Genomic DNA, 288358 nt, shown 5'->3' with positions numbered 1-288358 from the left:
AATCAGGAGCTCTCCAAACTATTACAAGACACCTGGGCAGACTTTCAAACTACGAATGCTGTCCATGTCTCTAATCCAAATTTGTTTTGGGATGCAGGGAAGGCTGTGTTACGCGGCAAAATCATCGCTTTTACGTCCGCTTATAAAAAAAGAATTTCACGTAATTTCACTGAAGCTAGTAACCTTCTTAGACTGACTCAAAGAAAAATGGCGGACTCTAATACGCAGGACAACAGGAAAGCTTGGGCGGACGCTAAAAACCAATTTGATACATGGGCGACAGCTCAGGAAGCATTACATCACTCACACCTTGACTTACAATATCACAGGTTTGGTAATAAACCGGGCAAACTGCTGGCGCGCCTGTGTAGGAAGCCTTTCACCCCTACGCAATTCACCTCTCTTAAAGACTCCCAGGGGGCACTTAAACAATCTCCGGAAGAGATTATATCTATTTTGGAAAGCTTTTATGCAGACTTGTACGGGCCGGATCCTATTGACCAGGCACGAGCACAGTCCTTTCTGGAAAGTGTAAATTTGCCCCAAATAGATCCAATAGCACTGCAATCTCTAAATGCCCCTATTTCACAGGCGGATATTTGTCTAGCTATTAGATCTCTAGCTAATGGTAAAGCTCCAGGTCCAGATGGGTACACCTCTGAATTTTTTAAACTGATGGACAAAACTCTGTCTCCTACTCTCCAGCTAGTTTATCAGTCCATCCAGGAGAGCGGGGTATATCTCCCATCGGCTTCGCAAGCCCACATTAAACTAATAGCAAAAAAAGGTAAAGACCCTTCTGATCCTGGATCGTATCGTCCCATTTCCCTCCTTAACCTAGATGCAAAGATCCTTTCTAAAATCATAGCTAACCGTTTGGCCATTGTTTTACCCTCTCTCATTCACCCTTCTCAAGCAGGTTTTATAAAGGGACGATCGGCCACGTCTAATATCCGCAAAGTGCTTACAGTTCTGCATCAGGCTAAAAATAACCCCCTTCAGGATTTAGCGATTATTTCTCTCGATGCTGAAAAAGCCTTTGATAACGTTAGTTTTCAATGGCTCCAACTAGTACTCTCTAAATTCGGCTTTTCCGGTTCGTTTATACAGTTAATTCAGGCTATGTATTCTGCCCCAACAGCTCAGATAGTAGCGGCGGGAAAAATATCTAACTCTTTTCTACTACATAAAGGAACAAGGCAAGGCTGTCCACTATCTCCCTTGCTTTTCAATTTAGCATTGGAACCCCTAGCCCGCTTCCTGCTTTTTCAGTCACAACTTCATGGCGTTCAAGTTGCTCAACAAGATCTTCGCCTAGCTTTATTTGTGGACGACATATTAATATTCACTTACAACCCGTCACTAGATCTGCCATATATTCAGAAAGTTTTTGCAGACTTTCGGTGTTGCTCGGGTCTTCGTATTAATTTTGCAAAAAGTGAGGTCCTTCCCCTCTACCACGCTCGACCTCCTGATTGGGCCTGCGACTCCCTCTTTAAAATCAATACACGTTACATTACCTATCTGGGTATCAAAATTGGGAAATTAGCTTCGTCCCTTTATTCTCTCAACTTTTCGCCAGTTATTCAAAAAATTTTTGCGGAATTGGAAATGTGGAAAGACCTGCCGTTATCCCTCATGGGTAGAGCCCATCTCTTCAAGATGACAAGCTTTCCGAAGCTTTTATACCCTCTCCAAACTATCCCTCTTCTGCTCAAACGCACAGATATAGTCAAGTTAAACAAGGGGATTTCCAGCTTCCTATGGAGGGGGCGTCGCCCGCGTATAGCTATACACAAGCTGTTTCTCCCTAGATGTGAGGGCGGCCTGGGCCTCCCCAACATTAGGCTCTATAATTTATCTTGTATTTTACGGGTGTGTATAGATTGGCTATCCCAAGCGTCCATGTTCTCCAATTACCAACTTGAATCAGCCATGGTGAGTCCGTTCGACCTGTCGGCCCTATTACATTCTAACTCCAACTCAATACCGGTTCATCTTAAACATAATCCACTCATACGGGATACACTCTTCACTTGGAGGGAGATCAGACGTAGACTAGGAGTTTCTCCCTGGATATCTCGCTTTCTTCCCATACATCACAATCCTTCCTTCTCTGTCTCTCAACAACATGCAGCCTACGATCTGTGGTATACCCAGGGTCTTAGACTTGTGAACCAATTGCATGACGGTGCATCAGGTTCTCCCCTTCCGTTTCAACAAATTCTTGGCTCGTTTGAATTACCTTCCCATCATTTTTTCTATATTTTACAAGTCAGGAATTTTGTGAAATCCATAGCTCAGAATAAGTCCACCCGTTTTTGCACGACTATGATAGAAGTTCTTGTGAGGAACCAGAAGTATAACATATCTAACATATATAGTCAATTGCCCTTGCAATATGCTACACCGTTGGACTCCTCTACCTCCATCAAAACATGGATACGGGACTTCGACAATGTTTTCACTGCGGAACAAATACTCGCAGGCTTTAACACTACCTGTGCGTTCAACACGAACGAATTTTGGCGGGAGCAGCAATTTAAAATTATGCATCATGCCTATATGCCTTGTTTGTACTCAAGATCGGACCCAACGATCTCTGCGTGTCCGCTTTGTGGCTCATATAAGCCATCCCTCCACCACAGGTTTTGGAGTTGTCCCTCGATCTCTACTTTCTGGTCCCAACTCTTGAACTTTATGCTCTTCGTTACTGCTCTCCCGCTACCTAGAGACCCACTGCTCCTTCTTTTTGGAAACCTGGATGTTCCCGTGACTGCTGCTTCACATCAGCACATTGCTCTGCTCAGAACTGCCAAACCGTGGCTCTCCACCTGCCTGATGGCAGCGAGAAGGTCAATTTTAGAAAAATAGGTCTCCAACTGCCCGCCAACCATTTCGGATGTCAAATTGGACTTACACTCTCTACTTCGTTTGGAGCGGCTCAGCGTTCATAACTCCCCATCTACTCCAGGAGAGGAAAAGTTCAACCGCAAGTGGGGACAATATGTTTCAAGAATACTCCCTTCCTCGGAGTCTCAGCACCCCTCACACGGATTTCTAGCCTGGTCCTAATTTAGCCTCTGGGATATTCCTGATGCATTATGTATTGCTCGTATTAGGGGTAATCTGACTGTTTAAATTACACTTTCTGGGCCTTCTTGGACCTTTACTTCACCTCACTATTTTGACAATCTACCCTCCTTCCACTTTGGATTCAGTTTTCAGTTTTCTTATTTTCTCTCTCTCTCACAACCTCACCTCATTGTTGACTCATAGTGAAATGTCCCCATACTAGCCCATCTACACCCCCACACACTGCCGAGCTGTTTCTTGTTACTGACATGTTCTTCCGATCATCTGGCCTCTGAACTTAGGCAATACATTCCTAAGTCTTATACTTCTCCCTCCTTTCTCTTTCTCTTTTTTTTTTTTCTTTTTTTTTCTTTCTGTCTTTCCTGATGGTCTATTCCTTTCTAGACTTGTTTTCTCAATTTTCTTTCTCCTTCTTTCCCTACGGTCTAATCTCTATTCTATGTTTTCTTATTTTGCTCCCACTTCCTATCCATATGCACGTTGACCCTCCTCCTGGTCATTTGACTATTGGCTAACATGGAATATATCTGCTTATCTCTCTAGACTTATACCTACGCATGTTTTGACTCATATCTTCTCAAAAACCTGGATACATTACTCCTAAGCCCTTACACTTCGACACTTCATGCGATGTCTCCCTTTTCTATAAATAAATCTTTTATTCCTACACATCTCTGTTTTTCTCTTTGTCTCTCTTAGGGCTTTTGCATATTCTTTATGAGAACAATTGGTATTTCTGGATTTTGTTACCTGCTTTGACATGTTGCTACGCTATGTATACTGTATAACTTTTATCGTTGGTTCATGTGTGTATAAGATAAAACCTAATAAAGTCTCTTAAAAAAAAAAAAGGATTCCCATCATGCACAGCAGAATCCAAGATGGACGCCAGCACATGGAGTAACATAACCTCAGGGAAAAGGTAGGACCTTGACAAAAGCCTGCTTGAGAAATGAGGATGTCATTCAGCTGCAGCACTGACTAGTTTTTTCTGACAGCAACAGGGTCTTGCTCTCAGAATATACATAAGTCAGTGTGGGCAGTGCTGCTGGATGAGATTTTTCATCTGCAGTTAAAAAAAGAGCATATATGCTGAAGCAAGGGGGCCTGAAAGTGACCAGTAGGTGGATGGCCCCTATGCTTCGGCATATATATTTTATAATTTTTTTGGCACATTAAATGTCGGTGGATGCAGGGCAGTATATTCTAATGGTGGGCAAAAGACACACTTTTTCTGGCAGAGATTTCTTCTCTTTTTTTCATTCAGCCCACATAAAAAAAGAAAAACATAGCATATACACCCAACAAGGACCAACGACGTACTGGTACATCACTGGACTGGCACCATTAGAAGTGGGTGGATGCAGGGCGGTATATTCTAATGGTGAGCATACCACACACCTTTTCTGGCAGAGATTTCTTCTCTTTTTTTCATTCAGCTCACATAAAAAAAAGAACATAGCATATACATCCAACAAGGACCAGCGACGTACTGGTACATCGCTGGACTTTGAGTGGCTATACCAGGATGATGCAGGTATCCAGCTGCCGGCATCATCCTGGTATTGTTTTTTTCAGCCAGCGATTGACTTTTATGTAAAGCAATCCTAGTGGCTAATTAGCTGCAGGATTGCTTTTACAAGCAGCGGGAGAAGATGCCCCCCTACGAGCATTTCATCACTTCAGTTTCGCAGGATATAAACAGTGCCATTTGTAAATTGGGAAAGCATCTGATCCAAGGGCGGACTGACCATTGGGGAACTCGGGCACTGCCCGAGGGCCCTGGGTCAGTAGGGGGCCCCATGAGATGTCCCTGGTACCTTTCATAGGCTTTTTTGGGTGTGGTTTGAGTGTGGGCAAGGACACAGGGGCCCCATGATCCCCTACTGCCCGGGGGCCCCTGATCTGATCACACCGATCTTGGTGAGATTAGATAATGTAAGGGCAGAGGAGATATTTAGAGTCTGATAGAACCCAGATTTTAAAAAAAAGAATATATTGCAATGCCCATTGAAGTTATAGGGGATATTTGCATTCCCTGTGATAGCATTATAAGTGATAAAAATAAATGAGAGGGACAGTGTAAAAATAATTTAAAAAATCAAAATAACTTAAAAAAAAAAAGCACCCTCGCCCCCCCCTCCCACACCTGTATGCGCGAGCGTTGACCCTGTCTTATTAGGAAGATTTCCCTTCACTTTCTTTCCTGTTTACTCAAAAGGAAATGAGAGGATATCTTTCCAAAGTGAGCAATCTTATATCTTAGAAAATAGCATACTCCCTTAGCTCAAGAATAGATTATTGATTATGTTCTTTGTAATCTGTCAGGCCTGTCATCTCCATGGCCGGGTTGGGTTTTACACTGAAAAAGGAGACTTTTCTAGCTTGTGGCACAACCTAGGTACAGTTGCAAGAAAAAGTATGTGAACCCCTTGGGATTACGTCGAGTTTTGCATGAATTGGGCATAAAATGTGCTCTGAACGTCATCTAAGTCACAACAATAGAAGAACTCAGTCTGCTGAACATAATACTACACAAACATTAGATGTTGCCATGGTTTAATTGCACATAACATGTAAACATTCACAGTGCAGGGAGGAAAAAGTATGTGGACCTTTGGACTTAATAACTGGTTGACCCCCCTTTGGCAGCAATAACCTCAACCAAACGTTTCATGTAGTTGCAGAACAGACATGCACAACGATCTGGAGTAATTTTGGACCACTCCTCTTCACAAAACTGTTTCAGTGTAGCAATATTCTTGGGATGTCTGGTGTGAATCGCTCTCTTAAGGTCATGCCACGGCATTTCAATCGGGTTGAGGTCAGGACTCTGACTGGGCCACTCCAGAAGGCGTATTCTGTGCTGTTGCAGCCATTGTTTTGTTGAATTACTTGTATGCTTTGGGTCATTGTCCTGTTGCATCACCCATCCTCTGCAGAGCTTCAGTTGGCGGACAGATGGTCGTACGTTTTCCTGCAAAATGTCTTGATAAACTCTGGATTAATTTTCCCATCAATGGCAACAATCTGTCCAGGCCCTGAGGCAGCAAAGCAGCCCCAAACCATGATGCTCCCTCTGCCATGTTTTACAGTGGGGTTGAGGTTTTGATGTTGGTGTGCTGTGCCTTTGTTTCTCCACACATAGTGTTGTGTGTTCTTCCCAAACAACTCAATCTTGGTTTCATCTGTCCACAGTATATTTTGCCAGTAGTGCTGTGGAACATCCAGGTGCTCCTTTGCAAACTTCAAACGTGCTGCAATATTCTTTTTGGACAGCAATGGCTTCCTCCGTGGTGTCCTCCCATGCACTCCATTCTTGTTTAATATTTTCCTTATTGTAGATGTGTCAGCAAAAATGTTAGCATGTGCCAGAGATTTCTGTAGGTCTTTAGCTGACACTCTGGGATTCTTCTTTACCTCATGCAGCATTCTGCGCTGTGCTCTTGCAGTCATTTTTACAGGACGACAATGCCTAGGGAGAGTAGCAACAGTGCTAAGCTTTCTCCATTTGTAGACAGTCTGTCTTACCATGGACACATGAACATCAAGGCTTTTAAAGATACTTTTGTAACCCTTTCCAGCTTCATGCAAGTCAACAATTCTTGATCGTAGGTCTTCTGAGAGCTCTTTTCTGCAAGGCATGGTTCACATCAGAGAGTGCTTCTTGAAACCAGTAAACCCAAAACAGGTGTGTGTTTTTTAAGGGCAGGACAGCTGTCAGCAACACATCCAATATCATGACACTGATTGGAGTCAAGGTTGGCTCACTCCTGGCTTCAATTAGCTCTGGGAGAAGTCATTAAGCTAGGGCCTCACATACTTTTTCCTTCCTGCACTGTGAATGTTTACATGTTATGTGCAATTAAACCATGGCAACATCTAATGTTTGTGTAGTATTATGTTCAGCAGACTGTGTTCTTCTATTGTTGTGACTTAGATGACATTCAGAGCACATTTTATGCCCAATTCATGCAAAACTCCACGTAATCCAAAGGGGTTCACATACTTTTTCTTGCAACTGTATGTGATATGATATGTGCTTCACATCCCAGCATGCATATCACCACCAATGAGATCCACACTTCAGTTCACATAACCTACTCCCCATTATCCATGTTACCGGGGAGTTCCACAGTCCAGTGCACACATTTAGATACACTAGCAAATCAGCTAAACTTTTATACGCAGTTACAGCAATAGTTTTTTTTCCTTTTGGAATAAAGGTTTTACATGTATATATAAAAGTTGATCATTGTAAGCACCCCTGCCAGTATTAAATGGTTTATCTCATCCCTGTAAACTAATAAATCTGTAGAGAGCTAATTCTTTTGAAAAACAACAGACTTGAGACATATTTGAGACTTGAAAACATAAGAAAAATAGCCTGAGAGAGAAAACTAATGCACTGATCACATATAAGAATTGGTAAGCTGCAATATAATACATTTTTGCTTTTGGGTTTAATACTGCTTTAATCTTTATGCTATAAACTGTACAAATGATAAAAGGTTTATGTAGGCCAGTAACCTATAGCAACCAACTGCAGCTTTTATGGGACCGTTAACACGTTAAGTCAGGTTGCTGTGGGTTATTGTGTTTTGTACATTATCATTGCTTCTCTCTATAACGTCATTGGAAAGCAAAGTCATGCACCATTGTGAATTGCATTTTATGCAATATAAAATATTTTAGCAGCAAAATGGTACAATAAAAAATTACATAGCAAGGACACCACAGAAGGATTCTGAACACACATTTGCCTTTGCTTCAAATAGTAGCATTAGGAACACGATTTATTGGATTCTTCGACACAATGTACATGTGGTCAGCGCTTCCAAATGGTGTAGATATTTCAAGGACAGGGACAGCAGATAATGACACTATCAGAGCATACAAGTTCTGTGATGCAAATCAGAGCACTCATTAAATCTGGAAGATTTTTCATACTGCATTTCATTAGTCAATGTTTATCATTTAAAGCACAAGATAGCTAAGACATAAATGCCAATATTGCCTTTGCCCATATTATTTAAGCGACATGTACTGTATAGATCTAATTATTCTACAATAGCACATGATGAAAGACCTGGAAATTCTGGAAGTGTCTCATAGAGACATGAATAAAATCCATTTGAAGAAGAAAGTTTTGAACATGTAAAGAACTGTGCACAAAGGGTAGGTTCTAGCTGTGGATGACGTACAGAATATATTAGGATTTTATCCAAAAGTATCATAGAGACTAATTATAATCATATGTTGTAAAATATTACCATTAATGGAATTCCTATGTACCACAATATTCTAATAATCATTAAATGGTAATTTAAATATTAAAAACATCTGCTAACTATGCCTTTTTTTTGTTAGACTAGCCCATAGATATGTGCACCTCCATTTACAGAATATTTTCCATCTTGATCTACATATTGGGGTGTCAATGTCAGAAAAGGTCTAAAACCAAGTATTGACTTTTCATTTTTCACCCAAAACTGTCAGGTTCAACCAATGTTCATGAGAGTTTAAGAGGGAGGGGGGACATCCCTGAGGCTGCCAAGAGGAAAAAAAACTGGAGAGAAGATGGAGGTATAGAGGAAAGAGTAAGGATGATGGGATGGGAGAAAGTCTCAGAGGGTGGAGGAAATGAGGTGCTGGGATTAGTCACCACCTTTTTATTCAGAATAGATTGGTTTGAAGCATTTCATAGGAAGCCTTTTGAGTCAAAACATTTAGTGATGACAAATATAATATCATGATAACTTATCTTATTGCCTCCATTCCTGTTAATAACACAAACGGCAGCATAAGGTTGTAGTGCTAACCCCCAAAGGGGCCGCTGAGATTGTGCCGAGGTCTCCCACAAACGTATAGAGACTGCCAGTCATGCAAGTATAATCCCAAGCACACCAACCATTCAGGCTCAGTCTAGGAGATGTCTTTTTAGTATTTATTTCTTTAACTTTAATAGCAGAGGGGTAACAGGATACACCAAAGCAGAATTAGCTATCACTGCAGTCACATATGAAGGTCCCACATCAGGTCTTACACACAGGAGCTTTCATTTACCCAGCATCCACAGGGAGATCCCCAGTGAGGGAGATGAAAAGATCCTTCTCCAGACCAGGACCTTAGAACAGTGTCCTCGAGCAAATAGTCAGTTAGAAATCTTCTCTAGGCCCTTGGTCCAGCTCCTCCTGAGGCCCAGACTGTAATCTTTGTTTCAGTAACTCTCTCCCAGGGGCAACAGCCCCTCAGGAGAGCTAGATCCCTCTCTTGGAGGAAACAACAATCTGCTCAGGCATCCTGCCATTTAACACCCCCCTGCCACCTTCTAGACACCTCCTTCCAGGGATTGGATAGGGCATGATTAATACTTAATTGATCATCTGAATCTCCCTGCCCTATGCTTTGGAAAATGCTTTAAGAGGCAGGAGGGAGTAATCAAACTTCCAGCTCAGGAAACCCTGAACAGATCAACACAAGCAATCATTGCTCCACTCACTACAACATTGCCAAAAACAGCCTTACTGGAGGGGGTGCCACATGGTCCTTAATGTGTATTATTGGTTTGTATTTTATCAAGGGAATGTGTTAGGGCTAAATCTGAAAGCTACCATTGCACTTTTGTTTGAAACAATGCAAGCTATACACTTGTCATCATGGTCTTTTTGTCATTAATTAGTGTGGAGGTATGTGGTTAGGGAGCTCCAGCTAGTTACATGTTTTTTATAAGTCCACCATAAAAGTGAAGAAAGTCTAAATATGTCAACCCTAGAGTTTGAACTTTAAGAAATAAAATGACAAGCCTGATTTCAGATCCTTTAAAGATTTAAAAATGGTAAAAACATTACACAAGTTCTCAGATTTTGAGTTTGCCTGAAAGAAACATACATGTGATTTTTTTTCCATTTCCACTTATTGCATCTTATTTGTCAGATCACAATTCATATGAATATTTCTAAATCACCTTTATCCTTGCCAAGGGAGTCTTGGTAAAAAAATCAGTTACAATGTAATGTATACTTAGTTCTAAGTGGAAATGTATGAATACAGTCATGGCCGAAATTGTTGGCACCCTTGATATTTCTCCAGGAAATCATGTATTTCTCACGAAACGTATTGCATTAACACATGTTTTGCTATACACATGTTTATTCCCTTTGTGTGTATTGGGACAAAACAAAAAAAGGGAGGAAAGAAAGCAAATTCGACATAATGTCACACAAACCTCCAAAAATGGGCTGGACAAAAGTATTGGCACCCTTTCACAACTGCGGATAAATAAGAATGTTACAAGCATGTGATGCTCCTGTAAACTCACCTGGGGCAAGTAACAGGTGTGGGCAATATAGAAATCACACCTGAAAGCAGATAAAAAGGAGAGACGTTCACTTAACCTTTGCATTTTGTGTCTGTCTGTGCCACACTAAGCATGGACAACAGAAAGAGGAGACGAGAACTGTCTGAGGACCTGAGAACCAAAATTGTGGCAAAATATCAACAATCTCAAGGTTACAAGTCCATCTCCAGAGAACTAGATTTGCCTTTGTCCACAGTGCGCAACATTATCAAGAAGTTTGCAACCCATGGCACTGTAGCTAATCTCCCTGGTCGTGGACGGATGAGGAAAATTGATGAAAGATTGCAACGCAGAATAGTCCGGATGGTGGATAAGCAGCCCCAAACATGTTCCAAAGACATTCAAGCTGTCCTGCAGGCTCAGGGAGCATCAGTGTCAGCGCGAACTATCCGTCGACATTTAAATGAAATGAAACGCTATGGCAGGAGACCCAGGAGGACCCCACTGCTGACACAGAGACATAAAAAAGCAAGACTACAGTTTGCCAAAATGTACTTGAGTAAGCCAAAAGCCTTCTGGGAAAACGTCTTGTGGACAGATGAGACCAAGATAGAGCTTTTCGGTAAAGCACATCATTCTACTGTTTACCGAAAACGGAATGAGGCCTACAAAGAACAAAACACAGTACCTACGGTAAAATATGGTGGAGGTTCAATGATGTTTTGGGGTTGTTTTGCTGCCTCTGGCACTGGGTGCCTTGACTGTGTGCAAGGCATCATGAAATCTGAGGATTACCAAAGGATTTTGGGTCGCACTGTAGGGCCCAGTGTCAGAAAGCTGGGTTTGCGTCCAAGATCCTGGGTCTTCCAGCAGGACAATGACCCCAAACATACGTCAAAAAGCACTCAGAAATGGATGGCAAAGAAGCGCTGGAGAGTTCTGAAGTGGCCAGCAATGAGCCCAGATCTAAATCCCATTGAACACCTGTGGAGAGATCTTAAAATTGCTGTTGGGAAAAGGTGTCCTTCCAATAAGAGAGACCTGGAGCTGTTTGCAAAGGAAGAGTGGTCCAAAATTCCGGGTGAGAGGTGTCAGAAGCTTATTGATGGTTATAGGAAGCGACTGATTTCAGTTATGTTTTCCAAAGGGTGTGCAACCAAATATTAAGTTAAGGGTGCCAATACTTTTGTCCAGCCCATTTTTGGGGTTTTGTGTGACATTATGTCATATTTGCTTTTCTGCCTCTGTTTTATATTTGTTCCAATACATACAAAGGGAATAAACATGTGTATAGCAAAACATGTGTTAATGCAATACCTTTTTTGTGTGAAATACTTGATTTTCAGGAAAAATATCAAGGGTGCCAACAATTTCGGCCATGACTGTAGACAACTGATGATATACTTGCACTGAGCAATAAAGTTCTGTGAATGTGTAGCACAACTAAATAAGAAGCACTGCAAGCATATGCAACAAGCATATATTTCCATGTGTATTCTCTGACTATAGAGAGTAAATTTAAAACATTACAGACATGTTTAAAACATTTACTCCCAACGGTACATCTAATAATAACTAATAACTACACCTTTTACCTCATTTTGAGAATAGTCTCTCCCATCAGTCTAATTACACGTGCAGATAACCTCTATATAGTATACAGGGCAAACTCAGTGTGTGCGCTTGGTACATATATTGGTGCATAGTGCATGTCTATCCTCTTAGCAGGCAGCAGGAAATGAAAGTTTTATTAGGATGTTATTAGCATGGGAGCAAGCAGGTCAAAGGCAGCGGTACCATGGATAGTCTGCACCTGAGTTCTGTATAATATATAGCTGTTGTAAGCTGGAGGAGATCATACTGAAAAGTTATGCGAAGAGTGAAGTTATTCATTAAGCTGAACATTTTCTCAATCAAATCTGAGAAGAATAAAACATTATTAAAAAAGGCTATAAAAAGCTATCCTCAACTGCACACAGGATGTATTTAAATAAAGCAATTTTAGATTTCGTAAGCAGTAACCATTACAAAGGGATCTAAAAATTCTCTGAAGCATGTTATCTTTTCTTGGATGGTAAAATGGTATGTGATGTCACAGACGTAAGCTGTACTGTGAGTATTTGTTACTGCTAATGCTGCTCCATAATGTCACATTTTCCTTGACTCCAATGAGCCAGGATTTTTTCTGTGCAGTAGCACAGCTGTACATAATAGGTGTGCACAATGATTGGGAATAGAATCAAACATGAGACCTCAAAGCATTATTAAAACCAAAAGCAAACATTTACTATATTACAGCTTATCATTTCTTAGATGGCTTTCTTTCTTCTGTTTTCTTTTGAGATTCAGCCAGCAAGTCTGTTTTTCAAATGCACAAGCAGTCCAGCAGAATGTATCAGAATGTATCAGTTTACATGAATGAGACAAACCATTTAATACTGGCAAGGGTGATTAAAATAATCAGCTTTTATTTATTCATGCAAAACCTTCATCCCAAAAGGAAAAAACAGTTTGCTGTAAAATGTGATCTGGAGTATGACTTCAATTTGTTACCCTAGGTTCACACCTGTGCGGGTGGTGCCGCTGCGGATCCGCACGAAAATCTGTGCAACCGCACCACCTGCACAGAGAAATGCGGACCCTGGGCGGGTGTCATTAGTTCTAATGGCACGCCACCCGCACTGGAAAACGCAACCGAACTGGGAACTGAGGTTCCTGTGTGGGCTGCATTTTACAAAGAAGTGCAGGGACTTCTTCCCTGTGTGTCACGGACATGGGAGTCCATTCAAATGAATGGGTTCTCGTGCCCGTGCAAAATGCGGCCCACACGGCCGCATATATGTGAACCGGTGGTCAGTGTATATAAATCTGCAAATACATCCACCACTACCCTTCACCCCAGACTGACAATGCTGCTGCCTTCTGTGCCTCCTGTGCTCATTCATTCTGGTGGCTCACAAATACAAGAGGCGTGTTACTGGCCAAATCTGAAGACAGAGGGAAAAAACAAAGAAACCTGATACAGCCACCACATCTAATAATTGGTAAGCTGCAATATATTAAATTTTTTGTTTTGAATTTAATACCACTTTAAAGTGGTTGTAAATCTCAGACATATATTAACAAATATATAACAAACATATTATAACAAATAGATGTCAAATATGAATAAACCATTTCCCTCTATAGTGTGTACTTGTCTCAGTTAAGAACAGTAAGTGTAATTTCTGTCTGCTGCTTTGTTCCTCTGCTATCAGCATAAGTAACTTCTGACAAGTTTTCTGGACACCAAGAGATCAAAAGGTGATGGGGAGTTCTAGCACACAGCCTATGATTGACAGCCTCAGCTCATCTGTGTGGAGGGATGTGTATCCCTTCCTTCCAATCAAGTCTCAGCTATCCTCACTGAGCTCTGCGGAGTTTAATTTTCCGCCCTCGTCTGCTGTTTTCTAAAAGCTTGAACAAGCTTTAAAAATTCTGGACTTTAACAGCAAAGAAGAGAAGACTACAGATACACAGGTACACCTTATTTAGGAGGAAATAGTTAATGTATGTGTTACACCTGAGGCCAGTCATTTCATTGGCTATGTGTAAGGGTTAACTACATTTTTTTGCTATTCCTAGAGCACTATTAGGTGAATTAATAAAGATTGTTTTAGACCCTCTTTAGAATTCTGACATGCTTCCTCACGGCAAATGTTGGTACAGGTGACAAATTTTGAATTTGGGGCATGCACCATGTGTGGAGATCAGAGTATCCATACAGACTCATCCATCTCCAGTGCAGCTAAGCTCCCTCCTGCCATTGCAGCTGTCTCAAAGGTAGCACATCTTATGAGGATTTTCAAAGCTGTGAGGGTGGAACCTGATGGGGATTCACAGACACAAGTTCCCCTTCCGCCTGTAGATAAGTTGCTTTTAGCTATAGAATCCACACAATCACATGGAGAAAGCAGGCCAAAAAAGGAGCTAGTATTTCAGTTTTTACCATCAAGCTCCACACACTGTCATCATCACTGGTTGCTTGGATGCTGTCGGCTGTGAAGTGTCCTTACCAACCAGTGACAGATGGGGCGCGTAGTGGTGGCAAATATGCTGCTTTACTACACAGTGTACACAGACAAATTAGAACTGGTTTTAATTAACTCCAGTTTCATTATCTACACACTGGAAGTATTTGTTTTCTAATTTAATGCAGTTATAGCACCACTTTGCAAAAGTGGAGTCCAGCAGAACTACCCGAATCTGCTGCATGTGTCGGTAAACCTACCAAAACAAGCAGCAGGAAAACTTGTACAGGTCATTTTGTAGAAACATTTCACCAGAAAAGTGTCCCTAGGACTTTACTGAATTACCCATATGTGCTATCTGAATAAAGAGCACAGTAGAAGCTGTTTAGCTCTATGCCTCTAACTGAAACTTAGGAAAGAGCTTAATAAAAATAGAAAGAAGTAGGTGGGCTGAATCACTGTACTTATTTACTTGTGTTTGTGTATACAGTATGTCAGCTTAAGCTACAGAGGTCTGTAAACAAGGTACTTTTAATCAAGCTGATATGAAGACACAGGTAAGCTCCCTCTCCTGGCTGGATGTAAGAATATAACAATTTAACATATTTATGTGCATTATTTTATATTTATCTAAATATAGAAAAAGAAAAAACATTGACTTGTCCTGCCCATAATAAAAAAAAAATATGAAAAGTCACAATCAGTTTCCATTAAGGGTAAACCCATTAGATTGTACTTTAAAATAAATAAATGAATATAATATATTTTATCTTACTGTTTATATATATATATTACTGTCCTTTTTTCAGAGTTTCAGTGTATATGATGATAAAATGGGCACTCTTTATTGTTCCAGCCATTTACTAATGACTTATACTGTGGAAGGGTATTTGTTTGCCGTTAATTGCAGCAGCCTTTGCCATCTGACATTAGTCTAAAGTGTGAACAGTCAAAGCTAATTGCTATTTGGTTGCTATGGACTATAGAACTTTTGCACTATTTATCAATAACAGCTGATAAATTTTACTTGTTAGAAAAGTTGTTAAAAAAATGAATTTACATATACAAGTTATAATGAAAGTGATTTTTGATGCAAATAAATCAATAAAAAACGTAAAAGAGGGCTCATAATACTGCTGTGTTATGTCTATGACTTAATCACTGCTGACGTTCAATTTCTACTGGCTCCTTATTTCTTCAATAAAGCTATAAAGTTACGTCATCTGATTTATAGAGTATGACAGAAAGTTTTGATTCACTGCACTTTTCATATATATGCAAATATACTACATGCAAGATGACCTCATGCCTTTTAGAAAACCATGGAATAGAATGGAATCACTATAAGTAAATTAGTATTGAAGTATAGTGATTTAACATAGAAATGCGATTCATACTATTTATAATGCCTTGAAATCCGAGTAAAGAGATGGAACTTGAGTTTTACATCAAAGAGCAGTTCTAGAGAGAAAGTAGAGTCAGCCAGGAATTAACTTATGCTCTCTAGAAAACACTTAATCTGAGCCAGAAAGCTAAATGAATATATTTTAATGTGAAGTGTATAAAATCCAGTCTAACCAGATAAAACAGACTTTTTGGACTTCTAGTGGTAGGGATGCTTGGTACATAATTTATTCATTTGTAACATACAGTATTTCCAAAGATCCAATATGCTAGATAGCAGCAAGGTCAGAGAGGGAGTACATACTACCAGGGGCGTATTTTCCACAAGGCAAACAAGGCATTTGCCTAGGGCAGCACTGCCCCCTGGAAGAAGGGACATATGCGGCATGGGGACCAGGTGGAATCCGAGAGAGGCTGCAGACTGCTTGATGGTGTATGCAGAGCCCAACTGTCATTCCCAGAGATGTCCAGAGCTGTAAAAGTGAGCATCTTTCTGTTGCCATGGGGGGGGGGGGGGGGCGGTTGTTAGTGGAAGGTTCTCTCGGGGGGGGGGGGCAGGGGTGTTGTTGATCTCTGTCAGACTCCGAGGGGGGGCATCAGATTTTTGGGTTGCCTAGGGCAGCACAAAACCTAAATACACCGCTGCATACTACCCTACATTGTTTAAGACCATTTATAGAATTGTGTTTGGAGGTCATAGGATGAATGCTAGGACAATACATTGCAGCAATTAGCGCATGCCAAGTGAATAATTTTGAATTAAAAAAAAATGTTTTAATGGAGTATAGCTGTCAGGAAAGGCTTGTCCATAGTTCAAGTGAGGGCTCGCGGTGCATAAGTATGTGCATGTGCAGAACAATAATGGGCCTCACAGATGTGCATGGATTTGAGCAAAGGCTCGCAAAATTACGCATGCGCACTTGTGCATCCAGGTGCATGCCTGTCTCTAATGCTGGCGCCAAAAGGGCTATTTAAAATGCCCGCAGTCTTGTCTCATTGCTGTTTGGTCAGAAACTTATGAGTGTGTTCCTGATTCTTGTGCCTAACCTCTGCTACCTGCCCCAAACCTGGCTTGTCTTGGACTACTCTTCTGGCTCCTGATCTTATCCGATTGTACCTCCGCTGCTGACTTGGCCTGTGACCTGATTTCTCTGCTGTCTATGTTTGATCTGCCTGACTATTACCAACCCTGCTCGTCTGAGCAAGATTTGTGCCAAGCTGTCCACCTTCAACCTGTCCTGCTTCTTCACCTGCCTGTGGACTTCCACTCACGCACATACTACTGGACTGATCATAGGCACTCATACCTCGTCGTGCTCCTGTGGCTACTGTCCCACCACCAGTGGACCTCGAACCAGAGCTGTATGGGAGGTCTGCCTCTTTATGTCAGGCTCACTATCTAAGGTATGTGACAATACCTTTTACATTGTTCTGGTGCATATTAGCCTTTATTTTACAAGATCCAGTTTTAAGATGCTACATACCTTACAATATTGCAATCTACAAATATATATTTACCAGCAACCAGGTTGTGCATACCTAATTGGATATAAGTTGAATGTATTTTTAAGGAGGCTTATGCATGGTGCAATCAATAATGCCTGGCTAACTTTAGACAAACTTCCTTGATCATTTTTAATTCTGTAATAGAACAATAGGATTTAACCCCCCCGGCAGTATTCCCGAGTGTAGATCCGGGTAAAGTTTCAGTACCAAAAGCGGTAACCCCGGACTACACTCGGGATTACCCTGCAGCATTGCTCCGCAATTCCTGTTTCACTTACCTTGTCCTGCGCTCTTGCGATGTCCCCCCTGCAGCGTCCCCTGCCATGTCCTCCACCCGATGATGGCATCCGTCTTCCAGGTTCCGTTCCCTGCGAACATCGGTACATACGAGGGAGGGAACCGGTGGGAAATTCAAAAATGTAAAAATGTGACATTCATTAAATACACTAAAATCTGATAGTATTATAAATGTACTGTATCAAAGCATTTCACATACATTTTGTCCCTAGTGCTTTGTCCTGTGCCCTGCCTGCATTTTTACTGTTCTTTCTGCCTGGAAACTGAGAAAAGTCCATGGCGTCCAAAATGCGTCCCTTTAAGTCAAAAGCGGTTTTAGACCAGCTAGAGAACAGCAATAGTAAATCAGAACCACTTGCAGAATTGAGTGATGCTCTGTGGGGAAATTTGTCACCAGACACTGAAAACGATTTTGCGACTGAACTCAGCGATGTGCGAACTTGGCGCTATATTTCAAATCTCAGTGTTTTTGGTTTGATTACATTACTGAATTACATTTATTATTTTTTTTATGATTATTTATTATAATTTATGCTTTCGTGTTTCAAGTTGTATTATACCTGTGATGTTTACTAGACTCTTGTTCGGACAGATTTCAGTGAGTTATTCCTAAGAATTACAGGCCTACAATAAAAAAACCAACATATTTCCATGCAAAACAATGTACCGCTTTGAGCACAGAAATACTGACATAATCAGACCGCTAGGGAGGTTAACTTGATTTAGTTTATTTGTACTAACAGGAAGAAACATGTATCAAATAAAGAATGCTTGAGAAATGCATGGCTTTGTATTAAAGATTCCTATCTGTGTCTATTCTCCAGCACAATAAATTAAGGGGTTGATTTACTAAAGGCAAATAGACAGTTGTTTCAGAGCTTATTAAATGAGCAGAAAGTCTGCCAGCTTCCATCATCCAATCATGTGCAAGAAAAAATTATGTTTTTTTTTTTATTTTCCTTGCACATGATTGGGTATTCTTTGCAAAGTGAAACTTTACCTAATTTATTAAACTCTGGAGAAACTGCAGTTGCAGGGTGCAACAGCACTTTTGCAAAATGTGCAGTCTATTTGCCTTTAGGTAGTCAACCCCAAAGCCTTACTAATAGGGGCTAATAATATTTCAGCCTCATAGCTCCAGGTCCAAATACATGTCAAATGCCATTTGGTTTCTGGTTTCAACACAAATCTATATAATACTGTGATAGTTTAGTAAGTTCAATCAGTTGAATTGGTGGCATTTTCTCTGGACACATTTACCCTTCTTGGGTAGACTTCCAGCCCTACTTCAGTGACCCCCATAGTCAGAAACAGAGCATTAAATTCCTCAGACTTTACTACATACTAAGGGGTCCATTTATATTTTTTCACGCAAAATTCACTTAACTTTCACTTAGAAGTCAAACGAATCCAATTGGAAATGTGTCAAAACACTTACAAACAGACTTTCAAGATATTCTAGGTGCATACTGCACACTTAGAGATATTTTGCCTGCTTTAACCAGTTGCTGACCGCAGATAGCCGAATGACGGCTACACTGTCCAGTTCTGGGAGGGCATCATATGACATCCTCCAGAATGCGCTCTCCTGCGCGCCCCCGGCAATTTCCGTGATCGTTGTGTCCTACGAACAAGCTGATCACGTGATGTGGTAAAAGGCCAATCACAGCGGCTTTTTACCATGTGATCAGCCATGTCCAATGACACACTGATCACAGGGAAATGCAATTGTCGGTTCCCGGCTGCACTTTCCTCTCACTGTCAAAGCGTGAGGAAAGTACTGCCGAGAACTGGCAGTTGCCAGAGCAGGGATTGGTACCGATCATCAGGGCACTGATGACACTGTTCAACAAATTTTTATTTTTTGCCAGTTTTGGAAACAAAAGGATCCATTTCTTAATGAATTTCACATTCTGAGTTCAAATATAACAATGAAATTTGTCAATTGGCTCTAGTTTTTCTGTAAACGGAAAGTTTTCTACTATAGGCGTAATGACTACATAATGCACAATAATTATATAGGTAGATGTCTTTCCACAAATATAAAGCAAGTGATATTGACTACATAACAAAGCCTAAATGGCATAATATATTGCATAGGATTACCAAGAAAAATTATAGCCATAAGCTAAGTTGAATCATTTTAATACTTAGGATTCTCACTAGTTTTGTCTTCAGTTTGTGTCGGTTTTGCTTCTCTTGGCTTTTCTCTTGTATTCGAGGAAAGGGCTATCTCTTACAACTTTCCAGCAATAGTCAGCAAGCATTGATGGGCTCCATTTACCTTGATATCTTCTTTCCATAGCTGCAATGTCTTGATGGAAGCGCTCTCCGTGTTCATCACTCACTGCTCCACAGTTTGGTGGGAAAAAATCCAGATGCGAATGTAGAAAATGAATTTTTAGAGACATGTTGCAACCCAGATTTCTGTAAGTCTGGATGAGTTTTTCTACCACTTTCTTGTAGTCTGGTGTTTTATTGTTTCCAAGAAAATTTGATGTCACTGATACAAATGCTGTCCAGGCAGCCTTTTCCTTTCCACGCAACAGAGAAAGAAACTCATCATCATGAATAGGTTTACGAATCTGTGGCCCAACAAAGACTCCTTCATTTATTTTTGCAGCACTAAGTGCTGGAAATTTGCTAATCAGGTACTTGAAACCTGCTTTATTCTTGTCCATTGCCTTAACAAAGTTTTTCATTAATCCCAACTTGATGTGTAATGGAGGTAATAAGATCTTATTGCTGTCTACAAGTGCTGGATAGTTAACATTTTTTTCTCCAGGCTGCAATGACTGGCGTAATGGCCAGTCTCTTTTGGCATAGTGCATTTCTCTCGCACGACTGTCCCACTCACAGAGGAAGCAGCAGTACTTAGTATATCCACCTTGAAGTCCAAGTAGGATAGCAATCACAATCACAATCCACTTGTGTAATGAGGTGTGGTTCAGTGGGTGTGGATGGAAGAAAGTCTGGGTCATGTGAGGTTGACGGTTGATGACTACACGCTTCAGGTTCTTCCTCACTTGACTCAACCACGAAGGATTCTGGTGCTTTAGGAATTGGTAGCCCCTCTCCATGAGGAACTGGACGTATTGCCGATGGAATATTTGGATAGTGCACAGATAACTTTTTCTTCTTATTTAGCCCTTTTGTTGGAGGCACCATACAAAAGTAACAATTACTAACATGATCTGTTGGCTCTCTCCAAATCATTGGCACAGCGAAAGGCATAGATGCCTTTTTTCCATTCAACCATTGCTCCAGTGCCGTCCCACAAGAATTGCAGCATATATGTGGTGCCCAGCTCTTGTCTCCTAACTTGCAGCCAAAATACAAGTTGTAGGCTTTCTTAATCATTCCTGTTATCCTCCTTTTTTGTGAGATAAAAGTTATTTCACCGCAGATATAGCAGAAATTATCTGCTTTATTCACACAAGTTCGAGGCATTACTGAGTAGCCTATATAAGCATAAAACGAAATGTAAAGACGTTGTCGAACTACAATCAGCTACAGATACTGCTGCTTTTATGCAGTGAAGTGATGCAATTAAAGGCTAATATTGCATCATCTCAGTATACATATAATTTTCTATTGGTCACCAGTATCAATTGCGCAATATGCAGCTGAAGTTGCATCATAATTTTGAATGGCTTACGTCATTAGATGGGTGAATATATCATGGAAACTAGAGCCAATCAACATTTTTTAGGGTCATTTTCGTTTTCAGCACCCCAAAATTATGTAAGATTAGCTAATTTTATGCCCAAAACTTTTTACCTGTTGAACAGTGTGATCAGTGCCCTGATGATTGGTGCCCAGCAGTGCCACCCACCAGCTCCGCTCACCTGTGCCCAGCAGTGCCACCCACCAGCTCCGCCCACCTGTGCCCAGCAGTGCCACCCACCTGTGCCCAGCATTGCCACCCACCAGTGCTTATCAGTGCCACCCACCTGTGCCACCCACCAGTGCTCAGCAGTGCCACACACCTGTGCCACACACCTGCACCCAGCAGTGCCACCCACCTGTGCCCAGCAGTGCTACCCACCTGTGCCCATCAGTGCAGCCCAGCAGTGCCGCCAGTCAGTGCCACCAGTCAGTGCCCAACAGTTGCGCCAGTCAATACCCAGCAGTGCCGCCAGTCAGTGCGCAGCAGTGCCGCCAATCAGTGCCCAGCAGTGACACCAGTCAGTGCCGCCTATCAGTGCTGACTATCAGTACCCATCATCAGTGCCGCCTATCAATGCCGCCTATTCATGCAACCTCATTATTGCTGCCTATCAGTGCCCATCACTGCTGCCTCATCAATGCACATCAGTGAAGGAGAAAAATTACCTGTTTGCAAAATTTTATAATAGAAACAAAGAAACTTTTTTTTTTAAAATTTTTCAAATTTTTTTTGTTTATAGTGCAAAAAGTAAAACACCCAGCAACGATTAAAGACCACCAAAAGAAAGCTCTATTTATGATAAGAAAATGATAAAAATGTCATATGGGTATAATCTTGCATGACCGCGCAATTGTTATTCAAAATGCAACAGCACTGAAAGCTGAAAATTGGCCTGGTAAGAAAGGGGGTATAAGTGCCCGGTAGGCAAGTGGTTAATAGCTGCCAAGACATCATCACACCTCTCACTTTATGGCACACTGAGCTAGGTGAAGCAAAGTTCCTGCCTGGCTAATCTCAAACCCTGGAGTGGAAAAACATATATTTGCCTCCCATTCCATGATCCTGTGTCCAGAATAAAACACGCACCCACACATACTGTGGATTTGAAAGCCCACATGAATTGTTAACATTTGGGGCTCATTCACACTTGACTGTTTTACCAACGCTTGCCAAACGCCCCTATAGCGTTTGACAAGCGTTGGTCCGGCGTTTGCGGAGCATTTTTTAACGCTCCGCAAATGCCGCATGCGCAGTTTAGCGGTGGTTGCTAGGCGTTTGCCGAGCATTAAAAACGCCCCAAAAACGCCTATAATGAAGTTTGAATGGTGTTACCACTCCGCAAATGCCCCGCAACCGCGTTGCAATGCACCGCAAACGCCCGGAGTGGTACCATAGACTAGAATAGGAGACTTCAACGCCTCCTGACTCGACCAGAGGCGTCCGTTTTGCCGCGATGCGATGCTAACGCTCCCGTTAGAACAGCACCATGTACTGCAATGTGCAGAATTGTCCAAGGCATTTGGGAAGCGGTAAAAACGCTTCCCAAATGCCTCTCTGCTGCCTGCACACAATGCTAGTGTGAACATAGCCTAAAAGCTACAAATGCCTGTCAGACATAATAGTTTAAACATACACTATATTGCCAAAAGTATTGGGACACCCCTCCAAATCATTAAATTCAGGTGTTCCAATCACCTCCTTGGCCACAGGTGTATAAAATCAAACACCTAGGCATGCAAACTGCTTCTACAAACCTTTGTGAAAGAATGGGCCGCTCTAAGGTGCTCAGTGAATTCAAGCGTGGTACCGTGATAGGTTGCCACCTGTGCAATAAGTCAATCTGTGAAATTTCTTTGCTACTAAATGTTCCACGGTCAACTGTTAGTGGTATTATAACAAAGTGGAAATAACTGGGAACAACAGCAACTCAGCCATGAAGTGATAGACCACGTAAAATGACAGAGCGGGGTCAGCACATGCTGAAGCGCACAGTGCGCAGAAGTCACCAACTGTCTGCAGAGTTATTAGCTAAAGACCTCCAAACTTCGTATGGCCTTCAGATTAGCACAACAGTGTGTGGAGAGCTTCATGGAATGGGTTTCACTGGTCAGGTGGCTGCATCCAAGCCTTATATCACCAAGTGCAATTAAAAACGTTGGATGCAGTGGTGCAAAGCACGCCGCCACTGGGCTCTAGAGCAGTGGAGTCCTGTTCTCTGCAGCGATGAATCACGCTTCTCTGGCAATCTGATGGACGTGTCTGGGTTTGGCGGTTGCCAGGAGAATGGTATTTGCCTGACTACATTGTGCCAAGTGTAAAGTTTGGTGGAGGGGGATAATGGTGTTGGGTTGTTTTTCAAGGGTTGGGCTTGGCCTTTTAGTTCCAGTGAACGGAACTCTTAAGGCATCAGCATACTAAGAAATTTTGGACAATTTCATACTCCCAACATTGTGGGAACAGTTTTGTGATGGCCCCATCCTTTTCCAACATGTGCAGCAGTACACAAAGCAAGGTCCCCAAAGACATGGACAGAGTCCTGACCTCAACCCTATAGAACACCTTTGGGATGAATTAGAGCGGAGACTGTGAGCCAGGCCTTCTCGTCCAACATCAGTGTCTGACCTCACAAATACACTTCTGGAAGAATAGTCAAACATTCCCATAGACACACTTCTAAACCTTGTGGACAGCCTTCCCAGAAGAATTGAAGCTGTTGTAGCTGCAAACGGTGGGCCAACTCATTATTGAACCCTACAGACTAAGACTGGGATGCCATTAAAGTTCATGTGCTTGTAAAGGCAGGTGTCCCAATACTTTTGGCAATATAGTGTATTATTCATGTTGTGTATTACTACCATCAAAGACTAAGTGCAAAATAATTGCAAATATAGTTTGTGCAGTAAGAGAATGTATGATAATTACATGTAAAGTAGGGATGGTAAATCAACTTGTGGGGTTGGGGGTTCATCAAATCCTGCTTGAAATACATGAAACCCAAATTTAATTGTGAACCAAGCTCAACATACTACAATTAAAATATATGAAAACATTTATTCATATACATTATAAAATAACCATACGTTAGTTCACAAATATTTCCATACAACCAAACACAATAACTTTGTTAAGTTAAGAAAGTTTTTTAATGTTATGTCAGCAGGTTGGTAGATCACTATAAGTCATGTTATCCTTTGCGTAGTTTTGTAGCTCAACACATTTCTTGCACTTGGTCCACTTCTTCAGTAGCCAAAGGATCTCTGCACTATCAATCTTCTAAATAGAAATAATCACAATTACAAAAATTTTTAGACATCAAAACATCCCAGTCTTTGTACTGCACATATCCTGGCCCTGAAACATGGAGGACCCCCGGCGTGAATCAAAGGAAACAGGAGACCACAGCCCAAACAACCATGCAGGACCTATACAGACAGAACAAACCCACTCCCAGGACACACCCTCCCAGACATTTCTACGGAATATCAGTGGACCAACAAAGCTAAAAGCTCTGCTCTACATGGGGTAATATATGACATAATTATAATCTCTAAAAATTGCTATACCATGTTGGATTTTATTTACCATAATACATCTTCACCATACAAATCCACTCTTCACAGGGCCATACAGACCAAGGTATCTGATTCAACCACCAACATGCCACTCGTACTGATAGAAAAAGTTATATATAATAATAGATCTGCCACAACTTACATATAGGGTCCCCGTTGAAATATGTAGACCTCAATATCAAAACTTGAGAATATATATATATATATATATATATATAAAACAATTTTACCTCAACACAAAAAATAAAAATGGCGTTATACATTGTGGTCCCCTCTTTGTTCAAGCTCTTTGTGCTGCAACCCCTCTCCTATAAAATATAGTGGAAAGTTCTAGGCCAGGGTTTCCCCAGCGTGAAACATTGCCCCATCAAAAATGTTATTTTTTTAATTTTTTTACTTAATTTTCTATTTTTATTCACATGTATTTATTTTTGTTCTGCATTTGTTTATGGTGATGCAGTGGTTGTGCTGCACACAGCAGAGGCCAGGCACATTCCTCAATTTTGACACATGAAGCATTTTCTCCCAGGCATTCAAAAGGCAGTTTTAAATATTTAAACATCTATTTAACTCATCATAGTCAGGGCTGAGGCATAGTTTTGAGGGAATACCTATGGCCATGGATTACCTGCCCTTACACAATGCAAACAGAATGCAAGCAGCAGTTAATAGGAGTGAGGGGAATGGATTGTACAGCCAGACCAGAGGACAGGGCAGGCACCAACAAAATATTAATGGTCATAGATTGTCTGCCCTTCCTCAAATCTCCCATTAACAGTAACACATACTGTATGAGCAAAGCAGTCTGGAAGCTGACATTGCTGTCATAGAGTGGAGGTTGTCTTATGTTTGTGGCAGAGGAAGTCTTAGCACTTGTAGTCTGCTGTTTTTGATAAGTTGTCCAGCATAGCTGGAGTGTCATATTGTTTATGTGTAGAATATGGAAACAGAGCATGTGAGAACCTTAAGGAAAAAAAAAATAGGAACTATATAGATAAAATAAAAAGCCCCAAGGGAGAATTGGTCCACTCAAATAAGGAGATCGCAAAGGTGTTTGTGGATTATTACAGGAAGTTGTATAATATCAACCCATACGATGTAGTAAATAATATGGAAAAGGAAAATAGGGAAAAAAGGAAGATATATTTAAAAAAGGCGGGCCTACCGAAACTAAAAGAAGACCAACTAAATTCCCTTGAAGCAGAAATCACACAAGAAGAGATAAAAGTAGCAGTAAAAAGTACGGAGACGGGGAAAAGCCCAGGACCGGATGGCTACACAGCAGGGTCCTACAAAAAATTTAGTGAAATATTGATTCCCAAATTGGAAAAATATATGAATGCCCTGGGAGGAAAGATGGACATGAGGGGAGAATCTTTACAGGCTCATATGGTACTGTTACATAAAGAAGGGAAAGATGCCTCGCAGTGTTCGAGTTACAGGCCAATTTCATTGTTGAATTTAGACACTAAGTTATATGCAAAGGTCTTGGCGAATAGGTTGAAGGAGCTTATGCCTGAATGGATACATGGAGATCAGGTGGGCTTTGTCCCAGGAAGGGAGGGCAGGGACAATGGGTTGAGATCCCTGATGCTGATACAGAGAAGTAAAAAAGGGGAGATACCGGCGGTGGCCCTTTCAATTGACGCCGAAAAGGCCTTTGATAGAGTAGACTGGGGCTTCATGCCTTAGAAGCCCTGGGAATTGGAGCTAGAATGAGGGAATGGATTGGAAAGCTGTACAGTAAGCCCTCCGCAGTGGTAATAGTAAATGGGGAAAAAACAGAGCCCATTGGGATGTCAAATGGAACAAGGCAGGGCTGCCCTCTGTCTCCCTTATTATATGTTATGTCACTGGAGCCACTTTTGTCAACAATAAGAAAGAATGGAGATATAAGGGGAATTCAGATAGGAGACATAGAACATAAAGTGGCGGCTTTTGCTGATGATCTGCTGTTTTATGTGGGGAATCCCAGGATAACACTCCCAAATCTAATGAAACTGCTGAAGGAATAAGGGGAACTATCAAATTTAAAAATCAACCCAACAAAAACTGAGATCTTAAACATAAATATCCCAAAAAGCGAAAAAGAAAAAATACAAAAAGAATTTCCCTTCATTTGGAAAGAAAGAGATATAAAATATTTGGGAGTAAGGCTTAGTGCGGCGTATAAGAACTTGTATAAACTAAACTATATTTCATTAATAAATGAAGTGAAGGGGGAATTAAAAACTTTAGAAAGAGGATTTCCATCATGGTTAGGACGTATAAACCTGGTAAAAATGATAATTGTACCAAAAATTTTATATAGATTTCAAATGATCCCAATTAAACTCCCGGATGCTTTTTTTAAAGTAATAAAAAGAATGATAACAAGATATATCTGGAGGAAGAAAAAACCGAGGGTGTCCCATGAAATATTAAGTAGAGATAAAGAGAAGGGTGGTCTGGGAGTTCCAGATATAAAGAGATATTACAAAGCAGTAATATTAGGTAGAATTTTTGACTGGATGTTCAATTTAGAGGGGAAAAGTTGGCTAAAAATCGAAAATACACTTAGTGGAACTAATTTGAATAGAATAATATGGTTACCGGCACAATATAGAGGATTGAAGGAGGGCTTAAGTTTGTACACTGTAAACGTGTTAAGGGAATGGGATAAAATACACAAATATATGAAATGGGAATTTAACTCTATACTAATGCCACTAATGCAGGCCATGGATGTATCGTAATTCGGCCGATTTTCGGTAGGATTAACGAACTATCGGTCGGTCTAAAAAACTTACCTGACCACCAATTATTACGAAAATCGGCCGATTAATGAGTAACCTATAACGGGAAATGATGTCATTTTTATTTTTAATTTGTACCGGAAACGAAACTTCGTACGCTGCAAACTTCTCTTTCCAGGTCACTGCACATGCGCATAAAATTTTCGGAAAACGATCGTCCGTTTTTGACCATCAATGAGGATAAAGTCGGGCGTTTTCCGAAAATTTTCCAACATCACCGATAATCTGAAAGGCCAAAATACACGAAAAACGGCCGACGAAATCGTCCACTAACGATAAGATAATCGGTAGATTTTTCTTCCGGACGAAAAATCGGCCGATTTTCGACCCATCTATGGCCTGCATAAGAAACACAGAATTTTTTCCCCCAGGTAGAGAAGAGATAACAGGCAGATGGTTTATAGAGGAAGATGTCCAACTTAGAGATATAATGGGGGAAGGGAAATTGAAGACCTTTAAAGAGTTGGAAAAGGAAAAGGGAAATATTTTCACTAGATTAGACGAGTGGCACTATTATCAATTAAAAGGTTTTTGGGGAAATCTGCCAAAACCACTGAGAATGAAAAAGGATTGGAATTTGTTTGAAAGGTTGCTGGATGCAAGGGGTGATAGGAAACACGGAATAGCTAAAATATATAGAATCCTCACAGATTTAGATACAAACACTAAACCAAGGCACATAGTGAAATGGGAAAGAGATATGGGGGTGGTATTAGATGAAGAAAAACAGAAAAAAATAAACAGATTAGTTCATGGAAATGTAAGTTTGAGGGATGTAGAAACAAATTATAAATGTTTGACAAGATGGCGCATGGTCCCGAGTGTAGAATGTAAGATAAGTGGGGAGAGATCACAGTGGTGCTGGCAAGAATGTGGGGAAGTGGGGACAGTGTACCATATTTGGTGGGAATGTCCAAAAATTCAAATATTCTGGAAAACAATAGTACATTTAATAGAGACCATCATTGAAATGAACATCGGGTTAGATCCAGGGATGTGCCTGTTACACAGTTCAGAGCTATCAGTTAGCAAATATAAGAAATTAGGTTTAGGGTACTATTTGAACGCGGCAAAAAGCCTGATCCCCAAGTATTGGAAGAAAAAAGAAATACCGAAAGAGGAGGAGTGGATAGAAAGAGTAAATTAGACTAGCAAGATGGAGAAGTCATATTATATACAGGAAGATAAGTTGGAGGTATATTTCACGAAATGGGAAAAATGGGAAAACTTTGTAACAAATGTGAGAAAGTGAAAGTAGAAAGTCATAGAATAGATAGATGGGTAGGATACGCTTGCTTTGGATAAAAGATAATGAAAATGCAGAGTGGGGGGGGGGTCTGGGGGGGGAGGGGTTAATGTTTTAAGAGGGGGAAAAATAAAGTAATAAGAAATAAATGTATATTTATGATGATTGAGATGAAAATGTTTTTATTGTTATTACTGTGAAAAACTAATAAATATTTAAATTAAAAAAAAAAAAAAAGAAACAGAGCTTGTGGTGCAGTGGCAGGAGGGACTAAAGTGCCTGTGCATTAAACCTGGAAAAGAACTGCTGCATTAAGTCTATCATTTGATGTGATCGTTCAAGTAAACATTCGTTGAAACTCCTCACATATTTATCATTTTTGGATTGAGCAACCTTATAGTAAATAAATTTCAATCCACTATACAATTTTTTACAGATTTGATTATTTATTTGTGATCGGTAGGGATTTTATTTGCTAAGCCCCTTATCCAAGAATGCAGCCTGACTGGCCAGGAAAAAGTTTGAAGGGGGGGGGGGGCAGTGAATTTTCTCCCTCCTCTTAAACCATAACGGGCAACATGTCCAAAAATATGTGAAGGCTACCTTGTCAGGGGTCATCCCAGCAAAGCATCTTTTCCTCATATTATATCGATGGGGACAATGGTCTCTTCCTCAGATTCCTAGTCTGGAGGATGTTGCATGGAGGAAATGTATTAGAATCTGGAAGCCCCTAGATACCATTAGATAGCCCCCCCATCGAATGTAAATGAGTAAGCTGTAAATAGTAATTTAGGTAGTAAATAAACACACACCACATTTGACAAACTCATTTATTAAAAGAAAGGTCCACAGAAAAAGTCCCATGATGTAAAGCCATCATTAATTACATTGTCCAATGATGTAGATCCATGTAAATTATGTGCTTCTCATGGTCTTTTTCTGTAAATGACATTTCTCAGCTTGGAAGCTGAAGAAAAGGGGTAGGGGATCTCAGGTGATATCATTGGTTGCTAGGGCTCACGTGGCTGACCCACACAGTGTCCCTTGATGCTAGGACACAAGCACCTACCAGTGTCCCATCAACCGGGAGGGTGGACAGATGCATTGTCCTGAGCAGGAAGCTGCCACATTTACTACTGCCACTAAATGTTTGACTATCTACATCAACCGGAAACCCTCTGTCAGCAAACTCAAATACTATCTCTATTAATTACATATTTACACATTGTAAAAATATTTTTATTTCCTTGTTTATGGTTAATCCTTGTTAGGCAGTCTCTGCCCTGGTAACACAAACACAGGGAGGGATGGCAAAACAAACTGGGAACTACCCAGGGGCGGACTGACAACTCATGGGGCCCCCGGGCAATAGGGGATCATGGGGCCCCTGTGTCCTTGCCCAAAAATCCTATAAAAAAGGTACCAGGAGCATCTCATGGGGCCCCCTACTGACCCAGGGCTCTCGGGCACTGCCCGAGGTTCCAAATGGTCAGTCCGCCCCTGGTACTACATTTTTGAAAAAATGAAGACCTAAGCCTTAACGTTATCTATTTCCCTATGCAAAACCAGAAAGGTAAGACACTTGCCATGCAGAGTGATAATATCTTATGGATTGAGACTAAGGAGAGGAATGTCCCTAGTGGTTCAAAAGCAAACCTGAACATTATCCCATTGACACAAATAATGATGCAGCATATATTTTGTAATATATTGAATATGGCCAAAATTGTAGCATTTCAAATATATATCAATATATTTGTGAAGAATATTTTTAAAATATATTTCAAATTTATTTTTCTTCCATGTGGGTATGCAAAACCAGAAATGCTTCCCTGCAAGATAAGACACTTTCCATGCAGAGTAATAACATCTTATAGATTGAGAATAAAGACAGAAATGTCCTTAAGGGGTTCAGAAGGTGGTTTCTAAAGTACATAAAATATTAGATTCAGATCACACAGATTTGGTAGTAGGGCAATGAAAAGGGGGAGCTACATGGAAGACTCCCTGTAAAAAGGTTTTAAAAGACAATAGCAAAGCAGAAAACTAAAATTTGATAGTACAGAGAAGCAAATGCTTTCATACCAGTTGAAGAAAATAACCCCTTCCTCTATTTTATGATCTGATAATGTCCCACGTAACATTTATCCACCTGATATAATTGTTTTTTTAATGTTTTCTTTTAAAATATTTTTTCTTACTTTTTTTTATTTTACATTTTTCCTCATAAGGCCATCCCTGTCCTGGTCAAGCAAACACAGGCAGGGATGGCAAAGTTGTAACAAAAATGCTTACAAATGATTTCACCCATAGACTCCTGGGTGTCAAAGATGTATCACTGGCCTACTAGCTGAAGGTGGCTTAACATGCGCTTGACGTTTGAGCCTGCCCTATTGCACATGTCAGGTTAGAGAGAACCTTCAGTGCAACATGTTCGTAGTCCTGGCCGAGGAGGCAGGTGTGCTAGAGTAGGAAAACTGACCAAAAAAGAGATCCAGGGATCAGTCCTGCTCCTGCTTTAGCAGTTTTTTTGTGTTTAGTCATGATATGGTAAAATTAGTCCTGAAATGATGGAATAGCAGTCCAGTGGTGTGTAGCTCAGGAACTTTGGTCACATGGTCATTACCAAAACTTGTTAATTACCAGAATATGTAACCCCCTCTCCTTTGCATTCCTTATCCCAGTTAAAGAACATTGCCTATATGGTCAAATGACCTATGTCTAACCACTTGACCTTTCGAAGATTTACCCCCCTTTATTACCAGGCCATTTTTTGCTTTTTGGCACCATGTTACTTTAACTGACAATTGTGTGGTCATGCAATTCTGTACTCAAATGAAATATATAATTTTTTTTCACACAAATAGAACTTTCTTTTGGTGGTATTTGATCACCACTGGGTTTTTAATTTTTTTTTTTCAAAGAAAAAAGACAGAAAATTAAATAAAAAAACATTTTTACTTTCTGCTATAAAACATATCCAATAAAACAGAATCAGAATTTTAATCAAATTTCTTCACAAATTTAGGCCAATATATATTCTGCTACATATTTTTGGTTAAAGAAATTCCCAATAAGCGTATATTGATTGGTTTGCATGAAAGGTATAGCATCTACAAACTATGGTATATATACTGGAATTTTTATTTATTTTGTTATACTAGTAATGGGGGTGATCAGCGACCTACAGCAGGACTGCAATAGTATGGCTAGCAATCTGACACTAACTGACACTTTTGATACTTTGTGGGAATCAGTGACACTAATACAGTGATCATTGCTAAAAAATATACAGTCACTGTACAGTACTAATGACACTGGCTGGGAAGGGGTTAAACATCTAGAGTGATCAAAGGGTTAAAAGAGAAGTAGGAAATTTTTTTCCCCCAGTTATACTTACCTAGGTGAATGCAACATCAGTCCAATGCTGCATCTGTACCTCGCTGGCTCTAAGTGTGACAACATGACCGCTGCTCACTGAGTTCTCGCAGCTGCTCTGAGCAGAGACCAGTGACTGTCAGTGGCAGGGCTGTGGAGGGGGAGGGAGTGGCTGGCTCAGGCTCTCAGCAGCTTGCTGAGAGGCTGAGCCAGGTGCCACTCCAGAATCAGGGGTAGATCCCGACTTTGATCTTTTTCAGCCTGGACCGGCTGAGTGCCACCCATCAGTGCCCCCCAGCAGTGCCACCCAGAGCTTTGGCTGTACTTCTCCTTTAAATGTATGCCTAACCAATATTTATGTGTGTACTGTGAGATGGCACATTTCCTCTGACAGGACAGATCTCTGTATTGTCTACATTGACAGAACTCTGCCCTGTCTTCCTCCTTGCTGATCAGCAGGTTCTGGTGGTCAATCATTGGCCAAAACTCACTGATTGGCTTGTGACTAATCACAGCCCAGCTGGCGCTCTGGCTAACATGCGTGCGTGCCCTCTACCTGGAAGTGCTGGATCACATACTAGATACGTAACCCGGCACAGGAGAGCCATTCTGCCATCATATTCCTTTGTGAGGCGGTCGGCAAGTGGTTAAAGGCAGTTTATTATGGCTGCTATGACTAATTCCCACCTTGAATACTCAAGATTCACCATGAACTCATTGTAATACTGAACCCAAACCTCATCTCTAATATACAGTACATTTTGTAAATATATATAACAACAAAAGAATGCAATACTGTACGTATCAGTGAGCTAAGAGGAAGCTGCACCCTGAGAGGCAAAAACAATTTGCATAGAAACAAGTCAGTGCTTAGCTATGGTCTCCTTATTCATACCTAAGAAAAACTGGAATATCAAGAACATTCAATATTTATTGCTCAGTACAAGTTTAACCCCTAGGCAGATGTTGTATTTCACTTCTGCACCTGCTCTATTTAGCACTGGGTTTGACATATATAAATCCTCATGCTTTAGTAATAATTATGTAGTGCTACCCCCTGGAGGAGTCCCGTGTATTCTTGCCTAGGCTTCCCGTTCTCTTCGCCCTGCAGCCAGGCACAAAGTATTTTTCACAGCCAGGTACACTCACACTTGCTCATTGTCTTCAAAGACCAGTCTAAGGAATGTTTGTTTTTGGAGTTTTATTGTAGAGCTGAGGATAGGGTTAGGGGATTTAGTAGAATACACCAAAATAGAACTATTCACACTGAGGACATGTAGCCGATCTCTTAGTTGGGCACTGTTAAACGTCCTGGCTGAAAGCAGATAGCAGACTTCTCTTGGATTGTAGAAACAAGTGATCTAGGAGTGAGCAAAGTCTCTTTAGCTGTAGTAATTGTAACAAGGCTGAGCTCCTCAGGTACAAGCCAGTTACGACAGACTGCGACAGCCCAAATGTAATGTAGCTGAGCAAAGTCCTATGCAGTAACAACAGCTTGACAAGCTCTTCAAAACACTAGTCAATTTCCCTTTTTTTCTCAGACTCATGCTGACAATCAAGCACCAGAGGGGTAGCAAGCACACAGAGTCTCCAAGATCTCTCAACGTCTGTACCCACAAGGCCCGAGGACAGAATGGTGGCCTCCTCCCAATCTTCCAAGCCAAACCCTCCAGTGATACTAGACAGGTCTTTGGCAGATAGATCCCCTCAGTCAGCCTACTGTAGAACCAGGGTCACTCTCTCTGACTTCAGGCCCTCAGGTCGGCCACCCAAGGCCCGCATGGCAGCAAGTGCCAGACGAGGCAAGCCTTCCTCCAGTCTGGCTTGGTTCAATCCTCTCCTGGGAAAGACACTAAATCCATGTGCTCACAGAAAATAAATACCACTCCCAGCATGCAATGAGGTAATAAGGTAAAAGGCCAATCACAGTGGTCTTTTACCACGTGATCAACTGTGTGCAATCATCATGAAGTAAATACAGTTGCTGGTTATCAGCAGCACTTTCCTCACGCTGTCACAGCATGAGAAAAGCACTACCGATAACCAGCAGCTATCACAGCGCAGATCAGCACTGATCATCAGGGCCCAGCAGTGCTACCCACCAGTGCCTAGCAGTGCCTCCCACCAGGGCCTAGCAGTGCCACCCATCAGTGCTGCCCAGCAGTGCCTCCCATTAGTGCCCATCAGTGCCACCAGTCAGTGCCATCAGTCATGCTGCCAGTCAGCACTGTTAGTGCCATCAGTCAGCGCCACCCGTCAGTGTCACCCATCAGTGCTGCCTATCAGTGACCTTCACTGCTGCATATCAGTGCAGTATCATAAGTGCATCCTCATCAATGCCCACCAGTGCTACCTCATCAGTGCCACCTCACCAGTGCAGCCTATCAGTTCCCATCAGTGCTGCCTATCCTTGCCACCTCATCAGTGCCCATCAGTGCTGCCTATCAGTGACCATCATTGCTGCCTATCAGTGCAGCCTCATCAACGCACATCAGTGAAGAAGAAAAATTACCTGTTTGCAAAATTTTATAATAGAAATAAAGAAAAACTTTTTTTTTCAAATGCTTTGCTCTTTTTCTGTTTATAGTGCAAAAAAGAAAAAACCCAGTTGCGATTATATACCACCAATAGAAAGTTTTGTGTGTGTGAAAAAAAATACTAACAGTTTCTTATGGGTACAATGTTGCATGACCGCGCAATTGTCATTCAAAGTGCTGAAAATTGGCTTGGGCACAAAGGGGATATAAGTGCCCTGTAGACAAGTGGTTAAAGTACTGTGTATGTGAACTCTCACCTTGTAAAACAAGGTGTCAAAACATTTGTGTATAAATGTAAAAAACGTTATAAATATAGTTTCCTTTTTTATAAGTTACATACTCTCTGTTCCCAGCTGCATAAGGAGCTCAGAAAGCTGGGAGAGGAGAAACATCAGCTTCTCAGTGAATGGCTATAACATGTTGGGTTTACATACTGTATTCTTTAAGCTTCTTAATAATGTTGTTCGTTATTTAGTAGGCTTTGATTTCATGAGTACTACTTGATGCTGCACTATTCTCCTAATCAGCAAATCAAGTTGCCTCTAGAGGTGCATCTTCCATGCCTCTGTACCTTTGTATTGTGCTCTTTTGCCACTGAATCAATAGAGAGTTTGATATATACAGTATATATACACTATTTTTTAAGGACTTTGTCAAATGTGCTGTATGTTGTTCATACTTCATTTTTTTGTGAATAAGTAACCAGTATGTGCCCATTACTCATATTTGTAGGGACGGCTATATATCTCAGGGCCCACTTATTTTAAAGGGGGTTTCCATATTCTGATAATTCCCCCCCTACAGATTCCCACATCCACTTGGGGATGGAAGAAGGAAGCCAGCTGGGAAATGCAATTCAGTAGTAAATGGTATGTTTTTCTCTTTCTAAGGCTAAAGCACACACAAACCAAATATCAGGCGGTATTGGCAGGTTCAACAGAAACTGGCCAACATTATGCCCATGTGTAAGGCAGCTGGTCCAACAGAAGCCTGACATTCATCTGGCTTCTGTAGTAGGGGCATGAAAGGAAAAAGATCTGCCGATTGACTTCCGATCAGCGCTCTCAGCCAATGGTTAATAGCATTGACCAGTGTGATCTGGCAGGGGGCAGTCCCTCTTTCAGAACACAATAGCACAGTGGGGGAGATCGCTGTACTAACACCGAAAAAAACCTTACAGTGTTTACAAGGTGTAAGTTTACATTATCATCAAAGCCACAGGAATGCTTGTTAATGCTCTACCTTAATCATGTGCATTGCAGTAGACAGTGAAGAAACAAAAACCAGGGCACACTCTCTTTGTTCATTACCATGGTGAATCATGAGTTTATTAAAATGCTAAAAGTGCAAACTCATAAACCAAGGAGATATAAAAACAGAGACAAAGAGCCAGTGGGATCGGTCCCAAATTCCAGGCCACCCTGGATGTGGTTACTGATGCATTTCGGGAGATGTACTCCCTTTTTCAGAGCTTAATAAACTCATGTTTCACCATGGTAATGCACAAAGAGAGTGCGCCCTGTTTTTTGTTTCTTCACCAGCACCAAGGTTTCCCGATCTTCCAAGGGCTGCACCTCAGAGAATGAAAGTTGCAGTACCCCTGGTCAGCATGAAGATTTGAGCGCTGGTTTCCTTTTTTTCATTGCAGTAGACAGTGTTGTTCACATTGTTACATTTGTGTTGGTTCATGTTACATTGCATCAAATTTTATCTGCCTTGCAGCATTTGGCAAGCTTTAGTGCTCCCCAAATGTCTTCTTTATGTCAATGTAAAAGAGCTGCAAACATGCCATAAAGACAACACAAAATCTACTGCATTTACAGTGCATTTGAGATGCATTTAGCCTAGCTTCACATCTGTGCATGTGCGGCTGATGCGCTTATTGATGCATTTTTAGGTTAACAAATACTGAAAAATACTGTACATTTATATATTTATATTATATTAATTATACTAAAAGGCCTTTTTCAGGAAAGAAGTCATAGATTAACCACTTTAGCTCCGTCCCATAGCAGAAATACTGCTACAGGGCTGCAGCTGTGTGCAAAATCATGTATATTTATGTGATTTTGCATTTCTGGGTGGGGGGTGCGAGTCACACGTGAGCCTTACCTGCACCATTTGCGGCCTTGGTTGTCAGTCACCGGGTCCCAGCCAGTAATTACTCACTGGCGTCCGGTGATTGCTGAGGATCTCTGATAAGGGGGAGAACTGTTAGTAAACAAAACAGCTCCTCTCTGTTAGCTCCTGCACACTGCCATGCAAAGCAGTGTGCTTACAGTGAAGCACAAACACAGAACATGATGTAAAATGGCATACGGCACACAGTTAACCCTTTGATCGCCCCACATGTTAACCCCTTCATGCCCAGTGCCATTAGTACAGTGTCAGTGCTTTTTATTAGCACTGATCACTGTATTGGTGTCAACGGGGATGACACTATAAGTTGCTAATCGCCGCCATTACTAGTAAAAATATATATATATTTTTTTTTTGTTTAAAAAGCCCAGTATATATACTGCCATTTGTAAACCTTATAACTTTCACGTAAACCAATTAATTTACATTTTTTTTTAGCAAAGTCATGTAGCAGATTACATTTTGGTCTAAATTTATGACAAAATTATATTTTTAAAATTTTTTCCTGGACATGTTTAATAGTAAAAAGTCAAAAATATTGTTTTTTTTTCTTAAAATTGTCGGTCTTTTTTTATAGCGCAAAAAAATAAAAACGGCACAGGCGATCAAATACCATTGAAAGAAAACTCTATCATTTGGGTGCAGCGTTGCATGACCGTGCAATTGTCAGTTAAAGTATAGCAGCATCAAAAAATGGCCTGGTCAGGAAGGGGGGTAAATCCTCAGGAGTGCAAGTGGTTAATGACTTGTTCTGCAGCAATGTAGGTAAACTAAGGCTGGCCATACATTATACAATTATCTTCCAATTTTCTGCCCAATTTCCTTTGGATTTACCTTCAACTGTGTAGTGCAAGGGCCTGCCTAATTGGATACAACTGAAAGTGTTGTTTAGGTTTGTCCTCCTATTATATGGTTTTTGGTAAATCTAAACCAAAAATCTCCAGATAATTGTATAATGTATGGCCAGCCTAAGCCTTGAAAGTTTATGCTAACAATTCCTACAGGTGTCCCAACTTGCTGATTACTTACAGGCTTTCTATCTGTATAAAAGCAGTGTTGACACAGACTGTTGATCAAATAATAACCGCGCTCCAATATTAACTAAAAAGTGCTTAGTGCTTGTAATATATATGCAAAATAATCTCCAATGCTGAGTAATTATTATTATAAACTATAAACCACTGTGCAATTATATAAATGTGCCACTATTTCATAAATAAACCAAGTGCTAATTCATATGAAAATATAATAAATATAAATAAATTAATATATAAAAAAATATGAAGAATCTATATTAAATTATATTCAAAGTTCCAAAAAGTACTAGAATGTTCCATCAATCAAATCAGATGATACTCTGCTTCCCCTGAGTGGTATACTTCAATCTTGCAGCTTTGTAATTAGCCTGTGTGCCTGTGAGGGATATCCCCTCCTTTGATCCACTCCTTGTTTCAACCACTGAATGCTCCTCCCAAAGATCATGCAAGAAAAAGAGAAGATATGGTGCCTTATCCAAGAGATATATTAAGCCTTTAATCTGCTTCCATAATGCACTCACATGTTATCAGAAAACATATCGCTTTTCAGTATAAAAGAACCGCTGCCTGCAGTGAAGATGAGACTAGAGGGTGTGTGCCCCACGCTGTCAGTACTCGCCTTATCAGATGTGCGGTGACGTCACTGCCCCTCCCCAACGTGTTGTGCCACAGGGACTGCGTAGCTTCGTCTGGGAGATGATGTGTACATCCAGGGAGGGTGGGCAGGTAAACCGGCGATCCAGTGTGTGTATTTATTTGCATATTCTGGTGGCTCACAAGCACATATGTTTTATTACTTGAAACAGACTGTATTACTACATCCTCTTAAGCAATATTTGGGCAGTATTGTACTGCAGAAAGTAGTATATTGCCCTCAAAATGGCATGAAAAAGGCAATTAGCCAAGGAAGACAGACAGGTCATTATAACCCTTAAAAGTGCAGATCTTTCCTGTAGAGAAATTGCAAAGAAAGCCAATGTGTCAGTGAGTACAGCTTCCTATGTCATCAAAAGGCACTTGGACAGGAGGAGGTTTGGCAGACCCAAAGCCACAACAGAATCAGAAGACAAGTTTCTGAGAGTCAACAGCTTGTGCAACAAAAGACTCACAGGACAACAGCTTCAAGCACAGCTTGACTCTGTTCAAAGTAAGCAAGTATCTGTTTCAACTGTGAAGAGAAGACTTTGAGCTGTAGGTTTAACAGGTCAAGTGACTGTAAGAAAGCCACTGCTAAGATCGCAAAATAGGAAAAAGAGGCTTGCCTGGGCCATGAAGCACTTCCAGTGGACTACTGAAGACTGGAAGAAGGTCTTATGGAATCGTTCCTTGGTGTGTGACGCCAACTGTCAAACAATGTGTTGGTCTGGGTCTTTTTTGTTGGATCCAGCCAGAGTCAGCAACTTGCGCAGATTGAGTGGCACCTTGAACCAAAACTACTACCATAGAATTTTGCAGCACCAGGTAATACCCTCTGGAACAAGTCTAGTTGGTCAGGGGTTCATCAAAATAATGACCCAAAACATACCTCCAGGTTTTGTCAGAACTACCTTAGAAGAAAAGAACAAGACTGTAGGCTTCAAATCATGGAAGGACCAGCACAGTTTCCAAACATAAACCCCATCTAGCTGGTTTGAGATGAACTGGACAGAAAGCAACCTACAAGTGCAACACATTTGTAGGAACTTCTGCAACAGTGTTGGGAAGAACTTTACGAACAATGTATGATTCCTGTTGTAGAAAGAATGCCACAAGTGTGTTCATCTATTATATCTGCAAAAGGTAGCTACTTTGATGAGTTAAAAATTTAGATTAAGTTTTGTTAAACGATTCCATGATTTCTTTTTATATCCAATTGTTTATTTGTTCTATCCTTTATTTTAGGAGTACATTGAGACATTAAACTGCATACATTTATATAAAAACTTCAAATAGAGCCACCTTCCTCTGAGTCTGGTTCAGTCCTATCCTGGGAGGTGCCCCTGCTACTCTCTGTGCTGCAAATGCAAAAAAAGCATATTATTATTATTATTATTACTATTATGAAAATCACCATTTCACAAGAATACAAAAATCCTAGCTTGTCCATCTTGCCCTTAATGCTTTAACTTAAATTTACAATTTACCTAGGCTACCGTCAGGGTGGACTGTCAACTCATGGGGTCACTGGGCAATAGGAGATTATGGGGCCCCCTGTGTCCCGCCCACACTCCGCCTACATATTACATTGCCCAGATTACATAGGTTCATGACAGCCATCATCCACATATTGCAGCTCAGCTGCACAGAAGGGCCTGTCATCTAACTGTAGCTGTCAGGCCCTTATATTCAAGAATGGGCCAATCCCCAATTCTTGTTTGTAACTTAGGCTCACAGAGATTCCCGTTGGCATTGCTGGGAAGCAACCAAACACTTCACAAGTTCAAAAGTGGCAGCCATCTGAGAACCTGTCAGGTGCCTGACAGATTCCCAACATTGCCTCTTGGAACCTCTGTGAGCCTGATCATTCGTATATTGCAGCTCAGCTGCATAGAAGGGATGTTTAAATATCTACTGCAGCATAACCTGCATGGAAGTTCCTGGTTTCTTTCCATACAAGCAGCTGGCCACTTCCAGGTAGAAGGGTACCATGTGGAAACCATTGTTATGATACAACCATGGGCATTTTATGAAAGCAGTGGGCCTAGGTGCAACATCATAATATTAGCACCAATGCCAGAGAAAGAAGGGTGGCACGCACCATCGTGGTTTTTGGGGGCTGTAGGTAGCACCTGTTGGCAACACATCACTGTAAAGATACCTGATGAATGGGAGCTTAATTGATTTGTGTAGCCATATGGATCCCTCTCAGCTCCTTCCTGACAGGGTTGCCAACCCCTTACAACTTATTTTTACAATGAGGAAACATTGAAAATATACTGACAAAACACATATTTACTGAGAACCTGAAGTATGACAATCCTATTAGAAGATAAGAAGGGAAGAGGGGGTGGAAGAATAGAGAAAAAAGGGAAGAGGGAGGAAAGGGAGGTGGGGAATAAAAGATAGGAATAAGAGGTAGAGAGAGGTGGGGGAGATGGTGAAGTAGGAGAGAAATGGAGGAAGGAGAGAGAGGGAAGGGTAAAAGAGGTAGGGGGAGAGAAAGGGAGGTGTGAAGGGGGGGAGAGAGAGAAATGTGGTGAGAGAGACAGGGGAGTGAGATAGAGAGGGTGACATGCAGGGTGAGAGAGAGAAGAGGGGTGAGGGGGGAGAGAGATAGTTGGGAGAGAGAAAGAGAGAGAGTAAGTGAGCGAAAGTGGTGAGAGAGACAGAGGGACAGAGCGGGGAGACATACAAGGGGTCAGAAGGGGGAGAGAGAAGAGGGGAGAGAAAGAGAGGATGAGGGGGAGAGAGGTGGGAGAGAAAGGAGAGAGGTTGAGAGATGGGGGGGTGGGGGAAATTGAGGGGGGAGAGAAAGGGGTGAGAAAGAAGGGGATGCCAGGGGGTGAGAAGTAGAGAAGGGGGATGAGGGAGAGAGGGATGAGAGAGAAAAAGGGGATGCAGTGTGAGAGAGAAAGGGGGAAAGAGAGAAAGGTGGTGAGAGAGAGGGGAGGAGGGAGAGAGAGGGGAGGAGGGAGAGAGAGGGGGGTGAGAAGAGAGAGGAGGTAAGAGAGACAGGGGGGAGGTAAGAGATGGAGAGGGGGTAAGAGAGTGAAAAGGGTGAGAGAGGTGGGTAAGAGAGAGAGAGGAGGCAAGAGAGAGAGAAGAGGCAAGAGAGAGAGAGAGAGGGATAGAGAGAGATAGAAAGGAGGGTGGGAGAGAGGGGGTGAAAGAGGGGGATGAGAGAGAGGGGGGAGATAGAGGGGGGTCAGAGGGAGATTGGGGGTGGGAGAAGGGGGCGAGAGAGAGAATGAAGGGGATGAGAGATAGAGAGGGTGAGAGAGAGAGGGGAGTGAGAGAGAGAGAGTCTTGTTGACTTGTCATTAAGAGTTTATATACCGAGAACAGCTGCAGCATAAATGTGAATGGGAAAAGAACAGAGCAATTTCAACAGGCCCTTGGAGTCAGAGCTGCAGCTTAAGTCCAACCCTCTTCAATATCTACTTCAATGAACTGGATGCAGCTTTAGAACCCTCCACCTGGGCTAACTTTACATGACACAGATGTGAAGTTCCTGCTGATGACCTCCTACTACTGTCTCCACCACACAAAGGCCTACAAAAGAGCCTAGAAGTGTTGAAGAAATACATTGCATCATGGGCACTACCTATTAACCCAAATAAAGGAAAATCATGGTGTTCCAAAGGAAGAACTTAAAACAAACTGCACTCTTGATAAAAAAAAGTTCCATATACATTCCTGAACCAGGAATGAATCGGGAAGTTTCAAAGTAGCCATAGAGGCCCTAAAAGACAAGGCATGCAGAGCCTTCTATGCCATCAGAAGACAATTGTACCACTCAAAACCACTGGTAAGAGGCTGGCTTAAAATCTTTGATAGCTTCATTACCCCAATCCTTCTTTTTGGCAGTGAAGTTTGGGATCCTGTCACCTACACAGACCGTTTCAAAGGGAACTTCAGCCCGACAGAAATATTTCATGTGGCATTCTGCAAGTACCACCTCAAAGTCCACCGGAGCACCTCCAACCTTGCTTGCTTGCCTGAGCTGGGCAGATTTCCCTTACTGCTCATAGTACAGAAGGCTATATCATACTGGGACCACCTACAAAACAGCAGTCCTAACTCATAGCACGATAAAGCCTTACTGAGCAATAAAGACCAGCCCAAGTCATGTGGCCTGAAGCAACTTATCAGTGCCTTGCCTGTCCCACATTCTCATCAATTTGGCCTGACAAAATCTTAAATAACAAACATAACGGATGAGTCCTGGAGGATGGAAACCACTTCCCGCTACTTTCTCACGTACTCATTAGTGAGGGACACTCACTTTCAGATACTCTTCACACTCATCTCGGACTGCAGTTCCATAAAAAGAAAAAAAGAAATGATGCTATTTCAAATCCTACTGGGAGAAGAGGAGCCCTCAGTGAAAATAGCTGCACAACATGTGACAGCATGTCACAAACTGGAAGGGACATGAAAAACTGATGACATACAAATCCTTTACATGGACTCACCCCCTATGCCATTTATATTACTCTTTACCCCCCAAAGCTGCCCTATAGTTACCCCCCCCCATACAAACCCAACTGCTTTGAAAAATATAAAATATATTTGGTCCTGACAATAAAGCTTATGTGAAGAGTGAGGGGGAGGGGGGCTTCCCTCAGCTCCTTACCCCTTAGCTGCTTCCTGCAGATCCTGTATGGGTGCACAGCTGGTGAGAGAGAGAGAGGGGGATGAGTGAAAGAAAGAGTGGATGAGAAAAAGAGGGGGTGTGAGATAGAGAGGAGGGTGAGGGAGAGAGAGGGTGGGTGAGAGAGAGAGGGGGGTAAGGGAGTGAGAGGGTGGGTGGAAGAGAGAGGGTGTGAAAGGAAGAGGGGGTGAGAGAGAGGGTGAGACTTTTCCCCATCCTTCTCACCCTTCTCACCTTCCCTTGGCTCTACTATCCTCTCCGGGGGCACAAACAACACAGCTGGAGGCCTCAGTGGAGGGAATGGAAGGGGGGACATGAGCATGTGCAGTGTGTGTACCCGGACTAAGCCGTGTACTGTATCACAAGGATGGGGGATTACTTACACAGTCACATCACTAGCTCCTCCTCTCCAGTCTATTCCCTTATCTTGGGCTCTCCTAATCTGCCTTAATTATCTATTATCTCTGATAATGCTAATGCACACAGGCGCCCAGGCACACCCAGTACACCCCATGTGCACACCTATGAAAGGTACCAGGAGCCTCTCATGGGTCCCCCTACTGACCCTGGGTCCTCGAGCAGTGCCTGGGTGTCATAATTGTCAGTCAGCCCCTGACCATTCACAGCCCCTGACCATACTCATGGTAGCAGTAGTGGTAACGATATCTAGGATCAATTTACATCCTTCTTCATGTCGCATACAGGTTAGCTGCCATGGCAGCTTGATGCTGTTGCATAATGTTTGAAAGTAATAAAGATTTTCTGTTTACCCTCATACGCTGTATTTATGCTATAAAATACAATATTCCTATAACTGTAAGTCACACCTGCAGGAAATAGCAAAAAGCAGGGTGCTGAGGTTAATACCAAGCGGAAAACACCTTTATTAATAGCAGCACACTTACATGTCAGAAATCATCAATCCACCAGTGGATAATGACACAGCAGGTTGAAACACCAGATCTGGTCAGCTGAAGGTACACAGAGGCAGTAAATGGCCACCAAACATGCAGCAACAGGGGCTCCAATGGGCCAGCAGATGGTTTGGATAAAAAGAGCTGGTGGTATCTCCAGCCACACTCTGAGGATGTCAGAATCCTTAGGTGATGTCAGGAGGGGCAAGCATAACGCCTTGCAAGAGTGTCAGCCCTCTTTTTCAAATGCATAAGGTAATCCAGAATGTGAAACATGCATTGAGGTTAAATATCTAATAATGCCAGCAAGAAAAAAAGAGGATATAACAACTACAGGAATAAAAAAGGGGGGGGGGGGTAATAGGGACCATTGGCAGCAGGAAAATAGAATAAAAACTTAAATTTTTTTTAAAAGCAACCTTTTTATGAAAAGTAATACAAAAAATATCAAGAATTAAAGAATGGTCCACACCTCCAACTCTTCATTCAGACCCCCTGGTGGCAAAGTATTAAGATAGTATATCCAAAAAGTCACAGGGGGGATCTACTCAACCCAAACATGAAGACCTTCTGTGGAGCCATTGTGAATGGACTTAAAGTGTTGGGAAACACTATGATCCATGTTGCCCTCTTCAATCAACCTGCTGTGCTCGCCAAATCGTGTCTGTACTGTCCAAACTGTCTGGCCCACATAGAGGGGGTTGCAGGGACAGGAGAGGCAATAAATTACATGGTCTATGGAGCAAGAGAAAAAAGAGCTAATGGGGTATGTACTTAGTGTCCTTAAATTTTTTTTCCAATGATCCACAGACTTGCACAGTTTACATTTTAGTTTCTTGCACTGGTACATGCCCACAATATTATAGAAAGTTGCTAAATAATGAGATGTTGGTTTCTTGGTAAATGGTACTCTGCTGGGGACAATTTTGTTTTTAATATTGGGACCCTCCTGTAAACAAATTTGGATCTGCTGGGGAGAATGGGCCCCAATTTGGGGTCTTTTAGCAAAATCCCCCAACAATCCTCTCCATCTGTTTAAACCTGCTATTGAACTGAATGATGAATGTAATGTCTGACCCTGTGGTCATTTCAGTTTTAGAAGCCTTGGTACAAATGGTAGAACATTCCTGATAGGATTTCTTTACAAGAGCAGGGTCAAATCCCTTGTGCAAGAATCTTTTCTTGAGGATTAGACTTTGGGAAGAGTAGTCTTGATCCAAGGTGCAGCTGCTGGAGCCAGCTGAACTGTCCCCTGGGAATGTTGTTTACCAACCTCAGGTGATGACAGCTTGGAGCGTAAATAGGAATTACCCGAGGTGGGCTTGAAGTGAGTTTTGGAGATGATTTGTCCATAGACTTGGCCTACCACCAGGTGAGAAGGGCCATACACATGGGTGAAGGAAAGGCCCAAGGTATTGTCATTGTAATGCTGCACCGAAAGTTCAGTCATGGAGGGGGGCCGTAGTAGATGATGATGATATCATTGATGTAGCATCCATAAAGGATGACATCTATCCTCCAGAGCCTCCAGATTGTTCCTCCAGATGAGGGACTCTTCCCACCAACCAAGAGTGAGATTGGCATAGCTGAGTGCAAAAGAAGTGCCCATTATCGTGCCCCATTTCTAGAGGAAGAAATCACCCTGAAAGGAGAAACACAGTAGTTATGCGAGTAGAAATACTGTAATCTCGCGAGATTATAGTAAAATCAGCCGTTTTCCAGAGTTTGTACACCGTTCTCCAGCGTTTGGAGACCGTTCTCCCTTCGTTCGGAGAACTGCTTCATAAACTGCATTCACAGGAGAACTGTGTTCTCCGAGAATGCCGGAGAACTGAACAGCGATCTATTACCGCTGGTTCATAAAAGGACACCAGAGATAGGTGGGTTCCCAGTGGTAATTTTTGACAATGTCTAGTAGCTTTAGGGAGTCTCTGACATACAAAGGTAAAGACTACTATGGGTTGTAGAAAAAAAAATCGAGAGAGAGAGCTAGTGATGCTCTTCATGCTGGCTACAATTGGTCTCCCTGGTGGGTGTACGGGATCCTTATGCACCTTAGGGAGGTGATAAAAATATGGGTGCCTAAAATATTCCCAATACATGAATAAATGAATACATGAATAAATATTCACAGTTATTGTTGATGATCTTTCCAGTCAGGACTGAATCCAAAAGGGATTTAAGATCTGACTGAAAACCAGGCAGAGGGTCCCGGGGAAGTCTGAGGTGGGTGGAGTCATCAGATTGAATTAGGTAGATAGGTGGCAGCAAAATTAAGACCCTTTTGCAAGAGTGACATTTCATGAGGAGTAAGGATATGGGAAGATAGATTAAAAATCTTTACTGTGTCGATGTTGAGGGATAACCTCTTTTGCTCTTCCCACCTTGTCTCCCTCTCCTCTTTCTTTTCTTTTTGTGTTCACTACTGGGCAAGGTGGGGTCTGTACTGAAAAAGAAACATTAGGAGCAGCTAAAGCATAGGGGCAAGTTTCTCATGATTACTGAGCAGGGAAGATGAGTGGGGTGGATTAGCTGGGTCATTGGGAAGCTCTTCTGCATTGGGGTGGTAGTCAGTTCCTCCTATATAGGGGCTGATGGAAATATTGTCTGATGATTGTGAGTTTTGGAACTACTGGAGGAATTAACAAGAACTAAGGTATTGGGAGGTGTTAAATAAAGCAAGGGACCAGTTATTGAATGGGGTAAAAGATTTATGTTGTTCAAGTAACAAGTACTAATCAGCAATAATGAACAGCAACCAAAATAAGCAATATGTTAACGTATACCCCATTAGCTCTTTTTTCTCTTGCTCCTTGGACCATGTAGTTTATTGCCTCTCCTGTCCCTGCAGCCTCCTCTATGTGGGCTGGACAGTTTAGACGGTCCAAACATGATTTGGCGAGCACAGCAGCATGATTGAAGAGGGCAACACGGAACATAGAGTCCCCCGACACATTAAGTCCACATTAAGACAATGGCTGCATGGAAGGTCTTCATGTTTGGCTTCTTGAGTAGATCCCCCCTGTGATTCTGCGGCAGAGAGGTTTCATACTCTCTGCTGCAAGGAAACGTTTTGGATATACCATCTTAATACTTTGTCACCAGCGGGTCTGAATGAGGAGTTGGAGGTGTTGACCATTCTGTAATTCTCTGTATTTATGTATTACTTTTCATAAAAAGGTGCTTTTAAATATTTTTTACATTTTTTATGTTATTTTCCTTCTGCCAATGGTCCCTAATACCCCCTCTCTTTTTATTCCTATTGCGGTCATATTGTATTACTGCATTTTTGTTCTTGCTAACTTTATTAGTTATTTAGCCTCAATGCATGTTTCACATGCATTTTGGTGGAATTATTTTTTTCTTCTGTTTTTCCCCGTTGTTCCTTTTCTCCTCCTCTCCTTCTTTTTTCAGATTATGCAGTATGACTATTTTTAAGTATCCTGTATAGTCTCCATACTTAACAGGTTCCTCGGTACGCTTTCATCTCCATATATTGACAGATAGTTACTTAATATATCACAGTTTTATTAATATTTTTTTAAATATATGTCATTTTATCTGTTCTATTTTTTCATTTGTCGATACAGCACTTTCTAGTTTTGTGGTGTACAAATGTTATCACTTCATGCATACCTCTCTGTGTACACTTTGTGGATTGCCTACCATAATGTGCCTGTGTATTGTTTTATTGTGACATTGCCAAGAATGCAGCAGCTCGGTCTCCGTGACTTCCCCCCTCCCTCCACCTTCCTTGCCTGCCCCACAGATTATTTAAGCTAATAGCTACAGGCGTTCCCTATGAAAAAGAGGGTTGAGACCCTTGAAACACATCATTCCTGCCCCTCCTGACATCACCTAAGGATTCTGACATCCTCACAGTGTGGCTGTAGATACCACCAGCTCTTTTTATCCACACTATCTGCTGGCTCATTGGAGCCCCTGCTGCTGCATGTTTGGTGGCCATTTATTACCTCTGTGTATCTTCAGCTAATCGAATCTAGTGTCATCATCCACTGGTGGATTGGTGATTTCTGACATGTAGGTGTGCTGTTATTAATAAAGGTGTTTTTCGCTTGGTATTAACCTCAGCACCCTGCTTTTTGCTAATTTCTGCTTTATGAGGTGATCCTGCTCAGATCTCAAGGGAGGTGCAGAAATTAACCATGTTCCTTCCTTCCATCCATCCATCCGTTCATCCATCCACCGTTCATTCATCCATCATCCATCCCTTCATCCACTCCTCTACCATTCATCCACTATTGCAGCAATTGCTGCTATAAGACAGACTCTTGTCTGTGTTTATCCATGGACTAATTGTTGTTTGTTGGTAAAGAGGAGTGCTCTAATTTTTACACGCTTCTTTTGTTTTGCAAGTCACACTTGCACCTCACAACTGTTCTTATCAGTGTAAACCACATGTGCACTGTGCCACAAAGCTATCTACCTCTGTTTAAAAAAATTGTGAGGAAAAAAATTTAATTGAAAATACAAGTATTAAAAAAAAAGTGCTGCTACACTTTTAAGAATAAACCATACCAAACCAGTGTCTGAAACTATAACCAAAATACACAGACATTAGGTAATGCTTCACATCCAGGGCGACCCGTGGCTTGGAATGATGATGAATAGTGATCATAATTCAATTTTATAAAGGGTATACTTAATAATAACCCTACTTCAGTTCTGTAAAAGGTATGTTTTATTACGTGAAAATTGGGTGCAAAGTAACCAGAATAGTTCTCGATGCAGCGGTGTGGGTCAGGCATGACTGGAAGAATGTCCGCTCACCTGTGTCCCCAGGACGTGAGCAGTGTGGACTCAGATGGCTAACTCGGCAGGGGACCATGGCGCATCAGAAGGGATGTCATACCACCAGAGGGGAAGCGGAAGTCAGGCACTGGACGTGGACCGCAAGCTGGAGCTGGTATCTAGAACAACACATTTTGCTTGCATGTGCTTTGTCAAGTTGCAGATCAAGAGTAGTTATGTTCCACTAGTATATTTTGTGCACAGTTATTTATAGGCTTGAAGCGATCAGGTCCAAGAAGAAAGCCTCCATACAAACGTGATACTACCACCATTACATCTTTCACATCTAAAATCTGCATAAGATGTAGAAGACGTTTACCAGCAGCTGTTTCTCCATCATTCTCACAGTTTTGATTAAAGTTGTTTGTCTTTTTGGAGTATATTCTGAATGAATATAAGTTGTGAGTCACACTTGCAATTTTTTTGTTTTTCATAAAGTTTGTTCAATATTTGTTTCACCCGAGCAGGGCTTGTCATTGGAACTAAATGTGCCTGGAACGTACTTCTTCTGTCACTTATTGGTTCACCATGGCTATCGCTGGAACCTCTCTTTCAGCGTCTTCAAAAGCATCTAAATGTCCAATGACAGCTGAGTTAGCAAACAAGTCATTTAATAGTTCAGAACTTGAGGCAATCTCATCATCATCATCAGCCTCGGTTTCGTCTGTTGCAACTTTCAATGTTGGACCTGGATCAGAAGTCTTATATTTCTCCATCAAGAATTCTCTGATCTTCTCCATCCACTGATAAAGAATGCTGTCACCAAGATTTTGCTGGAAAATGTCTTCAAGATAATTTGACAATGTCATTCAATCTTCACCCCTGAGCCATGGAGCATTTAGCTGATAAAGAGGTGGTACGGTAGCTGGGTATTCTGGCAGTACAATTACCTGCAAGCAAAACGTCCATTCTTGTTTATCAAGTGAGTTGGAAATTTTTATGCAAAATATTCTTGCAGTTTCTTTGATTACACATGAATCATCTCCATAGATGGAAGATAACGCTTCAATCTCATCAATATATAAAAAGATTGCAATGGCGTGTATATATAAACAATCTGGCCAGTAAGGAAGATGGCCTCCAGCAGACTTCTGGTTATGTGATGACATCACAGCAGGGTGAACCTATGCATTTCGTCACACCTGTCAACTGATTCTAAGTCTGTCTGGGTTCAGCCTCTTCCAGGCACAGTCCTGCATCCTAGGTTGCTAAATGCACCAACAAGGTGGGGAGCTCCTTCTGGTAATCTTTTGGGGCTAAGGAGTTCTCTAACAAGAGATGTCTGCATATCATGTGCTGCACCTGAGCTGGACTTACCTGGTTACCAGCTCCAGCTTGTGGCCCACATCCAGTGCCTGACTTCCGCTTCCACTCCAGTGGTGTGACGTCCCTTCTGGTGTGCCGTGGTCCCCGGCTGGGTTAGCCATCTGAGTTTACACCACTCCCAGCCTGGGGACACAGGTGAGCGGACATTCTTCCAGTTGTGCCTGGCCTACACCGCTGCATCCGGAACTATTCTGGCTACATTGTACCCAATTTTCATGTAATATAGCATACCTTTTATGGAATTGAAGCAGGGATATTATTAAGTATACCCTTTACGGAATTGAATTATCATCACTATTCATCATCATTCCAAGCCATGGTCACCCTAGCACTGGTTTTCTGGCATTCTATTATCACTTTATACAGTGTGACTCTAGCAGCAGAGTGCAAGTGGCCCCCTCAATCCTGATGTTCAGCACTTGGATCTTGTATGTTAGTGCTTCACATCCCCATTGCTGTTGTGATTCAAATTTGATAAATATGTAATAAATTCTAAATACCAACAATTAACTTCAATGACGCTGTCAAGAAACTAGTGCAGATAATGCTAATTCTTCTACAGTTAATGCTAATTCTTTTTCAGGTCATGCTCATTCCCGTGCAGCTAATGCTTGTGCATGTGTACCAGCACATGGACTATCCCAGGCTAATATATCCAGCATGAAATAAACCAAAAGCTCCTGCACATGAGTGTAAAGGGCTGAAGACAGGGAGGTATGGTGGAACCCAAATAAATGCAAAATTTCAAGCGGATAAGCCAAGCCTTGATGCTCCCATGTACAACAGGGGAAATTCAGGAGTAACTGCAGGAAAAAATGTAACAAGAGCGCACTGGCTTAGCACATTATTACAGATAACAATTTATTGAATGAAAGTTAAAATATACTCACAAACAAGAAGTGACAAATAGCATGACAAATTGCAATCACTGGAAATATGCGCCATATGGCACCAACGGTCCCGACATAAAAGAAGTGTCATCCAAGGGCCAAAGAAATACTGACGAGTTTCAATGGAAACCCTCTTCCTCAGAGCCGAGGCTGCGACTTCTGATTGGTCCAGCAGTCTTCTGGGACCTGTGAAGAAAGGAGAGAGATGAACTTTTGGCTCAGTTTGCCGCAGCAAACTGAGCTGGAAGTGGGAGCGGGTACCTTTCAAAACCAAAGGTTTTCAAAACCTTTCAAAACCATTCAAAGGTGCCAAATATGGAAGTGGAGGGGGGGAGGAGACAAACAAGTGCAGCTTCCACTTTTGAGTAGAACTCTGCTTTAACAACCAGCTATTCATGAATCAATTTGGATAATTCGTTATTTGATGCTTCAAACATCAAAATTAAACAAATTAATTTGGTTGCTTTGTTATAATTTATTTCGGATTAGTTTTAATTAATTTCTATTCAGGAACACCCAAATTCCCGAATAATGAAAAATGTCCAAATTTCGATTCGTAACAAAATGAATTCTACATGTCAAATTGTTTAAGTCCCTTTAATCAGAATGAAGTTCCCTGCTGAAAACTTTATGTCTGAGCTCGGGTTGTTGCATGAAGGCCATCATTGGAAGTTGTTGGAATATTTTTTTCAGACTTTCATCCTCTGATGGTCTGCAGGTCTTTGATTATTTTTTTATCCCTTCTAGTGCTGCTGGGCAGGTAGTTGATAGTATGAGGTACATAGTTATTTGGGGTTTTTGTTTATTTATATTGCAGGTGATGTTCTCTTTTGGTTTCCAAGTTTTTGAGTTTATGTTAGTACTAATGGTTTTGTTCTTGTAACTTTTCATATGGAAGTATTCTGCTAGTATTCTGAGATGTTTATTTTTGTCTTCTAGGTTGGAACACATGCGGTAGAATTAAGTAGCCTGGCTGCCTATGATGGTTTGTTTGGTGTAAGGGGTGTGAATACTAGAACTGTGGAGATAGCTGTGTAGGACAGTGGGTTTTCTGTATATTGTGATGTGCAGTTTGTCATTCCTGATGGATACTGTGGTGTTTAGGAAGTTCACATGTGTGCTTAAATAGTCAAGTTTTAGTTTGAAGGATGAGTGAAAATGAATAAGCAATAAGTAAAATTTTGTTTTGATTTTTTTACCTTCTGTCCATTTGACAAAAATATCATCAATATAGCTATAGTAAGTAGATGGCTTTTGTTTTTGAATAGTTGTGTGTTAGAATGAATTCAACAAGCTATGCAATATCTGTGACATAGTAATATGTGACATGTAGCAATTCCATCTTTGTGAGGGATGTTGCTGTACAGAAATTCTACATTCATAGTCACTAGAATTGTTTTAGTAGTAGTTGCTGTCCATTGTGGAGCTTGTTCAGGAAATCAGTTGTATCTTACAGGAAACTAGCAGTATTCCTGAATAATGGTTTTAGCATATGATTTACAAGGCCTAAGATTTGTTCAATTGGTTTATTCATACCTGCCTTGATGGCTTTGCCAAGATTTCCAGGCTTCTGGATTTTGGGCTGAATATAGAAGTTCCTTGTTTCTGCATTATATAAAATAGCACTGTTAAATCCTGAATGTAGGTGGGTTGGTAGTATTCTTTTTAATTAGACCTTTTAGTTGAGAGAAAAATCATGGGTCGAACCATAATCCTTTTTTTTATAATAAATATCATCTTTCATCTCTCTAGCCCTCTTGCCCTTGTTTGTATCAATCACAACAACTGCACTTCCTTTACTCACTGGTTTAATGGTGATGGCCTTATTTGTTGAGTAACTCCTGTATAGCCTGTCCCTCCAATGGTGAAAGGTTGTATAAAATTTTCTTTTGCTTGTTGGATATCAGGGATGTAACAGTATTAAGCTGTTAATAGCTCTTCTTTTTTCTTCTTGTCACATTCTATTGTTGAGGGGTTGCTTTTAGTTTCTATTAAAATTCCTTGAGTCTCAGTTTACTAAAGAATTCCTCCCTATCTGACATTAATTGTATAGGATCCAATTTGATGGGTGCTCAGGAAGAGTTTGGGGTCTTTGGAGGAAACTATCATTTCTGGTTCTAAAAGTTTTGAATCTGATAAATTGATGATTACATGTTCCTCTGTTATAGCTACATTTGAAAATCTCCCTTAGATGTCAGGTCACTGATAGCAGGAAGTACTGTATATGTTGTGTTAGTTTTATGCTCTTTGAGTTGTATCCCAAGAGTAATTTCTTGGTATAGTTTCTACAATGTTGCCTGCCTCTTACTGATGCTAAGTTTTTGCAGTCACCTTTGTACAGCTTCCATTTCTTTTTTTGCTTGGTTTGTGTTGTTAAGATCCAGTGCTATTAGGAATTCAAAACTAACTGCTTTTGTTTCCTAATTGTAATTCCTAATTGTAATCCTTTTTATCATACTGCGTGCATGAGTGTCTCTCACTAGTATGTTTGCAATGCCCTGCTGCATATGTTGTGTTAAAGTTATATTAAAGGTTTTTTCTAATAAAAGAAGAAACATGTCATACTTACCTGCTCTGTGCAATGGTTTTGCACAGAGCATCCCTGATCCTCTTCTTCTGTGGCCCCCCCGCCTGTGCTCCTGGCTCCTCCTCTTCGGCAAGTGCCACTATAGGAAGTTGCTTGGTTGTTTTTATTGACACAGAATGGGTGGCTTGGCTCCACCCCCCCCAACTCTTTTGTTACAACATTTCATTTCTGCTATCAATCTGCCCAGTGAAGAGAGACAGAACCAGGAGAGCCTTGGCATTCGTGCACTTTGCTGGATCGGGAATGGGATCAGGGGGGGCAGGGTGGGATTCTATTACACAGAAGGCTTTTTTTTCCTTAATGCATAAAATGCATTAAAATTAAACAAAAAACCCCATTACGGTTTAGTACCACTTTCGGAGTAGTTACACAAGTATTTTTTATCCGGAGGCCATATGGTACAAGATTCGTCTGTAGCATCCTGAGAGAAAAAGAATGTCACTATTCACTTGCATTTCATTTTGTGTGATCATTTTGGTTAACTGGTTCTTCATGCAGCTATATGCAGTACCTTTCATAATGACTGTGGTGATTGCAGCCATAATAGTTCACTTGCAACAAAAACAACTGAGTACTGTCTGTAATACTTTTTTTTGTACTACCTTTTACATTTCCAGGACAAGCTTTTGACATGGTCATTATGTAGAATTTTATGAGACACATATAATACTTCTTTAGGCGCTTTTGCAAATAATTAAAGAGCCAGCGAAGTAAAAAATAAAGTGTGATTTTATTTTATCACACAATGGCCTAAAATAACAATGTAAAGTGTATCAGGAACAGTTCTGTGTAGGTAAAACAGAAATATCAAAAACTGAAGTTATAAAGATGTGTCACCATGATTTTCATGGCTGATTGTCCTTCATGTGCTCTTGTCTTGTTCAATGCAGCTGAGTCTGACCAAGTGACGAGTTCTTGCCCTAAAGAATGCACCTGTTCCAGCTTCTCAGAATGTGAACGATACTGTATTTGCCTGTGAGTGTCTGTGTGAATGGACAGACGTGTGTCTGTGTGTGTGTGTGTGAGAGAGCGCTCCAGCATCTCCTAGGATGCCTTTTTATGATACTTGTAACCGTCATAATTCGTTATCTTAGAACCTTTTATGACAAACAATACTGCATAGCAGAGTAATTTCATTGAAGGGAGGGGACACTAAATATATGGTCTTTTGATTGACAGACCCATATGTAATGACCCTAAGCTGGTGATATTGCATCAGCCTGCTCATGTGATAAGTTTCTCTATTTAAATGTTAATATAAACTAAGAATGTATCTTTACAACATAATATCTCAATAAGTTGTATAACCAAAAATCTACGTATGTAACAATATTACCAACTTATAAAACAAAATAAATACACACAGATACTATTAGAATATATTATTGCATACTTATTCTATTTTGGTACACTCCTGACATTCTAGAGTCCTTCAAGGTTCAAGGCCATTCACACGTTTTAATATTAATTATGATTAATCATGAAAACCATTATATATTTTGCAAGCTTGCCATTGATATAATATAAGTGCCGAATTATGAATTTGATAGTAATGTTTATCACATTACCTTCCATTATTATTATTATTATTATTATACAGTATTTATAAAGCGCCAATAGTTCGCTCAGCGCTGTACATTACAAAAGGGAGACAGAACATGTGACAGAACAATACCAATACAATGCAAAACATGAGGGGATCAAGGGCCCTGCTCTTTCGAGCTTACAATCTAGGAGGGAGGGGGTGGTGGCACAGGAGGAGATAGCTGTGGGGGATGGAGTGGTAGGAAGAGTGGAGGAGGTCGGCAAGTTAGCAGGGGGTGGGGTAGGCTTCCCTGAAGAGATGGGTTTTCAGGGTGCGCCTAAAGGAGAGGAGAGTAGGTGATAATCTGATGGGTTGGGGCAGGGAGTTCCAGAGGATGGGTGACACCCTGGAGAAGTCCTGGAGGCGGGCATGGGAGGAGGAGACCAGGGAACTAGAGAGAAGGAGGTCTTGTGAGGAGCGGAGTGTGCGTGCTGGGCGGTACTTGGATATTAGGTCAGTGATGTAGTTCGGGGCAGTATGGTGGACAGCTTTGTACGTCAGCGTTAGGATTTTGAATTTGATCCGTTGCGCAATCGGAAGCCAGTGGAGGGATTGGCAGAGGGGGGTGGCGGAGACAGTGCGGTTGGAAAGGTGAATGAGTCTGGCAGCCGTGTTCAGGATGGACTGAAGAGGGGATAGCCAGCGGCGAGGCAGGCCAGTGAGGAGGGAGTTGCAGTAGTCGAGTCGTGATATGATGAGGGAGTGGATGAGCTGTTTAGTGGTTTCTGGGGTTAGGAACGTGCGGATTTTGGCGATGTTGCGGAGGTGGAGTCTGCACGAGTTTGTTAAAGATTGGACTTGGGGCTGGAAGGATAGGTTGGAGTCCAGAATGACACCCAGTACTCTGGCCTGCAGGGCGGGTTTGATGGTAGCGTTGTTGGATGTGATGGAGAAATCAATGGGGGGTGGTGTCCGGGCTGGGGGGAAGACAAGAAACTCGGTTTTGGAGAGGTTCAATTTAAGGAAGTGGAGCGACATCCAGTCTGATATGTCGCTCAGTAGGTGTGTGATTCGGGCTGAGACCAAGGGGGTGAGGTGGGGGGTTGAGAGATAGATTTGTGTGTCGTCGGCATAGAGGTGGTAGTTGAAGCCGTGAGAGTGTATGAGTTGGCCAAGGGAGGAGGTATAGATGGAGAAGAGAAGGGGCCCGAGGACAGAGCCTTGAGGGACCCCAACAGAGAGGGGGAGTGAGGGGGAGGTGGTAGCATTATAGGTAACGCTGAAGGAGCGTTGTGACAGGTAGGATGAGAGCCAGGAGAGAACAGAATCTCTGAGGCCGAGGGAGTGTAGTTTTTTGAGGAGAAGGGGGTGGTCGACTGTGTCGAAGGCCGCAGAGAGGTCAAGGAGTAGGAGCACTGAATAGTGGCCATTAGCTTTGGCGGTTAGCAGGTCGTTGGAGAGTTTGAGTAAGGCAGTTTCGGTGGAGTGTAGGGGACGGAAGCCGGACTGTAGGGGATCGAGGAGGTTGTTGTCGTTGAGGTGAGAGCATAGGCGGGTGTAGACTAGGCGCTCGAGGAGTTTAGATGTAAATGGGAGCAGGGAGATGGGTCTGAGGTTGTTCGGGTCGTTGGGGTCCAGGGAGGGCTTTTTAAGTATGGGGGTGATGTGTGCATGTTTCAGAGGGGAGGGGAAAGTGCCTGAGGAGAGGGAGAGATTGAAGATGTGGGTGAGGGAGCGTAGGATGGAGGAGGAGGAAGGTCGTAGGAGTTGTGAGGGGATAGGGTCGAGGGGGCAGGTGGTGAGGCGGGCATCAGAGAGGATCTTGGAGACTTCCTCGATGGTAGTAAGGTCAAAGGTGTGGAGTGTTGGGGGAGCTTCAGTATGAGGAATGTAGGGTGGGGTGGAAGAGGAGGTCAGAGCAGTGGTGGGGCTGTGGGAGAGGGGTGATGAGGGGGTAGCTGAGTGAGGGTGAAGGGGGTTGGAGAGAGTTTGAGCAGTGATGAAGTCCCTGCGGGTTATGTCGAGGGGGAGGGGGGATAAGGGGGTAGCTGTGTGAGAGGGGACGGGTTGAGAGGGCGTGTGAGTTGCGGCAATGTCCTTGCGAATTGTGTCAATTTTGTTTTTGAAGTGATTGGCAATCTCAAGGGCAGTGAGTGAGGTGCTCTCATGATTGAGATGATTACAGCCATATTAGTTTGCTAACAAAAAAAACAACTGAGTACCGTCTGTGATACTTTTGTTTTGCATCTTTACATTTCCAGGACAAATGTTTGGCATGCTCCCTTCCTCTTACTCCAAGAAGTACTGATACACAAACCTTTAACAAAATGCTAAATAGGACAATCTCTGTGATTATAAAAATACCCACATACACATCAATCACAACCAAACATTCATTTGATTTTAAACTGCAGTTCCCCTCTAATTTGACTAGTTGATGTAAATGTCTTTGTTTTGCATTCAGTGATGGCTAGTGTAAATAGCTTGTCTCCAAATGCTCTAATTAATTAAATTCAACCAGGCAATAGGTTGGTAAGGAGCTTTTTCTTAAAGGCTTCAAAATTCCTGTGAACCTACAACATATGTGGCCATGGCTTCAAATCCACACAAATAGACAGAACTAATTATTGTTTAATGGTTTTCATAAAGAGCTTATTTTAGAAGAGCTTTTTTACCTTCTTTAGATGGGATGAGTTACCCAGGCACTAGATAAAACCACATATGCTTTGACCAAGAAAACAGAAATAAACATCTCATAATACAGGCAGAATCTTTCCACAAGAAGGGTTAGAAGAAGAAAAGCACCCGTACAAACTTAAACACTTTCTTGAACATCAATAGGGAAACCCTCCTAAAATACAAGCAGAAAAAAATAGCATTTACCACTAGTAACCACATGCAATCTAGCACTAAAAGGGATAAGAAAGATAATCAAACAGCTGTAACTCAACAATTTCCAATGCTGGCCTTCAGGCAATCACACAAAAAAAGGACCATAAGTATTTTAGGATCATACAGCTGTACCTCCAGTATTGTGGTGTACCTCATTGAATGTAACAAATGCAACCATGAATGTTATATTAGCAAAGCAGGACAGAAATAAAAAAAAGATTGAATTTACGCAGGCACATCATAAAAGAACATAAGATGATTACTGCACACCTATGGACATAATTTCTCACAACTAGACCACTATAAGGAAAACAAGTATGTTTTGGCTCTTAAAGAGATTTTAAAAATTAATTTGAGATAATTAATTAAATATGGACCTCACTATAAAAACCATTGCAAATAAAAATGGAGAGTGCAAAATTTGGTGCAGTTGTACATGGTAGCCAATCAGCTTCTAACGTCAGGTTGTTCAAATAAGCTTTGATAATAAAGCTTGGAAGGTGATTTGTTTTTAGGCAGAGCAGCACCAGATTTTGCACTCTCCAGTTTTGGTAAATAACCCCCAATGTTTTTGGTTTTTAAAAATTACCTTTCGTTTTAATCTGCAGAGCTGCTTTTTACTGTAAAATGAAATCCAATATGGCAAACTCGGAAATGTCATTTCCTGCTTGTATGATTGGTTTACTGATTTTCCCAAGATACAAGTCAGATTTTGGGCATCCCCTGCAAAAAAAAAATCTTTGGTGAGATACTGCCAAAGGGAAATCAAATTTAAATTGACAAATACCCTGCCACCTTCTTTATTAGAACTCTGCAAGTGCAATATCTGATTGCTGCCTTGTCATACTGAGGCATTCTGAGGTATTCAACTCACTAGTTTTTTCTTTTAAGGCATTTTTATATTGATTTGCACCGTTTTATGGATTGTCCTCTCTCCTGCTTATATTTGGAGGCATTTGTCATAATTCTCTGAATGGGTTGTAAAATTTTAATTGGATTTGGACAAACTTTACTTGGAAAATTTTTTTGCTCATAGGTATAGCAGGTTTTTGGGACTGTTTTTGTAAAATATGTGATCATTTTGAGGGTTTCTTTGGCCCCTGCCCATATGAAATTTGGGTTACCTAGAGAAAAGGGTACTACAGTGGGGATCGAAAGTTTGGGCACCCCAGCTAAAAATTTGTATTAATGTGCATAAAGAAGTCAAGGAAAGATGGAAAAATCTCCAAAAGGCATCAAATTACAGATTAGACATTCTTATAATATGTCAACAAAAGTTAGATTTTATTTCCATCATTTACACTTTCAAAATAACAGAAAACAAAAAAATGGCGTCTGCAAACGTTTGGGCACCCTGCAGAGTTAATATCTTGTACTGCCCCCTTTGGCAAGTATCACAGCTTGTAAACGCTTTTTGTAGCCAGCCAAGAGTATTTCAGTTCTTGTTTGAGGTATGTTTGCCCATTCTTCCTTACAAAAGTCTTCCAGTTCTTTGAGATTTCTGGGCTGTCTGTCACGCACTGCTCTTTTAAGGTCTGTCTATCCATAGATTTTCAATTATGTTGAGGTCAGGAAATTGTGAAGGCCATGGCAAAACCTTCAGTTTATGCCTCTTGATGTAATCCCCCATGGATTTCGAGGTGTGTTTAGGATCATTATCCATTTGTAGAAGCCATCCTCTCTTTAACTTCAGCTTTTTCACAGATGACATCAAGTTACCATCCAAAATTTGCTGAAATTTTATTGAATCCATTTTTCCTTCTACTCGTGAGATGTTCCCTGTGCCACTGGCTGCAACACAACCCCAAAGCATGATTGATCCAACCCCATGCTTAACAGTTGGACAGAGGTTCTTTTCATTCAATTCTGTGCCCCTTCTTCTCCAAACGTACCTTTGCTCATTCCGGCCAAAAAGTTCAATTTTAACCTCATCGGTCCACAGAACTCGTTTCCAAAATGCATCAGGCTTGTCTATATGTTCATTTGCAAAGTTCAAACGATGATTTTTGTGGTGAGGACGTAGAAGAGGTTTTCTTCTGATGACTCTTCCATGAAGACCATATTTGTACAAGTATCTCTTTATAGTGGAATAGTGTACCACAACTCCAGTGTCTGCCAGATCTTTCTGGAGGGATCGTGCAGTCAAACATGGGTTTTGAATTGTTTTTCTCACAATCCTGCGAGCTGTTCTGTCTGATATTTTTCTTGGTCTTCCAGATCTTGCTTTAACTTCCACTGTTCCTGATGACTGCCATTTCTTAATTACATTCCGAACAGAGGATATTGACATCTGAAAACATTTTGCTATCTTCTTATAGCCTTCTCCAGCTTTGTGAGCGTCAACTATTTCCAGTTTCAGTTTTTTAGACAACTGCTTAGAAGAACCCATGGTGCTGATTGTTGGGGCAAGGTCAGATGAGTCTGGGCATTTAAAACCTTTGAGATTGACATAACCTGGTCTTCCCAGACAATGATTGAGAACAATCCATGACACTGGCAGATCTCAGCTTCGCAAAGGGGGCAGTGCATGCTATAAATTCTGCAGAGTGCCCAAACTTTTGCAGGCGCCATTTTTTTGTTTTCTGTTATTTTTAAAAGTGTAAATGATGGAAATAAAATCTAACTTTTGTTGACATATTATAAGAATGTCTAATCTGTAATTTGATGCCTTTTGGAGATTTTTCCATCTTTCCTTGGCTTCTTTATGCACATTAATACAAATTTTTAGCTGGGGTGCCCAAACTTACGATCCCCACTGTACATTAAGGCATATAGTAGCAAGATTGGATGATAAAAAGAAAGTTACTCTCAAAGAAATGCAACAATTATTATGCATGCTGTAGTGTACAACCAAAAATATTTGTATGGGCTATATTTTCTCTCACAAGCTATAGTTATGCATTTTGGGTCTCAAATCATCTAGTACTTATGTCTATATAAATACAGGTATAAAAATGGATCTTCAACTTTAGTCTTATTCCTTGTCTTCTTTTAATGGTATATTACTTTTTCAGAGTGAATGTACAAAGGGCATTCAAGTCAAACTGGGACTTTTAATTTTAAAGGTATAAGAAGGGATGCTAGGGTGGCGGAACGACACACAGTAGTATGTGGCAAGTGTGTCCTATTACCGATAGGTGGTACACATGTCGTAGACCAGTCCAGAGACCATTAACAGTGTGTGGTAAGAAGTTTCTTGTGAACAAAGGCTTAAAATCCGTGGATATCTACAGAAGACTTCAAGCACAGTACAGTGATGAGACACTCAGCTGCAGTAAAACATTTGAATTGTGTAAATGTTTCAAAGACGGCCATATGTCCATCAGTGATGATCACAGCCGTAGTGGTTCCCAACCCACAGCAGTCATTTATTTCAGGTAGTGATCCTGGATAATTGACGCATAATCTGTCGAAATTGCTCAAGAGACAAATCTCTTGAAGCAGGCTGTCCTAGGATGGTTCAGGTATACTGAAAAATTTTTTTTCTGCCAGAGCTTTCCAGGCATTAGATAAACACTGAGATAAGTGTATAAATGTAGCAGGGGAGTATGTAAAAAAATAAATGTAGTTTCCACTCCTTTGAAATTTGTTCTTTTATTATATAAGATGATTATATGATTTGAGCGCCCCTCGTATAATGGAAAAAGGTTTTATTTTACACACCAATGCCACAGGTTCCTTTGGTTTTGCCACCTATTGGCAGAAATTGGGGAAATAATGGGGACTCCTCTTTCAAACTAATAGTTTTCTTTTTTTAACTTAAATTGCGTATCACTAAAATCTCCCCCAGTTATCGATTTTCTTAGCTATTTATTCTTAATGTGTAAAACAAATTGAGATTGGAGATGATTATCACATATTTAGATGGACCGATTTCCAATTGCTGGCTCCAGCTTAAGAATAAATGATTATGCCCTCCTCATCCTTAGAAACTTAAGTGTCAAACATTGAATTGCCCCTTCTACATGGTCTTGTTGTTCTGCCACACAAATGATGTGTTCTATTGTATTGTGTTCAGTTATTGAAATGAGTGGCATTTACTGACATGTACTGACATTGTGGCTCCACAGTGACTTTTTTATTTTCCCATTCATATATTCTCTTGCCCCACTAATGTTTTAGTGCTAGTTAGTTAAATCCTAGCTAGACACTCCCTGCTCATTCCATGGTCTCTCAGTCAGTTTCAGCTCATTGTAGAGACAGGGCTTATGAAAGCCAATGGGGGTTGATCCATTAAAATTGAATAGTACAAAATCTGGTGCAGCTCTGCATAGAGGCCAATCAGCTACCAGTTTTTATTGTGAAAGATTAATTGAACAAGCTGAATTTGAATCTTATTGACTACCACGCACAGCTGCACCAGATTCTGAGTGCACCAGTTTTAGTAAATCTTCCCCATTGTCTTCCTACACCTCAAATTGAAATTGTGTTGTACTCAATATCTGTCTTATCAAAGAGTTAATTTGCCTGTGGTTGATGCAAAGTCAGTAAGTCCACACAGACTGGGACTAAAAAGGTATATAATTGCATATATCATCATTTGAAACAGAATTGCATAGCATACTTGGTGTGCTTTTACTTCTACATTTTCTCTGGGCAACTTATTTTTTCTTTGTTTTAACACTTCCTAATCATCTCATGCAACAGGCACTTTCCTTTTCCAATATTAATAAATGTTTGTCTGGTAGTGTATAATGCTTACAATTAACAACTTCCCCTTCCTAATTATGTTTGTCTTAACAAATGTATTTCTTATCCAATGTTTAGGGAAGAAACAAATACAATTCTACATTCTTCTACTAAAATCACTAAAAAGGAATTAGCCTCCATTAACAAGTACAGAAAAAAAGCTTCCCCCAAAGGTGTTGTAGTACAAATGTATTTCTTATATAATAATACATAAAATATATATAATGAACATCATGACAAAGTGCGCTTAGACGTACATTAGTACATACAATACATAAATCACAGTGCATAGGCAAATGTCATGGTAATCATGAGATTCCCTTACTAACTGAAATGTCTGCAGTGTGGAGCTTAGCAGGTGGCAAGCAAGAAATGGAATTTTTTTAGCTGAATCTTGTGCTGATTTTTAATTTTTTTTTAGGTAAACATAGACTTTAAATAATTTCTTGTGCTGCATAATCAAACTGATCAGCAATTCAAGACAAAAAAGCGACAAAACGCTTTGAAAATTGGCTGACTTAAAGTGTATCAGAATTTTCACTATAATCTTATTTCCCTTGAAGACATCAAGTGACGAAACGCGTTGGGCCTGGCCTAGTGGAGGTGACGTTGGAACGTTCCTTCCAGCTGTCAGCTGTGTTGATCGCAGTGCAGAAGGTTCGTCGCTTGGTTTTTCCCTTGTGGATGTGGCAGTTTAGAGGCTGTCATTGCTGGTGTCGGCTAAACACCTTCTTTGTGAGTGCAATACTTTATTAATAAAATTTTACTGGTTTTAAACGTACTACACCATCATATCTCTTCTTATTCCTTAAGCTTTGCCCATGTTATTGGAAGATCATTTGCTGCTTAGCTGTTCCATATGTGCTGCCTAGCTGTTCCATATGTGCTGATTGGATCACTATTGGTTGTTGTTCCTCTACTGGGATATCCTGCAGATCATTGCTCCCAGAGAAAAATGCTATCATGCTGGTTTATAATATAATCAGCATATAGCTCTAGTGAGTGTATTCATTTCATCTGGTGTCGGATCTGCACATGGGTGTTAGTTTTCAAGATTGACATTAAGTTGATATTGGACTATCACTGTTATGGTGGCTGGTCTTATGTTTATATTTATGAATTCATTTATTTTTATTATTTATCCTTGCATGTTTTGTGAATAATTAGCGCACTTTTTATTTTGTACACCATTTTACCTTTTTTGGTTAGAGGTGCTGCTTATTATTTGATTTATTTAGCATTTTCTGTGGTGCTTCTTATATCTGCTACATTAATCATATTTCTTTGCCTGAAATGTATTCATCTAAGAAACAGTGGAACCAGATCAAACACACTTTTACATTATTTGTTAATGCTGTTTGAGCCAGTAATATTACACAACTTCCAGGAGGAAGATGGCCTTTCCTTAGGAACCAATAGAGACTGCAACACACATATGTGGGAGAAACAGACCCCATCTGGGAGACGTTTGAAAAGAGGCTGTGCTGGCCCAGCTGGTCACACAGGAAAGATCTTGATAGAGCAATAATAGGTAAGTTTAAAACTTATTGGGGATGCCGGGGAGGTAAAAGGTGGCCATCTAAGTGGTTGGATGACTTTATTAAATGTGCAGTTATCATATACACATGAAGAAGTTAAGTTAGCAGTAAAGGTATCACTTAAATGTTAAACATTCTATTTTTAATATGTTGAGATTCAAATATCACATTCAACTGTACAACTTCAGCTATGCATGATCCAGAGGAACCCAGAATGCACAATATTTGGTGTGGGAAGGCTGATCAAGACTTGATTGTGTGACCAAATGAAATAGGTCTAGACTACCTGCCCTGGAGATCCCCAGAATGATCAATGCTAACATGAGGCCATGATTGTCTAAGAAAATTAAACAAATATCTTCTACTTCTTTTTCCACATGTATGACCATGTGACCAAACAAAAATAGGTCTAGACTACCTGCCCTGGAGACCCCCAGTGTGATCAATGCTAACATGAGGCCATGATTGTGTAAGAAAATGAAACAAATATCTTCTACCTTTTTTTGCACATGCATGTCCTACAATGTTAGAACTAAACCATATGAACTATTTTAAATTACACATAACAATTACTAATTTGTCCAGTAAAATAAGCCATTTTTCTGCATGAAAAGCATTTCTGTTTATAATAGCATATCAGTTGTATTTTCATACAAAGTATTGGTATGCACACACACGTGAAATACAATTTTAAAACAAAATTTATACCCTCAAATGTGTGCAAAAAACATATATGTGCTTTAGAAAACTACTACAAATACTGTCACAATCTATATTATTATCTAGAATTAAGATTCCCTTGTCTTTTATTTGTACCCCCTTAAAAAAGCCTTACATTTGTTTATTTAGATAAAAAGAATATGTCAGGAGATGTATAGAAAAGGAAGAAATAATAACAAATGGATAAATTATATGCAAATAATGAGCTTAATACTTTTATACTAATATTTTAATAGTTTTTGTTTTTACAGTCTAGGAACAAGCTGAGTTGTTTTCTCTGAAATATTTGGCATGAAAGGTGCAACAAAATCTTTTTTCTTAATCCAAATTGTTGATTTGGCTTGACAAAAAGAGTTTTTTATGTTTCAGTTTATTTGAGGTTTTAATCATAACAACTGGAAAAGTGTGCAAAGCTTTGAAAAATGAATAACATACTGTGAAAAAATGGAACTTTAGTTTTCAAAATGATCTAATCATAATATACAAATTAACAGCACCCACCCATCAATTAAGGGACTTTGAGTGTACCAGTGAGAAAGATTGTAAACTAAACCAAGGTTACAGCATAACATTCTTGAAATCAGACACTTTTATTATTCCTTGATAAAATTATAACAAAGCTTATATAACATTCATCCCTCTATTCATCTATACATATCTTATATATATTTATATAAAAAAAAACTTAATTTTCAACATCAAATTATACCCTATACAAGTCCAGATCCAAACTAGTTTTCTCTTCATACCCTATTCTTGAGGCATTTCACAGTATACTGCTGTTTTTCTAGATTTGTTAGTTGCACTTACTCAAATTCAGTCGATCTACAGTATCTGTAATTGACACATATGATAAGATACATGGTATCCAACTATTCATCCCAAATACATATAGTATATAACTTGTTACAAATATTTACAGACTTGATAGATTATAAGCAGATAGGTAATACTTGTCAACATTGTCTCAAACCATCATATACAGCTCACAGAATAACTTAAGAAAAGATTAAAGACTGGACACCATTCACACAGATACAGACAAACTCACATCACCTGCTTAAACGGGTTCCCACAGGGGACCCTATATAAAAATGACAAAAACAAAAAAGACAAAAGTTGATGGTAAAATTAACGGACGGGGGTTGCTTTTGTCGATACAACCAAGTACGTATATATGATACTGGTCCATAGATGAAATAAAAGTAACTAATATGCATACCCCACAAAATATTCCCCACCCCACAGACCCAGGGAAATTGTACTGTAGGTCCCTGAAGCTTGATGGAAAGGATGCCCTCAAGCCTAAGAGTAAAGAGCCAGTCAGTGATCACCACTGGTCTATTTGAAAAGGAAAAATGGTTTTAAATTGCTGGCAAGTTACATTTCCCTTTTGACTTCTATTAAAAATATTTGGAGGACCTTTGGGGGGGTATGTATGCCATTTTGTTAATAGAACCCAGAAGGGAAATGCAATTTTCTGTATCATGATTTTCTTTGTAAATGTCAGTTTTGCTGTAGTACATCCCACAGCAAGAATGAAAAAAAATCGCCCCCAAAATACATACCAGATCCTTTGAATCTAGTATGGTAAAGTGGTACCTCTGCAAAAAAATTAAAAAAAGAGTGAGGTCCCCCAGGAAATCCATTCTATAAGCTTCTGGTCTTGTATGGCATTTAAGGGGATCCTCACATACAAAAAAGTGAATTTGGTGTCCATAAAAATGCATGCTAGACCATTAATGCTAGAATGCAGCCTGGCTGGCCAGGGAAAGGGGAGAAGGGGAGGCTAGTGTCCAGGACCTCAAACCATACTTGACCACATGTTCTCAACATGGGGGGAAGGCTTTGTTGATGATGACAAGGGTCTCTTCCCCAATATCCTGGCTGGTGGTTGTGAAGGTCTGTGGTTGGTGGACTTATTACAATCTGGAAGCCCTTTACAAAATATAGGGGCTCCAGATTCTGCCCCCCCTACATGAGTCACAACCAAAAAAATTTAAACAACCAACTCGCTGAAACCAATTCCGACACTCTTGCTCACTGAATGACGACTCCCTGAGCTGTCATCCGGTATATAAGTTATAGTGGTGACCAAATGTGGCCATGGACATATTTCCTACATTGCCCAAATAAGGCATGTGAGCATATTTGGGCAGGGATGTCAACTCCCCCCCCCCTGTTTATGTGGCTGGGATTCCCAGCCATGTAAGCAATGTAATGGTGATGGCTGTGGATTCTAAGAATGCAGCAGATGTCAAAACTCAATGTTTTCTTGGGAACCACTGACATCTGGAAACTGTAAGGTATAGAATCAAAGTAATTTAGTCTGTGAAGTAATGCACATATTATCCAGAATAGTAATCAGCAGTATTGTATCTTTAATCTCCAATTGCAAGCATTCCACCTGAGGACAGAGGTGGTCCTCCACAACTTTGCATGTGCAAAGGGGATCTATTAAATTACGTGATTTTTAGAGATTCTGCTGTTTTCTTGGATATTGTATAATGCCCTATCCACCAAAGTGAAACATTTATTTCGTAAATGAAAAAAACAAGTCAAGAGAGATCTTTTTATACCTGGCCTTATTTTTTATTATTCACATATTGATGTATATTTGGCATAGGTAATAATAACAATATGGACAAAGGTAATAATGACAATATTACCCCCTTTATTAGATTGCTTTACTACAATATCCCCCCTTTTCCTCAAATTTGTAAGCACTTATGTCTATTCAGGAGTAGGTGGAATATATTCTATGTCTCCAACCACTAATTTGGCAAACAGATTATTATTATTATTATACAGGATTTATATAGCACCAACAGTTTATGCAGCGATTTACAATATAAGGGCAGACAGTACAATTACAATACAAATGAATACAGGAGGATTCAGAGGGCCCTGCTCTTTAGAGCTTACAATCTAAGAGGGAGGGTTGATAGATGCAAGATTTAATAACTATGGGGGATTGGCTGATTGACAAAATACATGTCAACTACCACATTAGTCTGAGAGTGAAATTTTGTTGATGTTTACCATTAGATTGAATAAAAGAGCCAAACTAAGGGAAAGGGGAAAAAGAAGCAGTGTTGCCAACCGCCAGAATTTTTACTGGCAGCCAGTAAAAATCGGGCACTTTTGTCCGACCAGTAAATCCCAGTAACAGCAAAAGGTTGCCAGTTAAAAATATGGCTGATACGCTCGGCTTGGAACTCCACCTGTGCAATTCCGCTCCAGAGCTGATCAAGACCATTCAAATGCCTGCTACAGTGTGTACAGGTGGTACCGGCAAAGGGCAGGTCTGGTGGAGGAGGTGCCTGAGTATGTTGTGTGATATCATGGTGCAAGGGAGTCGATAGGAGCGGTCAGAGCCTCGTGTGCAGGTCCATGGGACAGGAGCAAGGCAAGTGGGGAGTGGGACTGTCAGTGCTGTTTGGATTGAAGTGGACTGAATGGACCACCTGGCATGGAGAGAGACTGTCAATGTGACTGAGGAGGGGATGTGTCATGCCAGTGAGGTGTCATCATCTGCTCTACTGCACACTGCTGTCAGTGTCACTTTGAAAGTTAATTTCATATGTGTACCTGCCCATTCTAATTTCTTGCCCTCCTGAGTCCTGTCCCTGAGCTACTTACTGTATCAAAAATAAAATAAGAAATATGTTTACTGCCTTAATTTCTACCTTAAATAACATTGTACTTGTTTGTAGCCTAAGGCTCCATGCACACTGGGCGTTTTAATAACGCTGGTAACGTTAGCTATGTAAAGTGATGTTACAAATGTGAGTTTTTCAGGGTTTTTTTTTTTAGTTTTTGCATTAGCGTTTAGCGGCGTTTATCCATGTTTTTTCGTGGTTCTTTTGACCAAAAAAATATTTCTTTTTGCTCAAAAAAAGGTCCAAAAATTCCAGTTTGCCACGTTTTACCACATTTTACCTCATTTTGCTTCGTTTTACAGCTAAAAAACTGTAGAAACCCACTAGTTCTGGGTTTTTTTCCAGCCAAAAAATGCCACTGCAAAAAAACGCTGATTACAGTTATGTAATGCATGGACACATAGGATAACATGCTGAGGAGTTTACAGGCTGTAGAAAAAAACGCCAAAAGCCAAAAACAGCAGCTGTAAAAATGTCCAGTGTGCATGAGGAATAAATACTGACTCCTCTCCTTTAGGCGCACCCTGAAAACCCATCTCTTCAGGGAAGCCTACCTCACCCCCTGCTAACTTGCCGACCTCCTCCACTCTTCCTACCACTCCATCCCCCACAGCTATCTCCTCCTGTGCCACCATCCCCTCCTTCCTAGATTGTAAGCTCGAAAGAGCAGGGCCCTCGATCCCCTCATGTTTTGCATTGTATTGGTATTGTTCTGTCACATGTTCTGTCCCCCTTTGTAATGTACAGCGCTGAGCGAAATATTGGCGCTTTATAAATACTGTATAATAATAATAATAATATAATAATTTGCATTTAAAACCGTAATTTTTTTACTTTTGGAAATACCAATAAAAACCTGGCTGTGCCAGTAAAATTTGGGTTTGTGTCAGTGAATTTCAATATGGTGGGTTGGCAACACTGGAAGGAAGAAACATCCATATCCCTTCCTACTGTAATCCAATAAATTGCTTGAGGGTCCTATAGTCCAGTGGGGTGAATGCCAATCAGTCGGACAAGTCCACAAGTAGAAAAGATACCAGCTGATGTGAGTTTGTCTTCATCTGTGTGAATCGTGTCTGGTCTTCCATCTTTTCTTTGTTTATTTTGGGCCTGTTTGTGGTTTTGTACAGTGTTGAATACACATATTATCTACCTGCTTGTAATCTATCAGGTCTGTAAATATTTGTGACAAGTTATATTTAAGCATTTTAAATAACTAGTTGGTTCGCATGTATCTTATCATATGTATCTGTTACAGATATATTAACTTAATCTGTATATGTGCACTGTTAACAACCCAATCCAGAAGAAGCAGTAGTATACCATGAAAATCCAGAATAATACTCCAGAATAGGGTGCTGAAGAGAATACTAGCCTGGATTTGGACTTGTAGATAATATAATTTAATGTGGTATGTCAACATTTTTCAAATGTGCACTAGATAAACATTATAATCTGTTATAATCTGTTATCATTTATCAAAGAATAATAAACATGGCTCATTTTAACTATATGTATGTTATACTGTAACTTTGGTTTTCACTCTTCCACATTTATATGCTCAATGTCCCTTGATTGAGAATGGGCACTGTTTATATAGAGGTTTCTGGAATGGTATTGAGAATGTAATGAGGTGCTGATCTAGATTCCACATTTTTCCTTCTAAATACTGTACAAATGCTGGAACACATATGAAAATACCTATGAAACCTGTACCATATACTAAAATACTGTCCAATTAACATGGATCTACAATATTTCCAGTATACAATATTTTGAATTGGGCTATATAACAATTATTTAAAGTATAACTAATCTGAAAAACATTTATATGTTAAAGCGTACTATTCCTTAGATGTGGTAGCTGCTTTAGTTTTAATTTTTCAAGCTAAGAATATTTTTAGCAAGTGCAGAAAATAAATGGTAATCTTTCTAGAAATGAAGTGTCCTTATGATTTCCTGTGAGCTCAACTGAAAGCATATACAAATATAATATTTCTTCTATAAACTACCAATCTTTCGTTCCCACATGTACTAAATATGATCAAAGGCAAACATATTTGAAATCCAGACTGGGTGTCAACCATGGACAGAAAGTGTGTTATTTGGAAGATTACAAAGTGAATAAAAAAAGAAAGCTAATACAGCCACCTTGTCTAATGACTCGCAAACTCTACTATAGTTTGGGGTTTAGATTAGCTTTAGATACATTTACTGTTAACATTAACATGTACACAACATAAAAACTTACATAGTTATTAAAGTTTTTTTTATAATCACTAAAGTCACTATTGCCCTAATTCTAAGAAACCCAAATGATGTGAAGATACACTATATTGCCAAAAGTATTGGGATGCCTGCCTTTACATGTACGTGAATTTTAAAGACATCCCAGTCTTAGTCCGTAGGGTTCAATATTGAGTTGGCCCACGCTTTCCAGCTATAACAGCTTCAACTCTTCTAAGAAGGCTGTCCACAAGGTTCAGGAGTGTGTCAATGGGAATGTTTGACTATTGTGAGGTCAGGCATTAATGTCGGATGACAAGGCTTGGCTCGCAGTCTCCGCTCTAATTCAAGACTCTGTGCAGGCCAGTCAAGTTTCTTCACCCCAAACGTGCTCATCCATGTCTTCATGGACCTTGCTTTGTGCACTTGTGCACAATCATGTTGGAACAGAAAGGGGCCATCCCCAAACTGTTCCCACAAAGTTGGGAACATAAAATTGTCCAAAATGTCTTGGTATGCTGACGCCTTAAGAGTTCCCTGAAACTAAGGGGCAAAGCCAAACCCCCGAAAAACAACCCCACACCATAATCCCCCTCCAGAAAACTTTACACTTTGCACAATGCAGTCAGGCATTCAATGAAGCTCTCTATGCACTGTTGTTGTGCTAATCTGAAGGCCACATGAAGTTTGGAGGTCTTTAGCTATTGACTCTGCAGACAGTTGGTGACTTCTGTGCACTGTGTGCTTCAAAATGCACTGACTCTGCTTTGCCATTTTACGTGGCCTACCACTTTGTGGCTGAGTTGCTGTTGTCCCCAGTTGCTTCCACTTTGTTATAATACCACTAACAGTTGACTGTGCAATATTTAATAGCAAGAAAATTTCACGCATGGACTTATTGCATAGGTGGCAACATATCACGGTACCATGCTTGAATTCACTGAGCTCCTGAGAGTGACCTATTCTTTCACAAATGTTTTTAGAAGCAGTCTGCATGCCTAGGTGCTTGATTTTAAACACCTGTAGCCAAAGAGGTAATTACAACACCTGAATCCAATGATTTGGAGGGGGGGGGCAATACTTTTCGCAATATAGTGTATAAAGCGTAGAGGATCAACTTCTAGTAGAGAGCTTGCAGAAAGGTAATCTACACACACCAAAGTGAGTTTAAATGCTTTCTACCCATGTTTATTCATCAGTATTGTAGAAGACACAGTCAAAACAAACCAAGACATTCCCTATCACAGGTAAGTAATCGCAGTTCAATAAACAACAAAAAGCATTTCAGCCTCCTGGCTAGTAGTGAGACCACACTGAGTCTCCTCAGACCTGCAGACATGTTCCAACACAGCTCCCTTGCATACTCACTGTTCATCCTAGGGGAAAAAATAACAACCCTTCTGGGGAAAGGTGTTGCCAGTGCTTAACTCTCTGTATACTTCTAGAGACCTATCATTACCTCAAGATTATCTTATGAAACATCACAACCCAGGAGCCAAGTACACTCCATCCATGACTCTTCCTTGGACTGACAAGGGCTGTTTGTAAACAATTACCAGTAACCCCAAATAAATATGTAAGAGGGAATTACTAATAGGTTATCCACATTCTAACTAAGCAGAACATATAAGAGTCAGATAAAATTTACCAGTTGCTAAAACCTCATGCATTCTCAATGCTTGCATTTCAAGTGCATTGAGTAAGCCAAAACATTGCATCACTTTAACCCAAAGCATTCTGTTTTTATAAAAGGCCAATATGCTAGAACAAATCCACATACCTTTAGCTTTGCTACATACAAATAACTTGATCATAAATTGGAAAGCCCATTCACCTACAGGGCAATTAATCAGAAAAATATTGGATGAAACATTAGCAAAAAATTATTCCAAAGATCTGAAAAACTGCTACTACACAGTAGAAGAACACACTTGGGGAGATTTACCAAAACAGGTGCAATCAGAATCTGGTGCAGCTGTTCATAGTAGCCAATCAGCTTCTAACTTCATATTGTTCAATTAAGCTTTGACAAAAGCTGACTGGTTTCTATGCAGAGGTGCACCAGATTTTGCACCATGTAGTTTTAGTAAATAACCTCAGCTGCAACATAAGAAAGGGAAAAGAACACAGATTTAATTTTTGAACATAATTGTGACCCAATTACGTTAAACATTTTACCCATCCAGACAGTATTAAGCGGTGGGGTGGAGATACAGTATTTAAAAAAAACAATGTAGAAAAGAGGGAGAGTGGATCTGCAGGCTGGTGATCATAGGTGCAGCCTATTGCATTAGGGTGTGCACCGCAAAGCTCAAACACGTGTGTGTGTATTTGTTTCGGTGTGTATACAGTACTGTACAAAAGTCTTAGACATGTTTAAAAAAAATGAACTCTTCGCTGCAACTAGCACTAGGTTGCAGCTCCTGGAACTACCCAAAAAGTGAGTATCAGGTACAGGAAGGCTACAGTGTGGAGACAGGACACCAGAATTCAGTTTGGATCAAACAGCAGTCTTGAGCAAGTTCAGATTGGGGTCTTAGCAGGCAGCAGGTATAGAACAGTCAGAGAGTCCAGATTGGGAACAAAGAAGGAAGAACAGAAAAAAATAGTTAGGCAATCTGGGTTAGCACCAAAAGGTAACAGATTTCAATACTATAGCTCTTGCTCATAGATAGCTGGCTTGAAGATATAGCCTGTTTAAAGGTTGGAGCTTAACGTGTATGCAAACCCTCACCTTGTAAAACAAGCCATTCAGTTTAAAATAGAAATGAAAGACAAAACATTTGTGTATAGATATAAACATATAAATAAAACATACATATAAACTATCATGAATACCTTTTTTCCCCTTGTTTTATAAGCAATCACATACCCTCTAAGCTCCTTATGCAGCTGAGAACAGAGAGTTGGTCGAGGAGACACAGCAGCACACTGATATTCCAAGTAAACGGCTGTGCAGGGGAGGGCATGTCCAGACAGGTCTGATCATTGGAGGAGAGCCGGCTGAGTTCCCAGCACAGCTAGAGAACTGACTACACTTTGCTCTCATGCCTAGTGTAGTCAGTTTTAAATAAGAAAGCAGAGGGACTGGCAGGACCACCACAAATGTAGGGAGTTATGGTGAGGCACTATTGGTCCAAGCTGGTTATACTTTGGTTTGCACATTTATCACTTTTTGAAGGTTAGTTTCTATGGTGTTCCTCGGTGCTGTGGGGGCCGGGTAGATGGAGGGTTGTTGAGCTCTGTCCTTTCTAAGGGTGTGTTCAGCCATTGGAAATTTACCTAGATTATAAAAGGGCTGCATTTTATTCAACAGCAGTATAGATCTACACCAACTATTATTCCTAGCATGATATTTCCAACTATAAACAAGTGGGCTTGACCATCGACTGTAATCTTCCACAGCAAGATTCACTGCATTTGACCAGTTGCGGATCACTATATGTGCTCCAGTGCCCACCCAAGGGGACTACCCATGTTGTGAATGCATGCTCAACTAAGTAACCTCTGCTGTAGCCTCATGTGTCCTGAGGAAGCATAAGAGATACGTGTTGACACATGAGGACTCACCACCACGATGATTGATGTAGATACCATCTAATCAATGTTTTGACACATGTATGCTATTTTTGTGGTAGATTGAGTCAGCAGTAAGAAGCATTAGTAGTGACATTGAGCAATTTTATCATAAACATTTATTTTATGTTGTTCTGATGTTATTAATAACATTTGTACATTTATACAAAAAATGTATTTGTTCCCCTTCAATGCCAGTAAAGTCCTATATTTTGAGTGTTTTTTTTATATACACCACAAATTTCACACAAAGGAAGCAATACAGAGAGAGCACATGGTACAGCAGGCACATGTCAGGAATAGGAAGTGCTGGGTTTACATACTCTTTAAATACCCTCTAGACCATGACAGAACTGGAATTAACAGTAAATCCTGGGCTGTAGCAGAGCAGAGAGAGAACAAGCCTAAGGCTGGATATGAGCAATGCCTGAACAGAGCTTGACAGAGTAAAACTGGGTATACACATATTGAAATTCAGCTGATTTGACAGAAACCTGCCAAATTTCAGTCTGTGTGCACCCTTCTCTTTTCAACAGCAGCAGATCGATCATCTTCTGTTGAACAGTCCTGTTGGAAAACCAGCATTTGATCAGCCACGGCAGCCAATGACTGCAGTGCTGATCAGTGTATTCTGACAGGGGTAGGGGACGTTTCTGCATTGTTAAAGTATAATAGTGCAGCAGTAGAGATCCCTGCATCTACCTCACTTGTGTGGATGCGGGAAGCAGAGTTTATTTTGCGGAACCTGTTGGTTAATAAAAAAAAAAAGTGTATATCCAGCTTAGAGAACAAGTGAAATAAGACTGGAAAAGAGCAATGCCCGAACAGTGGAACAAGCCTGTAGATGAGTAGTCTTGTGCCTGAACAGAGCTGGACAGAGCTGTAACAGACTAGATGCAGGAAACACTCGGGAGCAGGAAGATTTCAGCCACGGTATGTCAGCATTCCAGCAGGTCACAGCTCTGAAACAAAGGTAAGTGTGCAGTTGGGGCAGACGAGAATCAGAGTAAAACTTTAAGTCAGGGAGTTAGACAGGAAACACCGGTCTGCATTCTGTAAAACTGTACTATACTGTATATCCTTTATACCATTATTATACTGTAATCAATGGGGAAATGTCTGCGTTTTATGGAGCGTATATTGGCTAGGACTCCCCCCCCCCCCCTGCCGCCACCGCCGGGCCAGTTGCTCAGCTCTTCTGTGGCACAAGAGAGGAGGAGTCTGAGTCAGCAGTGCAGCAGCGCCAGGCAGGGCCCAAAGCAGCTGCCTCTTGAAGTGGAGTTCCAGCTTTAAAAAAAAAAAAGTCACCAGCTACAAAAACTGTAGCTTCTGACTTTTAAAATACAGCCACTTACCTGTTCCCCACCACCGCTAATTTTACTGGCAGTCTTCTCTCTCTGGCGCCGGCATCTTCAGTGTAGGCACCCGGCTGTGACAGCTTGAAGCTTCACAGCTGGGTGCCCACTGCGCATGCGTGAGAAGCACTGCACTTTGTGAATGGCCCCGTAGTCTTCTGGGACCTGTCAAGTGTCCCAGAAGACTACAGGGAGGGAGGGAGGACAACTTCTGCTTCCGATTGCCTAGGCGATCGCAGTGGAAGCTGGAGCGGGTACCTGTCAAATTCAGATACCCGCTCCCCAAAGGTCTGCAGTTTCTGGTCATCTCCTGTACTATGTCTGCAGTCTCCGGTCATCACCTGTAGTATGTCCGCAGTCTCTGGCCATCTCCTGTACTATGTCTGCAGTCTCTGGTCATCACCTGTAGTATGTCCGCAGTCTCTGGTCATCTCCTGTACTATGTCTGCAGTCTCTGGTCATCTCCTGTACTATGTCTGCAGTCTCTGGTCATCTCCTGTACTATGTCCGCAGTCTCTGGTCATCTCTTGTACTATGTCTGCAGTCTCTGGTCATCACCTGTAGTATGTCCGCAGTCTCTGGTCATCTGTAGTATGTCCGCAGTCTCTGGTCATCTCCTGTACTATGTCCGCAGTCTCTGGTCATCTCCTGTACTATGTCTGCAGTCTCTGGTCATCACCTGTAGTATGTCCGCAGTCTCTGGTCATCTGTAGTATGTCCGCAGTCTCTGGTCATCTCCTGTACTATGTCCGCAGTCTCTGGTCATCACCTGTAGTATGTCCGCAGTCTCTGGTCATCTGTATTATGTCCGCAGTCTCTGGTCATCTCCTGTACTATGTCCTCAGTCTCTGGTCATCTCCTGTACTATGTGCGCAGTCTCTGGTCATCTCCTGTACTATGTCTGCAGTCTCTGGTCATCACCTGTAGTATGTCCGCAGTCTCTGGTCATCTGTAGTATGTCCGCAGTCTCTGGTCATCTCCTGTACTATGTCCGCAGTCTCTGGTCATCTCCTGTACTGTGTCTGCAGTCTCTGGTCATCTCCTGTAGTATGTCCGCAGTCTCTGGTCATCTCCTGTAGTATGTCCGCAGTCTCTGGTCATCTCCTGTACTATGTCCGCAGTCTCTGGTTATCTCCTGTAGTACATCCGCAGTCTCTGGTCATTTCCTGTACTATGTCTGCAGTCCATTGGTTCAGAATATTTTTTTCTTGTTTTCCTCCTGTAAAACCTACGTGTGTCTTATGGTCAGGTGCATCTTACGAAGCGAAAAATACGATAATTGCTTAATTTCTTCCTGTAAACTTAACTAAGACTGCATTGGAAAATAATCTTTGTAATAAATAATAATTATTATTATTATTACTATTATTATTCAGGACTTATATAGCACCAGCAGTTTGTGCAGCACTTTACAATATAAAGGGAGACAGTACAATTCCAATACCGTTCGATACAGAAGGAATAGAAGGGTCCAGCTCATGGAGCTTACAATCTAAAGCAGTATTCTTCAATCAGCAACCTGTGGGCCAGATGAAGCTCCTTGCTTGCTTTTAACTGACCCCTGGGGCACTATTCTCCAAACTGACACCACTAATGAGGCACCAATCTTTCCATTGACACCAACAGTAGGGTATAATTCCTCCCACTGATGCAACGATGGGGCACTATTTCTCCCACTGACACCAGTGATAGGGCACGTATCTTCCCACTGACACCAGTGATGGGGCACGTATCTTCCCACTGACACCAGTGATGGGGCACGTATCTTCCCACTGACACCAGTGATGGGGCACGTATCTTCCCACTGACACCAATGCAACAATGGTGAACTATTCATTCCACTGACGCTAATGATGGTACACTATTCCTTCTCTTTCTGACCACAGGTGCTACGTTATTTTTTACTCCCATTGACCATCAAGAATAAGGTACTGTTTTCTCCCACAAATGTTGGAACATTTTCTACTTACACTAGCCACAGTCCATTCCCCCTAAATTCAGAAGGATAGTAAACTGACCCTTTGTGTAGAAATTTTGGGGACCCCTGATCTAAAGGAAGGGGAAGGTGGTACAAAAGTTGATAGCTGCAGGGGAACATTTTCGGCAAAACTTACTAAGATGGCAGCCGATCCAGAACTCAGAAATGGTGGCCATTTCTGAGTTCTGGATCAGCGGCCATCTTAGTAAGTTTGGCTACAAATGTTTGTTTTTTTCTACATGGAAGATTGTCATAGTTGTTTTAATATAGATCTTTTAAACATTAAAATACTACACTATGGGGTTGATTTACTAAAGGCGAATAAACTATGCACTCCAGTGCTTAGTAAATGAGCAGAAGCTCTGCTGACTTTCATCATCCAATCATGTGCAAGGAAAAATGCTGTTTTTTTTCTTTTTATGTGATAGGGCATTCTTTGCAAAGTGAATCTTTACCTCATTCACTAAGCTCTGCAACTGCACTTTGCAAAGTGCACAGTCTATTTGCCTTTAGCAAATCAACTCCTACTTATTATCCCTTGGGCTCCATGTGTTGAGTGTTTTCCCTTAGGATTCTGTTCCGGCTGTTCTTCCAGTGGTACTGAGGAGTGATGCATGGAAGTCCCTTATGATTGGGATATAGGCTATTGATCATCAGCCATCTGGTGAGTGTATGGTGGTGGAGGACCTTGTACTATGGATGAGCACATTGGATCGAGCACTTGGAAGGATTATTGGAGATCCTTATAGTACTTTTCTTCTTTTTGCTGAGATTGCCTTATAATGGAATTTTGTTATGTATAATCACTGGCACTTTATGAGCACTATTAATTAATGTATTGACATTTATTTATTCTTATATCCACTTTGGTTTTATTGACACTTTGTATAATGTAAAGAAACCCCCAATGGCTAAACAGCCTGTCCTGGGAGATGTACACCAGCTCATGCCATACCTCCTGCATACATATAACAGGAGGGAGCTGCATCCAAAAGCAATAACTTGCAAAAAAACCCACAAGAAAGAAAGGATACAGCACCTCAATAGCTAATGAACAGGATATATTTATTGGACGTAAAAAATAACAATGCACATCCCATACATTTCCTCCCCCCACCGCCCGCCCAAAAACCGTCCCCCACCCCTAAAGAAAAGCCCTGCAGAAGGCACAGCTCCACCCCAGAAAAAAACCCCTCTTCCACCCCCCAGGACACCCCCAACCCTGACAGCAGGCCCCCCCTCCTCTCCTCTCCTCTCCTCTCCTCTCCCAAAAAAAAATCTCAGAAAGAGATGCGGGTGACAAGGACCAGTCCTCCACACCTCTCCCTGTCCTCCCTCAGTGTGCAGATGGAGCCTCCCTATAGACCCTGCTAAATGAAGCTATAAACAATATAGTACATAAGCAAGTGTCAAATCCTGCTATAGATATGCTGTAAACCAGATCTCAAAAGGCCAGCAGTGATATCAGTTCCACAAAGTATCCCAATGGAGAAAAACAGCAAGGCAACTGTGTGCCACATAAAGGTTCTCATGTAACTTAGTCTGTGGTGTGCTCTGTTTTTGGGTGGGAATGCATTGTCATTTTTTACGTCCAATAAATATATCCTGTTCATTAGCTATTGAGGTGCTGTATCCTTTCTTTCTTGTGGGTTTTTTTGCATTTTGTATACAGTAATGTGCAGATACTTTTAGGGTAATTGTCACATACATATATTTTGTTACATATTTGTTTATTTGCGGAACTACTTTGATTTATTTTATATATTAGGTTTGTCACTCCTTATTTAGTGCTAGCTGCTCCGATCCCCAAGCACTTAATCATTTCTTTTGATTTTTAGTGGCTTTGAGGAAGAGGTACAACCTCGAAGCGCGTTAGCAACCAGCTATCTAGAGCTCTACAGTCCTCCACCAGACCACCGTCAGAGGTTTTGGACCACATTGCATCCCTTGTGACATGCTTTCTATTTGATTTTATTTTTTATTTTACTTTTTATAAATTAATCTAATTTTTAAAGGTAATGCACTAGGCCAGTGGTGGGCAACCTTTTTTTTTCAACTGAGCCAAATCTCGCCAAAACCACGATTGAAATTTATTTTGAGAGCCACATTTTTAAAACTGAAAATACATAGGATGGTACACTGTTTTTAGTTTCAATAAGTTTTTATAGTAATTCATCCCCCATAGTAATTCATCCCCCATATAGTAATTCATCCCCCATATAGTAATTCATCCCCCATAGTAATTCATCCCCCATATAGTAATTCATCCCCCATATAGTAATTCATCCCCCATAGTAATTCATCCCCCATAGTAATTCATCCCCCATAGTAATTCATCCCCCCTATAGTAATTCATCCCCCATAGTAATTCATCCCCCATATAGTAATTCATCCCCCATAGTAATTCCTCCCCCATATAGTAATTCCTCCCCCATATAGTAATTCCTCCCCCATATAGTAATTCATCCCCCATAGTAATTCATCCCCCATATAGTAATTCATCCCCCATATAGTAATTCATCCCCCATAGTAATTCATCCCCCATATAGTAATTCATCCCCCATAGTAATTCATCCCCCCTATAGTAATTCATCCCCCATAGTAATTCATCCCCCATATAGTAATTCATCCCCCATAGTAATTCATCCCCCATATAGTAATTCATCCCCCATATAGTAATTCATCCCCCCTATAGTAATTCATCCCCCCTATAGTAATTCATCCCCCATATAGTAATTCATCCCCCATAGTAATTCATCCCCCATATAGTAATTCATCCCCCATATAGTAATTCATCCCCCATATTGTAATTCATCCCTCATAGTAATTCATCCCCCATATAGTAATTCATCCCCCATATAGTAATTCATCCCCCATATTAATTCATCCCTCATTTAGTAGTAGTAAGTAAGTAGCAAGTAGTAAGCCAAGTCCCCCCTGTGTCAATTCACTTACCTTTGCTCCGCGCGTTCCTCTCGCCGTATTCCCGTGCCGTTCCGGTCTTCAGGGCGGACTGTGAGAGGAGCCTAGCTCCCCTCACGTTCGTCACGCTGCCCCGCCTACACACATCCTGACAGCCGATCACTAGCTATCAGGATGTGAGTGGCAGCGAGACTGGCCAATCATTGCTGGGCTAGCTGCAGAGTCCTCGGCCGCCCGAGAGGAGGGAGGGGAGCGGGCGCCCGGCACACAGAAGAGCCGCATTAAAATGTGTAAAGAGCCGCATGTGGCTCGCGAGCCGCGGCTTGCTGACCACTGCACTAGGCCCATGCGCCCTCTTTTTGTTTCCTATATACAGTTCTCTTTGGATTTCTCTGGTCCATTGAGGACTGCAAGGCTTGCATTCCTTTCTTACTCATGTGGGGATATTGACATTGTAGAGTGCACTGTCCAGCGCAGGAGCACATGCATTCGGTTGCTTTATTCTTTTTCCAGAAAATAGCCTATGCAGTTAAAAAAAAACCCTGCAAAATGTACAATATTCGTGTTGTTGTACCTATAGGCCACTTGGGTTCCCTCATAAGCTTGGATGAGAAACCCCCATTTAGCAACCCCCACATCCTGTGTTGTTGAGGATGTGAAAACCATTGGATGCTCACTCCTAGCAGGAGTGAAAACCAACAGTTTTTCAGACAGGCTGATAAGGGGACCCAAATAGCCTATAGGTAAGACAATAATACTATAAAACATTTTACAGAGTTGCACCGTTATTTTCAATATCTACTGGGGCACCTTGACTGCTATTTTCTAAAAAAAAAAAAAAAGTGAACTTAAAGCTATTTTAAAGGGTTATTTTTTTTTTTTTAAATATCAAACATGTCTATACTTACCTGCTGTGTGCAGTGGTTTTGCACAGAGCAGCCTGAATCCTCCTCTTCTCAGGTCCCCCGCAGACTCTCTTGGCTCTTCTTGTCTGTAGGGTGCCACAGTCAGCAGATTGCTATGGGGACACACGTTGTTCCGTGTGCCCATTCACACATGGAGCCATGACTTGGCTCCACCCCCTCTCTCTCCTCATTGGCTGACTGGCTGTGATTGACAATGGTGCTGGGGGCACTGCTGCACACAGAAGGTTTTTTACCTTCATGTATAGAATGCATGAAGGTAAAAAACCTTCAGCCTGTACAACCACTTTAGCCTTTAAGTATGCATTGAAGGAAAAATATACCATGATGATCACTATTATACAGGATTTGTATAGTGTGAAGAGTTTGCTCAGCACTTTACAGCATAAAGGGAGACAATACAGCAATGATACAGTTCAATCCAAAAGGTTTAAGTGGGCTTTATTTCTAGTTTATTATAAGTTATAAATATTGTGTGAAGTCTCTTTTTTCTTTAGTTTACTTATTTTACTTACATGATACCACCCTTTGTGAAAGGGTTAGGCTCCATGTACACTGCAGCTGATAAACTCACGTTTAGGAGCTGTTTTGCGTTTTTTTCAGCAGCTCCTGAACTCACCCTAATGTTTTCCTATGTGTCCATGTACACTATGTCGTTTACAGGCACTTGAGTTTACAGCCGTTTTTTTGAATGCACCAAACTTGCGTTCAGGAGTAGATTTTATCAGCGTTTCAAACGCCAAATACTTGTAAACGCATGGGAATGCGGCTAACCGCGTTTATAAGTGTTTGCGTTTGGAAATTTTTTTTAACTCTTTCATTTTCAGATGCTGTCCAGAACCTTTTTTCATCATGAAAAATGCATGCAGAGCGTTTTTCCGGTACTCAAATGGACCTGGCACACCATACTTTGAGGTTTCACATGAAAGAAAATATGTTAGACACTACTGCAATAATTTCTGCCAGGGATGAAAACCGCTTCTAAACGCAAATGCTCATAAACGTGCATAAACGTGGTATGCACATGTGGCTAAACAGCCGTTTTTTAACCTACGTTTTCCAGCAGTCAGTTTCCATCCTTCAGAAGTGTTTTCCAAACGTCCCGTGTACATGGAGCCTTACTGTGCTGTTCCTGCAAAGTTGTTACCCTGTGACGTGTACCCTGAGAGCAACAGGCTGACATGTTGGCACAATGTATGCTAGCACTTTCTGCCTATAATCAGTGTGAACAATAAACTAAGTTGAAAAATTCCCCAAAACACTACAAACCAGCATATTTTGTTACAATAAATAGAAATATAAATGTTAACTCAAGGGTTTGGTTACACTTTAAGTTGTGCTTCCAGCTTAGAGTGAAAGTCCACAGAAGGTGAAGCAATAGTGACATGCAAAAACACCTCTGTGACCTCAAAATGACTTAGGCCCTGTTCAAAGATAGTACGGTGACCTGCATTTTTCTGCACTGGATGAACAAAGGGCACTAAAAGAACACACAGATAACAATGGTTTTCTATGTGTTTTCCATGTGTCATGTTCACACTGCAATGTACCCCTGAAGTGTGGTGCTGTGAGTTGTGATAAAATGCAGACATGTTGCAATGTGTTTCAGCTTAGGAAAGGATTGTATGTCACTATTCAACAGTGCAATGTACCATGTTGCTATAAAGTGACATGAATGAAGTGTCACTTTGTGCACTTCAAACACAGTTGAAGCAAAAAAAGGGAACTAAGGTTGAAATGCACACCACACCTCCTTCTACATGGATATGTATTTGTTGCAAAAATCTAAATAAGAGAAAACCCAACACCTATCCCCAAATGTAGCACCCTCCTAGTTAGTGGGGTTTGCTAGACAGATTTAGTTTAACTCCTCAGTAGCCAGAGGAACAGTGATTGATTACTTTAGTCTGCTCAGTGTTTCATAGGCTGCTTATTATTTTCCCCTGCATTCTAGAGGATTCTAAAATCACAGTGGGAGGTAAGACAGAGGGGCAGCTTGAATTTGTATAGGGACCAGGGGCGGACTGACAACTCATGGGGCCCCCGGGCAATAGGGGGACATGGGGCCCCTGTATCCTTGCCCAAACTCAAAAAAGCCTATGAAAAAGGTACCAGGGGCATCTCATGGGGCCCCCCTACTGACCCCAGGCCCTCGGGCAGTGCCCGAGTTTCCAAATGGTCAGTCCGCCCCTGATAGGGACCCAGCCAATTCCTGGCGAGGTGTGACCAGTGGGTGGCCGGAGAGCCCATAAATAGTCTGAGGCCAAGAGCAGAGGTGTGTGGGAACTAGGTCCAGTCCTGCAAGGAATGTCCCCTGCCTAGGAGATCTACCCCATATGGAAGTTTGCTGGAGACCCTGTTTGAAAGCCATTGATGTGCCAGCTGTAGTCTAAACTGGAGGGCCTATTCCAAAAGCCAGGTCTTGGATTTTCTTATGGTCTGGAGAACTCACTGAAGAGTACTTGGAGGAAGTTGGGAGAAAGTGTCCAGCTGTCCTGTGGTATTGTGAGTCTGTTTCTCCCTCACTGAACAGTTCCCAGTGGGTATTGGAAGGAAGTAACTGAAGATCTTGTAGCATTGTGAGTACTGACCTAAATTCTGTGCTCTTGTGACTGTGTGCAGTTCTGTCTACTCTTCAAAAGGATGTCCTAGGCATTTCTCAGCTAGTATTTAAACTTGTGAGAACTCTCTGTTAGAACTGTGTGAATAGAAGTGTTCTCAGTCAATTCAGTTTCTTGGGTATCCCATGCTTTCCCCCACCCAAGTTTAAATCTGCAATAAAAGCATAAAATACACTCCACAGACTGTTACTAAGCCTGTGAGGAAAAGGAAATGCTGTATGCCTGGCCGTGCTTGCACTAAAATTTGGGGAAAAGGATCAGTTTATCATCTCCGGCTCCTTTGGGTTTTCACTACACAACATTATAAATCTTCTTTCTACAGAGGTGTTTTCACCACATGCCTTGTATTGATTACCTAGAACATATTATTTTTGTTCTTTATTATTCTGTGGTTTCATGCTGAAAACATTCCTACAAAATGCCAAAATAGATAATGGTCTGCTTTGACAAAGGAAAACAAATTCTGTATAACAAAATTACATCCAAAAGTTACAATACAATTCTGACTCATTCAACATACACAACAGGAACAATCCAAACCTGCTGAGTCAGAATATAAGACACAGCAAAGTCACCACGAATTAGACTATGACTAACATATTCAACGACTCGTATATATTGATCAGAAAACTATTAGTGTGTAAAATATTTTAACTTTGCAGTACTGGCAGGTTTACAATTAGTCACACATTAAAAGCAGTATTACTTGTGAGAATAACATTTAAAACTGGAAATTAGCCATCTAGAAAATGCCATGCAATGTAGCTGGACTATTTTTAGTTTTGTTTTTCATTATTTTACTGGATTCAATTTTATATTTAAGAGCTGTCTTTGCCAAACTGTCTGGATATAGAGTTCCATTATTTGAAGTGTCAAAGATTGGAGTACTTTTAGATTTTTTGTGCTTTGGGATTAGCTCAATGTTCAGTACAAACATAAATTCAGACTGGACACTGGATGTTTGGCCAGTCATCTGAACGCCAGACATTTTAGGGCATTCAAGATGGACAAATGTGACAGCTTCTGGCTGTGAATGGTCACTAAGGAAAGAACAGATATTTGCATGCTTGCACCTGCCGCTTCCTCACCAACCACGATGTTACTTGATTCATTCGCTTCCGTGGCTGTGAATCCCCAGCCACATAAGGAAATGGACAGGGAATAGAGTGGGTTACATCATTGCCTAAATATGGCCACGTGGTTATATTGTGCAATGGTGTCAGTACTATCTGACTATCAATGGTTGATAAGGAAGCAGTGGGTGCATGCACCTGCTATATCTTTACCAACCACTGACGCCACTCGGCCCATTCATCTACATGGCTTGGAGTCCCCAGCCTTGTAAGCAAATGGGCAAATAATGGAGCATTACATCTTTTTTGTTTTTTTGTGGGGATTCCCCCCTAAAATATATACCAGATTCAAAGAGCCTGGGGAACCTCACACAATTTTTTTTTAATGAGGTACCCCCTTAAAATCTATACCAGACTCACAAGGTCTGGTGTGCATTTTAGAGGGGAGGGATTTTTTTTTTTGCATGGTTGCTGCAGGATGTGCTGAGCAAAAATGACATTTACAAGAAAAAGACACAGTTTAAATTGCTGGCAAATAAACTTAATTTCTAGCTTCTTCTGACAAACAAACAAAAAACACAGCACACAGGCCTCTCCAATGCCACAATGCTATATATTTTGGGGTCTTTGTGCCATTTTTTTCTTTTAAAAAGGGGCCAAGAGCGAGATGTTATTGGCCAGTAATTTAAAACTATTGTTTCCTCTCTAAATGTCAGTGCTAAAAAAAATAGTACTAAAATAAAAGATTGCCCCCATACAAAAAAAAAAAAATTGCATTGGTACATCCCCATGCCAATGCCCACCCCCTATGCAAATGTGTTGACACCTCCTTACCTATTAGCCCAGAAAATAGTCATTTTTAATTTAACAAATTTGGCTCACGTTCATTTTATTAGGGCTCAGGTTCGGCAACAGAACTTCTTTTGCGGGCACATTTGGAAGCAAGTTAGAGGGATTTTCCATTATAGTGTGGGTAAGTGCATTCCCTCTGTGAACATAAACTCATATTTCACTAATTGTTGCATACTGAAAATTTTAATCCCCATGGATTACTGTATTTCAAGTACTTTAGGAGGTGTAAAATTACTAATTGTTAAGAGTTCTTAACTCTACCCCTTACCATTACCCATCTTTGCTATGGTCAATACATAAAAACGGGTGCTGTTTTTTTTTTCTTTTTAGACATTCGCTGTAATGTATAGCTGAAGTAGGTTCAAAAAGAGCATGGAGTAACCCCCCAACCAAAAAAAAAATTGCTAATGATCCAAATAACAGTCACTTATAGCTACACTTTCCATCTGAGTGGACTAGTCCAGGGATTTACACAGTTTTTAAAATCTAAATCAGGTTCACAAGGGTTAGAATTAATTACCCTTCTGTAATTTGCACCACTAAATTCCACATAGCTGGATTAATACAAAATAAACACAAATAATAGAAGCTGCATACTCTTGAAATGTACTAAACTGTCTAATCTTTTGTTTGTTAAACAACCTAGTGATGTTGGGCAGTTAGCATGATAATTAGTTTCACAGAAATGAAGATAAAGCTCTTGTCAAGAGTCTCTGTTCCTTGATTGCCAATCAAGGAAAAGTAAAAAAATAACTTTTTTTGATTACAATACAGAAGGGTTAAAATCTCCGAGATCTCTGGGACCTGAGATATCCGCACTACTCTCACCAACTGACCACTCCCCTGATGGCAGCTGAAATGTCAGCAAAAGGGCAGGGATGGTTGCTGGAGTCATTGGCCAAATATGCACATGACTATATTTGGTCAGTGATGTCAACCATCCATCCATTGGAAGTGCCCAGCTGGCAGCTGAAAAGACAGAGGGGATGAAACAATATTGTTAGGAAGCTGGAATCCATGGTTCCCTAATAACTAAGTTCCTTATGTCATGTTAGGTAGCAGTAGTTATAACATCACTAAATATGATTTTACTGTACAGCAAGAGGCCCAGAGCTCAGCGAATGGCAGAACACACCATTGGTTTGTCTATTTGCCTGAGCTCCAAAACAGGTGAGGGGTGGAGTTCTTAGCATGGTAAAAGGGATTGGGTGGCTGTATTGTTGCCTGGATCATGTTTACTAAACAGCTGATTGCCAGCTGTAAAAAGTGTGATTAAAATATGTCTGATGCCAAAACTTTTTTGTTTGTTTTAGATAGAGTGGGGTGTTGTTAAGGTTTTTGCTGCTTGTGTCCCACTGAAAAAATTAACCTTCACTCCCTTACAGGTAGTAAGAGGAAATCTTCCCAAAGTAAGGGAAATCCCCTCTTAGGATGGACATACATTATTCAATATTCTTTCTTTTAACCTTGAAGGAAAGAAAATCTCTCAGTTCCCTCATCAACATAGTAAGTGCTAATGGAAAAATCCCTCCCTCTGTGCTGGTGTATTCTGACAGCGGGGAGCCTTTCCCACCTGCAGAATACAATGATCACTGCTGCCAGCTATAGCAGTGATCATACAAAAAGTTCCTGACAGATTGGTTGTACTGATGTCGATAATTAGATCGACTTTAGTACAACCAGCCTGCCTATAGATGAATCAAATTCGAATTTTGATCCGTCTATGGAAGACTTTAGTCAATTGTCACTGCAATGTCTCCTAATTGGATCACATTTCCTATATTTTAGTTCTGGTGACCATTTAAAACTTTGCATCATATGTCATTTTCAATCCTGGTGACCAAATAGAGAAATACAGAGAGCGAATCCTCCCAGCTGAAACACAAAATCAATAAAAATTAAACTGCTTCCTACATGTGCTTTAAATTTGTATGATTTATTTATACTTTACATGTTATTAATATGCATAACCAATACACACAATTTTCAATTTCTTAAAATCACGTAATGCCTAACACATTAGAAAACGAAACACTTTAAGATTTTTGGTTACTTATTTCACTGCATTACTGATTTGGGAGTGGAGCTAATTCCTAAAACATTAGTTAACTGATTTTTTTTTTTTAAATATTCTTAAAGTGTATGTCATGTCAAAAAATACATATGCAGATATCTTTGCAATATATGCATACTTCCCCACGTTTTATTCCCACAATTACAAAATCCAGGCAGAAGAGCTCCTAATTGGAGAATACCTTCCTTATCACCACAACAAAGGGGGGGGGGGGGTGTTTTGGAGTCTAAGAAAAGAGCTGGATGGGCTGATCAGACACCTTGGGATAACATAGGAAGTTGCACAAGACACAGGTTTAACATGCATTCTTTTTGCTTTTTAAACAAATCTAATAAAATGCTTTTGAACATATATTTATATTTAATACACCTAAGGGAGCAAATATGAGAAGTCCATTGTTAGGGTTTACACAGGAGCATACCTATAGGGGTTGCAATTTTGACTAGACACCATACTCCAGGGGGCCCATGAAGCACCTCTGTACACCTGGATAGGAGGGGCAGCAGCGGTATATAGAGGAACTGATGCTCTCCATTTTCCTCCTGCAGCCTCTGAAAGCCCGCTTTGCCTCCTCTTTCTCCCACAGGCTTTCAGCAGCTACAGGAAGAAAATGGAGGGGATCGCTTCCTCAATATGCACCCCACGCTACCCTTCCTATCCAGGTCCTGCTGCCCCTGGGTCCCTGTGTGCTTCTCTGGTCCCCCCGCAACGCTAACCCCTTCAGGCTGCTGCGGGGGATTTGTCAGGATGGAGAGCGAGAAAGGGGGCTGGTAAATATTTCATTTACTGGCCTCTTCCTTTTCTGAATGTACAGAAACAGTGATCGGTAAACTGTGTTTACCATGCTTCCTATTCCTCTTGTATTGAACTGTATTGAACTGTATTGTCTCCCGTTATATTGTAAAGCGCTGAGCAAACTGTTGGCGCTATATAAATCCTGTATAATAATAATGCTTCAGTTTGTGAATGAATAGGAAGCTCTGTGCAGAGCTATTCCTGTCCATTCATTCTACACTGCTGAGACTGCAGAGATGGAGATTGAGGGCCATGTCCTCAAACTCCTCTCTCTGTCTCCAAGATGGAACATTTTAGGGGTCTGTTTAGACCCCTGATATCTTACCAAAGCCCCCAACAGGGTGCCTAAAAAAATATAAAAATATTAAAAAACTAAAATTTTAAAAATAAAATAAAATGTGAAACAATTAAAATAAAAAAACTACTGCAACCAGTGGCGGAACTACCAGGGTTGCAAAGGTTGCACTTGTGACTGGGTCCTGGCATTCCGTAACCATGCAGGGCCCCAAGACAGCAAGAAGGGAGCCGACTGCAGAACATGTAAAAGAGTCTTGTTGTGAGACGGTAATAAAGGGTCATGCAATGGGAATAAAGGGCCCCAGAATCAATGGAAAAGGCCCCAGGCCTGGAGTGAAGAGCCCCGACCAGGAGTCAGGGAGGATCTTTATGGTTTCTTTCACTGGGCCCTGAAGGTTCTAGTTAGGCCTCTGAGTTTAAATACACTTAGGGCTCATGTACACAGGGTGTTTGGAAAACTCTTCTGAACGATGGAAACTGACTGATGGAAAACGTAGGTCAAAAAATGTCAGTTTAGCCGCGTTTTCATAACGCGTTTAGCCGTATTTATGCATGTTTGCGTTCAGAAGCGTTTTTGAAAGATAACCTCAGGAGACCCTCCCAAATGCCCAGAATGCACTGAAAAATGGTAAATAATTAACTATTTCAGACATTTTGAGCAAAATAGAGAGAGCAGACACAGAGAGAGCAGTATGCTTGGAGATTACCTGTCTTTTCTGGTTGTATTCACTATGGATCCCATCATGAGCATAATGCAGCACGTTCTACCACTCTTTCCTTCATGCAAAACCTGGAACTGACTGTGCTGGTGTGCTAGGTCCATTTGAATACATGGAAAACGCTTTGCATGCATTTCTGATGATGAAAAAAGGCTCTGGACAGCATCTGGATATGGAACAGTTAACGCTTCTAAACGCAAACGCTTGTAAACGTGGTTAACTGCGTTTACAAGCGTTTACACACGCTTACAAGCGTTTGGCTTTTGAAACGCCGGTAAAATCTACTCCTGAATGAAGTTTGCTGCGTTCAAAAAAACGACTGTAAACTCAACTGCCTGTAAACGACGTTAAAAGACTATGTGTACATGGACACATAGGAAAACATTAGGGAGAGATCAGGGGCTGTTGAAATAAACGCTGAACACCTCCTGAACATGAGTTTATCAGCTGCAGTGTACATGGAGCCCTAAAAATGACACTTATAACAAGTCCTGTCTATTTAGTACTTGTAATAAAAAAACATGCTTTTAGGGCTGGTTCACACCTGAATTGCACAAGAATGTAGTCCACGCAACCCGTGCGACTCAATGTGCGGTGCAATTTTTAGCCCATTCATTTGCAATGAAATCTCACTGGATAGCACAAAATAATAAATAACTACTTTCCAAACATGCACGGTACAAAGTCGCATGGTACTGTAATACCATGCAACCTGTGTTTGGGGTGTTGTTAGGAATATATCAGCACCCACAGCAGATGTTACACTAAGTGCGTTTTGAACACAGTGTGGGAAACGTGCAGGAAATGTGGGTTTTTCCGCTGTGGTGTTCTGGTGCGAACGAGAATAAAATAAATATTATGACATTTTATTGAATAAAGCTGTGTCAAGTGTTTTGTCGTCTACTTTGTCCTTGTTCGAAATTCATCATTTTGTATGCTGCTGGTGCTCTTATAAATTAACAATGCATACATTAAATGTATTCCATTGTAGGAGTATTAGCCTGGGTTCACCGGTGTGGTATATCGCATGTGATTCGCACAGGAACCGCACCACATTCCTGTGCAAATTACATGCGATTTGTTTGCGATGCGATTGGAGCCATACATTTTATATGGCTCTTTTCGCACCACACCTGCACCAGAAACGTTCAGGACCCTTTTTTGGGTCGGCAGTAGAATCGTATCACATAGGTATTCACACCTCTTCGATCCGATTCTGCACATCGCACCGTGTTTTGTAGACCGCTTTTGGGGTTATGTTAACTTAACATACACACTTCGCATGAATGGGGTGCGATTCTGATACAGTGCGAAATTCGCACTGAAAACGCAGCACAGTGGCTAAATGGTTAGCACTTCCGCCTGGCAGTACTAGGGTCATTGGTTCGAATCTCAGCCACGGCACCACCTGCCTGGAGTTTGCATGTTCTCCATGTGCCTGCGTGGGTTTCCTCTGGGTACTCCGGTTTCCTCCTACACTCCAAAGACATGCTGGTAGGTTAATTGGATCCTGTCTAAATTGGCGCTAGTATGTGTATGTATGAATGTGAGTTAGGGACCTTAGATTGTACACACCTTTAGGGTTAGGGACTGATGTGAATGTACAATATATATGTAAAGTGCTGCGTAAATTGACAGCGCTATATAAGTACCTGAAATAAATAAATAAAATGCTACAAATTCTGCACTGCATCAGTGTGAAACAAGGGCTCAGTCTATGAAATAATGTGCTTTTCTATGATTTTCATGAAATACAGTAAGAACAATTTCTTTTACTATCATTACCAAGAGGACATTTTTTATACTTTGCCTGTAAAAAATACAGACTGGAGCTGTCATTATCAGTAACCACCTCCTACATTAGCTTGCTGTGTGAAATTCTTTAGGACTGTCTAGCCTTGTGTTATGTTTTGCTGCAGAAGGGTTGGGCCTTCATTTTAAACAGGTTCTGCACTGTTTCTCCACTCAAAGGCGGTTTCGTATGACAAGTCATTTCCATGTTTCAACAGGTTAACACACCTGTCTGCCAAAGGCTCTATTCACAAGGAGTAGCCAAACCCAAACACATTTCTCTCATATCTCTACTGCTGCCGTGACACAAATTTGGATTGCCTGGAATCGCACAAGCTGCTGCCTGCCAGCCCTTTCACTGTACCCATTTCATGGTAAGTAGCCTGAGCTGTGCTGCTCTCATAGCAGTTAGTTCAAACGTATGTATGTATTTTTTTTATTTAGAGCAGTAGAACAGTTACATATTAAGTTGCTCTGTGCCGTAGTGCCTAGAACTCATAATAAAAAAGGTAAAAGAAGTATGTTTTTATATATAGGGCCCTCTGTTTCCTCTTGTACGAAATTGTATTGTAACTGTTATGTCTACTTTCATTTTGTAAAGCGCTGCTCAAACTGTTGGAGCTATATAAATCCTGTATAATAATAATAATAATACTTGTAACTGTAATGTCTACCTTCATTTTGTAAAGTGCTGCGTACACTGTTGGAGCTATATAAATCCTGTATAATAATAATAATAATAACAATAATAATTGTAACTGTAATATCTACCTTCATTTTGTAAAGCGTTGCGTAAACTGTTGGAGCTATATAAATCCTGTATAATATTAATAATAACAATAATAACTGTAATATCTACCTTAATTTTATAAAGCGCTGCGTAAACTGTTGGAGCTATATAAATCCTGTATTATAATAATAATAATAATAATATATAGTAGTAACTTTTTAGCTCACGTTTAGGCTCACAAGGGAGAAGTGTAGCCACATGTTCTTTTTTTCACTGAATATCCAGGTTTTGCTGCTCTAAATTACGAACTATAGATTTCCTGGGATAGTCACAGAAACTGAAGGTCTTCTGTTAGAATTGTCTTTGATTTTCATAACCAAAGAATGGAGCCAGAAGCCCAATGTTTCTACGGATTAGATGCAGTTCTAGAGATTACAGAACCGATTCATGTTCTCTGTACAGTTTAAATGGAGTTTAAACAAAAATGACCTCATATTGTAGTTTATTAAACATAATGTGGAATGCAGCACTCCTTGCTTCTCCACTACACTTCTGTGGGAGATGGGAATAGCTGGGGGGGTTAAGCAGCAGAACGTCCTTGGAAATAACCGTACTTTGTTGCCAACTATTTTGTTTTATCTTATACTTTGTTATCACCTTCTGTTTAGCACATTTTCAAAACTTATGAAAAAAGTTCATAAAGAAACAATGCTGTACATTCCCATTCAAACCAATATTTTCAACACACGGTAGACATGAAGATAGGTTTCCACCTATAGTGTCGATACATGTACTGTTCAGTCTCTGATCAACAAAAAAACAATATATGAGTACAGCAAAGCTGAGTGCAGGGACTTTTTTCTGTGCTTGAATAGAATGCATGAACTCTGTCTGTAGCATTACTTCCTCCTGTTGTTATGTATATGAAGACTGTTGTGGACTTAGTTATCTCTACTGCAATTACTTATGTATTTGCTCTTTGTATTTTCCTTAGGCTTCCTAGACTGTAAACACTCTTCAAAGAAGTCTGCAGTAAACAATACATTTTATTTCAGCACTTTATATAAAATGTTAGTCTTATCCTAATAAAACATTAAGTAGCATCGAAGCCAGAGCCAGACAGACAACATAGGGAGATGCAATCTGCCATCCTGGGAACCAGATTCTTAAAAGCTAAGTGTTAGGATCTGTACTATGAACAAATCACTAGGAGATTTTGTTAACATACAGGAAACCAGACATGTGTTTTTATATTAACTACATATTTGTCATCCAAAAAAGATAACTATTTTAATTCCGATGCAATCTGGATATGCCCTTTAAAAACATATTGCCCTCTGTTCTTTGTGTAAAATCAAGTTTTTATTCTTTTTTTTTCCTGTCTTCTGTCTTAAAAGTAGGTTACCGAACATTCTGGTACCGAACAAAGTTTCTAGGTCATTTTAAAATATATAATATATATGCCTGTTTTGTTGGAGTAATGCAATGCCAGTAGACTTGTAATATCCGATCCAATCCAAGAGATGGATAGGAAACAGATCCATTTTAATCTTTTTTTAGTGTATCGGATTGGATGCAGGCAGGTGTAAATGGACACATGTCCATTTACATCCGCCTCCCCATACAGAACAATGGGTTGTCTGATCGGGTCTGCCTGAAAAATAGACAGGTGGACCTGATTGCTCTGCAAGTGTGAAAGGGCCCTAATGTGGTGTAGGAAGTGCCACAATTTGTGTGCCTTTCTAGCACCGTATTCCAATTGCACTGCCCTTGTGATCTCCCCTGGGTGTCAATACAAAGTTAACGACACCCCAAACGTAGGTTGCAAATGCAGTGGCCTTGCCTGTCCATAAAATGTACTAGATCACATGGTACAAAATTATCATTCATCCAGTTGCAATGTGGCTCCAAAAAAGTGCATGCACATCTTGAAGTGGTGCAATTTGAGCCCATTTAAAATGAATGGGCTCAAATCGAACCACGCTGAATCGCATGTGAATTGCACAGTAACGTAGTGTGTGATCCCCATGTGGTGTACAGTGTGAACCAAGGCTCTCCTACCTTTTCCAAATAGCTTTGTTGCCTGTAGAAGTTTGTCACTTTGTAAAAGAGATACTTGCAACAATTCTGTGCACATTGTGACAGATTTAGGTCAGCTTCACACTGCTGTGCTGCGGTTTGGCTCTAAAGTGGGTGTATTTGCAGTTTTTGCAGTCTTTTTACCTGAGGTCTTCTGAAAGCGCACCAAAGATGTATCATGCAGGGACATCAGAAAACTTTCTAAAAAGTCGTGAACTACTTGTCAATTTTTCTGACCGAACTGCGTTTGCAAATATCCTGTAAACATTGGAATGTAAGTTTTACCATAGACTGTTACCTAATGTCTTGGTGTATTTTTAAGGTTTTCTAAGCCAATATCAATAAGTGACTATATAGAAACTTGCCAGTCCTTATACCTGGTGGCTGCATTAGTTTTCTTTTTTCATGGATTTTTCTTCCTTTAATTTAATTTGGTGATTCTGCCAGTAATACAGCAGTGTAGTTACCCTAGGACTGGAAATGTATTAAAATTACAGAACACATTCCCTCTCTACAAAAGCATAGGCTACAGGAAGTTATAAGAACATTGAAACTCTGGCAGGACCAACTAGTATTTCTGCACTTATTTAACATGTATCAAATACCTGTTGATTTTGCAAAAAAAAAAAAAAATCTTATAAGCTGTTAACTTCCTGTGTTCTCTGCCTGTGCATAAGAAACAGTTTTAGAGATGTGGAGGTGGGGATAAATTGAGTTCTGTGTTCCCTGTAATACATCAGAAATGAAGTCGGTCTGATGCTGCAGTTGTCCCCTGCTCTAAGCAAGAGAACTGAGCAATAACATGACCACTGAATGCTCAGTTCTCAGTCTTCCTGGAGCAGAGGGTTTTGACTGTCAATCAACTGACTGTGCTCTTTCCCTCCACTGGAGCATTAGGCTGGGGAGGGGGTGGGAGTAGTTGACTCAGGCTCCCTGCGCTGAGAGGGTGAGCCAGCTGCTGGTCTTCTGGTCATCTGGGTGGATCCTGGCATTATTGTTGTGATACTTCTGGAGTGGCTCCGTGATGCCAGCCAGCAGTAGGTTTTAGCCCACCGTCATCTCATTCTGGGTCACAGGCAAGCACATGAAAGTGCACTCCTGTGATCCAGACAAGAAGTATGTATGCAGAGATTTACTTAAAACGGAGTTCCACCCAAAAGTAGCAGCTCTGCTTGTTTGCCTCCCCCCCTCCACTACCATATTTAGCACCCTTTGGGGGGGAAGGGGGACTGGGTACCTGGTTTTGACAGGTACCAGCTCCCACTTCTGGCTCAGTTCACAGCAGCGGAGTGAGCCAGATGTTCGGCCACCTCCTTCCTCCCGTAGTCTCCTGTGATCTTTCACAGGTCCCAGAAGACTGCCGGACCAATCAGGATGTGCAGCGTGACTCACGCATCCGCAGTGGGCACCTGGATGTGAAGCCACAAGCTGTCACAGCTTGATGCCCACAGTTGAGATGCCGGCGCCGTGGAGAGAAGAAGGAGAGAAGGGACGGACCGAGTGAGTATATCACTGGACCCTGGGACAGGTAAGTGTGTGTTTATTAAAAGTCAGAAGCTACATTTTTTGTAGCTGCTGACTTTTAATGAACACAAAAATGGCTGGAACTCCGCTTTAATACATTTTTTTGCCTTTACATATGGTTTGGCAGACCAAAAGAAAACAAACAAGAGAATTTTATTGTCACAGTTAATATATACCACTTGAACACCAAGCCTGCTTACATGCAAACAAAACTGTATTTTTTGCAATTTTTTACTTAGATCCCCCAAGCATTATATATATATATATTTTTTTTTAAGAAGAGAATAAAATGGTAGGTGTGGCAACTTTTTATGGTATAGTATTTGCTCAGCAGTTTTTCAAATGCAATCTTTTTAAAAATTACACTTTAAATAATTTTAATGCGCACAAATACACAATATAATACCCAATATAAAAGAAGCTGTTACGCTGTGTAAATAGTCACCTGATATGTCATGCTTTAAAATTGTGCATACGCATGGAATGGCACTATACTATGGTATTTAAAAAACTCCATAGGAGACACTTTACGGGTTACCAGTTTAGAGTTACACAGGGGATCTGGTGCTAGAGTTGTTGCTCTTGTGCTGAATACTTTACATTTGTGGTGCGATTTCTGTTTACGTAAGCACGTATGACTGACGTGTCCGCTCACCTTTGTGCGTAAGCGTAGTGGGATGGGGGTGCTTTACTACATTTTTTTATTTTATTTATTTATTTTTTTTAATTGTTTATCTTTACACTGTCTCTGGCAGTGATATGTACTCTTTACAGAGACATCATTGAACCTCATATGTCTTCTATACCTTAAAAACATCTACTAAAATCGAGGTGTGATCAAATTCTTTGTTGACATCCACCAAAACCAGAGGTGACAAAACACTTGTCACTTCTGGTTCCTTATACCATAGAGATGATCGGGAACATTCCGGTCCCAAATCACCTGTATGGTATGCTGTTGGAACTGCTAGTTTCAATCCTAGGCTCCCCTGCTGAAAAAAAACAAAAACGGGATAATTCCTGTAGCTACAGGCATCATCCCTTTATATCACTTGGAACTGCTGACATACAGTATAACTATGTGTTGGGGTCTTCGATAAGACCCATAAATGGTAGGTTTCAACCAAAACCAAAAGATCTAGTTAATTACTGAATAACTGAGTTCTGCAAACTGTTGTTCCCAACTACAATTAATTTTTCTTGCTCTATCAGGTCAGAAAGACAGATCAATACTTGTTTTAAGAAAAAAAGACCATATGACATTACTGTAGATTTTTGATTGACCCCAGGTTTAGGATTAGTGACTGTGCCATGCACAACACAAATGTCCCAAATGCTCAGACCAGTCATGTTTCTTCTATTGTGCAGTGTCTACTAAGCAAGCATGTCTGATTAGAACTATCACCCTGTAGCCAAGGGTCAACTAAAGATTTGTTTTCACTCTAATGATAAGATGAATTCTTATCTCCTGTTGAATATAAGTATCCCTTTAGGGCTAGGCTGCGTGGGCATTTGAACTCAAAAGATAATCCCTTTCCTGCTAGAATAAGATTTGTTTTCTGATAGTTGTAGTTCCAGTGCACTGTGCTGCACAAATGATTTGTAGTCACTCAGAATGTCTTATTTCAGTAGCACAATGCCACAGTGTGAAAATTTCTAGAGATGCAATGTCTTCGTTGTAATTAGCCTCCAGGCAAATGGCTTAAAATACAGATGAAATCCATATATGAGAGCTGTTATGCTTGCCAAAGAATTTGTATTTCTGACCTTCCTGTCTGAAATTTACACAGTCCTGCCATATAGCACAGACCTGTTTAGCAGGAGAAGGGACCTGAATTTTTGCTGCTGCAGTTTTACTTTACACTTATGGATCTATTCCCCACTCCACCCTGTATTGGAGAGTAAAGGGAGAAACCAGACACTCAAGAATTCATATTTCTGTCACTCTGCTCTCTACTCCCATCAGCCTGCTCCTTGTACTACAGCTAGGGCTGCTGTTAGAAATATAAAATTATATTTTTGCTGAAATACTATGGCAGCCATGCTAAGCTTCACAGCCACGGCAGAAAATATACCCCCATTCAAGAACAACACCCATTCAAGTTAATAGAGATGCTCTGCAAGTGCCTCACAACTGTTGACAAAGCTAACAGTTGCAGTGCATTAGTGCGGGGTTAAAGCAGGTGGTGAGGAGGCAATATGTCTCCTGTGTTTATACAGGAAAGGAAAGAGCCAGTAACTAGGACATATTTTCTGGCCACCTATCTTGCGCTCCATCCCCCTGAGTTTCCATTTCACATTATTTCAATTCAGGGTTTCATTTCATATGGAGGAAATGTTTCAGTTATTAAAGTAATTAATAATAATAATTTAAAAAAATTATATATATATATATATATATATATAGATACAGTAGGTGTGAAGAACTGCTGTAAAGTACGAATGTTTATAGTAGCTCTCACGAGTTAGCTCTCATGGTAGATGCGTTATTTTAAGGAATCTGCAGCAAACAGGAAGGGCATGGTAGCCCATTTTTATTTAAAAGAAAACAAAAGTTCACAAACAAAGGATTTCCTACGCAGGAAATCTTCTTCACCTTCAGGAAAAAGACTAACACTGGAAAATACCAAGCCACCTGGTTCATAAGCTCACACAGCTTCAATTGCTGTACCTCTCCTGGATACCTGGCTCTCTAGCTTTTAGTCACAGCGCCCTGCTGCAAGGCCCACCTCTAGCCTATGAATGGGGGTTCTTCTGATACCCCCGTGGGAGCCGACCTGACTGCTAGAACTGAGACTTCTGTCTCTTGGCTTCTGGCTGGGTCCTCTGACCCCTCAATGAGACCTTCCATCTCCCCCACTGAGAACTGTCTCCAAACTGGGAGCCCTGAGCTAGTCTCAGACCTAAGTATATAACGACACTGCCCACCTGTGTGGTCAGACAGGTTGCAGGTGTCCAACAAAACACAGACATGGGATTGAGTGCTCCGATCCAGAGATGCAGAATCCAGAGAAAGCCAAATCAAATCCACAGTTTTTTCTGTCCAGAAACACTAATCTGGAACATCGCATTCATCCTAAATTCAAATCCTGTGTCCCGTTTTCACATCTCCTTCTGTCACTCTCTCTCTCTCTCTCTCTCTCTCTCTCTCTCTCTCTCTCTCTCTATATCATATACCAGTATATATAAAGTGAGTGCTCTTGTGTCAGCGGCTATTGCACTGAAGGTAATCACAGTAAACCTTATACAAAGACAAGATTCGTAAAGTGCAGCGCTTCAAATGATTGGGAGAGATTGATAACTACTTTCCAAAATATAGATAAAAATTAATGAATAAAAGTTTATGAATATACATGTAATTCGAATGATCCACTTTAGCAAGTTTCCAGGACAGGTGTTAGACCAGGAACCAATAATAGAATTGCGCACTCACCGTACACCCATGGATAATGCGCATATAATAAATATCCACCATTATCTCTTAGGTATGGCGGAGTGGGTGAGCTTCCTTCTATAGATAGGTCATCCTGCCTTGGAAGATGTATGATATGGTTGCTAGGTCCAGAGGTACCTTAAGGTTGGATGGGTGCTCAGCCTGGATACAGGGCTCCCTCTCTCTGGTGGTGGTGGATCACATTAAGGGTATCCTGTAAATTAGTTAGCTCCAGAAGGAGCCAAAAAACAGGTGCCCAATAGTGTAGTATATTGAATATTTATTGAATGAATAGGTAATTAGCAAACAGGGTAGTATAAAGCTTCAAATAATAGGCAGTATGAAAAGCACTGATACAGATCCTTAGTTAAAATGGCCGCCGGGCTTCCTCGTGGCTCCAGCGGCTGTGACGTCATGCTCTGTTGGTTCCTCCTTAGGCCTTTCATGCATGGCACATCATCAGAGGGGAGACCAACAATCATTCATTTTTATCTATATTTTGGAAAGTAGTTATTAATCTCTCACAATCATTTGAAGCGCTGCACTTTACGTATCTTATATATATATATATATATATATATATATATATATATATATTTGATTTTTTTTCATCAATTTACAAGATGCAAAGCAAACAGGAGAAAAACATACATCATATCAATATTTGGTGTGACTACCCTTTGGCTTCAAACATCAATTCTTATACTTGAACACTTTGTACAATTGCATAAAGTCATCGATTTTTTTAGAATTAGAGTCAGGTGAATGATTAACCAATAATCCCAAGCAAGTGCTGATAATCATCAATTTCATATGTAGGTTGAAACAGTCATTAACTGAAAGAGAAGCAGCTGTGTAGGAGGCTTAAAATGGGAACTGCGAAACTGTGCTACTAAGGTGAGGTTGTGGAAGACATTTTCATGTTACAGGTCATACTCCATGGCAAGACTGAGCACAGCAACAACACACAAGGTAGTTATACTATATCAGCAAGGTCTCTGCCAGGCAAAGATTTCAAAGCAGACTGGGGTTTCATGATGTGCTGTTCAAGTTCTTTTGAAGAAGCACAAAAAAACAGGCTATGCTGGGTACCCTAAAAGCAGTGGGCAGCCAAGGAAACTTGTAGTTGGAGACTTGGTCAGGATCAACGATGTTCATAAAGTTGTTCTAAAGGCTCAAGATTTTTTACCTTCATGCATTTTATGCATGAATGTAAAAAACCTTCTGCGTGCAGCCCCCCCAACACTTACCTGAGCCCCCTCTCAATCCAGCGATGTCCAGGAGAGCCTCGGTTCCCAGGGGCTCTCACTACTGATTGGCGTAAGCAGCAACAGGAGCCTTTGGCTCCCACTGCTGTCCATCACAGCTAGTGAGCCAATCAGGAGAGGGAGGGGGATGGGAGAAAAGGATGATCCAGGCTGTTCTGTGAAAAACCACTGCACAGAGCAGGTAAGTATGACATGGTTGTTATTTTAAAAGAAAAACAAAAACAAGACTTTAGTATCACCTAAATGCTGATAAATACAGGCAGATACTTGTCCATCATGACAAGAGTTGGTTCTGGCCAGCTCAGTGGATTGTTTTAAAAAAGGCCTGGATTCTTTCCTAGATATGCAGAATATTACTGGATACTAACATTTATAGGTAAAGTTGATCCAGGGAATATCTGATTGCCTCTCGGGGGATCAGGAAGGAATTATTTTCCTTGCAGGAACAAATTGGATCATGCTTTGCTGGGTTTTGTTTCCTTCCTCTGGATCAACTGTGGGTATAGGATTATAACATTTTTTTTTTAATGGTTGAACTGGGTGGACTTTTGTCTTTTTTCAGCCGGACTAACTATGTAACATACCACCAGGGATGCTTATGATTGACCCCAAATTGTTTTCTGCAGCAGGACAATGATGAACTATTTTTAGTGTAAAGAAGAACAAGGAGCCCTAGAAGTGATAGTTTTCCCTCACAGAGCCCTGATCTCAACATCATGGAGCGTGTCTGGGAAGACAGAAGGATCTGAGGAAGCCTACATCCACAGACGATCCACAAAAGCCTACATCAACAGAAGATCTGTAGTTACTGTAGTTCTCCAACCCACCTGCCAAGTTCAAAAACTGTTTGCAAGAATTGATGCTGTTTTGACAGCAAAGGGTGGTCACACCAAATATTGATTTGATGTGCATTCCTCTTCTGTTCATTAACTTTCCATTTTTTAATTGCTAAAATTAACTAATACTTCTATTTCTGAAAGCAGCCTTAATTTACAGCATGTTTTCACAACTGCTTAGAACTTTTGCACAGTAGTGTGTCTGTGTGTATATATATATATATATATATATATATATTGCTCATAAAAGTTAAAGTTAAAGGAGAACTTTTTGATCAGAGTATAGTGTCAAGTCAATTAAACTCCTGGGATGTTGATCTGGTCAGTTAAGTAGCAGAGGGGGTTGTTAATCAGTTTCAGTTGCTTTGGTGTTAATGAAATTAACAACAGGTGAACTAGATGGGCACCAATGAGACGACCCCCAAAACAGGAATGGTTTTACAGGTGAAGGCCACTGGCATTTTTTTTCCTACTCATCTTTTCTGACTGTTTTTTTCACTAATTTTGCATTTGGCTAGGGTCAGTGTCATTACTGGTAGCATGAGGCAATACCTGGATCCTACAGAGGTTGCACTTGCAGTTCAACTCCTCCAGGATGGCACATCAATATGTAGCTTGATTGGCATTTGCCATTGAACACCAGAATTGGCAGGTCCGCCACTGTTAAAGGGTCCGGAGAAACCATGGAGAACATTATGTTGCCTGTAACATCATTCAGCATGACTGTTTTGGTGGCGGGTCAGTGATGGTCTGGGGAGGCATATCCATGGAGGGAAGCACAGACCTCTACAGGCTAGACAATGGCACCCTGATTGCCATTAGTTATCGGGATGAAATCCTTGGACCCATTGTCAGACCCTACACTGCTGCAGTGGATCCTGGGTTCCTCCTGGTGCATGACAATGCCTGGCTTCATGTGGCAAGAGTATGCAGGCAGTGAAGGAATCGATACCATTGAATGGCTTCCACACTTACCTGACCTAAATCCAGGAGAACACCTCTGGGATATCATGTTTCTGTCCATCCGATGCCGCCAAGTTGTACCTCAGACTGTCCAGGAGCTCAGTGATGACCTCGTCCAGATCTAGGAGGAAATACGCCAGGACACCATCTGTCTCATTAGGAGCGTTCCCCAATGTTGTCAAGTATGCATACAAGCATGTATGGGCCATACAAACTACTGAGTACCATTCTGAGTTGCTGCAATGAAATTTCAGCAAAATAGACTAGCCTGCTGCATCATATTTTCACTTTGATTTTCGGGGTGTCTTTGAATTCAGTCCTCTGTAGTTTGATAATTTTCTTTTCCATCAAATTATGGGGCATTCTTATGTTCCTAACACAGTACCCAGTCCATATCACATATATACAGTATATATATATATATATATATATATTGTATATATCAGTTGTCAACACTCTTCAGTAGGTCAACACCTCTTTTTGTAGGTGATATACTGTATATATGTATATTTCAACACTTTTACAATGTTTTACTGCTGTTCTTAAGTATAGCAGAAACTAGAGCTGTTGCTGACTTTGTTCTGGATGTAAAACTCTTAATTATCATTAAAGTAAGAACAGTAAACTGCAGCTCTTCCCTAATAATTGAATATGTGGAGGTTACTCATGTAATTATATGTAGCACAAGAAATGGATAATCATTAGAGAACGAAGATCTTAGGGTTGTATACTTATGACAAATCTTACTACTTGTGACAAAATTAATTTAATCTTCATTCAGTAGTAGTTTGATACAAGTGCACTTTTTTGTCCACTTCAGAGATGGATAGGCACCAAATATTAGGATTATTAGTAAAGTGTAATTACAGACATACAGTATGGCTAAATATACAGTTTAACACAAATACAGTATGTTTACTGCTCCCTAGCCAAACTGTATTTTTTTGTAATTTAAATTTAATCTGTCAATCAACACATTTGTCATTATTGTTTTTTTAAGCTGGTTAAAAAGCTGGATTGAAATTTGGACTGTTCAGCAGGAACTGGGCGAATTGAAACCCTTGTATGGGCAGGCTGGTCTATAGATCAACTTGTGTACAACCAGCTGTTTGGAAAATGTTCTCTCGATCAGCGCTGCCAACTTTGAACAGGAATAATTCACTTGGCGGCATCTTACTGCATCCGAGTATGCGTAAAGATACTGCACAGCAAAATACAGCAGGAGTTATATAATTCAGTCATGCAGTATTTTAGTAGTGAAAACATTATTAAATGTTTCAGCTGTCAGCGGGGTTCCCCACTAACAGCTGAATGTAAACAGAATTACCAGCAATTAAAAATAATTTTTAAAAAACGTTGTGGGGGTCCCCCCTAAAATCTATACCAGACCCTTATATGAGCATGCAGCCCGACAGGTTAGGACAGGGGAGGACAAGCGAGTGCCCCGCCCTCCTGAATCATACCAATCCACATGCCCTCAACATGGGGGATGCTTTGGAGCAGGGGGTTCTCCCCCCCAAAGCACCTTGTCCCCATGTTGACAAGGGCCTTTTCCCCACAACTGTGGCCGGTGGTTGTGGGGTTCTGAGAGCAGGGCACTTTTCAGAATCTGGAAGCCCCTTTTAACAAGGGGTCCCCCAGATCCCAACCCCCACACTATGTGAATGAGTATGGGGTACATGGTACTGCTACTCATTCAAAAAAAAAAAGAGGTGTAGTGTAAAAAATGACAGAAGACAGTCTTTGACAAGTCCTTTATTAAAAACAAAAATTTTAAAAATGTCCCATAAAGTAGATCCAATGTCAGTCACAATGCCCACCGCCTCCGCCGACCCAAAAAAAAGAAAGACACTGGCTCCCAGCCTGACAGTTCTTAAATACTGTGATGATGTCACAAGGGTATGGGGTCACCTGTGGTCAGGTGCATTGCTGTGGCCAATCACAATGCACTGTCAGGGTGCAGTGCATTGTGGGGCAAATAGCTCTCTGAATGCTCTTACCATTCGTGTGTTCGACTTATCGTTTGTTGTAAACTTAAATGTGGATAAATGTATCTCTTTGCCCAAAGTTCTGCTTTAACAAGACGTTAGAGCAATGTTCTAAACTTTCTGATGCTAAAACTAAAATTTAGCTTTTCATGAGCATGTCACTGTAGGTGTAACATACCTGAACAGCAAGGATATGCTCCACACATAGTATTTCATGGTATTTCATATTCTGGAACATACATTCATAGTTCCCTAGTTTTATGATATCTATGTTTCTATCCAGACTTGTTTGACATTAACTGTTGGCACTGTGGTTGAAAGTTCTGTTTAACTTAGGCATTCTTAGATGTGCCTCTGTGGCTAAGTGTTTGTTCTTCTTAGGAATAAGATAACACACTATATTGAAAGAAGACAATAGAATGATTTCGAGGATGATGAGTAAGGAAATTGTTTCTGTTCTTTGCTGCCACTTGTCAGTAAGCATAATTTTGAAGATTAATACAGTCTGATGTGGACAACTCCCTGACTGATTTAGCAAAACCGGCTGACTTGACGGACTTGAAATATGTCTCTGTAAAAAGGTTGATTTTCACTTTCCAAACAACTTTTACACAGCAAGTGAAAAAAAAAATTTCAATTGTGTTCAATTGTGTTCTTCTTTTAAAATGGAATAATGAGTCCAGTACATAGTTTCCAACTTTGCTCAAAATTAAGGATTTGCTCTAACTTAAAAAAAAGTACAGTAGGGGAGGTATTTACATTCATGTTTAACCACTTGTCCTCCAGAGGATTTACCCCCCTTCCTGACCAGGCCATTTTTTTGTGATATGGTGCTGTGTCACTTTATCTGAAAATTGTGGGGTCATGCAACGCTGTACATAAATGAAATGTATGTCCTTTTTTCCCCACAAACAGAGCTTTCTTTTGGTGGTATTTGTGCTATAAATAAAAAAAGACCCACACTTTTGAAAGAAAAAAATATATATATTTTTTACTTTTTGCTATGAAACATATCCAGTAAAAAAAATTAAATAATACAATTTCTTCATAAATTTAGGCCAAAATGTAATCTGCTACATGTCTTTGCTAAAAAATAAATCCCAATATATGTAAATACGTGTACGTGAAAGGTTTAGCGTCTACAAACGGCGGTATATATACTGGATTTTTATTTATTTTTTTATACTAGTAATAGCGGCGATCAGAGACTTATACTGGGACTGCAGGTGGGCATTCTGACACTGGGTGGGAACTGACTAACTGCCACTGACATCCCAATGACACTAATACAGTGATCAGTGCTAATAAAAAGCACTGACACTGTTCTAATGACACTGGACAGGAAGGGGTTAACATCTGAGCGATCAAAGGGTTAACTGTGTGCTGTTTTACATAATGTGCTGTGTGTGTTTTACTAGGGAAACAAGCTGCTGTGTATTTCTCTGCTATGCAGAGAAATACATAACAGCATGTGCTTGCTGGCTGGAGAGAGACCGCCGAAACCAGGTGACTGACATCTGTAGCTACCAATGGTGGCATGGGTATGGCGGCGTGCGCATGCTCCTTACCCAGAAATGTAAATCAAGTATATATACGTGATTTTGCGCAGCCCTGCCTCCCTGTAGCAGTACTTCTAATATAGGGCGGCGGACAAGCCGTTAATGTAGCAGCATGGCCAGGGGTGGACTGACAACTCATGGGGCCCCGGGCAATAGGGGATCATGGGGCCTCTGTGTCCTTGCCCAAGCACAAAAAAGCCTATGAAAATGGTACCAGGGGCATCTCATGGGGCCCCCTACTGACCCCCAGCCCTCGGGCAGTGCCCGAGTTTCCAAATGGTCAGTCCGCCCCTTAGCACGGCCAATGTGAATAGGTTTAATAAAATAGATGAGACTGTTATTCATTTTTTAATTAAATTTGCAAAATATTGCAAGATGGTAAAAAAAACAAGATTCCCAAAACTGTTGGCTGTAGTAAGAGGAGCACATTAAGAAAGTATTTCTAAATATTTGAACTTATCATCAACCTCATATGGTGATGTGAGTTTTATCTTTATCTTATTCAAAAATACTATATCAATAGAATAAAACTAGCATTCCGTTTCCATTAAAACTACAACAAAGATTCAATTTGCTCCTCCAACAAAAATAAAAACACGTAAAAACATCAATTCTTAATAAAACATACTAACTGCTAGCTACTTTTCACACATGGTTAATAAGTACACAACTTGAGGCTAATTTTAATCATATGATAGTATAAAGAAAAGAATTTAAACAACTTTTTTTTTCCAAGAAAATGTTATTTGAAATGTTATTTGAAACAACTTTTTAAACTATCTTGATAGAACTGAAAGGTTTCTGAAGGGACGCTACAGGAATTTCACTTTGAGGTCATTCAAATGCTTATTACTTTGCCCTACAGATATTTTTTAAAACATTTCAACAATGCTGAAATGGTGGTCCTGTTGTCATTGTAGGAGCTGCTGAAGGAGCACTGATGCATTCTGTGTTTTATTGTATTTTTTGCTGCTTTCTTGAAAAAAGGGATAGAGTGTGAAGATCTTTTAAAGTCAATATTTCCTAAAAGTCTTATGGAGGCTGTCACTGCAGATCTTCTATTGAGTTTGCTATTTTGCTAACTGTTATGCTGTTTAGCTTCAATACTTCCTGAGATACTGACATGAAACAAGTATGCGTAGCATAAAGGTCACGGTACCTTTAGATGCCCATACTTGCATTCTTTTTTTTACCAATTTACTCAAAGAGTTGGCAATGTTACCTAAGTGAATAGGACTAACTAACAGTTTCTCCATATTCACTAAGATGTTTCTGTTAATTTTCTACTATTTTAGTAAATGTGCACCAAATATTGAAATCCAAATGTTAGCATAACAGACAGGCAACCTGCATTTCCATAAAAAAAATCAGCAAATGCAGCTGTTTCTTTCAAGATTGGTTTTCTTTAAAGAAGTGGCAACCATTGCTGTACTGTATTATGCAAAATCTAATAAATTAATATTGAATACATTTTAACAAGACCACTCTAACAGTGCAAAGTTAATAAAAAAAAGTAAGGTAGCGAGGCTTACTTAAGTATTAACATGGGTAAAATCTATATTTCAGGTACTGACAAGAGGATTGTCTCCTGATATATTATGCCTCTATTCTGTATATGTCACCCTGCACAATAAAATATGAGTATATATCTTTCTTAACCCCTTCCTACCCTCCCCAGTGTCCCTTTAAACAGTTCAGAATGCCCAGAGGACAGGAAGGATCATCAAATAAGTGACCACTTTCACAGTTGTCACATGATCATAATCTGGTCCTGATGGCTACCGATCTGTACCTGGACTGAGAGCTGTCTGCAACAGCTCAGTCTTTGTGTTGAGAGCAGCAGTGAGGCACATAAACATCAACCACCCAGTGACACATATGTGCACATATGTATTGGGCAGTTGTAAATGGGTTAATATGCACAGAAGCTACCGTACTCACTACCTAACTTGGCGAATATAATTTTTGTATTCATGTTTCAAAAATGTAATTACATTTGTGAAGGCCAATTGCCTTAATTTCCAAAAGCCAAGGTCATACAGTGATGTCATTGCTGCTGACACTCTTCATACACTCATTGAGCTGACAACATCAAACATATTAGGAATAATTGCGCATTTTTCTGTGCATGAGGAGATATCTGGTATTCTCATCCTTTCTGGAGTACTGAAATTAAATTAAATCCCATTTGTGCACATAAACTGTTATAAACACTGCAGGGAGGCAGTAAAACGCTACACTACCCATTACAAAAAATGAGCAAGGTCCTTAAATCTCCTCAGAAATTTTCCAGTCTGCACTGCCTCTGCCTGATTATCTGCACCTTTGGTCCCTCATATGAGAATATACTTAAAAAGAAATGGGCATGCACATGTGCTCGATGATACTGGTTAGTTCTTGCATGCCTATGTTTGAGAGTTGAGACTAAAAAAGTTTGACTTATAAATAGTAGTCTTTTCTAGGGTTTCTTAGAAACATAAACTGGAGTTGTTTATTTACTAAAGGTAAATAAACAGCAAGGGAATTTTTCCCAGATCTTAGTGAATGTCGTGAAGCTGTGCTGAATTTCATCATCCAATCATGTTCCAATCATGTTCCAATCATGCTCAAGTAAAAAATATTGTTTTTTATCTTCCTTGCATGTGATTGGGTATTCTTTGCAAAGTGAAATTTCAGCTGTTCTGAGGCAAATTCACTTGAAAAGTACAACTTCCATTGCAAAGTGGATAGCCTATTTGCTTTTAGTAAATTAACACCATTGTGAATAGTGTGGCAGTTGTAGGACTGTGACTGAGTTTTTTTCTTGAAGCCATGAATAACATATAACCTGCTTATATGTGTTCTCCTTTTTGCTCTTTATATTATATCTTTCATTTTCTTATCTAGCAGATAAAATTTGATTACTACCAACAAAAAGTCCTAGGGCCTTCCATAGCTTTTATTCTGCACTGTATAGCCCTCCCACACAGGAGGATGGATCCCACTACTCAATCCGGTTATCTTCCCTTTCCCACCCTCTCTTTTATCCATAGGGACCTATTGAACAGTCCCATTACCAACCTGAAGATTGTAATGGCAATTGAAAAGGCTAGTACTGGATCTGCTCCGGGCCCTAACAGTTTTCCTGCTCTCTACTAGTGCAAGTTTCAGGATGTGTTGGTTCCTCACTTGGAATGTTTTTTCAGTGCACTTGGTAAAGGAGACCTGCTAGATCCTTTACTGAACTTAGCACATATATCAGATGTCCCTACACCTAATAAAGATCCCGGGGAAGTTGGGAACTATCGGCCTATTTCCCTGATAAATAACAATCTCAAATTTCTCACTAAGATCTTAGCCAATAGACTATCCTCATTTGTCAGATCTTACATTCGTAAGGATGAAATCAGGCTTATACCAGGTCGTCAAGGTCTAGATCAAATAAGACGAGTGATTGACTTGATTTCCCTCTTGCAGGCCCAATGGGATGGTGGTGTTCAGCAACAGAGCCTTCTTCTGTCTGTTGACCTGCATAAGGCCTTTTATTCCTTATCTTGGTCCTACCTTTTTAAAACCTTGGTATTCTGAGGGTTTGACATTTTCTACAACTTCTTAGCATATTATATTCATGACCACAAGCTAAGGTTAAGTTAGTCAGACATTTCTCCTACCCCATTGTGTTTGCAAGAGGCGCTCACCAGGGCTCTCTCTTGTCTTTCCTTATATTTGCGATTGCTATTGAAACTTTGGCTATTGCAATACAAGATAACCCCATTATCAAAGAAGTGATGTGTGGCCCTCATGAACACAAGTGTGATTTATTTGCCGAGGACCAGCTATTTGTCATGTCCGCAATTACCACTATTCCCAATATACTTCAGACCTTGCGTGATTTTGGCTCAATTTCTAGGCTCCAGGTGTACGACACATAGTCAATATTAACATCCCTGCAGCTACCCTAGCAGGCTTACAGGATGCTTTTCCCTTTATTTGGCAGGAAGAAGCACTTCCTTATCCAGGGGTCTGTCTCTCATCTTCACATTTGCACTTGTATTTAGCTAACTAGGAAGAAGATGCTTCTAAGTGCAGTAGGTAAAAGCAGTTTATTAGGACACAAGTAAAAGCACTTACAAGATAGTGGAGTGTCACATGTTCATACTATATTCTAACTCATGGTGGATGTGTGGAGGGGACCATTTGGCCATCCAGAAACTGTGGGACCCGTGGAATGCACAATCAAGATGGCCACCGCACTTCCGGGATTTGTGTGGAACACATATGCCGGAATTGACATCAGATTGGGACGTTAACTTGTTTCAGAGCATGCTCTGAAACATCCACTATGAGTTGGAATATATGATGAGCCTGAGACACTGTACTATCTTGTAAGTGCTTTTACTTGTGTTGTAATAAACTGCCTTTACCTACTGCACTTAGAAGTGCCTTCCTCCTATGTTTCTTCCTGTCAGAGTCTGCTTCTACTCATTGAAGAGCTGCTCTAGTGCCCCCTTGGCTCCAGTTAGTATACTACCTCCTCCTATCCTCTGGAAGGTCTGGTCCCAGCATGAGCACCCTATGGATTATTTAAATATTTGGCTAACTACCCCTCTCCTTTTTGGCAGTTGGAGGAACAACTGTCTACTTGGACTGTGTGTGACCTATCTTGGATCAGTAGAATCCATGCTATTAAAATGATTGTGTTACCCAAGTTGCTCTATTTCTTCCAATCCTTGCCAGTGCAACTACAATGAACTGACTTGCTGCATTTCCAAGCAAAAATGACATGTTTTGTTTGGGGTAAAAAAGGTCCTCACCTTGTGTGGAAAACTTTGTTCACCCCGAAATTGTTCATGGGTCTAGGGGTGCCTAATTTTTCTACTTACTATTGTGCTGCCCAATTAGCACAACTTTACATCGTCTATTCCATCCTGAAGATACCCGATTAGGTGTATATCAAGAGACAAGCTATCCACCCCTTCACAGCGGATTATTTAGTGTGGTGCTTCCTAGAGAGCGCCCCCAATCCTGGCTCTGACATTATCACATTTGATTGCCTTATGGAATAAACTGTGGACTCATACCTCCCTTGTCTCGGAATTTACTCCGCTAGCCCATATTTTTAACAATCCTATATTTCCCCCTGGCATAGAAGCAAAAGCATTCCGATGGTGGCTCATCAAGGGCTTATATAGAATTGGCCCCTTTTTCACTCACAAGGGACCCTTTAACATACAGCATTGCCCTGTGAATTTAGAGATGCCTCACTCAGAAATTTTCTAATTTTATCAAAATTTTTAATTTCCTGAATTCTTTATAGTCTAACACATTAGAGCCCCTGCCTGACTGAAAATAAGAAAGGGTATAATAAAGACCAAGGGTGTATATCTATGATTTATAGACTCCTACTTACCTCCTCTCAAAAATTATATGTGGTAGATTAGGACAAGGATCTCTCTACAGATATAGAGTTGGAATCTTGATGCCCTCCTCTCAGATCTTCTTTCAAGGAGTTTTGAATGCTTAACTGATTGAGGCAAATATTAAGGTCTTAACTAGATGGTACTTGGTCCCTGCTTATATAGCTGAGATATATGCTAACACTTCACCGCTTTGTTTTAGAGGACGTTCTATGCATGGTTCTATGTTTCAGAACTACGTTGATGGGCTAAATTTATGCACATTCAACTAAGCCCAACTTTGGGTTCACTTACTTCATCTCTGCGAGTCTCCTATGTTTCCTTTACTATTACTATCTTATTCTTCCCCTTTATTTTCTCCTTGTCCTTTTTCTTCACTTTTCATTTATTTCTTATTACTCCAACCATGGGTTCCTTTCCATAATGGTAATCAGCATTATCCAGGGATTTGATATATTGGGAAGCTATAATTCTCTCGGATTACAGTCCTACTATCCCAATCCCTATATTAGATATGTTGTATTGTCTTATATCCTCTTATATGCTGTGATGTTTATATACTGGATATTGAGATATGTAAATTTCTTATAATAATAATATTGAAAGAGAAAATGTTTACTCAAACATAAATATTCCATATTTAAGAGTACCTAAATCTACAAGCCAGATATCCCCAAGTTACCTTAAATAAACTGAGGTTCAGTGCAGAAACAAAAATAGAGTCTAACAGATGTGTAAAAGCTGTATTTTGTCCCTTCACAAATGTGTTGACAGCAATGTGAACTGTCTCTTCTGTGAGAAAAATATTTCTCACTGAGTTCAGTCATGTGTATGTGAAATGCCAACAGATATCAATACTCTTTGCTCTTCTCTGTTAGCAGAAATGTAAATACTTTTATCTGTAAGATCTCTGTACGTTTCTCTGTATATTTCTCTGTGAATAAAGAGTTCACAGACTTGATGTTTTTTATACAAGCAATAAGAGCCCATTCACACTTGTGCGACTAGTTTGGTATGACTTCTATGCAACTTGAGCGCCATAGACTGCAATGAAAACCCTCAAAAGTCATATGAAAGTTGCACCTGAATGTTTTACATGCAACAGTTGTGCAACAAGTATCCATTATCATTAATGAATGCCAAAGTCGTTTCCAGATTGCACCTATCCAAAGTTGCATCAAAGTTGTAGTAAAGTTGTATTAAAGTTGCACCAAAGTTGCACTCCAAAGTTATGCAACTTTGGAGTCGTACAAGTGTGAATGGAGCCTAAAGGTTAAATTCAGGGGATTCTGTGTAGGAATAGTAGCCAGGAATCTCTGTAGCAATCCCTAATTGCTCTTTTCTACCTAAATAATATGCAAATTACATTTCTAAATAATATGAAACATAAATATTTTCAGAGCGAAAGAAACAGTATCAGTGGTGTGATGTCAGCACACAGTCTCCTCTCTGATGTGTTTTGTCCAATTGGACATTTTCAAGAGGACCTGAGGGATGAATTGAACATAACGTGCTGGGTGGGCACAGGCTTTCTATATGAGTTGTATCGAATTTGGTATTGCTCAACTGATTTACATATATTTTTTTCTTTATCCACAATATTATTATACTGTATACTACACTATTGCTGCTATTTTGTGGCTCGTGGGTGAGCTTTAATTACTGCAGTCAGATTTTGGTGCTGCTGAAGACAGATGACCTGGGTTCGATGCATAGATTACCTGGGATGAGATGCATGCTGTACTTGCTATGCACACTGTAGCATCTGCTTTTAGTAAGTGCTTACTCTGTAATGTGGTGTTTTGGAGATCAAGATCCACACACCGATTGATTTGATATCGTATGTCAATACCGTCTGCAGCTGCGACAGATGGCTTATAGTTCTCAATGAATTGTGAGGGCGCCGGTGAATATCATTATAGTTCATTGATTCTTCCTGCTCTTCAGTTAGCCTTTGTGGTAGGTACAGGCAGACAGCTGTACTGAGAGTCTGCAGAACCTGACATTGCACCCACTATCTGCTGATAGTGGGTGCAATGCTCTGCAGACTTCTAAGAAACAAAATAATAAACACACTTTTGTTTACCTGCAAAAAGTGTGCATTTATTTTTTAAAGTGAACGCATCCTTTAAGTGGGGTCTATCTGAGTTGTTGCAATTTCTAAGGAATACTGTGAGAACATCATAGTGTGCAATGAATTCAGATAATGAATTTCAAGTACATGAGAGAGGCCTGTACAACTGTACAATGCTGAAGGCAAGGCCTGGAGTTTAGCTTTCATGACTGTAGCTTTAGAAATTCCCCAGCATGTACAGTATAATGAATATTGGACCTAAAACCACATGAATGCCAATGTGATGAAAAATATTTAGTGTGCAGTGAAATAGCTTGTGTGTGCGTCATTAAAACAGTTTTACAAAAGAATGCAAACTAGAACATGCCATGGTTCTGGTTCACTGACCTTTAGCATGCCACAACTTACCCATATTTACCCTAAGCCACAATGCAGACCCACTGATAAGAACGTATCAGCTTTGTCTTTTGCAAGCATGCCATAATAAAAATATGAAGGATTGGTCTTTTTCTTTTTCAGCTGTACTGGGGGCGAGAATGTGAGATGTCTTGTAGTTTTACATACTAAGGTTAAAATAACTAGAACTTCAAATCTTTTGCTTTAAAGGAAGGTGAGATAACAAGACCAAACCACATGACATGACTGAAATTCCAACTTCTACCTAGTTTTAGTGTTATCCTCTATATGTTTCTACATAAGTTAAATAAACATTTACTGTATATAGTCAATGATTCTTTGATCATGTATTGGTTTCAATAAAGTGTGCAGACTTATTAAAATTATTCTTTGATGATAACACAGTTAGTGAAGGCTTTAGATGATACATCAAGTAAGGATGTACGTAAAGTAAGGTTTTCTCCTTGAATTTTTAACATGTACCATCTGTTATACAACCTCATAAAATGTGTTTTGTAAAGCTCCAAAAACTGATATTTCTCTCTGAACAAATGAATGTGCCATTTAATACCATTTAGAGTCAATTCACACCATTGGACACTCATTAAGGTATGCATATTGTGCACCTGTTGTGTATTGTGCACGCACACTGTGATACATTATACAACACATCACATTTCTTTTTTTTTTTAATTACTTTTTTAAATTCAAAATTAATTAATTTCAAAACGCTAACAAAAACATACAAAGCCATTCACAACTCTGCCCCAATCAACATCACCAGTCTTGTCTCAAAATATCACCCAAATCATGCTCTTTTTGCTCCTCCCAAGACCTCCTGCTCTTTAGCTCCCTTGTCCGTTCTATCCATGCTTGTCTTCAGGATTTCTCCAGAGCCTCTTCCATCCTCTGGAAATTTCTAGCTTAAAACGGAGTTCCACCCAAAAGGGGAAGTTCCGCTTTAATGCTTTTTCCCCCGCTCCCCAGGAACCTCCCTAGCAGAAGGATTGTCAGTATTTCTGTGCTCAAAGCGGTACATTGTTTTCAATATGTTGTTTTTTTTTATTTTAGGCCTGTAATTCTTAGGAATAACTCACTGAAATCTGCCCGAAGAAGAGTCTAGTAAACATCCCGGGTATGATAAAATTTGAAACACGAAATCATACATTATAATATAATAAATAATCATAAAAAATAATAATAATATAATAATAATAAAAAATTTTATTCAATAATGTAATCAAACCAAAAACACTGAAATTTGAAATAGAGCGCCAAGTTCACACATCACTGAGCTCAGTCGCAAAATCGTTTTCAGTGTCTGATGATGAATTTCCCCACAAATCACTATCACTCAATTCTGCAATTGGTTCTCATTTACTATCGCTGTTCTCTAGCTGGTCTAAAACCGCTTTTGATGCTTTTTGGATGCTTTTTGGATGCCATGGACGTTTCTCAGTTTCCAGGCAGAAAGGACGGTAAAAATGCAGGCAGGGCACAGGACAAAACACTAGGGACAAAATTTATGTGAAATGGTTTGATACAGTAATGTAATACTATCATATTTTAGTGTATTGAGTGAATGTCAAATTTTTACATTTTTGAAATTCCCGCTGGTTCCGCCCCCTGTATGTACCGACGCTCGAGGGAATGGAACCCGGAAGACAGATGCAGGCATTGACCGGAGGACATGGCTGGGGATGCTGCAGGGGGGACATTGTGGGACCGCAGGACAAGGTAAGTGCTCGAGGGATCGCTGAAGCAGCACTGCAGTGTAATTCCGAGTATAGCTCGGGGTTATCGCTTTTGGTACTGAAACTTAAGCCTGAGCTACACTCGGGAATACCGCCAGGGGGGTTAAGGATTAGCACTTTTGGGGAGCGAGTGCCCGTATTTGACTGGTACCCGCTCCGACTTCCGCTGCGATTATCTAGGTGATCGGAAGCTGAAGTTGTCTTCCCTCCCTCCCCATAGTCTTCTGGGACATGTGACAGGTCCCAGAAGACAACAGGGCCATTCACAAAGTGCAGCGCTTCTCGCGCATGCGCAGTGGGCACCCGGCTGTGAAGCTGCAAGCAGTCATAGCCAGATGCCCACACTAAAGATGCCGGCGCCATGGAGAGAAGATGGCCAATGAAACCAGCGGTGGTGAGGACACAGCTGGACCAAGGGACAGGTAAGTGGCTGTATTTTAAAAATCAGCAGCTAGTTTTTGTAGCTGCTGACTTTTTTTTTTTTTTCTTCAGCTGGAACTCTGCTTTAATCTGTCCAGCTATCTTTTACTCTCTCCACCTTTAGGTGATCCCTGAACACTCATCTCTTCAAAGAAACCTCTAACTTATAAATTGAACTTCTCCCAGTCTGTTCACCTTTAGACAATACCTAAAAACTCATCTCATCAGAGAGACCTATCTTACCTCCACATAACAATTGAACTATTAAAGGATAAGTTCACCTTTGGGGACATGTTACATATAACATGTTTCCACTCCTGCAGCCGCTCCCCGATGTTCTGCCTTCCTGTGACAGCAACCTAGGGATCTTCTCCACGAACTTGCTGTCACTATTTAAAAAAAATTGTTCACAGAGTTCTGTGAATGGAACAACTACTACTACTGTCAGCCTTTGCGGCTAACAGCTTGTAGTTCTCAATGAACTGCCAGGGCACTGGTGAGTGCTCTAGGTAGTTCACTTATCCTTTGTGCCATTCAATAACTACCTGCCTGTACAATGTTATGGGCAGACAGTATACTGAGAGAATCCGCAGGATCCAGGCATTGTACCTGTGATCTGATGATTGCCAGTGCAATGACTTACAGGCCGAAATGTAAAAAAATAATAAATGTGTTTTTTTTGTACCTGCAAAAAAATCATCCTTCACAGTTATTACCATTTGCACTTCTTGCTCCATCCTATTAGATTGTAAACTCTTATGGGCAGGGCCCTCCTAATCTTCTTGTATTTTATTCTAACTGTACTCTCTCTCTCTTTATTTTGTAAAATGTTGTGCAAACTGTTGGCACTATATAAATCCTGTACAATGCTAATATTGATGTAGCACCCTCCTAGATAGGTGCTAGGTTTAGATAGATAGGATTTAGTGTGTGTTTTGATATGTAAATTTAGTTGTCACATTGTAGTCAGTGTGGGTATAAAGCATAACTTGCAAACTGTAGTCAATGCTGCTGTGCTCTCTCTGCATTCAGAAAGCTTGAGAAGCCTATGGACATTAGGTGTGGACATGGCAGCATGAATATCAGTGGGAAGATGACACAGCAGAGCAGGCTGGTAACAGGCAAAGCGGAATGCAGGGTCAGATGGGCCAGGTCGGTAACAGGCGGTCAGGTCAAGCATAGACAGCAGGTCAGGTAGAAGAGAGGTCAGGTCACAGGCCAATGTCAGCAGCAGTGAGGCCGATCAGGCAAATACCGTAGGCAGAGACAGTCCAAGAAGCAAGCTGAGGTCAGTGCAGGTAGAGTTCAAGCGAGGTCAGGACAAGCTGGGTCAATCAGGGGTATCAATTCAGGAACAGACACAGGAACACAGGGAGAGCTGCAGATCAGACAGCAATTCACCAGTGCAACTACTGCATTTATATAGGCCAATAGGCGCCAGAATTAGCCAATGCGCATTCCTGTGCATGCATGCCCACACAAAACAGCAAGAGCACATGCAGGCCCGCGCCTACGCATCCTTGTGTGGCTATAAGCCTCAGCTGCGCCACGGCCAACATGTCCCTGACAGCTGTATTAAAGCTTAAGTCTACTGTTTGTTTCAACCATGGACTTTGTCATAAATTATTTGAAAGAATACCCAGAGTCCTCAAATGTACATAGTTTCTGTTTTTTTTAAGTATCCCACTTAATTCCCTCATCCCTATGCAAGTTCTGCAAAAATAAACAAAAAATACCCCTAGACTGGTCATTGAAGAAGCGTGTGAATGAGCCTATGTGCCTAACTGCAGGAGTGAAGCTTTTGGGGGAGACCTGGACAGTATTCCAGTGGCTCCTACAGGAGTAGCGCTACGTAATATTAATATTTTGACACATTATATAACTCTATGCATGGCAGCTTATTACAGTGTGTTAAAGCATGTTGTAACACACTGCACTGAGCAAAAATGTTCATTTATATCTTATTAATATAAGCATTATAAACATTTATTCCAAAACATTGGAAGACTAAGTTATAACAGTAGGGAGCCAGGAACAATGGAAAAACCAAGTCAGGATGTCTGGACATGGGGGCCCATCAGGGAGCTGCAAACAGTACCATAAAAGATATAGTAATTTTCCAATCAATCTAGATGACATGTATTTTTTGTGCAATATTTTTTGCGCCGAAGAACCTTTTTGAGTTATTGTATTTTTTTACTTTTAATAACTAAATTGTAATAAAGACAATACATTTATATATAAACTTTGTTGTGGAGTGTACGTGCCTATAAAGTCCATGGTTATTTTCTACTATACATTGCATTTTGGGACACAGCACGAGGGATGGATTACTGGTTTCCATAGTACCACCCTATGGCAACACCTTAAATTCTATAGAACTGGAAAATGCCTAATATGGAAAAATCTAAAATACTGTATACACAGCTTTTTTTTGTGATAAAACAGCACTGAAGTATATGTTTTTAATTATGATTACTATGAAATCAGAATACATAGGAGGAAATAACTGAACATGTCTAGAAAAGTATTTGGTAGTTTTTCAGTTACGTTTAGTGGTCAGTGCACACTTGGTACAGACTTGCTCTTACATATAATGCAAATGCAAAAATTTACAAAACAGGTTCTACGTGGTCATATACCTTTAAAGAAAATCCACTCCCTTTTTTAGGCACACTAGTACCTAGCTGGTATATTTGGATGCTGGAGCATACATCCCTTAGCAAATGATATTTGCTTGTGAATTTGTTTATAACATACTTAAATCCCAGAAGATGTTTAAAAGGCTGTTTTTAAGGGTCAGCAATTCCCTGAATTGCATTTTATTTATTGTTTAATGGTACATCTGCCCTGTTTGCCCTATAGATAAAACATTATTGAACCTTATCTGTTTCAAACTGTTGTTGGGTACTGGTTAACCACATGACTAACAAAGCCTTAAGTTACTGTTGGTTTACTTATGTTAAAAGCCATGGCAACTATACTATCCACACATAACATCCGGGGCAATAATTCATGAATCATAGCACTCTGATTTTGTTAGATGCACACTGCAGCTGTTATCATTGGCACAATAATAATAGTTTGATCATAAAAAGTGTGTGATTAACAACAGAAGGAATACCTACACAAACCTCTATTAGCTGCCCAGTATCTATGTAACCATAAAAATGCTATTAATGTGTTACACTATGTCCTATTATTGTTATACTTTGCTACTGATAACAAAGCCTGCATATATGTCGTTATTTATATATGATCTTTATGTTCACTACAGCCTGAATTCTCAATATGTCGGCACTGGTGGAGACATTATCATTGCTTTCATCTTTGCATGAGGAATGTAAATCTGAAAACTACATAGAACCTCATTACAAGGAATGGTATAGGGTGGCCATAGATGCACTTATCGAGGGAGGTGTCATTTCATATCAAGAATTCCTTTCCAAAGAAAGAGCTACAGAGTTTCTTGCAGAAGATGAAGTCAACTATATTACAAACCACATCCAGAAGGCAGCAGAGACAGTGGAAAATTCACAGGGGGATACAACAGATGACAATTCATCTTCTGGTACTTACTGGCCAATGGAATCAGATGTAGAAGCACCAAATCTTGACCTTGGTTGGCCTTTTGTAACATCAGGACATATAGGAGCTACGGACATAAATCTCTACTTCCACCCCCCAAGAGGACATCCTCTAACAATTAAAGAAATGGTCAGAAAATTGATAAAAGAAGCGAGAAAGGTAAGATAAGATTATGCAATATAGCAATTATTATGAAATATCAAGTATGGATAGCCTAAACTGTGTTCATACTCAAGTTGGGGTTAAGCTGTTACAGTCTAAGAAAACTCATGGAATGGTATGTCTCTGAACAGAAGCAGGTAAGGCTCTATGCAACTTTATGACCTATAGATAATGATCTTTAGTTTGCAAAAAGCCTGGAAATGTACTGTGTATAATTGACCAGGAGAGAAATGTTTTATTGTAATATTTGTGGATTTTCAGCTTTAAAGAGAAGTATGGGAATTCTTTTTTCTAGATCATACTTACCTAGGTGGATGCAGCATCAGTCCTATGCAGCATCTGTCCCCCGCTGGCTCTAAGGGTGAGAACTCAATGATCACATGATCGCTGAGTTCTCACAGCCATTCTAAGCAGTGAGTGGTGACTGTCAGTTACTGCTGTCTGCTCTGCCCCCCTCCCCCCGTGCTCACTGGAGTGCTGAGCTGTGGAGGGGGAGGGAGCGGCTGGCTCAGGCTCTCAGTGGATCACTGAAAGGCTGATCCAGATGCTGCTTCAGGCTGTGGGGTGGATCCGGACTTTAAAATGGGGATCTTTCCCCAGCCTGGACCAGCTGAGCGATGTCAGCTGACAGCGGGCATTAGCCCACTGCCACCTGAAAACAGGTCAAACGAGTGAGAAACAGCTGCACTCCTGTGATCCACAGGATACGTACAGCCAAAAAAGCTTTGGCTGTACTTCTCCTTTAAAGCTGATCTCTATCAATATGAAAAAACAATCCTTTGCTTTTCCAGGGGATAGAACAAAACAGAGTGTTATTTACCTTAATACAAGGTCCCACAGTCTTCCTCTCCACCACATCCTGCTGTGAGAACTGTGACCCTAAAGCTGCTTCTTTCAAGTCTCTGACCAGTCTTGTTGCAGTTTCTTTCACTCATGTCATCACTTACAATGCAGGATCCATGGTCAACACTGGTACTACATTGTATGTAATGACTTAGGAGTGCCTGCCTGTATTTCAGTGCAGCAGGGAAAACATACTGGACCACCAACTGTTAAAGGACTGTGGGTTATAGGTAAGTTAAGATCTGTCTTATCTCTTCTCTTAAAAGAAACAAGCAATTTATTTAATATCTGGTTTGTTACTACGTGGAGGTGATTTTTTAAAAGATGTTACAGGGAGCTCTGTGTGGTAGTAGACAGCACTCATGTGTTACAGCACTGGGGTCCTGAGTTTGATTTCCATAACCGATTCTACATATATTGAGTTTGTACAGTATATGTTTGAAAGAGTATGTGAGAGTTTCCTGGAAGAACTCCAGGTTCCTCCCACAATCCAAAACCATAGTGGTAGGTGAAATTTATTCAACTAAAATTGGCCCTACTTTGTGTATGACTGTATTAGGTACACTAAATAAAATAGAAGTTTACATTGGGGCAGAGAATGTGTAAAAGATTGTGTTTAGAGATGAGCGAATCGAACCTGGCGAAGTGGAATTCGTTTCGAATATCAGGAAAAATTCGATTCGCATCAAATCCGAATTTTAGCAAACTTCGGGTGCACGAATCGAATTTTTCCCGATCAGCCGGCAAAAGTGTCACTGCAGAGAGCTCCGCTATTTCTGACAGTTCTGACAGTTCATTTACAGCGGTTGAAACATTGTATCTATTTGTTTCCATTTAGGATACAGATGTTTTTATTCGGAAATAAATAGATACAATGTTTCAACCGCTGTAAATGTGAAGGAACTGTCAGAGAACTGTCAGAAATAGCGGAGCTCTCTGCAGATACACTTTTTGCTGTACTTTAATTCTTCTTCTTTTCATTCTTCTTCTTCTTTTCATTTTTCTTCTTCTTCTTTTCATTCTTCTTTTCATTCTTCTTCTTTTCATTCTTCTTCTTCTTCTTTTCATTCTTCTTTTCATTCTTCTTCTTCTTTTCATTCTTCTTCTTCTTCTTTTCATTCTTCTTTTCATTCTTCTTCTTCTTCTTTTCATTCTTCTTCTTCTTTTCATTCTTCTTCTTCTTCTTTTCATTCTTCTTTTCATTCTTCTTCTTCTTCTTTTCATTCTTCTTCTTCTTCTTCTTTTCATTCTTCTTCTTCTTCTTTTCATTCTTCTTTTTATTCTTCTTTTCATTCTTCTTCTCATTCTTCTTTTCATTCTTCTTCTTTTCATTCTTCTTTTCATTCTTCTCATTCTTCTTTTCATTCTTCTTTTCATTCTTCTTCTCATTCTTCTTTTCATTCTTCTTCTTCTTCTTTTCATTCTGCTTCTTCTTCTTTTCATTCTTCTTTTCATTCTTCTTCTTCTTCTTTTCATTCTTCTTCTTCTTTTCATTCTTCTTTTCATTCTTCTTCTTCTTCTTTTCATTCTTCTTCTTCTTCTTTTCATTCTTCTTTTCATTCTTCTTCTTCTTTTCATTCTTCTTTTCATTCTTCTTCTTTTCATTCTTCTTTTCATTCTTCTTCTTCTTCTTTTCATTCTTCTTCTTCTTCTTCTTTTCATTCTTCTTTTCATTCTTCTTCTTCTTCTTTTCATTCTTCTTCTTCTTCTTTTCATTCTTCTTTTCATTCTTCTTCTTCTTTTCATTCTTCTTCTTCTTCTTTTCATTCTTCTTCTTCTTCTCATTCTTATTTTCATTCTTCTTCTTCTTCTTTTCATTCTTCTTTTCATTCTTCTTCTTCTTCTTTTCATTCTTCTTCTTCTTCTTTTCATTCTTCTTTTCATTCTTCTTCTTCTTCTTTTCATTCTTCTTCTTCTTCTTTTCATTCTTCTTTTCATTCTTCTTTTCATTCTTCTTCTCATTCTTCTTTTCATTCTTCTTCTTTTCATTCTTCTTTTCATTCTTCTTCTCATTCTTCTTTTCATTCTTCTTCTTCTTCTTTTCATTCTTCTTCTTCTTCTTTTCATTCTTCTTCTTCTTTTCATTCTTCTTTTCATTCTTCTTCTTCTTCTTTTCATTATTCTTCTTCTTCTTTTCATTCTTCTTCTTCTTCTTTTCATTCTGCTTCTTCTTCTTTTCATTCTTCTTTTCATTCTTCTTCTTCTTCTTTTCATTCTTCTTTTCATTCTTCTTCTTCTTCTTTTCATTCCTCTTCTTCTTTTCATTCTTCTTCTTCTTCTTTTCATTCTTCTTTTCATTCTTCTTCTTCTTCTTTTCATTCTTCTTCTTCTTTTCATTCTGCTTCTTCTTCTTTTCATTCTTCTTCTTCTTCTTTTCATTCTTCTTCTTCTTCTTTTCATTCTGCTTCTTCTTCTTTTCATTCTTCTTTTCATTCTTCTTCTTCTTCTTTTCATTCTTCTTCTTCTTCTTCTTCTCATTCTTCTTTTCATTCTTCTTCTTCTTCTTTTCATTCTTCTTTTCATTCTTCTTCTTCTTCTTCTTTTCATTCTTCTTCTTCTTCTTTTCATTCTTCTTCTTCTTTTCATTCTTCTTCTTCTTCTTTTCATTCTTCTTCTTCTTCTTTTCATTCTTCTTTTCATTCTTCTTCTTCTTCTTTTCATTCTTCTTCTTCTTTTCCTTCTTCTTTTCATTCTTCTTCTTCTTTTCATTCTTCTTCTTCTTCTTTTCATTCTTCTTTTCATTCTTCTCATTCTTCTTTTCATTCTTCTTTTCATTCTTCTTCTCATTCTTCTTTTCATTCTTCTTCTTCTTCTTTTCATTCTTCTTTTCATTCTTCTCATTCTTCTTTTCATTCTTCTTCTCATTCTTCTTTTCATTCTTCTTCTTCTTCTTTTCATTCTTCTTCTTCTTCTTTTCATTCTTCTTTTCATTCTTCTTCTTCTTCTTCTTCTTCGTCGTGCCCCGTGACTGCCCAAATGAGTGAAGTGTGCGGTGATTCTAAGATCGACGGCACTCATCTGCATGTCATACTGACTGACAGTATTATTTCTCTTCCCCAGCAGACTCCAAGGGCATTTAAATTAAAGGTACAGTGTTCTGCACTAATATAAAGGCTCTCTGAAGCCTAGAAACCCTTTAAATAAGTTAAATTCGCGGCGAATAAATTCGCATCGAATCGAATTTCTCCCGCAAATTCGGCGAATCAGCCGAATCGAATTTTTGAATAATTCGCTCATCTCTAATTGTGTTCTATATGATGCCATGAGGAATATGTCAACATGGTATAAATGAATAGAATAAATCCATGTCCGGGTGTCAAAATAGAATTTTAGAAACCTTTTCCAGGAACAGGAGCAGGGGCTTTTTTTAGTTTGTTGGGATGTCCATAGACAGATAAAATGGTGTATGGAAACTCCCAAGAAGCACACTTTTTCAAGCTAGTAAATGACCAATAAGAATTTAAAAGAAAATTAAAGATGTATGAATGTCATGTACAAAATTATTTATTTATGTGTGTGAAATACAGAATATTATGCCATCAATTTCACATCACATTCAGCAACAAACAAGCAAGAAAAAAAAAACAGTTGTGCCGTTCATATTTATCCAAGGAACTAATACCTATATATTTGTTTTATAGATTAGTTGTTAATAAAATGTTTATGAAAAAGATAATTACTATGACTTTGTGAAAGTAAATTGCATTGTTTCGCTTACAATTTCATTATTTAGAGTTACAAAATTCAATATGTTAACATTTGCACTTTCAGACATACGTTTTGCTGTTCATTTGCTTATTACAGTAAAGATTTTATGTTTGTATAATTTTTATAATTAAACTAACCTCTGTCAGAAATTTAAAACATGAACATAATTTAAGACAAAGGATACTTCTGTTTTTATTACTGCAAAAAGGTTAATAACTCAGAAACAGATAATGTATAACCATACAAAGGAAATAATACAATGTGTGAGTGACTTTTTAACCCCCCACCCCCATCTATTTTTAATAAATACTGATCCCGATCATTTGTACTATGAACTATTTACATAGCAGAAGATAGTATAATGCAAGCAAGTCTAAAGGGCTTTCTGCTCTTGACTAGATTGACAGACATTTGTCTACAAGAAGGTATACAGAAACCAAAAGAAACATTTGTTCTTCCTAGCAATGCACAGTGGTCACTAATAGTGTACATTTTCCCCCACTTCTACCTGATATAAAAATAAAACACATAATTAAATGCATTTAAGCACAGATCATTTAATTTGTGCTAAAATGTTTTCCCCCCTCTAATATAAAATTAATTGTAAGGGAGTGTTGGCTGCGCATTTGCAAAGCTGGAAAGAACATCAGAACTAGAACTTTGTTATGCATTCTGGGAAATAAGTTTGACAGATCACTCTCAGCCTGTGTGCAAGCTTTTGTATTTAGCTCACTAAAATATTCTTGTGACACTATATGCAATGCAGCTGTACAAGCCATTGATCCCGACAGTCAATGAGATTGGCTGGTCTCAGCTCAAGCTTTATTCTTTTTATTCAGAACAATAAAAGTGAATGCTGTAGGGTGTTGTTGCTTTATCATTTATTTTTTATTAGCAAAATAAAGTTGATAAACTGAAATGTCAAAGTTTTCATTAACTCTTTGCCACATTTTACATAATTTTTTAGGATTTCCTTTTAGAGTATGACTGTAACTCATAAAAACAACAAAGTGCTAGTACTATAATTTAGATGCCCCCCCCCCAACCTTTAACAGACCATATACAAAAACTAGAACAAAGAATAAGTTACTACAAACTGATTTCTATGGACAATTGTTCCACTTTTTTTTTTTTTTTAGTTTTCTTAGCATAGTTATGTGTATATGGCCCGTTATATACCTCTTTTATGGACCAATATTACATCCATTCTACAGTATGTGCTAATCAAACTGCTTCTGATGGATTTTCTGTATATGACAGTATAGGAAGATATTACAAGCCAGCATTTTAGTAATAATAACCAGAAACTGTTGTCAGTGCTCAAAACGTGGCTTGAAAATCAGAGATATTTAAATACAGCTTGTGTGAACACCTGTATCACAAAACTGGCTGCACAGAACTAGAAATCCTTTGTGTGTTAAGTAAAACAATTTATCAACTGTACTTAGCTGTTTTTTTGGAGATCTTACTATAAAAGTGTGTTTGGATCTTCAATATTTTTCCCTCTCATGACTTATTTATAGGATGTGCAGTTACAAGGAAGCCCATATTTACGCATATCCCTGCACACTTCAAAAATGTAGCACACTTCTAAATACATATTTAACTTTTTATTAGATAGTGTAACTGAAGCATTAACACAACAAAAATGATTTTTAACTTCAGACAGTGCAATTAAAAATGATGTCACACAAAGGAAAAAGTACATAACATCCCCTAACATCCCATAACATACTGAGTAGGTAGGAGTAGCAACAAATGGCAAAAACAACTGTTGCAATAGGAAATATGTTAGTTGATGTGTAATTGTAAATTTTTTTGTAACCTTGGATATTTAACTGCTGTGAGGTTGCATAATGCATGTATTTTCCCAACAGTGGTAAGGCAACTAAATAAAGAACATAGAGAATCGGTATTGTTGCTTAAAAGTCTTGACAATTTATGGCAATAAATAAATATATAAAAGGGGAAAGTATAATGAAAGTGAGTTATTTACCCATTTAAACTTTATTATGGGAAATCAAAGTGTCCAAGCAATAGTGAAATATATGTTGTGTTTTGTTGTTGAATGCCATCAGTAATCTCTCAAATTAATAATGTGATTTTACCCTTTGATTTTGAATAGGGAGAGAGTGATGAATGTTTACATTGGCTGCTGATCCATTACCTACAAAAAGGAAATGGTTTAGTACAATTCTGTGTATCTTGATCTCTAATAGGGCCAATTGTGGAGAAGAAGAGGTTAATATGCCTGTAATATCATCATGTGTTCCAAAAAAAATGAAACATTTAATTTACGTTTTGGATTATGTTTTTTGGGAAAAAGAAACGTTAATTTATTAGCCAAACTCAGAAACATGTTTGACTAGTCAGAATCAATGTAGAACTGTAAAACAAAATAAAAAAAAAAGTAAAAAAAAAAGAATAAAAAAAGTATTTGTAATTTAACAGCAATAAAATATATATACCAATCAACCATAAATAAAGTCATAAACTTAACATATTTTTTACTCTTGAGAAATCCAGCTTCAGAATTAAACTTATTTTGTCTTGGCAGTATGTTCACAGTAACAGATTGGGATGTATAATGGCCCTTGTTAATGGCTTTTGACAGAGCACTTTTAAGAATGTAGCAGCTGTTTTGAATTCAGTGGGAGTTCACTTAAAGTAGAACCAAAGGCAAAACTTTTTTTTTTCTGTGTTTGAATAGAATAGAATGGAAATGGATTAGAATACTTATTAGGCTTTTATTGCTTTTTTATTGTCTTTGCTCCTGTTAGGGCAATTCATTCTCTCTATTTGTCCTGTTTACCATTATCATAGAAATTAAAAGAAAATCCCAAAGTTGGGGTTTCCTCAGAAGAGTAATAGTGGGGAATGAAGAAACTAGTTCTGGTGATCTGAGAGGGAGTATTCTCTTAAAGTTTATGGATTTCCTCCCACTTCATGTATGGGCTATGGGACAGGAAGTGAAGGTAAATCTTCCCAATTGGACATTGATGGCAAAAAAAACAAAAAATCTAACTGACAAGTGTTATTACCCTCCCTTTCTCTATCCAGAACAAGAAAAACAATTGCCTATGATTCCGCTAAAAATCCCTTATGTTTATAGTATAAATATTGGAGTTCCAAAAATAGAAATTTAAAGGATGTTGATGTTAGTCAAATTAGGCATTGCTAAAGATAATTTTGAATCCGAAATAAAAAATAGATGAATCTATCTTATACTTTATTATCTCTAAAACAGCTTTCCTTAAAAGGCTGAAGTAATTACACCACTAACAAAAGAAAGTTGCAACCCTGGTCCCAGAAGTAAGACTGCATGGGAACTTGTACTGGTACTGTCCCATAACACTGGATGGATTGTGTTTATCATTACCTTTTTTGTAATTCAGTCTTTTTGCCACTGTTTTCCTCTACCATTGTCTATGCACATCGATACAATGCACATATGACATATTATTGCACAGCTAGCCAATAAATGACAATGGGAGCTCCACTTTCAGCTGCTGCTTTGAATCAGTATTGAATTGTACTCTATAACTGGGGCCTTTCCTATCTCAGATACATTGGTTAATTGTTGATTGCAGTTTGGTGACATAGGATGTGGGGAGTGTGTCTAGAATAGGTATGGAAAGGATTGTATTCTGAACATTTTACAGCTGAGGTTCTGCCAACTCAGGAGACTGGAGTTTTCAAGAATTAATTTCATTGCTTAGCTAACTTCAGCAAAGCTTTGTAATTGCATCTGGTAAGATTAGAACTAAGTACACTAAGTGTTACCCCCAAATATTGGAGATTTTAAATTAAAACCTGTGGAAACCCTGATGTCTCAGAGATCTGGTTTTAAGGTGAACAGAGATGTTGATGCCTAACATATACGATTTGACATTGTTGGCTTTAAAAAAGGAAAAGCGTCCAGAGTAATCTAACATTGTGAGGAAATGTAATGGATCAGTTGGGGTTTCCATCGACCACACATATTAGGGAGAGAGGAATCACTCTTGTGCTGTTTTTATTTTAAAGGGGAAGGATAGTAGACCTAAAGTGTACCCTAGTGCAAGACATGGTGTAAAGGGCTTGATTCATTGATCCTATAAAGCCAGTGAGACCAAATTTTGCAAGTACCTCTCTCAGGTATCCCCAGTGTATTCTTTTGAATGCCTTCTCAGCAATAAAAAAGATTAAGATACATCTGGTGTTATTTGGGGTCTATCTTCACTCCTCAAACCTCACATAATCAGGACAAATCTGTTGAGGCAGAATTAATGTTCGAAACTTGTAGGTATTATTTTGTGTAAAATGTAATATCTGGATATTAAATATATTGAACGATAATTAGCTGATGATGTTGGGGATCTACCTGGTTTGCAGATGGTAATATTAAGGTCACAAGCACATGCTAGTACTTGTGGCTAGGTTATAGGTGTTTTAAAAAAATGGCAGGGAGCAGGACTTTATAGTATTCATTACTAAAGTCACCAGGGCCAGGGGATTTAATTTCTATATAGACCTCTTTATTATGTGTATAGAGAATGAGGAAGTGAAAGTATTTAAATGTTCCTGGGATATTCTAGGTAGGTTGAGTTTCTCTAGAAAGGTCTGCATTATTTGAGCCGTGTGTGTGTAAAGCGAGTAAAATCCTGTAAACAGTTGGTGATATTGGCTGGATTAGTGAGTTTGTTATTGAGGCCATTATTTTAAATCTAGATCTGAGAGTTCATCCTTGAACCACTGGTCATCAGTGGAATGTTTGTTGTGGCCAGCTACTAAATGATTAGGGGCAGAGGTGTACTGTAATCAATGTGCTCGGTCCTCTTCTCTAGTTTTTCTAAATGTGCAGTTTAAAGAGGCTGCTATGAAGAGCTATCCGCAGTGCTTGCTTGAGGGAGAACATCAACCTAAATTTGTGTTTTGGACTGCTTTCACACTGAGGATTTTTTCAAGTGTTTTTGTATTACAAAAGCGCCTGAAAAGCTCAAGTAAACTGCTTCCCTATGTATGTGAATTATATCTATGTATATGTTCACAATGTATGTGTTCACATTGAGGTGTTGCACTTGTGGTGCGGTGTAAAAACTCTTACTTGCAGCATCTTTGGGGTATTTTTTGGGAGTAAATAAAAAGCGCCAAAAACGCCTCTTCCCATTGAAATCAGTGGAAAACTCCTGAAAAGTTCCCCACAAACGCATCTGAGAAGCATTTTTGGTGCAGTTTTTAAGTCACGTGTCCTTTAAAAAATGCCCAGAAAGCGCAACAAAAACACAGTAAAAACGCTTATGCGTTTTTGTTGTGTTTTTGCTGTGGATCAGTGTGAAATTAGCCTAGGGCATAATCCCTGCAGAGATTGTGTACTTTTTACCCACTGGTTCTTTATATTGTGATGAAGAGGAAGGCAAGGCATCAGGTCACTTCACATGTGTGTTTTTCCATTGCTGAAGACCAAGGATAAGGAATTATTCAGAGACCGAACAGCTAACAGAGTATCTGCGTGAGGGATCAGGGACAGGGTCTCTGATGTCACTTTCCTGAGGATTTTCCCTGTTACAATGAGGGAAGAATTTCATGAGTCTCCTAAAATAGGCAGATTTGGTGCACCAATATGCAAATGTTCCCCAGGTCATTCTGGGCTAGGCACATAAATCCTTTGGTTGTTTTGCAAGCTGTAGTTGTGGTGGGTGGCTCATTTGCTGTAGGTCTGGGTCGGAGCGCCCAGCTCAATCAGTTATTCACTTCTACGGCAAATCTATGCCCCTAGTGAAACACTTTTTTCAGTAAAAGATAAAATTATTTATATATATTTTTTGTACCCTTCCTATCTCTTATCAACTAAGTACTATCTAATTGTGTGTACAGTATATACCAGTTTTTTTTTCTTTTCTTACCTTATATTTGCTCTTTTAGCTATCATTTATTTTTACATGTTCATTTAAAAGTCTTTTTTGTTGTTGTGGATATATGAGGTGGGTTCAATTCAGTAATTATATGGAACCAACACAAGTGATTATTGCTTTGCACAGAAATTGATTATTTAAATTAAAAAAATCTATAGGACATTTATTTTATGTGACATATTACTAAATTCTTAGACTTGGGTCTATTCCTTCCCAAACAGGGGATCATAATTATCTGTAAGTTACTTTGAAAGCCGTGGAGATCATTTAGCTGCCTGTGACATCATTCAGCATGACCGTTTTGGTGGTGGGTCAGTCAGTGATGGTCTGGGGAGGCATATCCATGGAGGGGCACACAGACCTCTACAGGCTATACAATGCCACCCTTACTGCCAGTAGGTATCGGGATCGCTGATGCAGTGGGTCCTAGTTCCTCCTGGTGCATGACAATACCCAGCACCATGTGGTCAGAGTATGCAGGCAGTTCTTTGAGGATGAAGGAATTGATATCATTGAATGACCCCCTCGCTCGCCTTACCTAAATCCAACAGAACAGCTCTGGGATATCATATTTCAGTCCATCCGATGCTGCCAGGTTGCACCTCAGACTGTCCAGGAGCTCAGTGATGCCCTGGTCCAGATCTGGGAGGAAATACCCCAGGACACCATGCATCGTCTCATTAGGAGCATGGCCCGACGTTGTCAGGCATGCATACATGCACATGGGGGCCATACAAACTACATTTTGAGTTGCAGCAATGAAATTTCAGCAAAATGGACTAGCCTGCTGCATCATTTTTTCACTTTGATTTTTGGGGTGTCTTTAAAGTCAGTCCTCTATACGTTGATACTTTTCATTTCCATCAAACGATGGGGCATCCTTACGTTCCTAACACATTACCCAGTCCATATCAGTATAGATATCCAGCATGATATTTTTCCCCATTGAGATCTGATGTGTTTTCAAAGTGTTCCTTTAATTTTCTTGAGCAGTGTGTGTATATATATATATATATATATATATATTTACATGATGGCTTCAGTTTAATCAAACATTATTTTGATTATGTGCTGTTGAACTGTCATGCACAGTATCTGAAGTTGAGTTTATGCCTTAGGGAAGATATAACTGATTGCAATGCTTAATCACTGAAGTGAATGTTTCTCTAACTCCTGTTTAAAAAGAAAATCCCCTATGGTAATTATGTTTTGCAATTAGTGTTTGGATCCTTTGCTCTTACTGATATTTATGGAAAGTATTGACCAGACACAATGGGATTTTCAGACTATTAATCAGGGTAACACAGTATTCAGGTTACTCTGAGGCAACAGACATTAGTATGTTTATATATTGTAACCCTGGAGGAAACATGGGGTAATTGAACATATCAAGCAATGCAAAGAGAGGAAACCGTAGGTGATATTTAAATCTAATGGTTCTCCACAGCAAATTTATGCTTATATAATGTTAATGAAGATGGATGTTTAATGTTTAAGCCCAACTGAGCTTTCAGATTAAATCAGCTAAATACATATCAGGAACACCAACACAAGAGGTGTGCAAAGCTTGTTTTCTTTAGGATGATTTATAACTCGGTAATCAGCAAAGCTCATGCTCCCAACTGATTGCTGAGCTCTAGCTTATGCCTGGTACACACATTCAGTTTTTTTTTTTTGTTCAACCCAGAGGGCTGAACAAAAAAAAAAAAAAACCTGGAAGATTGCTGTATTAACTAAGCAATGTTAGTGCAGCAATCGCTCCCGCTGTGTCTTTGTGTTCTGACAGCGGGACTCCCTTCCGTGCCAGAACACACTAATAAGTGCTCACAGTCATTGGCTGTGAGTGCTGATTGGATGCTGGTTTTCTAGCATGTCCCTTTGACAGAATCCGATCCTTAAACTGGCTTCTTTTGGAAGGACGCTGTACACGTGGTCAGAATGTCAGCTGGTTCCTGCTGAACAGGCCGATATTCGGACCATGTCTACCCAGCTTTAGACTTAGCAGGGGATGTGCCAGGCAGAGAGGCAGGTGGATGATAACACGGTCTCCCACTCAACCTAATCAAATTGATTCCTAGAATACAAAGCTGCCTATGAATAGCTGAGCAGTACTCAGCCCATCCTAATTTTGTTCTAGGTGAAGGGAAGTTCACATCCTTTACCAAAACACAGTGCTGTATATTGTATGTAGCTGAGGCTACATACAGATTATACAGCACGCCCAAAGGTATCACCCGTTAGCCCACCTTGGTTCAACTGAACAATGTGATAGTATAAGTGGAGATCAGCTTTAAATTAGGGAAATGTTAGCCCATCTAGACCATGTACAGTTTTTTAATTTTAATTTCTTGCTAATTTTGGACATTTTCACATTAATAAATAATGTAGAGAATTTGTTTTCTCTATACCTTTTCTGATGGATTTAGCTGAACTTTGGTGGATATATAAGGTCTTTGGTTACAAAAAAAAAATAGGATTCATCTATCTTGCTTTATATACTCACCTTTCCCTTTGCTAAAATTATTTTGCATGGTAGTAAATACAGTATATTGGTGTTTACTATCAGTTTTACCATTGTATGTTTACAAACGCATTTCTGAAATGAATTCCCACAAAGCTTTAAAAATGAATACCTAAACTGACAAGGCTAACACACTGAATAGTGAAAAAGAAATTACAGCAGGCAGGTACTTGCATTATCCTTAAAAAATGCTAGAAAATGAATGTACATCAATCAACAAAGGGTGTGTTTACAGTACTTGAATTTATAAACCCTATTCATGATGGATCAGTTAAAAAGCTGTCAAAATGTATTACTAGCTTTTACCTAAATCATCTGGAGATTTCTGTTTTATCTTTAAAGTGTTACTAAACCAACAACAGTAAAATCAGTCTGTATATGCAGTAACTCATGCATGTTATACTCACTCACTGTGGAACCTAAGGGGTTAATCCTCTGCATTGTTTAAAAACCCTGTTTGATCCTGACTTCTCTGATCCTCCCCTTTTTCCAGTGCCCCCCTCTTATCTCCTGAGATGACATATTGTGTGGAGACACTCTGCGAATGCTCAGTTTGGTGTGTATTGCTAGGGAGGTTTTTTTTTTCTTGGGAGAGTGCATGTGCTCAGCACAGGGCCAATCAGCACTTTCCAGACAGAGGTCAGGGGTTCTGCATCCTCCTAGAGCAGAAAACTTCCTCCTATAAGCTTTAACAACATGTGCTCTGCTGAGATGCTGATAGAAGTTACAAGACTGCTCTAACTGCTCATGAGAAAAGGTATTTAGCAGTTTATATTTACTAAAATAATTGAACTTCCATTTTACGTGTACTGTTGGGGACCAGATATAGTGAATGCAGGGTCCTGGGTTTAGTAATACTTTAAGGCCTCCTTCACACCATTGTGCAAAGACGTCGGTTTTTCCACGCGCATTCTGCAAGGGCGCAAGAAAATCAATTGCTCTCTATGTGCTCTGTCCACAACACAACACTACTGTAGTACCACGTGCAGATTTTTTCTATGCAGGAATCTGCAACTTGTAAAAAACTCATTGAAGTGAGCATGAAAACTAATTTCAACTGATGTCTCTTCAAGTGAAATCTGCACATCAGTTTCCATGCACATATGCTGTCATTTGAAGCCCTGTATCTCTTCTAATTCCAAAGAATTGCAGTACATAGTTACTGAGTTTCTAATAAATCAAAAACATTATGGGGTTTATTTACTAAAGCTGGAGAGTGCAAAATCAGACTCCCTTCTGCATAGAAACCAATCAGCTTCCAGGTTTCATTGCCAAAGCTTCATTGAACAAGCTGAGGTTAGAAGCTGATTGGTTTCTATGCAGAAGGGGGTCTGATTTTGGACTCTCCAGCTTTAGTAAATAAACCCCTATAAGTCAGTACAACCCTATGTAAATTGATAAAAGCCAACCACACTTTCAACTAAATACATTTTAGTTGCATAAAAATAAAAGGTATTCATAGTCTTACAGTTTGTATAATTAGAAAACAGCCCCGGGTTGAAAACTAGTCTCCTGCTAGCATTCTGCAGAAAAGGACTCTTGCTCTCTGTGTGGAAGCAGTGGTGTTTTTGCAAACTTTCAAAACACCCCGTGCCGAGTCAGAGTTAGTTCACTTCAGTCACCAGAGCATGAGCTTTGATCATTACAGAGCTATGGATTTGACTCAGTAGGGGTGTACAGGACCTCGACAGAGAGACCTTTGCTTCTGCACAGAGAGTAGTCCTTCTACACAGCATGCTGACAGAAGACAGGCCTTTTTTCTCAGGCTGTGGCTTTTTTCCATAGAAAATGAACTGTCAGACATTGTGTGCCTATTGTTTTTTATTCATATTTCATGTGTTTAACTAATTTAAAATTTCAGTTGGGCATGAATAAATAAATATATGAAAACAATACAGTGTAGATCAGAGTTGCTATATTTTTTCCATATGAATGCTTTGCACTATACCTAAAGGGTCTTCACATGGTTTCAGATGGTAATGTAATTTTATAGCAATGAGGTTCCAGATGCAAAAGCTAATTTTCATTTGTTAGGGTGCATTTTATTTGGATACAAAAGCTGTAATTATATAAAATATACTTCAAAAGTATGGTTTTAAGTGCAGACAATGACTGTAAACATTCCTGAGATTCCTTACTTACTAAGTACTGACTGACCTGGGAATGAGTAGATATTCCAAAAGCAAATGTTAGCTAACAAGAATATGTGGCATTGTGAATTTCTATAGTATACGCACATGGAAGAAAAATATTGACATATATTTGAAATGCTACAATTGTGGCCATATTCAATATATTTAAAAAAAAAAAAAAAATATATATATATATATATATATATATATATATATATATATATATTTACTGCATGTTGAAATGCGTTTTTTATATATTACAAAATATATGAAAAATATTTTCTTAAAATATATTCTTCAGATTTTTTTTAACATACAAAAAAGTAATTTTAACATATATTTTTACATTTATTTGTAAATGCATTCCAAAAATGTAGATTTGTATTTTTAAAGACATACAGTATATTTGAAATGTATTTTTAAAAATATTTTTCATATATTTTGTAATAAAAACGCATTTCAACATGTAGTGTGTGTATATGTATATATGTATGTGTGTATATAAATATATATATATATATATATATATATATATATATATATATATATATATATATATATACATGTTGAATATGGCCAACATTGGAGCATTTCAAATATATGTATTTGGGATGAATATTTTTTAAATATACTTCAAATATATATTTCTTCCATATGGGTAGCAAGAGCATTTGAGAGAGCTGGGTCAAATTTGTGAAGAACAGAGTGCGATACCACCTTGATAGTAATTTATAGTTATTTGCTTGCGTCAAAGCGTTAATGGATCCCTTGTGAGCAGTACTATATAGGCGTTCCCATTGTTCAGAAGAGAGGATGAGTTGCAAATCTAGTCTTCAAATATATTTTTATTCCATATGGGTAGCAAGAGCATGGATCTCTCAAAGATTATGCTAAAAAAAAATAGCAGTCCAAATAAAAAATATTATATTAAGTACTCGTTTTTTTTAATTGCACTAACAGGGCTGCAATCACCTTATTTGCAAAACAACATGAGAGAATACCTAAAAAATTCATACTGTATCTGGAGCATTCTTCTTTTATCTGGTGTTCACAATCTTTTTCTTATGTTATTGCATTACCATTTGGATGTTTTAATGTATGACAACTACATGCTCATACTTTTGTTTTGTAATAATTATAATAATAATAATAATAATAATAATAATCTGCGCCTGCCCCTGTAGTCCAAAAAAAAACTGTCAAGGGTTACATAGTTACATAGTTGGTAAAGTTGAAAACAGACACTGGTTCATCCAGTTCAGCCTGTGAGTGCGCGTTTGCGAGTGTGTGTTTATGTCCCTGAACTTTTCCATTAACCTGTACATTGTGTTCTCTAAGTAACACATCTTATCTAGAGGTTTCTAGATGTCATCTGTTCCATTAATTTACATGGCTGGGAATCCCCAGCCATGTAAACAAATAAGCCTGGATAGTTAAAAAGTCCTTTTCTAACTTAATCCAAGCACAGGGGCGGACTGACCATTCGAGCATTCGGGCACTGCCCGAGGGCCCCGGGGTCAGTAGGGGGCCCCATGAGATGCCCCTGGTACCTTTCATAGGCTTTTTTGGGTGTGATTTGAGTGTGGGCGAGGACACAGGGGCCCCATGATCCCCTATTGCCCGGGGGCCCCATGAGTTGTCAGTCCTCCCCTGTCCAAGCCCTTTAGGTCTGGTATGAATTTTAAGGGTGACCCCACACAAAAAAAAAAGCATGAGGTCTCTTCTATATTCTACCACACAAAACAAAAGAAATGAGGTTTCCCCAAAAAAACCTATACTTGAGCATGCAGCCTGGAAGGCATAATGTTTTAAAATTTTAATATTAAAACTTTTTTGCTTGTAAATTTTATTTTTGTTGTAGTAGGTTGTATACACTAGACAGATGTACCAGTTCATGGGCACAGTCAGGGCACTCCTAGGCATGTTTTTTAATTACGTTTTTATATTTTTAATGTTTCACTTTAAGTATTACTAAAATCACTGATCCCAGACAAATGAAAATTTTTATATAAATCCTTGCCTAATAGCCCTTAAAATGGCCAGACCTGTTTTTTTTTTCTTTGTGCATTTGGCTCTCATTGACTTCAGTGGATTCAGCACCCCAACATTAGTAATCGTCCCCTGCAAAAACCAAGACCAGGTATCTTCAACATTTATTTTTGTTCATCTTGTAGATCACAGGCATCAAAACCAACTGTGGGGCCTAATATATTTAAAATAATTTGATAATATGCTAGTTACATCAACTAGCTGTTCATGCAGGTGTCAAGAAAAACTTTGCAACTGTTTCTAAGTGGAGCTTGAACAATTTCCCTATATTGGACAATATTTTTGTTCATAACCCTTTTGTTTCACATTAGTATATAAAAAGTGTTTGTCAAGTTTAACCTGTTATGTCAATGACCTTAATGTGAGGTATTCTAAGATGAGAAAAAATTGGCGGTGTTAGGTCAGTAGATGAACAACAGCATAATTTACCTCCTCCTATCTGTGAGTAAAGCAGGTAAGACAGGCTAAAAAAATCATACAAAGAACAAAGATGTCATGGTAGAGGATCATTGATTTATCATTACATTGGTCATATGGTCCATTTATAGCACTTGTATATCTTAGTGAGATAGACCATATTACAATAGGATGTAGATATAGGGATGTAAACCATACAAATAAAAGCTTTTTACTTGCTCCCTTTTGGTCTCTTAATCACTTGCCTACCGGGCACTTATACCCCCTTCCTGCTCAGGCCAATTTTCAGCTTTCAGCACTGTCACATTTTGAATGACAATTGCGTGGTCATGCACCACTGTACCCATATGACATTTTTATAATTTTTTTTCACACAAATAAAGCTTTCTTTTGGTGGTTTTTAATCACCGTTTGGTGTTTTATTTTTTGTGCTATAAACAAAAAAAGAGCAACAAATTTGAAAAAAAAGTTTTTCTTTGTTCCTATTATAAAATTTAGCAAACAGGTAATTTTTCTCCTTCGCTGATGTGTGTGTTGATGAGGCTGTACTGATAGGCAGCACTAATGGGCACTGGTAAGCAGCACTGATAGGCGGCATTGATGAGCTGGTACTGATGATGCTGCACTGATGGGTAGCACTGATGCGTGGCACTGCTGGGCACAGGTGGGTGGCACTGCTGGGCACAGGTTGGTGGCACTGCTAGGCACAGGTGAGTGGCACTGCTAGGCACGGGTGTGTGGCACTGCTGGGTGGCACCGTAGGGTATGGGTGGTTGACACTGATGGGTACAAGTGGGCGGCACTGCAGGGCACAGGATGGTGGCACAGGTGGACGGCACTGCTGGGCACTGATCATCAGTGCCCTGATGATCAGCGCCGATCCCTTCGCTGACAATTGCCGGCTCTCGGCAGTACTTTCCTCACGCTGTGATAGCGTGAGGAAAGTGCAGCCGGTAACCGGCAATTGCATTTTACCAGTGATCTGCTGTGTCATTGGACACAGCTGGTCACGTGGTAAAAGGCTGCCGTGATTGGCCGTTTATTGTATCTTGTGATTAGCTGTGTCCGTTGGACACAGCAATCACTGGTGGGGGCGTGTTCTGGAATGACGTCCATGGACATCGTCCCAGAACCAGACAACCGCTCTGTAGCCATCCTTCGACTATAGCGCGGTTGGGAACTGGTTAAATATAACATTGAAAAAACTTTGGTATGTCTATTCCATAAGTGTAAAACATACCTATTGGTTCTAATAGTAATCCAGAAGTGTCCTGTGTCCTGTTCACTCTGTATGTGTACAGGAGGCTAATCAGTCATCCCAAGTCCTCTGGACTACAAAACACCACACTTCATGTTGTGGAGATGAGAGGAGGATACAGTAATTTAGCAAAAGACAACTGGACAGGGCTGACACCATTCCTTGCAATTACAGCCTAGAAAAAAGCACTACATTTTCAGCACAAAACAAAAAATTGGGACATAAGTGTATTTCTATCAGGATTGACATGTAATTTTCTGTGAAATGGGTATGTATTGCAGAGATGTACACGTTAATATTTAACACAAATATTCATGAATGCTAATACATACACAACTGCCTATGGGAGCATGCACCTTCACAAAAGACTACATCTTCAATAGCACTCTGCTGCATACTTATCAGGATGAGGGCTGTAGTAAAAGCCATGGTCAGCAGTCCATCAGTGTCATGTGACAGTGATCACCAAAAAAGTTGTGTCATCAAACATGCCTGAAAGATGTTTCTCTCTGTCCATTACTGTCAAGACAAAGAAAGAATTGGACAGATATGCTGCTTCCAAGCACTATTTAGCCTGCAGTCAATTTAGAGAAAGTCAAACTCAACAGGTGGTTTATACAAAAGAATAAAACTGAAATACTGATTTCATATTGCTGAAAGCTCTCTCTACAGCAATGTGGTATATGTGTTTTAAACCATTATCATTTTTTAATGAGCAAAATGTTTCAACTCCAGGCTTTGTGTGGATTGTACTCCATAAACCATAAAGTAACCAATTCATCACTGAATGTTTGCCATCGTAACATTTGCATTGTAGAAAATATAGAAGCAGAGTTACATATTTTCTATTAGATGGCTAGAGGCCCTAGGCATTATGTATTACACAACCTGAAATTTATCATAATTTGCACATACTTTGGAAAGCAGACAACTTTGCTAGCATTTTGACACCCCTGTGTTCAACAGATTGCAAAATGGTAAAGCCATTTAATGAAATGTAGCAGAAAGTTGTACTTAGAGGTAGAATTTGCACATTGTTGTGTGCATCCTTCAGGAAAAGAAATTAGGCATATCTGCATTATGAACTGGCATATTGACAAATCATCCAGGTATGTGCTTATGGATTCATTGTTCTAAATAAACCAAATCCACTGTATTTTGTGTCAATGCAATAATTTTCCTACTAAGCATTTATTAAAATGGATTTCTGGGCAAGAAACACATATTCAGTTCATCTATGCAATGCATGCACATTTCTGCAATTATAGAACAATAACTATTTATATACCAGAAATCTATGAAGCGCTTAACTTTCTACTGTGAGCTGACAGCGCTGCCTCTGTTGATTGGAATTCCAAGCAGTGTTGAGAGCCCTACACATTTTCACTGTTAGACTATAGAACATCTCTTTGTCTCCTCATCTTCATAACATAAGCAGAACATGTTCTGTGTTGCAGGAGAAAAGAACAGGGCTGAGAGAAAATTGCCATTCCCCACAGGTAGTTGGGAGCTCATTAGACTTCTGGTGGGATGTATTATTCTATACTTACAATGATTTTAAAGTGACAAAACATGTTCTGTGCATACATTACAGAGATGCACTGAGTATGAATGTTTTTATTTGTTCACAAACATACATAGAACACATTATATTGATTGTTTTTTTAAAAGGCAGTTCTCCTGATCAAATAATGTGTGACCTGTTCATCTTGGAAAAAAAAATGTATAAAATGTTTTTTACTCCCGGATGAACAAGTCACACATTATTTGATGTAGCACATCAGAGGTGGTACCAAAAGACATCATCCAGGAGTTGTGTAACTGGTGATATTCTGACTATGTGAGTTACCATGTCTGCTAATTGATCATGGACAGCAAGTTAAAACAAAGAGCAAATGTGAAACACTTTCTGGCTCAATGAACAGTCTAGGGGTTTGTTTTTTGATGCTTTATTGAAAAATTGAACCTGGCTGTGGTGCAGGGAGCTGTGAGACACTCCAAAAACCCTGTATAGTAATATGGGGACACCCTTCTCTTTTACAGAACCTCTTAGTTCAATCCCTCCAGTAGCAGCTAAGGGAATAAGTAACTCTTGAAACACTATAATAACTGTCCCAATCTGAGCAAGCACTGGCATTGATGTACAAGGGATAGTGGTAGCATACAGTCACTAGGATCCTACACCCAAGTCTGTACTCACAATGTCCCTGGATACTTGAATGCCTCTTCCAATATCAGCCGCATATTTCTCTCATGAACTCTCCACACAAGATCTTCAGTGATGTCAGTCTCTTAGTCAGTTCCAGCAAGTTTCAGCAAACAGGCCCCCAGCACCAGCATAGCTGGGACCTCGATGAGTTCCTGTAAGATCTTCAGCTGCATTGCAGCCCTTCAGGCTGGGAACTTCTCCTCCTGGTCATGAACAGGGCTTCCTGAGGCCCCCGGCTATTTTTGCACCCAAGCCACCTACTGAGCATCCTTCTGCAGGAATTGGCTGAGACCACATAAATACTCAGACTGTGGGTTTGCCTTTTCCAGCCCACTACATTCTAGAATCCTCCAGAAGACAGGGAAAGCAACCAAACTTGCAACCAGTGAAACCTAGAACAGCTCAAAGCTGTCACAAACTGCTCCACTATTTACAAGGGAGCCCAAAATATTAGATTTCCCAAACCTTTATAGCAATCTAACTAGGAGGGTGCTACACCAGCATGCAGGATGTTGAAGGAAGAAGTAACAAAAGGGGTTTATTTGTTCCATTTTATGTAGTTTTAATTATCTGCATTTTCATTTCTGTCAGTTTTTGTATGCATTTCAGAATGTCTGCTTAAAGCATATCAAAATCCATGAACAAAAATGTAATACTAGTACTTAGTATATGGCTAGTGCATTTGTTTTTATTTTAAGGCTATGTAATGTAGTTTCATCTATATAGAGGAAAACATGGCTTTAGTCCAGCCTGGGTGGCAACCATGGCTTTCCCATAGAAAAAGGGGAGTGAGTTTATCCACCCTAGAACAGGAAATGTATTATTCACAGAAGTACTAGATTAGAAAAAAAGCCTCAAAAAAGAAAATGCAGTCACAAACTCTAAAGAATGTCAAGCTGTAACACATATTTGTTAATACAATATTTTATATGAGCTTTAAATGCATTTCCAACAGAGCAGGTACTTGTCTAAAACTATTAACAAAGATTAAGGATTCAACAGTTGAATGGTCCAACCACTGATGATATTTCTTACAAAATATAGTGTACAGACAGGCACATTTGTATAAAGAGATTGCATACTGGTGTCTATGAATCAAAGATGTACACATTATTTTCATACTCTGAGATTTCTTTCATAAATATGATTTAGTTTCATGTGTATTTCTTAAATAATTGTGGAAATCTAGACTAAATGTGTATGTTAAATATTTTAGAAATGTTTTTGAAAATGTATATGCAAATGACAGTACATTTCCTCCAATCTGGTATTGTGGAATTATTTAGCAATGGCTTTAGCAGTATTTTCTGTCGAAGGGTTGAAATCTTTTGGGGATACAGATGGAGAAAAACCTTTGTCCAGCTCATTTATGAAGCCTTTTAAGAATTTGTCTGCATTGAGATCGCACAATATTATGCAGCAATAGTCTCTAGTTTATTAGGATGAAGCATGTGTCAATGTGTTTGAAAACACCTCAGGATAGGTCATCCTTGCCAACTTATTTTCTGTCTCAGAGTAATGTGTAAGATATTGACTAACAGCTAAATCAGGCACATTAGTTTACAAATGCACTTGCAAAAAATAAACCACTTCTTTCAACAGAAACTCTTTGAAGTGACATTTTCTTAATAACTACTATAAAAAAGGAAATATTGAAGCTTAACTCCAGGAAAACAGCTAAATGCACAAAAAATACATATACAGGAACTGTTTTGCTGTACCTCCCAAAGGACTAGTATTTTTATCTATGCAATCCTGAAATTTTCAATGCTCTGCAACACGGCTCAGTTCTGTCTGGCAGGGTAGGGGGTCTGATTTTTCCGCTTCTATTAGGTAACACAGGTATTTTGTCTCTCCAAGGCTATTACTGGACATTGAAAGACAGCCATTATACAGTTGACTGATGAGGTCATCTCATTCTGTCACTCTGCTCTCTCCGCCTACTAGGATGTTCCTTGTTAGCACGTGAGCACTACAGTATATGACAAATCACAGGCACAACTGATGGGCTCCTTGTGCTGCTTCTTTTCCTATTCTGAGTTTTGTTGTAAAGAAATGATGTATTAATAGGCACATAACTACATTCATTTGTGTCTTTTATAATTGCCAGATTCAATGCCAAATCAGTTCAGATTTTTTTGTTATCATAATGTTTTATTGAAAAAAGGATATCAATTTACTGAGCATATTTAGATATCAATCCACGGATACAATGTGGTGAGAGATGTCATATAATGTATATATCATGGATAGTACACAAGGTAAGTCCTAGGTCTTGTAGCTATGTGTACAAAATGGGCATAGAGCAACATACACAGAAGTATTCAGTAGACTTTCGGACATCAAGTATGGGAGGGCTTCTCATCAACCAGACCATACGTTAACATAAATTAACCATCAGGGAACACTTTTTCAGATTGGGGGGGGGATGACGATTAAAGGACCAAGGGGGATATGTTTCTTGGCTCTTCCTCCTGGAGAGCAGTTGTCAATAATATGGAGCAGGGGAGGGCTCTTTAAAAGGGTGTGGTTAGGGTAGAATTTATAAACTATGGCTAATGTCATCCTCCCACGTGGGAAATTTCCCAGGAGAAAAGAAAAAAAAGGGGGGGGAGAGGAGGCTGAGGAGGAGGAAGAAAAGAGAAGGAGGGAAAAGGCAGGGATTAGGTGGGTAGAAAGAGTAAAGGGGTGGATGGGGAAGAACGGGGGGACTGGCAGGGCTTTTGCTGGATCCCTCCGACAGGAATACTCCCCTGTCTAGGGTATCTATCACAGGTAGCAGAGCTATTCAACTTCAGTTTGGGACTTTTGAGGGACTTAGTATGTCTCAGTCATTTGAAAGTGTATCTAACATGCCCACGAGGACACGAATTTGGATGGGGAATCATATGCGATGCTTATGAGGTCTTCCATTTTGGCTATTTTGAGTATGCAGTGGAGCCATTCCGACAGAGAGGGAGGATGAGTCATTCCCCAATTTAGCGGGATGCACAACTTGGCTGCATTGACCATATGCACTGCTAGTAACCTGAAGTAGGATTTGTGTGGAAGAGAGGTGTGTTGGAGAAGGAATTGAGCTGGTGGGAAATCCAGAGTGTATGTTCTCACCTGGGAGATCATTGCGTAGACTTCTGTACAAAAATTGCGAATCAGCAGGCATTCCCAACAGATATGAAGGAATGAGCCCACAGCGGTGTGGCAACACCAGCAGATGTTTGAGAGAGCTGGGTCAAATTTGTGAAGAACAGAATGCGATACCACCTTGATAGTAATTTATAGTTATTTGCTTGCATCAAAGCTTTAATGGATCCCTTGTGAGCAATAATATATAGGTGTTCCCATTGTTCAGAAGAGGGGATGAGTTGCAAATCTAGTTCCCGTTTTATGCAGGCCTTTCCAGCGTTTGAAGATGTGTTCTGGAATAGCAGGTTATGAGTCGCAGAGATAAGATTCTGTTGGGGCACAGCTCAGATTTCTATGCTATACATTTAAATATTTTATTTTCTAAGAACGGTTCCAGATGCTATGCTATTAGTTCTGTATGTTACAGACACATAATACTTACTATATAATGAGAAGCCATTTATATGAACAATATTGTTAATAAATGGAAAAAGGAGGGGTCACTCACCAAATGAAAAGCAACACATTCTTCAAATTATCACAAAATCCTAAACTTAATTGAAACCCAAACTAGACTTTTCTTATTTTCTCTCTATAGTTTTTTTTTTTTTTAAAGTTTGCATTTACATTTATGTATGCTTTTGTTACTTTTTTTTGGTATGTGCAAAAAAATTGTCAGTCCTTTCGGAAAACCGGTGAGCTCATAACTTCCTATTCACTCTGCCTATAATGTTCTGCAATTCCAAACAAATCTCATTTTCAAACAAAGGGAAACTTCCTGTTTCCCCTTTGTGAACTATAGCATACTGTATCTACCATCATGTTATGGTCATAAGTAGAGAGGGGTGTTATTTAGTCCAAATACACTTCCTGTTTTAGCATAAAAACACTGTTCTTCCATAGATTCAATACATTAAACAGAGCTTTGGCATTATAGGACAGGAAGTGTGTTACTGGCAGAATTACCAGGCGAAAACAAAGGAAAACAATCCTGAAAAATGAAAATGAATACATATTTAAGGGTTGGCAAGCTGCAATATATAAAATGTTTATTCTTGGGTTTAGATACACTTTAACCCTAATGTCTCGGCAGCCGCTATGGTAGCCAGGAATTTATTTATCTTTTTTTACAGTGAGCTTGAAGTTCTGTAGTACTAGTGACTGTGGCTGTTAAGCCACTCATTCAATTATACATTTATGTGAAGGTGTAATTTCCCCCACCTGACAGGCTTACTGACCCTGAGTGCCCAAGACTTCCATGGATCTCAAGATAGGGAGATCACTTTTGGGCAGTATGAATCCAGACACACTCAGCGTGAGCACTTGTGGGTTCAGAGCCGTGAGACTCTGGCTGTTTTGACCAGGGTAAGAGATGACTCAGCTTCAGCAGAATACAGAGATTACATTGGGGGTCTCACAAATCCCACCATATGGCTGATACAAGATACCATTTGATAACCACTTTTCCTTTGGGGAAAGTTTAGACATGGAAATATTCTGTGTGACTGGGGGAAATCAGGATTCTTTCCTCAGATAGGTGTCTGAGAAGATCTAGATCTCCCCTCATCAACAACAGTCCTCTTTTGAGACCCAGAGATTCCAGGTCCTAATGCCCAGGCAAGAAATATTGGTGCACCTGGAGAAGCTCATCCAAGTTGAAGCAAAATCTGACTCCGCAAAAAAAATCCTAAGCTCTTTTGGCTTCCTGCCCACTAAGGCCTGGATGGTGAGGACAAGGTTGAAAACCTTTGCTCGGGTATGAGTGGAACAATGTTTAGGTGCTTAGGTAATATCCAAAGCCTAAGTCAAAAAGGCCTTTGCACGGTATTTGTTTATCTCAACTTAGCTCCTCAGCTCTCAGAAAAAAGTGTAGTACCTCAGCACACTCTTGATCCAAGAAGAAGTATGTCCCATCCTTCCATGAGAAAGATGTAGGGGAAATTTATCCTCTATATGTCTCATGAAATAAAATCTGGGATTATGGAGGTCAGCAATTGAGTAATGTTCAAGATGGAATTGCTACACTCCGTAATATTTGCCATGCAGTCGGAGGATTGGATGCTGTCCCTGGATCTTCAGGACACACAGTACCAGCACTACCAGCAGTACCTCCAGTTTTTGGTGGGCAAAATCCATCTCTAGTTCATCTGCCTCGCATTTGGCCTGTTGAAATTGCCAAAGACATTTACCAAAGCCATGATCTCCATCCTGCTGCTGTCAATGCAAGGACTACATGTGATCCATTACTTGGATGATAACCTACTGCTATCAAGAGACAGGTACACACTCCTTCATCAGAGCAAGGTGGAAAGTTTTCAGCTAGCCTTCTCCAGCTGTCTTCTCTCCATCTCTAATTTATTAAATATTTTTGCAACTCTCTTGCTTTTTGTTGTAAATTTCTATGATAAAGTGGTCTCGCTGGCATCTGAGACCCTTTCAGAGAGGGTTTCTAATCCAGTAGGACTGGGATCAAGGCATCTGAAGATTTTCTATTATGCAAAGGATGCTCTGGTGGTGGATGAAACCTTAGAACCTCTGCCACTGTCACATCATAGGTCCAATACAATAAACTATTCTAGCCCTGACATTAGTGGTCGGGGGGCAGCACTCATCTGGAAGACCTCGTAGTTCAAGGAAAGTGGCATTTCAGCAGGGTTATTCTCCAGCATCCTGGAAATTAAGGAAACATGGAAGGCCATAAAGACCTTTTCCAAAGGTTCCAGGGGAAGTCAATCCTCCTACAGACTGACAACTGGATTGCTGTGTCTTATGTGCAGCACTTACAGGGGAAGCAGAGCAGTATTTTGTTTCAGAAGGTGACCGTTATTCTGGATTAGTCAGAGAAGAATTTGGAAGACCTGAAGGCAATGCATGTTCCAGACAACACCAGAGGATTAGATTCTCTCAACCTTCAGAAATCATTCTGACATGCAGAATCTTCATGGTTTGAATGTGACAAGATATTCTAAGGCCCATATCTCAGCAACTGAATCTTTGCTAACATTTGCTAATTTAACACTGTTTTGCTGTTTGTACCATGGTAACTTGCAAACCTTACAAATTGTATCAATACTCACCATAATTTTCATTTCCTGGCTCCTAAACATGGTAGCATACTATGTTCCACCCTCTAATGGGGATGCCATGTATGAAAATGAAGGTACTCTGAAACATTTGTAGATATGAATAGTCCTTTGGGTTGTCAAGAATGGAGCCACTGCTACATGTATGCTGCTACGCTTAGGCACCAGGAAATGAAAATATAGTGAGTATTGATACAATTTTCAATATATGGCTTACCGATTCTTAGATGTGGTGGCTGCAGTAGTTTTATTTTTTCAGGCAGTTTCAGGTGGCTGCAGTAGTTTTATTTTTTTATGTTCTCCAGGTGATACTGCCAGCAACACAATTTGTGTCCTTACTCACTGTACTAAGGTTTTTACTTTGTACACACCCTACATTTTTTTATGCTCCTTCCATGAATATATGCTGTATGTTTAATGCACACATCTGTACATATAGAAAGAGATACAAATGTATGCTAGCATCATTCTGCTATGCAAGTAATCCGAAACACTTAAGTTTTTGTTGGATGAGGTCTAGGAAATGCAATTTTATGTTTATAAGGTTGTCTAGTATGAGTCAGACTCACATAGATGACCTATCACTCTATAATCCTCAAGATTTCATACAACATAAAATACAGTATTCTTACTTTAGCAGAAATGTACATTCTACAATTTATTGGAAGAAATGTACGTGAATAACCCAACATTACCCTAAATCTGAAGGTTTTATTGTTTGTAGTCCTGAAAGTAGTTAAAGGGAAACAGAATTCTCTTACATCTAACATAAGCAGGTACAACAGTGGGAGTTGCAAGTCTATCAATGATCTACATTGCTCCTAACCAGCAAACAGTGATGAAAGACAGTTCTCACCTCATTTTTTTTAGAATGTGAGGGATAGCACAGTAGTGTCACCTTTAAAAAAATGTCAGCAATGAACTACTAGACAGCAGGGTTGAGTGAATCTGCCAAAGCAGATTAGTCAAGTTTATTTGAAGGTCTAAAGGTAAGGCTGGAGTTTAGCTTTAAGGTAATGATTCTATAATGTTAACTCATACATAAAATAGCAGTGTTCATGCACGTATGAATGTACATAATATTCTGCTCATGATCTATTGTACACATGCTTGATGACTAAATGCTGAATGTGTGAGAAAATTACTTATGATGGTTATACATCTACACTGGAAAAAATGCATGAATGGATCATCATCTGCAATGCAAATTAAATGATAAAGCACTAATTATTATTTAAAGATCTTCATTAGTGATTACAGTTTTCAAGAATGTTGTGTCAGCAGTTACTTATTCTGGTGGCGGAAGTTGCATGTGACAACATGAAGCAATGCAAAAACATAAAATATTGCATGTCTATTTGTAATAGATAAAAATATATGAAAGCAAAGAACCAAAAGATATTTGATTTTCACATTTTGGACCAGTACACATTTTTTATTTGTCTGCAGTTGTCTGAAGAGCATCCCTTTCAGTAATCATATACAAAGCATTAAAAGCAAATCTTGCACTAGAAAATATGGTCAGCTCACTACATCAGGACCCCCTCCCCTTTCTTACTCACCATACTTACCATAAAGTCTACTTCTACCCTCAGTATCTAGGTGTGGATGACTAGATCCCAATCAGATCCTGGGAGTTAAGAGGATTCCAAATGTGGCAAGAAGGCACTCCTGCACTGTACTGGAGTGTCATCTTCAGGACATTGGAATACTCAGCATTCTCTGAGATCTTTCTGGAAGGCTGGTGATGTCAACCTCTCTGGGGTACAGTAGATATATAGTAAATTCTATTATTTTCCAATATCCATCATATAGCAAGGGCATGAGGACACTAATGTAAAGAATAAACTTTACATTCTAGTGCAAGGTCTGCTTTAAGAATTTAATTTAGATTCTTTGAAGTACTTAGAGTGGTCTATTTATAAAGATAAATTGTTGTGAAATGTTTTGAGCATTAACTTTGATCGGCAGTCCCATCTAGTGGTCATAACGCAGTATTTTCTATATTAAGGTATTTCAGGAAAATACTGCACTATGACAAATAGATGGAGCTGATGGCAATAGGAAAAAAACATATTAGACAAAATATGAGTATTATTCAGAATGGATGTTTGAATGCTTAAGACATTCACATTTTTTTTAAATACAAAAGGTATATATTTCTATTAAAAATGTATATCTAATCAAAATGTTTTTTCCCTCATTTTATACTCACTGTTGTGTTTCTGGAAAAGCAAGTGAATAAAGTTATCCCTTGTAGGACACATATGGCAAAAAAAGAACTCTGACAGGGGTTTTAACTCATTCTAATCTGTTCAAAAGAAAAGATAGGTATACATATACCTTAAAATATATCTAAACCCAAGAACAAAAACATAATGAATTGCAGTTTACTAGCCCTTTTGGTGCCTGCATTAAAGTTCTTTTTTTTGGGACTAAGAACTTTTTCAGCAAGTACAGGAAATACCCGTTGATCTTGCAAAAAATGAAGTGTCCTTGTAACTTTTTGGCCACTGAAGTGAAATATCAGTCACTCTTATTTCCCTTTCAAGCTATCTTCTCTTAATTACAAATTCCCCCACCCTCTGTGTAATGAAGGTGAAAGGAGGAGGATGTGTTTGCAGTTCAAATCATCCTAGGTAATGATGCTCCTTCTTATGCAGTACAGTCAGTGAGTATAGCCACCCTAGGACAGGAAGTGTATAATTCACAGAATCACAAAAAAAAAATTAAAAGAACCCGAATGCCGCTACCACTTCTAAGTACTGTTAAGCTGAGATACATTTGATTTCTGTTTTGTGGTTTAGACACACACTAATGTGTTCACTTCTGTAGTTCTATAATGTATTTATTTTTTTTACCCCTACTAGCCATTGCTGTATTCATTATTTTCACATTTACGAATAAAACACACAGAGAGGAATTCAGTAAGAGCTGATTCACAAAGGTGTGGTGCTGATTGAAGCTCAGGTTTTGCAGCTAAGGGCAGCCACACATGGGTAGATTTTCAAACGATTTTTATTTCGAAAATCGGACCTAAGAATAAACGACTGATTTTTGCTCTGTTAGTGAGGCAATGGCACTGGCTGAATTTTGTGGTTCCTCCCCATTTAGTTTATCGGGCATGCTGGAAAATTTGTGAAAAACGACTGATTTTTTAAATCATTGGTGGCACCATCGGATTACAGAACTAACAATGTTTTAGTTTTTCGAAAAATCGTTCGGAATTCGACCCATGTATGGCCTGCTTAATTGATACAGTAGTTGTTCAGAGGTTCACTTTAGGTTTACATCAGGTTCAGGACAGGATTAGCTCAGGATCTTATCTTGTTCACACATATGCGGTTTAGAAACGGTTCCCATAGAAGTCAATAGCCTGCACCTGAACTGGACCGCACTGCTCAGAAATTGGACAGGACTCTTTTTAAAAAATGCACTGAACCTGCACTACCAGTGCACTGGATATATGTGAACAGGCACCATAGGAAGCAATGTTTGTTCACATGTCATGCGGATTGGATGGGGTTCAAACTACATCCAATCCGCATATATGTAAAAAGTCACTAAACCTCTAAGGACACTTTTCTGGTGGTAGTTTCCTCTTGGACTCGCCTAATTCAGACAAGCATCTGCACCACTTTCAGTAACATTACCAATACAAGTGACAAATTCAGGTAGTTCTAACTACAGCCACTTTAGGAACCTGTCAGTATGGCAGTGACAGATTCTTAAAGAATTACTGCCAGTTCATAACTCAAGACACTGGTGAATTACGACCAGATCTAAGCTGGCATACAGAGGTAAGAGAGTGCTCAGAGTGGTGCATGTCTGTGCTGGGAAGCTGTCATGAATACGACAGATTCCCACACAGGGCTATTCCTGGCCCTATTCAGGAGGGAAATCTCACAAGTTAAATGTACAAAAATGATGATGTCATTACACGAATCTGGCAATGGCCAGATTTGGGAAATAACTTGTGTCACTTGGTGGGTGGAGCCTGTTGGGGAACTGAGATGCTAGCTCCCTAATAGGTCTGCCCTTCTGGTGATTGACAGTGCACAGCAGTGGGCAGATTTGAAAGCTGCTGTTGAACTGAATAGTTGCTATAGATTTATTTATTATTTATTTCAGGTACGTCAACTTACGCAGTGCTTTACATATATATATATATATATATATATATATATATATAAAACATTCAAATCAGTCCCTAACCCTCAATCTAAGGTCCCTAACTCACATTGATACATACTAGGGCTAATTTAGACAGGATCTGATTAACTTACCAGCATGTCTTTGGAGTGTGGGAGGAAACCAGAGAACCTGGAAACACAGGGAGAACATGAAAACTCCAGGCAGGTGGTGCTGTGGTTGGGATTTGACACAATGACCCTAGTACTGCCAGGTGGAAGTGCTAACCATTTAGCCACTGTGCTGATCTGCCCACTGTCATGTGCTGTCAATCAACGACTATGCAGATGTGATTGGGAACTAACGCAGTACAGCTGAACATGTTTACTATCCCCCCCCCCCAAATGCAACTGTAAAGTAGCATCTCATTGTGTATTATGGTCATCAGCATTATGATAATAGCACAGGCAGCACAGCAAGCAGTCACTCTATCATGGCCCTGTCACAGTGTCACATTGCTGTTGGGTGCTGACTTTGTTAACTTATGGCTGTACAGAATGTTACAGACTATAACACAGCACAGCCATAATGAGGTCAGCACCCAACAGCCATGTGACTCTGTGACAGAGCCATGATAGAGCGTCTGCTTACTTTGCTACCTGTGCTATTATCATAATGCTGATGATCATCAAATACTGTGCTGTGTGTTAGCATAATTGGACACAGTGAGGATTCAATCCTCTGTTCTCTATTGTGTCCAGTGCAGCCACGCTGTCCTTCTGCTGCTCCCTGCCTGCCACCTCCCATCAGTCTCAGCACCTGGTATTGGTATTTCTATAGCTCAGTACACACCTGGGGCTGGGATGTGAACAATTCAGAGGTCTGTGCATTGCACCTGTGATGCACTGATCACAGTTGAACTGTTCTGCAGGCTTTAAATGTTTTTCTTTTATTAATGTAGACACATTTATTAAAATGTTGCCACAGGTAGACTATGCCTATAAGTATATGTAATAAAATATTATTAGAAAACAATTCCTTCACTTTTGGTCATCATCAAGTTAAACCATTATTTTCCACCTACACATAACTAACAAATACCAGGGTACTTTTCATATACATTTAGTCTTAAAAAAAAAAAACCCCACAAAGAACTGCTGTTACTTCAACTACATTGCAGTAAGCTACCTATCTATCTATCTATCTATCTATCTATCTATCTATCTATCTATCTATCTATCTATCATTATCTATCTATCTATCTATCTATCTATCTATCTATCTATCTATCTATCATTATCTATCTATCTATCTATCTATCTATCTATCTATCTATCTATCTATCTATCTATCATTATCTATCTGTCTTTATCTATCTGTCTTTATCTATCTATCTATCTATCTATCTATCTATCTATCTATCTATCGTATGTGTATCTCAAAATGTTGTGCTACTATTCAGCAATTCAGAAATGGGCTTTCACCCTTGTTGCATTTTCTGTAGCCAGTTTTAAACAGAAATAATTAACCATTGTAATACTCTGGATCAATGCTGTCAGATAAAATATGATGGTGGCATTTCTCACGTTTACTGCAGTCTGACATTTGCCATTTATCTGCAATACAATAGATAAATGAAAACATTTCACAGCTGTACAATACCACTTGCTAGCAATAAAAATGACAAAGCCTGATCTCACATGGTATTAAAGGGTATATTCACCCACAACTCATAGTTGTGATTTAGGTGGACACAAGCTGTGAAATATCTGTATGCTGAATACTCCACTTCACACCACTGCTGTAGTTATGACATCCAACTCATGTCACCAACTCATGTCACCAACTCATGTCACCAACTCATGTCAGGAAATTTTCCTTCAACTAGTTCGGCTCTAAAGTAAATTGTTTCATTTTTTTTGCACACAAAATCTTTGTTTGGCAATAAACTTACTTAAACCCCCAGAGCATTATATATGTTCTGAAACAAGAGGCCCTGTAGAATAAAAAGGTGATAGTTTCAATTGCTTATGCCACATGATGTTTGTGTAACTGTTTATGAATCCAAATTTTCAGGAAAAAATAATAAAATGAATTTTAGTGCAAAAACACACACTATAATACCCTTTTTTGGTATAATATAAAAGACAAGGTTGCTTTGAGTAAATAGATACCAAACATACCAAGTTTTAAATTATGCACTCCTGTGGTATTGCAAAAATCTATGGTTTAAAAAAAAAACCCCGTAGGTGAGGCTTTAGAAGCCTTTACAGCTCATCAGTTTAAAGTTAACTAGGAGCTCTTTTTAAAATACATTTTATTATCATCTTTTTTTTTTTTACTTTTTTTTCTTTTATTTATCTGTGTTTACTTGATTGCTATTACAGAGTGTTAATAAACCTCTATGTAGTAGCATTGCCCAATGACAGGTACTCTTTTTGGAGACACTGGGGTCTGATAGACCTCCCCTGCCCTTCACACCATCTAACCGAGCACAAATCTGCTTGCTTAGATGTATCCCCTTTTTGCAGTGTTGCCAACACCCAAAGTTAAATTTATTGACAGGATGCCCAACATTTACAAACAGCACCAATTTTTTTGCTGACACAAATCATGAAATTTACTGAAAGAGCCATATTTTTTTACTAATGCTTCAAAATGGTACATAAAATAGCCGTTTTAAGTGCAAAATAGTGCAAATATCAATATTTAATCTATAAAGATATAAATAGTGCTATTAGCAATCTGTTTAAGTTGCATATTTCTCCATTTCCATGAAGGTCAGGTTAATATAATCCAGTAGTTTTGTCACCTCATCCACCTGGGGAGATTTCCCTTCAATTTCAGTCCCATAGACAATTATCCATCAACACAGAAATTGAAGAGAAATCCCATGTAGCCACCAGGATCAATAGAATAGAAGTCCCCTCAATTTCTGTTCTGGATTTAGTGGAATGGTAAACAGGGCAACTGGAGGCTGATTCTCCCCAGCTGAAACACATATACATAATTAAAAACTGACATAGCAGTTACCAAACAGACAGTAATACTAATGCATTGTTAACATAACAATTTGTTAAAGGAGCTTGCGGCAGTTTTCAGTTGGACAGGTGTCCCCTTGTGAAGGTTTACCTTCACTACCTGTTCCAGTGAAAACTGCTGCAACAGACCACCTTCTGCAGAGTGCATACACTAATACTGGGTTGCTGATATGGGGGAACCTTTATAGAGGCTGTGCACAAACTACAAGAGATGGTTAGAGGCTGCGGACATACTACAGAAGATGGTTACAGGCTGCAGGCGTACTACAGGAGATGGTTACAGGCTGCAGACAGACTACAGGAGATTGTTAGAGGCTGCGGGCATACCACAGGAGATGGTTAGAGGCTGCGGGCATACCACAGGAGATGGTTAGAGGCTGCGGGCATACCACAGGAGATGGTTAGAGGCTGTGGACATACAGGAGATGGTTGGGGGCTGCAAACATGATACAGTTAAAATCTCAACACCATTCTCCACTCACCACTGCCTGGTGCATGTCATGTCTGAAGCCTGTCATGCCTGGTGCCTGTTGTGTCGGCACCATTCCCAGTTCCCCATCCAGTCCTCTGCTTTGGCACCTGCCTGTTGCTTATTCATAAAAAGGCACCAGGCGGTGCCATGACATCACTGCACCCCATCTGAGCCCAGCCAAACTCAGCTGAGCTTGCCCCATCCGGATTTTTGCATGCGCAGTGGGAAAGTCGGGCGAAGGGCATTTTGTAAACGCAAAATTGCCATCTATGAATGGAAATTTATGGATAGGCCATAAATGGTTAAAATTTATAGACTGTCCATAAATTTACAGATGGTTGGCAACCCTGCCTGGTTGTACCAATCAGGAAATGGTGGAAACCAGAAGTTCTGAAACCAGAAGTGACAAAATCATTTTCAATTCTGGTTTCTTTGTTTACAGATAGGAATGAGGCATAGATATACCTCAGTCTCTCCCCTCTCTCCAGGCCAGTTCACACTACAAAAATTCACTCCAGATGCATTCTGGATACATTTTTGCTTACAGTTCACACCACACGCAGTTCCAGTGCAGTTTTGATGCAGTTTGTTATGTTCCAATATGGTTCTGTGCAGAAAAAAATGCAGCAAGTTCTACTCTTTTTCTGAACCAGAAACTGTCTGGAACTGACTGCACTAGTGTGAACCAGGGCCCTTGGAATAAATGGAAAATACTGTGCATACATTTTTGATGCAGAAAAAAAGTGCACTGAACTACATCTAGTGTGAACTAGCCCTCCATCCAGTAACAGCTGGAGAACCCAGAAACCATGGGGGGTAGAGAAATGCAACATCTAGTCTGTGAAAGACAGCCCCTACATCACTTTCACTTTGAAGCCAGGAGGCGGCTGAACAAATGAAGAACAATCTGCTGCAGCCATCAGCTTGTGGTTAAAGCTAGCCATAGATAGATAGATGGAATCATGGTAGGTTCAGCAGGGACTAGCTAAGATTTGATCCATCTATGGGCAGGCTGGTTGTACTGATTTTTATTATTTTAAACTCTAAATATCAGAGGATATTTATTGATACAGCAGCTGGGGTTTGTTATTAAAGGCATGGAGCAGACATAGCATACAGGAGAGGTCAGTAATTGTAGTCTCGCATTCTTCTGATACAGATTGGAGGTAAAGTTGAGGTTTTGATGGATAAAAATCCCTCCCATGACAATTATCTACATTGCAAGAATTTTAGCATAAAATAGGACTGAGCATGATGTTTCTCACACTGCCTGCCATGTTTTTAAATAAGAAAAACAGCTAGAACTGCAAACATTAGTATTTTGCCAGAAATAGCTATAAACAGATAAAGATTTCACAAGTATATCACTGAAACACCAGTATCCACACTGCAAGAGAAACTTACTCTTTGCATTACAGTGTAATCTAAAGCAATAAAGCGGGTCATACATGGATCGAAATTCGCCCAGTCCAGCAGGAACTGGCCAAATTTCGATTCATGTATGGGCACCCTGGTTATACAGAAGTTAATCTATAGATCGACTTCTGTACAACGAGTCTGTCTGTCTGGTTTTGCCAGAACATTTGGTGCCAAGGACTATAGCCGGCAACATTATTCATTGTGTTCTGCCTGCATAGAAGGCTTCCTGCATTCCCCACAGGCAGAACGAATAGCACTGCAGGTGAGAAGCCCCCATCATCACTGACTGTTGATAAGGGAATTGAGCAATTTACAACATTGTATAACCTATGGCCTGCCAAAGGCCTCATTTTTTAAGATCATACAGGTAGAGGAGCTAGAGAAGAAGGTTTAGGATAGTTTAATTGTTTAGCCTACTGTCTGCCTGTATACAAAACAAAGTCACTTTGAGAAATGAAGCTGTTTTCTTTATCAGTTTAGATAACTTGATGCTTCCAAGGAATGTTTTGGATTCTGAGCCATTTATACATTTTTAGAGGGGGATAGCAAGCTCCTAGGGGAAATTGGAGGTGTTCAGTACCACACAGAAAGGTTTTCTAACTAATATGCTGTTGAAGAGAGGAAAAGATCAAAGTACTGCATATACACTTTTTCCATAGTTAGGTGAGGATCAGAGCATGACTAGATACTCACAAGACTTGTAGTAGGATAGGAAGATACTGTATTTCCTGACTCATTCTACGGGAGTTATTCGCCTGTCTATACTGTCTTTCTCTCTACTCCATTTTTGACAATGTTGTAAGACGTATATTATTGAATGTTATTAAATGTATCTCTCTACTTCAATCTGCAGCTTACCATTAGTGATAAAATACATTTTTCTTCATGGCAGCCATGACACATCTTTATTTGTAGCCAATTCATCTTAGAATCTTTTACCCGCTGCTTGCGTAATTGGCTCACTTCTCCTCCCTGCCGCATTAAATATTACATCCTAAGCAACTTCTTTAAATTTGCTTTGCGGGTGAGATTCTTTCATAAAGTGCTAAATCTCCAAAGCAATGCTGGGGAGCAGTATTTTTCTTGATAGAACTGAAGATGATCATGTAGTTTAAAAACCCCAGAAATTGCCACTCTGTATTTATTAAGACAATCAGAAAATAGAATGGCCCTTCTCCACTGAAATTAGAAGCAGGTAATTCTCAGTAGATTTTTCTAAAATCCTGGCAACATATAGCTCACCTGGCAGACTATTTTTACAGTATGAAGTTTGATTTTATCCACTCAGAGTATTAATGATGATAAATCATGATTTTCATGGTTTTCATCTTTGTAAATTGGGAACAAGAGGGATATTTTAAACAACTACCTATTTGTAATGATGACAATTTTAGTGGAAATGGCCATTCTGCTTAGAGTTTCATTTAAATGTAGTCCCAGAACATATACTGTACAAATTAGTATTTCTCTTAAAAACAATTATATAAGCAATGGCTTGGCTTAGGAAAGCCCTCTCGTTTGAAAGCAACAGTCAAGGGATCTCAAGGGTAGTGATCCAGACATAAATGCAGCAATGGGAAGAAACATAAAAGAAAAAATAGGCAGGCAGTTGGACTAAGGGAGGACAAGGGGAACTGCAGCAAACACAACAGGCATACTCAAGGTTCAGAACACAGCCCTGATGAGAAGGGAGTATGTGTGGACCCTGGAACATGTTTTTTCTTCTGCTATCTGTTAATTTTATCATTAACCTCTTCCTGCTGGCCATATGTGGTGGCTGCGCTTCGACGGGTGGGCTTTAACAGTGAGAGGACACATATACGCATGCCAAATGTAAACATTTCTGTGCTGACAGTGTGCGCCCTGCATACTCCCAGCACATTCACCGGTGGGTACCGGAAAGCTCCCGATGTGTACTTGCAATCAGGAGCTTTCGGATCACAGTGGTCACATGATCACATGATCGGAATGCCTGCTTCCACCTCCTGACTTCTTAAAGGGTCAGGAGGTGGCAGCAGGAAGGGGTTAAAAACCATGGACTCCTGAATGTTTGTTTGCCGTTCCCGTTGGACTGTATCTATATTGAAAGAAACAGTGGCATAGGAACTAGCTTGAAGCAACTAAAGCTGCAACTTGCCCCCTGCTTCATGGAGGCCCCAGTTGCTTTCTATTCCACAACATAGGCTACACTGTTGAGTATTTGAATTAAGCTGAGTGTGCTGAGCAGAAGTTCTAGATCTGTCACTGCAAATGCTGAGCAAAGAAAGTAAAGGGCCAGTTCAGTGATGCTTCCTCATGCATCCCCTGTTTATGGGTCAAATAATATCAGATAGCATGACCAAGTTCAGGTAATAAGTGAGAAATAATTACTGACCCTTCATTAGTCCTGTAGATTGCCTGCACAGCTCCGCAGTTGGATCCAGTATACCTGTTTGATTATGCTCTGTGGAGGGACACTGTTGGACAATATGGTTGTGGGTACCCAGCAAGGGGTGCAAGACGGGGTCCTGGTTCAAAACTTGCAACCAACCTTTTTATCTGCAGTTTTGCCACTGAAAAAAAGAAGTGGGGAGCAAATGTTTTTTGTCTGAAGTTGAGGATAAGGATATAATGTAAGACATATCATAGAAAATAGTGAGTGTTCCAAATTTCCTAACATTCACATACAAATGCACACGTGTATATTTAATTGCTTATATAGTATATTTGAACAACAGATACCAACAGTGTCGCTTCTGTCCATGTATTGAGAACAGAATAATAGTGCATAATCTAAAAATATGCAACTGACCGACTATTTCTCAAACAACTTGCAATTATTAGATGTCCTTCCTCTTATATGTAAAAGAAAAATATTTTTGCTTTGTTGAATAAATCAGTTTAACCCCTGGTTCACATCTGTGCGGGTGGTGCCACTGTGGGACTGCAGCCGCACCACCCTCATAGAGGAAAGCTGGACCCACAGGCGGGTGCCATTAATTCTAATGGCACGCCACCCACACTAGAAATCACAACTGTACTGGGTTCCCATGTGGGCTGCAATTTGAAAAGTAGTGCAGGGACGTAAATCGCAGCCCGCACGAACACACACATGTGAACCAGGGCTAAGTTATGTAATTATTCCTACACAAACAGAAGTGGTAAAAGATAATATATCATAATACCATGCTCCTTCTTGTATTTGTGTACACAGTATAAAGCGCCTAGAAACATGTTCTAGGCTTTATAGGTATTTGTGCTCCATTGTTAGCTGTTCAAACCTTTTTTTTTTGCTTATAGTTAGAAAAACAAGTATTACAGATATAAAAAAAGGTCATTTCTGAGAGTTCTCCTCCCTGTTTAATATGAGCTGAGTCAGATATTGTCAGAGCCCAACCCTGGTGAATGTACAAAGTGAACAGCATTTTGCCCATGGCTTTTTTTATATGCTGCTTTCAAACATAAAATACAGCTAAACCGCTTCTAGGAGGATTAGAAATATATTTATATGTTTGTTTTTAAATAAACTGTATTTTTTTTTCTTCAAACATTATTGCTTCTATTTGACTACATTTACTGCCCAGATTTGCAGGGCAATATTTAAGGATGTTGAGCAACATTTAAGAATCTATATTTCCAAGCACGTTAAGATTCTTTTACATTTTTTATGTCACTACCTGACCTAGGGAAGATTGTCTAACAAATATACCTGTATGGAGCATGTTGTCAATTTATGGCTTTATGAGATATGAGAGGGATAGGTAAGAGATGAGTGGTGATGTCAGTGCTACTTAATTAAAGGAGAAGATAAGATCTCACTGCTTAAATAAGTAAATAAGGTAAAATGTGTTCACTAATTATTTATGTATAAAGAAAAATATTTTTTTCTCCTTTTCTCATGATTGGGCACGCAAAGTGAACACAGCTTCACTTTAAGCTCAGGGAACATTCACTTTTTTAGTAATTAGACCTCTTTATGATTTAAAGTGTTACTAAACCCACAACAGTAAAATCAGTGTGTATATGCAGTAAAACATGCTTGATATAATCAGTGTGGAACCTAAGGTGTTAATCCTCTGCATTGTGTAAAAACACTGTTTAATCCTGACTTCTCTTATCCTCCCCTTCTTCCAGTGCCCCCCTCTTATCTCCCCTTTAAGACATATTGTGTGGAGATACTCTACACATACTCAGTTTGGTGTGTATTGCTAGAGAGGTTTTTTTTTCTTGGGAGAGTGCATGTGATCAGCACAGGGCCAATCAGCACTGTCCAGACAGAGGTCAGAGGTTCTGCATCCTCCTAGAGCAGAAAGAAAACTCCTTTTACAAGCTTTAACCAGTCTTCTGCTGGACACTGATAGAAGTCACAAGACTGCTCTAACTGCTGATGAGAAAAGGTATTTAGCTGTTTATATTTACTAAACGGTGTACAGCCCTGAACACAGACAGTGGACATTCTGAGCTCACCTACATCTGCACATACAAATTAACCACTTGTCCTCCTGAGGATTTATCCCCCTTCCTGATGAGGCCATTTTTTGTGTTACGTTGCTGCATTACTTTAACTGACAATTGAGCGGTCATGCAATGATGCACCCAAATGAGATTTACGTCCTTTTTTCCCACAAATTGAGCTTTCTTTCGATGGTATTTGATCACCTGTGCATTTTTTATTTTTTATGCTGCAAAAAAAAGTCTGACAATTTTGAGAAAAAAACAATATTTTTGACTTTTTGCTATTAAACATATCCAGTAAAACATTTAAAAAAAATCAAATTTCATCATAAATTTAGGCCAAAATGTATTCTGCTACATATCTTTGCTAAAAAGAAAATCTCAATACATGTAAATTAATCAGTTTACGTGAAAGTTGTAGCGTTTACAATTGACGGTATATATACTGGGATTTTTTTGCCTGGTAATGGCAGCGTTCAGTGACACCAATACACTGATCAGTGCTAATATAAAGCACTGACACTGTACTAATGGCACTGGGCAGGAAGGGGTTAACGTGTGGGGCAATCAAAGGGTTAACCGTGTGCTGTTTTATTGAAAGCTGTGTGTGTGTGTGTGTGTCACAAAGCCATGCATAGCAGTGAGCAGGAGCTGACAGGGGAGAGAACTACATTGTTTACTTACAGTTCTCTCCCTCCATCGGTAATGATCCTCGATCACTGGGTGCCGGCGAGTAATCACTGGCCAGGACCCAGTGATTGACAGCGAATAGCAGCGCAGGTAGGGCGCACAAGCTGATCACACGCGCCCCCTACCTGGTAATGCAAAATCATGTATATATACATGATTTTGTGCACCTGTGCTGCCCTGTAGCAGTATTGCTGCTATAGTGCGAACGGGAAGCAGATAATGCATTCTGAGCAAAAACCTTCTGGTTGCAGCTCCTCCTCAGCCCCCCTTATATTTACCTGAGCCCCAGCTCAATCCAGTGATGTGCATTAGAGCCACGGCTCCTGCTGGTGTCAATCACAGCCAGTGAGCCAATGAGGAGAGATAGGGGGTGGGGCAATGGACAATGTCTATTCACAGGAGCATGATTCGGGATTGAGCCTGCTTGAGTGCCCTCAGAGCTAGCTGCTTGCTATTGGGGTCACTCAGCAAGGGGTGGTGGGAAGGACCGCTGGCAGGGGACACAAAAAGAAGAGGCTCGGGGCTGCTCTGTGCCAAACCACTGCACAGAGCAGGTAAGTATAACATGTTTGTTATTTTTTTTTTTTTAAATTACAACCTTTAGAATTGCTTTAACAACCAGTAAAAGAGAGGGGGTAGTAAATGCAAATATGCCGCTCTGCTTCACTGCATACAGCGGCAAGCACTCTATCTATTTGGTCTTAACTAACTAGAAACAATTATTATTTACTTGGCATTAAAAATGCCACTTTGTAAAATTATTAAGGGCTACCTGAATCTGCTACATGCATAGGTAAAGTTATCAAAACAGGAGGCGGGGATTTTTGAATCTTGCCCAGGCCATTTTTAAAAGGGCCATAGAGACAGAAAAGAGTCGGTAGGGATTTGTTGAATTCCCTAAAATGTGTTCTGCAACATGCTTCAATATAATGGTGATGCATTGTGTGGTGTGTGAATGAAGCCTTACAGTGCCCTTAGATGTGTGTATGTCTTATCGTATGAAGGCAAACCATTGCTGCAACAAGGTAGCAATTAATAGGAAAATATTTATAATTATAATGGTAATAGTATAGATGACATAATTACCAGATTATTGCTGGAAATAACTGATATATCTGCTTTTATAGGTATTAAACAGCTGAGAACTGTCATTGGTTAGAGAAAATCTAATCTCGAAAATTATATAAAATTAAGCTTAGTTCCATGGCAGGTTACAAAAAAAGATCCACTTACTTTATGCCGTAAATTCTACAAATAACCATGTTTTATGTGCATACTATTGCTTCTCTTTTAGGTAGCAAATATATACCATATATTCATGTGTAAAGGCTCATGCATAGAAACTCTGTGTGTGCTATACTGTGGTTTCACAATGTGCAGTGCTGACATTCTTCCTGAAGGATGGGACTGCATTGGGGGAGCCATTAAAATGATGTAGTGCTAAAGCACCAAAGTCAGCCAGGTGTTGCAGACACTTTTTGCTTTAAGTGAGATACTATTTTAGCAGGTGTGAGGAAAATAAATTGGGCTTCCTATCTTCCACATCTGTGTTTACAAGGGAATATATCTGTCACTATACTGTAAGTCCTCATGCTCACTGGGCGTATTGATAACACTGGTAACGTTAGCTGTGTAAAGAGTTTTTCAGCTTTTTTTAGCGTTTTTGCATTAGCATTTAGCGGCATTTTGACATGTTTTAGCGGCATTTTTTTTAATTTGCGGTTTTTTTACCCCAAAAAAACTTTTTTTGGGCCAAAAAAAGTCCAAAAACGCCGGTTTGTGGTGCTTTTCTGTGTTTTGCCGCATTTTGAATTGTTTTTACCACTAGTCCTGGGTTTTTTTTCCAGCCAAAAAACTTCCCAGCCAAAAAACATTGATCACAGTCTATACGTGCATGGACACACAGGATAACATGCTGGGAGGTTTACTAACTGTAGAAAAAAACATCAAAAGTCAAAAACAGCAGCTGTAAAAACATCAAGTGTGCATGAGGACTTAAGGTTTTATAGCCTAGGACTGACTAAATGCTAGAAAAAGACTATTAAGTCTTTAATATTAAGTCTATTAAGATTAAATGCTAAACAACAGAACCCTAGGTTTTTATTTTTTACAAATTATTAAGGAAAATCTTTCAGTAAGGAGTATTACTTCTGATTTCCTCTAAGAAACCCAACCCAACAAGTGACGTTATCCAGGGCAGTTAATCATTGTAAGTGAAATAAGTGGGTAATAAAAAGACATACATCTTAAAAAATTATTTGTTATCATTTGTAAATGTGTTCTGCGTCATTGACGTTACTCATAAATAAACTGAAGGATTTGCTGGATTTTCATAGAAGATATATATCTCTTTATTACAGGTTCCCATTTAGCAGAGAATAAAGCTAATGGATATTAGAATATTATTACCTAATCTTGCTGAAATTGTTAAGAAAGAACAGTGATAGGACATACAGCATCCAGGGGCGGACTGACCATTTGGAAACTCAGGCAGTGCCCGAGGGCCCGGGGTCAGTAGGGGGCCCCATGAGATGCCCCTGGTACCTTTTTTATAGGCTTTTTTGAGTTTGGGCAAGGACACAGGGGCCCCATGATCCCCTATTGCCCGGGGGCCCCATGAGTTGTCAGTCCGCCGCTGACAGCATCTATATGTACAACAGAATCTAGCAAACACCTTTGGAGAAAAAAACTATATACTAGGTGAATCCTGTCTAGCTATAAGGGTCAGGGGCATAGATATTTTTTTTCTCTTTGGGGGGAGGGGGTTTAGCTTTGCCTATTGCTGGCAGGCATGCAGGCACAAATCTTTCGCACAGCACACTGACATCCACAGATGCCAGCAGGCTTTCAGTGACATCAGTAGGATGACCTTGATAACATGAAAATTGCCCGGTGATTGCTGCCCTTGTACCACAGTTCATAGTGATGCTGGCTGAGGTTATCTGTGGAAGGATGGAGATGACTCTCATGCAGAGGTGGAACATCTGGGGCTCTGTCACAGCTGGCAGGTCATATTTTATCTTCATATTTGATTAATATTGGCAAAATTGGCAAAAACAAAAATGACAACCAGCTATATGGGTGCAGCAATCTCCTATGGCATTGCCACACCACTATGTTGTCCAAAAGGGATTTGGGAACTTGAGTTTTTGGATCATCCGATATGTGCAACTGAACTAGGCAGTATTACTGCATTCATGTGTACTCCACCTTGTCCAGGTTATATTTAAAACAGTAACCCAACCAGATAAATTCACAGCAGCAATTTTCAGTTACTCAACTTTAGTGTCTTTTAAATGGGTGAGGATGAAAGCAAGCTCATAAATTATATTTTTTCTTTCATAGTACTTGTCTTGTAATGAGCAGTAACCCAAAAGGGATAGGCCTAATTAGAAAGTCAGAAAAAATAGGCAAAAGAGCAAGTTCGCTGTCCACAGAATAAGGATTTAGAAACAGGGTTTAAAATGGAATACAACTTGGGTTAAAAAATGTATATTTAAAATCAAAAAGCAAACTTTCACAGCTGGATTATGTTTTTTTTCTGTGATGGAAAGCTACCTAAAAACAATATTTTATCAATATGTGGAGATCAGTGGGCTGAATCAACCTTTGGCTTCATTAAGGTTTTGGAAGGTTTCTAAAGGCATCGGTAAAAAGTTATAGCATTGGACAGGATTCAGATAAAAAATATTGGTATGATGCACTAATAGATGCAATGTACTTCAGCACAATTATATTAGTAAAGCAATCCCTCCTCCAATATTCTGCTTGTGAAACTATGGGGTTTATTTACAAAAGCTGAAGTCCTCTTAAAAACAAAGAGGACTTTGCACTATTTCTATGGATTTGAATGGTCATTTGAGAGAGAAATATTGCAAGATGACTAAATTGTATATGTGATATTTGCACATTGGTTGTAACATGCACTTTATAAGAAGGATTTGCACAAATGTTATGCACTATATACGTTTTTAGCACTGTCCATAGCACATGAGCATTGCACGGCACTGTTTGTTAAAAATTGTTGTGATGCAACTTTTGTAAAAGTGTATTGATTATCCCACTTGAGTTTTGAAGCAGATTTGAAGGCTATGTCTAGCAATGGGTAATGTTTAAGAGACAGAAATTAAGACATTAAGACAATACCTGCAGTCAATAGTTCTCCACAGTGGAAGTAAAATTCAGTCTTTCAGTATTGTATATCCAAAGCCATAAAGGTTTTTTTTTGGTTTAGGATAGAGTTATGAAGGATTAGAACCTTTTTGGTTTGTATTGCTCTTTGCGCCTCCATTGGAGAGATTCATTCATGTCCTGGTGACAATTTTCACTGTAAAAAAAAATGATGGGAAATAGAAAATCTGAAGTTATGCTTTTGCATATCAGAAATGTTTCCTCTTTGCATTCTTGAAAAAGGCACTCTGATTTTTACAAACATTTCCAGGTTGATATATAGAGATTGTGAGTAAATGTAAATTATTATAGGTCTACTTATATCTTAGAAATATATTAAAGCCTTGTGTGCAAAGCATCTCAAGATCTCCAATATGGCATCTAAACATAGTTCAAAGCGACAGGTCTTTTGGCTCTGAAGAGAAAAGCATGTCCCTCGAAACGCGTTAGCTTCCAGACCTGTGCAAATCCTTCTCATGATTTGTTTAGATATGCAGGAATTCCGATGTTCTGTTCCTGGATTTGTTTTGATGAGCTTGTACACATGTTGGTTTGTGAGTATATAGTACATACTTTGTTTTTATTAATATAAAATACCAAATGATAATGCAATAGGCTGGTGCTCCCTCTGTTTGTTTACTATTGCAGTTTTGTCCAGACTGCACCAGTCTCGGAAGGGCAACAAAGCGTGGTGTTTCTATTTGGGTCAAGATTTAAACAGGGAAGCACGAGTCTATAACATTTGAGTATCACACTGAAGCACAGGAGGCATTTTTTTTCTAATTCATGGTATTTAATTCTGTAGTATTTTGCCTCCCTGTCCTTACTCTGACTTTAAGGCAAAAATATGCACAAAACTTTCATGGAGAAAATGTGTAATGTGGCAGGCATTGCCCTGCCAGGGTCTAGAAAGAGGTTATGACCCAGGATTCTCAGCCAGGTAGGTTGAGAGGCTTCTGGGTTTGCTTAATGCAGGGGAAATTGGCTTTTCAGTTTCCTCATTTTTTCATAAAATCCATTTTTGGACCTGGAGCCTGGAGATTTCAAAGTAATCTGGGAGGGAGATCTCCAATCCTGGTCAAGTGTCTGCTGGGCTTTTAGTAGTGACCTGACCATGGTTCTGGCTCGAACTGGGCAGGGAGAGAAGGTCTCTGTCAGGAGTACAGATGGGAGCCAGAGCAATAAGAGGCTGCCAAGTTTATGGATCAAGGTACTGAGTGGTACTGTGTAATGGTCTGTGGGAACAGAGTAACGGTCAGGAGGCTGAATGTTTGTTCTTTGGATAGAAGATAAATGCAGAATACCCCTGCGAGGGAAACTCATGTTATGGATGTTTTTTCCGAACTTTCTTTTAATAAAATTGGGCCCTTAAAAAGAAGAAAATGAGTGGCTGAGTCCTTAAAGCTCTACTATTTGATGATAGTTCTCACAGTAATTAAATTATATTGAACAGTTTAACCTTTGGAGTGGTTTTCTGCTGCTAAAGTATATGTAAACCCTAACAATAAACTTTTATTTTATGCACTTTTTTCTAGTCTTTTAAATATATAATTAAATGTATTTGTTAAATCTCTTTGATAAGTGCAAAAAAACAGCAAGCTAGAAACTTGTAGTTAGTTGAACAAGATGCACAGAAAGCTCAGATAGTGTTATCAATCCTACTTGAGTTCTGTACACCTCTCCCTGTACAACTCCCCATATTCCCTGTTATGGAGATGGGAATATGGGGAGTTGGTCTGTAAACCCAACACACTTCGTGTCCTAGGTTGACAACTCTGTTCTTCCATTGATAAAGTATACAGTAAAAAAATAAAACGTATGCAGCCATGTATTGCATTGTTGTTCTTAGGTTTGGATATAGTTTAAAGTGAAACTCATCCACAGAATACAATGCATTCCATGAATGGGCAAGGAGAGATGAGGGGTGAGTAAACAACAAAATGGCTTCTGTGCATGGTATTCACAGCTCCCATAGACACAGCAGCAGGTATGAATTAAACTATTATTTTTACTCTACAAAGTACTGCTCTGGACCTGGGATAAGTATCATTAGAGGTCACAAAAGTCACAATTATTTTTTTTCTTCTGAAGTTTCACATGTGCTCATATGCTTCTTTTCAAGATAGCCTGCACCCCCAGCTTTCGGAGAATGCCAGGAGCCTCATAATTGCCCTCTACTGGAACTGCATAGTTGCCATGTAGCCCCACCTGTCAGGAATGGACTCGCAAATGGTGGTGGGACTCACCTGCCTTGTGGGCTGCAGTACCAGGGCTGGCCAGCGGGTGCTCTCAGCAGCCAGAAGCTCACTCCTGCAATCAAGCCATCACCTGAGGCTGATTGCAGGAGGTGTATTTAAGGAATGGCCAGGCCTGCAGTCAGGGCCTCTGTGTATTGTTCCCATGAGCCCCTGTACCTGCATCCTGTCTGCTTCCTGCCTGATCCTGACTCTGCTTGATCCTGACTCTGCTTGAACTCTGCCTGCACCGACCTCGGCTACTCCTGACCAATCGTTTGCCTACTCCTTGTACCTTGTCTGCCCGTTAGCTACCGACCCAGCCCACCTGACTACGTTGTTCTCCATATATATATATATATATATATATCAGTTAAGGTTTGGGTTTGTTGCACCTTGTTGTACGAATTTGTGTTAGTTTTGGGTTTGGTTTGTTGCACTGCGTTTATGTTTGTGTTGCCCTTAATAAATTATATTGTTTTACACGCTATACCTGAAGTCTGTGTTTCCCTGTGTCGGTCCACACACCTCTGGTCATACCCTGAGCCCTGACACCACCTCCTCTCACTGCCTGTGCTTACATAGATCCACACAAGCTGCAATTGCAATTTTTGTCTAGAGCAAGCTGATATTTTAGGCTATTGGTGTGGTTTCCATTGGAGCTATATGTTATAAACAGAAATGTGCCTGCAGTCCTAAACAGAGAACAGCATAACAATGGTACACGCTAATCAGTAACCCTAACTTTCCATGTGGATGATCATACTGGATATGTGCACTTTGTGATGACTGCGAACTATAAAGTGCTGTAACACATACAAGGAACATATGAGAGCATCTTCATGTAATACAATTTATCGGCATCTGTTTAATTTTGGACTGCAAAGTGTTGTATATACTGCAAAAATTATGCCTCAAGGTGACTCCATCTACTTATCAGAGTAAGACTGTGTTTTTTACTAGAAACAGATTTTGTACTTGTGGTTCTTTTGAAGCACAGCAATCAAATAATTTCAACAATTTAGGCTTTACAACATTTACGGATGTGATGGCATTGCTCTGCATAACAAGCTACTTTGATTTAGTTTCAAATAACAAGCACAGGTGAAATTACTAAATTATGGGACCATTTTCTTAACAAAAGTTTTTGGAAATTACATATTTGCATTTTTGCTTCCATGAGGATGTTTTAAACTATTAGGTAATGTGCTTTCTGATGAATTTGTACAAAGCAATTTTTAAAAACGCATTACTAAAAATTATTAAAAGGATTCTGTTATGTCACTCTGTCATTTATCGGTGAAAACTATTTTAATTTTCCATTTTGCATTTCACATATATAGTCACATGTCCTCTTAAAAGGAAACAGGAGATACTGAATATACTAGTTTCACAGTTGTCCCTACCATCAAAATGTTTTTATTGTCACTACCCTAGACAAAAACGTGAAATTAGAGACGTGAGAACTATAATCAGCAAACTTTTTCTTGATTTAGAAAGAATTTCAAACAGGGTAAGCCTGAGGGTAGCCTGAAAAGGTGATTGCTCACAGTGCTTAAGGCAAGGGAAGAGGCGAAAAAGGGCAACACCAGCATTCTATGCTGCTGAGGTAGTTTACAGCTCATAGTTAGTAGCACAAATGGCCCACTAATTGCAGGCAATGCTCAAAATCAGAAACATCACTTGTATTTATGAAGCTGTGTATGGTGAGCCGAAGTGCTCTGGGCCCTGAACTAGAACTCTGCATTTTTGGAAGTTTAGCATTCTAAACATCAATGCCTGCCAGATGGGCTGCAAAATGATGCAAGATAAATGCTAGCATTTTCTGTGTCTGCTGCCCTGATCCTTCTGTAGGAAAGCACAACACATGAACTTATTTATGCATATACACAGAGGCTATGTGTACTGGTAGCATAGAAGGAAGCATAAAATGTAACATGTATATGCTACAAATTGATTTGGTTGGGGAGGATGGATGACACTTAATCATAATAGCCATGCAACTAAAACTTTCAAAAGGAAGAATTAGCAAGAGCCTTTGTATATTTTCAGTACAGGCTTACACTGCTCAATAAAATTAAAGGAACACTTTGAAAACACATCAGATCTCAATGGGGAAAAATATCATGCTGGATATCTATCCTGATATGGACTGGGTAATGTGTTAGGAATGTAAGGATGCCCCATTGTTTGATGGAAATCAAAATGACCAACCTACAGAGGACTGAATTCAAGGACACCCGGAAATCAAAGTGAAAAAATAATGCAGCAGGCATGTCCATTTTGCTGAAATTTCATTGCAGAAACTCAAAATGGTACTCAATAGTTTGTATGGCCCCCACATGTTTGGATGCATGCCTGACAACATCAAGGCATGCTCCTAATGAGACAACAGATGGTGTCCTGGGTTATTTCCTCCTGGACCAGGGCATCACTGAGCTCCTGGAAAGTCTGAGGTGTAACCTGGAGGTGTCAGAGAGACCAAAACATGATATCCCAGAGGTGTTCTATTGGATTTAGGTCAGGCAAGTGTGGGGGCCCTTTTGTGGTATCAATTCCTTCATCCTCCAGGAACTACCTACATACTCCCGCCACATGAGACCAGGCATTGTCGTGCACCAGGAGGAACCCAGGACCCACTGCACCAGCATAGGGTCTGACAATGGGTCCAAGGATTTCATCCCGATACCTAATGGCAGTCAGCGTGCTATTGTCTACTCCTGTAGAGGAGCTGGGCTGCCTGTGCAACCTCTGTAGGGTTCAGGCATCACCTCATGCTACAAGAAGTGACACTGACCCTAGCCAAATGCAAAACTAGTGAAAAAACAGTCAGAAAAGATCAGTAGCAAAAAAATGTTAGTGGCCTCCACCTGTTAAACCATTCCTGTTTTGGGGGTCGTCTCATTGGTGCCCATCTAGTGCACCTGTTGTTAATTTCATTAACTCCGAAGTAGCTGAAGCTGATTGACAACCCCTCTGCTATTTAACTGACCACATCAATATCCCAGGAGTTTAACTGACTTGATGCTATACTCTGATTAAAAAGTGCTCCTTTAATATTTTTGAGAAGTGTATAAAGACATGGTGTTCTATAGTTAAGAATGTATTATAGTATTTGGTAAATAGTGTTCTTACCTTTTGTAAAATCTTTCTTAACATATGAGGGTTGAGAAGTTTAGGCTTATATTTTACTTTGAAAGGTAGTTTTCATTTCCCCCGGTGGTTCTGGTGAAAATCATACACAATCATGTATAAAGAAATCTAAAGAAAAGCTTTAACTCACTTCACTAAGCTAAGTAAAAATTCTCTTAAAAGTGAAATATCTCTTTGCTAAATGAACAGCCTGTACTCCTTAGTAAATCCTTTCATAATGACTACTTATAGACCCATACTAGTAATAACCAAAATGTGTAGAAAATAATTCAGGTGATGTAAATAAAAATGGGTAAAAGATCTTAATGGTGGGGAATATACATCCTCTCAACACCACTAGGGTTTATTAATGACAAATAGGCTGCTCACTTAAAGTGGAGTTCCACCCAAAAGGGGAAGTTCCGCTCTAAAGATTGGTCCTCCACTCCCCATTAAGGATTGGCACCTTTGGGGAGTGGGGAGGAATGGAAACGGGTACCCGAATTTGACAGGTACCCGCTCCCACTTCCGCAGTGATCTCCTAGGCGATTTGAAGCTGTCCTCCTACCCTCCCCGAAGTCTTGTGGGACATGTGACAGGTCCCAGAAGATGGCAGGGCCATTCAGGAAGCGCAGCGCTACTTGTGCATGCACAGTGGGCACCCAGCTGTGAAGCTTCAAGCTGTCACAACCGCGTGCCCACGCTGAAGATGGCAGGGCGGCCGGTGAAACGGGCTGCGGTGGGGGCAACATGGGATCGTGGGACAGATGAGTGGCTGTTTTTTACAGTTTTTGTAGCTGCTGACTTTTATTTTTTTACAGAGTGAGTGGAGCTCCGCTTTAACAAAGATAATTTTTCCTTAACTTGGTGAATTGGGTTAATCTCCGCTGATTTCCATCATCCATTTATGTACAAGCAATTATTTTTCTGATTATCCTTGCTTGTGTATTAATTTCAAAGTGAATTTTCACAACTATCATTAAGTTAAATGAAAATTATATTATAAAGTAAAGATTCAGTTTGCAAACTGAACATGCACTGCTTTTTTAGTAAATCCATATGGAGAAGTACTTCCACATGAATCCTACAAGAAAGTGTGTATAAAATATACACATCTCTGCAACTTTGATGCCTGAATGAACAATTTTTGAATTTCAAGTTCTTACTATTTTCAAGTACTGTGTTATTGGCCAGTGCTTTTATTATCCTTTTTATTATCCCCGGAGTTACCAATTTCCCAAGGGCTTCCTTTGGGCTGACACATTGTAGAGAGTTAATCATTGGAGTGGAGGAAAAGAGGCGCAGAGGCGTCATTGAGAGTAAAAAGCACTTCACTTCCCTTATCCTTCTATGTAAGATCACCTTAATACAATACAGCCTCCTTTTAAGACTAGCTCAATGTTGTTACTTAGGAAACTCGCGAAGTGTCAAGGTAACAACAATCTGAAAACTAAGATTATGGTGTTCAAATAAAAAAGAAAAAAATAATACATGACTGCAATATTCTCTGTGCTCTTTTATTGATTGGAGTCACACGTTTTTATAATGGAATAACCCAGCACAGGGTGGTACAGGATTAGCTTTAGATAAGGCCTACAATATGTTAAAACGCACGCCTAACTGTATGCACAAGCAGAGATAAGGAAGTATTGGCTATGATAACCTCTTTTTTTGAGATACCAAAAACTTAAAACAAGATTGCGATTCATCATTGAATGAATTTTACTAAAATTCCTGCTGCTTGGAAGCATAAAGGGCTAACTGACGGCTTAAGCTCTTAGCCGTGGTGCTATGGATAACAGCTAACACTACTGCATAGCAAAACCCACTAAAAGCAACAGACACAATCAGCAGGGAAAGCTTCCTTTCAATGTCGTACCAGTGTTAGCAGTGTTTCCAGCCTGGTAAAACCACTTTACCACCTAGAAAGCCTTTTAAATACTAAGAGTGGAGTCAGTATGATTCTTTAGAATAGAAAGCGCATGATACACATTTAGGCATTCTATATGGCACACAACATTTTAAAAGCAAAACAACAATTTGCATCAACTGAAAAATTAAACAATGGGTGGAGTTTACTTTTATAGTGCTTCAGTTGATAATTATAGCTATGAAAATATTATATTTATGGATGATGTTTAATTGTTGTTATTGTATATGATGTAGCCTTTGTAAATAAAAAGCAAAATATACAGTTGTGTCCAAAATTATTCAACCCCCACTGAAATTGAGTGTTTTGGCCAGTTTGACATTGCTTTTGATCATTCAGTCATCTTGCTTACATTTACATTAAAGAGGCACTTGTAGGTCAGACAAATATAACATAACAGTTATAATGAAATAACCACAAATGTCTTTTCTGTGCTCACAGCATTATCAGTTTTATTCAACCCCCAAGTGACATTCAATCTTAGTACTTAGTACAGCATCCTTTTACAGTTATAACAGCTTTTAAACGTGAAGCATAGCTTGACACAAGTGTCTTGCAGCGATCTACGGGTATCTTCGCCCATTCTTCATGGGCAAAGGCCTCCAGTTCAGTCACATTCTTAGGCTTGCGCACTGCAACTGCTTTCTTTAAGTCCCACCAGAGGTTCTCAATCGGATTTAAGTCTGGTGACTGCGATGGCCACTCCAAAATGTTCCAGCCTTTCCTCTGCAACCATGCTCTAGTGGACTTGGAGGTATGCTTGGGATCATTGTCCTGTTGAAAGGTCCAACGTCTCCCAAGCCTCAGGTGTGTGACGGACTGCATCACGTTTCCATCCAATATCTCCTGGTACTGAAGAGAATTCATGGTACCTTGCACACGCTGAAGCTTCCCTGTACCTGCAGAAGCAAAACAGCCCCAAAGCATGATTGACCCTCCACCATGCTTCACAGTAGGCAAGGTGTTCTTTTCATCATAGGCCTTGTTCTTCCTCCTCCAAACATAGCGTTGATCCATGGGCCCAAACAGTTCTAATTTTGTTTCATCAGTCCACAGAACACTATCCCACAACTTTTGTGGTTTGTCCACATGGCTTTTGGCATACTGCAGTCGACTCTTCTTATTCTTTGGAGACAGCAAGGGGGTACGCCTGGGAGTTCTGGCACGGAGGCCTTCATTACGCAGTGTGCGTCTTATTGTCTGGGCTGAAACTTCTGTACCCACATCTGACAAATCTTTTCTCAGTTCCTCAGCAGTCACACGGGGACTTCTCTCCACTCTACGCTTCAGGTAGCGCACAGCAGTCGAAGTCAGCATCTTCTTTCTGCCACGACCAGGTAGCGTTTCAACAGTGCCCTTTGCCTTGAATTTGCGAATGATGCTTCCTAAGGTGTCTCTTGGTATGTTTAACATCTTTGCAATCTTCTTATAGCCATTGCCCTTCCTGTGAAGAGAAATCACCTCTTCTCTTGTCTTCCTGGACCATTCTCTTGCCTTCACCATGTTTGTAACCACACCAGTAAATGTCTAGAAGGAGCTGAGTATCACAGTCATTTTAAAGCTGCCTAATTGGTGCTTATTATGCTTGATTGCTGCTCGGTGACATCCACAGGTGTTTTCAATACCTGATGGAAAGCACCTGTATGAACCTCTGTTCTTCAGAGTGGTAGTCTTTAAGGGGTTGAATAATTGTGGCAATGAAGAAACCACATAAGAACCATTTACTACTGTATTACATAAACAATTGATGTCATTTTAGTTGCATTTGGGTAGTTACAACGTCCTTGTAGGATTTGATTCTGAATACAATTCCAAATGTACACTATAGTCCCTAAACCCCTTTACAGCATTGGGGGTTGAATAATTTTGGACACAACTGTATATCAAATTCAAATACTGCTTTGGAATGTTCGACTGCCTGGTATGTTATTTTTCTGACAGCATGTTTGCTGGCAGATCAAGTTGGGGAGGGAAATAGTAAGGATTTTATATATGTACCCAATTAAACTATGAATCGTTTTGAGTATGATATTTAATTGCCGCTAAGAACTTTCTTAACTGAGATCAATTTACTGCAAACTAGGCATCTGTGCATTGTAAATAAGGATTTAAAACTCATGTTTACAAGTAATTAACATACTAATACATGTAGTTCAGCCTTACATAACAGCATTGCATGAATGTGCTTGGCGGATCCCTTAATAAAGAAAGTAAACCAATTTGCCAAGGTCACACAATGCGATGTAGCAGCTGTTCTCAGAAGCTCAGCTAGACCCCCGTACTGCCACCCATCTCCACCACCAAATTCTTTTAGTGCTGTAGTGCTCAAATGGGCATTGATTTTAATTAAGGAGTAAAAGATAGGCCCTGTTCATTTAGAGTGTATGTTCATATGCTAAAGTAAATCTTAAAGTGCTACTAAACCCACAACAGTAAAATCAGTCTGTATATGCAGTAAAGCATGCTTGTTATACTCACTGTGGAACCTAAGGGGTTAATCTTCTGCATTGTGTAAAAGCCCTGTTTGATCCTGACTTCTATGATCCTCCCCTTCTTCCAGTGTCCCTCTCTTATCTCCTGATAAGACATATTGTGTGGAGTCACTGCGCACCTGCTCAGTTTGGTGTGAATAGCTAGAGAGGTTTTTTTCTTTTCTTGGGAGAGTGCTGTGATCAGCACAGAGCCAATCAGCACCGTCCAGACAAAGGTTAGAGGTTCTGCATCCTCCTAGAGAAAAATTAAAACTCCTCCTACAAGCTTTAACCAGTGCTAGGCTGGACACTGATAAAAGTCACAAGACTGCTCTAACTGCTGATGAGAAAATGTATTTAGCAGTTTATATTTACTTTTCATACATACAGTATTTTGCAGCTTTACTGTCTGCCCCTATCCATTTCAAGCAGTGACTTCCCTCCCTTGTACTCATTTTATTTGTATATATTATATTTCATAGCCTGTCTCTTGCCCCGATACAGAACTGCAAAGATGATTTTTGTAAGTTAACCGCTCCCCGACCACCCTATTGCAGAAATAATGCTAGAGGGCGGCACGGGTGTGCAAAATCATGTTCATATACGTGAGTTTGCATTTCTGGTTAAGGGGGGCCCACAAGTCCTAACCTCACCACCATTCACGGCCACGGCTGTCAATCACCGGGTCCTGGCCGGTGATTACTCACTGGCGTTTGGTGATTACCGAGGATCTCCAACGGGGAGGAAGACTGTTTTGTTTACTAACAGTTCTCCTCCCTGTCAGCTCCAGCACAATGCTTTGGATGGCTGTGCACAGCACAGCCATCCAAAGCAGTGTGCTTACAGTGAAGCACACTGACACGGTCCCCTAGTAAAACAGTCCCTGCACACAGTTAACCCTTTGATCACCCTTCATATTAACCCCTTCCTGCCCAGTGTCATTAGTACAACATCAGTGCTTTATTTTAGCACTGATCACTGTATTGGTGTCACTGGGAATGTCAGTGACACCAAGTCAGTTCTCCCAGTGTCAGGATGTCTGCCACAGTCCCGAAGTCCCACTAAGTCACTGATTGCCTCCATTACTAGTACAAAAAAAAATTCCAGTATCTATACCACCATTTGTAAACACTATAACTTTCATGTAAACCAATTAATTTACATGTATTGGGATTTTTTTTTAGCAAAGACATGTAGCAGAATACATTTTGGCCTAAATTTATGATGAAATTTGATTTTTTTACTGGACATGTTTAATTGTAAAAAGTCAAAATTACTGTTTTTTTCTCAAAACTGTCAGTATTTTTCTGTTTATAGCGCAAAAAATAAAAAAGCACAGGTAATCAAATATCACCGAAAGAAAGCTCAATTTGTGGAGAACAAAGAATGTAAATGTCATTTGGGTGCAGCATTGCATGACCGTGTAATTGTCAGTTAAAGTAATGCAGCGCCATAACGCAAAAAATGGTCTGGTCAGGAAGGGGGGTAAATCCTCTGGAGGGTAAGTGGCTAAATAGGATGCTCCCACTTATTTTATTTATTATAAGTACTTATACAGTGCCATCAATTTACAAAGTGCTTTACATATATATTGTACATTCACATCAGTCACTGCCCTCAAGGAGCGTACAATCTAAGATCCCTAACTCACATTCATACATACACATATTAGGGTCAATTTGATAAGAGCGTAACCTACCAGAGAGTGTTGATGGTTTCCATCAACACTCGCTGGTAGGTTACGCTGCCTGCACAGGCACAGGACTCATGTTAACTCCAGGTAGGTAGTGCTGTGGTTGGGATCTGAACCTATGATCCTAGTGCTGCTAGGAGGAAGAACTAACCATTTAGCTGCTGTGCTAACTATATAACAGCAATACCCTAATAAGGAGATAATATACTATCTTATAGGGACAGCATATGCATGTGTGCCCGTGTGTGTGTGTGCTTGTGTGTGTGGGGGGGGGGGGGTTGGGGAGGGGGGCAAAAAACTGGAATGGAATGAAAATCGGTCACTTGGGCTATGTTACAAGTTCACTATAGGGAATTTGTATCACTAATGAGATGGTGAGCAAAAACACCACTTTGCAAACACTAGCACAGAGAGAACTGACCAGTTTTTCTGGTCAGTTCTGATTTGCTCAAAGCAATGTACCCATCCCTATTCACAAGCCTGATGACACAAAGATTTACAAATGTTTTGTTTTACTAGAATATATGCACATAGATTTGCTGGTATTTTTGAACTGCATCATTTTTTGTGGCCCAGACAAATATGTCTGCAAATATTTAGGTCAGTAAAAACAGAATAAATTGGCAACAAATGAGATAAGGCATTAACAGTTTTAGGGCATGTTTTTTTTTATTTTTTCATTAATACTCGTAGACATAGGACTGTGGCTATCAGATACGCAGTGGTGGCAGATAATATTAAAACAATGATGCTTGTTTATTGTACCAATAATCTTATGATGAAATATAAGTATGGAATAATATTACTTATACATTGAGCCAAAGGATTCCAATTGCATTGTCTTTTCTTATTGTAGATCATCTCACCTAAAATTCACATGATTTTTCTAACATGAATGGGAGATTAAATGATATGTCTATGGGTAATTTTATCAGGCAATAGTGCTTTTTTTATTTAATCAACATCATAAAATGTGTATCAGACACCATGACTGATAATTTACTAATGCCAGACTTATTGCTAAAAAATGAATATAATTGTTTGCATTTAGTAGGAACGTACTCTTTAGCACTTGAATAGTCAAATAGATTGTCTTTCTGTTTACCACTTACTAAACACCGAATCAAAATGTGTCAATGGAGCTCAAGTTCTAAATATTGCTCAAGGTATGACAAAGGCTTGGTGTATTGACAAAAGAAGTGAACACAAATTGAAGAGGTAGTGCTCATAAAGCTGGCCATAAACATATATAAAACCCAGAAGCCGATTGGTTTCTATGCAGAATTGTACCAGATTTTGCACTCTCTGGTTTTGGTAAATAACCCCATAGATTGTTCTGTTTAACCTACAGGCTGAAAAAAAAATCAGATTTCATAATGCACCCTACACAGAGCAGATGGACGGCTCTCCCCACCAGCTGTCAAAATACCTGAACAGGGCCTGCATGTGATTGGATGCAGGTGCTGTTCAACTGACAATGTTCTGTCTGGTTCCTTTGATGTTTGCAGTCAAGAGATGTCTGCTGGAAGACAGCCAACAACCCAACCCACTTTGTGAATTTTGTCAGTTCATCGGGAACTGACCAAAATCTTCTCTATGTATTACCCTGATATATAATATGAGTGGTTCAGAGAGGGAGGTATATTACCAGCTTTTGAAATTCTGAATGCATAATAAAGGCCTAACTTAGCGTTGAGCTCAGATTGTCTGTGGCATGTGAGCCCCGGAAGATGTCTGGTTACGACAAAATGCATCAGGCAGAGCTTCCCTTCTGACGTCATCACTTTGTCCACCATCTTGGAACACCCATGTGTAATGATCGATGGTTTTATATCGTCAGCATTTTGTAAGTGCAATTCTGTCTAAATAAATAAAGTAGTTGGCTTTACTGCACTATGAGAGGCACCTCTTTTTGCATTTTGCATGAGCCAATCTTGAATCCTAACATTGGAAGGGCTTGGTGGTATCTGAGCGGAGCATTGGGTTCCAGATAAAGCCCATGAGTCTGGATGGAATAATACCTATACTGAGCATATTCGGGACCCCTATAATTAAGGGGTCTGACATTCTAGCAAGCCTCTGATTTGATAATACGGTGGTAGTTATTCACACTGGTGGTTTTTGATGGAATGAAGAATGTTCACTACTAATTGCAAGATCCAGGGGATTATTTTTCACCTATAAGGACTGTCAGTGTTTCACTTTACTTATGTGGATTCTGAACATTTTATGGTCTACTCATGGACTGCCTGTGATAAATTTCACTTGTGGATTTTGAGCACTTCACTGTGTGCATATTAGTTACTATTTTATTTTATTTATTTGTATAATATTTTTTGCTCACCATTTATTTATTTTTATATGTGTGTACATAATCAGTGTACCTATATTCATACATGGAAGTTCTCAGTATGCATTTTTTTTTTAAGTACCCTACTCCCTGAGTGAAGAGCTGCATATTTAATGAATAATTAACTTGAATCCAACAACACTTCTGAATGCATTTCTTAACATTTTTTTCACTTTCTCATTGTAATAATTATGGTGTGATAGGGCAGATTCACAAACAATAAAAACCTAGCTACCTTAAAATGGACCTGGATTCACAAAGTTAAGATTTTCCAATGTATAGAGAACATGTTGAAATGTAATTGTTTTTAACCAATACCCTAAAAAAAGGCCTTTCATCTTCAATTCCTCCTGAAAAATAACAGTGCACTTCCTGATATGTAAAGGTGCCCAGTCTCTCCTGTCCCTACAGTTTTACAGTTGTATAACTGGTGTAAGATCTATGACACTGCTGCTTCTGACTGCTACTATTAGGAGATTTGCAGTGAGATTTCGGGATGGTACTACTGTGCTTCTCACAGTTTCCCTTGCTTAACTTGACTCTGACATAAGGAAGCAAAGCCCTGTCTTGCCACGAATAGCCACCTCCATACAGAGACACAGTGCACAACATGCATGGTAAGTCAGTAATGGGGGAAAGATCAGTTGCTGGGAGGTCACAAGCTATACTGGTGGCTTTATTGTTTGCTTGAATGTTTTCCACAGGTCAATTCCTATGTAACTGATTTCAGTGCCAAGTGCTCAATACATTGATTTTAATGGAGTAAAGCTTTTCAAACTGCTCGTGTGTATGTTTTCAAGCAGAGAGTTTATCCTTACAGATATTTGCCATAGCAGATCATGCTAGCAACGACTGGTGGACAGGTTTCAGGCACTCATGCTCATTTATTACATAGCAAAGTTATTAAATATTCATGCTGGTTGTGCAGCAAATGTCTCTAATATATTACTATGTGTTTTGTTAGAGGGTGGCATCATAAATACAATGAATGTTCATAATATGTTTTTATTGTTTTACACTCTGATAATTAAAATAAATAAACCTACTATTATTAAATTTACTTATAGATTTGTAATAGGTATAATTACATATATATCATATTTTGAACATCATGATTAGAGATGAGCGAATCGAAGTATCCGAAGTGGAATTCGAGTCGAATATCGGAAAAATTTCGATTCGTGCCGAATCCGAAAAACAGCCTAATTCGGACGCGCGAATCGAAATTTTTCCGAAAATGGCGGCTGACATGTGCGGCGACGGAGCGGGGATGTCGGGGAAGGCGCGCAGACAAGGCGCGCTGCCCCATAATGCATTCCTCAACGACATGTGATCGCATCAGCCAATCAGCAGCCAGCCAGCCAGCACTGTGTAATGGTCGAGGTATATATAGCGGCCATTTTGGAAATCTTCATTTGCCTGCAGTCATTGAACAGAGGCAGACCGCTCTGTACTAGGGACAGGGACAGAGTTAGGGCCACAGAAACGAGAATTGGGGACAGAGAGAAGTTACTTAGGGACAGAGAACCATTACTCAGGGACACAGACTTGTTAATGAGGGCCACAGAATCGTTATTTAGGGACAAAGAAACGCTAGTTAGGGCCACAGAATTCATACTCAGGGACAGACAGAATTGTTACTCAGTGCCAGAGAATTGTTACTTAGGGCCACAGAAACGTTATTAGGGCCACAGAATTTTTACTCAGGGACAGACAGAATTGTTACTGAGTGCCAGAGAATTGTTACTCAGGGACAGACAGAATTGTTACTGAGTGCCAGAGAATTCTTAGGGCCACAGAATTCATTCTCAGGGACAGACAGAATTGTTACTCAGGGACAGACAGAATTGTTACTGAGTGCCAGAGAATTGTTACTCAGGGACAGACAGAATTGTTACTGAGTGCCAGAGAATTGTTACTCAGGGACAGACAGAATTGTTACTGAGTGCCAGAGAATTGTTACTCAGGGACAGACAGAATTGTTACTGAGTGCCAGAGAATTGTTACTCTCACAGACACAAAATTGTTACTTGCACAGACACAGAATTGTTACTTGCACAGACACACAATTGTTACTCAGGGCCACAGAATTCATACTCAGGGACAGACAGAATTGTTACTGAGTGCCAGAGAATTGTTACTCAGGGACAGACAGAATTGTTACTGAGTGCCAGAGAATTCTTACTCAGGGCCACAGAATTCATTCTCAGGGACAGACAGAATTGTTACTCAGGGACAGACAGAATTGTTACTGAGTGCCAGAGAATTGTTACTCAGGGACAGACAGAATTGTTACTGAGTGCCAGAGAATTGTTACTCAGGGACAGACAGAATTGTTACTGAGTGCCAGAGAATTGTTACTCAGGGACAGACAGAATTGTTACTGAGTGCCAGAGAATTGTTACTCTCACAGACACAAAATTGTTACTTGCACAGACACAGAATTGTTACTTGCACAGACACACAATTGTTACTCAGGGCCACAGAATTCATACTCAGGGACAGACAGAATTGTTACTGAGTGCCAGAGAATTCTTACTCAGGGCCACAGAATTCATACTCAGGGACAGACAGAATTGTTACTCAGGGACAGACAGAATTGTTACTGAGTGCCAGAGAATTGTTACTCAGGGACAGACAGAATTGTTACTGAGTGCCAGAGAATTGTTACTCTCACAGACACAAAATTGTTACTTGCACAGACACAGAATTGTTACTTGCACAGACACACAATTGTTACTCAGGGCCACAGAATTCATACTCAGGGACAGACAGAATTGTTACTGAGTGCCAGAGAATTGTTACTCAGGGACAGACAGAATTGTTACTGAGTGCCAGAGAATTCTTACTCAGGGCCACAGAATTCATTCTCAGGGACAGACAGAATTGTTACTCAGGGACAGACAGAATTGTTACTGAGTGCCAGAGAATTGTTACTCAGGGACAGACAGAATTGTTACTGAGTGCCAGAGAATTGTTACTCAGGGACAGACAGAATTGTTACTGAGTGCCAGAGAATTGTTACTCAGGGACAGACAGAATTGTTACTGAGTGCCAGAGAATTGTTACTCTCACAGACACAAAATTGTTACTTGCACAGACACAGAATTGTTACTTGCACAGACACACAATTGTTACTCAGGGCCACAGAATTCATACTCAGGGACAGACAGAATTGTTACTGAGTGCCAGAGAATTCTTACTCAGGGCCACAGAATTCATACTCAGGGACAGACAGAATTGTTACTCAGGGACAGACAGAATTGTTACTGAGTGCCAGAGAATTGTTACTCAGGGACAGACAGAATTGTTACTGAGTGCCAGAGAATTGTTACTCTCACAGACACAAAATTGTTACTTGCACAGACACAGAATTGTTACTTGCACAGACACACAATTGTTACTCAGGGCCACAGAATTCATACTCAGGGACAGACAGAATTGTTACTGAGTGCCAGAGAATTGTTACTCAGGGACAGACAGAATTGTTACTGAGTGCCAGAGAATTCTTACTCAGGGCCACAGAATTCATTCTCAGGGACAGACAGAATTGTTACTCAGGGACAGACAGAATTGTTACTGAGTGCCAGAGAATTGTTACTCAGGGACAGACAGAATTGTTACTGAGTGCCAGAGAATTGTTACTCAGGGACAGACAGAATTGTTACTGAGTGCCAGAGAATTGTTACTCAGGGACAGACAGAATTGTTACTGAGTGCCAGAGAATTGTTACTCTCACAGACACAAAATTGTTACTTGCACAGACACAGAATTGTTACTTGCACAGACACACAATTGTTACTCAGGGCCACAGAATTCATACTCAGGGACAGACAGAATTGTTACTGAGTGCCAGAGAATTCTTACTCAGGGCCACAGAATTCATACTCAGGGACAGACAGAATTGTTACTCAGGGACAGACAGAATTGTTACTGAGTGCCAGAGAATTGTTACTCAGGGACAGACAGAATTGTTACTGAGTGCCAGAGAATTCTTACTCAGGGACAGACAGAATTGTTACTGAGTGCCAGAGAATTGTTACTCTCACAGACACAAAATTGTTACTTGCACAGACACAGAATTGTTACTCGCACAGAGACAGAATTGTTACTCGCACAGAGACAGAATTGTTACTCAGGGCCACAGAATTCATACTCAGGGACAGACAGAATTGTTACTGAGTGCCAGAGAATTGTTACTCAGGGACAGACAGAATTGTTACTGAGTGCCAGAGAATTGTTACTCTCACAGACACAAAATTGTTACTTGCACAGACACAGAATTGTTACTTGCACAGACACACAATTGTTACTCAGGGCCACAGAATTCATACTCAGGGACAGACAGAATTGTTACTGAGTGCCAGAGAATTCTTACTCAGGGCCACAGAATTCATACTCAGGGACAGACAGAATTGTTACTCAGGGACAGACAGAATTGTTACTGAGTGCCAGAGAATTGTTACTCAGGGACAGACAGAATTGTTACTGAGTGCCAGAGAATTGTTACTCTCACAGACACAAAATTGTTACTTGCACAGACACAGAATTGTTACTTGCACAGACACACAATTGTTACTCAGGGCCACAGAATTCATACTCAGGGACAGACAGAATTGTTACTGAGTGCCAGAGAATTGTTACTCAGGGACAGACAGAATTGTTACTGAGTGCCAGAGAATTGTTACTCTCACAGACACAAAATTGTTACTTGCACAGACACAGAATTGTTACTCGCACAGAGACAGAATTGTTACTCAGGGCCACAGAATTCATACTCAGGGACAGACAGAATTGTTACTGAGTGCCAGAGAATTGTTACTCAGGGAAGACAGAATTGTTACTGAGTGCCAGAGAATTGTTACTCAGGGACAGACAGAATTGTTACTGAGTGCCAGAGAATTGTTACTCTCACAGACACAAAATTGTTACTTGCACAGACACAGAATTGTTACTCGCACAGAGACAGAATTGTTACTCAGGGCCACAGAATTCATACTCAGGGACAGACAGAATTGTTACTGAGTGCCAGAGAATTGTTACTCAGGGACAGACAGAATTGTTACTGAGTGCCAGAGAATTGTTACTCTCACAGACACAAAATTGTTACTTGCACAGACACAGAATTGTTACTTGCACAGACACACAATTGTTACTGAGTGCCAGAGAATTGTTACTCAGGGACAGACAGAATTGTTACTGAGTGCCAGAGAATTGTTACTCAGGGACAGACAGAATTGTTACTGAGTGCCAGAGAATTGTTACTCAGGGACAGACAGAATTGTTACTGAGTGCCAGAGAATTGTTACTCGCACAGACACAAAATTGTTACTTGCACAGACACAAAATTGTTACTTGCACAGACACAGAATTGTTACTCGCGCAGACACAGAATTGTTACTCAGGGCCACAGAATTCATACTCAGGGACAGACAGAATTGTTACTGAGTGCCAGAGAATTGTTACTCAGGGACAGACAGAATTGTTACTGAGTGCCAGAGAATTGTTACTCAGGGACAGACAGAATTGTTACTGAGTGCCAGAGAATTGTTACTCAGGGACAGACAGAATTGTTACTGAGTGCCAGAGAATTGTTACTCGCACAGACACAAAATTGTTACTTGCACAGACACAGAATTGTTACTCGCACAGACACAGAATTGTTACTCGCACAGACACAGAATTGTTACTCAGGGCCACAGAATTCATACTCAGGGACAGACAGAATTGTTACTGAGTGCCAGAGAATTGTTACTCAGGGACACCTAATCGTTGAATTAAATAGTATGTCAGACAACATGCAGAGGAGTGGCAGAGGAGGCAATGTTTTAGGAGCGAGCAGACGTGGCAGCAGAGGAAGGGGTCGAGGCAGCAGTATTCGCAGCCAGAGGCCAGTGCTCCCGGTGTCATCCAGCGGTCGTGTCTCCACCGACAACCCTGCCGTCATTGATTGGTTGGCTCGGTCGTCTTCCTCTTCCCAGGTCACCTCTGACACCTACAGCCAACGGTCGGTGGGTACGTCAGACACAACCGTTAGTTGGCATGGCCCGGGACCAAGCCCACTGAAATCACGTGTCCTCTACCTGCCCCTGTCCTTTGCTGTTCCCTCACCAAGCGAAGTATCGCATGCTGTGGGCTCAGCCCCACTGTACAGTGAGGAAGAGCTAACAGAGGGCGGTCAGGAACGGGGGGAGACATCGGCCTTTTCAGCAGCCAAGCGAACAAGTACTGGCGAGGAGAGTGGCTCGGTAGCCGGTCTAGAGACAGGTCTGTCTCCTGACCCAGACGCAGCCGAGGGGGCTAGTAGTGAGGCGGAGACCCTACTTGATGATGAGGAGGTTGATCGCACTTGGCACTTGACTCACATAGCTGCTGCCAGGCCCCTAATCTGCCATAGGCCCCTATATACCGCCTCCTCATGCTGCTGCCAAGTCCAGAGTCTGTCATGGTCCCTGTACGGCCTCCCATTGCTGCTGTCTCCATCGCCACACTCTGCTGCCATGTGCCACTTTCAGGTCTCTTCACACTGCTGGTGTGTTAAATTTTTTGACATAGGGTGCAGGCAGATTACGGGCCTCACATAGCTGCTGCCAGGCCCCTAATCTGCCATGGGCCCCTATATACCGCCTCCTCATGCTGCTGCCAAGTCCAGAGTCTGTCATGGTCCCTGTACGGCCTCCCATTGCTGCTGTCTCCATCGCCACACTCTGCTGCCATGTGCCACTTTCAGGTCTCTTCACACTGCTGGTGTGTTAAATTTTTTGACATAGGGTGCTGCAAGATAACGGGCCTCACATAGCTGCTGCCAGGCCCCTAATCAGCCATGGGCCCCTATACCGCCTCCTCCTGCTGCTGCCAGGTCCAGAGTCTCTCATGCCATGTGCCACTTTCAGGTCTCTTCACACTGCTGGTGTGTTAAATTTTTTGACATAGGGTGCAGGCAGATTACGGGCCTCACATAGCTGCTGCCAGGCCCCTAATCTGCCATGGGCCCCTATATACCACCTCCTCCTGCTGCTGCCAGGTCCAGAGTCTCTCATGGGTCCCTGTACGGCCTCCCATTGCTGCTGTCTCCATCGCCACACTCTGCTGCCATGTGCCACTTTCAGGTCTCTTCACACTGCTGGTGTGTTAAATTTTTTGACATAGGGTGCTGCAAGATAACGGGCCTCACATAGCTGCTGCCAGGCCCCTAATCAGCCATGGGCCCCTATACCGCCTCCTCCTGCTGCTGCCAGGTCCAGAGTCTCTCATGGGTCCCTGTACGGCCTCCCATTGCTGCTGTCTCCATCGCCACACTCTGCTGCCATGTGCCACTTTCAGGTCTCTTCACACTGCTGGTGTGTTAAATTTTTTGACATAGGGTGCAGGCAGATTACGGGCCTCACATAGCTGCTGCCAGGCCCCTAATCTGCCATAGGCCCCTATATACCGCCTCCTCATGCTGCTGCCAAGTCCAGAGTCTGTCATGGTCCCTGTACGGCCTCCCATTGCTGCTGTCTCCATCGCCACACTCTGCTGCCATGTGCCACTTTCAGGTCTCTTCACACTGCTGGTGTGTTAAATTTTTTGACATAGGGTGCAGGCAGATTACGGGCCTCACATAGCTGCTGCCAGGCCCCTAATCTGCCATAGGCCCCTATATACCGCCTCCTCATGCTGCTGCCAAGTCCAGAGTCTGTCATGGTCCCTGTACGGCCTCCCATTGCTGCTGTCTCCATCGCCACACTCTGCTGCCATGTGCCACTTTCAGGTCTCTTCACACTGCTGGTGTGTTAAATTTTTTGACATAGGGTGCAGGCAGATTACGGGCCTCACATAGCTGCTGCCAGGCCCCTAATCTGCCATGGGCCCCTATATACCGCCTCCTCATGCTGCTGCCAAGTCCAGAGTCTGTCATGGGTCCCTGTACGGCCTCCCATTGCTGCTGTCTCCATCGCCACACTCTGCCATGTGCCACTTTCAGGTCTCCTCACACACTGCTGGTGTGTAGAATTTTTTGACATAGGGTGCTGGCAGATTACGGGCCTCCCATAGCTGCTGCCAGGCCCCTAATCTGCCATGGGCCCCTATATACCGCCTCCTCATGCTGCTGCCAAGTCCAGAGTCTGTCATGGTCCCTGTACGGCCTCCCATTGCTGCTGTCTCCATCGCCACACTCTGCTGCCATGTGCCACTTTCAGGTCTCTTCACACTGCTGGTGTGTTAAATTTTTTGACATAGGGTGCAGGCAGATTACGGGCCTCACATAGCTGCTGCCAGGCCCCTAATCTGCCATGGGCCCCTATATACCGCCTCCTCATGCTGCTGCCAAGTCCAGAGTCTGTCATGGTCCCTGTACGGCCTCCCATTGCTGCTGTCTCCATCGCCACACTCTGCTGCCATGTGCCACTTTCAGGTCTCTTCACACTGCTGGTGTGTTAAATTTTTTGACATAGGGTGCAGGCAGATTACGGGCCTCACATAGCTGCTGCCAGGCCCCTAATCTGCCATGGGCCCCTATATACCGCCTCCTCATGCTGCTGCCAAGTCCATAGTCTGTCATGGTCCCTGTACGGCCTCCCATTGCTGCTGTCTCCATCGCCACACTCTGCTGCCATGTGCCACTTTCAGGTCTCTTCACACTGCTGGTGTGTTAAATTTTTTGACATAGGGTGCAGGCAGATTACGGGCCTCACATAGCTGCTGCCAGGCCCCTAATCTGCCATGGGCCCCTATATACCACCTCCTCCTGCTGCTGCCAGGTCCAGAGTCTCTCATGGGTCCCTGTACGGCCTCCCATTGCTGCTGTCTCCATCGCCACACTCTGCTGCCATGTGCCACTTTCAGGTCTCTTCACACTGCTGGTGTGTTAAATTTTTTGACATAGGGTGCTGCAAGATAACGGGCCTCACATAGCTGCTGCCAGGCCCCTAATCAGCCATGGGCCCCTATACCGCCTCCTCCTGCTGCTGCCAGGTCCAGAGTCTCTCATGCCATGTGCCACTTTCAGGTCTCTTCACACTGCTGGTGTGTTTAATTTTTTGACATAGGGTGCAGGCAGATTACGGGCCTCACATAGCTGCTGCCAGGCCCCTAATCTGCCATGGGCCCCTATATACCGCCTCCTCATGCTGCTGCCAAGTCCAGAGTCTGTCATGGTCCCTGTACGGCCTCCCATTGCTGCTGTCTCCATCGCCACACTCTGCTGCCATGTGCCACTTTCAGGTCTCTTCACACTGCTGGTGTGTTAAATTTTTTGACATAGGGTGCAGGCAGATTACGGGCCTCACATAGCTGCTGCCAGGCCCCTAATCTGCCATAGGCCCCTATATACCGCCTCCTCATGCTGCTGCCAAGTCCAGAGTCTGTCATGGTCCCTGTACGGCCTCCCATTGCTGCTGTCTCCATCGCCACACTCTGCTGCCATGTGCCACTTTCAGGTCTCTTCACACTGCTGGTGTGTTAAATTTTTTGACATAGGGTGCAGGCAGATTACGGGCCTCACATAGCTGCTGCCAGGCCCCTAATCTGCCATGGGCCCCTATATACCACCTCCTCCTGCTGCTGCCAGGTCCAGAGTCTCTCATGGGTCCCTGTACGGCCTCCCATTGCTGCTGTCTCCATCGCCACACTCTGCTGCCATGTGCCACTTTCAGGTCTCTTCACACTGCTGGTGTGTTAAATTTTTTGACATAGGGTGCTGCAAGATAACGGGCCTCACATAGCTGCTGCCAGGCCCCTAATCAGCCATGGGCCCCTATACCGCCTCCTCCTGCTGCTGCCAGGTCCAGAGTCTCTCATGGGTCCCTGTACGGCCTCCCATTGCTGCTGTCTCCATCGCCACACTCTGCTGCCATGTGCCACTTTCAGGTCTCTTCACACTGCTGGTGTGTTAAATTTTTTGACATAGGGTGCTGCAAGATAACGGGCCTCACATAGCTGCTGCCAGGCCCCTAATCAGCCATGGGCCCCTATACCGCCTCCTCCTGCTGCTGCCAGGTCCAGAGTCTCTCATGCCATGTGCCACTTTCAGGTCTCTTCACACTGCTGGTGTGTTTAATTTTTTGACATAGGGTGCAGGCAGATTACGGGCCTCACATAGCTGCTGCCAGGCCCCTAATCTGCCATGGGCCCCTATATACCGCCTCCTCATGCTGCTGCCAGGTCCAGAGTCTCTCATGGGTCCCTGTACGGCCTCCCATTGCTGCTTTCTCCATCGCCACACTCTGCCATGTGCCACTTTCAGGTCTCCTCACACACTGCTGGTGTGTTGAATTTTTTGACATAGGGTGCTGGCAGATTACGGGCCTCCCATAGCTGCTGCCAGGCCCCTAATCTGCCATGGGCCCCTATATACCGCCTCCTCATGCTGCTGCCAAGTCCAGAGTCTGTCATGGGTCCCTGTACGGCCTCCCATTGCTGCTGTCTCCATCGCCACACTCTGCCATGTGCCACTTTCAGGTCTCCTCACACACTGCTGGTGTGTAGAATTTTTTGACATAGGGTGCTGGCAGATTACGGGCCTCCCATAGCTGCTGCCAGGCCCCTAATCTGCCATGGGCCCCTATATACCGCCTCCTCATGCTGCTGCCAAGTCCAGAGTCTGTCATGGGTCCCTGTACGGCCTCCCATTGCTGCTGTCTCCATCGCCACACTCTGCCATGTGCCACTTTCAGGTCTCCTCACACTGCTGGTGTGTTGAATTTTTTGACATAGGGTGCTGGCAGATTACGGGCCTCCTATAGCTGCTGCCAGGCCCCTAATCTGCCATGGGCCCCTATATACCGCCTCCTCATGCTGCTGCCAAGTTCAGAGTCTGTCATGGGTCCCTGTACGGCCTCCCATTGCTGCTGTCTCCATCGCCACACTCTGCCATGTGCCACTTTCAGGTCTCCTCACACTGCTGGTGTGTTGAATTTTTTGACATAGGGTGCTGGCAGATTACGGGCCTCCTATAGCTGCTGCCAGGCCCCTAATCTGCCGTAGGCCCCTATATACCGCCTCCTCATGCTGCTGCCAGGTCCAGAGTCTCTCATGGGTCCCTGTACGGCCTCCCATTGCTGCTGTCTCCATCGCCACACTCTGCCATGTGCCACTTTCAGGTCTCCTCACACTGCTGGTGTGTTCCATTTTTTGTCATAGGGTGCTGGCAGATTATGGGCCTCCCATAACTGCTGCCAGGCCCCTAATCTGCCATGGGCCCCTATACCGACTCCTCATGCTGTGACGTTGCAACAAGGTGGAATTCAACCCTACATATGTTAGACCGCCTTTACGAACAGCAAAAGGCCATCACAGATTTCCTGATGTTAAAAGCAGATAAAGGTACTCCCTGTGTAACTTAGATGTCAGCCATTGGCAGCTCATGCGTGACACCTGCGCTTGCTCAGGCCCTTTGAGGAGGCCACGCTATTCGTGAGTCGGCAGGACTATGGGATGAACGACGTCATTCCTCTGTTGCACGTCCTGGAACAAATGCTGTTAACAATGGCTGGTCAGGGTGCGGTAGACGTGGCGCACAGATCTCAACGCCACATGGCCCCTGTGGGGGCAGGACTGGAAGAAGAGGAGGAGGTAGAGGAGGACATTGGTGCTCAGGAATTATTGAGTGAAATGGGTGGTTTTTCCACTCAGCGGACAGGAGTGGAGGAGCAGGAGCATCTGGTAGAGGAGGAGGAAGAGGAGACAGAGGACCTAGACGCACCGTGGCAGTATGCTGTGGAGATGGAGGCAGGGAGTCCCTCGCATTCCTTGGCACAAATGGCCCATAGCATGCTCGGTTGCTTGCGTAGCGACAGCCGAATAATAACCATCAGACAGAGGGATGACTTTTGGCTGTCCACCTTGTTGGACCCTCGCTACCGTTCAAAAATGGTGGCCTTTTTCACACCTGCTGAGAGGGAGGCCAAAATAACGTACTATAAAAAACACCTATGTAGTCAGCTGGTCTCTGCCTGTCTGCGCCAACGTCCATCCTCAGACACTGTGGGCCCTGTGCGCTCGTGTTCCGCTGCCATGGCAGCAGGGGAGGGGTGGGGTGGTAGGAGCAGTGGCAGCTCCACCAGCAGCGGCTGCCTCAGTCTGCAGTCGATGATGAGTAGCTTTCTTCACCAGCGCAGTGAGGAAACTACTAACCAGCCGCAGCAGCAGCAGCAGCATCAGGTGGACCTGGAGCAGGACCTCAAACAACAGGCTTAGGCCTACTTGGACAGCACCCTGCCAACCGAGGTAGACAATCCCCTTGACTACTGGGCAACGAAACTTGACCTTTGGCCCCAACTAGCTGAATTTGCCCTTGAAAGGCTGTCATGCCCGGCCAGTAGCGTGGCATCGGAGCGCGTGTTTAGTGCGGCAGGAGGTATTGCAACTCCGCGGAGGACACGACTGTCCACCCAAAGTGTGGAGAGACTCACGTTTGTGAAAATGAATCAGGCGTGGATTAGTCTGGATTTCAAACCACCAGTTCCTGACACAACTGACTAAATCCGCCATGAATCATGCCCCAAACATGTGCCACTTTCAGGTCTCCTCACACTGCTGGTGTGTTCCATTTTTTGTCATAGGGTGCTGGCAGATTACGGGCCTCCCATAGCTGCTGCCAGGCCCCTAATCTGCCATGGGCCCCTATACCGCCTCCTCATGCTGCTGCCAAGTCCAGAGTCTCTCATGGGTCCCTGTACGGCCTCCCATTGCTGCTGCCTCCATCGCCACACTCTGCCATGTGCCACTTTCAGGTCTCCTCACACTGCTGGTGTGTTCCATTTTTTGTCATAGGGTGCTGGCAGATTACGGGCCTCCCATAGCTGCTGCCAGGCCCCTAATCTGCCATGGGCCCCTATACCGCCTCCTCATGCTGCTGCCAGGTCCAGAGTCTCTCATGGGTCCCTGTACGGCCTCCCATTGCTGCTGTCTCCATCGCCACACTCTGCCATGTGCCACTTTCAGGTCTCCTCACACTGCTGGTGGGTTCCATTTTTTGTCATAGGGTGCTGGCAGATTACGGGCCTCCCATAGCTGCTGCCAGGCCCGTAATCTGCCATGGGCCCCCGTACCGACTCCTCATGCTGCTGCCAGGCCCGTAATCTGTCATGGGCCACTGTTGTCGCTTGTTGGCATATTCCGCTCGTTCAGATGCTCCTTCTCCTGCTACTCCTCTTCACGGATTCCGTCAGCAGTCTTTCTTGGAATCCGTTTCCAAGAGACAACAGTTTGCGAGCACGCACCCGACGGTGCAGAAGCTGAACGTCCTCCTGTCCAAGTTGCTGCTGCCAGGCTCGTAATCTGTCATGCGCCCCTGTACCGCCTCCTCATGCTGCTGCCAGGTCCAGAGTGTGTCATGGGCCCCCGTACCGACTCCTCATGCTGCTGCCAGGCCCGTAATCTGTCATGGGCCCCTGTACCGCCTCCCCATGCTGCTGCCAGGTCCAGAGTGTGTCATGGGTCCCTGTACGGCCTCCCATTGCTGCTGCCAGGCCCGTAATCTGCCATGGGCCCCTGTACCGACTCCTCATGCTGCTGCCAGGCCCGTAATCTGTCATGGGCCCCTGTACCGCCTCCTCATGCTGCTGCCAGGTCCAGAGTGTGTCATGGGTCCCTGTACGGCCTCCCATTGCTGCTGTCTCTATCGCCACACTCTGCCATGTGCCACTTTCAGGTCTCCTCACACTGCTGGTGGTTTCCATTTTTGTCATAGGGTGCTGTATGGCCTCCCATTGCTGCTGCCTCCACCGCCACACTGTGGCTCCACACTCTGGTTTTGGCCCCGTGACTGCCCAAATGAGTGAAGTGTGCGGTGATTCTAAGATCGACGGCACTCATCTGCATGTCATACTGACTGACAGTATTATTTCTCTTCCCCAGCAGACTCCAAGGGCATTTAAATTAAAGGTACAGTGTTCTGCACTAATATTAAGTCTCTCTGAAGCCTAGAAACACCCTTTTTTAAGTTAAATTCACAGCGAATTTATTCGACTCGAATCGAATATTGTCCACGAATTCGCCGAATCAGTCGAATCGAATTTTTCATTTCTTCGCTCATCTCTAATCATGATGCTTAGTAATAAGAAGCTACAAGCTCACATATAGCAAACCAGCAGAAACCAAATTAGGCTATCCCTGCAGCATTGTTCAAAATCAACAACCTACGCAAGAGCAACATCATGATTGGGCTGCTTATGACTAATTCAGTATTATGAATTATAGCAGACATTTAGAAATTTCACAGCACAGGAGATTACCATGCAGTCAATATATTTAGTAAATGATCTGCCATGGTAGCTAATTTTCTTAAACACACCTTTTGATTGAAATTGCCAATCAGAAATTAGTAGTCATTCATTCATTCATTACAGGTACTTATATAGCGTCATCAATTTACTCAGCGCTTTACATATATTTTGTACATTCACATCAGTCCCTAACCCTCAAGGGGCGTACAATCTAAAGTCCATAACTTACATTCATACATACAGAACCTAGGGCCAATTTAGACAGGATTCAATTAACCTACCAACATGTATTTGGAGTGTGGTAGGAAACCGGAGTACCTGGAGGAAACCCACGTAGTCAACAAAGTCTATGAATATTAATAACATCACTAGTTAGAAATACCTATCAGAATGATATAAATTGGTAATTATCAGTTAGCAGAGAAAACAGACAATAGTAAAAATGCATAGGTAAGGTTGCTAGTTCGAAAATATACGCAGGTCACTAGTCCTCTGAGTCATGCTAACAGAAGTATTCCAACAGAAGCTGCGAAAAGTTAAAATGTTACAATTGAGTGTGATTACTATGTTGTACATGGCTGGTGTAGTTGGGGAGCCTCATTGTGCAGAAGGAAGATTTGCTAATCATGTTAATTGTTAGTTAATGCATAGTAAACCCATGTCCTCAGGAGAGACACTGTTATTCATTAAGGATAATATCCTCTATGAATGCTTATATACTGGACCCCACAAACTGGAGATTTAAGTTGAAAGACAATAGGGTTGATTTACTAAAACTTGCAAGTGCAAATTCTGGTGCACTCATTTTCATAAGACTGACTTAAGCAATATGGTTCAATGTTGCTTCAGGGCATAAAAAAATTGTGTGTTGTGGTTTACTGTGACTTGTATGAATGGGATATTTAATGAAATGTTTTAGGTAAAGAAATATGTTATTGAAAGTGAGTAAAGTGTGAATTAAGTTGCGATTTCAAATACAATTTTAAGAGCCAGGTTCACACCATGCCCACACAACGCATTCCTGTGCAATTCAGGCCACATGAAAAACACACTCTGTTTGCATTTTTTAAAAAAGTAAATTTTAAAAAGTAGTGCATTCACTACTTTTGGTGTGATGCGGCGCAATTTTATCCCATTCAAAATGAATGGGCTGAGATCGCGCCACACAGAACCGCATATGAATTGCACAGAAATGCACAGCATGTTCCTGTGTGATAAAAGTGCGGGTATGGTGTGAACCTGCCCTAAAACATTCAGAGAGATACTACCCATATTAAAGAAAAATATATTTGAAATATATTTCAAAATATTTGGGAAGAATATTTGAAAAATATATTTGAAATACTACAATTTTGGCCATATTCAATATATTTAAAAAATAAATAAATAAATAAATATATATATATATATATATATATATATATATATATATATATATACATACACTGTATGTTAATGTGCTTTTATGTCAAAATATATGAAAAATAGTTTTAAAAATACATTTCAAATATACTGTATGTCTTTAAAAATACAAATTTACATTTTTGGAATGCATTTACAAATATATGTAAACATATATGTTAAAATTACTTTTTTATATGTTAAAAAAATCTGAAGAATACATTTAAAAATATATATTTTTAAAAATATGTTTTCATATATTTTGTAATATATAAAAAATGCAATTCAACATACAGTATATATATATATGTATATTTTTAAAAATATATATTTTTAAAATATATTCTTCAGACTTTTTTTTCAACACATAAAAAACTAATTCTAACATATATTTTTACATATATTTGTAAATGCGTTCCACAAATGTAGATTTGTATTTTTAAAGACATACAGTATATTTGAAAATGTATTTTTAAAAATATTTTTCATATATTTTTTAAAAAACGCATTTCAATATATATATATATATATATATATATATATATATATATATATATATATATATTTATTGAAATATATTGAATATGGTCAAAATTGTAATATTTCAAATACATGTCAATATATTTGGGAAGAATATTTTTAAAATATATTTCAAATATATTTTTCTTCCATGTGGGTAAAGCATCCAACAAGCACTGCAACTGTTCTAAAGTCAGAAAGTCTACATGGTTTACCTTTAGTTCTCCATAATCCCCTTTAACAGACTGTCATGCATCTCCCTGAGCTGTGTAACATCCACTTTCTCTATGCTTATTTTATTACCAATCACAATTTAATCATTTGATATCAGTTTGAAATTGTTGATTGGGATTGATTGATTGATTGATTGATTGATTGATTGATTGATTGAGAATGCAAAACTCGCTTGACGTGAACACAACTCGATCAAAACAGTCGCTTAATCTGAATAGTTTCAAGAAGAAACTTGTTAGAAATAATGTTTTTCCATGGGACATTCTGTAGGTAGGGCAGCAAAGAACCTTCACTGGGTGTGCTTACAAATTTCTTACCTGAATCACAAGAAGGTGTGATAAGTCTATTGACAAAATGTGCTGTGATGTACTGTACTATATTAGTGCCTGGAGGGCAACACATAAACATATCAAAGCTTATAGGTGTCTAGATAAAATACATTTTCAGTATATCTCTCCAAAACATGCCCTTGCCCCCATATTTGGTTAATCTGAAATCTACAAATACAGAAAAATACCTGCTGATTTTGCTCCTAGCTTCCTTTATACTCTTTCTGTGCTGTACTGAACTGCTGAATTGACTTTTGTGGGCTACAAAACACCTAAGTTAGTAAATGAGGAAAGGTAAAGTTAACCTGGATGACAATGCTACTTCTCCAAAGATAAAGTATGGTGAGTGAGCCCTGCCACGCTAAGACAGAAAGTGTGTTACTGGCAGGACCACTAGTGGAAAATAAACGAAAACATATGCATGGTGTTATCACATCTAAAAGCTAATAATCTGCAATATATGCATTATTAAAAGTTGGTTTAGATACAGCCTAAAGTAAACATGTCAATAGAAAAATATGGAAGATTTAATTGCTGACATCTTTCTGAAAATGGTAGTTGTCTTGGCTGAGTCACTGAACTGAAACAAATACATAGATCCAGAAGGTAGGAAAAAAGACAGAAGTGATTTTATTTATGCTTGTCAGTGATTTAGCTACTTTACCCCTAGGCCAATTCTGACATTTCTGTCATACATGTAAAAATTACCATTTTTTTTTCGAAATTTACTTATAACCCCCAAACATTATATATTTTTAAAGCAAAAACCCTGAACATCCATTTTCAACTGTGGCAGCATCCATGTTCCTGTGGAGTTCCTTATTTTCAATTTCAAATGCATTACACTGCTAATCAATTACTTAACATTTTTTATATTTTAAATAGCTGAAAATATTACATACACATAAGGAACATTGAATTAATTGGCTGATATTTTTTTTACTTAATTATAGTGTAAAACAATAAATACATATGCCTATTAAATATAGCACACATTATCATTCATGGTACCATACCTGGACATGATGAAAGTTTGCAACTAGTAAATGTGAAATGTAATCTTACAGCATAGCCAATACAGAGGTGTGCATCCAACCTTGATCCCTAATGAGCATGTATATGTTCCTGAGACTTGCTCACCTGCTGTTTCTGTTACACATTTCCTCATTAATTTATTGGTTGATGTACAGTTGCAACAACCTTGCTCAATTAAAATTAAAATGTTACTAAACCAACAACAGTAAAATCAGTCTGTATATGCAGTAAAGTATGCTTGTTATACTCACTGTGGAACATAAGGGGTTAATCCTCTGCATTGTGTAAAAAGGACATTTTATCCTTTCTTCTCTGCCCCTCCTCTTGTTGAAATGACCACCTGATACAGACTGAACCCATGGGCACATTCTCCATTTGGTGTGTATTACTAGAAAGTTATTTTTTTCTTGGGAGGATGCATGTGATCAGCACAGGGCCAATCAGCACTGTCCTGACAGAGGGTCAGAGGTTTCACATCCCCATAGAGCAGAAAAAAACTCCTCCTACAAGCTTTAACCAGTGCTCTGCCGAAGTCACAAGACTGCTGTAACTGCTGATGAGAAAAGGTATTTAGCAGTTTATATTTACTAAAATAATTGCACTTCCATGTTCTGTGTACTGCGGGAGACCAGATATAGTGAATGCAGGGTCCTGGGTTTAGTAACACTTTAAGGTAGGCAGAAGACACTTAAATATGTTTTAAGTATTTCCATGGCATTATATAAGCCTGCTGTAGAATTTACAACATTAACTATTCTTTTTTCCTTATATTATCACTTATAGCAATATATAGTACATCCCTGAGATGAGAGCCACGTGCATGTTCACCCATGTGAGTGTAAATTTGTCCTTTAAGGGGGAGTAAACACTTCTCACCCTTACTGCCTATGTGAGTTAAAAGTACTGTATTTCTAAAACCATTTGTTTCTGGTTGAAAAGAGCAGGAACTTATTTTAACCCCTGATGGGGTTTTTTTTACCATCTGCGTTCCATTAAGGGGATTTCCCTTTACTTTCTGTCTTGTAAAAACAATAGGGAGTGATCAATAGGAGGAAATCTCTTTAAAGTGAAACAGGTCACCTTAAACAGTTATCACTAGACCAAATGTACCCATTGGGAAGATTTTCAATCTTTTCCTATTCTGATGACAACTCAAACTGTTGGATTTTTCTCTCACATCCAGTTCCTGTGACAGTGGTCACCAGAAAAAATATAGGAAGAATCTACCTAGCTTAGACACAGAGAGCACACAAAATCTGACAGGCAATCTAACCCCATACCACCCTATACAAATTTAAATAAATGTATTGTTTTTTACGCTTTACCTTTAGTTCATGAAACCCATTGTTATCAGTGAATGCATTTTTATTAAGAAAATAGTACACTTCCATAAGATTAGTTTGGTACACTCTATTGTGTATAGCTGCAATAGAGGAGATTTACTAAAACTGGTTCACTCAGAAAATGGGGGAACTGTGCATGGTAGCCAATCAGCTTCTAACTTCAGCTTGTTCAATTAAACTTTGACAATAAAACCTGGAAGCTGATTAGATTCTGTGCAGATTTGCACCAGATTATGCACACCCCAGTTCTAGTAAATACCCCCAAATGTTTCTTAACCCACTGACCAAGTTTTAAACATGGTCCAGAATAACTTTATACTGAAAAGTACTGCAGGACAAGCCATGCTCATCATAGATGTCAGTATAAATATAGATGTCCCGATTCATGTCGCTTAAACATGTATTTTTCTTTTACACAACAGGATATGGTATTTTCAGTTGTATTCACTGATCAGCCAGTATATCTGCTAATTGGTAAAGTGAATAACATAGGTCATCTCATTACAATGGCATTTAAAAGTGAGTGAGATATATTAGGCAGAAGGTGAAGTGTAGAAAGCAGAAAAATTGGTAAGCATAAGGATTTGAATGAGTTTGACAAGGACCAAATTGTAATGGTTGGACAACTGGATCAGAGCAACTCCAAACTGCAGCTCTTGTGGGATGTTTCTGGTCTGAAGTGGTCAGGACCTACCAAAAGTCCAAGGAAGGAAAACATTTACATAAGGTAACTGAAACGGTTCAATTGTTTGCAAGTATTGATTCCTTTTTATATCTTGATGGATTAAAATAAAGACTGCAGTTTTAATCTCAAGATGCTCTGGTGCTGGACGCCTATTTTTTTATCGAATATAATACAGATACTGTAGCTCAAATAGCTGGAAATGGAAAAGCTGGTTCTGAAAGAGAGGAACACGCAAAGTGCATCGCAGTTTGTTGAATATGGGGCTACATAGCCACAGACTGGTAAGGCTGCCCATACTGATCCATGTGCACAGCTAAAAGCACTTGCAATGAGCACATGAGCATCAGAACTGGACGATAGAGCAATGGGAGAAGGTGGATGAATTCAAGAATGGTTTGAGGAACACAGCAACATGTTTGAGGCCTCCAATTTCTCTAGATGTCAATCCAATCAAGCATCTGTGGGATGTACAGAATTAATGAAGGCTGATCCATGGGGACTCCACCTTGCAACTTATAGGACTTAACTTCCCTGTCAATATTCCTGAGTGTAGCTTGGGGTAAAGTTTCAGCACAAGTGGTAAACCTGAGCTACACTCGGGAATACCTTGCAGCACTGCTCCGGGATCTCTTCTTCCCTTACCTTATCCTGTGCTCCCACGATGTCCCCCTGCAGTGTCCCTGGCAATGTCCTCCGGCCGATGCCGGCATCTGTTCTGTTCCCTGCGACGTCAAGACGTACGGGGATGGAACTGGTGGGAAATTTGAGAATTGTAAAAGTGACATTCACTAAATTCGCTAAAATCACATAGTAAAACATCACTGTATCAAACCATTTCACATACATTTTGTCCCTAGTGCTTTGTCCTGTGCCCTGCCTGCATTTTCACTGTTCTTTCTGCCTTGAAACTGAGAAAAGTCCATGGTGTCCAAAAAGCGTCCCTTTAGGTCAAAATCGGTTTTAGGCCAGCTAGAGAACAGCGATAGTAAATTAGAACTACTTGCAGAATTGAGTGCTAATGATTCGTGGGGAAATTCATCATCAGACACTGAAAACGATTTTGCGACTTTGCTCAGTGATGTGCAAACTTGGCGCTATATTTCAAATTTCAGTGTTTTTGTTTTGATTATATTATTGAATTACATTTATTATTATTATTTTTTATGATTATTTATTTATTTATAATTTATTATTTCGTGTTTTAAATTTTAACGTACCCGAAATGTTTACTAGACTCTTGTTTGGACAGATTTCAGTGAGTTATTCCTAAAAATTACAGGCCTACAATAAAAAACGACATATTTCCATGCAAAAAAGTACCACTTTAAGCACAGAATATTAGACCGCTAGGGAGGCTACAGGATCTGCTAGTGATGGCTTTGTGCCAGCTATCACAACATACCTTCAGAGGTCTAGTGGAGTCCATGCTTTAACGGATTGGGGTGAGTGGGGTGAGAGATGCAGCACATTCAGCAGTAAGGATGAGGTTCAGGTTTGCTGCTGCCAAGGGTTCATTGCATATTCTGCATGTTTGAGATCCATAGAACTTAAACGTAGGTCAGCTAGCTCAGAAGAGATATAGGAGAGTTTTTAGATAAACCAGCCCCTTTAATATAAAAGGGTTAGGTCACAGCAGCCATACTGACATTGTGCTTTAAATGTGATAGGAAAAGCAAATGGAGTACTGCTGAAAAACTGCCTAGGAAAAGATTAGTGTAGGGCTTGAAGGAACTGGAAGATTTTTATAGTAGATGTAAGCCCTTACTGAATGTCTTAAAGGTAGAAAAATGCTGTATATATTTTCAAATTATGGAGTGAGGGAAGGATTTTCTCTTTTTCCTTGTTGCCTGGCTGCAACTGCATTCTTGACAGGCATTTTTTAATTGGTGACAACAGTGGAACATGTCTGGACTCTGGACAATGTACATCAGCATAGTAGCATTTAGTTTACTTTAGGAGAATATGTGGCAAGATGATTTAAAGGCAAGAGATTGTGAGAGATGGGGCAGAGCATTGCCCAGATCTGTACACCCAAAAGTCCTTTTAAGGACCAATATCTGTTTGCAACAACTGACTTATAGCTAGTGCTGCCATTGTCAACAACTTTGCTATTTATATAAAATAACTTGGGTATTTTCCCATTTTTAGATTATAGCTTTTATCTTGGGGTGTTTAGAGAACATCGGGCCATAGTGCAGACAGTCAAATGCTTCATTTTCTTTGCAGCCTCCCTTGTAAAAAAAAATGTACAAACATTGTGTACCCAAAACACTGCACACGTAGCTCACTGTACAATTTTGGCAATGCCAAAGTGTATGAACTCCTGCACCTGAGCGGGAATGACATCATCTTGGTTCGGCCAATGAAAATGGCCAAAGAACAGTACCTGGAAGCAGGCTGGCTAAATATGTCAGTGGCAGGTGGGGAGCTCTGAGATATCACAGTGCTGGAGTGAAGAGGAATATAGTTCTGCTTCAGGATTTTGTGCACTCTATTTTTTATAGCAAAATAAAACATGTATAGTCTCTTTTCATTTTCTACGTATACAACTACTTGTGATTCTAGCCAATTTCAACAAACACATACCTGAGATCTATATTTTTAATATTTTGGAGATAATTGGGACTATGGGGATGGGAGAGGGTGGTGGTTTTAAAGTGTGTTGTACACACTGTTTGGCATTTTATAAAACTTTCAAGACAATGCAGTGAAGAGTAGGATCTGTTTACTAATTCCACCAATCAATTCAGGCATATTCAGATGTCACAACCAAAACTACCTAAATAAGACATTGGAATAAATCAGATTACAGTGCTGTTGCTGTATTTCAGCCATGCCAAATGTAAGTGTTAAAAAAAATCAATTGCACAAGCAAAATATTTGATGCCAAAATGCATTGTGGCCGGTGCTGTCCATGAAACATGCACTGTTCTGTAACACCATATATAGGGAATCTGTCATTTAATCCGTGTTTTTTTCAGGTTGCCTTTGAAGTCACGTTTAAAGAACCCTCTCTTTTTTGACAATCGCTCTGGCCAGAATTTAATATAAAGATTCCCACCCCCCCCCCCCCAAAGACTTTTATGAAATTTGCAGCAAAATTTGGGTTTTGTTGATTTCAAGTAGGTTTCAACTAACCCACTTGAATCAAACATAGGTGGATTCACTCTTCCCTATTGAGAAGTTCTCTGCATCAATGTCTGACATGGTTAACTGGAATAATTCAGGATGCAAGTGCTAAAAGTGCTGAAAGCTAAAGTTATGACTGTAAAAAAAAGAACAATGACAACAATAATTAGTAATAACGATAATCATATATTTAGCATTACTGTGGAGGCTCAATTTTGAATAAAATGATGACTACAGTACTTAAAGTGGAGTTCCAGTCTTTTTTTAAACTTCCAATATTTCCAATGTCCCTCCAATGTACAGTGTGAAATGGAAATAATTTTTTTGTTTCTAAATACCATTATTATAATTCTCCGGGTGGCACTTCCTGTCCTGGCCACCTAGGCGATGACGTCATTAGGCGATTCACATTGACACCTGGGATATCGGTGTCATCTATCCCAGGAGTTTTTGGGAACCCTCATAATGTAATGTGATTGACAGGTTGCCATAGCGACAGGGTGGGTACTTCTGCTGCCGCAGCCATTGCTGTGGCAACCTGCACTAAACAAAATGTGCCACGCAGTGTCATTACTGCGCAGGCCTGAGATCAGGAGGTGCATGCTGGGTAGCCAGCTGCACTGGATCCTGGAAAAAGACACAAGTGGGCTTCAGATGCCCACATCCTAAATGGCCACCTGCCTGCATCTGCGATCAGGTACATTTTTAAAGATTTTAAGCTAAACAGCACGAATACTGTTCTAACAGTATTCTAATTTAAATGTACAAGTAATAACAATCACAAAGGAATTTAAAAAAAATTGATTATGGGGACTGGAGCTCCGTTTTAATCAAATATGAACAATATTCTACCAATAAAGACATTATTTGGATTGCAGCATTGTGAAATTACACAGTGTAAATTTGTTTTAAAGCAAGAAAAATAATTACATCCATAGCAATCATGACTGTGATTGTATTATAACACATGTAAAATGATTTAAATAGAACAAACACAAATATTTGCTTTTCTGTATTAGTGTAAATGATGGCTGTGGATTACATTTGCATTTGTTTTCATTTATTTTACATTCAAACACATGCTTGTGACATTTTAGGTTTTTTATTTCCACTGAACTGCTTGGGCATTTAAAAGGAAAACCAGTTCACTAGGTAACCTTACAGTGACTCCTTTAGTAAGTTAGGTCTATATGCTTAAACCCTATTTGATATAAAATTTCAAGATATTATTTTCTTTTATTTATCTTTATTTATTTTATTTCCAGTACACAATGGCATTTTAAGGTGAATATCTACTTTTGCTAAGAAAAACAATTCTCTCCAGGCCTATTATATACAATGCAAAGGTCTTAGCAAACTTCATTGCAGATCCTTACTTGTTCTATTCTCTGGATACCCAAACAGGTCATTGAACTAACTTTCTCAAACAGACTGCTACGTGCGAAGGGCAGTTTGCTATAAAAAAACAATTAGCTACAGCATTGTAAACAGTCTACCACTTGGCTACATTGTTACCATCCTTGCAAGAAAGTAACATCTACATTTCTGAGAAGATGTAGAAAATCATTGTTAGCTGCAGATTGAAATTAAAAAGGTAATTTCATATCACAAAGTGTTTTGGTAGCAATTATATACAGTTATTTATATTGAATTTGGGGGTCAGTCTATGGCAATTCTGAGTTAAGTGTTATTCCTCTACCACTTGCTCATTCCTATAAATGTGGTGATGGCGGTAGTGGTGATGGAAGTTCAATATTGTATGTAGGACAAAAGGTAGATCTTTTGTATATACCCCACTAAGGATAGAATATATATTAATCAATACACATTCAAGGTGGTTACACATACAGTTTCTGAAAAACTACGGGGGTTATTTACAAAAGCTGGAGAGTGCACGATCTGGTGCAGCTCTGCATAGAAATATATATATATATATATATATATATATATATATATATACTATATTGCCAAAAGTATTGGCAAGCATTGCAATTGGTGATGTGAGGCTTGGATTCAGCTGCTCGACCATGGAAACCCATTCCATGAAGCTCTCTATGCAGTGTAGTTGTGCTAATTTGAAGACCACATGAAGTTTGGAGCTGTTTAGCTATTGACTCTGCAGACAGTTAACAACTTCTGTGTACTGTGCGCTTCAGCATGCACTGACCCCACTCTGTCATTTTACATGGCCTACCACTTCATTGATGAGTTGTTGTTGTTCCCAGTTGCTTCCACTTTGTTATAATACCTCTAATAGTTGATTGTGGAATATTTAGTAGCAAGGAAGTTTCATGGATAGACTTATTGCACAGGTGGCAACCTATCACGGTACCACGCTTGAAATCATTGAGCTCCTGAGACCGAACCATTCTTTCATAAATGTTTGTAGAAGCAGTCTGCATGCCTAGGTGCTTCATTTTATACACTTGTGGCCATGGAGGTGATTAATACACCTGAATCCAATGATTTGGAGGGGTGTCCCAAAATGACAATATAGTGTGTGTGTATGTTAATGTAGACAGTTGTAGATGCATGCATATCCTAAAAACTAGATGATTGTACATTTATAGATACTGACAGAAATATAAAAGAAAAAAAAAATAAATAAATATATATATATATATATATATATGTGTGTGTGTATATATATTACAGTTGATACGCAAAGTCACAAAAAGTAATATTAGTAAAATGGCTTTTTTTGGTTTGCAAAAAAATTATCAATTTTGTCTCCAGTGACTCAATCATGAAATTGTCAGTGTTATACAGTGGGCTACTTCATTAGAGTGTTACTAAACCCACACCAGTAAAATCAGCCTGTACATGCAGTACAAGTATGCTTGTTATACTCACTGTGCAACCTAAGGGGTTAATTGTGTAAAAAGGCTGTTTGATCCTGACTTCTCTACCCCTCCTCTTGTTGAAATGACCACCTGATACAGACTGAACCTGTGGTCACATGTTCAGTTTGGTGTGTATTGCTAGAGAGGTTTTTTTTTTTTTCCCTTGGGAGTGTGCATGTGATCAGCACAGGGCCAATCAGCACTGTCCAGACAGAGGGTGAGAGGTTTCACATCCTACTGGAGCAGAAAGAAAACTCCTACTAAACTGCTCTAACTGCTGATGAGAAAAGGTATTTAGCAGTGAATATTTACTGAAATAATTGCATTTCCATGTTCTGTGTACTGTGGGAGACCAGATATAGTGAATGCAGGGTCCTGGGTTTAGTAGCACATTAAGGATAAAATGTTAAAAGAAAGCCCTGTGCTTCTCTTTGATATTTTTATAGTTGTTTTATTTTATTTTTTTCAATTTGCTTTATCTGTCCTTTAAGAGTCAATGCCAATAAAAAGTAATCTCTCATGTGGTCCAAGCTAAATCACATACCAGCTTCTTAGATCTCCCCGAAAGTTACTATAAGTAGTGAGAATTCGCTATTTTGCCATGAGATTTCGCTGTTTTGCCCAAATGCACCAACAGATATACAGTATACATAATGGTAATGTTATTCTCCCATGATTGGTTCTCTATAATGTGCTATACATAAATATCTTGGGAGAAATATAGTATATAGCCAGTACGCATACAAAATGAATAGTTTTATTAGAAATTGCTATTTAATACAATACCTTCTCAATTAAAACAAATTTCTTCATCTTGTTTAATAAAATATTTTAATTACTTACAGCTGTCCATAATTCTGTTCTTAAGTTATCTTGCTTTGTTATTACAGGTGATTGCCATCGTTATGGATATGTTTACTGACATTGATATATTCAGAGAAGTTGTGGAGGCATCAACTAGAGGAGTTCCTGTTTACCTCCTTCTTGACGATGTGAACTTTCCTCATTTTCTGAAAATGGCTGAAAAGCAGGGCATACTAGTTCAAAGGCTTAGGGTAAGTTAACATGAAGTTTCTCCAAATATTTAAATATGTGAATGAGTATTAATGTGGATAACAGAACAGCAATGGGCTTCCTACAGGCATACCTGCCCTTAATTGATTCTTTGATTTATATACTCCAACAAGGATGCTCTAACAGATTAGAGTTGAGATCTCTCTATAGAGAGTGGCCTTGACAAGGTGGTGCAGCTTCCAAATGTATTTGCAAATGCTGTGTAATGATAGCCTCTATTTTTAATGCAAATTGTAATGTAATCGTGTGCTGGGAAAAAATGCTTTGTTTGTTCTTATTAAGCAAGGAGCAACAAATAGGTATCCTTCTTTTGCTGACTAACTAACAGAGGGTGCAATACATTTTTGAGTGGGATTCCCTGTGCACTATAATGTTCTCACCCTAAACATTAACTACTACTACCCCCATTATTAGGGTTTTGCCTAAAGCTATGTCAAGGCAAAAAAAAAATAAGTAGTACAAGGACCAAATCTGGTAGCAGGTACTTTGGCAAGGGGTAGAGATAGCAGGTTCAGGAGGTAGGTGCAGAATTTGACTCAGCCCTTAAGCCCTGTTGTGGACTGATAACACACATCATAGAATGAATGTTGTTAGCCCTAATGAGTTGTCTTTTGCTAAACTACTAACTCAATCCCACTCAGATTTTTACAACATAAAAAATTATCATTCTGTAGTCCAAGATGACAACTAGGAGGGTTTAAAAGACTTTTCAAGATACCACAGGAAGTATGCAGAGGACAAAAAACAGTTCTGAATTTCTAAAAGATCAAAAAAAGTTTTTTCTTTCCACTTCTTAGCCACTTGAACTCCAGAAGGTTTTACCCCCCTTCATGACCAAAGCATTTTTTTGCTATTCAGCACTGTGCTACTTTGACTAGCAATTGCACTGTCATGAAACATTGTACACAAATGCATTTTATCATTTTTTTCACACATATAGAGCTTTCTTTTTGTGCTATTTGATCACCACTGTTTATTTTTTTTTTGCAACATATATTGAAAAAAGACAAACAATTTTGAGGAAAACACATTATTTTCTACTTTCTGTTATAAAACATATCCAATAATAAAAAACTTGGTTTGCGGGAAAGTTATAGCATTTACAAAACTATGGTATATATTCTGGAGCATCAGCAATGACACTATACTATTAATGGTGGTGATCAGTGACTTATAGTGGGACTATGATAGTATGGCGAACAATTTGGAGCTACAGTACCTGATGTTAGCTGGAAGGTACACTAACAGACTAACTGGCATTGACATCAATAGTGACACTAATACAGTGATCAGTGCCAATACTGCACACTGTCACTGTACTAATGATACTGCATAGCATATAGCATAGCTATTAGTAGGTCACTCACTGATACAAGAGACAATCAGTGGAAATATCCATATGCGAGTATTATCCGTATGCAAACCATTCCATGGATACATTCCAAAAGATAATCTAGATATAACAATGAAAATCAATATGGAAATATCCATGTTTTAAAGAATCATAACAGTATTCAAAAACGCATTTCCAAACCGTTACCTAGTAATCCCCTCCACAGGAAAGGTAAAGGAACATGCAATGCCAGAAAAATTATTGTATAGTGTAAGTACGTTCCTTCCAATATTCAGTGTCTCATATGTGTCAGTGCATAAAATCTTCTAAATGTGACTCCTGCAATCATAAAACACAGCAGCATTGAGGAATTACTAAGCATGGCTATGTATCTATCGAACAAAATCAAACACCAAATCTCATACCTTTCAAGCCACTATGTTTCATCAAACCGCCCACTGTATGTGTCTCCTCAATGACGCCAACAACGGCATGCGGCGGTGCGCTTAAATTATGTCATCCAATCAGGGACTGCAATTCTGCCCAGGTAATCCATATGGAGGAAGCAAACCACCCTGCCCAGCGGTAATCGTGCATCATGCATGCGCACAAACGTCACTTCCGTCCAAACAAACCAGTGGCAGAAGTGCAACCATCCACAACACCTAGCGCATGTGCTCTCTCCTCAATAGGTCAAGCAGCCCCACCAAACCAATGCCTGCAAAAAATAACAGCAGACAGCACATAACTAGAGATAAACAATGACTGATTGGAGCCAAAACCCAGCAACCACCACCTCAGTTCCACCACCTTGGGAGATCCTGGACTCAAACCGTCCAGTCTCCCACAAGTCATCCATAGCTAGAGGCTCCCATTGTGCATATAAACTATCAGTACTGTAAACCAAAAAATAATTGATGAACCAATGCTCGATAATTGTATTCCTCATATGCTCAAAAGTGTTCTATCCCCAATGGAGATGGTGACATAGGCAGAGGGCATGAGCCCCCACCCAATCCAAACCATAAATGAGTGCCACAGCACACCCAGCACTATCATATGACATATGTCACACTAATGCGGAGAATCATTACCTACAGACATAGAAGAATAAAAACAAATGAATATAAATACAGCCCCATATAAAGACTACTTATATATTGGACATATTACATTGGCTCAGATAACATGACTCCATCAGTCCCATATCATAATAGCCTTGAAAAATCAATATTTGTTCCCCAAAATAGTATACCATACAATGGGATGGTCCTACTCTACTACTTATTACAAGTAAGAGGTATAACTTAATGCCTCATTAAAGCCTGGAGGGGAAGTCTCATTCAAAGTGTAAATCCATCTTGACTCTTTTTGCAGTACTTTCTAATCAAAATTTCCTTCTCAAGGGTCCTCAAAAACCCTTTCCAAGGCTGCAAAGCATATCATATCTGTATCATGACCATGCTTCAAAGCCACATGTCTACCAATGGGTGTGCACAGAAGATTTCTTGTAATATAATAAATGTGATCATATATCCTTTTCCAGAAATTTCTAATGGTCTTACCCACATAAAAGGCACCACATTTACATAACATAATATACACCACACCTTTGGTTTGACAATCTACAAATTGCCTAGTCTTGTTTATCACCCCATTTGGTCAGGGTATGGAAGTCCTTTCTAGGATCCAAGCACAATAATCACATGATCCACATTAAAAAGTACCCTGTCTATCTTCAATATCAGATGTCATATCATGAAAATGACTCCTGACCAGACAATCCTTGAAATGTGATTTGGGGATAGTCCTTGATATATTTGTTTAGGATAGGGTCATCGGTCAATAAATGTCAATGCTTTTGTATGGTATCCCTAACCTTCTGGTGTTGATTAGAAAAAGTAGTAACAATCCTATCCATATCCTGTTGGTTACTATCCCATTTACCGAATAGCAGAGTATGTATACAGGATAGTAACCAACAAGATATAGTTAGGATTGTTACTACTTTTTCTAATCAACACCAGAAGATTAGGGCCATTTTAGTTTTAGTCGTATTTTAGTCATCTGAATTGTTTTAGTTGTATTTTAGTCTACTAAAATCTCCTGTACATTTTAGTCAACTAATATTTCCAGTATATTTTAGTCAACTAAAATCTAATGGGTTTAGTTAAATTGTAATGTATTATTTAAGTATTTTTCTAGAATTTTCAAACTTATTATATACTCCTGGAGAAAAAATCTAATAGCATGTTATTATTTATGGTATTAGGGTTCGAACACGCACTACAGACACAGATTTAGCCGTTGCGATATATAATGTCTTTATAAATAAAACCAAGTTTCATAAACAAAAATGTTGCTTTTTGACAAAAAGAAGTGCAACTTTAAAACATATTTTAAAAAACCTGTTAACTCTATTGGCTGCAATACTATTGTACACATATTTCCTGAATATATTACCGACATTAAATATTAAGAAAAAAATTAAGAAAAGCCTTTTTCTTAATTTTTTTTTCTTTCAGCAACTTAGTAGATGCCCTTTAAGTATTCTTATGTGGTAGTGAAGTGTTAATTTTGATGTCAAATTTCAATTTAGTTTTAGTCATAGTCTTTTGACTAAAATACCATTTTAGTTTTATTTATAATTTTAGTCATCTGAATTTTTAGCTTTGGTCATATGTTAGTTGACTAAAATAGTTTTAATTTAGTCGAAGAAAATATTTTAGTCAACGAAATTATACAGGAGACACAATCATTAAAATATGAAATCACAAGCATGTAAAATTTCATCATGATTTAAAAAATTAATCATACAATATTTATTTAAAATACCGACTGGGAATACATTATTTTTTTTAGTGAAATAAATTGTTGAGTCTTTAATATTTATGCTTAAGTTTTACTTTTCAGAACTGAACTGTTGCCCCAGAGTAGCACTAAAGTAATATTTTATGAGGTTCATTTGAAAGTTTAATAGTTATAATGTAAACTCAATAATTGAACATTACCTAATCAAGCATGCAAACTGCAGCACAGTTCCTGCTGTAAACGGATGCATCTACTGTAACTGTATTCCTGTTCTCTGTTTCAGTTCAGCATACAGCAATTCATAATTTATTTTATATTTTTACCCTAATCTTGTTAACACAGTAGGATCATTTTATCCTATGGAGATAATTACACTTATCAATAAAGAAACTGTTAGTAAATTACAGTTTTTGTAAGATTTTTTCATTATTTTTAGTGTACACTTTATAATGGTAACACTTAACAGCATTGTTTAGGTAAATACATATTACAGAATATATCATTACTTTGATGTAGGCTTAAACACAAAAAATACTTTGACACAATCACACCCATTTGCTACAAACCATGCTAATTAGTGCAGCTGGCATCAAAATGTTCCCTCATATTTATTAAAAGAATGTGCTCTCAACATCTCTGGAGCATGTGCCCAGGTATATCCACACTGCAAAGCAAGACTGAGTGGATGAAAAATCCCTAAAAGTAGTGCAGCGCTACAAAATATATCATATAAATCAAAAAACATGCAATCAACCTTACAACAATTAATAATTGACAAAAATATATATAAATATAGAGCATGAAGTGCTCAAACAAGTGTAATCTGTGGTCACACATGTGACCTCTAGTAGCCTCCCTGGCGGTATTCCTGAGTGTAGCTCGGGGTAAAGTTTCAGTACCACAAGTGGTAACCCCGAGCTACACTCAGGATTACCATGCTGCGCTGCTCTGCTATCCCTCGATCACTTACCTTGTCCTGCGATGTCCCTCCTGCAGTTTCCCCTGTAATGTCCTCCGGCCGATGCCGGCATCCGTCTTCTGGGTTCCGTTCCCTGCGACGTCAGGATGTACAGGAATGGAACGGCGGGAAATTTAAAAATGATAAAAAGTGACATTCACTAAATTAACTAAAATCACATAGTAAAACATTACTGTACCAAACCATTTCACATACATTTTGTCCCGAGTGCTTTGTCCTGTGCCCTGCCTACATTTTTACAGTTCTTTCTGCCTGTAAACTGAGAAACGTCCATGGCGTCCAAAAAGCGTCCCTTTAGGTCAAAATTGGTTTTAGACCAGCTAGAGAACAGCAATAGTAAATTAGAATCACTTGCAGAATTGGGTGATAATGATTCGTGGGGAAATTCATCATCGAATACTGAAAATGATTTTGCGACTTTGCTCAGTGATGTGCGAACTTGGCGCTATATTTCAAATTTCAGTGTTTTTGGTTTGATTATATTATTGAATTCAATTTATTATTATATTATTATTTTTTATGATTATTTATTAAATTATAATTTATGATTTTGTGTTTCAAATTTTAACATACCTGGGATATTTACTAGACTCTTGTTTGGACAGATTTCAGTAAGTTATTCCTAAAAATTACAGGCCTGCAATAAAAAAAAAACATATTTCCATGCAAAAAAATGTACCGCTTTGAGCACAGAAATATGGACATAATCAGACCGCTAGGGAGGTTAAGTGTAATAAATCACACTAACCAAATGTGAAATACCTCTCGTATACAAATAAACATGAGAACTGATCATAGTAACAACCCCTACTCATATGATGCAAAACCCCTATAATTAGGGGAAATAACAGTGAAAGTGATTGGTGTTAAAGTGACCAAACAAAAAACATAAAATCTCTAACAGTCCATAGATATTCAAAGTGGTGTTTCAAATGACAATCTATCATGCAGAGTGACAATAGTGATGATATCCGTGAAAGTGTCAGCACACTTATCCATAGTGGCTAAATTGCCCCCTCACCTCCTTTAGGCGACCCAATGGGCCACTTTGCTTTCAGGATCACTCCTGGATCCTACTCCAATACTGGTTGGTAGTATTTCACCTGTAGTTCCTCTCTCAGGTAGCAAATAAGATACTCCAGACCTCTCAGGATAGGTATATCTGCTAAATATACTCCTCACCAAAGGCTGTGCAGTGTGCGCTCCGCCAATCTCTCCGGGGAATCACCGATGGATGAATGCACTTTTGTTTGTTGTTTTGCACTGCACCCTAGCAGGGGCGGACTGACCATTTGGAAACTCGGGTCAGTAGGGGGCCCCATGAGATGCCCCTGGTACCTTTTTCATAGGCTTTTTTGAGTTTGGGCAAGGACACAGGGACCCCATGATCCCCTATTGCCCGGGGGCCCTATGAGTTGTCAGTCCGCCCCTGGACAGGTGCAATGCTTTGGCCGATCACAGCACATGATAACGTCACAAGGGGGCAGATGTGACTCCGCCCCCTTGAGACATCATCACAGTATTTAAGAACTGTCATCCCGGAGCAGCTGTCAGATGGCAGGAGCTAACCTTGAGAACGGACCTTTTTTTTTTCAGGTCGGCGGTGCCAGCGGGCATCCTGATTGACGTTGGATCTACTTTGGGGGACTTTTTTTTATTTTTGTTTTTAATAAAGGACTAGTCAAAGACTGTCTACTTTCATTTTTTACACTACACTTTTTTTGTGTCTGAATGAGTAGCGGTACCATGTACCCCATACTCATTCACATGGGGAGGGCAGGATCTGAAGGTCCCCTTGTTAAAGGGGGCTCCCAGATTATGATAAGCCCCCCACCCACAGACCCCTACAACCACCGCCCATGGTTTTGGTAAGAGGACCTTGTCCCCATCAACATGGGGCAGGGAGCTTGTGGTCTGCTAAGGTTCTGGATGGGGGCACTTGCTCACTTCCTGACCTGCCGGGCTGCATGCTTAGATTAGGTTCTGGCATAAATTTTGGGGGGACCCCCATGCCATGTAAAAAAATATTTTGGCTTGGGGGGGGGTTACCCTCAAAAATCCCTACCAGACTTGAAGGACGTGGTATGGATGGGGGGGACCCCACGCATTTAAAAAAAAAAAATGTAATTGCCAGGCAATGCTTGCAGTTCTTTTTATTTTCAGCTGTCGGTGGGGAACCCTACTGACAGCTGAAACATTAAAGGATGTTTTCACTACTAAAATACTGCATGACTTAATATTATAACTCGTGGTATTTTAGTAGGTATACAGTATCTTACTGCATACTCAGTTGTGGTAAGATATCGTTCAGTAAATTGCCTCTGCTTGAAGTAGCGGTCAAACTTTCATTAGGTTCGAATGTTCGACTGCGAACTGAACAGGGGGGTGTTCGGCCCATCACTTCTGACAGGTTTTTATCTGCTCTAGATAAATCTTCATGTGTACATCCAGAGATTGTCATCAATGCTTGCACTGTGTAAATATATTTTTACATTTTCAAGGAACAATTAAAATAAAAAAATATATGATACTAGACTGCACATTATTTAATAATGTAAGAGAATTACCAGGTCTCATGAAAGTACAATTATAAAAAATTGTAAAGCTTCTTAAATTAATGCAAACATATTTTATAAATGTAATTGTCTATTTTACAATTAGAATGCCAAGCATTTCCTAGCTTGCTATGGAATGGTGTCCTTGTTAAGGTCATATAACTTAGCACTTAAGTTTCTGGAAATACCAACAAAAGCTCATAAAGTGTACTTGTAAAGTTGCCATTAGTACAGAGCTATGGTAATTTATGCCACCCTCCCCCCTGAGTGCACCCCCCGGGTAAATACCCCCTCCCCCTTCCCCCGGGTAAAGTACCCTCTTTCCTATTCTAGGGATTTTCACTGTGTAATCCCATCAGGCTCCACTTAGCCTTTTTTCAGAAAATTAACTTGAACTGCCACATGGCCTTTTCCTTGAAAATTACCTTACCATGGACCTGTCTCTTCTGTTGGAGAAGTACTCCTTTGAACTGTTGGCCACCACAGTGAATACCACTGGCATGAACAGGAAGGTAACTATTTAACTTCTGTATATTAACCCCTTCACCCCCTCTTCCCTCTGTGTGTGACCTATAAAATGATATATCTAGTTCACTATTACCAAGTTCCACGTGTTTAACCCCCTCAATACCAGCTTGCTTCTACATTTGTGAAAATTGTGGTGAAAAATCACCTTGGACTGTCTTATTTCTAATAAAGGGTCATTTGGTGGTTTTATTTGCTATGTTTTTAAACAGAAAGTAAGGTAAATAATGGAGTATTACAGGCTGATACAAAGTAGAAATAATGCTCAAACTGTAATTGATGATATAATGGTAACCAAAACCCAACCTGTTATCTGCATGCCTGTTTAATGAATTTGACACTTTTTAAATATTCCAAAAGATTATTATTTCTCATAAATCTCTTTAGAGAGCTATGGTGTGGGGAAGGATGACGCTCTAACCGCTCATGGAATCCTGTATTAAGATGGCCTCAGCCGTCACTCCTGCTATGCCCTCTGACGTGTTTCATCCCGCCCACCAGGGCTTGGTTTCAGAGCTAATTATACTTTTTTTATAATTTAATCCACTAACCTCTAGATAAAACATTAAGTATATTTATCAATGTTTTCACCCAACAATCACACACCTTTCTCTTAACCGCCCTGGAGGTATTCCCGAGTGTAGCTTGGGGTAAAGTTTCAGCACCACAAGCGGTAACCCCGAGCTACACTTGCTCTGGGATCCCTCGATCACTTACCTTGTCCTGCGCTCCTGCGATGTCCCCCCTGCAGCGTCCCCGGCAATGTTCTCTGGCCGATGCCGGCATCTGTCTTCTGGGTTCCAATCCCTGCGAGCGTCAGGACGTACGGGGGACGGAACGGCGGGAAATTTAAAAATGTCAAAAAGTGACATTCACTAAATACACTAAAATCACATAGTAAAACATTACTGTATCAAACCATTTCACATACATTTTGTCCCGAGTACTTTGTCCTGTGCTCTGCCTGCATTTTTACTGTTCTTTCTGCCTTGAAACTGAGAAATGTCCATGGCATCCAAAAAGCGTCCCTTTAGGTCAAAATCGGTTTTAGACCAGCTAGAGAACAGCGATAGTAAATTAGAACCACTTGCAGAATTGAGTGATAATGATTCGTGGGGAAATTCGGCATCAGACACTGAAAGCAATTTTGCGACTTTGCTCAGTGATGTGCGAACTTGGCGCTATATTTCAAATTTCAGTGTTTTTGGTTTGATTATATTATTGAATTCAATTTATTATTATATTATTATTTTTTATGAGTATTTTTTAAATTATAATTTATGATTTCGTATTTCAAATTTTAACATACCCGGGATGTTTACTAGACTCTTGTTCGGACAGATTTCAGTGAGTTATTCCTAAAAATTACAGGCCTACATTAAAAAAAATACATATATATGCAAAACAATTTACCGCTTTGAGCACAGAAATACTGACATAATCAGACCGCTAGGGAGGCTACGAATAACATATTCTGCACCTAAGATTCAATTAGAAAAATATGTAAATCTTGGTTGAAAATTGTGTGAATAATCGATAAATAGAATTATAAGCCTCAATATTTTTAGACACACACTTTTTCCTAGTTATAGTTTAGGGACTAAAATATATATATTTTTTCAAAATCTACACCCTGTATGAAGGAGAAAAGGAGAGCAGGGAGGTTGTCTTTGAAAGGTGCATGGAACTAAAGAGATTTAGGGGGGAGGGAGGAAAAAAGGCTGAAAGGGCTCTAAGGACTCATTCAGATGTGCAGCTATCATTGCTGCTCCTTTGAAAAGTGTTCCATTGTGGATCAGTTTTCAGAGTGCATTTGACAGGCGGTGAGAAGGTAATATGTCACCTCCTCACCACCTTATTAACTCTAAAAATGCTGACCCATGTGATATGGCCCCATTCACTTGAGTGGGTTTCATTGTGTGGTGGTACCACTAAACAAATGCAGCATGCTGTTGGCAAAACTGTGGCTCAACCACCTGCTTTTACTGCCCACTGCCTGTCCATGTGAATGAGCCCTAGGACCTAGTTTACACTTGTAACACTAAAAAATTGTCATGCTTTTTCTGCCCTTCCTAAGATACCAAAGAAGTTGTTTATTGGGTATACATATGTTGCAGCTACCATGCTTTTCATTAGAGTGTGGCAAAAATGATCCCCAAGTGGTGATTGATGGGCAGTACTACCTACCAAACACGACCCATTGAAGTAGCACCGACCCGTGCACATAATACACACGGTTGCAGCACAGTGGTGTGGAGTTGTAGAGGTTAAAGAAGGTGGTGAGGAGGTGCTATAACCCATCCTCACTCTACCAAAAATATAAACAAGCTGAAAGGAAGAGAGAAGGCTAACAGGTTATTTGGGGTGGGGGGTTTCTGAGGAGGAAGAGGAGAAAAAGGGAGGTCTAGGGTTGGGTTGTGCCCCCTCATCCTCTGTTTACTGACAGTTCAGACCTCCTTCTCAGTGTGGCACATGTCAGAAATGAAGGCAGCTTCTCCTTCTTCCCATCTTGGGTCATGTGGTATGTCTCATAATAAGGGTATACAGAAAAAAGGCAGTCTGCCCTTACTCCCCAATAGAGCTGTTTTGAGACTGAGGTGTGTTCTCAGTGGAAATTGTCTCTTTCCCACCCACTAAATCTCACTAATGATTTACTAACTGCTAAAACTAATGGCCACTACTGCGTACTCTTACTACTTGACCTCTCTGCGACTTTTGATACTGTTGACCATCCCCTCCTCAAAAAAAAAAACTCCACTCTCTTTGCCTCCGAAACTCTGCTTTCTCCTGGTTCTCCTCCTACCTATCACAGCGCTCCTTCAGCGTTACCTATAACTCTGTCTCCTCCTCTCCACTTCCTGTTTCTGTAGGGGTCCATCAAGTTTCTGTCCACCTCACAAGAGCAGCGCAATTCGGCTGCAGGTGGTTGTGGTTGAGGGCAATGATGTGATTCCCGCAACTGCAATGCACAGTGTGAACTACGGCTTAAAGGAAGAATCTATTTGAGACAATGGTTTTTACATTAAATAAAATATGAAAAAGTATACTAGCTAATGTACATAGTAACATGATTCCCCTTTTCTGTAGTTTCTAAATAAGCCAACATGATCTTATTTACATACAAGTAGAGTAGTAAGATGTCTTGTACATTTTTTATGTGTTTAAAGTAACTCATAATTCACATTTTGTTTGTCTACAGTATGTGATTTTCAAATATTCTGCTTCATGTTCAAAACTGAAAAAATAGTGTTCACTTTTGCTTATATATTTATATCTTTTTATCTTTCATGGACATAGTCAATCCCCAAATGTTATTCACTTCTCATATTTCTTTTTCTAAACATTAAACCAAGGCTGTTGCCTCCTGGGTGAGAATTCAATTTTTGACTTCCCCACAGCTAGACATCTGTGCAAAAGGAATGATAGGACCTTTTGCATCCTCAACTTTCCCCAAGGAATATGATGCTCATGTACAGTCTACATTGTTTTTTACGAGCTAGTAGAATAATATATACACTATATTGCCAAAAGTATTGGGACACCCCACCAAATTATTGGTTTCAGCTATTCCAATCACCTCCATTGCCACAGGTGTATAAAATCAAGCACGTAGGCCTACAGACTGCTATTGCAAACATTTGTGAAAGAATGGGTTGCTCTCAGAAGCTCAGTGAATTCAAGCGTGGTACCATGATAGGTTGCCACCTGTGCAATATGTCCATCCGTGAAATTTCATTGCTACTAAATATTCGACAGTCAACTGTTAGTGGTATTATAACAAAGTGGAAGCAACTGGGAACATCAACTCAGCCACGAAGTGGTAGGCCACGTAAAATGACAGAGCGGGTTAAGTGCATGCAAGCACACATTGCGCAGAAGTCACCAACTGTCTGCAAAGGCAATAGATAAGGACCTCCAAACTTCATGTGGCCTTCAGATTAACACAACAACAATGCGTAGAGAGCTTCATGGAATTGGTTTCCAAGGCTGAGTAGCTGCATCCAAGCCTTATATCACCAAGTGCAATGTAAAACATTGGATGCAGTGGTATAAAACTGATGGACTCTAGAGCAATTGAGATGTGTTCTCTGGAGTGACGAGTCATGCTTCTCTGTCTGACAATCCAATGGACGTGTCTGGGTTTAGGGTTGTCAGCAGAATGGTACTTGCCTGACTGCATTGTGCCAAGTGTAAAGTTTAGTGGAGGGGGATTATGGTGTGGGGTTGTTTTTCAGGGGTAGGGCTTGGCTCCTTAGTTCCAGTGAAGGGAACTCTTAAGGCATCAGCATACCAAGACATTTTGGACAATTTCATGCTTCCAACTTTATGGGAACAGTTTTGGGATGGCCCTTTTCTGTTACAACATGACTGCGCACCAGTACACAAACAAGGTCCAAAAAGACATGGATGATCATGTTTGGAGTGGAGGAACTTGACTGGCCTGGCCTCAACCCAATAGAACACCTTTGGGATGAATTCGAGCATAGATTGCAAGGAGGGCCTTCTTGTCTGACATCAGTACCTGACCTCAGAAATGCACTTCTGGAAGAATGGTCAAACATATCCATAGACACACTCCTAAACCTTGTGGACAGCCTTCCCAGAAGAATTGAAGCTGTTATAGTTGCAAAGGGTGGGTCAACTTAATATTAATACCTATTAAGACTGGGATGCCATTAAAGTTCATGTGCATGTAAAGACAGGTGTCCCAAAACTTTTGACAATATAGTGTATGTGTGCATGTATGTATATATATATATATATATATATATATATATACTGTATATTGCATACATGTTAAGTAGTACATTTAGTTTAATTAAAATTTCAGTAAATTTCACTGTGGAGTTTAGAAGGTGTTATTGTGTGAATACTTTGCAGAGTTGTTTGGATCAAATAGCTATATTTAATAACTGTACAATTCTGAGGTCCAAAATTAGTGGGAACATAAAGTCATCTAATCATATCCAAAGGTGTTTTATTTCTTTTTTTTTATGGCTTTAAGAAGCTTACTCTTACTAATTTTGTATCTCTGAATACAGGATCGCATCTCTCCAGGTTAAACTAAAGGAAAAACTTTTTTCTTAGCTTTGGATTGCATAGGGAATGGCTAAAATCACTGTTGAGCTTTCTATATTTTTTTCTGTTTGTTTGCATTCTGTGTCCCAGGGGCTAGTTTTTTTTTAAATAATCTCAGAACACAGTAACAATATTTACATTCAGTCCCTGTGACAATAAACACAAGGACAAGTAGACAGAGTGAAACTTTCTATTCAGGACACAGATTGCAATGAATTCCACACAGATATTTTAATCCTTCCCTACACATGACAAAAACAAAAGAATTGCACATTAGATACCCTTTAAACTATGGTAATTGTAGCATGGTTTGCATTGATACAATTGTCTGTTTTTTTCACAACAATTTATCTACATAAATCTGCAATACATTATATACATTCTGTGCATTGTGCAATAATCGCAAAACTATTAAAACTGTGGACTGACTGTGGAAATGTTCTGTCACATTCCAAGATAATAATGAAGAGAATTGTGTGATAGGTTGACAGAATTAATAACCAGTTCCATGCAATTTGGGTTGTCCAACTTATCATGCAGTGAAATATTCTGTACAGCAATATCAGGCAGATAATAATAATATTAATTAGAAAAAAAATGGTATATATATTCACCTTCTGACTTTTCCAACCATTAATATCAGTGACTAATGTTGTTTATGTTGTTGTAATTTATTTTTTCACAGAATATGCGAGTAAGAACAGTTAAAGGACAAGACTATATTTCCAAATTAGGAACTAGATTCTGTGGGAAGATGGAACAGAAGTTTCTGCTAGTTGACTGTGAAAAAGTTATGTATGGCACCTACAGGTAACTTGGCCCACCGTTACTACTGCTTTAAAGAGAACCCATAGAAAGGGTCTTTGAAAAAACCTTTGTAGAACCTTCACTAGTGAATTGTTGTAATAGTGCTGTCGTACCTATCATGTATTGGAAATCAACAAACAGAAAAAGCTTGGACTTTTCAGGCACCGCATACACAGAACACAACATTCTAAAAAGTAGTTTTATTGTACCTCATTTAAAATAATTAGTTATGGATAAACTCCCAATATAAAATTATGGGGTATCTTTGTATTTATGTTATACCCTCAAAACCATCCCAATAGCAAGCAGCATCCAATATGTTTTGGAATATCTGTCCTTGGTGGTTTTCTGCTTATTCCATTTCTATCTATTGGAATGGTTTCAAAGACATCTATAAAGCAAAGGGGGTGGTGTACTGGCAAAGATGATGAAGGAGCACCTATTTTCAGTTTTCAATAATATTAAATTCTTGTTATATGGCAGAAACTTTTTTTTTGCGTAATTGTGCTCAGATCTGAAAAAAAATGCCATTGGACTGGCTATCACTACAAGTTTACACCTATTGACAAAGATAGATCTTTAATCTATTTTCTAAAAAAATTTTTTTATTAGAATAGGTAATAGGCCAAATGATCAGACAGGGAGTAAGTGTACCTTACCTTACCAACCAAGTCAAAAGTTAGAATTAAAGTCTAATTGTTGTCAGACTATGCACGTGTCCTTTGTGCTGCTGGCTTCTGGTTTCCTTCAAATGTTCCTCCATTGATCCCTCCACTGGACCCCACCACTGTAATATTCTGGTGTGGCAATGGTTAATAGAAATAGGGGACCTGTCATTTGCATTGATCAAGAGTGTTAGACTATACCTTCCCTTTCCACTTATCTCTGTCATTCATGGAAGCTAGTACTACAGATTCTATAAATGAAACACAATCTATGGAATGGAGGATGGGTGGATGATTGAAAGGCCACCCATTTCCATTCATATATCATGCTACACTAGTAGAAGTTGTAATACTGATTTTTATGAATGGTAAAGCTAACCAGAAAGGGCAGGCATTGTCAGCACTCTTGCAGGGGCGGACTGACTATTTGAAAACTCGGGCACTGCCCGAGGGACGGGGTCAGTAGGGGGCCCCATGAGATGCCCCTGGTACCCTTTTCATAGGCTTTTTTGAGTTTGAGCAAGGACACAGGAGCCCCATGATCCCCTATTGCCCGGGCGCCCCATGAGTTGTCAGTCCGCCCCTGCACTCTTGATTTTTGTCTCTTATGCTAATTGTTGTATGTTTTTTATATTTAGGCTTTAATAATGAAAAATAAATTCAGGATGAGAAAGAGCATTCATGCAGAATAATATGGAACCATGCACAAGCATGGATTCTTTAACCTTAAAGTTTCTGTGACAATATAAGGGTAACATGTGGCTGCATAGCATAATTTCTAGAATAGGGCCAAGCTGAGAATGACTATCCTTATAGACACTGTCTCTCACAGTAAAGTCCGAGGTATCCCTGGTAACACAGGGGAATGGCTGGAGGGATTCAATGCCCAAGAACAAAGGGCCACCCCACTAAAACAGTAGTAATATGGTAGAATCGTGAAGGTGTTCTCCACAATAGCTGGATCTTTTGGAGACACTACATACTATTAGGTTCTGGCCCAGCAGACTGCACCCTGGTTCTGACAGTCGAGAACCACTTGCCTGGCTGCAAACCACTTGCCCAGCTACCTCTGCCTCAGTAGCTGTGGCATCTCCTCTGAGGGAAAGAAGCAGAGAAACTTATTTCCCCTGGGTGTGTCCAGGAACACAGAGGTTGGTGGAAAAAGGAGTAAAAGGGGTCTCTGCTTGCATTTGAGCATTTTTAGTAAATAGGCAATCTACTTCAAGTTCATACCAGTTATTACCAGTTATTTCCACCTAATGGAAGTGCCACTATTCCCTTGTGAATCCAATGGATAACTATTTTCCCAGATGAATTACATATTCTCACAACACACATTTCCTGCATGCTGGAAGATATACAGTATGTATCAAAAGTTTAGAGTTTCATTCTTTTTGAAGCTGTAGTCAAACCCATGCACTAACTAGTTAAAGCATGTGACATGTTGTATATTATATACATAAAATTTACATTACATGTTATAAACAGCTTCAACCTCCTTTGTTGTTCTCCCTGCAGTTCTCCACATGTAGGAAATGCCTCTCTACTCTGTTGAGACATTCAGTTACAACTGATAGGAATCTTTTTGCAATGCCTACATGCAAAAAATACAGAGACTTAATGCAGAGCTCCAGGTCCCCCCCCCCCCAAAAAAAAAGAACAGTCAGCAGCTACAAATACAGTAGCAGGTGGCTTTTAATATAAGGAAATTTACTAGTCCAGGGATCCAGCTATGTCCCCACCTGAGTCAATTCTTCAATTGGCTTTGGGTGCAGGTGCTGGCATCTTCAAGAAAGAAAACCAGAAGTGAAGCCTTGTTGCTTCACAGCCAGTTTCATACTGTGTTTTGTGAATGGTCCCGTAGTCTTCTGGGCCCTGTGTAATGTCTCAGAAGTTTACAGGGGAAGGGGGGGTGAATCACCACAGTGCATCTGACCAGAAGTGAGAGCAGATACCTGTCAAAACCAGGTACTTACACCTACCGTCCCCCTAAAAGAGCCAAATGTGGAAGTGTAGAGGAGGGGGGGTTGTAAACAAGCAGAACTTTCCCTTAAAGGTTAAGTCTGCTTTCACATCTCACTATTGTAGTATGTGAAGTCAAAAGAAGACATGGCACAGCTAATGGGAGGTCAGAGGGTGGAGCATGTACTCTTTCTAGCAAGAAGTATTTAGGTAGTCCACACTTATCAAAAGTATTCCTTTATTAAATGGATGTTGACAATAAATAATGGAACAATAAAAAAGGGCAAGTATGTGATGGGGAGGAGAAATCCAAACAAAGAATGTGTGACTGGCAGAGTCCTTAGGCTGAGTTATACAGAAAGAAAGAAATTAGCTGAATTTAAGACTTTTCTGTTCACTCACTACTTATAGGTAATCTCAATAGAATTTGATTCATGCAGAATATGTGATTTTCCTATGAACAGGAAATAACACAAATTCACAGTTCCTCCAGAATGTGTTATTCTCCAGAGGAAGAGGAAGTGATATCATCCTGACATTAAATAAGATATGATTGGCTTATATAGGGTGAGGAGATCAAAATTGTTTTGTGTATGCTGTGTAGCAGAAACTCTTCCTTTATCCCACATCAATTCATAAAGGATGCTTATTCCCCCAAGAGGACAGAAAGCCAGGAGTTTCAGAAATGTAAGTAATATGGATGGTCTCTGTATAACTGTTTGTAATGTTTTACTGAATGAAATAAAACCCCCTCATTTTTTTAGCTTTGGATGGAAGGAGTACTCTGGAATGTACCTGTTAAGGAGATTCATTTTACTTCTTATCTTGCTGACCACCAGTGTGTTGCTGTATACTGAACTTCCTATTCCCCTCTCTGGAGTGTATTCTCCTACATTTTCAGTATTTGAATAATATGCTCAATAGCCCCCAGTGATTTCTACAAAGGAATATTGTACATTATATGCAGAAGGGGCTTTAGAGAAAAAAATGAAAGTTTATGTTAACAAGAATATGGGGTTGATTTACTAAAAGTGGAGAGTGCAGCTGTCTATGGTACAGTCAGCATCTAACTTTCTAACTTCAGCTTGTTCAATTAAGCTTTGACAATAAAACCTGGAAGCTGATTGGTTTCTTTGCAGAGCTGCACCAGATTTTGCATTCTCCAGTTTTTGCAAATCAACTCCTATGCCTCACACTAGAGAGGCAAACCCGTATTTACTAAAGAAGTAAATGATTTTCACTTTCAATGGACGTTTTCACTTTGCAAAGTGCATTTGTATTTAAAGTATCTATGTGAATAAGGTCATATAATGTGAAAATTCACTTTTCGAAGAATACCCAATAGCACACACAGAAAATAAAAATAAAGCAGGGTTATTTATTGCACATGAGTGTAAGATTGAAGTCAGTAGAAGTTCACCTTTTTTGATAAGCTAAATGAAAATTCACTTTGCAAAGAGTAAATTCACTTATTGAAAAAGGTGAATGTCTGATGACTTCAATCATCTAATCATGTGCAAGGAATAATCCTGCTTTATTTTTTATTTTCCTTGCACATGATTAGGTATTCTTTGCAAAGTGGATTTTCAGTATGTTTCACCTCATTCACTTAAATAAGTGAAAATGTACTTTGAAATTCACATGCTGTGTTTGTTTAGTAACTCAACCCCAGAGAACTGAAAGGAGGAGAAACTCTAAAACAACGTCATTAAAACAATATCAGCATCCTATTTATTTTGATCATTTTGAAATGCAATTTTCACTGAAGGGAGCCTCGGGTTTGAATCACCCAGATTTGTGGTCAATTTTTTAAATAAAAATACAAAAAATAGTGCAGCGCTGCACTATTTTTTGTATTTTTTGAATTTTTTGTATTTTTATGTTTTTTCCTTGTGGTTGAGGCAAGTGTGTGCTGCTTATTAATAGGTGTTCCACTGAGCGCAGGAGTTTTTTTCATTATCTAGCAGTTTTTTAAATAAACAACTCTTTAGTGTAAGAGTTTAAAAGTTATGAAGATTATCTAAGATCAGTTAAGGCTGGCCAATGATCAAAAATCAAAAGTGTTTTAAATAGCTTATTAATTAATGCTTACTCTGAATAGTGTTTTTAATATATTCATTGCAATAACTTAAAATTTACATTTTTTTTTTTAAGCTTCATGTGGTCATTTGAAAAAGTTCACCTAAGTATGATTCAAGTCATCACTGGTAAACTTGTTGAAGCATTTGATGAAGAATTTCGAACACTGTATGCTCGCTCCTGTGTACCTGAATCATTCGGCCCAGAGGAATCTGCCATAGCAAAACACAAAAAAATCCCATGGGAAAATGGTTCATATTCATATCAAAACTCAATTTCTTCCCTTCTATCTGCTTCAAGTCAAAGAAGCCTTTTTGGTAGAAAAGACCAAATGCACACATTAGACTCCTCATATTTAAAAACACGGAGTAGATTTATAAATAATGAAGATGATAAGTACAACACAAGGAACCTGTCGTTTAGAGGTTTCAACGTTCCAAATAAAATCAATCAGTTCCAGCAGTTTGATCGCAATGACAATTGGAAAAGACACAGTTATGCAGCAGGAGAAAAGACAGATTCATCTCCATATTTAATGCTGAACAGAGCTATGAACAGCAGGATTCACAATCCTCACATGCACTGGAATAGACAGCAGCCTGATATTGCCAGTATAGGGTCCTCATCCAGAGGGGGCTATTCTAGCAATTATACTGGTTCGACAACACAAAGTTTTGCAAATCGGCTAGCACAAAGAATAACATCAAACCTTCCTGAAAGAAATTCAAATGTACGAAGGTCTTTCCATGGTACGGACAATCATGTGAGATCAGTGCAGCAGAGAATGCCCACATTGGAGCATACAACTAAGTCCTTCCTCCGAAACTGGAGAATTGAATCCTACTTGAATGATCACTCTGATATACCTCCTGATCCAAGCGAGATTATGGCAGACAGAATTGACAGTAATGAGGGAGTTGAAAATGCAATGGACAATCAACTGTACAGCCACTCATGGCTCCGCTCATCAATTGTGTACAAGTCCACTTTACCAGAGCAAAAAGAAGCTAGTAGCTGCACTACAAACTCTTCTCACTCAAATTCCACTATTGTAGATTCTCAGGGCAGTCTCACTCCAAAAGCAGCAACACCACAGAGTATCAGGTTTGCAGAATCACATGAAGTCAGCAATTCCACAAGTTATGACACACACCACTTGTCACAACATCATGACGTCTTAAAAAGGCACAGTCTGCAAGTGCCAGACAATTCCCAATTTATGACTCATAGTTTACATTACAACACTAACCCGGGGCCATCAAGCTACCTGTATGCATCACTTTCTAAAAACAGACAAACAGACAGTGTAAGAAAACCAAATGACAATGTTCTAAAACGACGTAGCTTGCCCCTTTTTGAAAGCCGCAAAGTAAATTTCGGTCCAAGTAACAATATCATTCCACCAAACTATATTTACAATTCACTGGTGAAGAGGCAGACTGAAAACCCTGTAACCCCCACAAATGCTACCAACAGTGATATATTAGAAAAGAGTTCAATTCAATTTAGTGAAAAGGTCAGCAGTGAGCCAGCAGAACCTGTCAAAGGGGCACTGTCCACTGAGTCATTAGATGAAGAAAATAACAAAGATTCCCCTGGCAAGAAGGAAAGCAAGAGTTCACCTAGTTTTCTTAAAAAGGGCTCAAAGAAGCTCAAGTCATTACTTAACCTGGCACCAGATAAAAAAGAAACTCTATCAAAAAATAAAGCCCCTGCCTTCTACAGAATGTGCAGTAGCTCTGACACTCTTATTTCTGAAGATGATGACCAGCAAATTCCTAAAAGTCCTAAAAAATCTGAATCTTCTCCTAAGAAGGAAAAGACAACACTATCAATCTCTCAGATAAGCCTTAACAAAAGTAAGGAGAATGTAGCTCTAGGTTTTGGAAAGTCTAATACTAATCTTGCTGATGAAGGCAAATTAAGCCATTCTTCAGGTCTTAGCACTGTTGAAAATAAGTTTCTCGAAAACACTGGTGATGCTTCTGCTCCTCGATTTAATACAGAGCAAATTCAGTTCCAGGAAACAAAAATGCAAGCCAACAACCACTCATATGGAAGAATAGTAGCTCCTCCAATTCACAGGGAACTTTCATTTAGGCATCCAAAAGAAACAATCCACAGAGAATTGTCTCAGAGAGAGATGCACCATAGTGAAGTACCACCCATGCTGCAAAGAGAAATGCATTTAAGGCACTCACAGAACAGAGATATGCACCATAAAGAGTTATTACGTAGAGATATAAACAGAGTACCATCTGTGTCAGAATTTCCAAAACTTCAGGAGGACTCAAGCCTTTCTCGCACAAGTGAAAGAAGAGTATATAGTCGCTTTGAACCATTTTATAGGTTACAAAACAATGTCCCTCCTTCGAATCCACATGCTAGCACTCCTCAAGTTTTAGACTTTAAAAATAAAAGTATGGTAAACAATGTGCCTACTTATTCAAGACCACAAAATGCATTAAATTATACTTCCAATGTTTACAACTCAACTCCGGTTCAGCCTAATGAAAACAAGTTTGGTAGGTTCATGCAAAAATTTGGTAGCTTTATTCACAAGAAACAATAAAAAGCACTGAGTCTTCAACTTTAAAGATTACTTGTAAATAGGAAACTGTTTAATATGTCTTTGGTGCAATAGGAATGTATATCTATGCCTTTTGTTAAATATACAATATGTTTTCTTAATAAAAATGGATTGCTGGTTGACTTTCAGATTTTTTACCTAAATAGAGCTTTGTTAGTGATCCATGGTGCTGACATGAATAAATTATAATGGGTAAATATCTTGGAAAATTAAATCCCAACTCCCACCAAAAAATGTTTTTGACAGGACATCAGATTGTTTTTCCTGTTTCTGAAGTCATTGGGGAGACTGTTTCACCTTCTGTGTGATCACTGAGGCAGGAATGAAGCAAAATCTCTCCAAAAGTGAGAGTTTCTCCTTTGTGTTTTATTGCTGAGATAATGGGCATAAGTCACTTCAACTCCCGCATATGGAGTCCAATATAGCCAAGACCAAACCTTCCTTTGCTGTGGTTATGTAGCTCTCATAAATCGGGGACTAAAAAGGGCACCCTGAATAGAATCAGAAGATAGAAAAATTAAAGAACAGCATCATGCCAGTGGTCATAGAGTCCAATAAGAGTTTTAATTAAATCATAGTGGGGTAAAGTAAGATAAAACTGGCAATGCATTTTAGGAGCTTAGTCATGGTGTGATATTTTTTTTAAACGTTCTACCGCCAGGTGTTTTAATTGCCTTATCTGTCTCTGCTGGGGCCATTCCTTCACTTCCTGTGATATCTCCCCAGCAGAGTCACAGATGGAAATAAAAACCTGGCAGAAGTTATAACCCTTTCCAACTCTAGTCAAAACCATGTTTTGGCAAGAATTGAGATTTCATATTGGAGTATTTTTTTTTATTACAATGGAGCTGCCTGAAAAAATATCTCATTCTAGTCAGAAAATGGGTACGTGCAAATACATACACAATAACAATTCAAAACAGTTGTAAAGGTTTTTTAAATAACAAACATGTTATATTTACCTACTGTGTGCAATGGTACTGCACAGGGCAGCAGACTTGAACCTCCTTTTCTGGGGTCACACACTGATGCTCTTGGCATCTTCTCTTCTTTGTGTGGCCCATAGCAAGAGCTTACTATAAAGGGATATCTGCAGGCTCAGTCACGAGCCATGCTGTGTACATCTATTGACACACACAGCGTGGCACAGCTCCACCCCCCGCTCTCTGCTCACAGGATTTAATTGACAGCAGCAGGAGCCAATTGCTCCCCCTGCTGCCTCAGTGGAAATGTCTTGCCTTTATAACCACTTTAACATTGAAGTAGGAAGAAAATGTTAACGGATTATTCTTCTAGATAAATATGGGGATAATACATGACTGTACTACAGATGAAGAAACAGCTTTGTACATAAAGTGGTATTCTTTGGTAATCCCTGATCATTTCTGATGATATTTCTCAAACATTTAATGTACAGCATAATTACACCTACTCAAAAGCAAATCCAGGTAAGCCATTGTTGGTACACATATCAATCAATTAGAAAGTAGCTTTTAGTAGTTTAGAAAGGTTGGAGTAATGAAAACTGAGTTGTCAGAGGTTGCCCTAGATTGGCACACATCACTGAAAATTGAATCATAATAATAAAAGATGACTTTCAAAGGCACAGATTAAAAGATTACATTCAGTGATAAAACACATTGCTCTACCTTAAATTCAGAATATACAGAATAAAACCCAGAAAATTAATTAACTTTTGTTGCATAAAGTAGCCAGGTACCTGTTTAACTTACCATTTTAAACCGAACAATATTAAGTACTACTGCTAATCAATCACTGTCTGCCAAAAGCCAACACCATACTTATAATTCAATTGAATGTATATTTGCTCAATATAACAGCTTAGCACCCACTACAGAACACAAAAAATGCAAAAAATAAAAAAAAACATTCACTATTGCTTAATTTATTACAAAAAAAAATAACAAAAATAAAGAATGACACATAGAGGTGTGTTGAGTTAGGTAATTTAACTGTGTCTAAAAAGATGCCACCATTTGCCCCCGGTTTCACTTACTTTAAAGGACATCTCTGACCTCCTTATACTCAATTTACTGCCAATCCTTTGCTGCTCTTTCCTTGTCCACAGCTGGTGAGAATACCCAGCAATGTGGGAAGGGGATTGGTCTGTTCCTGTGCAACAGTGTGCAGACCTAGCAGCTGATCACTGTCACTTGACCTAGAGAGATATCAGTGCTCCCATTGGTTGCTGATTTCAGTATTGACTGCAGAGAATAAAGAGCTGCGATAGAGTAAAGAAAGTCTGAATGGGTCTAAGGATGCCCCTTGCAGACACACAAGGGTTATTGATAGAAAATAGGCTGCTCACATTGCAAGGGAAGTTGCACTGCACAAAGGAATTTTCCTCAGAGCTTAATTAATGTGGTGAAATTTCACTTTGGAAAGACTACCCCCCAAAATGCAAAAAAAAAAAAAAAAGAAATTGCATTTTTGCTTGTACGTGACTGGATGATGGAAGCCAGCAGAGATTCACCTCATTCATTAAGCTCTGGGGAAAGATTCCTAGCAAAATGAAAGGTCTATCTGTGTTAAATAAATCAAACCCAGTGTCTCTTTTCCCTACATGGGCAAGGTGACAGTATTTCTTTAATTTAAGGTTGTGCTGGAATGATCTTCTGTCCTGTAACCTTTATATTTGTGATCTGATTTAGATGTTTCCCTTTATGCTTCCATTGATTTGTAGAACAAGCTAGTCTCACATGTTACATACCTTCTGGTGTCTAGTTGTTTTAATAAATTAGAGAAAACTTAGTATATTGGTAGTTCAGTGTAACATTACTTTAGCTACTTTTCGTAGCTCAGACCTTTCAAGATGCTGCAGTTACTGGTAAGTGCCAAACAGTTCAAGAACAGCTCAAGATGTGATGTCAACTCCTGAACTTGAATTAAAGGGCTTTTATTCACCTTTTTTTTATAAGTGCACCATGTATAGGATATAAGCTGGGAAACAGAGAAGTAAGTATACTCATGTGTCAAAAGGCCCCTGCACTGAAATAGCTCGGAGACAAATTAGTCCTAACCCCACCCTAGCACTATTACATTTAGAAGTAGAAAAATTCCCCCATGACTTATGTACCATAATAATCCACATATTATTTGCAGCTAAAAATAATATCACTAAATTATGGCACTCTATGACTTCACCATCCCTCACTATGTTTATTACGATTTAAATTTCCAATGCGAAATGGAAAAAAGATTTGCCCTCAACAACTTCTCTTATCCCAAATTTAAATCTACCTGGTCAATGTGGTCACGCAATCCAAACTGTACAGTTTAATTCTGATAGCCCATAACTACAAGCTACAAATCACTAACAATATCCTGACTGGTATACAGTTTATTTTTCCGAATGTTCAATCTGTTTAGATTCCTGGACCTTAACCCATTACCACCCTCCTTTCCCCATCCCCCTTCTCCCATTCCATACTCTCCCAAGGATCTACATTATACTTGATTGTAAGTGTTCGGTTTGATAATCACATGTAACTGACCTATGCAGGGGTGGACTGACAACTCATGGGGCCCCTGGGCAATAGGGGATCATGGGGCCCCTGTGTCCTTGCCCAAACTCAAAAAAGACTATGAAAAAGGTACCAGGGGCATCTCATGGGGCCCCCTACTGACCCCAGGCCCTCAGGCAGTGCCCGAGTTTCCAAATGGTCAGTCTACCCCTGGACCTATGTATACTCCTACTGTACTAAAAATCCTAAGATCTGTACTATACTGAATATGCTGTATGAATATGAACCAATTTATCTTATCCTGTTGTACCATTTAAAACTGAATTAAAAATATTTAAACAAAAAGTCCCTGCACATGGGGCTGTCCATTTGCAGTGCATCCTTCCTAGTATTTTAGTGCACCCAGGCAGAACTGGTGCAGCATCCAACGTTGCTGCAAGCAGCCTGTTAAAGATGATGGATAGACAAGGATGAATGCTGTACTGAGTGATACTGGCATTTAGGGCTCTATGAGTTCAGGGATGAGATTCAAGAACACAGGTCTTCTGCATTCTGTAACCTAGTCCCTGAACAGACAGGGCCCTAAACACTAATACCACTCAGTACAGTGTTCAGCCCTGTCCAGCCACTGCCTGCCATAGCCTTTAACAGGCTGCCTACAGCAGGCTGAAGGCTGTACCTCTCACTACTAGACACTAAGGGGTTTATTTACTAAAGCTGGAGAGTGCAAAATCAGACTCACTTCTGCATAGAAACCAATCAGCTTCCAGGTTTCATTGCCAAAGCTTCATTGAACAAGCTGAGGTTAGAAGCTGATTGGTTTCTATACAGAAGGGAGTCTGATTTTGGACTCTCCAGCTTTAGTAAATAAACCCCTAAAAATCCAGCAAGAATGCACTGCAGCTGGATGACCCCATGTACAAGGGGCCGTAAGTGTATTTACAGTTTTGCCAGCAGCCTGTGTATCATGATGTGCTAGAATTGGGCATGTGTGCAACTATATGATTAGAGATTGTCATACTTATAAAAAATATTGTTGAACAAATGTAAAAAGCTTTCTGCCAGACTTGGCTAATTCTGATCAAGTTTGGCTTAATATAGTAATTTCCTATGAATGTCAGCTCTATTAAGTGGTCATTATGTGGTATTGTTCCTGAATGAGGTATTTTGGAAAAAAACTGCACATTGTGGCCACTACATGGAGCTGACGATTTATATGGCATTGCTGTATTATGCTAAATACAGTGATAATTTGTCAGGGCTGGGCCTTAAAAGGTAACCTTACTAAATGTTATTAAATCATTTAGAACATTGATAGCATTGTTCCATTACTTCAGCTCTTAGTCTTGTTTTCCTTGCTGATTTACCCTTAGGCTTTCTAGAAATCAGTAGAGGAAGATGAAAGAAAGAGCGCACAAACCTTGCGCATTACCTCAATAAATAGTGACTAATTTTATTAATAAGGAAATATACTCACAAAATGATTGTATAACAGGCATAAGTAACCATAATCCAAACAGGGTTACAGGTAAATAAAAAAGGGGGGTATGAAGGCTAACGCGTTTCGAAGGGTGCTCCCTTCTTCATCAGAGCTGGTAAAAAACAAATGCATATACAAATACAAATTCCCCTCAAACTAATTACATAAATCATGATGGTATAACAGGTGGTGATACTGTTAACTGAACGTAGCAATACACATGAAAATACTCATGGTAATATGTACAGTAGTTCAGTTAACAGTATCACCACCTGTTATACCATCATGATTTATGTAATTAGTTTGAGGGGAATTTGTATTTGTATATGCATTTGTTTTTTACCAGCTCTGATGAAGAAGGGAGCACCCTTCGAAACGCGTTAGCCTTCATACCCCCCTTTTTGATTTACCTGTAACCCTGTTTGGATTATGGTTACTTATGCCTGTTATACAATCATTTTGTGAGTATATTTCCTTATTAATAAAATTAGTCACTATTTATTGAGGTAATGCGCAAGGTTTGTGCGCTCTTTCTTTCATCTTCCTCTACAGTTTTATTAAGCTTCCCCAGCTTCATGATAGAGCTGCACAACCTCTGATCACCAGTGGATGAATACACAACACGCTGCTTGTCACTAACGCCTGTTTGATCTGAGTCCTTGAGCGCAGGAGATAATGGATCTTTGGTGGCTTTCTAGAAGTCATTCATTGCTAGTATGCTATGCTTTTGCCAAACACTAATGTAATTTCTGCTTCCTCCTTTCTCAAAACACTAACACCACTTCTCTAATTCTGCCAACAATATCAATATCATGCTAATAACCAGGCTCATCATACTATGTTCATTAAATAAAACTAATTGGCTCAAATGGGCATTCATATTGGTTGATATGAAACCTTCTAACCTAGTTACCAAGGCAACATTGGTCCAGAAAAACCCCCAGGTTGCAGAAGAAAGATTCTTTACCATTGCTGAGTGCTTTAGGTAGGCAGTATGGACCTATAGGTGTCCCTCTATGTTGAAGGCATGGTATGGTATGGCTCAGGATGGAGGGCCATATGCTGGTCCCCTTCTTTCTTGACCAGCCAGGCTGCATGCTTAGATAAGATTTTGGGAGAACCGTGTGATCTTTTTAAAATTTTGTGTAAGGGTCCCCCTTGATATTCAAACCTTATCAAGGATAACGGTCTGGTATGTATTTTTTGTTGGAACCACACTCCAATTTTTTTGGGGGGGCCACCCATTAACATCTTTACAGGGCTCATAAACATAAAAGGAATCCCAGGCCATTTGTCTACACACAGAAGTAAAGTGGCCATAGCTGTACCCGCAGTTAACCAGTATTTTTTTAAATGACCATTTTGCTGCAGTAAGTCGCATGTGTCCTACAGATGCACCATTTTACAAGCAGGTTAAGGGCATCCACAGCATCTCCAGCATCATTAAAATTGCTTCTATCTACCAACATGCATTCTCTGCATTAAAGTAAAATACCTTCTGCAAGCAGCTCTCCACCCAGCCCTCCTATATACATACCTGACTCTGATCTCAATTCAGCAATGTGCGCAAGAGCAGCAGCTCTCTTAGCTCTCTCCCTTTTCATTGTCTCAGACACAGCAGTGGGAGCCATTGGCTATTGCTGCTGTCAATCACAGGCAATGAGGAGCAAGTGGGAGGTGCGGAAGAGCCGTACTCTGTGTGTCTTGTGGACACACAGAGCCAGCTCGGGAGCAAGCACACATGAGTTCCCTCATAGCAAATCACTTACTATGAGGGCACTTGCCAGAGGGGAGGGGCCAGGAATGTCAGCAGGGGACTGGAGAAAAGGAGAATCAGGGCTGCTCTGTACAAAACCATTGCACAGAGCAGGTAAGTATAATATGTTTGTTATTTTTTAAAAATACAATTGTATCTAGTACACTTTACACTATTACACTTTAACATTGGGTTCAAAATAATTTCAATGAAGCTCAGATTCTGCAGCTGAACTTCACCAATGCTTGGTGAACTTACCTTGAACCAAAGCCAGGTATGTTTGGATTACCCATAATAGGGATGGATTGGGGTTAGATAGGAAACTGTCATTTAATTTTGTTTGATAGCTAGCTTTTTTGGGCAATCAACCTGTTGGCTGTTTTTGTTACAGTTGTTAATATTGGGGGCTTTCTTGTCCTTTTTTTAATTTGTGACAGACTTGAGGCAATTGGTCACTTTTAGCTGCTGTTCCCTCTATTGCAAACTTTTTTTTGCAAAGCTTCCCTTTTAAAAATGGGATTTTGTTTTCATGGGTGGAATTTGGGGTTTTCATTTATTGGGGGAAGAGACAGAGTGTTTTTAAGTTATATTGATGAGGTCTTAATTTTGAGCTTACTTTTCTTTTCTTACAGTGTGCACCTAAATCACCTTACATTATATGACTCATATACAATGCAACCCCAATCCCTGCAGATAAAATCCCTGGTTAAAACTGTCCTGCCACTGGCCAGTTTTACACTGCTGTATCTTAATTCTTGTAGCAAAACACCTGTCTGTACTCTTTTTGTTTGTATCTTTCAGCTAGTTGTCCTTCATTAAAAATATCCTGGTACTGGAAAACTGTACACTGTTGTGTCATCTGCTGTCTTTTAATTCTTATTGAGAACTTGGTAGAAATTGGACAGAAGCAGTATAAATCTACCTATGTACAGCTGTAAGGCATTCCCCCAAGCATGGTTTTTAAAATATTTGTGTATTTGCCTTTAAAGCAACATGAAAAAACCCTCTCCTTGCTATATTTTTCTTTTTCTTGCATTGGTACATGTCCCCCATGGTAGTGCTCAGCTTTCAATATGCCTATTAGCTAAAAAAAAAAAAGGCCAGAATTTAATAGGTCACCCCTTATTGACTTTGTTTGTAAATTTGGGTGGGTCAATTTGTAAAAGCCAAATTCTTGGTGAATCAATGTTGGTGAAGTGCTTCACATAAAGAACTAAATAAATAAAGTACAATGATATAAAAATATAAAATGCATATAAAGTGACCAAGCTGTATTGAAAGATACAAATGACTAGTGCTAAGTATTCCCCCCCCCCCCAAAAAAAAAATATATATATATATAAGTGCCATGTGCTGAGAGTGCAAGACAGGTCATGCATTTGCTGAATAGATCGTGCCAAAACACAATATATGCATCTCAGCACTTGGCACTTATATATATTTTTTTTTTGGGGGGGAATACTTAACACTAGTCATTTGTATCTCTCAATACAGCGTGGTCACTTTATATACATTATATATTTTTATATCATTGTACTTTATATATTTAGTTCTTTATGTGAAGCGCTTCACCAACGTTATACATCCTGTGGTATTGGGAATAGGTGGTAGCAGCTTGCATATATTTGGGGTTTTGTTTGTTCATAACAGTGGAGCGCAAGGGGATTATTTTGATATTTTTATTTTTATATTTCTTGGTGAATCAAACCTGGACAGATTCACCCATCACTAGTCTTTATGTCATTGCTACAAAAAGAGGTGATTATAATCAAAAGAAATGTTTATTCATCACATTTAATTTTAACTCAAAGAAAGACTGATAATCCTTTGGGAAATTAAATTCAGATTAGGCACATGTTTAAGCTTCCATAACACTTTCCAAACATTTAAAATTGCTTTATCTCTGCAGCAGAGAGCTATATTCAAGGTCGCTTATTTGTTTCTTCCTTGTTAAACACCTCCTCTTGGGAAACCTAACAACCTAACCTTGATTCCTGTATTTCCTGATATAGGAAAGATTTCAAGAAATGCTACTACAGTTGTGTCAGTAACAAATATAGCTTGTATAAACAAATTTAAATTTTAGGAATAAACAATCAGCTGGAGCTGGATGTTTTCAGAATCCTGAAAACAGAAAATACCCTCCCACTCAACCCAGTTTTGTATCATTGAACAATTCTTAAAGGGATACTGCTATGGGGTGATAAAAACACAAAACTGTTTCAGGTATAAAGTGCTGGCACCTATAAACCTGCCAAATCTACCCATTATAGCTGAATGCAGAATATTCTAACGGGGAAAGATTCAACACATCCTAAATAATCCAAGCTTGCCACCCCTTTCCTGATTTCTGCACATTCCTACTATCCATGAGGCTTCCTAAAATAGTGATGGACTAATAGAAATATCTTGGGGGGGCTTAGCATAAAGTGCAACTCAAACATATCTGAACTTTGCCTTTCAGAAACACTGAACATTGACAAAGAGGTTGGGGAGACACACCTACAATACCTTTGTTTTTTCCCCATGAAATGTCTATAAATAGTACCTTAGAAGTACCATTTCCACACCCCATTTCTTGTACAGGTATCACAAGGACAAGGTGTGAGGGAAAATCTCCCCAATGCAAGCACAGAAAGCAATACAAACCTCACGGACATTCAGCCTGGAGTTTGGCTTTGAAGTTAAAATGAGTTTATTGTTTACATGAAGAGGACATATTACGTTTTAAGGGTTATGTTTTAGGATCAGTTTAAGGGTTACATGTCTAGTGGTAGGCAAGATTAATGGTTAAGTGATGAGGGTAATAACCCTTTAATGGTTAAGTTTAGGGTCAGTTTAAGGGTTACATGTCTAGTGTTAGGTGGAATAAGAGACGAGGTAATATTTTATGGGTTGAATTACATTTTAGGGCTCGTGTGAAGAAAGGAAAGCGTGTTAGGGTCACAGTAATTAAGAGTTAGGTCAATATGCTCAAATCCTAACTCCAAACACACCGTCTACAATCTGTTCTAGTTTGTAAATACAATCAGAGGTTGTAGCTCTGTCCTACATGTTTTGTCATGAATTATATAATTAGAGACACCTGGTTCCTTTGATTGCATATACAAGCTTTAGCAGAATGAAAATGTTCTCTGAGTCCTGGTGCCTGCCAATATGCAAAATTGACCCTTGTTGTGAGGGTACATTTTTGGAGGTTTTGGAGTGAGTGTTTACCCTCTAAGGGAAGGTGGAGGATTGTGTATTTTCACTTTGAGCACACTTTAATTAAAAAAGCATGATTTTGCACTAGAAAGATTTATCTGAAAAAGAGACTGAGTTCTTAGTTGTGATGAGGACACATATGGGAAGTCTCTGTGGCTACATTTAGGAGTTGCATATAGATTAACGTGGGTCTCCTGGAGAGGACATCTGCACAGAGCTGATATGCTTCTTGCCACATGAAAGAACACTTGACTGGATGGTTTAGCCCATGCATATTGAGGGAGACAATTTTAATCCCCATATTGGAGGTAGATAAGTATGTGAGATAGGGAGTTTTTGGCCTGGCAGCCTAGCATCTGTTGTTGAGGTAAGTTAACAAACAACATTAGGAAGTGAGTTCCAGCAGGATAGCCACTTTGCAGAAATGAACAATGAGCAACTGAGAGGTTTGACCACCAAATTAACAAAAAGTGTACAGTGAACATCTTGAGCTTAGTAAAAAAGAAAACCAAGGTGGTAAGTAAAAAAGTCCTGTACAGAAACCAGGTGCAGTGTACACTGCTTGCAAAAGGGATCAAAGAATGTAGCATGTTATGAGAAAAGATCACTAGCCTCCTTGAGGAGTTTTCTGGGAGTGACACTTGTAAGAGACTATTTGCCAGTCTGGGGATATTGTAGACAGTGAGAATTGTGTTAAAGCAGAGGCAGGTTTTTCATGGACAATGCCCCAGGTCCCGAGACTCTGATGCCCCTCTTCAACTGTACATATGGAAAAGGTGAAGTCGTACATAACTATGAATTTGGCAGGGTGGTTCCTGCAATACTTAGTGGCAGTCAGAAGATTCTTGTGGCATTGCAGGTCTGGATATACTGTATCTGTAGCTTCAGAAACTGTTTGGGGATCTTTTCAGATCTACAAAAAACTTCCTAAACTTTCTTTTATGTAGAAAAAATATACACATAGGAGTATGTCCCTAGGGGCATTTGGAGAGATGTGTTCAACCCTGTCACCCAGTTCTTTACTTCCCCTTTAAATTGTTGTATACGTGTTAGCATGTCTGAGTGTAAGGAAGCCTGAAGTGAAAATACATATCTTTCAATGTAGTATCTGAGACCAGTTGGTTAAAGGGCGGAAATGTGGCTATAAGGTCTGTATCATCAGTGGTGAAACCAGAGACATGAGCTGAATGCTTACCTTCATAGAGGGATCTACTGCAGATTTGCCATCTGAGTCCCTTCTAGCTTTTGACTTGACTGGTATGTCCCTGATGAAGTCACATGACCCTTTGATGAAATGCGTATGGGTAGGGCTATAGTTTATGAAGTCATCACACATGGAACAGTGATGAGAAACAGTACTTTTACATTTTCAAAATGGAGTGAAAGTCCACCTTTTGTAAAAAATAATAATAATAAATGCATTTTTTTTGCAGGTAAAGACATGCGCATTTATTATTTTGTTTTTAAGGAGCCTACAGAGCATTGCACCTGAAATCAGCAGATCATGGGTGCAATCTCAGGCTGTCTGCCCATACCTCATTGAGAACCATAAGTGGTCATTCTTAATGGCTTGCGTACTTTTAGGCATTTATCTCATAGGGAATTGTGAATGAATGATATGGCCGTGTGGGCAGAGCCCCTCATGGACACTCTATTTTCAAATTATGACAGCTTGCTGTCACAGGGAGGGGAAAATGAAGGGAGAGACTGCAGATGCTAGAACATGTTACATGTTCCACCCTAAAAACAGACAGATGTTCAAAAGGTGAACTGATCCTTGAATGCCTGGTGGTTTTGTGTACATCCAATACTTTTATACTGCTGATGCTTTTCTGCACATTATAATTGGAGTTTTATTCTGTGGAGTGTGTGTATATTTAAATAAAAGGTGAAGCACTATTGGCTGTTTTATTTTATTTGGTGCTGCGTGGAGGCGCTAAGCTGGAGAGTTAGAGGCACTGGGAACTGCCTTAAATTGAAAATGCTTCTGAAAATCTGAAGAGGGTTACATTGTTACATAGTTACTCTGGTTGAAAAAAAAAAGACACAAGTCCATCAACTTCAACCAACAGGGAAAAAAAAGGACACACACAAAAACAGAAAAAAACTCCATATACACTATCCTATACCCACAGTTAATCCAAAGGAAGGCAAAAAAAACCCCAATAAAGCATGATCCAATTTGCTCCAGCAGAGGAAAAAAATCTTTCCTGATCCCCCAAAAGAATATACCCTGGATCAACTTTACCTGTAAGTATTAGTATCCAGTTATATTATGTGCATTTAGGAAAGAATTGAAAACAATCTATAGAGCTGGCCAGAACCAGCTCTTGAGGGAGTCTATTTCACATTTTCAGAGCTCTGTAAAGAAGCCTTTTCTGTATTTTGCCATTAAATCTTTTTTTCCACCAGACATAAAGAGTGACCCCTTTTTCTCTGTGATGACCTTAAGGTGAATAACTCTATACCGAGTTCACTATATAGATCACTTATGTGTTCATACATGTTGATCATATCGCCCCTTAATCTCTTCTTAGCTAATCTTTCCTCATAACTGAGCTCCTCCATGCCTCTTATCAGTTTGATTGCCCTTATACTTTTTGTGAACTTGTGCCCCAAACTGAACAGCATATTTCAGATGAGGTCTTACTAATGATGTGTACAGGGGCAAAATGATCTCTTTTTGAGCAGTCTATCTCTTTTAAAACAAGAAAGGGTTTTGCTGCCTTTGGAACCCACAGTTTGGCATTGCATGCCATTATTAAGCTTGTGATCTACCAGAACTCCCAGATCCTTCTCCACCATTGATTCCCCCAGTTGTACTCCCCCTAGTACTTATGATGCATGCATAATTGTAGTCCCCAAGTGCATAAATTTACATTTATCAACATTAAACCTCATTTGTCACACAGTTTCACAAACAGTGCATTGAAGTCAGCTTGTAAATTGGAGATATCCTGTAAGGATGTTATTCTAATGCATAGCTTGGTGTCATCTGGAAAGACTGTAATAATACTTTTAATCCCAGACCCTATATCTTTTATAAATATATTAACAAGTAAGGGTCCCAACACTGAACCTTGGGGTGTGAATGATCATTAACATATCTTTTGTTTCCAAGGGTAGGAGAGGTCTGAGGTATGAATTGGTCATTACAATGTGTGACAAGCTTGGTAGGAACATCCTGTTTTTCGTGTTTTGCCCATCTGAGTACCTTGAAAACGTTTTGCATGCATTTTTCATGATGAAAAAAGGCTCTGGACAGCATCGGGAACTCAAAGAGTTAAAAAAAAAATTCAGACGCAAATGCTTAGAAACGCGATTTGCCACGTTTAGCCATGTTTAGCCGCATTTTGCGTTTGAAAGCTGATAAAATTGACTGCTGAATGCAAATTTTCTGCGTTCAAAAAAACTACTGTAAACTCAAATGCCTGTAAACAAAGATGTGTACATGGACACATAGGAAAACATTAGGGTGAGTTCAGGGGCTGCTGAAAAAACGCTGAACAGCTCCTAAACGTGAGTTTAACAGCTGCAGTGTACATGAACCCTTAGTGTGAGAATCTGTTACAGCATGCTGTGGGTTAATATCTGTCATTCTAGGTTTAGATTTTGCTGGGCTCTCAATAGAAGAAGTAGAGAAAGCAGGGGAGACAGGCTGCATTAAGATAGAGCTGTTTTTCTGCTTAACTGGTGTCACAGGAGAAGCGGCAGGGACTTGCCTGTTTGCTGAGTCAGAGGAGGAGGATCCTGAGCTGCTGCTGCTGCCATATTGGGGATTGCTGTGATCCGGCTGAGGGGGAAACTGTTAATTTCAGGAGTTTCCTCTCAGCTTTTCTCTTCTTTGTCATCTCTGTGAGGGTCACTGGGCTGTTGCCTCTCCTCTGGTCGCTTTTGGATTGTCAGGTCCACCGCTACTGTGTACTGGCACTGTGAGTACAGCAGAACTGTGTGGTTATGCAGCCATTCAGCTTCTGCTCCAGCCACAACCCGCAGAAACAATTTCTTTGAAATGACAGAGCTCACTTCTTTTAGGACCCAAGGGTGTATGCCATGTGATCCAGATGCTTTATTCACCTTTATTCTGTTTAAATATTTCTGGACTTTATCAATTTTGAGCCATTGTGAATCATTTGGGGCTGTGTCAATATCATCCCCATTATGGACATGTGCTCCCCCATGCTCCTTTGTATACACAGAGCTGAAAATCACTGCATATGGAGGATGTCAATGTGAAGGAGTGCTGATGTCCATGTGGAGCATATAGTGATCTAACTTAAAGGGGGCACACACCACATTTGACCTTGCATTTTCATGTGGATCACATTTATTGGGATCCTAGGGTGCTTAGAGTGGCAGCTGGCTGTGGTGTGCAGGAGCGGATTGCAGTTAAGCCTCCGATGGTCTATGAGCAGCATCCGCCACTGCAATTTTGTTGCAGCCTCCTGTGCACTGTAAGGAAAAATCCTGGAAGTTTCCATGGCTGAAACAGTTCTTGTCTCCTCTGCAGCGTAGTGTGGAGTGTAGGCGGCTGGATGAAGGGGGAAAAGCCCATGATATGCTAGCAGAGGCTCTGGATTGTGTTGAGCTCCCTGTCAATGGAGCGGTGTACAGGGATCATGCAGCCATCATGATACATGATTTGCAATTCCCCCCATATTTGCACATTTTTTAATAGAGATTTTTATTGTAGTGCTTTATATGACATTTGTATACATCTTTATGTATTTTAACTGAAGCACATTTATGCACATTTTTACACATTTAGGTGGTTCAGGGTGCATACAGCTATAGTTAGGGATACATAGAGGCAAATTTATTCTTTATTCCATTTTAAAATATACCATGATAATACTTAATTTAACAGCTAAAGCCTTTGGTCATCTTTAATTTCAGACAGCACAGGCAGCAATCAAAGTGCTATTATCGCAAAAAGCTAAGCAGGGAAAATATATATATTTTTTTTTTATAACAATAAGAGAATAAATAGAACACAACCCGGAGAAATTCTCTAATGTGTTTCTTTACAATAAGAACTTTACAATAATACACAATGATTTAATTACATTGATTAAATTTACATGCAGAGATATAAATGCAATATGCAGAAAACTATATAATAAGCTATTGAACGTTCAAGCCAACAGAGTGTAACCTAACCAATGGCTGAGCTAAAAAGGTAGAAGCATTTTTTTGCTCTTGGTCGTTTAGCTTTTCGCTGAATGGTATTTTGCCAGTTATATCACTTGAGCTTGCATCCCAGCAGTTCTTTTCTTTCATTTGTCATTCAGATTTTGCATGTTGTATGAACTATAATTGAGCTCCAATTCTTCACAATTAAAAGATATAGAATAAAAATATATATATGCAGATCTGCTACCACTTAAAGTAAGGAGTAATAAAGAGTGAAACTGACAATTTTTTTTTAAAAAAAGCAAAAAGACTCGGAAACTCATGTTTCCTTATACAGGGTTGCCATCTCCATGAGGAATTCCTAAATCAATCTTTTTGCTCTTGAGGTAGCCTTGAACATTTTTTAGGTTTCAGGGAATCTATAAAATTAACTTTCACACCTACAGTTCATAGGACATTAGTTAGATGAATGATATTAGCATGATATGCTAAAGTTGACCATAGATGGATTGAATCTTGGCCAGTTCGGCAGGGACCAGCCAAGATTTGATCTATTGATCGGCTTCAGTACAACCAGCCTGTCAGATTTTTGCATGTGATTACTGCTGTTGGCTATACCCGCCAGCAATGATCATTGTACTTTTCTGGCAGGGAAGCCAAAACACAATAGCGCTGAAGGAGGGATTCCCCCATCAATACATTCAGTGTGTTTCATTGGCAGGGAAGGCTCCCTGCCAGCAGAACACGATAGCGTTCCAGAAGAGATTCCCCCATCAGCACTGAATGTGTTGATGGGGAAATGGTTGCAGGAAAGAAAGTCACATCATCTATGGCTTGCCTAACAGTGCTAAGGCTTAGGACAAGGCAGTGAGGTATTCCATTCTTCTAATCTCTGCTATAACCTTCACCAATTCCGATCGTGTAAGGGGCATAGTAGAAACCCAATGCATGGGAATGGTTCTCCTGGCCACTGTTAAAACATGAGAGGATAGTTTCCTGGCAAATTTGGAGAGGCTTGGAAAAGGTAGGCAAAGCAAAAAGTGGATGGGCTCAAATGAAACAGTAGCCTGCAAAAGTAGCTGCTAAAAGGTGAAGGACCTCTCTCCAGAAGGGTGAAATGTGTTGGCAAGTCCATAAAATATGGAAGAGAGTGCCAATTTCCTCACCACATCACCAGCAGACAGGAGAAACACTCAGATTGCGAGCATGGAGAACCTCAGGGGTCTTATACCAAAACATCAGTATTTTATAAGTGTTTTCTTTATATACTACACATATAGAAGATCTGGAGGCAGCCTCCCAAATCCTACTCCTTTGATTCAAGGCAATATCACGTTGGAAGATTTGGGGCCATTTTTGAATATAAAGGTGTGTATCAACAGAAAGAGGACAGCTTATAAGTAGAGGAAATTATACCCCATTGGTATGGACCCTGAATGCAGATGCGTTCGAATAGGCTTCTCAAGGGTTAGAGATGGGGCTTTGGAGGAGAAAAAGTGACATTTCTGTAGATAAACATAATATTGGTGAGGTGGGGTGAGTAGCTTTTTGAATCTCAGAAAAGGGTTTAAGCTTATGGGTCACTGGGTGGACCAAGTGTCACAGTTGAAATAGCTTGGCCTTGGCCCAGGTGTTCATGTGAGCCAAAGCCAAACTATCAAGGAGACTGGGATTAATTATGACATTGGTCAGGGGGGAACATAAAGAAGACAAGGCGAATCTAACCCTACACCTCCTCCATATAGATAATGTAAAATGCTTGGGCCCGAGCAGGAGATGTTTGTGAGAGGTGGTTTCAATGTTGGTCATAGACCAGAATAAAGAACAAGGGTGCATTGGACGTAATTGTAGCCATTCAATCTCAGCCCATTTATTAGGGGGTGCTGGGAGGACCATGAAACAAGAGTATGAAGGTGAGTAGCCAAAAAATACAACACAATGTCTGGGGCCCCCAGACCTCCCTTAGATCGAAAAGAGAGGACAGTGTGGGCAATTCAGTGAGATTTATTATGCCAGATGAAGTGGAGGAAGGATTTCTGAAGAGAGCGCAACTTGGACATGGGAATAGGAACAGGAAGCATCTCAAACAGATACAGGAGTTTGGGCAGTATGGTAATTTTTAGTGCATTAATCCGTCCAAGGAAGGAGATGTCAAGATTGTCCCAAGATTTTAAGGATTGAGAAATAGCATAAAACAGAGAGGAGAAATCAGCTTCATAAAGGAAGTGGTAAGAGGAGGTTAGGTTGATATCCAAATACCTCAAGGCGTGTGGGCATCATCGATAGGGATAATTTGATTGAAGAGAAGATAAAATGGTAGTTGGTATGTGGAATGGTAATGCTTCTATTTTAGAAGCGTTAATCTTTTAACACGACAGGGCACCGAAAAGCTGTAGAGTACAATGTAAGACTAGCAGTGTAATGTGGGACTCTGTCAGTGTCAGCAGGATATCATCAGCGAACAAAGACAGTTTAGAGTCACTATTGTGGGTGCGTATCCCATGGATATCTGGATTCGATCTGATAGCTATAGCCAGGGGTTCCAAACAGAGGATAAACAACAAGGGGGAAAGTGGGCATCCCTGGCGTGTACCATTGGACATCCAAACAGAAGGGGATAAGAACAACGCCAATTTGACCTGGGAAGAGGGAGTGGAATAAAGGGCTTTTAAGCAGCTACAAATGGACCACTAAACCAAAATCTCTCCAGGACTAGAAACACGTATGGCCAACTTAATCGGTCAAATGCTTTTTGGGCATCCAAGCTCAACAGGAGAGTAGGAGTCTGGGACTTATTGACAAGATCAATAAGGTCAATCAATAGTCCTCCTGGTGTTATCTGGTGTTGTCTAGCCGGGACAAAGCTCACCTGGTCTCTGTGTATAAGCTTGAAGATATATTTGGCCAGTCTGTTAGCTAGAATTTTCATAAAAATCTTGTAGTCAGAATTTAATAAAGCGATCATTATCTGGAAGGGAGTGCTCCTTATCCAATTTGGGGATCACAGAAATGTATGCACAAGTAAAATCATTGTGTGGGTGCGACCCCTTCAGGAGATCCCAAAACAAAGTCAGAAGATGAGGGGCTAAAATGCCAATAAAGAACTTGTAATATGAGTTGGTAGACCGTCCAGTCCTAGGGACTTGTGAGTAGGAAGATGTCTGACAACATCCAATAATTCTTCAGTGGAAATGAGTGGTGACAGACATGGCAATTGTAAGGAGTCAAAAAAAAGCATTAAAAGCAGTCATCTGAAGGGAAAGGTGAGTATCGGGCTCGGCAATTATAAAGCTTCTCATAGTATTCCCCAAATATTGTAGCCATAATATGCGGGTCATATGTGGGTTTGCCATCAGACTTGAGTAGGTGACCCGGTAGTGAGGGGGACGTTTGAAATTTAAGTCTATTTATTAGCATGCGATGCAGTTTATTAGAAAACTCATAAAATTTTTGCCTAGCCCAGGCAAGAGACTGAGCAGTTTTATGCAGATCAAGAGCCCTAATTTGATCCCGTATATGTGAAACTTTCCGTAGCCGAGGTATAGACGGATTATCTAGCAAATCGACATTCGGCTAAGGATAATTGGCGTAACAGGGATTGTCTGGCACAATCAGAGGCCTTCTTTAAATAGGCGCCCAAGGAAATACAGAGGCCTTTGAAAACATCCTTATGGGCCTCCCAGAGGATTGAGGATGAAGAAACCGAGCCAACGTTAAGTTGAAAATAAGCATCCAGGCCCCGAGAGAGCTCCTCTCGAAGTTGTTCCGAGTGCAGAAAACTCTCATTGAGGCGCCAGTGGCAGACCTTAGGAGAGGAGTTAGGAAGAAGGTGATCAAGTGACAATGAGGCATGATTAGACCAAGTCATCGGGTTGATATCCGAGGAAACCAAAAAGGGGATTGGGGGGGGGTGACAAAAAAAATCCAATCAAGAGAACAGGTGATGTGGAGTAGAATAAAACATGAATTGCCTATGGAGAGAATATTTGACCCGCCAGGTGTCAAAGAGGCATTGCTCCCAGATCAGTTTACGGAAAGCCGTCGAGGAGGAGCATGATCTTTTCAATGGAACGGGTGCAAAAAGCACCTTCCTATCCTTATGAGGGGACATAACCAGGTTAAAATCCCCCACAACAACCATGCATGGAGTAGATAGGGAACATAATTTATCTACAGTTTGATAGAGAAATAACAGCTGACCAGAGTTTGGTGCAAATTCAAAAGCACAAATGGAGAGGCCTCGTACATACATTCCTACAAGACATAACAACCAAGTGGGTCAACTTGAGAGGAGGAGATATAGGGAGCAGTTTTTCCGGATCAAAATAGCTACTCTGGCTTTTACAGAGGGATCAAAAGCTGAATAGGATTGTGGAAAGCTCTTGGAGGCAAAGTGAAAAAGCCATCCTGTTTGAAATGGGTTTCCTGAATGAGTATAATATCTGCTCCAGAGGATCTGAACTCCTTTGGAGCCATCCACCGTTTTTGGACTGAATTAGGTCATTTGACATCATGGGGTTTATTTACTAAAGCTGGAGAGTCCAAAATCAGACTCCCTTCTGCATAGAAACCAATCAGCTTCTAACCTCAGCTTGTTCAATGAAGCTTTGGCAATGAAACCTGGAAGCTGATTGGTTTCTATGCAGAAGGGAGTCTGATTTTGGACTCTCCAGCTTTAGTAAATAAACCCCTATATGACAACAGCCTTAAAGCCATCATGAGACAATAATGAGTGTAGCAGCTGAAAAATGATCATTGATGAGGCAAAACAGAAAATACCAGAAATAGAGAACCAGGTGATTAGCATGGCAACAGGCCTAGTACAAACAAATGTATCACTCAGAACAGAGGCCATAGGGATTACAGCTGGAAACAAAGATATCATTAGAGATATGTACCCGGGATATTGGAAATATCCCGAGTGTCACGTACCTGATGGGAGACTGAATTGTAAAGGTCGGCCTCACTTGTGTCACTAGCCCTGACCCCACTGAGGTTGGAACAGGGGGAGTCTAGGGACCAGGGGGACAAGAGTGCCAGAGGTTTGCTTGTGGCTCTTGCAGATGATGACCTTGGTAGGCAGGATATCCTCTGATTTGGGTACTGTAGAAATAGACCAGGCAGGTTCAGTGGATTGCCAGATGCACAGCAGAGCCAGGTATGTAGCCAGGACACAGGACTGGAGCGGAGTCGTAGGATAGCCAGGGTCATAACAGTCGGGCAGCGCAGTACAGGATCAGTAAGAAAAGCCAAAGTCAGGATCAGAGCCGAAGTCAGGAACCGGGGACAGGAGAGTACTCAGAGTCAGGTAAGGAACAAGCTGGGTCAGCAACAAGGTAAACGGACAGGAGCAAGCAGGGGGGAGCTGAAGACCAGTCAGCACTGAATCTGGGCAGAGGCGCTCCTTAAATGGCCCATCTGGCGCCAACCTTGGCCGTGCGTGTGCACGTGTGCGTGCATGTGCGCGGTCACGCATTCCTGCGCGCATGCGTATGAGCGACAATTCGTCTGCGGGATCTTCTTTGCGCATGCGTGTTCCCCATCGCAAATCTTCTTGCAGGAACTCTCTTACACCAAGTTATCAGGGCTGAAAGCCTGATGCATCAGGGGGCAACACAGCAGCTGACCCAAAACAGCAGGTACTTACCTCAGTAATCCACATAACAGCTGTAATCAGGACACAACAATTAGTAAAATTGCTAAGGCACACATGGGGGTGTAGAAGCTTAATTAACAAGGCGGGAGACCTGATGCCTAAAAGAGTCAGGCGGTGGGGCCCACCAAACCAGGAAGTCGGGGACGTTGAGGAGTGCAAGGAAATCTCTTCTTCCCAGGTTTAGTGGGTGTCCAGATCTTGCATGGGGCAGCAGAGGGCCTGGACAGAGTAGGAGGTTGCATAAAGGCTTCTTCCAGCTGGGAAGGAGTCCCAACTGTTTAAAGAAGGAGTACGCTTCATGAAAATCATGAAGCAAGACTTGGGCATTATCTTTGGAGACAACTAGCTTGAAAGGAAATCCCCACTGGTAAGCGATACGGTGATGCTGGAGATGAGTGGTGACCAGTTTCAAGACACGTCTTTTTACCAAGGTGATGGAGGATAAATCACTGAAAATTTGAAGCCTGTCTCCTTTAAATTCCAGGGAGGACTTGTTGCGGATAGAAGAGAGCAAGGATTCTTTGCTGTTAAAGTAGTGAAAATGAATGATAACATCTCTGGGCCTAGTGCCCTCAGAAGGCTTCGGGCCTAATGACCTATGGGCCTGTTCATGCACCAATCAATATCTGGGACTTTGGGGCCAGAGTGGTAAACAGAGACAGCAGGTAATTGTCAGGAATCTGGGTATGACCAGAAGTGTGTAGACTGACACAGGGAAATGCAGGCTTCAGGTATAGTATAACAATACAATTTATTAAAGCCTAACAATACATAAACGCAGTGCAAAACATAACACAGTGCAACAAACCAAACCTTCAACAAACAACCATACATACAACACTAAACGTAGTCAGGCAGGCCGGGTCGGTAACAAATGGGCAAACAAGGTACCAGGAGCAGGCGGGAGAGTGGTCAGGACTAGCCGAGGTCAGTACAGGCAGAGTTTGTGCAGAATCAGGGTAGAAGCAAGCAGGATCAGTATACCGGGGCCAAGCAAAACAGTACAACAAGGCACTGACTGCAGGTCTGGCCATTCCTTAAATACACCTCCTGCAATCAGCCTCAGGTGATGGCTGATTGCAGGAGTGAGCTTGTGGTTGCTGAGAGCACCCGCTGGCTAGCCCTGGTACTGCAGCCCACAAGGCAGGTGATTCCCACCACCATTGGCGAGTCCATTCCTGACAGTAATGCTGAAGTTGGGAGTCAAGGACCATTTCAGATATGCCACGAACAAGAATATTCTGGCAGCGCTCACTGTTTTCCAGGTCTTCCTGCTGTAGCTCTAACTGAGATACAGAGTGTTTCAGATTCACATTATTCTCTTCCAGGACATGGACATATTGCACCAATTCGAGTTGACTCAAGGTGGTCTGTGCTGTCTCCCAATTGGGTATTCTCCCCTGTAAGCTCCTGAGCCCGTTTCCCAATTTCAGCAGAGATAGTGCAGGTGATATTGTGTAGGAATACTTGCAATTTGTCCCCCAGGATATCCACCGTCAGAGAGGGGACCACCGATGTGGAAAGCAGAGCAGCAGGGGCGTATGTGTCTGTCCCCTCCATTTCAGAGAACCCTTTCGGAGCACTCACTTCGACCGCTGCAACTACTCGAGGCTGGGGATGCAGGCCTAGTAAAGAAGCAATCCAGCATTGAAGGCCGGGGTTCTGGAGAAGGTGGCGTGGCCAGTTTCCAATGTCCGATTTTACCAATGAATGTGTCTGTGGGTATCCTGACTTGTGGGAGAGCTCTCCAGGATCTGTGGCTGCTGCAGGAGGGTAGCGGAAGGTCTGGGAAGGCTGAGGGTCGGCAGAGCTCACCCTTCACGCGTCCGCCATCTGGGATTGCCACGCTTGCTCCCTCATTTCTATCTGTTTTGCTGTTGGGAGTTCCCCTAACTTTCTGCCTGCTAAAACTTTGTCAGCAGAAAAGGAAGTGAGGGTAAACCTGCCTTATGAAGCCCCTGATAGAAGTAAAAAACATACCCTTCTCCACTTTATCCAGAGCTATGATAAATAAATGGCTGAGCATACACTTTAAAGTGAAATGTCACTCAAAAAGTGAAATACGGCTCATTCTGTCTCTGCCTCCAGTCTATAAATAAGTTGCAGCTTTCTTAGGGGTGGGGAAGAGCAACTTTTGTTGTCGGTACCACCTCCCACTTGTCTACTCAAGGATGACATTACCCATCCTGCCTCCCTTCTTGCCCCTCAGCCTCCTAGGACATATCATACATCCCATGAGGGTGCAAGATCAGTCTCCCTGAACACTAAAATCTCAAGCTTGCGCAGTGGAAAGCCCACCACGATTTGTAAGGAAGTCACAGCTGGTTCCCAAATTCAAGATGGCGGAAACAGGATCCTCAGCGGTGAGAAGCACTGGCTTTAGGAAGACAGTGTTGGACTGGTCAGCACCTATTTTTTTTTTGAGCAGATACAGTATTTCACTATTAACTTTTATTTCTTCTTTTTTACTCAGTGAAATTTGTCATTTGTGCATTGCTTTATACTGTAGGTGCATTGTACTTTGGGTGCATTGTTGTAGGTGTGTTAGTATTGAGCTCTATAATGTGTGTTTTCATGACAGCCCTTCAAAGATGCAACAAGCAAGATTTCTTCTAACACTCTACACTCAGCACACTCTGCACAACATGCACATGTATAAATGAGGCCTAGAGCTACCCAGAAAAATTGTGAAAGGTTGCCAAGAGCCCATCTGCTGGCTGAGTGTAGGAAAAATAAATATTAGTAAACAATATTTTATATTTAGTCAACTTGATATAAATATGTACCGAAGCATAAAAATATGTTTTAACCTTTATTTTCAGTTTCAGGAGCTTTTATTGATTTTTATGAAGTAGAGGTAAACAAGAGATATTCAGTACTTAATATTTTCCCTGAACAATTAGGTATGCAATTAGGAGGTAATACTTAAAAAAAAATGTAAAAACTTTTGAGTATAATGTACACAGTTTAATGTGAATTTATCATGTGTGCATGATTCGTATTCAAGACTGGATTATATAATGATAGAGCATAGACAGTTGGAGTCATTGGTTAATTCCAACATAAAGGTCATGTCTAGAGATGAGCGAATCGAACTTGGCGAAGTGGAATTCGTTTCGAATATTAGGAAAAATTCGATTCGCACCGAATCCGAATTTTAGCAAACTTCGGATGCACGAATCGAATTTTCCCCGATCAGCCGGCAAAAAGTGTCACTGCAGAGAGCTCCGCTATTTCTGACAGTTCTCTGACAGTTCTGACAGTTCATTTACAGCGGTTGAAACATTGTATCTATTTGTTTCCATTTAGGATACAGATGTTTTTATTCGGAAACAAATAGATACAATGTTTCAACCGCTGTAAATGTGAAGGAACTGTCAGAGAACTGTCAGAAATATCGGAGCTCTCTGCAGATACACTTTTTGCTGTACTGGAATTCTTCTTTTCATTCTTCTTCTTCTTCTTTTCATTCTTCTTTTCATTCTTCTTCTTCTTTTTTTCATTCTTCTTTTCCTTCTTCTTCTTCTTCTTTTCCTTCTTCTTCTTTTCCTTCTTCTTCTTCTTCTTTTCCTTCTTCTTCTTTTCATTCTTCTTTTCATTCTTCTTCTTCTTCTTTTCCTTCTTCTTCTTTTCCTTCTTCTTCTTCTTCTTTTCCTTCTTCTTCTTTTCCTTCTTCTTCTTCTTCTTTTCCTTCTTCTTCTTTTCATTCTTCTTTTCATTCTTCTTCTCATTCTTCTTTTCATTCTTCTTCTTCTTCTTTTCATTCTTCTTTTCATTCTTCTTCTTCTTCTTTTCATTCTTCTTCTTCTTCTTTTCATTCTTCTTTTCATTCTTCTTCTTCTTCTTTTCATTCTTCTTTTCATTCTTCTTCTTCTTTTCATTCTTCTTCTTCTTCTTTTCATTCTTCTTTTCATTCTTCTTTTCATTCTTCTTCTTCTTTTCCTTCTTCTTCTTCTTCTTTTCATTCTTCTTCTTCTTTTCATTCCTCTTTTTCTTCTTTTCATTCTTCTTCTTCTTCTTTTCATTCTTCTTTTCATTCTTCTTCTTTTCATTCTTCTTTTCATTCTTCTTCTTCTTCTTTTCATTCTTCTTCTTTTCATTCTTCTTCTTCTTCTTTTCATTCTTCTTTTCATTCTTCTTCTTCTTCTTCTTCTTCTCATTCTTCTTTTCATTCTTCTTTTCATTCTTCTTTTCATTCTTCTTCTTCTTCTTTTCATTCTTCTTCTTCTTTTCATTCTTCTTCTTCTTCTTTTCATTCTTCTTCTTCTTTTCATTCTTCTTCTTCTTCTTCTTTTCATTCTTCTTCTTTTCATTCTTCTTCTTCTTTTCATTCTTCTCATTCTTCTTCTTCTTCTTTTCATTCTTCTTTTCATTCTTCTTCTTCTTCTTTTCATTCTTCTTCTTCTTCTTTTCATTCTTCTTCTTCTTCTTTTCATTCTTCTTTTCACTCTTCTTCTCATTCTTCTTTTCACTCTTCTTCTCATTCTTCTTTTCATTCTTCTTCTTTTCATTCTTCTTTTCATTCTTCTCATTCTTCTTTTCATTCTTCTTCTCATTCTTCTTTTCATTCTTCTTCTTCTTCTTTTCATTCTTCTTCTTCTTCTTCTTCTTTTCATTCTTCTTTTTCTTCTTTTCATTCTTCTTCTTCTTTTCATTCTTCTTCTTTTCATTCTTCTTCTTCTTCTTTTCATTCTTCTTCTTCTTCTTCTTTGTCGTGCCCCGTGACTGCCCAAATGAGTGAAGTGTGCAGTGATTCTAAGATCGACGGCACTCATCTGCATGTCATACTGACTGACAGTATTATTTCTCTTCCCCAGCAGACTCCAAGGGCATTTAAATTAAAGGTACAGTGTTCTGCACTAATATAAAGGCTCTCTGAAGCCTAGAAACCCTTTTAATAAGTTAAATTCGCAGCGAATAAATTCGCATCGAATCGAATTTCTCCCGCAAATTCGGCGAATCAGCCGAATCAAATTTTTGAATAATTCGCTCATCTCTAGTCATGTCCATTTCTGATCATGCTCCCATCACGATGAGATTATGAGTAGGAAGAGGCCAAGATAAAACAACTATATGGAGATTAAATGAAATGCTCATACAGGATCATGAAGTAGAGAATAAGTTAAGGCGAGAAATTGAACAATTTTTCAAGTTCAATGAGACTAATGAGGTCTTGGTGGCCACAGTCTGGGAGACACATAAAGCTTATATTAGGGGAATACTGATTTCAATAGGAACAGAAAAAAAGAAGGAATCAGGAAAAAAAATAAAGATGGTGACGGAAGAGCTTTATAAGTTGGAACAGCTGCATAAAAAAGAGAGGAACAGATGTATAGATGTATATAGAAGATAATACTTAAAAGATATGAGTTAAAAGATCTTATGAAACAAGAGTTGAGGAGGATATTTAATAGGGTCTCAAAGGAAAGATACCAGTGGGGGAATAGACCTGGAAAATACTTAATGAGAAGGTTAAAGAGAAAAAGAAATCCAAAACTTTTATAGAAAAAATTAGAAATGGGAAAGGAGAAATATTGCATGCTACCTCTGATATTGCTAATAGGTTTCAAAAATATTATAGTGAACTTTATAATGTGAGCAGTGGTGTTCAAAAGGAAAGGGAAGAGGAAAAGAAAAGAATCAGGCAAAAATATTTAAGTGAGGTGGAGTTGCCACGATTGGTGCAAGAAAAACTAGAGCCTCTTGAGAGACCTGTTACCCTGGAGGAAATTAACTTAGCCTTAAAGGACATGGTGGAAGGTAAAAGTCCAGGGCCGGATGGATACACAGTGTGATACTTTAAAAAATTTAGAGATCTTCTTGTCCCTAAAATGTGTAGGTATATGAATGAATGAACTGGGGGAGGAGTTGGAAACTAGTGAGGAGTCACTGCAAGCTAATATAACTGAAGGACATTAGGAATTGGGCCTAAAATGCTAAAATGGATAAAAGGATTGTATAATATCCCATCAGTGGAGTTTAAGGTTAACGGATCGCTCTCTCAGTTTTAGAATGCGCAACGGCACTAGGCAAGGATGCCCCCTCTCTCCCTTGTTGTTTGTACTGTCTTTGGAGCCTGTTCTGGCGATGGTAAGAAAGTGTGTAGATATAGTGGGAATAAAGATAGGTGAAGTGGAGCATAAGTTAGCCGCATATGCAGATGATATGTTGTTTTATATTGTTAAACCTAGAATAACAATGCCTAACCTAATGAGAGTATTAAAACAGTATGGTGAGCTATCCAACTTGAAAATAAACACGGTAAAATCAGAAATATTAAATATAAATCTCCCAATGTCAGAGAAGTTGAGTCTACAAAAAGAGTTTCCATTTATCTGGAGGGGAAAGGAAATCGGTTACCTGGGAGTAAAATTAACCCCCTCAATAAAAGGTATAAATCAGGCAAACTATACCCCCTAATAAATTAAATTAAGGAAGAGCCAAGAAGACTTTTAAAGGGAGGAGCTTCTTGGATAGGACATATAAATCTGGTAAAGATGGTGATAATGCCAAAAATTCTGTTTTTGCGATAATAAAGAAAATGATAACTAAGTTTATATGGGCAAATAAGAAACCGAGAATCAGCTACGAGGTCCTGAGTAGAGTAAAAGGGTTTGGGCTTATCCAACGTAAGGAATTATTATCTAGCAGTGATTTTATCATGAATAGTAGATTGGACATTTAATTCACAAGGGAAAGGATGGGTAAATATGGAAGGAATTTTAAGTAAGGCACAGTTAGAGAATATCGTATGGATACCACATAGGTTTTGCACATTGGATGTTAACATTAGTTCACTGACAAGGAAAGTTTTGAGTATATGGGATAGAATGTATAGTCAAAAAGGATGGAAATATAATTCAATATTGACTCCCTTGGTGGCAATGGAGTATTTTATTTTTGCGAAATGGATAAAGTGTAAGAATGCACGTTTGAAGGATATATTGAATGAAGGGAAATTGCACACTTTTCAAAATTTAAAGAAGAAAAAAGATTTATTTATCACATTTGATGAGTGGTGGTTTTATCAACTAAACCATTTTGTTTCAAGTCTCCCACAACCACTGAGGATGTCGGAGGACATGTATAAATTTGAAAAATTGTTAAAGGAAAAAATAACCCCAAAACGTGCCACTTCTAGGATTTATAAGATCCTTATGGCTATGGAAGGAACTGATCCTCTGGGGTTCTTGGAAAAATGGGAAAAGGAGCTTGGAACAGAACTGAATGCACAGAAATGGAATACAGTTTTTAAATTAACACACGAGGTGACAAATATGAGCATAGTGGATATGAACTATAAAGGTTTAACTAGATGATATATTACACCAAACGTAGCTCACAGGCAACAAATAGATACTTCACCTCTGTGCTGGAGAGGATGTGGAGAAAGGGGTACAATGGCACATATATGGTGGGGTTGCCAGAAAATACAGGCTTACTGGATGGAAATAATCCAATACATTCAGGAAATATGTGGGATAATTGTGCAGAGAGATCCGTGGATGTCCTTATTCTATAACTCTGAGCCCTCAGAGAAATTATATAAAAATAGGGTACTTTATCACTTAATTAATGAGGCTAAGGGTTTGATTCCCAAGTTCTGGCAGGTTCCTAAAGCACCAAGAATTAAGGAATGGATAAATAGAACTGAAAATATCTATAGGATGGAGGAGCTATCTCACATGGAGGAGGATAAAATGGAAAAATTTAGGAAAACGTGGTGTAGTTGGTTAAAATTTAAAACCTCTGAAAGATATATGGAACTGGGTGGGAAGCTTAGAAGTCAGGAGGGAGCCTTAATTGAGAATCCCAGAGACAGCAGCATTAGAGATAGATAGATAAATAAGAGAGAAGATATAGTTTAGGAACGAGGAGGTGGATGGAGAAAATGGGTTGGGGAGAGGGTGGGGGGTAAATGGAAATATGTATATGTGAAATTATTTTGCAAATGTGTTGTTCTTTTTGTACTGGAAAATCAAATAAAAGTTTAAATTTAAAAAAAAAAACCCACTGCTATCATGTTATTGCCCTGCATTGCAGCACTTTCTAACACCCTGTTTGCACTTTTGTCAACATTTTATGATGATATTTATGATGATATTTAATAAAAATAAATTGGCATTGTTTTTTCATATGAATTTTCCTAACAAAATGTGCCAATACCCATTACACAAATAATAGCTAGCTAATTTGGTTTGGTACAGAATAGTTTATAACAAGGAATACAATATGCTACCTGTGAGTCTGAGTGGGGATAGCATACAATAGAAGAGTACATTGCAGAGGTGTGAAGTGGAGAAGTGTGAAGTAGTTAACATACAGCAGAGTGGAAAGTGTGGAGTTGTGTGGTGTATAGAATGTGTGCAATATGCATATATCCATGTTGCACCTAACACTCCATAAAATGTATCTGAGCTTCTAGTTATGCACGTTTTAATCATCCTTTCAAATTATGCACTGTATTTCAGTATAAAAATATCATCACTGCAGAACAGATTTAAAAATCTTCAAAGCAATGATAGCTAGCTTTTTAATTTGTATGTCCATAGTATATCCTTAAGGTACACAATTCTGTTGCTCTCTTATCAGCATCAATACACCTAATGTCCTTTAGGGTATTTTTTTCATCATAAATTTCATCCTGAAAAATAATTGCAAATAGGTAGTTAAAATGCAGTTACTGCTCTCTGGCAAATGAAAAGATATCAGAAGCTATCACAACTTTTTAACGAAACCTACAAAAGAAATGTATATGTTGCCATTGTTGACCTCCTTATAAACTAGTTTCACGGTTGTCATACAGATTTGCTTTATGTATTACTTTAAATGACCGACCTGGCAAGAATGAACATCAAAATTTTGGACTTCACTTTTTAACTTCTCTCTTGATAAATATGCATATCCAAAAAGAAAAGGAAATAATTCTTATTATTGGTCATCATAAAAGTTAAAAGTCAAATTAAAAGACCTAATTCTTTACTTAGTGTGTTGTTCTTTCAAATCAATTATCCACAAAGTCATGAAGGTGTTGGATAAGTAAGTCAGCAAGACAACAAGTATAGAAGAAAGTTAATACCAGGAGTGGACTGACCATTCGAGCACTTGGGCACTGCCCGAGGGCCCGGGGTCAGTAGGGAGCCCCATGAGATGCCCCTGGTACCTATTATAGGCTTTTATGGGTGTGCTTTGAGTGTGGGCATGGCCACAGGGGCCCCATGATCCCCTATTGCCGGGGGCCCCATGAGTTGTCAGTCCGCCCCTGGTTAATAGTTTTACCATACGTGGCTTAGGAAATCGATTCAATGGATATCTTTTGAGTTAGTTGACAATGTTAATAAACACTTTGTTATAGATGTATTTGTTAATATTGCTACAAAATATTTGAAGGGTTAATGCAAAGGGATGCCTCTATTGCTAAATATAATGGGTGGATTATAAATATAGTCAAACTATAAAACATTTTCCAAACAGGTTCAGTTTGGTTACCCTGATATACAGTAGTTCTAGAAGAAAACAACGCACACATGATGGGTTACAGACATATCATCCTCAGGCAACCAGTTATCTCACAGGTTAGGTGGAGAAAATGGCGATGGTGACATGAACTATCAATATCCAAATCTGAAGTTTTAATCCAGTGATATCCTGCTAAAAGCAAGAACTCAGCAGTTGGTCAGTATACTGTACCTTCCAAATTTGGGAGTCATTCTAGAAGCCTAAAGTTGAGAGTTTACCAGCATCTGCTAATTTTTATTTCTCCGCAGAGATTTTGTGAATTCTATATTTTGTTGCAGTGCAATCTAAGATTATCATTAGATAAGAAATGTATTTATCATCACAAATAGGAATAAAAAACTGAGAGAGTGAAAAAGAAAGAGGATTTTCTATTCCTTGCTTACAAGTCAATAGATGAAAGAAAAAAAGGTAATGAAATTGAGAAGTGCCAGCTATCTGAAATGGTACCTTCCTTGGCCCAAGCCTATGTGGCCCTTTCATAATCCCACAATTGATAAAGGAATTAGGTCATTGGATGGTATCAGGGCAAAGACCAGAATACTGTTCTCATAAGATCCAATATACAATATTCCACTCATAGGCAAAAGAACTGTGTATATTTATCTGCGTAAAATATATTTCTGTAGTGTGGTACACCAGCGCTTCTTAACTTCAGTCTTCATTTCACCAGGGTGGTTTTAACAACTTTTAATCTGTAAATTCAACAGCACTAAACATGATCTGTTATAGGTCTGTAGAAACTCCTGACCCAAATAATGCAATATATAAAATATATATAAAATAATAATAGTGATTATGATGGTAGACAGTTAAAGGATAAGTTCACCTTTGGAAACATGTTACATGTTCCACCCATATTTAGTATGCAACATGTAGAATGTTCCCATAGCCTCAGCTGCCCCCCCCTCCCTCTGACAGATAGATAGTACGGGGAGAAGTCACATGGCCGCATCATTCATTCACGAACTTCCGTGAGCCTTGGAGCACCGTGGTAGTTCATTGAAGATTCCCGTCAGAATATCTGCTTGCTCGTACATCCCATATGGCAAGAAGATATACTGACAGGTCTGCAGGAGACCTGCATGGCATTGGCAATCTACTGATCGCTGGTGCAATGCTTTCCAGGCTCCTGTAGACAAAAATAATAAATGCATATTTTTTTACCTGCACAAAAATGTGCATTTATTATTTTTGTCTAAAAGGTGAACTTATCCTTTCACTATAGCATTTCAGTCACACAAGGTTCAATAAAAAAATATATAGTTCTCCAATATTAGACAAAAATAACAGTGCTGTCTTGCATTCCAAGGGGTAGCAAAAAATTAAAACTGGTGTAACTTCCTCACTACCTTCAAATTTAATATATGATGAATCCAAACCTCACTAATAACATTTTAATGAAATAAAGGTATTAAATGGTATTAGGTTATCCTTTCATGTTCTATTAAAACTGTACAAATGTGCAAAGGGTGCTGTGCACATAAAAATGAGCTCCCGAAATGTGAAATAAAGCAATAATGTGGGTGTTATGTGGAGCTCCCTTAAAACTCTCCTTACCATGCACAAATAAATATACAAGCATTAATATATACAGTTGTGTTCAAAATAATAGCAGTCAGACATCACTAACCTGATCAATCACTGTTTTTGGTAGAAATGATTTCTACATGGCAAATAATTTACTAGCGGGTGTAGTAGAGTAATAGAAATCCAACAGACCCAACAGTCATGACATGCATGCTGCTGATTCTGTGTAATTGAATCACTAATTGAAAGGGGCATGTTCAAAATAATAGCAGTGTGGAGTTCTATTAGTGAGGTCATTCATTCTTTGAAAAACAGGTGGCAATTATTGCCCTTATTTAAGGAAGGAAGGCAGCAAATGTTGTACATGCTGGTTACAGTGCATTTCTCTCTGAAATTCTGAGGAAAATGTGTCGTTCCAGACATTGTTCAGAAGAACAGCGTACCTTGATTAAAAAGTTGATTGGAGAGGGGAAAACAAATAAAGAAGTGCAGAAAATGATAGGCTGCTCAGCTAAAATGATCGCAAATGCTTTAAAATGGCAACCAAAACCTGAAAGACGTGGAAGAAAGCGAAAAACTACCATTTGAATTGATAGAAGAATAGCCAAAATGGCAAGGACTCAGCCAACAATCAGCTCCAGGAAGATCAAAGAAGGTCTAAAGTTACCTGTGAGTACTGTTACAATTAGAAGACACCTATGTGCAGTGGTGTATTTATGTTTTGTGCTGCCCTAGGCAACACAAAAATTGCCCCCTCCCCCCCGTGCATCCCCCACTGTCTATAGTGCACCAACGTTTGCTGGGCGGAACTTAGTGGTCGGCCACATCTTTCTGTGAAGGTGTCAGTGGTATGAGCGGCGAGAAGGTTTCGTTAGTTGTATGAGTGGCGAGAAGGTGTCAGTTAGTAGCATGAGCGGTGTGAAGGTGTCAGTTAGTGGAATGATCAGCGAGAAGGTGTCAGTTAGTGGTATGAGTGGCGAGAAGGTGTCATTAGTGGCATGAGCGGTGTGAAGGTGTCAGTTAGTGGTATGAGAGGAGAGAAGATGTTAGTTAGTGGTATGAGCGGTGAGAAGGTGTCAGTTAGTGGTATGAGCGGCGAGAAGGTGTCAGTTAGTGGTATGAGCGGCGAGAAGGTGTCAGTTAGTGGTATGAGTGGCAAGAAGGTGTCAGTTAGTGGTATGAGTGGTGTGAAGGTGTCATTAGTGGTATGATCGGTGTGAATGTGTCAGTTAGTGGCATGAACAGAGAGAAGATGTCAGTTAGTGGTATGAGCAGCGAGAAGGTGTCAGTTAGTGGCATGAGTGGCAAGAAGGTGTCAGTTAGTGGTATGAGCAGCAAGAAGGTGTCAGTTAGTGGCATGAGCGGTGTGAAGATGTCAGTTAGTGGTATGATCAGCAAGAAGGTGTCAGTTAGTGGTATGAGTCAGCCACCTGGCAGTCTCTGGTCAGTCTCGGACAGTCTCTGGTCAGTCACCTGGCAGTCTCTGGTCAGTCTCGGTCAGTCACCTGGCAGTCTCGGTCAGTCTCTGGTTAGTCTCGGTCAGTCACCTGGCAGTCTCTGGTCAGTCACCTGGCAGTCTCTGGTCAGTCAGCCTGTCAGCTCTCTCCCCTCACAGTAGGCATGAAGATCACTCATCAGGCAGGGCGGGGCGGGGCGGAGACCAAAGGGGGGGGGCATGTATTACCCTTGCAGCCACATTTCCATTCCCTCTTCCACCTCTGTGACAAAGATCCCTGTCTCCCCTGGACACTGCCATCCTCTGGGATCATCTCTCAGACCTGGCTCCCCACCGCCATCCACCGAGGAGAGCACCGACCCCCAAAGCAGCCTATAGCCTGGCTGGGTGCACTGGATGCTGGGAGTTGTAGTCCTTCCCCTACACAGCCTGCCGGGATTGTAGTTCGGGGAGGCGAGGAAGGACTACAACTCCCAGCATGCAGTGCGCCCAGCCAGGCTATAGGCTTCTCTGATGGTTGGAGCTCCCGGAGCTCTCTGCAGTGGATGGTGGTGGGGAGCCAGGGCTGAGAGATGATCCCGGATGACGGCAGTGTCCAGGGGAGGCATGATACTCCCACTCCTCACTGGATTCCTGCTGTAGTGACATCAAAGACGTCCCATCTTCCGAGGCGCAGCGCCGCCCCCCTGTAAAGTGCCGCCCTAGGCAAGTGCCTTGTTTGCCTTGTGGCAAATACGCGGCAAATAGACCAAAGCCTATGTGAAGCCAAGCTATCTGCAAGAAGCCCCCGCAAAGTCCCACTGTTGAAAAAAAGACGTGCTGAAGAGGTTACAATTTGCCAAAGAGCACATTGACTGGCCTAAAGAGAAATGGCGCAATATTTTGTGGACTGGTGAAAGTAAGATTGTTCTTTTTGGGTCTAGTGGCCGGAGACAGTTTGCAGACAGCCCCCAAACACTGAATTCAAGCCACAATACACTGTGAAGACAGTGAAGCATGGTTGCGCAAGCATCATGATATGCGGATGTTTCTCATACTACGGTGTTGGGCCTATTTATCGCATACCAGGGATCATGGATCAGTTTGAATACATCAGAATACTTGAAGAGGTCATGCTGCCCTATGCTGAAGAGGAAATGCCCTTAAAATGGGTGTTTCAACAAGACAACGACCTCAAACACACTAGTAAACGTGCAACATCTTGGTTCCAGACCAACAAGATTGACGTTATGGTTTGGCCAGCCCAATCCCCGGATCTTAATTCAATAGAAAACTTGTGAAGTGACATCAAAAATGCAGTTTCTGAGGTAAAACCAAGAAATAGAGAAGAACTGTTCACAGGTGCCAGAAGTTGGTTGACTCCATGCAACACAGATGTACAGCAGTTCTCAGAAACAGTGCTTATACAACTAAATATTAATTAAGTGATTCAAAGGAAAGCAAAATCTTCAAACATTTTTCAGTCTTCAAACATTTTTCAGTTTATATAGTGAATGTTTGAGTTTGTAAAGAAGAATACAAACACTGCTATTTTTTCGAACAGTCTAATATTCACTTTTCTTAAATTTTTTTTAGAGGAACAACACAAATTTGATATATTTTTCTTCATGTTTTGATTTGGAATAGAATGTGTAGTGTTCCCAATGCATTTGTCTGTATGGAAATAAAAGCTATTAGAAGGATTTTGAGCTTTATTCACTTTTTTCAACACACTGCTATTATTTTGAACACAACTGTATATGCAAGAAATAAATGTGATAAACCAATTATTTAGTGCATGTGTATAGTATAAACAGCTCCATGGCCAATGCTTATAGTCCCAGAATGTGTTATTGCATACTGAAACAATATCTTCCTTCACTCCGTGCTCAATAATCACAGCAATCCACACCGACGTGCAAGTGGGTCCCACCACCTATCCTCCAATGTGCTCTCCTCCAGTCGTGGACTGACAACTTTCGTTATTAGGTCTAAATAGGTATTTCCCCCAGGGGATACTAATATGCTCTGGGGATTCCTCAAATATGGATATTCTCCTCTTATGGTATACCACCTAGTGTATGTCCCTTTAGGAGACCAACTGATGGTCCCTGATGCAGTCACATGAAGCTTTTGCAATCCTATGAAATCAAGGGACCTCTGTAAACAGCACAGAATCCTGCAGCAGGATTGTGAGGAGCAGGAGCACTTAGTCCTGCACTGTACACAGAGCTGATTCTTCTAGTAATGTTGATAGCCATGAGAACATCGGCTGAGTCCCCTCCTGCTTTGCGCACACAATGTACAGGACAGGAGCAAGTGTCTTGACAGCAGTATGCTAGTGCCTGATATGGATGCCCAGGACCAGCAAATACAGGAAGAATAAATGGAGGAGTAGAGCAGTTGGGGACATAACAGAACTCATGAATGAGGCAGTGAAGCACGCCCAGTGAGTACTATCACTGTACAGGGAGGGGACACTGGTTCACTTTTGTCAGAGCTGCTTTAGTTAGATCCCTAGGTTCCCGGAGTCTCTGGCGTTTTGCCCATTAATAATATATATTTGTCTTTTTGTCACAGAGAAAGTGTTTTTTTGTAGGACGGTTCAACGTGGGGGCTGGAAGACAGAAAAACAAGGAGGGGTGACCTCTGCAGAATTATCTGCATTAGCTGCTGTGTGGTGTGTAGCACAGAAAAGTCTGTTCAGCTCAATGTGCACATTTGCCTTTGGCTTAATTTAGCTAACCTTACCTTGTTCATTGATTTTGTAAAATTACATTAGCAGTCCATTATGCATCATTTTTTGTTCAGAAAGCAAGCCTCTTGACCTCTTTTTTTTACAGCATTTTTAACCTCACATCAGACAGGCTAGATCTGGCCCTGTTAGAAACTAATAAAAAGAGAGCTGAGTTTGATGTATGAGTATGCAAAGTCCCAGACAGAAGCCATGCATGAGTTCTAGCCCATGAAGCCAACTGATTTTTTGTGCCCTTTACCGCAATATGCAATATGGCACATTGCATGCATTGGTGCCCTATAAAGACATGTATTGTGAATTGGTGTGTTGCACTCACCAGACATGTCTGATTTGTGGACCGCTGTGGTGCTTTGGGATCCCATTCACACAAATGTCTTAACACACAACACATGTTAACACATGGCTTGATACACATTACCCTGTGTGTGCCCTAAATGCACTAAAGAGGATCACGCTGGTGTGATTGAGCTCTAAATGTGTTTATGTGCTTACTCAAGTACAGAATAGGGGCATACAAAAAGTCTTGGGGGCCAGGGGAGTATGGAGGAAGCATAAGCATACCTGGTTGCCAATGGTAGAAATAATTGTTTAGTCTACAGAAAGGTTCTTTGTTCATTAAATGGGAAGTGTGGCATGCTTTTAGTATACCTATATGTTGAGTTATCGTGTTGTTTATTTCAGGGTATGTAATACCCTGCTATTATTCAGACTGCCAGATGTTAAAAGAGACACAAGGTGGTAGTGTCCTGCAACACAGTGGCACACACTTTGGTAAAAAGCTTTAAGCATTTTGTAGGCTGAACTGCAGGACTTTATTGGGAGGTGAATTAAGGGACTACATTTCCCAAAGAAGCTGGCATTTGGGTGGAGGCATATAAAATGTAGACGCCTGGAAACCGGTTGCAGGAAGTGAGTTGAGAGAGCTGGGACGAAGGTGTGTGAAGAAGGCTGTGCAGAGCGGACCAGGTTGCAGAGTGAAAGAGTGGAGAAAAAAAGAAAAATTGCTGACCACTGACATCACCAAAGAGTCTGGAGGACTATCCTGTCGGCCGGTGACCCAAAGTGCTGCATTCACGAACAAATTCTGCAGGAGGAACTGCAGGACAACTGGGGGCCCCCATCTACAGAGAGACCACTAGTGACTGGGATGATGCCACAGATTGAGTGAGAGAGTCCCATTCTCCAGCCAATTAAGTTGTCAGTGACATTCTTTTGAATCGGCCATTCTCTATCTAGTTACTGACATTGTTAAACAGTTGCACAAGTTGAGACAGTTCACCCAGCCTATTATCAAGCACATCTTCAGCATAATCCAGCCATCAAAGCCTACTGCAGTGTCTGCCCTCTGCGGGCCAAGCCACACCACTGCTGCAATTGACCCACATTCATCAAGGGACATTTGTCATTGTTGTCATTTGCTCATGCTGCCTAGAGAGGAATTAACCCTTACCAATAAGTGCTTCTGCTCACCCCTTAAACACCTTGCTTAGAACCTTCATCTCATCTTGTGTATTAAAGTGGTACTGCCCAAGTTAAATACAGGTTAAAGGGGTAGTGCCTGTGCTTGCATAAATCCTGTTGAGTGACTTCAACCTATAGCAACCAAAGGGATCTAAATTATTGTAGTGCACCAACTGGGCCCCAACGAGTGTGCAGAAGATCTTCCATTGCAGTTAAGGGACATTAGCCTTAATTAAAGCGCTATTTCCTTACCTCAGACTTGAACATGGTCATCAGCTTTTGAGGGACAGAAACATCTCAGAGTTGAGGCCCTTCATTAAATTCTGAATTGCAGGACGTCCAGAACTGACTGAGATTTTTTGCTGTATGTGTTGACTTCTTCTTAAAGTGATAACTGTTATTATAAGCATGTCTATCATTTTGTGCTGCTTTACTGTGCTCACATTCAACTCTAACATAAACAAAATATCAGTTCACTCTTGTGTGTGAGTCTATTGTCTGGTAATATTGAGAGAGTTTATCCTGGCCAGAAGTGTACGGTGGTGTCAGCGGGGATTGGGCTTTCAGAATGGGGTCAAGAGCGGCAGGGAGCCCGAAAATAACTCAGCGACTCCTATGGCGATAGTGCTACAGGTATTTTTTTATATAACTGGCACATGCACTTGGCACGTGCTTCCTCCTTTGGCTGCATCTTTGGGTTGGATCGGCAGCACTAATTTCTGCTGTGTTTCCAGAACGGTTGGGGAGCATCATTACTGCTATATAGGGTTTTTTTTTCCCTTTTTGCCAGAGGGACCTTGCTCAGTCATGCAATGCTGCACCCAAATAAATTTACGTCCTTTTTCCCACGAATTGAGCTGTATTTAATTGCATGTGTGATTTCTTTTTTTGTGCTATAAAAAATACAGACCGACAATTTTTAGAAAAAAAATATTTTTGACTTTTTGCTATTAAACATGTCCAGTAAAAGAATTAAAAAAATCTAATTTCATCATAAATTTAGGCCAAAATGTATTCTGCTACATGTCTTTGCCAGAAAAAATCCCAATATATGTAAATAAAGTAATTAAGTTATAGCGTTTACAAATGGTGGTATATACAGTTGCAAGAAAAAGTATGTGAACCCCTTGGGATTACGTGGAGTTTTGCATGAATTGGGCATAAAATGTGCTCTGAACGTCATCTAAGTCACAACAATAGAAGAACACAGTCTGCTGAACATAATTCTACACAAACATTAGATGTTGCCATGGTTTAATTGCACATAACATGTAAACATTCACAGTGCAGGGAGGAAAAAGTATGTGAGGCCCTAGCTTAATGACTTCTCCCAGAGCTAATTGGAGCCAGGAGTGAGCCAACCTTGACTCCAATCAGTGTGATGATATTGGATGTGTTGCTGACACCTGTCCTGCACTTAAAAAACACACACCTGTTTTGGGTTTACTGGTTTCAAGAAGCACTGTCTGATGTGAACCATGCCTCGCAGAAAATAGCTCTCAGAAGACCTACGATCAATTGTTGACTTGCATGAAGCTGGAAAGGGTTACAAAAGTATCTCCAAAAGCCTTGATGTTCATGTGTCCACGGTAAGACAGACTGTCTACAAATGGAGAAAGTTTAGCACTGTTGCTACTCTCCCTAGGCGTGGTCGTCCTGTAAAAATGACTGCAAGAGCACAGTGCAGAATGCTGCATGAAGTAAAGAAGAATCTCAGAGTGTCAGCTAAAGACCTACAGAAATCTCTGGCACATGCTAACATTTTTGTTGACACATGTACAATAAGGAAAACATTAAACAAGAATGGAGTACATGGGAGGACACCACGGAGGAAGGCATTGCTGTCCTAAAAGAATATTGCAGCACGATTGAAGTTTGCAAAAGAGCACCTGAATGTTCCACAGCACTACTGGCAAAATATACTGTGGACAGATGAAACCAAGATTGAGTTGTTTGGGAAGAACACACAACACTATGTGTGGAGAAAAAAAGGCACAGCACACCAACATCAAAACCTCATCCTCACTGTAAAACATGGTGGAGGGAGCATCATGGTTTGGGGCTGCTTTGTTGCCTCAGGGCCTGGACAGATTGTTGTCATTGATGGGAAAATGAATTCCAGAGTTTATCAAGACATTTTGCAGGAAAACGTACGACCATCTGTCCGCCAACTGAAGCTCCGCAGAGGATGGGTGATGCAACAGGACAATGACCCAAAGCATACAAGTAATTCAATAAAACAATGGCTGCAAAAGCACAGAATACGCCTTCTGGAGTGGCCCAGTCAGAATCCTGACCTCAACCCGATTGAAATGCTGTGGCATGACCTTAAGAGAGAGATTCACACCAGACATCCCAAGAATATTGCTACACTGAAACAGTTTTGTGAAGAGGAGTGGTCCAAAATTACTCCAGATCGTTGTGCAGGTCTGATCTGCAACTACAGGAAACGTTTGGTTGAATTGCTGCCAAAGGAGGGTCAACCAGTTATTAAGTCCAACGGTTCACATACTTTTTCCTCCCTGCACTGTGAATGTTTACATGTTATGTGCAATTAAACCATGGCAACATCTAATGTTTGTGTAGTATTATGTTCAGCAGACTGTGTTCTTCTATTGTGACTTAGATGACGTTCAGAGCACATTTTATGCCCAATTCATGCAAAACTCCACGTAATCCCAAGGGGTTCACATACTTTTTCTTGCAACTGTATACTGTATTTTTTTTTTACTAGTAATGGCGACAATCAGCAACTTATAGCAGGACTGCGAGACTGCGGCGGTCATTCTGACACTGGGGCGAACTGACTTGGTGTCACTAGCATCCCCAGTGAAATCAATACAGTGATCAGTGCTAAAAAAAAAAAGCATGGACACTGTACTAATGGCACTGGGCAGGAAGGGGTTAACATGAGGGGCGATCAAAGGGTTAACTGTGTGCTGTTTTACTCCTATCTGTGCTTCACTGTAATCACACTGCTTTGGATGGTGTGCTGTGCTGCATTTGCATACAGTTCTCCTCCCCGTCGGAGATGCTTGGTAATCACTGGGCGCTGGTGAGTAATCACCGGCTGAGACCCGGTGATTGACAGCTGCGGCTGTGAATGGCAGTGCGGGTAGGGCGCGTGTCCGCCATGCGCGCGCCCCCTACCCGGAAATGCGAAATCACATATATATACGTGATTTTGCACACCCGTGCCTCCCCGTAGCAGTATATCTGCTATAGGGTGGTTGAGAAGCAGTATTAAAATTAGATCCGTATGGTTGACAGGCTTCCTTTTAGGAGAGGAACACCAAGAACTGTACAAATAATAGCTGAGATTCTGTAATTCATAAAATTATATATTTCATTCAACAGTTGGCAGAGACTGCCAATTTCCACAAAAATGGTTAAAAGCAAAATCACCAGATGTTCTCGGAAAATTAAGCTGCACTTAGCTTTGTAGAAAATAATTTCCCAAAGCTTATTCAGTGATTAAAAATTGTTTCTTTAGCATCGCCTATAGGAAACAGTTACAATAAAAGATCCCTGGTATGAAGCAAATTGCCTACAGATAATCATCTGGTCCATCTCTGCTGTGAAACAGACTAATTTTCTACCTGCTGGCTTACTTACAGTATATGAACACATTTTCATCATTCATGTACCTGTAAATAATCATAATACAACATATGTACATATTGTGACAAATAATCCTTACTTAATCATTTCAATAATTTTAAGGATCAAGTGGAGAAGATCTCAGTGGTGTAGAAAAGCTGACAATGTATCTATAAATAAAGTGGAGTAGTTTCTCCAATCTTGAAAATGGATGACATAATTTTCACTTGATTGTTCTGTCTTATTTTCTTTCCCATATTTAACCTCTTGCCACCTGCTAACGTTACACTTATGGCTAGCGGGTGGAGCAGCCAGGCATGGCAATGTACTGGTACTTCGGCGATCCAGTTTAGTGCACACATGTGTGTACCCTCTTCTGATCTGTCATGTGATTGGACACAGCAAGAATTTGTCAGGAGGTTACAGCCAATGATTTAGGCTGTATACCTGCTGATTGGCTGTGGCCAATCACAACAGTTTACAAATACACAAAACTCCAAACACAAAGCAGCGATCTGGATGTTTCTTCTCCCTGAATTCAACTTTGAGTTCAGGGAGAAAAGAAAGCCAGATCCTGTGAGTAAAACTGGCATACATACACTTCTTAGACACACAGGTAACCCATTGATTGCCTTTCTGATCACCCCTGTCACCGTTAGCATCATTAGTACAGTGTACAGTATTATCACTGATAACTGTATTAGTATCACTAGTGAAGCCAGTGTCAATTATTCAGTTAGTGTCCCTCCAAGCCAGTGTCAGTTAGCGCTAGATTGCCCTCCACACTTTCACAGTAACACTATAAGCCACCACCATTATTAGTATAGCAACTATAGCTGCATACATTCCAGTATATATGCCATAATTTGTAGACTCTATAACTTTCACACAAACCAATTAATATATACTTATTGGGATTTTTTTTACCAAAGATATGTAGCAGAATAAATTTAGGCCTACATTTTTAAAGAAAATTGATTTTATAGGATATGTTTTATCACCGAGAGTAGAAAATATTGTTTTTTTTTTTCAGTGTTTGGTGTTTTTTTGTGTATATAATAAAAAATCAAAATAAAACTCAGTGGTGATCAAATACCACCAAAAGAAAGCTGTATTTATGTGAAAAAACGATATAAATTTAATTTGGGTACAGTGTTGCATAACTGAGCAATTGCCAGTTAAAGTAGTGCAGTGCTGATTAGCAAAAAATGTCCTGGCCATAAAGGGGGTAAAACCTTCCGGAGGACAAGTGGTTAATAAGCAGATCATTAGGTGCACACTGTAGTATATAAATGTCAAGCAGGGAACAACTGTTGAAAAAAAATATGTTATAGGATAAGCCAACTACAGAATTTGTTGGTTTCAGTGATGATCTGTTGGCAGAACTTTCTTGTTTAATTTGCAATAAAATACAACAAGCAAGGAAGCCCAATAATTGTCCTTTAAAGCTAACCAGAGTCCGCAGTTTGTACCTGTAAATGGAAATCAACATACTAATAGAACTATTTACTTTAATCTGGAAACTGGGCTAAACAAATATTGAGTTAATGCAGAAAGCTTGTGTAATATTATTTAGATATTGGTGTCATTTGTGTATTTCCTCCAAATCTGTGCAGTAATCCAATATGAAACAACTCGTGCACTTGCCTCTGTGCATGAGTTTCCAGTAATGAAAGTCTTGTGTTCACCCCCCTGTAACGTTTGCAGGCAGTTGCTGGATGAATGATGTATGAGGTGCTATTAACAGCTCTACTCATTGGACAGGCTATATGCAGCCCAGTGATGATGTCAGTGCTACTTTCACAAGGTACTAACTAGGTTTGCAGTGGTAATTGGTGCAAAAGGTATTTGTATACTTTTTGGTTAAAAAGGAGTATATCTGAATGAAGACATTTGTGTCTTGAGTTCATCCATAAGTAGATCAAACACAGTAAATTTCTACCTGCAAAAAGATTTGTATTTCTGTCCATGCAGTCTTCAAACTTACACAGCTGTACCACACAGCACAATACTGTCTGGTAAGGTAGGAGGTCTGATTTTTGTTTTCTGTAACAGTTAAGCAACAATTACAGGTAGTTTCTGTCCCTCAGCCAGTAGCTGGACAGTAAGACTCCATTCACATCTGAGCGTAGCGTTTTTCAGCATTTTTGTCGTGCGCGTTATTTGTGCATTTGTGCGCATTTTCATACAGCGTTTTTAAGCATTTGTGAACTTTGGCTTTTGTTTATTAGCCAACAGAGAAAATATCATCTGTTACATCATATGTTGCTAGGTATTTCTTTTTTTTTCTTTTTCAATCAGCTTTAGTTATTATTATTATTCATTTTTTATTATTTGTTTTGTTTTGTTAGGGTAAGGGGTAAGTTAAGATTAGGTTAGGGTTAGGATTGGATTTGGGTTTGGTTGGGATTAGTATTTTATGAATTATTTTCTTATTATTTATTTTATTTATAGTATTTTACTTATTATTTTCTCATTATTTATTTTTATGGTAATAATAATAATAAAATGAATAAATACATGAATAAATAAATAAAAATAATCATAAATAAATACTTGTAATAGTAAATTAGCCTTTTAATAATAAATAACCCATAACTTTAACTCCAAAACCTAAAAAAGTAATAAAATAATAACAATAATGTATTATTATGAATAATATATTTTTGTCTGGGTGTTTATTATTATTATTAATAATAATAATAATAATATATTTTTTTAAAGGTTAGGGGTTAATTATTATTTATTTATGATTAATCATGATTTTTATTTATATGTATCTTTATTATATTTATTTTGCATTTGTTTATTCATATATTAATACTATTTTTTATTTTACATTTTTTCATTTGAGCAGAAAATCGCACAAAACGCACACAAATGCGTCAATCGCGCATTTCTATTCTTTTCTATGGGAATAAAAATGTGCCAAAATCGTGCACATCTACTCAAATTGAGCTACAAAAGTAGCTCCTAAACTCTTAAAATATTGAATGTGTCGTGCTCCATCTACTAAACACTGAAATGTTTGCAATACTCTCCCCTTCAAACGTGCATTTCATGCACATCTATGCTAATTAATAATAAATAATATAAATAAATATTAATCCATAGTGATGTAAATAAATTAAAATTAAAACACCTCTGTGCTATAATTGATTATTAAACAATATTGCTAAATGTTTTATAAATTAATGAAATCAATAATGTGAAAAAACTCTAATAAATATATTCAAATTCCATATACGTGATATTATTGCTATAAAAATTAGATAAACAAGAAACCACCATTTAAGGTGATATATATGTGCAAAACAAAATATATATGTGCAAAATTCAAAATACACAAAAAATTTTTTAAATGAAAATGAAAAAGACCTCTATTTAGTCTTGCTATGCAAGTGATATTGTGTGCTCACCACACTTATACAGCCCAAAATTCTAAATGGAGCTATATACTTATTGTCCTTAACTAGACATAATATAAATGTCCCACTTTTGATCTTTATATATATATATATATAAAAAATATATTGCTGTTGGAGTGGACTGTAATATTACTCTCCTTCCACTGGGTGGCCTCCCAAATTCTTCTGAGCTGTGAGGGCTAGATGGATGAATACGGATATCTCCCCTCGTCCTGTGGGGATCTATCTCCTATCTCCTCTTCTTCCCTTTTGCTCCTCCAGCTTAGACCATGAAAAAGAAAGATTCCCACATAGTGTTTTATCCTTTACAAAAGACTTTAATTTATCTCCGGTAAAATGCGCACTCACATTCCACAAAGCAATACAGAGCGTTTTTCAATGTGTGCCCATGCACAATGACAGTACTCGCCGTTCTGCTGAAAGTGGCGTGATGAGCACTCACAGGCGTAACTCAGATGTCCTTATAAGGATATGGCCATAGACCTCTTTCATCTCCAGTATCCCCACATGGAATATTTAAACAAGAAGACTTCCCACAGTGTAGTAAGTCAGATAATTTATTGTAAAAAACACATAAAGTAACTACTCACATTTAAAAACAGAGTCCGCACACCCATAAAGGCAAGAAACACTGCAACACACTGCAGAATGGGTGCCAAGATAGCGGCTGCCGTCTGTACTAGAAATGGTGCTACCACGCTTCCATCCTACGCGTTGCATCACGAGTCACGTGATTTCCTCAGGGCTCGTGGAGCCCTGAGGAAGTCACAAGACTCGTGATGCAATGTGTAGGGCGCACCGGAAATTACATCACCAAGCTTCCGTCCTACGCGTTGCATCATGAGTCACGTGACTTCATCAGGGCTCATGGAGCTCTGAAGAAGTCACATGACTTATGACGCAATGCATAGGAGAGAAGCGTGGTGATGTCATTTCCAGTACGGACGGCAGCCGCCATCTTGGTACTCCCAACCACATACACCCATTCTGCAGTGTGTTGCAGTGTTTCTTGCCTATATGGGTCTGACACAACTTTGATCCAAATAAGTATCAGGTCCAGAAATTCAGCTAAAGTGACTGGCTGAACAATTTGGAAGCAAAATTTCCTCTTGGAGATAAAGATTGATTTACTAACGGCAAACAGACTGTTTATTTTACAAGGGAATTTGCTCCAGAGCTTAGTGAGTGAGGCAAGGTTCTGATGACTTTTCCATCATCCAATATTGTGCAAGTATAATTGCTAATTTTTTTTCTTAATTTTCCTTGTACGTGATTGGATATTCTTTGCTACATGAAACTTCACCACATTTACTGAATTCTGGGGCAGATTTCCTTGTAAAGTTCAACTTTGTTTGCACAGTGACTATTCTTTTTGCTTTTGGTAAATCAATCCCATAGCATTTGAAATTGAATGGGATAGTTATACATTCCAATGTATTTATGATATTCTTTTGTAGTCTCCTCAAGCCTTTTCTTGCCCCTCACAAACCCCCCAACAGCCCCCCTCAGGAATTTGGTGTGTTCACATAGGGTACTGCACAAGCACATTTTATGACTCAACTTTTGTAAGTAGTAACGATGGACAATCAATTTGTTTATTGATAAAAAATGTGCTATGATTGTTACTAACAGTATGTTCATAAGATTGTAACTACCGGTAATCCAATAAGATCTTATGAAGCAGAAAAGGTTGGAGAAAGGCATAACATATATCGGCCACCATTTTGCAATCAAAACATTGATGCATTCTGAAAGATAATGTCTGTTTGACTTATATGTCACTCCAAAACGCATTGACTCCTGCTGCCTTCCTCCTGGGTAAATGCACCTTTCTCCTACCTCCACCCTTAACTCCAAAACGCATTGACTCCTGCTATATTCAGAACAAATGGTGTATTTATATTTGTGTATATGTTGACCAGCTCTCACCTCCAGCTGCACCCGTTTTACGATTGTTGTCTGTTTCCTGAGAATCATCCCCCACTACTCATGTGATCCTTATCAGCTTCTAATTGGGGTGGAGTTGAATGCTCATTTGAGCATCTCCCTATAAATTTAGATCAGCTCATGGGGGAGATCTCTGATGGGGGGCACAGTCTCTGATGGGGTGCTGCTTCAGATTGAGTGCGGCTTAGAACGAGTGCATAGAAGAAGCAGTTAAACGCAGCAGTTGAACTAAAGCAGGAGAACTCAAGCAGCAGGAAGACACAACAACAGTAAGAAGCTCTACTGCATGCTGGAAGACTGCAAGCAAACACCCTGGGAAACCTCTTACATGCCTGAGTCCCACTCTGTGTACCTTTATATAATACACCCCTCTTCTCCTTATCATATTACTATCCTCTGTTCCCAAATCTCATTTCTTTACCCCTCTGCTCCACCCCACAACCTGTACATCTCCCCCTCACTGCTATCATCTCCCAACTATTGCTCTCTTCACCTCCCCAAAATGCCTCTTCCACTCCTTCTCATTTTCCTCTCCTCCGTTCCCAAAATCCATTCACTATATCCCTCTGCCCCTCCCAAACAATTGTATATTGTGCTCACTGCTCCCTTCGCCCCTCTATGGCACCCACCACCTCCTCCTATTACTCCGCTCTCCCACTGACCCCAACACCTCCACTAGGAGTTTCTCACGCTCCTGCACATCCCGCTCCCATGCCACCTTTCTCACCCTTCTCCTCCTCCTAACCGTGGGGGACATCTCCCCGAATCCTGGCCCTCCACCTCCCTCATCCGCTCAACACCCTCCCACCTCCACGTCCTACTGCAACCCCCGCAACTTAGTATCTGTCCCCCTGCTCCCTAAAATCTCCCCCCCATTTTCATGTGCACTCCTGAACGCCCGTTCGGTGTGCAACAAGCTTACCGCCATCCACGACCTCTTTGTTTCCCGCTCCCTCAACCTCCTAGCGATCACGGAAACCTGGATCCAGCCCACTGACTCTACCTCCCCTGCTGCACTCTCCTACGGAGGTCTCACCTGGACCCACTCACCCAGGCCTAACGGTCGTAAAGGTGGTGGGGTTGGTCTGCTCCTGTCACCGCACAGCACCTTCCGAGTCCTCCCAAACCCCCCCTCCCTATCCTTCTCCTCCTTCGAGGCCCACTGCGTCCGACTATTCTCCCCAACCCCCCTGAAGATTGCTGTGATATACCGGCCTCCTGGATCCATACCCCGCTTCCTGGATGAATTCTCTTCCTGGCTACCCTTCTTCCTCTCCTCCGAGCTACCCACCATCATCCTTGGGGATTTCAACATCCCTGTCAACCTCGACAACCCGGACACAGCCCGTCTCCTCCACCTAACCTCCTCCTTTGCACTTGCACAGTGCATACAATCCACCACCCACTCCGACGGAAATATCCTGGACCTTGTCTTCTCCAACCGCTGCGCTCCCCACAACCTCACTAACACCCCCTTCCCTCTCTCTGACCACAACCTGATCACCTTCTCTATCTCCTCGTCCTCCAACGCCTACCCCTCCAAATGTCACACTACTACCAGCCATAACCTCCGCAACCTTAACCCTGCCTCCCTCCACTCTGCAGCTGATCAACTCCACGACCGCATCCTCCCCCTGTCCTGCCCCGACTTGGCTTTGACCGCCTACAACAATGCGCCCTCAACAGCCCTTGACTCACTAGCGCCTTTAACCACACGCAACATCAGACCCCGACCGCTCCAGCCCTGGCAGACTGATCACACCAAAACCCTCAAACGACAAAGTCGTGCCCTGGAGCGACTATGGCACAAAACCAAATCCCAACAAGCCTTCACCCGCTATGAATCTGCCTTCCGCACCTTCACCTCCTCCCTCCATGCTGCCAAACATGCCTACTTCTTGACCCTCATCAAGGCCCTCTCCTCCAATCCTCGCCGACTCTTCTCTGCCTTCAGCTCTCTACTCTCTCCACCCCCACCTCCACCCAGCACCTCACTCACTGCCCTTGAGATTGCCAATCACTTCAAAAACAAGATTGACACAATTCGCAAGGACATTGCCGCAACTCACACGCCCTCTCAACCCGTCCCCTCTCACACAGCTACCCCCTTATCCCCCCTCCCCCTCGACATAACCCGCAGGGACTTCATCGCTGCTCAAACTCTCTCCAACCCCCTTCACCCTCACTCAGCTACCCCCTCATCACCCCTCACCCACGGCCCCACCACTGCTCTGACTTCCTCTTCCACCCCACCCTACATTCCTCATACTGAAGCTCCCCCCACACTCCGCACCTTTGACCTTACTACCATCGAGGAAGTCTCCAAGATCCTCTCTGATGCCCGCCTAACCACCTGCCCCCTCGACCCTATCCCCTCACAACTCCTACGACCTTCCTCCTCCTCCATCCTACGCTCCCTCACCCACATCTTCAATCTCTCCCTCTCCTCAGGCACTTTCCCCTCCCCTCTGAAACATGCACACATCACCCCCATACTTAAAAAGCCCTCCCTGGACCCCAATGACCCGAACAACCTCAGACCCATCTCCCTGCTCCCATTTACATCTAAACTCCTCGAGCGCCTAGTCTACACCCGCCTATGCTCTCACCTCAACGACAACCACCTCCTCGATCCCCTGCAGTCCGGCTTCCGTCCCCTACACTCCACCGAAACTTCCTTACTCAAACTCTCCAACGACCTGCTAACCGCCAAAGCTAATGGCCACTATTCAGTGCTCCTACTCCTTGACCTCTCTGTGGCCTTCGACACAGTCGACCACCCCCTCCTCCTCAAAAAACTACACTCCCTCGGCCTCAGAGATTCTGCTCTCTCCTGGCTCTCATCCTACCTGTCACAACGCTCCTTCAGCGTTACCTATAATGCTACCACCTCCCCCTCACTCCCCCTCTCTGTTGGGGTCCCTCAAGGCTCTGTCCTCGGGCCCCTTCTCTTCTCCATCTATACCTCCACGCTTGGCCAACTCATACACTCTCACGGCTTCAACTACCACCTCTATGCCGACGACACACAAATCTATTTCTCAACCCCACACCTCACCCCCTTGGTCTCAGCCCGAATCACACACCTACTGAGCGACATATCAGACTGGATGTCGCTCCATTTCCTTAAACTGAACCTCTCCAAAACCGAGTTTCTTGTCTTCCCCCCAGCCCGGACACCACCCCCCATTGATTTCTCCGTCACGTCCAACAACGCTACCATCAAACCCGCCCTGCAGGCCAGAGTACTGGGTGTCATTCTGGACTCCAACCTATCCTTCCAGCCCCAAGTCCAATCTTTAACAAACTCGTGCAGACTCCACCTCCGCAACATCGCCAAAATCCGCACGTTCCTAACCCCAGAAACCACTAAACAGCTCATCCACTCCCTCATCATATCACGACTCGACTACTGCAACTCCCTCCTCACTGGCCTGCCTCGCCGCTGGCTATCCCCGCTTCAGTTGATCCTGAATACGGCTGCCAGACTCATTCACCTTTCCAACCGCTCTGTCTCCGCCACCCCCCTCTGCCAATCCCTCCACTGGCTTCCGATTGCGCAACGGATCAAATTCAAAATCCTAACGCTGACGTACAAAGCTGTCCACCATACTGCCCCGAACTACATCACTGACCTAATATCCAAGTACCGCCCAGTACGCACACTCCGCTCCTCACAAGACCTCCTTCTCTCTAGTTCCCTGGTCTCCTCCTCCCATGCCCGCCTCCAGGACTTCTCCAGGGTGTCACCCATCCTCTGGAACTCCCTGCCCCAACCCATCAGATTATCACCTACTCTCCTCTCCTTTAGGCGCACCCTGAAAACCCATCTCTTCAGGGAAGCCTACCCCACCCCCTGCTAACTTGCCGACCTCCTCCACTCTTCCTACCACTCCATCCCCCACAGCTATCTCCTCCTGTGCCACCACCCCCTCCCTCCTAGATTGTAAGCTCGAAAGAGCAGGGCCCTCGATCCCCTCATGTTTTGCATTGTATTGGTATTGTTCTGTCACATGTTCTGTCCCCCTTTGTAATGTACAGCGCTGAGCGAACTATTGGCGCTTTATAAATACTGTATAATAATAATAATAAGTCAGAGTGTTTGTACCAAGATGTAAATGGTATAGGGTAAATGTACAGGAACAGTAGGATTGTGATACTACTATTATCATAATCTCATGAGTGTTATACTACTGGTGACAATATCCTCCTTTTACCATTTTTTTAAAATGTTGTGTATATTTTTATGAAATTGAAAATAACATTTATTATTTTCCAAATCATTTCTATGTTAAATGTTAAGTTCATCTTTGAAACATGTTACATGTTCCACCCGTATTTATGGTGGAACATGTAACATGTTCCATCTCTTGCCTCCTCTTCCCTCGATCCCACCCGCCCTATGACAGTGGGCAGGGGATCTTCTTCCTGCAACCAATGTCACAATATAAAAACAGCTCAGCCGTGTTGGGCTCCACCCACATGGTCACGTCATTCATTCACAGAGTTCTGTGAATTAATAAACTACTATTAATTGGCCACGGTCAATGGCTTGTAGTTCTCAATGAACTGTGAGTGTCCTCATAGTTCATTGACTCTTCCTGCAATTCAGTAACTGACTTCCTGTTTGAGGTATAGGCAGACAATGTACTAAGCATCTGCAAGAACCTGGCATTGCACCTGCAATCTATTGAGATTGAATGAAAGCTGCCTCTGGTCACTTCCTAAACGTGCATCTGTTTGGAATAAAAATCTATCTCGTCTTCAGTAGTAAATATGTTGCAGACCCTTGCATATTTGTTTCCATTAGCTGTCCAAGATTCTGGGTGTAGGTGTCTCAAAAACACAGGAACACTTGCATTGAGGTGGCTAAAGGAGAGGCAGTATGATATGCAACATATTGTGCTGCTAATGTGCTTTATAAATCTCTCCCATGTCTTCTTCTCTTTGATCTTGCTTGAGAGGAAAGGGAATATACATACAAGAAACTTGGGGAAGCTAATGAGACTGGGAAACTGTTTAATGAAAAGGTTGCTTTGCACAGGCTCACTATACAAAAATTCCTACATTGAAAGAAAAGTAAAAAAGTTATATTAATTTTACTGCCCACTCTGACATTGTGAGCTTCTTTCAGAAATCTTTTTTCTGAACAGTTTAACCTTGGCAATAAAATGTGCTTATTATTTCCAATTTAATTTCTGATAAGCAATTCACTTCAATGCCAGTAGCTGAGTCACTTCCTTTTTTTTTTTTTAGAAAGGAGTGCATTTAACAGAAGAGATGACATGGAAACTGAAGCAATGTTCAAAAAAAGAAAAAAACCTGTCAAAAAATAATGTTGTTAGTCCAGCTCCAGTCATTGTTTCCCATTGTTAGAGAATCTTCCAAGCAATATGTTATATTGTACTTCCATTACCTGATGTCTCCCAACTGTAATATCAAAGTTGTTGGTTCTCTGGATATTGTGAGATACGTGCCATGTGGGGATGTTTTGTACATTATTAAAACATTATTATTTATTGTACAGGATTTGCACATCGCTTTACAACACAAGGGCAGAAAAGTATGGTTGCAGTACAATTCAATACAAGAGGAATCAGAGGGCCCTGCTAGTTGGAACTCACAATCTAAAAGGGATGGTTAAGTTATACAAAAAGGTAATATCTGTGGGGGACAAGCTGATGAAGAAAATAAAAATACATTTGTTAGGGGGGAGCAGGAATAGGTTTCACTGAAGAGTAGGGTTTTCAGGGAGCGCCTAAAAGTGGACAGAGTAGGAGATAGACAAATTGGTGTTCCGTATGATGGGTGAGACCCGGTAGAAGTCTTGGGGCCAAACATGAGAGGAGGTGACAAGGAAGCTAGAGAGCAGGAAGTCTTGGGAGGAACAAAGAGGATGATTTAGTTGGTATTTTAAGACTAGGTCAGTGACGTAGCTGGGGTCGAGTTGTGGATGGCTTTGTAATTTGTTCCTATAATTTTGAATTTAATTTGTTGGGTGAGCAGAAGCCAGTGGAGGATCAGCAGAGAGGAGTAGCAGACACTGAATAGCAATAGACAATCTTATAAACATACTGTTAGTAACAATCATAGCACAAGTTGGATGAGTCTGGCAGCAGCATTCATGAAAGACTGAAGGGGGGATATGTGTGGCTGTGTAAAGGTAATCCCATGTGGAGAGAGTTCCAATAGTTGAGAATGACTAGAGATAACCAGGAAGTAAATTAGAAGCTTTGTGTTGTCATTGGTTAGAAGAAAGCATATTTTGGAGATGTTGTGTAGGTTAAGGCAGCAAGCTTTAAACAGTGATCGGATTTGGAACCAAAAGGAGAGTTCAGAGTCTAGGATTACCCCTTCCACCCTGGCACGTGGGGATGGATTTATAGTTGTGCCATTGATCTCAACACAGAAGTCAAGGGAATGGTCACTTGGGGGAAGAAATATTATGAGCTCAGTTTTGGATAGATTAAAGTTTGAGGAAGTGGTGTGACATCTGGACTGATATGTCTGTTAGTAAATTAGTGATGCGAGAGTAGACTGATGGAGTGAGCTAAGAGGTAGAGAGTTTATGTGCTACCATGTGTGTCAGCGTAGGCGTAGAAATCTGCCAGACCATGCTGAACAGGCTGAAGAGCAAGCTGAGAGGGGGTCCTACAGGTTCAACATTACTCTAACCTTCCTCAACTAAAAACACCTTTACTACTGTGAGCACCACTCATTTCCAGTTTGTTATATCCTCTACTGCTCTATGGCTCTATGTGTGCGTACTACTTGGCACCTTGAATGACTCAGTCTGAACTAGTTAGAGTCCTTCCTGAGAGCTGTCTAGCTGTGGAACCCACCCTCCTTACTTTAGTGAACTGCTACTGGCTAGGAGGATCCTGTACCCTGCTCCTGAGGACCTACATTTTACATTCGCCTTCTCTCCTAGGAGGCAATAGTCCTGATAACAAACCAGGAGGCTGCTTATTGACAGTCCTCAAGTTACATAGTGTTCTTTTCCCTATATCCATAGTGTCTGTAGCATTTGGCATTAGTGATGGAATGTGTCCTGTTATCTGAATCGCTGACTGTTACAGTGTGATTTTCTCAGTTTCAAGATTTATTACATTGTTAATATAGTGATTATCAGAACTCTATGGGTTCTGTCTTTGCACTTTGCCATTTTATTTGTGGGTGGGGGTCCCCTCTTCTGGCCTCCACCCTCAACTTGGCCTATGTGACCTGCTTTGCCCTTTACCACCTGTCACCGTGGTGTTTTAGGGATGGGGTCTGCACCCATACTGGCACTGCTCTCCTTATTCTATAGCCATTGAGAGACTTAAGTTATTGTGGGTCACTTTGGCTTGAATGAGGGGGGGGGGGGTCAAGATAGATGGAGCTAGCCTTTTGTTGGGTCCTATGGCTCCCTCATGACTCTTGATGGTGCCATAACCCATGTGAGGGTGTCAGTGACATCAAGCCTCCCTTTCCCTCACCTCACCGACTATGTTAAATGGGTTACTGTTGGTGTTTGATTAGGGGATCTGGAATAAGTGTGCTGGGTGGGTTTTGCATTAAATAGGAGGTAAGCCCTCTTTGCTTATCCTCTGGGTCTTCTGCTCAGGATAGGATATAGTGTGGTTTGATAGACTTTACGACACCCCTGTTTGTTCTTCATAACATTGGGTTTTTTGTGATGTTGGGGTTTGCACTTCACAGGAATCTCTCTTCCTTGCCCCATTATATGCTACACTTGGTTAGCGGGTTTCCCTGGAGGCTGTGTGGTTTCTTTTGCTTTTGTTTAGAATTTTTTCTTACTTGCCCCCATACAAGACAGTTCTCCTTCCTGTCTGACCTTACCGATTCTCAAATTTTGGTGAGGGATAATTCTTCCCCTTACCTGCTTGGTATTCTCAATTTACTTCTCTCTTCACTCTCGCTGACTTTTCTCTCTCTTTCTACTTTTTCCCTCCTCTGCTTCTTATTCATCCCCCTACCCGCTGTTTCTCTAATGCCCCTTTTTTTTGTCCATGCTACCCCTCACTGGGAGTTCCTCCATCTCGATTCTTGTGCCCTAACGGAGATCCACATTTTAATCCATAGCTGTATTGGTCAGCTGGGGGCTTTGAACTGGCACCATGTGTAGCACTTGAAGCAGACACCCCAAGGGAGCAAGTGCAGGCACATGCTACACTTACAGTGTAATTATTGCAATTGTATTGTATTAATGCCAATGGATTGAATATCCCAGAAAACAGAGCCCAGTTTCTCCATGCATTTCACAAACAGGTTCAGGTCATCTGTCTGTAGGAGACATGTTTTAAAGCTGGCAACATCCCTAAATTGACTAATCATAACGATCCTATGGCATTTCATGCCACTGCTCAGGATGCAAAATCCAATCCTCGATTCTGCTTTCCAAACAAGCCCAGTTCTCTTTTGTGATTCAGACAGCTGATCAAAATGGTAGATTCCTGTTTTTGAAGGGTCAGCTGGGCTCTAGACTTGTGGCCTTCACTGATATCTACTGTCAAAACAAGGGACAGGTGACCTTCTTTCGAGTAGTAGGTTCGCAACTGTTAGAGTTCCGTGAAGGCCTCTTGATTCTTGGAGGTGACTTTAATGTCCCCCCACGCTCCCTTACTAGACACATTGTCGGGGTCCTCCTCATTACCCTATTGGGATTTACACTGTACTAGAACCTACCTGTGATTTGACACAGAATGATTCTTGGCGTAAATAAAAGGTGGGTGGACTCATGCGCTGCCAAAGATATAAAAACGAAGAACCTGCTGATGCCTAACTAGACTAGAATAGATGAAACATAAGTAGATAAGGTGGTGTAGCGCTAATACCATGTGATAATAGACATAAAAATATAAAAAAAGGACTCGATATTAAATGGGTGAATACATACATTATATGAATAAATATATAGGTGTACAGTGGTGCACCTAATGTGTAGCCCAAAAACATGCCATCAAGAATGTGACTAAATATAAGTGATACAAGTGAAACATATATTAACCAAATATAAATACATGTGATCATAAATGAACAATATTCATAAATTATATACCACAAAGTCCCAAACGTATAACTGTGATGAATCAATTTTCGACTGTGAAAATAAATACATACTCAAGTGCATCAGACCCTCTGTCACCATCTAGCGTGCATGCTTACCTCCATTCTTTGACCCTCAAGGAGTCATAAGGCATAACACATCACCAGTTCATCCCAGGTGGAATGAATTTACTTTATCTACTTATGATTCTTGGAGTGCCTTCTACCCCTTGACTAAGGACTTTACATTTTATTCACCAACACACTGAAAGTATTCATGCATTGAGTGTTTATTTATATCTCAAGTTGATCTGAGATGTCATTAGCCACCACAGAGTCAATGTTTCTTTCAGATCATCATCCAATCTCCTTGACTCTTACATTTTCAGATTGAGATGTCCTCACAAAGTTTTGGCAGCTGAACTCATCTCTTGATGATTCAACAACTTTGGCCACCTTGCAGTCAGTGTTGCATTCTTTTATTTAGTTAAATGAAACTCCAGAAAACCCTCCTCTTCTGTAGTGGGAAACCCACAAAACAAATGCATGTTCAGAGGTGCATTTATTGCCCTGGATGCAGCCCTCAAGAAGGAGCGGCAACAGTGCATATATCAGATCTTACTGTTACTTTATGGGCCTTTTCCAGAGCCATAATAGAATCTCTTGCCCAGGACACTCTTTGCCCTCACCCAGGCCAGGATGGCACTCAGGGAGGAACTCATCCTCCATCCAAAGAGGAACTTTTCCCTTTCCCTGCAAGTTATTTTATGAACATGTCAGCAAAAAGGGGGCAGATGTTGGCTAGATCCCTTCAAGCCAAACGCTCCGCTATGAAAATACATACAATTAGGGATAGAGAGGGCACCACCCACAATGACACATTTGCAACTGCCAAACAATTGCAAGAGTACTATGAAAGCCTTTATAATTAGAATTCCTCTAAACCCAATCTTACTTCTCTGGGAGTGCAAAGCAAATGAATTAGATCCTTCCAGGCTAAATTTAGCCCATCAGCTCTGTCCAGCTCAGAGGCTCAGTACTTGGAGGCACCTATTGCACTCGATGAACTTAGTCATGCTCTCAAGCTTATGAAAGAGGGTAAAAGCCCGGACCCCGATGGCCTCTCCATCCAATATTATAAATGTTTCTATCAGACCCTGGCCCCCTGCCAGCTTTTAATTCTTTTTCAGATGCTCTCTCGCCCCTCACTTCTCCTTCTCTCTCTCTTTGATTAATGTTGATGTTATATCACAAGCTTAATATGGCATGCAATGGCATGCAATGCCAAGCTGCGGTTTCTAAAGTGAGCAAAATCCTCTCTTGTATTAAAAGAGGTGTAGACTCCAGAGAGAGAGATATCTTTTTACCCCTGAACAAAATCATTAGTAAGACCTCATCTGGAGTATGCAGTTCAGTTTTGGGCACCAATTCACAAACCAAACTGATATGAGGCATGGAGGAGCTCAGCTATGAGGAAAGATTAGAGGAACTAGTTTTATTCTCTCTTGAGAAGAGGAGATTAAGGGGGGGATATGATCAACATGTATGAATACATCAGTTCCTATAGTGAACTCAGTGTAGAGTTATTCACCCTGAGGTCATCACATAGGACAAGGGGACACTCTTTACGTCTGGAGGAAAATAAATTTAATCTCCAAACACGGAAAGGTTTCTTCACAGTGAGAGCTGTGAAAATGTGGAATAGACTCCCTCAAGAGGTTCTGGACAGCTCAGTGGATTTCTTTAAAAAAAGGCCTGGATTCTTTCTTAGATACACAGAATATAACTGCATACTAACATTTATAGGTGAAGTTGATCCAGGGAATATCTGATTGCCTCTCGGGGGATTAGGAAGGAATTTTTTTCCCAGCAGGAGCAAATTGGATCATGCTTTGGGTTCTTTTGCCTTCCTCTGGATCAACTGTGGGTATAGGATTATAACTTTTTTTTTTTAATGGTTGAACTGGATGGACTTTTGTCCTTTTTCAGCCAGACTAACTATGTAACTATTTATTACCCAGCTTACTATATGTTTTTCAAACACTTCCCATATCATTACTGGAGGCATTCTTTGCATCTCTCAAACAAATGATGCTTACTTTTCTCTGGCAGGGAAGATCTCATAGATTTAGCTACGCCCTCCTGACTTTTCTTAAAGTTAGGAGTGGCTTGGGTCTCCTAGATCTTAAGAAATATCATTGGACATACATACTAGCTAGGGCTAGGACTAGTTGATTGGGCTGTACATGCCAGAGTGAAACAATGGGCAAGATGGAAGCTTGATTGAGGAGCCCCTGTCACCGGACCAAATCCCCAGCATCTGCTAGCTCTCCACAGCGCACTATACCTCTCAGCAAGCACCCGATCCACACGGCACCAGCAGAGAGATGTCTCCAAAAAGGAAAGACATTCACAGGAAATCACAGCCTTTCTGTTCCAGCAAGCGGATTGGAGCCGACAAGGTGGCACCGGAGCCTTGATCACAGCAGCATGCACTACTGGTATTCCTGCCTCACCGACGGCAATGGAAGTAATTTCTCAGGATGGCCCCCTGGCAGATACCAGCAGCAATGAAGCCTCTCCTTCACTGCTTAACACCTTAGCAGCATCCAGCCCTGCAATGACACAGATGAGCTTAGACTCTCTCCTCTCTAACAACCATGAGTTGAGCCATTTCCTTTCCTCTGTTGGGGAACAGGGTTCTCAACCAGACGCCATAACCTCCTTTCCCACTTCTAACCAGCCGATTATGGATACCACCATTAAGGATATGTTAATATCCCTCAGAATCTCCCTGCAAACTGGCATGATCTCCATTATGCAGCAATTTAAACATGATATTAATTCACTAGGAGACAGAGTGACCCACAATGAAACAAAAATGGGGAACTTTACATTCACTATAAATGATCTCGTTGATGCACCAATGGATGAAAGTTAAGCTAGCGGATCTAGAGGATAGGTCCTACCTCAACAACGTTAAAATATGTATATTTGAATTGGTACAGGCTTCTGAGTTACCTTCTTATGTCTGAAGCATTATCAAAGGCCTACTTCCTGAATTAAAAAATATCAAGATGGTAGTCCATCGCATCCATAGACTCCCCAAACCACCATTTCTGCCTGACTCAATCCTGAGAGATGTTATACTGCCCATTAATTTTTATCATGTAAAGGAGCAGCTAATACAAAAAGCTAGAACCCTGGGAATGCTTCCCAAGCCATATTAGCATCTCCAACTTTTTGCGGATTTATCACAACAAACACTCCAGTGTCGCAGGCAACTTACACCATAACAAAGGCTGTGCAGAAGGCTATGCAGAATCACAAGATCCAATACCAATGGGTAGCCCCAGCTAAATTGCTGGTTACACATAACGGAGCCAAACATGCTGTATCTGCACTACCTGATGGCCTAAACCTGTTACACTCATGGAACATCCTTACTGAACCCCCTGCCTCATCTTCAGCAAGGCCAAATGCAAGTAGTATTGCATCCTGGCAAGCAACTACTTCAACGCACTTCTAGATGCAAACCTCACTAATTCAACGCCTTGTTTCTGACCACCACCATACTTCATGCAAACATCCTGATCACTGCTATACCCCATGCCAGCATCCTGACCACTGCCACATGTCATACCAGCATTTTAGGGTTTCAACTGATCAATTTTCAAATATATATCCCATAGTTTGTAGACCCTATAGCTTTCACACAGACTAAATAATAAATTATTTGCAAAATTTTATAACAAAAGCTAAGCAAAATTTTCTTCATGCAAAATTGTCTTGTTTCACTTATACAGCAAAAAAAAAAAAACCCAAAAAACAGTGTTGATCAAATATACCACCAAAAGAAAGCTCTATTCATATGGAAAAAAAAACAAAATTTTCATATGGGTATAGTGTTGTATGAGTAATTGTCACTTAGTGTGATCATGCTGAAAGCTGAAAATTGCCCTGGACTGGAAGGGGGTGAATGTGTCCATACATGAAGTGGTTAACCACACACAAACACATATATCTTACCACCACTGGACATTTAGTAACCAGTCATACAGGTTTCATTCTTCTGCAATGCTACAGGCCTGAAAGTGACCTAATACATGGACAAAGAATACATAAGATTAATGTAAATTAGGCAAATGCACAGGGGTCAGAGCATGTTTCAATAATTATATGTGTAAGTGTGATATTACACACCTAGAGGGAGCAGTTGCCCATCCTATAACCCATAGCATCCATGTAAATGTGATCAGGTATTGCGGCTTTTGCATCATCACCAGTAGCATTTGGAAATTTTTCAATAAATGGAGAGGGGGTATTGGTCTTTAAAAACTGCACAGAACAAAATACGGAAGAGCTGTCAGATGTAATCAATACATAGCTTGTCCTTTTGTATATCACCAGAGCCACTCACTTGGAACATTAATGACCAACTTTTCTCCATGTCTTTGCTGAATATTTCTTGTCAAAGTACTGTAGGGAAGAGGGAAGAGAAAAAAAATAAAAAATGAAACTCATTGCAGGAGGTATTACAGGCAAACCTCCAAAATGCTTCTAAAACAGGTGAAAGACTGTCATGCCACTGGAAAGTTTTTTCTATTTGTTTTATAGAACATATTCATGTAACTTTAAATGAAGATTTCCATAGAAGAACTGCAAGTTTACAAAAACTTTACATAAAGCCTTATATACAGAGGTTGTGAAGCTAAAAAAGTAAGCTGGAATCTACCTCTAACTACAGTATATCAGATTGTTAAAAATGCAAGCAAAACACACCTAAATCGTGGATGTTTGTTAATCGCTTTATCTGGAAAGAAAAGAGACTTAAAAGCTCCCTTCGCCACTGGGGTGGGAGGAAATTCTGGCAATGTAAATCCAGGACATCCTAATCTACAAATACAAAAATCATAGATGTTAGTAACATTTCAATACCACAGTGAAATAGTTTGAAATGGATCTGCATTGAGGGAAATATGGCAGCTGACATTCCAGACTTGGTTTTGAAGGTGTATGTTTGATACGCAGATATCCAACGCATACACCAATCACCAATAACTTTATGACCACTGACTGGTTAAGTGCAAAACATTGCTTATCTTGTTCCAACTGCATCTGAA

At 40.3% G+C, this 288358-nt stretch overlaps 1 protein-coding gene and 1 pseudogene across 1 annotated transcript; one reads left to right on the top strand and one right to left on the bottom strand.

The window, feature by feature from the left end:
* Window positions 1-49170: 49170 nt before the first annotated feature.
* Window positions 49171-50115, bottom strand: LOC149448876 (protein IMPACT pseudogene; annotated as a pseudogene).
* Window positions 50116-92216: 42101 nt separating this feature from the next.
* On the top strand, window positions 92217-227920 carry SACK1B (scaffolding CK1 anchoring protein B). The gene is made up of 5 exons (XM_089694143.1): window positions 92217-92411; window positions 119735-120204; window positions 206230-206394; window positions 220381-220505; window positions 225284-227920. Exons 2-5 carry the CDS (start codon window positions 119749-119751, stop codon window positions 227778-227780), a joined length of 3243 nt encoding a protein of 1080 aa, XP_089550269.1. The 5' UTR covers window positions 92217-92411; window positions 119735-119748; the 3' UTR covers window positions 227781-227920.
* Window positions 227921-288358: the final 60438 nt, after the last annotated feature.

The sequence above is a fragment of the Staurois parvus genome, unplaced genomic scaffold (genome assembly GCF_062004578.1).
Source record: "Staurois parvus isolate SC_StPar_1 unplaced genomic scaffold, SC_StPar_1.0 ptg000652l, whole genome shotgun sequence".
In the NCBI taxonomy this organism is placed as follows: Eukaryota; Metazoa; Chordata; class Amphibia; order Anura; family Ranidae; genus Staurois; species Staurois parvus.
The sequence above is the reverse complement of the archived record's forward strand: the minus strand, read 5'-3'. Positions and strand labels throughout refer to the sequence as shown.

What these genes read in the sequence shown, in the direction of transcription:
- SACK1B (XM_089694143.1), top strand. Translation starts at nt 119,749, where the DNA reads ATGTCGGCACTGGTGGAGACATTATCATTGCTTTCATCTTTGCATGAG. An exon ending in TGATAAAAGAAGCGAGAAAG is followed by an intron (nt 120,205 to 206,229) that starts GTAAGATAAGAT and finishes TTGTTATTACAG; the next exon opens with GTGATTGCCATCGTTATGGA. An exon ending in TACTAGTTCAAAGGCTTAGG is followed by an intron (nt 206,395 to 220,380) that starts GTAAGTTAACAT and finishes ATTTTTTCACAG; the next exon opens with AATATGCGAGTAAGAACAGT.